The 288,358-nt window shown below is 43.2% G+C and overlaps 2 protein-coding genes across 2 annotated transcripts; both read right to left on the reverse strand.

Moving 5' to 3' along the window:
• Window positions 1–4,685: 4,685 nt before the first annotated feature.
• On the reverse strand, window positions 4,686–147,979 carry SGCG (sarcoglycan gamma). The gene is made up of 8 exons (XM_075592249.1): window positions 147,822–147,979; window positions 85,637–85,834; window positions 72,813–72,914; window positions 63,938–64,025; window positions 47,224–47,343; window positions 23,302–23,374; window positions 6,422–6,545; window positions 4,686–5,163 (listed from the first exon to the last, which is right to left on the reverse strand). Exons 2-8 carry the CDS (start codon window positions 85,829–85,831, stop codon window positions 5,014–5,016), a joined length of 852 nt encoding a protein of 283 aa, XP_075448364.1. The 5' UTR covers window positions 85,832–85,834; window positions 147,822–147,979; the 3' UTR covers window positions 4,686–5,013.
• Window positions 37,364–40,602, reverse strand: LOC142490586 (uncharacterized). Its single transcript, XM_075593000.1, has 3 exons — window positions 40,326–40,602; window positions 38,853–38,930; window positions 37,364–38,487 (listed from the first exon to the last, which is right to left on the reverse strand). The coding sequence occupies exons 1-3, from the start codon at window positions 40,600–40,602 to the stop codon at window positions 37,364–37,366; spliced, it is 1,479 nt and encodes a 492-aa protein (XP_075449115.1).
• Window positions 147,980–288,358: the final 140,379 nt, after the last annotated feature.

Genomic DNA, 288,358 nt, shown 5'->3' on the forward strand with positions numbered 1-288,358 from the left:
TACCAGCACCATTTAGGATATATTGTCAGGAAGATAAGTGAGAGGCAGGGAGGCTGGACAGTAGAAGGTTACAATAGTCAAGATGGGAGAGAATGAGGGCATGTGTTAGAGTTTTAGCAGTAGAGTGACAGATTGGAAGGTGTATCTTGACAGTGTTACAAAGGAAACATCTTCAGATTTTAGCAACATTGTGCATGAGAGAAGAGTGTGAGGGAGGAGACAAGTGTAACTGACAACAGTAATGGAGTAGCAGGCAGTAGGGTCAGAATTTGATTACTTTTGGTGATGTGACATCACGTTAAAGGGAGAGAAGAATCTGCTACCTGATTGGATAGCTTCCCTTTCTTTAAGGTTACATCACATCACTCCAAAAAAAAGGGAAGCCATCACATGGTACATCTACCAATCGGAACAACTTCTCCTGGAGCTGTTAAAGAACAGAAAGAAGACAAGGATGAAGAGAAGAAAGAAGATCTACTCACTGGCGACACCTCTGCAAGCAACTGAAGATCGGGTTGTCTGTGCAAGTGTGCTATCGATTGGTAAGAAGCCATTTAAAAGTAATTTTGACATGTTATCGGAACTCTCTGGACAGCTACACATGCAAACTTGCTTGAAAGTGCTTTTAACTGTCGATAAGTCACATATTGAAGTTTACTGAATAGGCCCCTATACATCTTGCCATAGATCCACAAAAATGTACAGCAACCATCTGGACACCTGATTGTTTCAGGTATTAATTCCCTTACTTCCAATATGTCCAAATATGTGGACACTTTTTTTGCAAAATTGTCAAAAGGTTAAATCATACACACAAGACACCATACAAGTGTTAAATATTCTAGATAGTGTAGTATAGGAGGAGGGATATATTGTAGTGATGAGTGATGTCTCGTCCCTGTACATGTCATTGACCATCAACAAGGCTCTCAGGCAGTAGAATATTTCCTCAAAGATGTGGACTTTTGGAAGATGTTAAAGTTGATTTTCTTATAGAATGTACTGATGCAGCGGCCGTTATTCGAACACTTCACGCGTCATGTACATCGGAATCCCGATTTGAAACCGCGGGATGAATTCCAGCCTTCCCGCACTAAGATGCGAGCGCGGCGAGAGCAGAAAAACGAATTTTAGTGTTCTGGCTTTTAAAAACATGAAATTGACAGTAGCACAATAGCACAGTACTGTACACATTACAATTCATCCATTTTATTGCAAACGAAGAAACAGAATCCATGAAATTCAAACAAAACATCCGCGATAAGCGCGGGTGCCTGGGGCGATTGGCCGCGTTCATGCTGCATGTGGAACAGGAGAGAACTCAAAATCGGCGCCGTGATGTGTTCGAATAACGGCCGCTGCATCAGTATTCTGTGTCGGAGATGCAAATTTGCTTATTAATAATTATTAATAAGTTGCTTCCTTGAATGGTGACACATTTGCTAATCCACTAGGGGTATAGTAGAGTGTGTCCAATGCAGTATAAGTAAAGGCTCATACAGTACAAGACCAAAGTAGATTTGAAGCATTGTGGATCTTTATTTCTGTACTTCAAGCACAGAGATACAAGCAGGACGTACACTGCTGCATCTTCACTCCTTTACCAAGTCACTGACAAACATTACATTTTATACATTGTATACAGACTGACCACTGTATACAGATTAACCATTCCTCTTAATAAGTAACAAGACTAAACTTGACTTTCTAGTATTTTCTATTCTATACTGCTTTCCTTTATCAAGACTTTCATGTGTTAATATGTATTTTATTACATACAGTATATCTTTCCTTTCTATTGATCAACCAAGGCGTTCATGTGTTAACTTATGTTTATGGCACCCACCCTAATTGTCATCCCATTGTTTTAACATTACCAATCAGCTGAGGTGTCATGAGGAGAGAGGAGAGAGGAGAGAGGAGAGAGGAGAGAGGAGAGAGGAGAGAGGAGAGAGGAGAGAGGAGAGAGGAGAGAGGAGAGAGGAGAGAGGAGAGAGGAGAGAGGAGAGAGGAGAGAGGAGAGAGGAGAGAGGGAATTATCCTCTCTCTCTCTCTATGTATTACTTCCTGGTAATATAACAAAGAGTAAATGCTGCACACCACAATATGATAAAGAGTGATACAATTACCGGTACTCCCATCAATGTACAATCGGCTGCATCCAATCCACGGCATACAAAAAGGAATGAAGATGGGGTACACGGATTTCCAAAATATGAGGCTATACAATATTTTAGGGATAAAGATGGTATTTTGTCTCCCCTCCAAAAACAATTTTTATTAGATAGTATTAATTTTATATTAAAATATAATTATTTCACATTTGATTAATTATTTTATTTACAGATCTGTGGAACGGCCATGGGACCCAGGTTCGCCCCAAGTTACGCTAACCTTTATATGGGTTGTTGGGAGGACAATAATATCTGGTCCAACCCTGATAAATTGGAGAGAAATCTCTAGTATGGGAGTCATAAACAGGGGTGGAGGGGTCCAGGATAGAATGGGTGCACCTGAGTGCTGGATTATGATGTCCACCTACAGCTCCTGCCATGAACAGACGTCACCCCACAGCGTCTCATAGATACCTCAGTTTTGTCTCCCACAATCAGGCTTGGCGTATCGGCTTTTAGGAAAATCAGCCGGTTGAGACTGCTGGAAACACTGGACTTCCTTACACACCTCCGCACGTGAAGACGTTACCACTTCCCTACGCATCTCATCATGGCACGTGACTTCATCATCATCCCCATCACGATAGGTATCTGACTGGGTGTCTACACCACTTTTAGAAGTTGCAGAGTGCTCTAAAGGACTTGTTTGATCAGAACTTTATTAGTCTCTGAACCATCTTGTGGAACTCGTTGGACTTTATCTTTTTGGATTTTATGTGACACTTTATTCACTTTTATCTAATTTTATGGTTGTTTATTACTGTTTATTAGTTTAATTCCCTTATTTTGCATATTTTATTAATTCAGCAAAGTATACACTTGTTTATATATTTTAGGTATATATCACTATAGTAACTGCATATTTAGTCACATATTTTCTAATTATCTAGCGCTACTCTTTGTGTGAGAGTGAGAGGATTGAAACAAAAATTTTCAGTAAGGAGGTTGATCGCAACAATTATATCATGGCAGATAGCAATCACCATCCAAGGTGACTGTTAAATGTACCCTACAGGCATTTTTGTTGTATAAGGTGACACTGCTCCATGGATATCACGTTTGAGGAACAAGCGAGTTAGTCATTCAACTCTACTTCACTTTCTACTTCAACGTTGCTTTTTTCAGGCAGTCAGTTTCAGGTATCCCAGTTCAGAAGTCTCTCAAAGTAGCCGCTTTGTTTCTTCTTCAATAAATAAAAAAAAAATTATGTGACATCTATCTGTCCCACGGTGTACATGGAGAGAGGCACTCACTCAAAGAACAGGTGACACCAATCTTGCCCCCCCACTCCCTCCCCCCCGGGAAAAAAACAGCGGACACTTGCTGACTGTGGTCCTCCTTATAATACTATACCAGTCAGTACCATCAAAAATGGATCACTAAATAGCAATTAAATGCAAAGGAATTAAATCTTTATGAGAGGGAGTGGCTCAGTGAGTAAAGACACTGACTGGCACTGAGTTTGAAGCAGGGGAGCCTGGTTCAATTCCCAGTGTCCGCTCCTTGTGACTTTGGGCAAGTCACTTTATCTCCTTGTGCCTCAGGCACCAAAAACATAGATTGAAAGCTCCACGGGGCAGGGACCTCTGCCTGCAAAATGTCTCTGTAAAGCGCTGCGTACAATTAGCAGCGCTATACAAGAACATGCTATTATTATTATGACTGATCTTGTTTTTTTTTTAATGAATTGTTTCAATAAATTGATAGCTTTCAATATGCAAACGTTACACAATTTACTGTTTATATTAAATAATTAAAAAGTGTTTTCATAACTGAAGCGATAGATTAGAGACATTAAAAACTAGCTCTTTTATTGTAATTTCTCAGTCAAGCTCTCTGCCCCAGTGATGTTACCAACAGGAAACAAAGACCAGAAGCCACATAGAGAAAAATAAAGACAACGAACAAAAATATTACAAACCAGTTTTGGACTCGGATACGTTACTGTAAATACTCAAATGCTAATGACTATTAAAGAAAATTAAATTAATAGAAGATCTGTAAAAGACACTTCAATATTTTACTTGGCAATATGACATGGAGGCTTTTCACGTCATTTACCTCCTTCCTTTTGTATGATATCACTCTGTGAGAAACAGTGAAACTCATTTTAAGGAAAATCTGCGTATAAAAAGTAAATTAAGTTCAGTTTTTCTATTGCAAACTGGGACAGTCCTTTTCTTCTTCTTATGCATTACCACTACATTAATCCTGGGGTTGGTTTCTAAATCACTGGTCTTAACCAAAAACTGGGCTTCTTTTAAAAAAAAAAAAAAAAAAAAAAAAAAAAAACACACCACCAGTGCTGAATGATATGCTATTGCAGAAAAGGTTGCATAGTATATTGCTGGCACTGCGCAGTCAACTTTCATTTAAAAAAAAAAATATTTCAAACAGGTCATTGAGATCAAATTATTACAATATCATGTGATAAGCAGAAATGTACTTATATTAAAAGAAAAAGTAAATAGCATTACAATTACTCGGTCTAATAATAATGTAACAGTTCAGTGATGCAACAAAATACTTTAATATTTTTTAGTTTTATTACATGGCTGAATTCCAAAAGCGACAGTCTCAATACTTTACATTAGCCAAGACGGTCTAATTTATTTCCAGTTCTAATTAAGTTGTGCTATTTCACATTGGCTAAAAAATATTTGTATTTTTTTGCAAAGTCAATGATTCTTAATACAAATTTGTATCCCACACGTCGCCTTTTCAGCTGAAGTCCTTGAAGTGGTTCCAACAAATAGCAGAGTTAACATATCGTATACTGTAGTATCCAAGATAATCAGTGGCTTTGTGGGGTCCTTTATAGGCAGACATGGCTATATTCCTAGCAAGTGGATCCCAAACCGGCTACTGATCGGTAGAGTTTTCCATCTGGACCAACACAAATTTCAAAGAGCTCTTGAGAGCTGCCAGAACCACCATTTGATCCAAGGGGCAGTTTGGGCAAACGCACTGTTTCAGCATCCAAAACAATCTGTATTAGAAAAACAGAAATATTTTAAACTGTTAAATAATGCATAGACTTTCTACTAAACAAGAATGGAAGAAAAAAGGACTATAAAAAATAGGTGCAATGTCTAAACAATATAAAATATAATATGAGGTATGTAACAGGGGACTTATCCCTGTTCAGTAATGTGCCTTTAATCTAGTAGTGTGGGAGTTAACTGTTGGTAGTTAATTACTAAACACCACCTGCCTGATTAGATTGCTTACAAAAGCCTGCCTTTGAGACAGGAAGTGACTCTTTAGCTCTGACTGAGAGCTGACCTTTAGAGACACCACATGTCTTCAGCTCTGCCAGCCACATAGCAGAGCTGATTGCAAGACACCAAATAAGACTTCTAAACCTGGATGCTGATTTTCTGTGCACGCACGGGTGCGGTTGCAGGAGAGCAGAGAAGCTTACTCTACAGCTGATAAACAGATAAGACTTTCATTATTAAGAGACTGCTTATATCTGCTTATTTTCATGCTATATGTTTTGGGGCTGAGAGAAATGCTTGACTAGGGAGATGTGAATTAATTGCATAGTGTTTTCACTAGAAATACTCCCAAGTGAATGGAAGCTTTGTTCCCCCCCCCTTGTTTGGATGTTTTCCTGATAAAAAGGAAAAGGCACAATAAAGCATTATTATAATGTCACCTTTTAAAAGCCTCCTAATTGTGTACCTCTGTGAACGTTCCGTCTACAAAGCCCCAAAGAGATTACAGTTTATTGAATGTAAGGCTGCGTTTATAGTGGCGGTGATGCGTTGTTGCGGCAAAACAAATGTATTGCCGCCATCGCGTGTGCTTATAGTAAGCGCGATGCGACGGAGCGACGGGAGCGACGCTGGCGGCGTGTAGTTTTGAAGCTGGTCAAATTTGATTTTTCAGAGGTTGTCGCCACATGTGACAACCTCTGAACCAATCAAAGACCTGGTCGCCCGCAACGTCACCGGAAAACGAATTACAACTTTCGCTGGTGACGTCATCCGTCGCGTCGCCGTCGCGCGCACTATATGTACGGCCTACGATGTCTGCAGGCAACGGAAGGTGTCTTATGGAGTACCACAGCATAGTAATATGCCCTTTTATGGTCATTCATTTGAATGACCCCCAAGGTATTTTCTGGCACAGGAAAGTATCTTATTGAATAGCATCTCTTAGTAAATATGGTCCGCACAACATTGCCCTTGATACATTTTAGATATTAGCATACAAGGTAACATGTCATAAAGTACACTAACCGTTCCATCACTGCTGTGTAATTTGATATCCCTTTGTGAAAGAGCTTCAATTTTCCCTGCCTGAGCTTTTATGTGAACTCCTCTTGGTGCGTCCATGCTCAGAGAACGAGTAGGCGATTCCAATCTGAAAGAAAAAAAAGGCAAATAAGGAATATATAATATTCCAACACACACAAAATGTGCAAGAACTTTGTGGTGATAATGCATTGATTTGTTTAATACTTTAATAGGACATCTTAACGTGCTCTTCTGCAGCTTCACTGTCCTGTGGTTAGTTGTTATTATTATTATCATTGTTTCTTTGTAAAGCACCAACATATTCCACAGCGTTGTACAATGGGGTACAGAGATTTGGTAATTATACAAACAGCTACAGTTTGGTGTAGTGTAATTGCTTGCAGTTTCTTTGGAAACCTGCTTATAACACCATATAGGTTAATCACAGCAACTGGGATTGTAATCTAAGTGTAATCTAGTGCTTGCTGTGTCAATGCACTTGTGATGCTCTTTTGAGACAGTGCATATACTACAAATCCTATACTGTACTTATTTTTGAAAAGTAAAAAAATATCAATCCCTGTAACTGTTTTTTGAGCAATGAGTTTTAGGCTCTTCAAATCCTATCTATCTATCTATCTATCTATCTATCTATCTATCTATCTATCTATCTATCTATCTATCTATCTATCTATCTATCTATCTATCTATCTATCTATCTATCTATCTATCTATCCACACACATGTACACACATGTACACACACACACACACACTATATATATATATATATATATATATATATATATATATATATGCTTTTTTTCATGTGACCACGTGGTACATTTTATAGCATTATTGTGATAATGTCAAAAAAATAAGGTTGCATCCTTTATAAAGCAATTAGAATGTAATCATTATTATTTACAAAAATAATAACAGATAGATTTGAAACAATTTTGAAATGTGAATAAATGTGCATATCACTGTGCATGTCCAAGAATAACTCCCCCAACTTACCCCCCCGCCCCACCTTCCTCATTCCACGGTCCTATCCTCACATCAGAGTTCCCTCACGCACTGGTGATTTAGTTTTATTATTGTTTTTTTCCAATACATTTCATTTATTGTGAAAGACCACTGGAGTGCCACTTTATTCTATGTTGCATCTTGGATTGTCGGCGGCTTCTGTTGTTGCACTGAATCGCTTTTGCTGAGCTTACTGTATGTGGCAGTTACCTTTAGTACCATGAGTGCACCACCCTCTGGACTATTATATATATTTAATACATTATCTTCTTTGAACAACTTTTGGTATCTTGTGCTTTTTCATGACATTGTCCTATTTTTTTAATACAGTACAGTATATTAGAATTTTGGGGAAACTAAATCAGTCGCCCCCAAAAATGAGTGTATGTGTAGTACTCGGCATCATGAGGTAGGTTGAAAGGTGGCACAAATAAATTAAAACAAACAATTTGGGAGGAACACCCAAGGTTTCTTTTAACTTCAGTAGTGCAAGTCGGCAATGAAGCGGGTCTACTCATACCATCATAGTTATCTTTCTGATCATTCATATTACAATTATCATAATCACTTGAAATGATAATCTCATCCACGCTGGAACTGGAATCCTCCCGACTTTTTTTGTGCCACCTTCATGAATGAAGCTCTGGCTCATTTAATAAATATCAACTTCTCCACATTTTAGGGAAACAACCTCTTGCGAAATTCACTAACTAAGTTGTCAGCAGGGCGAACTATTTTTTCAGAGTAAACACTGGAAGGTAGACCGCTTAAATAGAACACAGCAACTCTAAAGAGAGGACTCCAGATAGTCCCCTTTTCAAACCAGTATGTATAGTATCATGTTATGGCTTTAAAATAGTATTTCAACATACTGCCAGCTGAATAGGACTCCAGCACTATCTTCTGCCATTTCCTCAAAGCCAGACCAGCTGTCGTCTAATCTCACAGTGCCACTACTTTTAAAATAGGGAGGTTGTTGGTTTAGCTAGTTACTGACTGGCACTAGAAGATGGAGTTGAAACAGCTGTACCTCTAGTAGTTAGAGAAGCAAAAGGGCTGGGTGGTACAGTATATCAACAAGTTTTGCATTTCATCAGACACTAGGCGGAGAAGACGTTCTTTATAGGTATTAATGTATGTGCTTTATGGGAGATTGTACAGCAGTTTGTTTTTAAATTCTTGCTCTAGTAATCAGATTTTAAAATGCATGTGACTATTGGGTCGTTATAATAGGCAGCAGGCATGTTTTTGGAAAGGCGGACTAATCTTAAATATCGATTCTACCGGAAACTCTCCTGCTTCTTTAGCTTTCTGTTCCAGTAGCTGGATGAAGGGTAGGACTTGGTTAAGGGTGGAATTTCAGCAACTCACTTTCCCTGCGGTTACTACAAAAGGTTGTAATAAATCACACATGGGCTGTGAGTTTTCACTGTGACGTGTGATAAAAGTAATTTCCCCTTTCCCTAAACCAGGGGTACGCAATCGTTTTCCCCTGCGCCTCCCTGCCAGCTCTCCATCCCTCGTCATGGCCCCCCTCCTTACCTTGGCTCCGATGTTCTGACATCAAGTTGCCACGGCAATGCCACGTCACGTGACCCTGCGGCGTTATTCGATGCCATGGAGATGCATCGCCAGAAGCCGTCTGAGCCAAGTTACAGAGGCCTTCGTCGCTCCCCAGGCATTTAATTTATGGCTGGGCAGTGGTCCATTGGATTACCACATTGGATTATTTCCTGGGGGTCATTGATCCTGAAGACCATGGAGGACCTCACCACAGATGGAGTAAGTGTAATGCATTCTGTTGTATATTGGTATGTTTAGTTTTCATGATGTTAAATATGTTTGGTTTAGTTTATATTTGTTCAAAGGCCTGCAGGCCTGTTAGCTTCAGCTATTTGGGCTATAAATCATTTCAATAGAGGGGAGGTTGTTAGGTGAGCTGGGTGGGGACAGTGGACATAGGTGACGGGTGTAGGTGACGGGGGTAGGTGCCATGGGGATGGTGGTTAGGCCTGACAGGGGATTGTAGATAAAAGGCTAGTCTTATCTTGCCTATGTGTATAGTGTGTATAATATTGATAGAAAAGATAGGCCTAATGTGAGCCTGGGGTAGGTGATACAAATCTGTGATATTTATTTTCAAGCAAAACCATATTAAATGTTTCATTAAAGTCTGCTTGTTTTAAAAACCTACCTGACCAAGGGGGATCTTATGAGCATATCCATGGTCGTCTGAGGCCCAGAAACAGCGAGACGACTACTGGGTGAACTGGTAGACGTAAAATGGCTGCGTGGTCATTGGGAGATGATATTGCTGAGTTGTATTAGTGACCACATAACAATGGTTGCAGTCCTGATGGCTATACAGTATTTGTAGTTTTTAATGTCAAAAAAAGGCATACAATTACTACAAATATCTTGGGAAACGGAGGTTCAGTGGATGTCCGTAGACCACGGTTCAGCCCCGGTTCATCTACGATAATTAAATAAAAAAAACTATTTGGGGGGAGACTGTTGCTATAAATGAAAAAAAGAGAACACCTAGGTGTGCTAAGGTGCGCTAAGTGTGAGCTGGGTTGTATAGGGTGTAAGTATGGTCCTAAAATAGGATGTTTGGTCACAGTGACTTAATCGTGTGTGCATAAAGTGTGTTAAAACAGATACACAATAAATGAAAAAAAAATGACAAATAAAAACCTTGAAATAAAAAACATGAAAACCACCGATGGATCTATACCCTAAATAATGTAGTGCAGCAGCATGCACGAAAGGATGGTATGGTCAAAGGAATGACTATACTTGGCCCATGCTGGCCTAAGGCTAAGGCCCCGCTGCCTCAGACCACGTGCCCGCACTGCAGACAGGCGGCGTGTGGAGAGGCACTTGACCGCTATATGCGGTCTGTAGGGAGCGGGAGCGGCGGCCGAGGGGGCGTGGTTTGAGCGGAGGGCTGCAGCGGGGGTCTCCCGGGCTGCAGGAGGGACCCCCCACATGCCCTCTGCTGCTCTCCGTGCTACTCCCCCCTCCACATGCCCTCTGCTGCTCCTGTCCGATACCACCCCCTCCCCTCCCCTCCAGCAGATGGCTGCAGTGGGGGTCGGTCTCCTGGGCTGCAGGAGGGAGCTGCTGCCGGCTGTATGCTGGAAGGTAAGCAGCTCCCCCCCCACAAATGCCCTCCTCTCCGAGCTGATCCCTCCGCCCGGTCCACACAGACAGACACATACACCCCCCCCCCTACCTTGTGGAGGAAGCTCTCTGACAGCTCCTGCTCCCGCCCCCGCTGCTGATAGGCTCATCAGCGCACCACCGCTCGGGATCGCAATTTTCTTGCATCCCATGGAGGCTGATGCGTCACAGCGCGTTGTGAGCCGTGCAGCGAGGGGGGACTGGGACCGGCTCGGAAGGATACCCCTGCTGGTGAGGAACGCGCACGCAGCCGTGCGCGCCGCTGGGCGCAGCGGGACCAAAGCCTAAGACACAGCCAGCACCCACAAGCTCCGTTTGTCACCGAGTGCCTGAAGGGAACCCCCAGTTCCGGGAGCAGAGACGTCGCTTCCGATCAGGACGCCGGAGGAGGACGCAGTGAGCAGTTACGGAGCGCAGGAACGACCCCTGTGGACGAACAGGGGCCGCCATATGCACCACGAAGCTCCCACTACCCTAAGGATACCAATGGGCTCCAGCAGCAGAGATGTCCCAGGCGCACAGAAGGTGAAGGAAGAACAGAGGCAGCAGCTCACTGGCATCAGTGTCAATAGGGGACTGTGGTCTCATGGTACTGGCAACCACACTTCAATCACAATACCTCTGTGAGTGATTTTATTATTACGTGTTATTAAACTTATACTTGGATTTTAATTTCCTATGTCTGCGCCTTAGATGTTTTTCTTTTGCTACTATAAATACCAGAATATCACATGGGCTTAATGATTTTATCTGAACATGTTTTCGTGATACTAGATAGTCTTCTCCCGCTCCCCCTCTGGACAACTCTTCATCTTAGGTTAATCAGTTTTCCTCCACCTGCCACTATCCTGTTACAAAGTTTTGGTGTATCTCTTTGGATACTGTTAGACTCCATTTTCTTCTACAGACTGGACTTCTGCATTAAAAGTCTTGTCCCTGGCTTAGTGGACAAGCTCTTAACCAAGGTCACAATGGAGAATTAAAATAAAACAGAAAATTGCTACTTTTGGTCATGCAATCCTTAAGAAACCATGTTATACTTTTGGGACATGAAGCCTACTGTACCTTTCATGTTTGTTATGTGTGACGATTTTCAAGCCAGAATTTTTTTTACCATTACTTTTGAGAGAAGTAACCTTAATATTATTATGCTGTTATTATGCTGCGTAAAGGTAAAAAGCACTTCTACTTCTTTTGCCTTTCCCCCCAAGTCATTTTTTAAGAGGATCCCTTTAGTATGCAACTATCCTTATTGGTAATACACTTATTTCCTTGTTTCATTTTGTCATTTTTTTAATTACCACTTTTCTTTCATAAATAATCTCTTATGAAATTAGGAGTTTGTACGTTACTAGATAAAGTGATATGATTGGAGGCATCGTGGCATCTGATTTACAGCCCCTTCTAGAACACTCAGAGTGTAATAAAGCTTTTAAACTGACATGTTAGCTGGCACATAAAAGTGTCAAACAAAATTAATTTGCAACGTAAAAGTTATAAAATGAGCCCAAAGGACGAAAAAATAGGATAAACCATGATCAAAACTGAAATATCCAATAAATATCCATTTAGCGTAGCTGAATTGCAAAGTGTAGAAGCTGGCGTGATTTCAGAGCAGTGCAAGAAGAGTTGAAAGCCAAATTATAATGAATATTAACAAAAATCTTTTTTTTTTTTTTTTTTAAGATCAAGGTCAGTTTTTTTTTGTGGAGAAACATTCACAGTTAAAAATATGAAACATAAAATAGACACACTGATGGATAAATAAAAAAAAATCTTTTTGGCTAAGCGTGCTGGTATCTGGTGCCTGATAAAAGATTTTGTGTTCTTGCAAATTTATGAAGAAATATGAATGATGGTGAAATCTTTGTGCTAATTCTTTTTTTTTTTTTTTTTTTTTAAACCTTTCAGTACCAAAACTGAGATTACAGACAAGAGCCAGACATTATTAAAATAAAACTTTCTCTTGCTATTTGACTGCCTGTATTGATAGAGAATGATAAGCAAAGCTATTTCAAAGCAAGGATCACACTGACCTCAGTTTTATGATATGCTGATTCTCAAGGTAATTAAAAAAGACAAAGGACCTACTGAAAGTAAATGAATTTGGCAGGTCACAGATGCTATCATATTACCCATTATTTTAAAATTACTTTAATTATCCTTTCATGTAACATAATCTGTCATACACTTTATGCTTTTTAGTGATACCTTGAGGAAAATGAGGACAGGGGTGTTTCCATATTATGAGCCATTGTTACAGATCACATAGCTCTGATATTGTCTTGACGGAATTTTGTCTGTACATTTATTGCATCGATGACCTTGATTTAGGAATTTTTCTCTAAAGGAAGCAGAGAATGTCACCAAGATATTTGTCAATAACAAGACAGTTTTAATTGAGTTTTCATTTAATCTTGTACCTGTCACATAATGTATAAGATAACAACATGTTTCCTACGTGTTGTGAATAGAGATGTGCAAAACGATTCAAAATGCAATTGCAATATTTTAACTGTGTTTAACCATTTTTTGCTTCCTTCGAAATGTTTTGTGAAGTTTAAAGGGCTAATAATGAAAAAAAAATATTCTTAGATTTTGGAATTTCACAAACTTTCAGCAAATTATCACCAGACACTTAGGGAGACATGGTGTATGGACACTATTTATATACTCTCTGTATTAAGCAAATCTAGCAATTTTAGAGAACATGGCAAATAATAAGCGACATTGCAATGAACATTGGTGAATCAAGTTGAACATTTCAGGACTTAAAAGTGCATATTTTGTCTGGTTCGTGACCTTGAGAGAGTGATATATAGAGTTGAAGTAGGTGTAAAACTGTACACACAACTCCTGTAAGCTCAAACCCAGACCCGCCTCGCCATACTGTATACAGTATATTTAAAGTTGCAGCAGAACAGCTAAGCCATTTACCTGACAAGCACAGGGAGGTTTGTTTCCCCCCCCACCCCCACCCTTCAAGAGCATTTCCCTCTTATCAGATATGGAGATGATGCTACTAGCAATAAGGGAAAGAGCAATGTAGGTAGGAAACATGGACTGGCTGAGAAAATGCATATATTCTGTTCCCTCCACTTCAGCAATGCCAGTAGCCGGGCAGTAGCTGGGAACCTTTGAACTAGTCAGAAGATCCACCGACATGCCAGGGCCGAAGCTGAAAGTCTGCGGAGGTGGGGAAAGAACTCAATTGACTGCCAGCAGGAGCAGTGAGCATAGGAGAGCTTGGGAAGGCTGGCAGCAATGGAATCAAGCGGGAATTTGGAAGGTAGGGCACTAAGTCAAGAGGAGGGAGAGCTCTCAGCATGGAGGAAGGCCATCCAAAGGAGAGTATGGAGGAAGTAGCAGCAGCATCTGGAAAAAGGTGAGCTGTGACAGAGCCAAGCCACCTTCAGGCTGGGAGACAGGAGCCATCAGGAGCTGCACATGCATATGTAGGCGAGTTATCAGTCTACCAACAGCAGGGATACAGTATTGTGTTCAATACGTTGTCACAGCTAGTAAAGCAACAGCAGCCCTCCCCCATCCTCCCATCCCCCCATCCCCCCATCCCCTACTACATCTCTAGGGTATGGGTACCACAAGAACAAGGTGAGTTGGGCAGTACTGGGACTGGTCGGCATTGCTCTGTCTTTTCTCTTCCTCCCTGTCTGTTTCAGAGGGTTGCTTTAATAATGCACTAGCATGCGAAGCTATACCATTAGGTCTGTATTTTTCACTGGCCGCAAAAGAAAAGATCTGGAGAAGCAATTACATAGACTTACATTATTACTGCCTCCAGCTCATAGAGATTTAGCAGTTCGGTGACACTCAGAAAGGGAATTTGCTGGATGTACAATGAATCCCAGTGTAAGTGGCAGAATGCATGCAAATTCAACCATGAATGATCATTATGTGGTGGCAACCACAGTGTCTTCTGTTGCTTACTGAGCAATGGGTGTACAGGGTCAAGGTTTCCTATCAGAGAATACATGGGTAAGGGTGATGACGCCAGGTAGACTAGAAGAGATGTTGCAATGGTTAGAGAATTATCCTGACTAACAGAAGGCGAGGTTAATTAGGAACGGATTTTCAGGGGGTTATAAATTCCATCAGTGAGGACACATAAATTAACATGGGTGCACAATTTAAAGTCTATAGATGAACATCCAAGTGTAGTACAACAGAAAAAATAAACTAAATAAAAGGTGTGTCTCCTTTGGCCCCCCCTCCCTTCCGTGCAATACTGAGTGATGGAACAGTAACTGTGGTTTAGGACATATACACATATTTTATTAAACAAGCAAATCACTGTAAGTGCCAAAGCTAATGCCAACCTGGAATGTTATATAATTGGTGGCTCATGGCCGGTCGTCAGTACCAGCCAGATGTCAATTGCAAGTTAACCTACACATTATATTGTGTCACTGTCTGGCATACTATGGAAGTTTGGGTGCTAGCTTGTTAGGGCCCTGTTGCAGGGTACATGCAACTACACACGCGGGTTTCTGGACAAGGCGTATTTATTTAGCCTTGACAAATATACAGCACACAAAACAAAAATAGCTTTCCGTCAGCAACAAAAGGAAAATGGCTTTTCTTCAGCAGGCAGACAAAAACAGTTTCTTTTTAGCAGACAGTGTATATGGCAGTTGCCCTTTTCTATGCAGGGGACAGACAGTTCACAATTCATCCACTTTTCTAATCAGACCTTATATCAGGAAACCCTTTAGCAATCTCCTTAGCAGCTTACTCCTCACTCCTCAACAGAGAGCCTCCTCTGTCTACAGCCTGGGTTTTAACACACCTTGATTAGGCAGCTGGGATCCAACTAATTGTCCTGAGGTTCCCAGATGAAGTTAACCTAGTCAGTGCTGCACTGCAGACTAGACATAGGTTTTCCAGGCATATAACTGGTGGCTTTTGTTTACCCTGTCACATTCCTCCCCTATTAGTGTGTGGCTGGGGCTATGCACGGCTGAAGCCCGACCATCCACCCCTTCTCTAGAAAAGAAGTCAGCATTTGCGTTCTCTTTTCCCGGCCTATGCTAAATCTCAAATGAGAAGGGTTGGAGGGCCATATACCACCTAATCAATCTAGCATTGGAATCCTTCATGCTATTTAACCACTTCAGTGGAGCATGATCCGTCACCAAAGTAAAATGGACTCCTGCCAGGTAATGCCTCAAAGCCTCGATTGCCCACTTTACTGCGAGGCACTCTTTCTCAATCACTGAGTAGTTTTTTTCCCTTGGGAACAATTTCCTACTCAGGAAAAGGATAGGATGTTCAACTCCCTCAAACTGTTGTGACAACACTGCCCCTAGCCCTATCTCTGATGCATCTGTTTGCACTATAAAAGGGCTGTTGAAGTCTGGGCTTCTAAGGATGGGACCCTCTGATAGACACCTTTTTATGTCCTCAAAGGCTCTCTGACAATCCCTTGACCACACCACTTGTGTAGGGGCACACTTTTTTGTGAGGGCCGTTAATGGGGCTGCCACTTCCGAATAGTTGGGGATGAACCACCGGTAGTACCCTGATAAACCCAGCAGAGAGCGTACCTGCGTTTTTGTTTGGGGGGTCGGAACTTCTTTCAGGGCAGCTACCTTGTCGGCTAGTGGCCTTACTTTTCCACCTCCCACTGCATACCCTAAGTATTTGGTTTCCGCTTTACCCAAGGCACATTTCTTAGGGTTGGCTGTGAGCCCTGCCTCTCTTAGAGATTTGAGGACCGCTTTCAGCCTATTTAGATGGGCCCACCAGTGTTTACTATAAATGACAATGTCATCTAGGTAGGCTGCGGCATAAGTCCTATGGGGCCTCAGTACCTTATCCATGAGTCTCTGAAATGTGGCTGGGGCTCCATGCAGTCCAAATGGCATTGTCACAAACTGGTATAAACCCATGGGAGTGGCAAAGGCTGTTTTGCATTTGGACTTTTCCTCTAAGGGTATTTGCCAGTATCCTTTTGTAAAGCCAACGTGGCTATATATTCCGTGTTACCAAGGGCGTCAATTAATTCGTCCACCCTTGGCATCAGATATGCATCAAACTTGGATACCGCATTGCCCTTTCGGAGGTCCACACAAAATCTTACATTCCCATCGGGTTTAGGGACCATAATTAGTGGACTACACCACTCACTGCATGATTCCTCAATCACTCCTAAGTGTAACATTTCTTGTACCTCCTTCTTTACCAGAGCCCTATGACTTTCAGGCAACCTATAAGGACGGGAACGTACTTTTACCCCAGGTGCTGTCTCGATTGCATGGGAAATTAAGTTAGTTTGTCCTGGTAAGTCAGAAAAAACATCCTGGAATTGAGTAATTATTGCTAACAAGTCCCGTTTTTGTTCAGAGGACAACTGTTTACCCATTGGGATTTTATCGTCACTCACGATGTTCTCCTGTGGAGGCTGAGGACCCAAGTCCATTTCCTCCTCCACCGGGTGGATGAATAGAGACTGCTGCATCTTCCAGGGTTTCAGCAAGTTCACATGGTAAATTTGTTTACCCTTCCTGGACCCTGGTTGAGCGATCTCGTAATCCACATCACCCGTACGGCGGAGTACTTTGAATGGGCCCTGCCATTTGGCCAGGAGTTTACTCTCGCAACTGGGTAACAATAACATCACCTGGTCTCCTGGGTGAAACACTCTCATGCGAGCATTCTGATTGTAATGTCTCTCCTGACTGTCTTGGGCTGATCTAAGATTCTCCCTGGCAAAATGGCCGACCACATCTAGGTGCTTCCTAAGGTCTAGTACATATTGCAGGGTATTCTTAGAAGGGGACTGTTCCTCCCAGGACTCCTTTAGGAGGTCTAGGATACCCCGGGGTTGGCGGCCATAGAGCAATTCAAATGGAGAGAATCCCGTGGAGGCCTGGGGAACTTCCCGCACTGCAAACAGCAGAAAAGGGAGAAGTTCATCCCAGGCTCTCTTCTCTGAATCTACAAATTTCCTCAGAATCCCTCTTAAAGTTCGGTTAAATCTTTCTACCAATCCGTCAGTCTGTGGATGGTAGACCGATGTCCGAACCGACTTGACCTCTAGTAACTTTAAGACATCCTGCATCAGTTTAGCCATGAAATTTGTACCTTGGTCTGTCAACATAACCTGGGGAAGTCCAACCCGTGAGAATTGTTCCAACAACTTGTTGGCTACTTGCTTCGCTGTTGCTGTTCTCAGGGGGAACGCCTCAGGATATCTTGTCGCATAATCAACAATTACAAGGATAAACCTGTGTCCTTTCGCAGAAGGTTCTAGAGGTCCTACCAAGTCTACCCCAATCCTCTCAAAGGGAACTGACACCAAGGGTAGAGGAACCAAAGGGGCTGGTTTTTGTCCTTTTGGACTAGTTAGCTGGCACTCCGGACATGCTGCACATAGCTTAGCAATATCACTATGCATCCCTGGCCAATAGAATCAGGTTGAAATACGGTCCAATGTTTTATCCCTGCCCAGGTGACCACTCCAAGGGACAGTATGGGCTAGAGTGAACACAGATTTAACAAACGCCTTGGGAACCAATATCTGTCTGGTGACCTCCCCTGTTTGTGTCTGCCTATTCACCCTATATAGAATATCCTTTGATAGCTCAAAATGGGGGAACACTATCACCCCCTGTGCATCTAAAATCTGTTCATCAATTTTTACCACCTTGTCATACTGTCTAGCAAGGACTGGGTCTTCCCTTTGCTTCTGGCGAAAGTCAGGGAGGTACAGTACAGGTCTGGTAAATCTCCAGGGCCCATATCCCCCTCCCTTTGGCCATCCCCAGCCATCACTTGTGACCTCTGACTACTAGAATGGTCACCTTGAGACCCAGATTTCTGCAACCAGTCCTGTTTGTCCAAGCGTCTTCGCTTCCGAGTCTTTTGAACCCGGTGTCTACTGGGAAAAAGGTCTGCCGAGAAGGGGAACAGTTTGCCAGGGTTCTCCTGAGCCCTAGATGGAGGCTCCTCATGAAAGACTGGGGCCATTAGGTCCGAAAAGAAAGGCCAGTCCCGACCGAGCACAACAGGGGCAGGGAGCCAAGGAGTGACTCCTACTTCGAGGTAAGCCTCCTGACCTTTTACCTGTAGCCGGATTTTGGCCATCGGATAGCGTTTTACATCGCCGTGTATACATTCTATGCTCCATGGGGAGTCAAAAGAACACATGTTGGGCAGTAACAGTTCCTGGAGGACCAGAGTTTTCCCAGAGCCCGAATCTACAAGGGCCTGGAAGGTTTTTCCCCCAATCAGGGCTGGAAGTAGCCAGGGCTTGTAATTTTCTCCAGTGAAGGCTGAGGCGACGGTCCTGCTGAATGAACACTCCATCAGTGGACAGTCCACATACCGGTGTCCTTGTTCTCCACAGTCAGAACATGGAGAGGGTTCCCTCGCAGGAGGGTGCTGTGGATAGCGCTCCGCTGGACCGGTTACTGAAGACCAGGCATCTGGTGGGTCCTGTGGGCGACGTCCTCGGAAGTTCCTCTCATTTTGCGATGAGCTGACATCCGGAAGGAGATGAGGGTCTCTGCGGGGACCAGCATTTGGACTCCGTCCTTGCTGGAACGACTGCTCCTTCCGTTGGACTTGGCGGTTCCGTGATGGGCCGTAGGTTCCCCATTGATCCGACCTCCCTCTTTGGGCGTCCGCAAGTGCCGGTGGAGTCGGGTACAGGACACTCGCCTGCTGCTCAGCCCCAAGAAGTTCTCCACGAGTCAGACCGCCAAAGCTAGGGTTTCAGCAGCGTGGCGTTTTACCCACGAGCGTGCGGATGGGGGTATTATTTGTAGAAATTGTTCCAAAACCACCTGCTCAAGAATTGCCTCCTTAGTGCACTCCTCGGGTTGTATCCAGCGTGTACTCAAGTCCAATAATCGCTGAGCGGGGACCCGGGGTCTCATCTTAGCGGTGTACTTCATGTTCCGAAACTGCTGCCGGTATGTCTCTGGGGTCAGACCTAAGCGATCCAGTATGGCGGCTTTTACTTGTCGGTAGTCCATTGCCTGATCTGTAGGGAGGCCCTGATATGAGGCCTGGGCTTCTCCTATGAGGAGCGGGGCCAAAGCAGTTGCCCAGCGATCTGCAGCCCAGCCCTGAGCTTTGGCGACTCTTTCAAATGTCAGTAAAAAAGGCTCTGGATCCTCGTTCGGAGCCATTTTCCTCAGGAGTATCGGGGGTCTGCTTGCCAGTTCTGCACTGGCAGACCCTTGTAATTGGGTCAGAAGCTTGGCAATCCGCTCATCCTGTGCTGCTTGTAGTCTTTCATCTCTCTCCGCTTGCAGCCGGCCTGCTCGTACAGAAAGTCTTTCAAAAGTTCTTCCATTCTTGTGTGTGTGTGTGTGGCCCTTTAACTGCAGGAGCCTTTTGAAAAAATCCTTCCCAATTCATGACACCATATGTTGCAGGGTACATGCAACTACACACGCGGGTTTCTGGACAAGGCTTATTTATTTAGCCTTGACAAATATACAGCACACAAAACAAAAATAGCTTTCCATCAGCAACAAAAGGAAAATGGCTTTTCTTCAGCAGACAGACAAAAACAGTTTCTTTTTAGCAGACAGTGTATATGGCAGTTGCCCTTTTCTATGCAGGGGACAGACAGTTCACAATTCATCCACTTTTCTAATCGGACCTTGTATCAGGAAACTCTTTAGCAATCTCCTTAGCAGCTTACTCCTCACTCCTCAACAGAGAGCCTCCTCTGTCTACAGCCTGGGTTTTAACACACCTTGATTAGGCAGCTGGGATCCAACTAATTGTCCTGAGGTTCCCAGCTGAAGTTAACCTAGTCAGTGCTGCACTGCAGACTAGACATAGGTTTTCCAGGCATATAACTGGTGGCTTTTGTTTACTAGATGATCGGTTCAAAACAAATGTTACTAATCTCATTCATATCTGACTGTTTTGATTTTGCAATGACAATGAAATAAAAGTTGTGGTTGAAAGCACAAGTCCCTGACAGCAGTGATAGTGGCAATTCAGTCCATGGCCAATTATGCAACCGCAAAGCTTACCTAAGTGTAGGTTACAAGAGTCACCCTGACAGCCTCTCTCACCAGTTGTGTTATTTACTTATTGTTACTGAATTGAATTTACTTCTTAATTATATACTGTTCAGAGTCAGTTACTCAATTCCACCCTGGATGTTATGTTGTGGAACTGCCTGGCATAGCACAGCAGTTTTGGTGCTAGCTGACCGCAGACACGCAGTGAGACTGACAGACTGTCAGGTTCTTCCTAACATCTTGGTCTGCAGTACCCATCACCTCCACCGGGAAAGCTACTGAAGCCTGTCCTTGTTGAGATCTCCCTCTGCGGTCCCTCTTGCTCTGTAATCTGATCCTCCCTGGCTGCCTTTGTAAGCTTCCTGTTCCTGCAGCCAAATGCCTGTTTATACTGGTCCCTGCTGTTGCTGTGCCCTGTTGCTGTGTCCTGTTCTTGCTCCAATGTCCTTTCCCTATGGCCCATTCCTGTCCCCGTGCCCCAGTCCTTTCCCTGTGTTCCTGTTCCTGCTTCCTCACTGCCAACCTCTGCCTGTGACCCGACAACGCCAATTTGCTGCAGCCCGTGACCCGACTATGCTACCTTGCAACGTTTTGTTCTCCTATTTCAGAGACTCAATCTTGTTTCTAACTTGTAAGATGCAGTTAGGTCCGGAAATAATTGGACACTGACACAGTTTTCATAATTTTGGCTCTGTACGCCACCACAATGGATTTGAAATGAAACAAACAAGATGAAATACTGTAGAAGTGCAAACTTTCAGCTTTAATTCAAGGGTTGAACAAAAATATCGTATGAAACGTTTAGGAATTGCAACCATTTTCATACACAGTCCCCTTATTTCCGGGGCTCAAATGTAATTGGACAAATTAACACAATCATAAATACAATTTTCATTTTTAATACCTTGTTGAGAATCTTTTGCAGGCAATGACTGCTTGAAGTCTGGAACGCATGGACATCACGAAACGCTGGGTTTCCTCCTTTGTGATGCTTTGCCAGCCTTTACTGAAGCTATCTTCAGTTGTTGTTTGTTTGTGGGTCTTTCTGCCTTAAGTTTAGTCTTCAGCAAGTGAAATGCACGCTCGATCGGGTTGAGATCAGGTGATTGACTCGGCCATTGCAGAATATTCCACTTCTTTGCCTTAAACTCTTGGGTTGCTTTGGCATTATGTTTTGGGTCATTGTCCATCTGTAAAATGAAGCGCCGTCCAATCAACTTCGCTGAATTTGGCTGAATCAAGTAGACAATATATCCCTATACACTTCAGAATTCATCCGGCTGCTTCTGTCACATCATCAATAAACACTACTGACCCAGTGCCATTGTAAGCTATGCATGCCCATGCCATAACACTTCCTCCACCGTGTTTTACAGATGATGGGGTATGCTTCGGATCATGAGCCGTTCCAAGCATTCTCCATACTTTTTTCTTCCCATCATTCTGGTACAGGTTGATTTTAGTTTCATCTGTCCAAAGAATGCTGTTCCAGAACTGGGCTGGCTTTTTTTTTAGTTATTGTTTGGCAAAGTCTAATCTGGCCTTTCTATTCTTGAGGCTTATGAATAGTTTGCACCTTGTGGTGAACCCTTTATATTTGTTCTCGTGAAGTTTTCACTTTATGGTAGACTTGGATAATGATATGCCTACCTCCTGGAGAGTGTTCTTCACTTGGCTGGATATTGTGAAGGGGTTTTTCTTTACCATGGAAAGGATCCTACGATCATCCACCACTGTTGTCTTCCGTGGACGTCCAGGCCTTTTTGTGTTGCAGAGCTCACCAGTGAGTTCTTTTTTTCTCTGAAAATGTACCAAACTGTTGATTTGGCAACTCCTAATGTTCCTGCTATCTCTCTGATGGATTTTCTTTTTTTTTTTGCAGCCTAAGGATGCCCTGTTTCCCTTGCATTGAGAGTTCCTTTGACCGCATGTTGTGGGTTCACAGCAACAGCTTCCAAATGCGAATGCCACACCTGGAATCAACTTCAGACATTTTACCTGCTTAATTGATGATGAAATAACGAAGGAATAGTCCACACCTGTCCATGAAACAGCTTTTGAGTCAATTGTCCAATTACTTTTGTTCCCTTGAAAAAGAGGGGGCTCCATATTAAAGAGATTTAATTCCTAAACCCTTCCTCCAATTTGGATGTGAATACCCTCAAATTAAAGCGGATAGACTGCACTTTAAGCCCATATTCATTATTTAACTGTAACTTGAATTTATTTTGGTACACAGCCGAAATAACCAAACTTGTATCAGTGTCCAATTATTTACGGACCTAACTGTAAGTCTACAGTATCTATCTATCTATCTATCTATCTATCTATCTATCTATCTATCTATCTATCTATCTATCTATCCACAGCTAAACCCTGCCTCCAACACAATGTTTATGCAAACTTGATATATTTATATTAGGAGTAAAGTAACTTGAAATATTTATATTAGGAGTAAAGTATCTTGATATATTTATATTAGGAGTAAAGTTTATATACGTGGGTAGGGTCAATCATGCATTACTGATATATATGTAGCATTGTATAGCTTACATATATCCTGTATAATGCTCTGAGGAAAAAGATGGACAATGATGAAGGAAAAAATACACAGCCTAAAGGATATTCTTATACAGTATGCAGGACTGAAGTCAATCAATACCTGAGTTGTTTAGAAGCATCAGCTCTGACAAGGGGTGTTTCCACAGAGTGTTCAAATATAGCACCTTCTGGTCCTGCAACAAAGAAGAATAGAACAATGTAATAAATAATTTAGAGCACTGTGCATAATTATGAGTCTCCAAGAGGAATAAAACACTGATTTGGAAAACAAGTACATGTCAAAATAACAAAGTTGTTTTTTGACCAGCTGTTAAATTGTGAATGAGGATTATATTGAGAGAAAGAGGATTATATTGAGAGTCCTTTAACAATTTGCTTTTAGAAAATGGTAATTTATTGCATTTTTATTGTATACTGCACACTAGTGCTTCATAGCCCGAATCAACAAATTCTCAGTAAGATAACATAAAAATATAAGTCCATATGTACTATATATATAACATACACATAGTGACTAGTCGCTCACCTAATAGTACCGTACCCATATGAGTGTCATTCTGCGTAGTTTGGGCATATAGGGTATTTATTCCCTTTATTTTCCCTGTCCAGTAGCCTATGGTTATTATATCATATCTACCTCATACCGTAGTGGACATTGGTTCCACACTTAAGCTAAGGCTAAATACATACCTGCTTACCTCCCGTTTCCACCGTCTCTCCCACCTGAGGATTTTTAATCCTAAGTGTATTTGTATATTAATGTTGGTTTGTCTAGTATAGTTTTAATAACATTTTGTTATTTTTGGTTTTAAATATTTTGCATTTGAGTCTGCTATTACGGGGTTTTGGACCCTTCCTTTGGTCCTATAATACTATACAATATCCATTCACCACAGTGTCTGACGTGGATACTGTAACTTTTGAGTGAAATATATAGGGCTTTTTGGTGACCCCTGCATAGCGCTTCACAGTAGTAATACATGTGGTAATCGAATAAATAACAGATAATATAAATAACAGATCATGGGAATAAGTGCTTTAGACATAAACATAATATATATATATATATATATATATATATATATATATATATATATTACAGTATTTTGAAAGGAACTTGGTTGTTTGCAGTCCAGGTGCTAAGTGAGTAGTAATAGTAACAAGTCTGTAACACAGACTTGCCCCTTGATGAAGAAATGTAATATTTAGCTGTCTAAGGGTAGCAGCACTAGTTACGAGTGAGGGGGAACTTACCCTGTATACTTATACTGTACTTATAATTACGAGAAGCAAAAAGATTCTGCTGGTTTTGTATTGCATAATAACTTAGACCAGTGTATCCCAAATGGGGTCCCGTGGAACCCTGGGGTTCCACGGAGCAGTACCAGGGGTTCCACCATGGCTCTCCTCCACCCCCTTTTCCCCCCACTCCCCCATAGCGGCTCTGGAGAGGGTGAGCAGCCACGAAGAGACAGACTGTTCCCTCCACTAAGGCTCGTGCGGGAAGCCCTGGCTCTGCACGCTGCTCGTTCGGGAAAGATGCCGCTGGCGCAGCTGCTGACCCGTGGCAAAAGCTGCCGGTGAAGAAAATGGAGAGCGAGGTGCATGAGAAGGGAACGCGAGGAGGGAGTGTGGGGAGGGTGGCGGTTACTGTACGCGCCGGAGCAGGAGAGCAGTGACAGGAGAGGAGGGCGCATGGGATATCTACTTATAAGGAAAGTGTATGGCAGTATAGAAAGGTGTGAGTGAGCAGGGGAGGTGTATAGGAATAAGTGAGGGAAAGTGTATGGGAGAGTATAGGAAGGAGTGAGGGGAAGTGTATGGGAGAGTATAGAAAGGAGTAGGGGGAAGTGTATGGGAGAGTATAGAAAGGAGTAGGGGGAAGTGTATAGGAGAGTATAGAAAGGAGTAGGGGGAAGTGTATAGGAAGGAGTGATGTGTGTGTGTGTATATGTGTATATATATAGTATATATATTATACATGTATGTATATATAAATGTGTGTGTGTTGTATAGTAAAGGAGTAACACATGTATTGTAGAGCAGCGTTTCCCAAATGGGATTCCGCGGAACCCTGAGGTCTTTTAAAAATGTATTGGGGCAGGGGGGGACTTTTAAAAAACCCTGGCGTTCCGTGAGGTAAAATTACGTGTTTTGCGAAAAAATAAAACATTTAAAGATTGCAGCCCCCAGGAGGGACGGAGACACCAACACCAGTGCGGGGTCCCTTCCCCCCTACACCATAATAATAAACAAAGAATCTGATGCTATAATTATCATATAAGTAAGAGTAAAACCGTATCATTTTTTCCCCCTGATGGGCATGTATACAGGGCGGCTGCATTTATTTATGGGACCTGAAAGAGGACAAAACGTGTAGTTGCCTTCCCCCTGGAAAAATGTAACTTTCAATTTAAAGATATTTGATCTTGAACCAAGAAATGTTTTCGCCTGCGGCGTATTTCTTTTTTTTTTTCATGTGCTACGCTAAAAATATTTAAGGGGTTCCATTTTGTTGTACAAAATAAAAAAGGGTTCCACGACTACATTTAATTGGGAAACACTGACTTAGACATTACTCGGTTATTACTTAAAAGAGCATAACATTTTTTTAAAAATCCCCCTAAGTGGGCAGCGGGGGGTCTCTGGAGTTGAACCACATTCATTTAAGCTCAGAGGGCTCTCTGCTTCCTGAGATACTTACGTCCGTAGGTGCTGCCGGTATCTTATGCACGTTTAAAGGTCCCGCATCACGTGAGCATATAGGAAGCCACGACACATAACGTTGCAGCTTCGTATTAGCCTGCGTCATGAGGGACCTTCAAGCAGCCCTTTTGTTTGCTCAGCTGTGGCTGCTACCGCAGCTGAAATGACCATGGTTCAGCTCCGGGGACCCCCTGCATCCCAACAAGTATGAAAAAGAACCCTAGACTCTGGGCACAAATGTACCTTTAAGAGAAGCAGTATGTTATTGTACGTTACATTATATTTGTCATATTTGTCATATTGGACAAGCAAAAGTACAAAAGTATCAGACAGAAAGCACAATTTGATGCAGGCACTATATTTGCAGTACCACCGGTTTCTCAATCCCACATTTTGTACTGTATATATTTAATTTAAAATACTTTGTACCCTGTTAAACATCCATTTAGAAAAAGCTGGTCAATACACATCTAAAATCTTATTTACCGATGTACATAGAGAATTAGTGAATGCACATTTAAAACCTCACTCTTCACTTGGTTACTATATCAATATCAAGAACTAGTAATTAATTCTGTACATTAAAAAAAAGTACTTTGCCATGTGTCCCATTAACTCCTTACAGTGGTGGCTATAATTATCTAAATAGAACTATTATAGGCAATATATTACAGTTATAGTAATACATTGAGTGCCATTTCTGATGTAGATTAGTAGGATGAAGAACCTTTAGTTACTAGTGGGGTTTGTGGATAGTAGCATAATACACAGAAGCGTAATACGACAATGCTATCAAATTAATAAATGGGTACCAACTAAAAACAATGGGGGTTATTTACTAAAGTCTCCCAGCAGCATAACCAGGCAAAGACTGTGCAAAATAATTGCACCAGATTGATGAAAGGAAATAAATCCCACTGCTTCCAATTGGATTACTTTACTTTTATGAATATCGCTCTGATTTTTGCCCTGCTTTTGAAGCTGGGAGACTTTTATAAATAGACCCCATTGTGACTAAACTCTCCAAATTGTGTGTTATTTATTGAAAAGGACAGTAACTATACAACATAAATACATTTGCTAAAAAATAAATGAATACTATACTATAAAACCAAGAGCTCTACATATGGTTTCATACCTCTTCCTTCTATACACATTTACTCATATCATTGAATAGAAATTCAGCAAAGTCATCGATTTTGGAAAGCAAATGCTAGGTTACATTGGGGTGCTGCTCATAGAGTGGTTAGTAAATGTATAAATCACATTTTCTTCATTTCTGATATTAATTCAATACTTACTATATTAAATTATTAATAATGATGTTGTTTAGATTTGTTTCCTTTACTCTGATTTAGAAAATAAAGCCCCTAACCCTTTTCTATCCTGGAGAAAATATCAATATTGAAGCATTACTGTACGTATAGTTTTTTCTGTATATTTATTTTTTGATACAGTATTTACATATTTATATTGCTGACAGTTTATTTTTCACCATAAATACACTCGCTAGTGTAGCGGTGTTTCCCCCACCCGGTGGGAGATTTGGCCATTACTACGTATGTGGTGCATGATACCTGTTGGTAACAGGAGGGCTGAGCTGTCCGCCTGTGGTAGTGGGGACACAGGATCAGGTTTCTGGGGTACATTACCCATGTTTTTCCTTAGCAGTGCAACACCTCCATCTCCTGTAGGCTACAGATGTATGGAGGTGATCTCCCACAGTAAAATTACTCCCTCTCCTCCCAGTAAGATCACACACCAGACAGGAGGTATATGCAAACAGGAATGGCTTTATTGGGTCAGCACTCACAGCACAGCAGTGATCTGCTCATTTACAGTTTCTCAGATCAGCTATCCAGCTGGATGATGGTCCCTGGACAAGCACTACAGGTGAGGGCTCCTGCAGCTGTCCTAGCTCTTCCCAACCCTTTTATCAGGAGCCAGGGTATAGGTGCACACTCACTCTCCCCCAAGGGGAAGAGGAACAGAGAAGCCCCCAATCTCAGGCTCTCTGTGTGTGACCTGCCTCTCTCAGTGGGGAGAGGAACACCCCTTAATTTGGGCGGCAAGTTCCTTAAGGACAGCCAGGGGGAGGGCACTAAGTCTGACCCCTGATAGGCCCAAGGACACCGCCTCCCACTGTCACTCAAAGACACTGCAAGGAGTGGGGAAAACCCATGATTTCTACTGGCATCCTGCTCTTACAAGGGCTTACTGCCAGGAGGGTAGACTGGTAGCCAGAATACCAGTCCTGGCTGCACAAGTATTGTAGATGTATTTTAGTTCAGGGAACATGTCTATTACGTATCTAATTATGATTTTTGGTAGTAAATAGTTGTAGCAGGACAACATATTTAATTTAATAAACATGGACGTTTTTCACAAATGTTGTACTGTAAACAAGGGGTTAATATCTCAGCAGTGTATTAAAATTGGAGAAAATGTGAAGCTAATGTTGAACAAAATCTACCGAATAGCAAAAGCCTAGTATATTGGTCGAGTAAATATAGATACTGTATATATGTAACAGGATATAACCTTTCTTTCCCCCTGTTAACTCTATTATGTAAGTCTTGTTAGCTACAGGCAGTAACAAGTTAAATCTATGGGCTCTTGACCCCCCCATATGCCCCTCTTGTGAGTGATGGAAGTAAGGTGTTGACTCATGGCCTGTGTAAGCCTATCAGGGATAGGTACAGTCCATGAGCCCACCCCTTCTTGAGTCTTCCAAGTGGGAGTAGCAAAGTTAGTCAGTCTGATTCCTGCTTCGGTGAAGAGAGGAAGATTGAGTCTCTCCCATGGCGGGATGAGCATGCTCACCCTCAGTCTTTGGACTGAGGGAACATCAGGCTCAGCCACCAAGGCCTGTAAGACCAGGGCCTTCACCATCTAGAGGTCTGGGATTTCCAATACTCTGCACCCCACCATAGGGAGAACTGCAGTGGATGCCTGCCATGTATGACAATAAAGATCCTTTTTCTACTATACACTGCTGTGTGAGTATCAGTCTTTGGGCAGGAGAGAGAAGAATGCAGTAGTGGGGGCTGATTTCTGGACACCTTGGGACCCACTACGGCTAGAGGCGCTGAACACCAGAGAAAGAACTACAGAACAAGAACCCTAACCTGTCCAAGTCTCTACTCTACCGCAGACAGCTCAGTATCTCCTGCTCCAAACAGGTAGTGCACCACACACATGTAGCATAGGCTGTGGAATAATATCAAAGCTTAACAAATATATACTGTATTATTTTGTGAAAATACTGCTTTGGCACAGATTTTTTCCATAAGGACATTTTCATTGTTTGTGTGGTGCTTTTGTATTCTTGCTTACTCAATAAAACCATGGCTTAAAACAAGCAATTGACAAAAAAAATGGTGATACAGTATGGCATTATCTCAGTTCTAAATGTAGAGTTTAAGGGCCTCATGCAGTAAGCGTTGATAAGGGAATTATCACCATTTTATAGCCAAAATTGGGTTTGAGATTCAGTAAGCGCCGATAAGTGCTTGATTTCGCCAGGTTTCGGAGCCGATTATTTTGTTATGGCCAGTCGCCTGCCGATAAGCCTGTTTTCGCCACTGATCGCCACTTTTTTAAATCGGCTGGATTCAACAAAAAAAATCAGCTTATCGGGGCTGATCGGCACTACGAAATTGAGATGTTATGGCCGATTTCTCCCGCCAACTAAAGTTGGCAGTTTGGACGGGAGAACGATCGCTAAGGCTGCCGGAACGGCACTTAGAAAAAAAAAATCTTCTGTACATCAATGGAGTCAATGGAGCGGGGACGTATAACAGTATAGTACTGTTTACGTTTCATTGCTCACAATACAAACGTCATTTGCATTACAGTGTGGAGGGCATTCCCTGCATTGTGTCACGGCTGACGTGTATTATTTGCATAACATTATACTTTTACATGTTTTCAGCATTTGCGGGTCACATTACTCATCATGTGATGATGTGCCAAGGGAAAATACTATACTCAACTCTTAAAGGAGAACCTCACATCATAGCACACATTTTACTGAATTGATCGACAATTGTTTACATGATGTTACACATGTCACACATGTCACACATACACCGTATATTCATGTTCCTTTACATTACACAATGCTTGTAATGTGTCACGCATCTTTAAACGTTCATGTACATCTAAATTCTCATGTTTACATCTACGTTTGGTCCTCCCTATTTTCATGACGTCACTTATTGGACGCGCAATCACATTGCATATTTACATTATAACCGTTGCATTACAAGCACTTCAACCTAACTTATACACACATGTACAGTAATTCATCATTGGGACACCTTGTAAACTCATTCTATAGCAACTATCCTCATTACATAAATGCATGCATATGCACACGACTATTCATTGTTGGCAACATGTCACAATAACATGGCTAATTACACATGTTACACAAAACTTTTCCCACATCAATCTCAGCCTTTTTGTCTCATTACATGACTGACTCTTGCGTTCACAAGTTTTACATGCATTGCACATGCAACTATTTATTTGCAAGCAATGTTTGTACAAAGCATCACGTCACATCATTGGCAAATATCATCATTCCCTGCAGAATACACACAACAACTGCACACAGCTTGCCACACAAGTACTTTATTATGTTAATGTAAAACCTTGCATTTTACTATGTCACCTGACATCATCACATACCTATTTAAAGGACGCCCATTACCTGCTCATTCACAGCTACTCATTTCAAAATGTTGAGATTGTTTAGGAGACGGAGGAACATTCTTTTCTATGACATGCTTGATGATGAAGACAATCATATAGGGCAAGGGAGGGACACACCGAGGGACAGTGACAGGGACAGTGACGCGGATACGACAGGGACAGGGAGAGGGACAGGCCGAGGGACAGGGAGAGGGACAGGAGATCAGAGGAGAAGACAGAGGAGACAAGTTGTGCCTCGTCCGCGTCTGTACAGGGAGAGAACCCTGTTAGATGGGATGAGTGAGGAGGAGATTGTAAGTCGCTATCGTTTGAGTTCAGCAGCAATCTTAGCTCTTTATCAGGAGATAAGGGGAGATTTAGATTTTTTCACAGCCAGAGGTCGTGCAGTCCCTGGGCTTGTTAAAATGCTGTGCTCATTACATTATCTTGCTTCCGCGTCATACCAGACAACTGTGGGCATAGTGGGCGGGGTCTCGCAATCTACATTCTCGCGGGCCTTGACCCAGTTTCTCTATGCACTCAATAGACGCGCTAGGAATTATATTCATTTTCCTACAGAGGCGACAGAGTGGCTGGAAGTCAGGACTGGCTTTTATAATATAGCAGGGATACCATGTGTGCTGGGTGCAATCGATTGCACACATGTTGCTTTGATTGCACCTAGTCAGAGTGAGCATGTGTACCGCAATCGGAAGCACTACCATTCACTCAATGTACAGGTGGTATGTGATGCGACGATGAGGATAATGCATGTGGTACCCAAATTCCCTGGTTCCAGTCACGATTCCTCTATCCTGAGGAACTCTTCAGTCTTCCATGCGTTCGAAGAGGGACATTTTGAACATGGTTGGCTGCTGGGTGAGTACACATTTACATGTTATAACACAAAACACATTTTTATTTAGGAATGTTGGCATTGTACAATTTGATCACTAATGTCAGCTTATGTGTGCTCCATTCATTATAGGTGACTCAGGATACGGAATTAGGCCGTGGCTCTTGACTCCGGTGCTAAACCCTCAAACTGAAGCAGAGGAGAGGTACAATGCAGCCCATATATCTACAAGATCTGTTATAGAGAGGACATTTGGCCTACTCAAGACCAGATTTAGGTGTCTGGACAGAACTGGTGGGGCTCTTCTATACAAGCCTCAAAAAGTCTCTGATATTATCCTTGCCTGTTGCATTTTGCACAATGTTGCACTGAGGCACAATGTACAAGCAGACCTAGCTGAGCCTTTGGTAGACGAGCATCCCACCCATGTAGCTGCTGAAAATGAACAAACAGCCAGTGGTGGCCAGACACGCCAGAATCTCATCAATTCATTTTTTTCTTGTAAGTAAAAACATATATGTTCCAAGTTCAACTTTTATACTTACATTATGTTATCTTAACAATAATGTTTTTTTATATAACCTTCTGTTAGGACACAGATGAATATGGGTTGCACACCTTTCTTTTCTCTGCTGTGTGCACAAAGGGATGTGGCACCGGTATGTTATTGTTGCACAGGTTATATAATCCCTCTTCAATTGTACTTTAGTTGTGTGTATGTGAATACAACTGGGGTAACAAAGCACTAATATTTTAGCATTGTGTTGTTCCTTATGCTAACACAATACACATATTATGCCCATACTCATTCATGCTTCTAGTATGCTTACATACAATGTTATTGGTGCAGTGTAACATGTACATCCATATGATGTGTACACCAGGCTCATTTACATTTTGAATGTCATTAAATATACATGGTGTTGCACATTTAACACCAAATACACACTTTGCTGTGTTGTTTACGGTACTGAAGATGGCATGTCAATGTTTGCAATTTATATATTGTTCCTTTGCATTATAGGTATATCTCCAGTATGACTGATCATGGTACTGTATGTATATTTGATGACATCTCTCATAAGATGTGCCTACCTCAATCTTCCTATAATTATTTGAAGTAAAAACACAACATATTGTTTTAAAGACAAATGTAACATACATGTACTTTCTGTATCATGTATATGCATTTAGCTACTCTTGAGCTTTCATGTGCATTGTATTAGAAAATGATTACTCACATTTTATCACATTTTATGTATGTTTCCTTATAAATTCCATTCATGTAATATAGAGCTGTTTGGAGAAAAGGGGATAACTGTACTTATTTGTTTACTTACGGGAGCTCATTCATCACGGATGAAATTGACTGATCATAACACTCCATGCATGAATGCCTGTAATCACAACAATGCGTACTACATCTTATATTTAGCAATGTAGGTGTTTTTTAATGCTAGGAATTAATAGTCAACATGAATTTAAATTTGTGACATGTGTATGTATAAGTCACACGTGTGTGGATGTGTCCTACATGTACCAAGTGTAAAACTGTGAACAGAAAACACTATTTTGTTGCAAATGTTAGTGTCATTTAGCATTTCTAATTTACCTATATGACAATGTTGGTAATATTTTTGCTATATAATTCACGTCACTTCATCATTATCATGCTGATAATTATCAAGTATTCTCACAATTGTAACGTCAATCACGTGCACATTAGCATAGACACACTTTTTAAGACAACTGTTTGTGTCTGAATCAATTTGTGTAGGATCCATGTATAACACCGACAAATGATAACACCAGCTTTATTATGGTAGCTTATATCATCATATTGACTATACGATGTATTTTTAGAAAGTTTAATAAACACAGTAAACTATAGTTAGTTAGGTTAATGAAATATACACAGAAACGTACTTCATTACATGATGTTGATGTCATATTCAGAACATCATGCATTGTAGGGGACCACAACATCTGGCCAATAACATTAATTGCTACAGTCCCAAACCATTTTATCAACATACCCATGTAACAAGAGATTTTTAACAATAAAGGGCTAGTTGGTTGTAAGTGTCCTTTACATTGGGAGAAGGAGTGGCTCAGTAAGTAAAGACACACACTGGCACTGAGAGTTTGAAGCAGGGGAGTCTGGTTCAATTCCCGGTGTCGGCTCCTTGTGATCTTGGCCAAATCACTTTATCTCCCTGTGCCTCAGGCGGCCAAAAATAAATTGTAAGTTCCACGGGCCAGGGACCTGAGCCTGAAAAATGTGTCTGTAAAGCGCTGTGTACAACTAGCAGCGCTATACATGAACATGCTCATATTATAATTATTATTATTATTCTTATTATTATTGTTACATAGTTTCGACAGTCATACGTTCCATTACACAATAGAATACACAAATGTGTTAGCAGAGTGGGAATGGTTGTTATATATAAAACACACCATGCCATAAAATGATAGTAGTCATTAAAGAACACTCAATAAAAATTCATGAGGCACTATTTTGCAACATCATTATGTTAATTAAGTGCTTATGCAATAAAGGCATAAGTGTATCACATTTTTAATTGTTTGTTAATAAGCGCTGCAAGCAATATAAAATTAGTTCCATATGTAGTATAGTAGTCGGTGGCTCCTCCTCACAATCATCTCATATAAAGGTAGACTCTTCTGAAATCATACATTGATCCGATTGTATCTTCCCCGACATCTCTGAAATACAGCAAACACATGATGGTCAAAGATGGCACCTTACTATATATGTATCCGTGACAACGCGTTACACAGCTCTATATGATTGTGTACATACACACGTCACTCACTTATATTTTAGAAGTACAAGTGTACATCAGTATGTAATGTTTCCTTAAATTTGTAGCAGGCATAACTATGTATATGATGTGAACGTTGCCTGTATACTGAAAAATGTGCGCGCACATCTTAGTGTGCGCACGCACTTCAGGCTTGGCTGCACTAACTGTTTGCGCATGCGCAAAACAAAGCGTACGTTGTGCGTTCAATACAGGTTGAAAATATGATTAAACATACAATCTTTATTTCAAATACAATGAATACGAAACTACATTCGTTCTAAACGAGTACATCTGTATTCTTTTTAAACAGACGTGTTTGGACAGAAAGGACGGCCGATAACACAAGCGCAAATGCAATACGTGTGACGTCATGTTAAACCAGCGTGAAACGCACGCTAACACTCCTCCCACTCAATTAACATTCGGCTAACGCCCAGTGTACGCCCCCACTGTATGACACACTGCAGTTACCGTTACTATAACAAAACATGACAGCCAATAGGCTTTGAGGCGCGCACGTCGCTTGGGGGCGGGACTTACATCCGTAATCCTTTTTAAGGACGCCTTGGGCCATGACAAGGGTCCCACGTCATACGTGGTGGACCCGCTTTTAAATGTTGTAGATGTAGCATGATAACAAAACAGGTATGTGTTAGAGTTATGGTAAAATTTTGCTAATATGTTTAAAGTGATAGGAAAGTACGTATATTTATTCCGTCAGCAATGTGTACTACTCTTTCAGGTTCTACTATATTGTATTCGGAAACAATTTGTTTGTGATCGCTACATGTTATGCAGTCTGCTATGTTACGCTGTATCCACGCATTGAAAGGGAAAATGGTGGTTAGACAAAAAAAAAAAATGTAAACGCAGAGTCAACGCATAACGATTGTTATATTTACCATTCTTCTAGAATTAACTCTTCGTCTGCCTGCAACTGGTCACTCCAGAAATGCAAGGCATTTTCATCCACGCTTGACCCAAACGCTGAATCCAGTATGAAACACATCTCCTCCATGAAGCGCTCATAGGAATCGCCACTGCTTTCTTCAAACAATTGGTCGGGAGGTATGTTCATTTCTTCGGGTACCCATTCCAATGCTTTTTCAGCTGAAAGGCTTGGTACAGAATCATAGTAGTTATGTTCTTGTACAATGTGGGTTTCAGGAATGGAGGGTGCAGATATTGCAGCAGCTATCGATTCACACGGAACAGTAGTAGCGGATCCATTGCTATTGGCATTAGGAATAAATATGCCTTTAACCACAATATATGTGCCTTCTTTCACGGTGAAATGTTTTTCTTTGGCAATCTTCCAGAAACCATAGTTGTGTTCTAGCTTATCCTGCACACGTTCAAAAAAGTCATTTGTTGATAAAGTGAATCTTATTGATGAATTAAAATTGCGCGCATGCCGACGGTTTTGGTAATAAGGATATTTTGCTCGAATCAAATCATAGATTTGGCGTGTGCTTGCTTGATATCCGCAACTTGATAAAATAGCTTCTGATATCATGTATTTATAACCTAAATTCGGATTCATAATTGTCACCAATTCATCAGCCATTGCAGAGTAGCACAAAAGATGTGTGCAGGTATCTGTTCTTTGCTCATCAAAATGAAACTGCTCAGTGGCTAACAAATTGCTGTGTTTCCTTTTCAAGGTCAACAAAAGTATAAACTGTAACTCCTTATTTCAAACGCCAATTGGATTTCTAGTTATAATTGCTTGAAGATTTGTGGTTTGTGATAGCCGCATGTGGGACAAACATGTATCCTTTTTTTATCTCCTTTTTGAAAAAATTACTACACTTTTCATTCAGTAACATTGAGTTTTCTTGCAAAATAACAAAGACCACTGTGTGAAAATAGTGCTTAGACAGCCATATCAGTAAATTCACACACCTGCAAAATGAAATGTTTTTTTCCCACATCCATTTCTGTGTGTATTTGAAAGTCTGTTTAAGTCCCTGTCTGCATGAGTTTAAATACGTGTGTATCTATATATATATATATATAAATATATCTATCTCATAAATATATATATATATATATAAAGTGTATATTGTACTATGTGTATGTGTATGTGTATGTGTATGTGTATATATATATAAAAAAATATTTTTTTTTTGTTTTTTATATATTATATATATATATATATATATATATATATATATATATATATATATATATATATATATATATATATATATATATATAAAAAAAAGTAATTTTTTTTTTTTTTTAAATATTGCTGGAGTACACACAACATATTGATGGCAGTAAGTAGGCCTTGTATGAAACCTATTTAAATGGTGATAAACATGAGTGAATTAAGTAATAAACATTTGTTTGCGCCCAATAATGTTAGAGGCTCACACTTAGTATACTTCTCAAACATTAGGCCTGTATTATTAAAATACTGTGTTTTCACAAGGAAGCATGAAGTGTATGTTTCTTGTAAATACATCTATACCAGTTTAGATAGCACTATATATACACACACACACACACACACACACACACACATACACACACACACAGTGTGTGTCTGTGTGTGTGTGTGTGTGTGCATATATCAATACATACTACATATATATTAGTATCAATTCAGAGATGTTCTTGAAACAAGAACACATAAATGATTAAAGGACAACATTACAATGGGCAGCAAAGGTAAGTAATATGTAACACAAAATCCTGCTGTACACGTACAAGAAAGATGTTTGCAGTTAAATAGGTGCTTTTATAATTGCATGAAAATAATATGCACATGCAATGATTACATCAATTAACACACCCAAATGCAATGTTTTGCTGCAAAGTCAATGGCAGCTTCTCTAAACTTAGCAACTGGCTCCTGGTGGACCATTACTGAACAGACGATTAAAACATAAATATTTAGAACACTATTCATTAATTAGGAGTGTTCACATTTCCAAAACTTCACGTGTACAAGAACATACTTGAAAGTTTGGAAACAACACAGTCTTCAGCATACATACAATAGTAATTAGATAATGTGAAGTCAACAAAACAAGGCCAAAGACATATTTTCTGAATTATAACATTTATTTTTTTTGTTCCTTTTGCGAGCGAGTAACAGGCCTGCTTGTTGTCTCTTGAATTTTCCTTTTTCTTTTGCCACCAACTTTAGGCACAGCAGAGCCACTTTGAGTGGCCTCTGGCACTTCACGGGCAGGGCTTGTGGGCAGTGACTCACCTACAGGGCTTTTGGGCAGTGACTGTTCACCTACGGGGCTTGTGGCCAGTGACTCACCTACAGGGCTTTTGGGCAGTGATTCACCTACAGGGCTTTTGGGCAGTGATTCACCTACAGGGCTTTTGGGCAGTGATTCACCTACAGGGCTTTTGGGCAGTGATTCACCTACAGGGCTTTTGGGCAGTGATTCACCTACAGGGCTTTTGGGCAGTGATTCACCTACAGGGCTTTTGGGCAGTGATTCACCTACAGGGCTTTTGGGTAGTGACTGTTCACGGACAGGGCTTGTGCCCACTGACACATGTGAGCTAGTTGGTAGACACTGCACAAGTGATGGTTGGTCTGTTTCATGTGTGTCTTTTGTTGTTTTTGACCAAAAACTGGTCAGTAGTAACTGCTTGTATTTTGTTTTTGTGGGCTCCTTTGTAGGTGTCAGCTGCTGATTTTGTACAGATGGCAGTGGTAGTATGTCGTCAGGAACCTGCACAGCAATCTCTGCTACTTGACCGGTAACATTTGGGCCTGGTGAATGAATATCAGATGAATGTGGTGAAAACTGACCTGCATGAACAGATCCTGGCTGGGAGGTGTTGAATTGTGGTACATTAGTCATTCTCCAGTAATTAGCTTGTGTTTGCTGAACAACTAATGCTTCGAATGAGGTGTTGATTTTTTGCAACTGTTTCGGCACTTCAATGAAGACTCTGTGGAGATGTGCCAATTGTGAAACTGTTTCTTCCTGCAGTGCAATCATCCTTTCCAGCACTGTCATGAAGTCAGAATGGCGACGATTTTCTGCTTCCACAATTTTTCCCTCAGAAGCTACAATTGCATCGTATGTCGTATTTGCTGGACGATTTGCCGGTAAAACAGTTTCAATTGGAACGTCTTCATGGTCACTTGCTTCTATTTGTGTGTGTATGGCGGTGGCGTCATCATCATCATCATCATCATAATCCTCTTCATCATGTTCTACAAATAAATGTACAAATTATTAAATGTCATGTTAATCTCTGCTGTGTTACTATGTAATTGTACTGTGTCATAAGTAACAACTAACATGTTTCCATACGTTTTATAACCTCACATTAAAAACTACCTTGACTTAAGAATAATGTTTGGACTCAGTATGAAATATGAGTGAATGAAAACTTGCTGTAAACTCAAAACTCCTACATGATAGTTAACATCACTAACACAATACAAGTTGCCTTACACTTCATTTTCACTGACACTAAGTAATCCTATTTAAAGAAGATGTGCAAAACAAATAACGAACATGACAACATAACATATAGAAGAGCACATATTATATGGCCACCAACTGATACACTCACCTTCTAGGTGTGTTGAGCTGGCTGACCCAGGTGAAGACACTTGTTCAGTCTCAGGTGACACATGTCCTTCAGGGGCAACTATATATAACAATAACATAAGTTTTACATTTACATGTGTAAATATTGAACAAACAGTTATTGTATGTTCTGTATTTATGAGTATCTAACAGCATCATTTCCTTAACCCAAAATGTGTGTGTGAAAGTGAACATAAATAGTTGTAATAACAATGAACATGCCTGTGTACTTAGAAGTTTTGAGTTCCCTAACATACAACATACTATGGTTCTGCAGTAATGCGTGAGGAAAAATACATTACATTTTTACATAAAAATCATATGTTGTGTAGTGATATCAGTATCATAATGTACATAACTATCATGAGATGACCATTCACAATGGTTATCATGAAGGTGGTCATATTGCAAAAAGTGTTGTTTTTGGTAGAGGATATGTGTGGTACATTAATATAAGATGTGGCACACATGAATGTGGCTGTGACTAAACAAGACAACACATGCAGTGTGTGATAATGTGTCGTTGATAGTAGTTCAACTATAGATATGAGTGAACTAATGTGTGACGTACGGTTTGATAAGTAATGAGTTGTTGGGGCATTTAGTAGCTAAAGTGAAGCTTTCAAATGAGTGTGATTAACTTCAGTTGTGCTAGTGAGGTTGTAAGAACGGTTGTCCCTTCCCCAAAAAGCCTAATCAGCCACACCTTTCAATTACTTGAAACAGGTGAAAATGGTGTGAACTAAGTTGCCCCTAAAATGAGGCTGTAATTAGTGTGTGTGCTGAACCCCACCCCCTCTGTTGAAGTGTATGCTGTGATGAGATATTAATTGCAGCTGCTTTAACACAATGGTAGATGAGCTAAATAGTCGTGTGCAGTTTTTAAGTTATGAAAACAATGACATAAAATATGATACGTGTGCCTCATTATGCTGTCTGTATATGACTTAAATCAAAAATGGACCTTTTCATTAACAACTATAGATGTGTTAGTGCAAGTGATGTTTGTAGGCCGTTGCATGCAATATATTTGATGCATGCTTAAAATAGGCAGTAATGTCATGTTTGTCGGAGTAAAATAAATAAAATACACAATAATATTCTACATATTTCTGTTCTGTACCTGTAGCTAGTAATAATTTCTCATTAACATGTGTTACACATGTGTACTACCCTGTTGTTCCCCATCTTCGCCCACCATCAATTGCTTCCACTGCAGCAATGCATTTTGGGAATTCACATGTAAATGAGCACGCAATGGCACGTGCTATATTAGTTACTGCTTTTAGTAGGACTACAACATATATGTCTATTTTGAGATATATATGTATACAGAATCAGACATATACATATATAGATGCAGGTATGCTTATATTGTGAAGACAGTATAAAAAGCAGTGTAACTATGCAAAATAACTGTAAGCAACGACACGCCTAGTACAGTAATATTTCTCACCTGGTGGAAATTGTGAGGGGTAAATTCCTATATCACGGTCACCAGGTAAGCCTTCCACGACGACGGGAAGTAATTTTGCCCGAAGCAGCTCCTCCAATGGACTTAATATGAGACGTTGTGGTGTGGGCCCACCTCCAGTGCCAGTAGCATGCACGCGTTGGTGTTGTATTTTCTTTTTCAATTTGGACCTAATATCATCAAATCTCTTATGACAATTCCGCTTGTCCCTCACATGATTCCCACACGCATTGACACCAATGACTATTGTGTCCCACATTTCTTTTCTGCTTGCTGAACTTGTCTGCCCTTGAAAAACATATAAAATATATGAGGTAAATGAATAATAATATAAGCACCAGTTTCCTACACTGCTAGCTGTTCCAAGAGATAGCAAACATGCTGTTTTATGTGTAATATGTGAAGCACATGAGCATTCACTACTAAACCTATACATGTAAGCAAGGTTGCATTCATATTGTATGCAGTTATGGCAAATTGACCGCCTGTGTTTAGTTGTCCTTGTAAGGCATGATAAAAAGCTGTGTTTCCAGACTAATTAACATAGAAAGATATTGTGAAGCCATATTTGCATATGAACAAAACTCAGATGACCTAGGATCACATGTATTTGAATAATAAATGTAAATGTACACTTACCTAGTAAATGTCCATATATACTGTCATAGTGCTCCAGAATGCCAGTGACAAGAGCTGTATTTTCCTGGTCATTGAAGCGAGGATTACGTGGCTTCTCCACACGTTTCTTCCGAGCAGGTTTAGGGTCAGAGCTTGGCTGGTGCTGACTGGACTCTCCTTCTTCCAATGGAAGAGCCTCCAAAAGCTGCCCACCAGCAAGCACGCCACCACCATCCACCCCATCAGCAACTGCGCCACCAGCAGCACTCCCAGCACCAGCACTCCCACTCCTAGCACCAGCACTCACACTCCTAGCACCAGCACTCCCAGCACCAGCACTCCCACTCCCAGCAACAGCACTCCCACTCCCAGCACCAGCACTCCCACTCCCAGCAACAGCACTCCCACTCCCAGCAACAGCACTCCCACTCCCAGCAACAGCACTCCCACTCCCAGCAACACCACTCGCAGCACCAGCACTCCCACTCCCTGCAACACCACTCTCACTCTCAGCAACATCACTCCCCTGAACAGTACGTTCACTCCGACGCGTACTCCCACGAGTAGCACTCCCACTCCCACCAGCATCACTCTTCCCACGCTTTGCGGGCATACTTGCAGCACTCACAAAAAACAGACAATAAATGTACAGCCAATCACACGAAACACTTCCACATATAAAACAAGACAAAGATGTAAACAAAACAACAATGGACAAAGCTCACCCAATACACAACAAGTCTCTCAGTCAATATGCAAATCTTCAAACAGCCAGCTCTGTGCGTCTCTCTCTCTCTCACTCCCAACAACACAGAGAATGAATAGCAGTACACGTTGCCTTTAAATATGGCGCGCAATCCAAAACATGCTTGTTTCGCCTGATTCAGCAAGATTTGTGATTGGGCAACCTATCAGCACCGCGCCACGCACGCCGATACACCTGTGTGTGATCGGCTAATCATCGTGAGAGTGGGCGGATTTGTTTTCGGGTTGATTTTGAATGTATTCGGCACTTACTGCATACGGAGAGGAAAAAACGCCAATAACATGACTAATCGGTAAGATTGCCGATTTCACATAATCGACGCTTACTGCATGAGGCCCTAAGAAAGAGTTACTCTGCATCCATAAATGCTTCACACACAGCTTTCTAATCAAACATCTATTGCCATAGTTTGTGTTCCTGTTATTTCTGCTGATTCTCTGAAAATACATAGAGAAGTCCTGATACAGGATTTTCTAAGGGCCTAGCTATATGTGACTTTCAAAGATGAAGCTTAACGTGTCCAAAACAGAACTCGGTTATTACTTAAAAGAGCATAACATTTTTTTTTAATCCCCCTTCCACTGCCACCCCTACACGCAAACTCTTCCTCAGTGTCAATAATACCACAATCTCATCAACACCCCAAGCCTGCTGTCTATGGGTCATCTTTTATTCTGATCTCTCTTGATTCCTCACATTCAAGCCCTCACTAAATCCCACTGTCTCCATTTCTGAAATATTGCTAGAATATGCCTTTTTCATTCTCATGATGCAACTAAAATCCTAATTCACTCATTTTGGCCCACCTTAACCACTGCAACTTCTCCTACTTGGCATTCCCCTTATCTGCCTATCCCACCTCCAATTGATTGAAAATGCTGCTGCTAGACTCATCTACCTCACTCCACTTATGCTGCTCCACTTTGCAAATCCCTACACTGGCTTCCCATATCCTCTAGAATCACATTTTTAACCCATCTCTGACTTACAAATCTATCTCAATGAAGCTGCCCCCACTTACATCTCATCCCACATGCCCAAATATATACCTAACCACCCCGTATGTTCTGCTTATGACATCCACCTTTCCTCATGCCTTATTACCTCCTCTGAATCCCGTGCTGCAGCCTCTCTCTGGATTTCCCTACCTTGCACCATCAGACTATTCCCCAGCATTCAGACATTTAAACACTGTCTGAAAACTCACCTTTTCAAGGAAACCGATCTAGCATACCCCTAACATCCACCACCCCACCCCCTCCAACCGTATTGGGACCTGTTGCATGGCTGGACCAAACTCCAAACGCTATCTAACACCCCCACCCTCAAACCTTAATGTGATCACCTGTGTGGCTGGACCATATTCCAACCTGAGGTGTACGCCATTCCACAAAGAGCAGCAACTTTACCCTGTGTTTCAACATTGCCCTTTATTCCCTGTAGATTGTAAACTCTCACGAGCAGGGCTCTCATTACCTTTTGTATCTGTGTGCATGTTTGTGCTTATTGTCTATATAACTCTGTTGATGTAATTTACAGCTCTCTGTACTCCCATTGTACCGCGCTGCAGAATATGTTAGCGCTTTAAAAATAAACGATAATACTAATAAGCTCATACAAGTGTGTCTTCAAAACACAAATAACTCAAGAACTCATGGTACTTATGTCTGAAGCACGTCTTCCCATTATATGTTATTTGCATTATTTCTTAGTTATATGATTTTCACGTGTATTACTGCTGTGAAGCTCTATGTACATTAATGGTGCTATATAAATAAAGATATACACACATACAGTACTTACAAACATCAAACCATTTGTCAAATGCGTGCAGCAGATATAAATTGGTCTGTTCATAGAACAGATGAATAATGCTATTACAGTTTTACAGACAATCTGTTTATCTGCCAACTTGGCATAGGAGTTGCTTGCCATGCAAAAAACATTGATCTGAACTCAAAGACCAATGATGTGTCAATAATCGATCACATGGTACAGGTGCACCGACGAGTATTCTAAAACTTGCCTTAAACTTTCCTTGGAAAATCAGGGGCGATCACCAACAAGATCCAGGTACATGCTGGGTACATGCTGCAACATTTCAGCGACATTTCTGCAGAGACTAATGGTCCATCGAATTAACACAGCAGGGGTCCTTGGCAGTCCCATTCAGTTTGAATGGGACTGCCATGGACCCCCGCTGTTAAACCGATGGGCCATTAGTCTGTCACTGAAATGTTGCAGCATGTACCCAGCATGTACCTGGGTCTTGTTGGTGATTTGTTTTAGAATACTCGTCGGCACTACGGTAGATGTTAAAATATGGAAGTCCATGAAAGAATTTATATCTTTGAAGCAGGCGAGTCTGGTTCAGATCCCAGTGCCGGCTCGTTGTGACCTCAGGTAAATCACTTTATCTCCCTGTGCCTCACGCACACTAAAATGATGTTGTACAAAACACTAAAAGGTGGGAACCCACACTCAAAAAGATCAAAATCCATATACGGTTAGGAAATAAGTAATTTACTAAACATCAAAACAATGACACAATGTGGAACATTTGTGACACCATAACAGGTACAGTAGTCAGAGCTGAGAGACAAAGTAGATATAAGGGGCATAATGATATGTGCAACAATTAGAAAATGATATGCAATACTTATTTCAGCTTAAAGTCTCTGCTTTGATGAACACTCCACAGAAGTGGAGAACAAACTGAAAAAAGAAAGAGCTAATGAAAAATGTGGGTAACACTGAGATAGGCAGGCAAAAGCAGAAAAAATTAAAACAAAAATGGGGGGGTGGGTTGTTTAAATGACAAAAACTAAAACAGGGAGAGGGAATTAAGGACAAAGGGGCTCCTACAAATACTACAATATGCAGTACCACTGAGGAAGCCACAGTGAAACACGTAGGGTGCTTACTGCAGACTTGATACTGAGGGCGTTCAATCGCGAGATAGATAAGCTACCACGTGATGCAGAAGTCCAGCGCACCAGACGCCTAAGAGAGGATGCTTACTGGGTGCCGCGGTGGTGAGGACACGTCTCGCCCAAAGACTAAGTCAGTTGTACACTAAATGCGCTTTTAATGCTGCTTAAATGTGAATGCAATGCGCCTATTTTTAACATTTTAGAATTTTTTATTAAAACTCTATCACGCTATGTTGGCTCTCCCTCTATCCCTTACATGTCCCTGATGCAGAGTTCGAAGGTCTTCAGGGACAACTTCATTAAGAAACAGAGGATCCTTTCTTGATAAGTATTTCCAATTACGTTACCAAGTTTGTTGTGTTGTTTGCAAACGTTTTGGTAGAAGACATTTTTCTTCATTAACAGTGTATTGGGTCTTTCCATTTGCGCTGAAGGTATTTTTTCTATGATCACTTTTAATTAGTAGGTCCTTGTATACTTGTGATTGACCAGTCATTTAAGAGGTTTCTTCCTCCAGGAGAGAGGAGTAGAGAACATTTAAAGGTCGTGTAGGACCTGCTAAAAAGGGTTTACCTTGACGTGGTTGCTGGCTTGTAATGCTTTGGCCAAAAGATTTAACCAAATTGCACATACTTATTACAAGAAAAAACAGATAGTATTTAGCTAAATAATTTGTTATATTGGCTGTAGCATTGGGGCTTTTTTGTCTTCTGTTGTATACATTCAGTCACTATCCCAGTAGCACTCCAATTGACACAAATATACTGTATATAGTGTATTGGGTTTGGGTTTTGAACTTGCTGGGACGGTGTATGTTTTGAAAACATAAATGGCAGTCATAACATTGTCCTCTAACCCTTCCGTTGATACAATCCACCAAAGCATCACTTTGAATATCTGTATCTACTGTATCATTCTAACTCAAGCAATACAACTGCAAATTGTATTGATGTATTGCTGCCATTCTAGGTATCTAACCTGACTTGCATGTTTGCAGGGCATACACATCCCCACTCCTAATAATAATAATTAAAAAAAATGAACAAATAATACAGAATAGAGTAGTGAGACACATATGAAAAGGAGGTAAGGGTTCAGCACAGCCTTATTAAACATAATAAATAACAATACATTTTTTAATCACAGTAACATTAAATACCATAAGGCTATTCACTCCTCAGCCCATGCTTATATCTCAGCCCTAATTGCTCGCTATATACCTGCCTGACTCTCGTGTTCTACTCAAAGATGCCTTCTATCTACTCATTTTGTATCTGAAGCCCTCTCCCGCCTATAACCTCTCTCATTTACTGTCCTACACTTCTGTAATGCGCTTCCCCTCAATGTACGACTTGCACAATTTCTCTCCACCTTTAACCTTGTCACCTTTAAGGCTGATCTTAAAACACATCTCTTTAATGAATCTCTGTTTTCCAATCCAATTTATGATATGTTTCCATGTCTGAAATGCGGTCATTGTAATTGTATAATGAAAGGACACACGGTCATACACTGGTAGAGTTTACACCATTGAACATCATATCATGTGATACGAGCTTTGTAATGTATTTATTGAAGTGCCGGTGTGAATTACTTTACATGGGAGAAAGAACACAACCATTCAAGTAAAGACTATACTACCATAAGTGTACCATCAAAAATGAGAAGGACAATTACTGCTGATAGGCATTTAATGAAGAAGAGTCAGCTTAGCCAATGTGGCAACATGTTTCCTTTGTGCCATATGGGTGGAATACCAAGGCCAAGCAATAGAATATTTTCATGTCACACAGTGTTTGCCCGAAAATTGCCCCACTTTTGCCTACATCCTACAATCCTACATTGTGTCCAGTATTTTTTTAGATGTTTGAGTCTACTGTACTTCATTTAACTAGCATTATATTTTAACAAGCTGCTATGTTGACTTACCTGCTCTTTCTGCTGTCAAATTAGCATGATTTGTGTGTGATTGTTTTTAACTACTACTTTTTGCTCACATAGGCCGAGATCTACGAAGCTCAGTTACATCACTAAGACTAGCGCGGTATCTTCAAAGGACAATAACATAAAATGAAGTCATGTTTTCCTTATTAAAAGAATAACGTTAAATATAATGGCCGTTGGTTATACTGACATGCAAATTAGGCATAGCACAACATTGCATATCCACAGTCTATTAATTAGGTCAAACATAAAATTTGTGTTGCTCACATCGAGACCCTGAAATAAATCCAGATCTAGTAGTAATAAATACATTATGGTGCTTATTCTAAGACTTTCAGAATTCAATTCATTTTTTTACATTTATTGACACAAGCAAAAACAAAATGGGGTCTGGGTGGGTGTAACACTACAGTTAGGCATGGCTTAATAAATATAGCATTAAAAAGCACGTTGAGTCTCTCTGGGAAAAAAAGTGCTATACTGTATACATAAAGTTATCATTAAAGTTATTATTAAATGCAAGCAGAGCAATATAGGAGGAACACAGTATAGTAAAAATACAGATATATGAATTATGTCCTTGGTTTTGTTTAACTCAAATAAATTGCCCAGTGCAAACCTGTGACTCTGAGCTTATCCGTTCCAACCAAGACTTCATTTTCATCAACAGAAAACAGCATCTTGCCATTTTTAGAGTTGATCTGAAAGTGCTGACCGTGAGTTTCTATCATTTTAGGACCTGAAAGAAAGAACAGAAGTATTTACATGAATATCACTTACTGTAGTATGATCTTATATGTTCTTAAATTTAAAATATTTCAAATACAGCACTATTTATTTACTGTCTCAAATATTTTATTTCCTGCTACTTTTTATCATTTGCAAGTTATTATACATTAGTGGCATTACCCTGTGTTTCAGAATTTTTTAGAAAGTGGAGTGTGGGAACTTTGATATTTCCGTTTTTTCTGAAAGCTTATATCTCATACTGGGTGCCAAGTTGATGATCAGTTCCACTTTTCTCTTTTCTACATTTATTAAAGTAAAGGAAAATTAAATGTAAAAGATCACTGCACCTACTGTGTTTGGTTAATACATATTTGTATAGCTTTGACACTTTCATTTTTCTAATTTAAAGCAGAGGCACTTCTACAGCACATATTAATTATTCAAAGATAGTATAAAAACATAGGGCCTTATTCAGAGAGTGTTGATAAAAAAAATCGCCAGGGAATTTAAAATGCCGTTTTTTGGGGTGTTGCTATCACGGTATTCAGAAAGCCTCAATTACCAGTGATAGCAAAATTCCCAAAACGGGCAAGTTGCTGCCAGTGAGAGCCTTGAGCCTCTGAAAAGGCCTAAACCGGCGATTCATTTCTGCTGCAGAGAGAGCTGCTCTGAGAGAGCTGCTCTGAGAGAGCTGCTCTGAGAGAGCTGCCTCTCACAGCGGAAATGTCGCCCAAAATGTATTTATTTAAATATACATTTCTTTAATAGTGTAGAGGTGCAGGGGGTCTCCGGAGCTGAACCACGTTGGTTTTATGTCCGGGGACCCCCTGCTTCCCGAGATACAGGCACCTTTATGGGGTGCCGGTATCTCCTATGCAAGGAAATGTCCCGGTCACGTGACGCGGGACTTTTCAATGCAGAGGGATACCGGCACCCCATAATGGGGCCTGTATCTCGGGAAGCAAGGGGTCCCCGGACATAAAACCAACGTGGTTCAGCTCCGGAGAACCCCTGCACATCTACACTATTAAAGAAATGTGTATTAATAAATATTGTAATAAACATTAATACACGCCTCCCCTCCGCCCAAACCCATACAGTACAGTAATGGTCAAAATAACTATTATCCAGATATGGATAATAGATTATTTGCCCATTGTTAATCACTGCATTAGCATACAAAAATAAAGTAAATAAATACAGTTATACTTACCACAACAGCAGGTCCCTCTGTCCTCAGTAGCAAGAAAGCATATATACATAATAAAGAGATGCTAATGGCCCCTAACCCCTTAATCACCTTAGCGGTTACTAACCGCTATAGTCATTAAGGGGTTAACCCACCCTGACCCGATACCAACCCGGGAGGCCTAAGCATCCACCCTGACTGACTATACCCACCCTATACCCATTGAGTAGTATAGTGTTACATCATACCCATATAATAATAATATGGGCATGATAAGCCTCTATAGTACTCAATGGGCACCCTAATGACAATAAATAAATACACAAGACACACAGTAATAAAACGTAACTAAACTCCAAAAAAACACACTTCACTAAATAAAAACAGTAGCCAGCTAATCCAATCAATAGAAGCAATTACAACATCAACAATGAATTAATTCAATCATTACCCAACCAAACCAATTAATTCCTAAACCAACTCAAAATGAATAATAGCACTAACCAATCCAAACAATGAATTACTCCAACATTAATGAATGTAACCATTAAAACTCAAAAAAATTAATTAAAACAATCTCTGAAGTAACCATAAAACATATTAGCTAACATAATATAACATTAAGTACAAACAAATACAAATCGCAAACCTTTTATTACATTAAGCATGAACAAGCAAACAATCACATCCACATAATAAACTGCAATGAAAAAAAGCAATACCAAGCGAGAAATGCCCCCCAAATATTGTCATAATGTATTAATCTGTACCCTAAAGAGGTACCGATTAATATATTATCAGTCAATGTGCCTCCCCCAAAAAAATCAAAAAACACATCTAAAGATTAAACCTGTAAAAAGAGACATTTACAAACATTGAATATCTTACTTACCATTAGAAGCGGTGGCCCTCCGACTCCCGGGGAAACAGGAAGCTCACGTACCTTGAAGGCCTCCAACAGCATCCGATGCCATCCGCCATGAAGATCAGGCTCAGGTACCCCAATCTTCTTTTTTCTTTCTTTAATCACCTTCTTCTATCTTCATCTGTAACCATTTCTTGTTCTTCTTTATCTTCTTTCTTCATCTGTCAATCCAAAATACCCCATGTTAAATCCCAGCCGATGCTGTCTCGTCGGGTTCTTGGGCTCAAATGAGGCGTCACGGCCTTAAATATGGCTTGTGACGTCACATTTACCCTCAAAATGGTTAACAGCCACCTGATTGGCTGTTAAAACCATGTTCCGACTTAATTTTTTTTTTTGCCATGATGTCACTTAAAGGGAATGATGCCTGCCAATCAGAATGGCTGTGCTTAATTTTCTTTTAACATGATGTCACTAAATCCAAGATGGCCGCTGTATCACAAGGTAGTTCAGCCAATCAGAGTGTGGAATTTGTTCCCACGATCTGATTGTCTGAAATACCAACTGATGCCGGCTTCGTGACGTCAATCTTAAAGGCAAATGAAGCACAGCTATTCTGATTGGCAGGCATCATTCCGTTTAAGTGACGTCACGGCAAAAAAAAATTTTTTAAGTCGGAACATGGTTTTAACAGCCAATCAGGTGGCTGTTAACCATTTTGAGGGTAAATGTGACGTCAGAAAAAGTGGGGGGTACAGTGACCTGTACTCCAACGGAAATTCACTTAAATGCACACTACCTATATTTAAAATTTAACCTTTAATATAAAGTCCTTTAAACATATATTACCAACAAAAAAATGTGACAACGTATAAAAATAAATTAAATAAGATAACTCGTGCAAACAGGCAGTCTCGTATGTTTAAATGCTCCAGTATATCATTAAAACTGGAGAGTAGGAGGCTGCTAGGGTGCACACAGCCGGAGTGAGCAACTAAGCCCACCACTTCACTGGTTAGCTAAATAGAGTAGTGTATATCGTAGTGGCTATTAGTATCGTTTGTTATCACTTAATATTGGCAGTATAACCTCCTAATCAGGTCTTTAACCACTCCAGGAAGCCTTGCCTCGCCACTACCCTAATTTTTATATATTGGCTAATCTAGTGAACGTCTGACAAGTACTGTATTAAAATAGCCCCATGAAGGGGGCTGACATCATCAACACGCGTCCAACGCGCGTTTCCCTCCTACTACGGAGCTTCCTCAGGGACAAAATTAATTTTGGGGCTATTTTAATACAGTACTTGTCAGCCGTTCACTAGATTAGCCAATATATAAAAATTAGGGTAGTGGCGAGGCAAGGCTTCCTGGAGTGGTTAAAGACCTGATTAGGAGGTTATACTGCCAATATTAAGTGATAACAAACGATACTAATAGCCACTACGATATACACTACTCTATTTAGCTAACCAGTGAAGTGGTGGGCTTAGTTGCTCACTCCGGCTGTTTGCACCCTAGCAGCCTCCTACTCTCCAGTTTTAACGATATACTGGAGCATTTAAACATATGAGACTGCCTGTTTGCATGAGTTATCTTATTTAATTTATTTTTAAACGTTGTCACATTTTTTTGTTGGTAATATATGTTTTAAGGACTTTATATTAAAGGTTAAATTTTAAATATAGGTAGTGTGCATTTAAGTGAATTTCCTTTGGAGTACAGATCTCTGTACCCCCCACTTTTTCTGATTCACTTCAGTTCATAGTTGCACCTACTCTTCATTATCAATTGAATTTATCACTATTATTACATATTCTACACAATTAGTATGGTTTAGTCGATCACTCCCTTATCCCTCCCCTTTTTGTTTAAATGTGACGTCACAAGCCATATTTAAGGCCGTGACGCCTCATTTGAGCCCAAGAAGCCGACGAGACAGCATCGGCTGGGATTTAACATGGGGTATTTTGGATTGACAGATGAAGAAAGAAGATAAAGAGGAACAAGAAATGGTTACAGATGAAGATAGAAGAAGGTGATTAAAGAAAGAAAAAAGAAGTTTGGGGTACCTGAGCCGGATCCTGATGGATGATGGCATCGGATGCTGTTGGAGGCCTTCAAGGTACGTGAGCTTCCTGTTACCCCGGGAGCCGGAGGGCCACCGCTTCTAATGGTAAGTAATATATTCAATGTTTGTAAATGTCTCTTTTTACAGGTTTAATCTTTGGATGTGTTTTTTGATTTTTTGGGGGAGGCACATTGACTGATAATATATTAATCGGTACCTCTTTAGGGTATAGATTAATACATTATTATGACAATATTTGGGGGGCATTTCTCGCTTGTTATTGCTTTTTTTCATTGCAATTTATTATGTGGATGTGATTGTTTGCTTGTTCATGCTTAATGTAATAAAAGGTTTGCGATTGGTGTTCGCTTGTACTTAATGTTATATTATGTTAGCTAATATGTTTTATGGTTACTTCAGAGATTGTTTTAATTAATTTTTTTGAGTTTTAATGGTTACATTCATTAATGTTGGAGTAATTCATTGTTTGGATCGGTTAGTGTTACTATTCATTTTGAGTTGGTTTAGGAATTAATTGGTTTTATTGGGTAATGGTTGAATTAATTCATTGTTGATGTTGTAATTGCTTCTATTGATTGGATTAGCTGGCTACTGTTTTTATTTAGTGAAGTGTGTTTTTTTGGAGTTTAGTTACGTTTTATTACTGTGTGTCTTGTGTATTAATTTATTGTCTTTAGGGTGCCCATTGAGTGCTATAGAGGCTATCATGCTCATATTATTATATGGGTATGATGTACCACTATACTACTCAATGGGTATAGGGTGGGTATAGTCAGTCAGGGGTGTGTGCTTAGGCCTCACGGATGAGTGAAGGCGGTATTAACCCTAAGGATGGGTGTTTAGACCTTGCAGGTGGGTAGCAGTTGGGTTAACCCCTTCATTACCTTAGCGGTATTAACCGCTAAGGTAATGAAGGGGTTAACTCCCCCCGCAACCCCCCGCAAGGCCTAAACAGCCACTAAGGGCCAAATTCCCTCTTCACCCACCCCCGCTAGCCACAATATTGTATTGTATTGTATGTTTCTTACAGTAAGCCTGGCACAGGTGTTTAACCCCTTCATTGCCTTAGCGGTTAGCCGCTAAGGTAATGAAGTTGCTGTACATGCATGTTTCCTGCCTCGGATGCATGCCGGGGGGGTCGGGAGCTGCTATTAATGGCTATCAGCTCCGGAGACCCCCGGCATCAATCCGAGGCAGGAAAGGGGCCTGATTTTTTCTAAGTCCCGACACATCACTCATCGCTCATCGAGGCCATCTCCCCACCAATCTCCAAAGATTTTGTGGTGAATTGGATTTGGGGAGAAGAACGCCTTTTAGGGCTGCGATAGGCTGCGACAGCCGACTTGCGGGTCTCTGAATCGCGCAAGTTTATCAACCCTCCGAAAATGGTCGATAAGCGGCTGATCGCTGCTCAGTTGGCGAATTTCGGATGGTGATAACATTTTGCGTCGATACAGGCCGTCATCGAGCACTTATCGAGGTTATCTGAATACGAGTACCCATTTTAGGCGATAAGTGCTCGATAAGGGCCTTCTGAATAAGGCTATAAAGAGTGTCTGGACACAAGCATAGAGGGATGAATATTTTTTTCTGCTAAATTATATGAGCATCTTAACTTCAAATAGATTGACAGATCTATAGACGATAGATAGATGGACATTAACATTTGTGGAGTTATCCTGTTGTTGCTCCCTCTTTTAAATCCTTGGAATACATTCCAAATGTAAGTTTTTTAATTTTTGTCTTAACAAAATGTGACAATGGCCACCCCTCTTTACACACGTGAAGCCAAAGTAATTTTTTTTATGACAATCTCGGATACTAATGGAAACAAAAACAAGAAATGACTCGGCAAATATGGAGATTTAGAAAGAAAAGTTGCTCACAACATATAATATGCAGATACAGACGAGACAACGAGTATTCTAAAGCTTGCCTTAAACTAGCCCGGTTACATGCTGGGTACATGCTGGGTGTAACCTGGCTAGTTTAAGGCAAGTTTAAGGCATTTCTGCATTGACTGATGACCCATCGGATTAACACAGCAGGGGTCCCTGGCAGTCCCATTCAGTTTAATCTTATGGGCCATTAGTCAATGCCTTAAATTTGCCTTAAACTAGACCCAGCATGTACCCAGCATATACCTGGGTCTTTTTGGCGATTGCCACTGGTTTGTGTTAGAATAACCGTCGGCACTACAGTACGTTGTTATTTCAGTTTATTTTTAGTTGATGTGCTGCTTTGTCAAGTAAAAATATAGCCTGGCATTTGCACAACAAGAACAAGAGCAGTTAAAGAACCAATCCTTGAGGGACCCCAAAAGGGGACAGGTGCCACCGGTAACACATGGGACCCCATAGCCACCTACAGGGTCCGGCCCTATAGTAACGAGGCAACCCATTGTAATGCGGTCCCACCGACCAGATAGGTCCCACAGGCAGTGCAGCAGCACCCCATGATCCATTGTGCCGAAGGCTACTGAGTGGTCCAACATGCAGAAATACAGTCCTTGTCCATGGTCATCAATAAGTCATCCACCACACAGACCAGGGCCGACTCAGTTCTATGACTGAATCTAAAGCAAGACTGTGTGGGAGGGAATCCGGCCCTTTCCAGAAAATCTTGCAGCTTGGTGAAAACTACCCTCTCCAACACGTTCCCTACCATGGGAAGGTAGGAGATTGGATGATGTGAAAACAGAAAAAATAAGTGCAATTCCATATACAGTAAAATGTGCAAATATTGTGCTGGAGATAATTAAGGACATTTGTCCCATAAACCATATAATATAACGGTGAATAGTGTTCATACACCTGGTGCTGCCAAATACCTGAAGTTTTCCAACTGCAATCAAACAAGATGCAACAAAATATCCTCCCATATATCTTTATATATCTAATTTTATAGGTACATATTATAAGTGCACTTATTTATATTTATATATTAAATTGACCGGCACCTATTTTCGTGTAAATCAATTTTGAATTGTTATTTCATTTATTAGGTAAATCTCAAACATGGTAAGCATTATTGAATGTTTGCTATATTTAATTGTTATTTGATCATCCTGTATTAGGCTATGAATCATTAACATTACAGAACTCCCCTTTTTTTTGAACATATAACCTTCTGTTTAGAACTGGATCATAAATTCCAGTAAAATAACCAGGAGGTTGAGTTTAATTTTAATCATATTGGATACTGACTGTCAAAGTAACATCATTTAAATTGGATGTCATTTGTAGATCCAAATACTTGTCTGTTTTTACATTTGATAATTAATCAATCACTTTCTTTTCTGCATTGTAGTTATCCACATCAAGGATCCATTCCCCTTCTTTTATTTTTTTATCTAATTAATGGGATTGGCAATAAAGTTTATTTGAGGATTGTATAGAGAGATATTTTATACCCAATGTATATAGGATTAGATGTTTATTGTACAAATCATTAATCAATATTGAGGATTTTTTTTATATAAAGTATGTTTTTCTTAAATATGTTTATTACTATAACAAGTTTGTACATGTGTAGCAGTATAATGTAGTGCCGAAGAGTATTCTAAAACAAATCTGGGGCAATCACCAACAAGACACAGTTACATGCTGGGTACATGCTGCAACATTTCAGTACAATTTCTGCAGGCAGACTAATGGCCCATCGGATTAACAGTGTTGGTCCCTGGCAGTCCCATTCAAACCGAATGAGACTGCCAGGGTCCCCTGCTGTGTTAATCCGATGGGTCATTAGTATCTGCAGAAATGTCACTGAAATGTTGCAGAATGTACCCAGCATGTACCTGGATCTTGTTGGTGATAGCCCCAGATTTTCCAAGGCAAGTTTAAGGCAAGTTTTAGAATACTCGTCGGCGCACCTGTACTATTACAGTGATCTTTGTTAGGGAATCACATGTTCTTAGGCACAGCTGTGTGCTGATGGGGTCTTTACTGTGATTAGAACAAGCTGTAGTAAGTTAGATTTGGCCGAGTAAAGGATATAAAGAGTATAGGACTGCGTAAGCCTAACTGAACCCCTGAGGAAGCAGAGTATTTCGGCGAAATGCATAGGGCTTTTGGTTCCTTGAGGCGACCGTACTCAAACTCCAACAGCTGATGTCATTCAGTGAACAGAATAAAGGTGCGCAACTACAATACTTTAAGTGACGTAATAAATGTGATATAAAATACAATAAATGGGTGACCTTAAATATAAATGGAAATGTAGGGAGCGTCTGCAGCTGTGACACCAGGGATGGCTCTGGTCCCCCCTATAAGCACACAGAAATACAAAAAACACAGCGCACAACGCTCATAGTGCATTAAATGATCATTTTAGTAACCAAGGTAAGAAGGTAAATAATGTGCGTAAAAACAGAAATAAACTGTGCGCTACTATCTATCTCCTTATAATTGAATACAGTGCAGTGACTAAACCATATATAAATAAAGTAAACCACAATACCACAGTGAATAAGTGATTAAATAATTAAATTATAACATAACCGTGTGGTTGATAAGGGCGTCTGCTGCTATAAACATTAGGGGTGGCTCAGCACCCCACACACTCTAAGAAATGGAAACAAAAAGAAAACAGCGCACAACGCCAAATAGTGAAGTAAGTAATAGAATGTATTACAATGTTAAAGGGGTAATAAATCTGCGTACATCAGATAGAAATAACATGTGCATTTAGTGCATAACACACTGGTTACCACTCTGTAGCTGTAAAACAGGACGGTCTGGCACTCAGCTGTTTCTGCAGGAGCCTCTATGATGGTTCTGGGGCATGGGATCCTTCATGCACTCCTCACACAGCAGGACGCTGCTCACAAGGGGATTCCTTTCAAGCAGCCTGGTAATACTGCAGATTCAGACACTTAGTGGGACCGCTCCTCAACCGGCGATATACTGCCTCCAGGGGAATTCCCCTACAGTCCCCCGTCTCTCCTGTGTAGATTTGCTGCTTTTCCCAGCTGCTATGATCTTAGGGCAGTCCAGAGCTGTTGGAATTGCTCTGCAAACACTTCCGCAGCTGCAGGGGCTTACACAGCGTGCCACGATGCCGCTCCGTCACGAGGTGTAGCGGAGTGACGTCACAGTTCTCGTGGCAATGGAGGAATCAATAGGGAGGAAGAAGGAGAGTCCCTTACAGTCTCTTACCGGCGCAGAAATCGCTCAGTTAGCACGGTGACAGCCAATATAAGCTGATAGTGATACAAATCCAAAGGATGAATATAGGCAAAATTATGGCATTAATACATCCAACATGTTTCGTAAATCTAACACCCTGAAGAAGTAGTTAGATCTACGAACATGTTGGATGTATTAATGCCATAATTTTGCCTATATTCATCCTTTGGATTTGTATCACTATCAGCTTATATTGGCTGCCACCGTGCTAACTGAGCGATTTCTGCGCCGGTAAGAGACTGTAAGGGACTCTCCTTCTTCCTCCCTATTGATTCCTCCATTGCCACGAGAACTGTGACGTCACTCCGCTACACCACGTGACGGAGTGGCATCGTGGCACGCTGTGTAAGCCCCTACAGCTGCGGAAGTGTTTGCAGAGCAATTCCAACAGCTCTGGACTGCCCTAAGATCATAGCAGCTGGGAAAAGCAGCAAATCTACACAGGAGAGACGGGGGACTGTAGGGGAATTCCCCTGGAGGCAGTATATCGCCGGTTGAGGAGCGGTCCCACTAAGTGTCTGAATCTGCAGTATTACCAGGCTGCTTGAAAGGAATCCCCTTGTGAGCAGCGTCCTGCTGTGTGAGGAGTGCATGAAGGATCCCATGCCCCAGAACCATCATAGAGGGTCCTGCAGAGACAGCTGAGTGCCAGACGTCCTGTTTTACAGCTACAGAGTGGTAACCAGTGTGTTATGCACTAAATGCACATGTTATTTCTATCTGATGTACGCAGATTTATTACCCCTTTAACATTGTAATACATTCTATTACTTACTTCACTATTTGGCATTGTGCGCTGTTTTCTTTTTGTTTCCATTTCTTAAAGTAATGTGCGTACATTTAAACAAAATTAAACAAGCATTTCAGGGTTATTGTTACCCAAACACCAACGGACGCTCGTGATGGTCTCGTGGCTCTCTCCTTCTCACTCCAAAAACAGCCTCGGTGTAGGGCCTGGATAATCTCCACTCCAGTCACTGATATGCCAGCCCCTTGCCTCAGGGTAGGTCTTCAGCAGTCTCACGTTTTTAGTAAACAGCAGTCCCGTTTATTGTGCGCAATGCCCGCTACTGCACAGGTCCAGCTGGCAATCGAGCAGCAGAGCGCACGCTGTTTGGCGTCCTGCTCAAACACTTCCTGGTCTGTGACGTCATGCAATCGCGAGAGTTCGCCGCGAGTCTGCAAATCACCGGACCGGTTCTCTGGGAGTGCTGTGTTGTAGGAGGCTCGCAAAGGTCTTACAGTTCTTTAATCCAACGCGTTTCGAGACCACACGGGTCTCTTCATCAGGGAATAGGTGTTTGGGTAACAATAACCCTGAAATGCTTGTTTAATTTTGTTTAAATGTACGCACATTACTTACCTTCTTACCTTGGTTACTAAAATTATCATTTAATGCACTATGAGCGTTGTGCGCTGTGTTTTTTGTATTTCTGTATTGATGTCATTCAGCCCTGAAATCTGGAGCGGAGCAGCGAATGGAGAGGCAGACTGGGAAGCCTTGTATGCGGCCGTGTACACGGATAACCAGAGCCATGAACAAGGGTTGAAGTGCACCTGAAGTCACTCACTGTTTTCAAACAGTGGGGAAAGTGTAAGGGTTCCCTTTCCCCTCTGTGTTGTTGTGGGTTGACCTGTAGTAAACTATATTATACTATCTATGTTTCTACATGTGTTTCCCTTGCATGAGGTTTACTACACAACAGACTATCTGATTGCATCTGTGACGATATGGAAGATTACACTGCTGAAGAGAAATAGTGATGTATCTGGTTTATAACGCCTTTCTCGTTATTTGTCACGATTTTCTTGTCACAAGTTATTATTCACATTAGTTGTCACCTAGCGTGCACCATTGATACTGATTTGTTGCATCAGGAGATTGGATGGTAGTTGGCAAGAACATCAATATCCAGACCCACATTCTTCTAGAGGGGATGGACTAGCATATTTTGCAAGGCCACCAGAACGTCCCCCACAGTAAGGGACCTATTGATGATCTCCACAAACCATGAAGCCATTGCATCTATGCTCTCTTTCCGGAGCCATGAGGAACAGGAATCCAAGTCACAAGTGGTCTAGTTCTCCCTATATGTTATTTGTAGGGAGGTTTGATGGGATATACAGTATATAGTGCTTGGGACTCTACTTAAAGAGTCTCTCTCTAGCCCTATCTCTCAAAATGAAGCTGATAAGCTATCAAAAGTCTGACATGCATATTAGGGCTAAATTATGTATATAATAATTTATATCACTAATTCTAGAAAACAACCCACATGAATAACAATGCCTGAATATATAAAGAAAATGTACATACTGATGCAGTACACATCACGGCGCCGATTTTGAGTTCTCTGCTGTTCCCCACGCAGCATGAACGCGGTCAATCGCCCCAGCCCCCTGCGCTTATCGCGGATGTTTTGTTTGAATTTCATGGATTCTGTTTCTTCGTTTGCAATAAAATGGATGAATTGTAATGTGTACAGTACTGTGCTACTGTGCTACTGTCAATTTCATGTTTTTAAAAGCCAGAACACTAAAATCCGTTTTTCTGCCCTCGCCGCGCTCGCATCTTAGTGCGGGGAGGCTGGAATTCATCCCGCGGTTTCAAATCGGGATTCCGATGTACATGACGCGTGAAGTGTTCGAATAACGGCCGCTGCATCAGTATATAAATCATCCTAATATGTGCTCTGTAAATTATTATACAAGATAAAAGATTACTCACTAATGACATGAAATTATGTTTCAAATATAGTTGCAAATTGAGATACATATATTGCCTTTCTCGTTAGTATGCATATAACAAATTTATGCTTAGAGCAAGCAAAGTACATTACTTGTGGGCTGCAGGATTTATAAATCAATGTTGATTATTATGCTGAATGGTTTTATATTTGATAATCTGATGCCTTGTTTATTGCGTTGCCTTTCTAAAGATAGACTTGGGAAAGGTTTGATTACCTCTGGTTGTTCCCTTTTGTGTGATGTCACTGTGTGTTTAGCAAGTCCTTCGAATCCCCCCGCCCCCTCCCTAGTTCCGCTTAACTGTATTGGCTCTCTGGCAAGGACAGGGTGGAATAAGGGTAAAGAAAACACTTGATTGACAAACACGTCCCCATTCAGAGACAGCTAAGAAATTCAACTGACTGACACCTTGAAAACCGAGGGATAAAACTGCAAAGGTTTAACATCACAACTGCAGAACAGCAATTTACTGTTAAAAACCATAACCATGTATCACAATGAACTGTTCTTTAATGTCTACCTAAAGTAAGGGTCAGCCAGTATTGGCAATAATCAGTGCTGGCTTGATGGCAGTGCCATCGGTGCCACTGCACCGAGCCCCGTGGTTACAGAGGTCCCGCACTCTTCCACACAACAAATAAACTGATTGCCGAGGGAGAGCGTATGGCCTCTGTAACTCTCGTACCTTCCCCTTTGCCATTTCTTCCTGCAGGGTCCCTCACAATGGCGCTGCAACGTTAAATGGCGTTGCATTGCCATGACAACAGGACGTCATATGATGTTGCTGACCATAGAGAAACACTGGGAAAGCAAGGTGGTTACGTGGTGATGCATTGCAGCCAGGAGTACAACGTCAGTTAGTGACATATGGACCGGGTAGAAGATACAGTAATAAACGCAAAGTGCCTGACATACATGTGATACCACAGGTCATAATGTGACAGCATACATCTGGGGCAGTGTAACACTGTGTCTTCCCTGTTTATGTAGTTATGCAGAAAAACCTGTGTGGAGAGCTTGTGCCCAGCACTGGGCAGGTTAATTCAGAGCAGTCTGTCCTAATTGACCTGCTCAGCTGGCTTGTTAGCTCCTTTAAAAAGCCTTCAGCAATCACTGCAGGAGAGCTCTCTAGTCCAGGCAGATGCCCTGGACGACTGAAGGGATCACATGGGAACTGAATCTCTGTGGACAGGAAGGAATTGAACCGTGGACCTATCAGGATAGAAACCCTGTACAAGGACTTGCAGAACCCTAACCCAGCAGAAGGTAACTGACCTCCACTATGTTGCCTAGCTTTGATGTTGGAAATGGGCCTAGCCTCCAACCCATAGATGGGATGTATGGGAAAGTATAGAGAGTGCTCCTAATAGAAGTTAGGCTGTTTGCTTTTGTTTTCCTTTTAACCCAGTTTTTTTCTGGTAATAATTTGTTTGGTTTGAAAATTGTGACGAATAAAAAGCCTATTATCTTTCTCTTAAAACGTCTCCTGGTCTGAAATCCTCTGCGCCCATCTCATACTGGCAGTGTGTACAATTATTCACAATATAAATCTAAAAGGAAGCACATGAACTGCTTTGAAACAACAGCTGATGAATTTCCCTCACCACAGACATGCACTTTCATTAAAATGTTCATTATGAGAATTTCACAACTGAAGGGCTTAATAACTTTTTAAATAGTTGAATAAAGTTTGTAATATATCTTTCCTAATCACCCCTATATTGAATCCCCGTTTTAATGAACCAGCTACACATTAATTAAGCCACAAAGATGACATTTGAAGCCGATAGATCTCAAACAGAAAAACATATTTGTTCCCTAACTAGAAATAAGAAGGAGCTATTTGGTAAAATAAATTCTTAATTATGCCCATTTGGGATCCATAAAGGAGCTAAACCTAATGAGATTATGATGTTCATCATTAAGTCAAGTTTGAGAACCTGGCTTAAGGTTTTTTCTTTAGAAAATACCCTCTATACTTTGCCATGCTTTCATGAACACTCTGGGGCCTATGCTAGTAGCCTTCATAAACCCCTTATCAAGGCTTTTTAGCTGTTATCGGCCAAAAATAGCTACAGCGATTCAGAAAGCCTCGATAAGTGGGCGGTGAAAGCATTAATCGTCATTTTTGGCTCTTATCCAAAACACATCGACAGGTAAGTCTCGATAAGCCCCTTGTCGGCAGGTTTTGAGATTCGTGCTATTCTAGTAGCCTCGATTAGGTTATTGAGGCTTATTGAAGCTCTAGAATGGCGAATTCCTCCCAAATTCCTCTCCCCAGAAAAAGTTGGCGTGAAGCTGCTGAAAAGGTGAAGAGAGAGGGACTTAGAAAAAAAAGGAATTTTTCCTGCATCGGATTGATGCCGGGGGTCTCCGGAGCTGATGCACATGAATACCAGCACTGGAGACACCCGGCATGAATCCAATGCAATAAAAATGCATTTACAGGCAGCTTCATTACCTTCGCAGCTAACCGCTAAGGCAATGAAGGGGTTAGCTACCGGTGCCAAGTTTATTGTGGGTAGCGGGGGTAGGTGAAGGTGGTATTTGACCTTTGGTGGGTGTTTAGACCTTGCGAGGGGGTTGTGGGTGGAGTTAACCCCTTCCTTACCTTGGTGGTTAAAACCGCAAAGGTAATGAAGGGGTTAACCCCTCCCGCTACCCACCCGGTAGGTATAAACATCCACCAAGGGCCAAATGCCAACTTCACCCATCCTCGCTACCCACAATTAACATTAAAATACACAACAACCTTACTACCCACCTTCTCTATCCCCAACAACCTCCCCTTCCCCCCAACACATATAGTAATGGGCAAAATTACTATTTTCCAGATATGGATAATAGCTAATTTGCCCATTCTTAATCAAACATTAGCCAGCATAAATAAAGTAAATACAACTTCTACTTACCCCTGCCATGATGAAGGGCGTCCTCATCACCGTACTCCAGTTCCATGTCCTCCATTGGCAGCAAGAGTACAAGAAAAAATACAATCTCTCCTTGCCAGTTTTGATCATTTAGCTAACGCAGGCAGAGTCTTTCAGAATACCGATATAATTACACTGACAAAACTTGCGGCATAACAGGCCCGGCGTAACAGGCCCAGCAACACGTTTTATGAAGGCTACTAGCATACATTAGGCCCCTCTTTCTTTTCCCATTGTGCCCTAATGAACTAACTGCTACTTAAAAAAACATGTTTGGTTAAACTAGAGTCCTATAGAACCAAATCTAATGATTGCTTCACAATAATAGCCAATACAGTGAGCTTTTTGCAAAATGATATGCATTTTAACCCTGATCCTCTTATTCAGTTTAAAATATCAATATATTTACATTTTACATCCTGTGCAATATTTAAAAATGCTCAATTCTGCGCAGCTGCAATGTTTATCAAATATATTACCAAATCATCTATGTAAGTTGAACCCAGTTTAAGCAGCATTATACGTAAAAACGTTTCTAGATGCCCATAGAGGTTTTATCACCGAATAAAATAACTTTCATTCTGTAATGAGAGAATACAGTGGTTTTTAATGTATGTTCCGTGGAACCCTACGGATCTGCCAGAGGTTAACAGAGGCTCCCTGAGAAAAACGTACTAATAGCTGATATTTTAATTTTCAAGATCCAAACAGCCTACTTTTTGGGCATAATGTTTATTATAATGCATACGTTAATACATTTCAAACTGTATCACTATAGATGACAAACAAAGTTTTAGCTTATGTATCTTATGTATCAGCACTTGCAGTATTATCTTTGTAAGACAAATCATTGGTAGCTATCATTTTACTTCAGTTACCAAAATGTAAAGAGCCAGGCGCTGCAAAGCCTTAGCAATACATATTTCCCCACATTTCTCAATGTATTTCTTTATGTACTAAAACTTTTATAAATATTTTTAAAATATCATTTTTTTATTTTTTATTATTATAATGGAAGACTTAACGGCTTCCAATAGTATTCGCTACAAGAGATGTGTAAAACTTTCTAATGAAGTCATGAACCATGGGAAACTAGCACTTGTTGAGTCAGTTTGCAAGCCATTCGCCAAGCATTACATCAATGTGCATTGTAATATGCTAATTGTTTTAAATAATTAAAAACAAAATCGATAGATTTGCTTAATGTTGGGATTATAATTAGGGCTCACTTACATACAGTACTAGATGAGGGTGAAAAAAGACATGTGTCCATCAAGTTCCACCTATGCTAAATTTAGACAATGACAATTTAGAAACACCATGTTTCTTTCACTGTCTAGCGATATTTAGCAGGAGGCTTACTAATTTGGCAACATTATTATCCTTAAGGTTTGGCAAAGCATTTTGAATTAGGGGAAAAAAGTAAAAAAATTTGCAAGTGCGTTTCATACCTCTGTTCATTATACAATTCAAAACACTCCACGCTCAATTTCATTGTTATTCTAAATTGGCTCAGTAAAAAAAAGCATCCCCCTTTATTCAGAAAACAAATATCCACAGTAACAATAAGCATTGAACAAGTTGTGACTTACCCACTGTTAATCTGCCAGTTATCTGTCCATCAGAGTTACGAGCATTTACAGTCACATTTTGTGAAGAATGCAAAAGAAGGGAATTGTCCTGTGTAAATCAAAATGGGAAATTATTATTTTGGAAAATTACAGTTTAACTCGAGAAAATTCGTTTCAAAGTGAAATAGTTGTATCTTGGGTAGGGCCGGTCGGGAGTTGGGCGGGCACTCTCAGAGGAGAGTGCGGGGCCTCTTGCCTTCTCTGGCATTTCATCGTGATCCTCATCATGGTGGCATGGCAACACGTCGCTGTATGATGTTGCAGCATCGTTTGATGCTGTGTTTTCATGGCGATGCGTTGTCACAAGCAGGAAATGGCGGAGATGAGGAGCAGGAGGAGAAGCTTACAGCTCCGGAGAGAAGGTAAGAGGTCCCTCGCTCTTCACCGGCAATCAGTTTAAATGTGGGGAAGAGCGTGGGGCCTCTGTAAGAGCAGTGCTCGGTGCAACTGCGCAGATGGCACTACCATCCAGCCGTCCCTGGTCTTGGGGTTCAATCAAGAAGGGAAATAAACAATTTTAAAGGAGGGCTTGTGTGTAACATGTTGGTTATTCATTTCTGAACTGCAGCAACGCTCTCATGATTTGGGATCACAGTATAAATATTTGACATGTCTAAGGTTGACAAATGTGTATCAGGTAGTACAGAAGGTGTATAACCACGTTCCGTTTTGATAAAAAATGAATTGGTGTCCTTGTGTATGTATGAATACCGTATGAATGCCTAAGATACAAAGTTTGGATAAAAAAAAGTACAAAAATTGTGAGCCCAGTTGTATATCGCCTGAAATGATGGTCCATCCCAGGTGGAAATTATGAATTTCTTGATATTGGGCAGTGTGCACAATTGGTTGTTTGCGGTGTGATTGCATAATGAACTCAAAGGTTTGTTCAATGATCCCCAAATTATTTGGAGCCATAGTGAAAAAATCATCCAATTCATATTTATAGCGGATAGTTGGATCATCGGATAAGGGGGAGCACTTTAGGTAACCAATCCGAGAGCGGCCTTAGTGTTTCTATACAGTAATCACTGTAAGGCCTCGTTCAGGGTGCTGGCTTCGGAGGGAGGGCGTGCTGCCGTGCGTGCTGCCGTGAGAAACAAAGTATTCAATTTGAATACTGGTTGTCAGGGTAGCAACCGCCCTGTCTCCGAGGCCAGGAGTTGAAGCTGACTACAGTTTCAATAAATGAAAAATTCGTTTTTTGGAGCTGTAGCAGCGTCACTGGGACCTAGGCAGCCAATGAAATCATTCTTCAGAATGATTTCATGACTGCAACCTCGATACTTACCCTGCTGTGTGTAACCCCGCCCCCTCCCCAACGCTGAAAAGTCTGCTGGGGAATAAACACAGATCGCCCAGCAAACTGCCGCACTGCCTCCCTCCCGCCCTCCCTCTGAGTCCTGCAGCTGGCACCCTGAACGAGGCCTAATTCTGTAGGACTGTAGCTCCTCCCTCGTCAGCAGGCCTGATAGTGGTATTGGTAGATAGTGTTTTTAAAGCAGCTCCTTCATTAGCAGTCAGGTTATTGTTTGCCTTACTTAAGTTGCTGATTTGAGAAAAGTCAGTGCGAGTTAATATTTCATCATCCTTTAATAGTGGGGTGAGTATTAATGGAGTCAAATGTGTTTTTCGCCCCAAAACGGTTTGTTAGGCCTCGAAAATGTACTATGCCGGAAATATTCTTTACGTTTCAAACTACATTGTATCTGATAAAGATCAAATTTCCGATCAAAATAGGAGGAGTTTGGTATTAAAGCATTGGGCTCCACAAATTAGGGCCCCTCTAATTGTGCCCCTTTAGTAACCGCAACCTACATTTATTTAATGCTAAAAGCCTAAGGCTTCTAAGGCAACGTTATCTTTATAGAAAGGTCTTACTAAACAAACCTATATTTGGAAACATTTTATTCCTCAGCATCTCCCCTTGTCTAGTATTACCATATATAATATTGCTACCGGGTGTCAGTTCTGTAGGATGGTAATAAGCAGTAACTTTATTCATAATAGTGGTAAGTAGATGCTGGCGTGTTACTGTATTACATACAGTATTTAATGTTAATTGTCAAAATAGACAATTAATAATACAGCAAACATTACTACGTGTGAACGAAAAAAATAAAATGTTCTAAACAAGATATTTATTACAATAGATTAAATGCCAAAGAGTAAAATAAGGAACATAAATCAGATTGGATTGACTTAAAGTGCTCTCTTAACACTGCAGGTCTTTAATACTGACATTTAATCTATTGGTAGAAATTACTGCTGAGATCTAGTATTCTCCAATTAGTGAAGATCAAACTTATCTAATGGGTACAGAAAATGTGCAAACTTTAAAAACTAGAATAATGGAACAAGTGAATAATTTATTTTGAAAGCAATTAATTTGTAATGTAAAATGCACTGTTTATACTAGATAGTTCATTTTATATTATACTTGTTCCATTAAAATGTCTCCTTGTTAGTAATAGCTATTTTTGTACCCTGTTAAAGCAGCAATACTACATTATCTTTTTTTTCATGTTCTTATTTTTTTTATGTACAGCATGTGACAATGTATAATTCTACATTCTTACCTAAACTGGCAATCATTTGGTGCTCCTGTTATAAATCTGTCAAACTCCCGATTGTGTGCCTAACAAAATGTCTGCCTTCACTTTGCGCTGCAGTCTGTGAAATGCTGCAATTAATATGTAACATTATATTAATAAGTGCAGCACATTATTGTTACAGCTTTTAGAGTAATAAGCAGTCTGCTGTTTGGAACACAGCAACAGATCTGTTTATGATACTTGGTTGCCAAAGGTCAGGGCTCAAAAAAGGTGTGTGCCAGAGCCTGATTCAAAAGAAGAAGTGGATATGACTTTCTAAATGGTTGCTACGGCAACAAAAGGATTATCAGAACATTAAAAAAAAAATGGCATTAGGAGTTAAAAATAAAAAAAGTACACAGTATTATCTAATAATTAGAGATGAGCACATTTTTTAGATCACTCTCAAAAAGGGCGATTTGCGTTTTGCAGATATTTTATTATTAACACTACACTCTGCGGATTCCGTAACCGTCAATGGATTTGTAGAATCCAAATTTTCCGAATTGTGTCCGTTTTTAATCTGGTTTAAGAATCAGCTAACTGATTTCTGAATCCGTAGATTGGATTCTACAAATCTGTCCACGGGTTGTATCCAACGGTGTCTTTTGATGAATCCCGCATGGATTAAAACCAAACACAGCCGTTTGACACCGCGAAACGGACGTTGATGGGAAAATGCGAGAAAATCCGGGGAGTGGATTTGTCCGGCTTCGCCCATCTCTACTGATAAGACAGAACTGATTAAAAAAAAAAAAACAGGATTTTTCACGTTTTCCTGCTATTGATGCTGTACTGTATTCAGAATAATACATTCATTTATAAATCTACCTGCAGCATAAATAAATACCTGTTAATTTACTGCTTTCTGCTCAACATATTGGTCTTTTAACGGGTTTTAAAATCATAGTTATGAAGCTATCTTCTTAGTAATAGGACATAGGAACACATGTTTATATGAAGGTCCTGATAGCACAGTCGAAACATACAATTTCAAAACAGAAGTTGTAGGTTCCATGCAGACTTTACTATTTGGGAGGAACAGTAGCAAAGTGGCTAAGGTGGTAGTCTTAGACTGCGCTTATAGTGCCCGCGACGGCGACGCGACATCGCTCAAACAAAACAATTGACACTGTCGCGAGTGCTTATAGTAAGCGCGACGGGCGTCGAGCGACCAAAAATTTGGAAGCCAGCTAAATTTGGTTTTTCAGAGACCCGTTGCCACATGTAACTGTCTCTGAACCAATCAATGAACCTCTCGCTAGCGACGTCGCTGAAAGTTAAATGATAACTTTTGCGGGTTGCGACGGGTGACGTCATCGGCCGCGTCACCCTCCCCAGCACTATAAGCGCAGCCTTCAGCTTTTGAGTTCACCTTCTGCTCTGCTCACTTATATGCCAGTGTTTATTTATAAAATATTTTACCAGGAAGTAATACATTGAGAGTTACCTCTCATTTTCAAGTATGTTCTGGGCACAGAGTAAGACAAATAATACATGGTTACAAATACAGTTACATAAATGAACAGGGTATACATTATGTACAAGACATTGCATGCACAGTTAAAGAAAATATATTATGGGCGTATGAAACAGTTACAGACCAGATTAAAATGTGAGCAGCCTTAGATTTGAAAGAACTTAAACTGGTGGTGGATGTGAGAGTGTCTGGTAGGTTGTTCCAGTTTTGGGATGCACGGTAAGAGGAGGAGGAACGGCCGGATTCTTTGTTGAGCCTTGGGACCATGAACAGTCTTTTGGAGTCTGATCTCAGGTGATAAGTGCTGCATGTGGTAGGGGTGAGGAGCTTGTTCAGATAGATGGGTAGCTGGCCCATAAAGAATTTAAAGGCAAGACAGGTAAGGTGAACTTTGCGTCTAGACTCTAGTGATGACCAATCTAGTTCTTTGAGCATTTCGCAGTGATGTGTGTTGTAGTTGCATTGGAGAACAAAACGACAAATTGAATTGTAGACGGTGTCAAGTTTGCTAAGGTGGGTTTGAGGTGCCGAGCCATATACTATGTCTCCATAATCAATAATTGGCATTAGCATCTGCTGTGCGATACGCCTTCTGACCAGTGTTAACAATTACTTTATTATACATAATACAAGCATAATACAAGAATACTTGGAATAAACATACGGAAACCTTCATTTCCCTAAAAAAGAAAAAATACCTGGTAAAAGTATTTATAGAATCAATGCTTTTGTAATAGACTTTTTTTTGAGGGGGGGGGGGTTACAAAGCTACACTATGGGATATAGGATCTTGATTGGCATTGACTGCCATTGACATGAATGGTAGTTAATGCTGATAGAGCTCAGATAGCCCTTGTTGGAGCTTAGTGAATCCCCCCTTACAGCATGTGTGTCAAATGCCTGTTATCTGACATTAAATTGTATGTTTCTATGTTTAATTTTTATTTTAGCCTTCTTTCAAGCTAAATGCCACACCTCCTTTTTACCAGTGATGTAAGAAAGATATTGAAATGGCAATGTGGTTTGTGAATACATATATATATATATATGTGGTTATATATTTCATACTGTACATCATTGATTTTCTGTTGGGCAAAGCGCTATTGTTGTGTACATTTCTATCTATTGAAATGGTAAGGCTATACTTTTACCAACCTCGATTTTAGTTGCCTTTAATGGAGATTAGAGATACATAATGTGAAACTACCAGTATGTAAAATGCAGTTGCAAAATGTTTAATGTTTTTTCCCCAATGTTTGGGGAAAATGTTTGCCTCTAGACATACAGCAGGGCCCCGCTTCTCGGCGCTTCGCTTCTCGGCGATCCGCTCATACGGCGGCACCGAGAAGGGGGCCGCCATCTTGATTTCTAACTCGCGCATGCGCAGAACGGGTGGGTGCGCCCAGCGCGCATGCGCAGACCGCAGGTTGCGCGCGTATACCATAGGTTGCACATGCGCAGAACGGCAAAAAATGCAGTTTGCGCATGCGCAGAAGTGAAAATCGCCGGATCTGCTTTCCGTTGATTTTCAGTATACGGCGGGCCTCTGGAACGGAACCCGCCGTATACCAGGGGTCCTGCTGTAACTCCTACTCACTCCGTGCTACGCTAGACATACCTCCCATCTGCTTCCTACTCCTCTGGACCTCCCTCTCACCATAGCTTCCACCCATCTCCCGCTTATCCTGGCATAACTTCAAACCATCTCCAACTAATCCAGACCTACCACCCATCCCCCACCCTCCAGAAATTCCTCCCACTTGTCCACCACTCCGCTAGACTTTCCTCTCACCCTTCCTTCACATCATCTATGGACATATTCTCCCATCCTTTGACAACCGTCCTACCTGTCTCTGCTACTCCAGTCCGCAAAGTGCCAAACATTCCAGGCATTACGGACTATTATAGGCTAAAACAGTAAAATTCAGGGCATTATTGAAATCCCTGCTCTCTGATTGGTTAACATTCTGGGCATTATCCAATCACTAATGGCCCGGAATGTTTGGCAGCTTGACAAGTTTTTCAGCCAATCAGCTTTCAGGTTTCATTCACAAAGAGTAAAATTTGCACTTAGACAGGGGAGGTGATTGGACAGAACACACCAGCAAGGCCCTGACTCCTCCCTCATCCTGTCTGCAGAGAGCTCAGTGCTGTGTGATAGTGATAAAAAGGCGCTAACTCTATTAGTGTTCACTTATATTATACAGTGAATAACATTGATATCAAATGATAAAAAACAGTGAAAACGTGATAAATAACGTGAAAAAATTTATTAAAACCCCCTGCTCAAACCCAGCTGGTAGGGACTGGTTCCACTAGTCCCACAATTCGTCGATATCCATTTGCAATCCAGGGGGAGCATGAAAGGGAAATAAAACAAAATACAATCTAAGTGCAGACAGTTTGATAACTTCTAGATTAGTTCAGTGGTTAATCTTGGCTCGTATGTGTGGCCTACTTACAAGATGTAAGTCAAAAATGAGCAGTGTGACACAGTGGTCTATGCAGGGAGGACTTCCAATCCAATGAATAATGGAGACTTCCACTCTCAGCCAAGCAGCGGTGCATATAGAAGAGAAAAGATATCCATAGTGCGGACCAATCATAAAAAACGTGACTTTATGGGGTTTTAAAAATGAACACTTACACGCATTATTTATATGTTTTTATTGTATCACAATACTGTGACTGAGGAGAGATTGCTGTTAGCTTCTGGCTCACCCACCACCTCCGGTTTCTGGACCCTGCGTGGGACGCCGCTGTATTGGACTTTCCACCTCCTGGGATCCCTCTGGGGTGTACTAGTCCCGTCAGATCTATTCCTCGTGTAGGATGCCGCTCTGTTCTTTGCCTGGAGATCCCTCTCGGGTGGGCTGTCCTGTCCCCTCCGGTTAGCTCCGATGCGTCAATGTAAGTGAAGTGACGCATCGGAGCTAACCGGAGGGGACAGGACAGCCCACCCGAGAGGGAGCTCCAGGCAAAGAACAGAGCGGCGTCCTACACGAGGAATAGATCTGACGGGACTAGTACACCCCAGAGGGATTCCAGGAGGTGGAAAGTCCAATACAGCGGCGTCCCACTCAGGGTCCAGGAACCGGAGGTGGTGGGTGAGCCAGAAGCTAACAGCAATCTCTCCTCGGTCACAGTATTGTGATACAATAAAAACATATAAATAATGCGTGTAAGTGTTCATTTTTAAAACCCAATAAAGTCACGTTTTTTATGATTGGTCTGCACTATGGATATCTTTTCTCTTCTATATGCACCGCTGCTTGGTTGAGAGTGGAAGTCTCCATTATTCATTGGATTGGAAGTCCTCCCTGCATAGACCACTGTGTCACACTGCTCATTTTTGACTTACATCTTGTAAGTAGGCCACACATACGAGCCAAGATTAACCACTGAACTAATCTAGAAGTTATCAAACTGTCTGCACTTAGATTGTATTTTGTTTTATTTCCCTTTCATGCTCCCCCTGGATTGCAAACGGATGCAGAGAGCTCAGCACAGGAGAGTGAGGGGAAAGGTTTGTGTGTCTGCTGAGTGTGTTTTGTGGGTGTAAAGGGGGTCAGCAGAGTGTTTTATTAGTGTGTGTGTCTTCTGTTGGTGTGTGTTTGTGGGTGTAGAGGGGGCAGTAGGGTCTTGTTGGTGTGTTTCTGCTGTGTGTGTTTTGTTGGTGTAGAGGGGGAGCTGCACTCTGTGTGTGTTTCCAGTGTGTGTTTTGTGATTGGAGGAGGGTGCAGTGTTTTGTTGGTGTGTGTCTGCAGTGTGTGGGTTTACAGGGTTCTGCAGTGGATGTAGAGGGGGCTGCTGGTGTGTGTTTTGTGGATTAGAGGTGGCAGAGCCTGTTTTGTTGATTTGTGTGTATCTCTGCAGTGTGTGTTTTGTAGGTGCAGAGGGGTGGCTGCAATGTGTGTTTTGTGGGTGGAGGAGGGGTGCAGAGTGTTTTGTGTGTGTGTGTGTGTGTGTGTGTGTGTCTGTGTCTGTGTCTGCTGTGTGTGGGTTTACATGGGGTTGCAGTGGGTGTAGAGGGGGGCTGCTGGTGTGTGTTATATGGATGTAGAGGGGGCAGCAGTCTATTTTGTTGGTGTGTGTGTCTGCAGTGTGTTTTGTGGGTGTAGAGGAGGTCTGCAGTGTGTTTTGTGTGTGTAGAGGAAGGGGGCTGCACAGTGTGTAGAGGGTACTGCAGAGTGTGTTTGTGTATATAGGGGGGGTTTCAGAGTGTATGTTTGTGTGTATAGAGGGGGGACTGCAGTGTGTATGTGTGTGTGTGTGTGTGTGTGTGTGTATAGAGGGGGCTGTGTATATGTACATATTTTTATTTTAATAAACTTGCAGTAAAAGCATAAGAATGTAGACATTCATGCTGATAAAAATCAATATGACTACAAAACTTTATATTTTTTATGAAAATTTAAAAAAAAATAAGTCTACATTTAGCTTATAATAGTAATAATCCCTGAAGAACAGGGCATTATTGGCCAGTAATGCCCTGTTCTTCGGGGATTATTACTTAATTAATGCCCACCATTTTGACCACAAATTTCAATTTTGCCAATAATGAAGAATATCCTCAGGCATAAACCAGCATAAAAGTGGATGCATCAACTAATGCAGTGTGCAGGCCTCTTAAGTTTATAAAAAATAAGTGATGGAGGTAGCGACTGAGAGGCATTGGTCATCGAAAAGTGAGGAAAATGAGGCAACAGAATATGACATGAGCGACAAATAAAGGATGATGTGTACTTAGTTGCATACATACCACTCTAGAGTGAATTTCTTTGGCATACAATGGATGAAGGAACTCAGACTCCCCCTCAAGACGAAGACCTTCACTTGTAACACGTAAGTGCCCCATTCCAGTCTGTGAAAAACAGAACCATAAATATTGATTGGCCAAGGCTATGTTGCTCATGTCCTGTGATCACCCTGGAAATTACAAAGCTGAAGAAAGAATGATGCTTTAAAGCAGATTTTTTGGAGCATATGAAACTGTTTAGACTGGCATATAATATTATATTATACAATTACAAGCATAAGAAAAAAAATATTCTTAATGCAGAAAACCCGAAGTTATAATTAGGGATTCCAGTTTTAATTTTTAATCAAATACCCGATTAAACACCACCGATCAACCATTATGTGTTTTCGGTTAAAACCGCTTAAGTCCGTAAAATTTAATTTTGCAGTCGATTATTTTTATTGGCGGAGAGTCCTTGCGTGATAATTTTCCAGCACCCTATAGAAATGATGCTGCACGGGAATGCCAGTGACAACGTGAGAGAAGAGAGAAGAGGGCAGCACCAGACAGCTAAAGTTGAGCCAACTACTGTTCCAGCCACACAAACATGTGAAAAACCCCAATGACGTGAGGCAGCATCACCAGATATTGTAACCTTTCGCATTTCCCCCTTCCACTCAATACACGCAGGCACTCCCCCTCCCTTCCACTAAAGATCCGAAGGTGCCCCGCTTAACAGACGGGCGCCCCCTTCACCCCACTAAGTACCAGCAGAATTTACACCTTCTTCTGCTCCACACCCTTCATTTTCTTCCTGCGAAGTACCCAGAGGCCCGAATCCTCCCCCCTCACTCAACACCCACAGGCACTAGATACAACAACACTGTACCGACCCTTCAGGTATTACAACAACACAGGCATTCTTGATAGAAATCTTACAATTTCAATTAAATAAATTAAACTTCAATGAGTAGAAAAAAAATCTTTATAAATCCTATTTTCTCAACAGGAAAATAGGGCTGTAAATCCTTGGCTATGCTGCCCTACAGTACATGCACAAGGCCGCAACATGAACCAAGAAAATGTGAGTAGGGTATGGAGAACTACCATCAATAAAAAAAAAATAGAGTAGATCAAGAGGCGACTCCAATAAAAAATAAATGTATTAAACCACATGGATAAAGAAAGAAAAAAATGCATCTACACGTTTCGCACAACTGTGCTCTATCAAGGTGTAGCAATTAAGAAAAAAACAGCACATGTGTACCCTCCATAGTGGTGACGTCAAGAGCCAGAGACCCACACACAGTCCGTCTGGTGGCGCTGCAAATGTCAACCCCCATTGGATTCAGTATCGTGAAAGTAAAAAATATCTAAAAATGTATAGAAAAACAAAACAAAATTCCTAATGTTACTAATGAAAATTAAAAAAATATGATTTTTTTTTTGTGTGTGTAAAACTGAAACTTTAATAAACAGCAAAGGATAAGAACAAGATGATGGGCTTCATCTTTCATGAGATCTTATTATCTATCATGTGTAAGATTTTTTAGTATCTGGTTGATATGTTTTGTATAGTTGCTTCAACAACTTTTCAGATTGATTGATCTGTAACTGCATTTTTCCTCATTATGATTCCAGACTGTGGATATACAATGTTATTAACTCAACTGTATTGTCTTGTTTTACATATTCATTATAACTCATTTCATTTTGTATATTAGGGGCGTGTCTTTTTCATATGCTCCTATTTATATTTCTCTAGTAATGGACTTTAAACACATATTTCTTTAGAGATGGTACTTTTACCATGTTTCTGTCTGTATAGGGAGAGAGGCTGCTTATGCTATCATTCACTGACATACTGTATATATTGGTTCTATCTTTGTAACCGTAACTTATTATCTTGATACACATTATGGTGGATTTGTAGATGTGTCAGTGAATTTGTACCCAGTTGGTTGTATCTATCTGTTTAACCATCCAGGGTCTTGTTTAGTATTAGTTAGGCTCGCAGAGGTTCTCTAATAATTCTTGCACATTATTGTCTTATTTATTATATTTGTTGTTTTTATCCTTTGCTGTTTATTGTATTTATGTGTCTGCTTTCTAGTTTTTTTTAACCTTAAGAGTTTTGTTTTTGTTTTTCAATAAAGTTTTATATTTTTTGCTTTGACGGTACTGGATCCAAAGGGGGTTGATGTTCGGTGCGCAGCGCGATCAGATGGGCTGTCTGTGGGTCACTGGCTCGTGACATCACCACTATGGAGGGTACATATGTTGCGATTTTTACATGTTACACTACTGATTTAATACATTTATTTTTTATTGGAGTCACCTCTTTATCTACTCTATTTTCGTCAATGACAGTGCTCCGCACCTTTCTCGAATTTTCTTAGAGTACTGCATCAGCGAACGTTGCACACCAAGGAACTCCCAAGTTGACCACAGGGGTGCATGACGGGAACCCCGAGCACCTTGTTTTCATGGATTTTTTCCTATTTTTAACTGTCCTGATCTTAAGATTTCTGTTTATATATTATGGAAGATGTTTATTACGCTGCTTAGGTTTGGTGGCCACATTGGCCCATGTAAGGCATTATTCCTCCTTTTAAAGCTTCTACATACTAACAGAAAAATATGATAAGGGAGTTTCAGATATTGTGTGGTTTACACATGTAGCCATGCTGTATAATGGTCTGCAGTTGTCTCCCCTGCTGGCAGTAAACCTGGTAAGTTACAGGGATGCCAGCAGTAATCATGGAGGTTTGCCCTCAAACCCTGGTGAGGTGCCCTATGTATGGCTGGGAGTGACTACATGCTCTGAGTCCACAGTTAGTGACATCAGAGATGTGCCTGTTTCCTGAGGTAAATAAGGCACAGCACTGCCCAAAGTTAGTGTGTTGGAGGGAGAGCGGTAGAGAGAGTTAAAGGAATGAGTCTGTGTTGAGACTTGGGAAATGAAGGGCCCACTAGTGCAGTAACTAGTGGCCCATTTCTACATCAAGCCTGACAAGGCCACACTGTGTCCAGGGACCTGGCACAGGGGTGATCTCCCTGCGGGGAGAGGGGATCCCACTCCATTGGGAGGGCGTACCTTTTCAAGGGACAGCACGGCGAGATGTGCGGCTGAGTAAACCGCTGCAAGGGGCAGTCTGTTCACATCATCATCAATAAAGATGCCCTATTCAAAGACAACCCCACTGTGTGAGTGTGAAGTTACTCTCCAGTGGAAGTCACCACCAAGAAGGAGTTCCTCATCAGACCCATCTCCCTGCGGACGCAGAGATCCTGATGAGGTGGAGGCGCTGCACGTGATATAGGTAGGACTAACACACACTACCTCAGCTGCTTGTCTGGATTGACAATCCCTGAGTACCATCATGCGAGAGACTCAGGAGTCCTGTTGCCGACACGTGCACCACCAGACACGACCATGTAATGGGGGCTGGATAGACCACAGGGGCCAATATGAGATTGGATGGGTCACACCAGAGGGAATACCCGTTACACACAGTTATTGTGAGTGACCAACTCTGAGCCCATACCAAGTCTGAGCACCAAACTCCACTGGAATGTATTTCACAACATGAATCAGTTTTGGAAAGGTACCTCAACCATTGTGCTGGCTTCCCTATTGTGTTTCCAGTCTTCCCAACAGAATTGAAAAGGAATGGCTGCAGGTTAGCCCACAGCTATGGCTGCATATTTATTGCCGCACATGATTCCTGTGGAGAAATGCCTCGGCGATATAAAAATGCGGATGGATATTCAAGGGAGAACGATGGTTTTACTGTGTGAAGAAGTGAATGGTAAAAGACATCTGATTTGCAAATGTTACAGAGCCACCATTCCTGTATTAAAAGGAAACAAACATTAGCAGGCTTAGTGAGCACGTGCCGTTCAATGTGCACAGCAAGCTGAAAGAGTCGATGCCCAAAACGGATACCGGGCCTTTACAAATGTACTTGCTTTAAACTGAAGCGTGAAGAGCGAGAAACATTGATGACAGGTTTTGAAGGATGAACATCTGTAATTACTATATTTTCAGCAGAGTAGGCGAGGTGGACTTTTTTTTAACATGTAAAGCATACTGTAATTATACATTGTCAGATGTGTGCAACAATTAAAAAGATTTAATTGCAATGTATTGAATTAGATAGTATTGTCTTTTGTCTTACCAACCATAATATACAGTATGTAAGGCTGTGTGTATGAACACCATGTTAAAGAGAGGACATTTCTAGAGAAGGATGATGTATTCTGAGTCGGCCGGCTATCGGGCTCAGAAGCACAAGGGATAATATACAGATGCAACCTTTCCTTATGGCCCAGAATCTGGAAATCCCTGGTTAATGTCAGGGATTATCCGCAGCACAGGCTGTAATGGCCCATCGGTTTATCACAGGGGCTGTCCCTGCATTTAAACGGGACTCGCGCTGTGTGAATCCTACTGGGCTTTACCCGTCTGTAAGAGACGTGCACAAAGAGTGAGACTGAATCAGTCACTCTCCCCTGCGCGCCTCTAACAGGCGATCGCTGGGCTTTTATGTTATTTTAATAATCCAGTATTGAAGCAGGAAGTCTCCGGAGTTGAACTGCATTAATTCTCATTTATCAAAAATGTTAAGGGCGTAATTAATGAACACTAACTCAAAACAAGTCACAGTATCAGTTTACTCATCACAGGTACAGAAGGTTGAAAGTGAATAAATTATGTATTTATAGCCCATGACATTGTTTTTTTTTTTTTTAGAAAGGATGCTTTTCATGTGCTGTCCATAGACAAAGCTGTAAACAGTGCATACCCCTTTCAAAATTGTTTTTTTTCCCTAGAAAGAATACCTCTTAACAGAGATATATAGATATAATCTGTTAATTATTTTTTTTAATTCCTCTGACGTTAAAGCTATATTATGCCTTTGATCGACTTGGTAGATCACTGCTGAACTTTTTTATTCTGTAATGCTCTGATTCAGCGCACTAGTACTGTAGTTCTTATTATGCATGTTATAAGCCGGCTCACTTTTGCAGCTGTGCTTTGATGTTTAACACTTACAGTATGCTTAGTCCTTTTAAGGCTACTTTTAATCTGTCATTTTTATAAAGGCTGCCTATTGATGTTATCCTTGTGCCTATCTATAATTTATTTACAATTAATTTAATTAATGTGGCAATGAAAGTCTGCCTACATTTACTAATAGCCCATATTCCCTTTTCCTGCCACAGATTAAAAACAATGAGCAGTGCTTCCGGTTTGCCCCTTAGGCCCCAGCTAGGCCCTGAGTCCCCACCAGGTTTTGGTTGCTGTAGGGAAGGCCCCCAGATAGGGACACTTCCCTTAGTGTTATACAATGATAGAGTGTCAGCATACCGGTGACAGGATGCAAAGCGGTGAGCTGCGGTCTGCAGTCTGGGACCAGACCACAGGCACCTAACCATAGACATTCAAAAGGGACATACTACAACGGGAGCTCCTTCAGAGGTGGACCGGACACATCAGGAGCAGCGGCTTCGTAGAGACTTCCGTCGTGGGATCAGACGGATCCTTTGTTTTTTCAGCAGAACCTGGGTACAGGAGTGCTCAGGGAGGTATCTGCAAGTGCACCAATGGCCACACACACAGTGGGTAGCGCTACTCCACACACTCTGTGTGGGCCTGGTCTGTGGACACTGGTTGGTTAAGTGCCCAGGCACCTCAGTACTTTGGGGGTTCCACCGAGTGGTATTATTGTGGGTTGGAAGTATATTATGGGGTGCACTATATATATATATATATATATATATATATATATATATATATATATATATATATATATATATATATATATATATATTATAGTCCACCTCGCCTACTCTGCTGAAAATATAGTAATTACAGATGTTCATCCTTCAAAACCTGTCATCAATGTTTCTCGCTCTTCATGCTTCAGTTTAAAGCAAGTACATTTGTAAAGGCCCGGTATCCGTTTTGGGCATCGACTCTTTCAGCTTGGTGTGCACATTGAACGGCACGTGCTCACTAAGCCTGCTAATGTTTGTTTCCTTTTAATACAGGAATGGTGGCTCTGTAACATTTGCAAATCAGATGTCTTTTACCATTCACTTCTTCACACAGTAAAACCATCGTTCTCCCTTGAATATCCATCCGCATTTATATATATATATATATATATATATTATTGTGTTGATGTTTTGTAAATACTATTGTTATATACTATTGTTATATACCCTGTGTGTTTTTACTGTGTGTATTGGGTTCCTGTGAAGGGTTATCCTGCTGTGCTAGGAGCCCTCCCAGGTAGAGGCGCTGTAAACCACGAGACGAGACAACCCCAGGCTCCCAGCAGCAGAGTCTAGGCCTCCTGTGAGCCATGCAGGTAATACTCAGCACACATAGTCCCTTAGTCACGGGGGAAGGGGGCTACATATAGTAGGAAGCTCATGTTAGTATAATAAAGATATCATTAGTATGCAGTCAATAATGTCACACCGTGGAGAATTTGTACAGATCCACAATAGAATTTGAAATACAGTATAAGACTGGCTAAATATGTCTGTACAAGTTATGTATAGTGGCTGGCACATATACATGAAGGAGAGTATCTCTGAGAAGAGTAGCACAGACAAAGGCAAATACAGAACACAGCAGGACTAAGCCACTAGAATAGTAGGAACAAGGCCGCTTACTGGGGGGGAGAGCTGGGACAAGGGTCCCGGGCCCAGTGGCTGCAGAGGACCAGCAGCCGGGCCCCAGCTCTCCACAGGTGCAGGCATCCCTCACTGACATTGTCCCATGCTGAGCCCCTCACGTTGGTGCATGCCAAAAGCAAGCTGGTCCCAGCTTCCGGTGCGCACCGGCAGAGAGAGAAGCCCAGTGTGCACCAATGCCAGAGGTTCAGTGTAGGACAGTATCAGTGAGGGAGGCCCAAAGCTGGGGAGAGCCGGGGCCCGGTGGCAACGAGAGGATCGGCATCTGGGTAAAGATGGGCCCAACTGCTTTATTGGCCGCAGGACTCCGGCTTTCCCTCACTGTCCCATGCTGGGCCTCTCTCTGTCATCGGCACATCCACCAGCATGAGGGAGAGAGGTCTGGTGCGGTACAGTGAGGGAGAGAGGCGTGAACAGTGGGGGACAGAGGGAAGCCCGGCAAGAGACAAGCAGCAGCTAGGGGAGAGATGGGGCAGCAGAGCCCTAAGAACATCCCCAAGGTAGGTAAGTCTGTATTTTGTATTTATTTGGGGGGGGGGGGTTGTTTAAATAAAAAAGGTATTTCGGGGATGGGGGTGTTTTTTTTTGTATGTATTTGGGGGGTGGGTTTTTTGTATGTATTTGGGGGGCCCTTTGTATGTATTTTGGGTGGGATATAATTTTGGTATATATTTGGGGGGTGGGTTGTATATATTTGGGGGGTGGGGGAATTTGTATGTTTTTGGGAGTTTTTTTTAAGGTATTTGGGGGGTAGGACATTTTTGGTATGTATTTTGTGTGGGGGGTGTTGTATTGTGGGGAAGGTTGTGTGGAATTGTGTGTATGTAGAGGGTATTGGATTGTGGGGTTTATTTGTGTGTGTGTGTTTGTGGGGGGACTGTGTGTGTGTGTATGTGTGGAGGGGGATTGTGTGGATGTGTGTGTGTGGGGGGTTATTGTATTGTGGGGGTGGGAAGTATGTGTGTGTGTGTGTGGCCAGAGGGGGAGGGTGGAATGAGTGTGATAAGGGAGGGATTGAGTAAGAGGGGGGTCATTGAGTGATAGTGGAGGGGGCAAAGTGAAAGGAAGAGTGAGAGAGGGGGGAAGAAAGACATGAGAGGGCGATGAACAGAGGGGATAAGAGCGAGGAGGTGTAAAATACGGCTGGGGGGTGGGGAAGGCAAGGATGCCGACACACTGGGGGGGAGGGGGCGGCTAATGGAAACTCTAGTCCTGGGCCTGTCGGCGACCCTGGATACCACAGCTTATAGCAGGCGTATATGTTATGCAGTTATTACTATAAAGAATCCGTATGATTTCACAAAGTTTTTCCCCACAATGAAACCTTAATCACTAGGGGATATGAACTTGTATACTATACAAACTAAAATATCTCAACCCAAAGCAAAGACACAGTGCCCATTCTGCAGGAATCACTATTCTTCGTATGTTACTGTAACTAGCCCGGTATATACAGTGCAACTAATTATTTCTGTATTGCATTTTAACAAGAATCAATTAGCCTTCTACTATACTTGTGCTAAATGTCAAATAGTTCAACGCTACCTGCACCTTTTGAAAGTGTTAATTAGACAGTTTTTACTGGTAGACTTAGAGTATTAGCCCATTACGTTAACTAGCAGAAATACATTTAATTTATCTACTGCAGTTAATTGCCTGCTTCTATCAGCAGTTCTAAGTCCTTTTATTTAGCAAATATCTCAACAAAGCAGTGCAACTGTGAATTACCCCACTAACACTGCTAGTGGAATATTTAGGGTGCATATTATCATCAAGATCAAACAGTTATGTAGCCCACTTGTAATAGATATAATATGTTCTATTGTTACACAAAAGCCACCATTTTCAAATAGGACACGTTTTAGTTTTTTTATTAAGAAATATTTTACAAACAGGGCAAAGAATGCAGTTGTTGACTCCCAACCTGTGGTACGAAACACCCCAATCTCCCCCCCCCCTAAAGGAGATTGTATTACTGTCTTTATAAGTAGTAATATACTTGTGGGTGTTCATCAGTTTACCGTGTTCTTCTCAGGGTGCAAACACAGAGGGGATGTTGAAGGTACTACCAATGGAACCTATTTGCACTCGCTTCGAACCAATCAAGGGCTGGAAAAATGTAATCCAAGGGTATGAGATCCCTATATATCCTCTCACTAATATTGCAGACTAAAATAATTTAATGAACATATACTGTATATATAATTGTACAAATACTATGTGAAAAATTAAAATAACAGGAGATATACAACAGCGGAAGTAACAATATCCTCACACAGTATTAACATATGCTGTGTGTGTGTCCTATCTGGAATATAGTGGGACATATATCCCTGTGTGACAATAAAGATTGTATGTGTTTGTACCTTTCCAGGGATGCTAGTAAGCAGGGATTGCTAGGGTATGAGTTTCAAGGGGGGGGGGGGGGTTGCGGAGAAAGTGTTGGCAGAATGTGTCTAGGTATTCGGGTTCCAGAGTTGCTGGATACCCCAAAAATGACGCACATACCCTATGGATTTATGAAGCAACCCTGGCTGCGTACGAACTTATAAAGCCAGGTCCACCAGAGGGTACTCATTCCCAGTGAGATTTAGCATATACTGTATTGCCAGTTTTGTATGGCTCAGATGTAATGCAGTTAGGTTTGGAAACAATATGTATCACTGCAGTTCTATTGGGGTTACTCAGTACACAGTCTAGTACAGTATGTAACCGGCCTATGATGGACAGCTGTTATATATGATATTGGAGTCGTATTTAATGCAGGTAAGTTTAAAATCAGCTGTGCATACAGTTTATCCCCTGTCTAATACAGCCTCATGCAAAACCAAAGGTGCGCACGGAGGTCCCCTATGCCTGTAGTTGCTGGCTGCTCAGAAAAAAAGAATAATGAGCGCGTACCACTGCTTGTAAGCTATGATAATAAATAATGTTTGAAATCCCGGATGGCTAAGCCTTAACGCTCAATACCACCTACTGTTTCTAACCTTACTGCAGACCCTGCCTACATCATATAGACGCGCCATTTAACTCCAGTAACATAGCTTTGTTAGGGGCAAATGGTGTGTGCACTGCTAAAGAAGCTTAAAAAGTGATGCGTTGCCAGGGTAAACAAACGATATCGGTAACTTTCTATAGAAACAAGGAAGGTGCCAGGCAGCTACTTTGTAATTGTCAAATACTGCACAGGAACTAAGTGGGCCATCTATAATATAAAACAAACTGATCAAAGAAATAGCATATACAAATTAAAACATAGAAGTAATTAATAACAAATATTTAAATACAATTTAAATAGAGAAAAAATATTTAATTAGGTCTCAACAGATATAACATTCGCAACCCTAGCTGGACGGGACATCAAGATAATTAAAAAATAGTAAATATGTTGGCACATTAAAGAAGCCCTAGTGAGCTCTTTCTTTGTATATACCCCCACTCACCTCACTTCTTAGATTTTCATTATAGTGAAATATGTTTTAGTTTTATAGATTGATAATAAATATTACGTTTTACTTAGTGCTGTGCATCTAAGTGAACTTATTTTTGAGCATGCCTCATTTATGCTCTTCATATTTTTTTCTGAATTTCACTTACTGTAGGTTCTCAGTGTGGCAACGACCCAAACTTCCGTTAGTTGAATTATCATGTAATGTCTATTACATGTTAGGACTGTAAGTTGATAAATTCCTTTATTTTTAATTTTTTTTTTTAATAATTCTTGATGGATAGAAACAAAAAGAAAATACATTTACACTACTGGCATTTTTTTTTAGGTCAACTGCAATAATTATTAAACCTTATATGGCAGGAGAAGTAAGGAAGTGTAGAAGATAATTTAACATCTGTAAATTGGTGATACAAGAAGTTCTGGTACTTTGTGATAGTGGAACAGAACAAAATACGTTTGATAACTGCTGCTTTGTAGCATTGTAATGTATACCGCTACCTACCTTTCTACTGAAGCTAGGATTTTATTAATGTGACAACGTTATTTGCCTCCTCATTGTGGAGGTCCAAATATTACGCCTTCATCATGAAATAGAAAATTAATAAAAAAGACACACCCAAGTAGAGAATCAAATGAAAGTAAATTGCATCGTGGTACATTAACATCCATAAAATCCACAATAATTAACATCAAGTTAAAAATGATTAATTACCTCATTACTTCACTTGAGCTTATTGCAATAGCTGAAGTAAAGATAATTAATACAGTGATTAATTGTGTAATCAGTGAATAGAAAAATAAAAAGATTAACAAAACAATGAAAAAAAAAAGAGCATGCAAATGTCAAATAAAAGATATTTCATTTTGGGGAGCAATTGAAACAGAAGTACATTAAGAACCAATAAGGATATTTTTGGGGGGGGATCACATAAAAAAGTAAATGAAAATTGTATCTACAATGTACTGTACAGTAAATGACTGTATGCCAATATGGCCAATTGTAAAGGCCAATGCACCTGTAAGGTTTATAGATATTTTTGTAATTTACAACTGTAGCCCTGCTTCCTATCGTTCGCAGGCCGCTACCCTGTGCTGTATCACCTGTAGGCTCGCAGGGCCTAAGTCTCTGCCACGGAGAGCCTGGGGTACTCACGCAATGCTTATAAGGGGTGCAGCGCCTCCACCTGCGACAGCTCCCGCCAAAGGGGGAGTGGATCTTCGCAGGACGTATACACGATAAATACCACCACACAGCCGGATACCTTAACCAAACGACTTTACTTGTATGCAATACCTTACACATATATATAGATATCAGCGGCCCTCCCTAGAGGAGACACTCTACTTTGCGTCACGGCGAACACCAACCCTCCTGGGTCCCTCCACCGAGTGATCCCACCCCGTGTCCAATCCCCTGGGATAAGTCCTCCCACCCTCAAGTGAGTCAGATAGATATGTATATGTGAGTGGGACTGCGCAGCCACTGTGTCCCGAGTGAATTGATGGTACCGTTGGTGCACTTGTAGAAATACCTGCCGGGTACTCCGGTACCCGGTACTGCTACAATCTTCACAAAGGCTCCGCTGGTTATAGAAGTCGTCCTTCCACCCCCATGACAATCCAGGGTGATCCCACCCAGACACGCGGCGGTGGCTAGCGGGGTCTGAGCCCAGACCTCCCACCAATGAGAACAGTCCTGCTATCGATCTGGTGACACTAACGGGAATCAGGAACCTCACTATGGCAATCCTTAGCTCCGCTTGTCTCTACTGGGACTCAGGGCCTGACTGGGCCTGGGGCAGGCGGCCTACACAGGGGCGGTTGGCCTCCCCTACTCCGAAGCTCCATCTCCTCTCCTCTCCAGACGGCTCTAAACCAACGTGAGCGCAACCCCCTCCTTTTCCTCTGCCAAGCTCCCAGCCCATTGGCTCAACTCGATCACGGGGTCTCCGCGGGGCTTCTGGGACCAGTGTTTCGCCGCCTCCCTCCAATTAGCACTCTCCTCCTTCGCGGGCTTTGGACACATTGTCTGCGCATGCGCAACCTCTGCCTAGGTTATATCTATACGTGTGCCAACCAGAACATGGCGTCTTGCATGACGCGGAGCCTCCGTATCGGAGTACTCTCTATGCAGCGCACCCTCCCCCAACAACAAGGGTGAGAAAGGGATCCCGGCTACACAACATTATTGACTTCTATACTGTACCAGCTGCTGACTACAAGCTATCTTTTTGCTGGGACTCTTTCAAATGTATTGAGAGAAAATATGTTATTTGGTACTGTATACTGACATGACACGATAAAAAATATATTCCAAGTAGATGATTAGGTACTAAGATGACTATTAGCACCATGCAGAAAGCATCAGCAATTTTCTCTTTAATCTATAATTGTAGTTTCATATACCCAACGTCAGTTTCTTAGTCAGAGAACTATTAGAGATCTGACCTAGTTCTCTTAACAAACAAAGTATGATGAGAACATACAGTATGGTGAACCTGAGGCAGATTCAACACGAAAACTGTCAGCCTTGATAATCTATGGACTTTTTTTTTTCTTTTTCAATATGTCACATTATCAAAGCACATACAAAACATTAGAACATGGTTTGACAACATATTTTAATTTATTACAGTAAAACTGTTGGTTTAAGGTGTAGAAGTAAAAAAAAAAGATTACTTACTGGTGAAAACCACATGACTTTAAGAATCCAAATTGTCAGAGCAAAGTTCACTACAAGGATGATAAGGAGAAGGAGAACAAATAGGTAGAGACAGCGTTTTCTCCAGCCATAAATTCCAATGTTGTAGACATACTGTTTCTCCGGCCTTTCTAGGCTTGTTCCTTGAGTTGTTGTTGTATATTGTTCCCGGACCATCTGCTATGAAAGACATAAAATGTACAGTATGTTAAACGTAATAATTTACAGTAAATTAAAAGTAACAAAGTTAACAATTACATAGTGTTTACCTGTGGAGACTAGCACACTGATTGAGATAATGGTGATTAGGTTTTTCTAACTGATCAAATGTTTAATTCCTATAGTGGACATGTGTAAGGTCCACTATGAGACTAGGGTTGCTAGGTTGCTTGTCCAAAAATACTGGACACAATGGTGAAAGGTGCGATGTGCGCGAGAATCGTTGGTGGGGAAGAATGTTATGTATAAATGACCTGACTGTTACGTCATTTTTTCTAAATTTCACTCCACGTATTTACCAATTTGCACCAATGTATATTCTATTTCGTAAAAAATCTGGGGAGGGGTCTTGGGAGGGAGCGCCCTTCCAAGGATATTTTAGGATATAGAATATGAAATAGTGCAAATTGGTGCATGCTTGGAGTGAAATTTAGAGCAAATGACGTAATGGTCATCATTTATAAATAACTGACCTGCAGTAATACTGTACATGGCGAGCAATACTAATCTTAATCCTTCTCCCACAAATTTCAAGATTGTTGCACCCCTCCTCATCCTCTCTCCCCTTATCCTCTCACCCTTCCACCCCCCTCATCCTCTTACCCCCTCCCCTCATCCTCTCTCATCCCGCCCCCCTCATCCTCTCACCCCCTCACCCCCTTCCTTCAACCTCTCATCCCCCTCCCTTCATCCTCTCATCCCCCTCCCTTCATCCTCTCATCCCCCCTTCCTTCATCTTCTCATCCCCCTCCCTTCATCCTCTCTCACATCCTCTCCCTTCATCCTCTCATCCCACTCCCTTCATCCTCCTCTCACCCCTCTCCCTTCATCCTCTCTCAATACCCCCATCCTCCCTTCATCCTCTCTCACCACCCCCTACCTTCATCGTTCCACCCCCTCCATTCACCCTCTCACCCCCTCCCTGTCATTATCACTCCTTCCCTTTATCCTGTCTCACCACCCCCGTTCCCTTCATCCTCTCTCAACCCCCCCTCCCTTCATCCTCTCTCAACCCCCCTCCGTCCTCTCTCAACCCCCCTTCCTTCATCCTCTCCCCCCCCTCCCTGTCATTTTCACCCCCACACGGCAGCCAGAGACAACACACACACAAAACAGTACAAGTACAAATACACACACACCAGGAAAAAACAGAACAAATACACACAGAACACAGTCTCATCTCTCTCTGCTCCATGCTTTTCCTCTGCTATTTGGCCCCACCCCCAGCTCCTGCCACCTCCATTCTGATTGGCTGCATTACATAGCAGCAGCCAATCAGGATGGAGGATTGTATGTTTGTGATGGTGCTCAAAACTTCTTGATAAAGTTCCTTTGAACGAAACGCGTTGAAGGTTTGCTGTTGTCCCACATGATGATTTGTTAATAAAGGACTTTTATTGCTAAGACCTGCTCCTCTCTACTGCTGTGCGCTGCACACCCTGGCTTTGGAATCAGGATGGAGGAAGCTGCCCAGCCCCCTAGCAGCAGCAGCCCTGCTCTATCCCTTCTCAGAGAAAATCCCACAATTGGTTACTAAATCCGGAGACATAATACCAGATACAGCAGAGACTGCGACTATTCTAACACAAACCAGTGGCAATCGCCAAAAAGACCCAGGTACATTCTGAATACATGCCTTAAACTAGCCCCAGCATTTCTGCATTGATTAATGGCCCATCAGATTAACAGCAGGGGTCCCTGGCAGTTCCATTCAGTTTGAATGGAACTGCCAGGGACCCCTGCTGTGTTAATCCCATGAGTCATTAGTCAATGCAGAAATGCCTTAAACTTGCCTTAAACTAGCCCAGCACATACCCAGAATGTAACAGGGCTAGTTTAAGGCAAGCTTTAGAATAGTCGTGGTCTAGTCTGTACATACATGCCCGTATTATCTCTTTGTAACCCCCTGCGTCTGCTATAAGTACAGGACATGGTGTCATGTAAAGGGGGGGTCGAAATATCCTGCAGCCTAGAACAAATGGAGAATTCGTCCCGCGGATGACAGAATATCAAGAGGGCCCAAGGCAGAAGTCGTGTACCCCAAAGTCTGTCTGGTGCTGACAGTGAGAAACCCTTAAACTATATCAGGGAAGCAGAGCCGGAAGCAATGAGTTATAATCCCTTGACCAGCCCTGAAGATGCCCTGCAAAATGCCAGGCATGATTGTGATCTGCTCTGTGAACAATTGAAGCTGGAGAGGGAAGATAACGCTGAGTTACCGAAGACTGTTCTCTCAATGTACTCTTAATCCGGGACCGAATTGGAGGATCTACGGACAGATCTAGATACTGCAAACGCTACAATTACTGCCATGGATGAAAAGTAGAGCCAATCTGATAGAATGATTGCTAATCTGAAACAGAAGTATGAGGAGTCACTGAAAGAGTAGTCTCTCTCAGCAAGAGGTTTCCAATTGCCATAGAGAGGTGGAAGTCTCTCAGAATGAGGTTCACACTATCCGCATAGAAATTAATGCCTCACACCAGGAGGTCAACAGTGTCCGGACTGAGGTGGACATATCTCAGAATGAGGTTCATACTCTCCGCATAGCACTGGATGCCTCACACCAAAAGACCAGCAGTTGCCGCACAAAACTGGAAGTCTCTAAAAAGGAACTTCAAAGTCTCGCTGAGGCGCTGGACATCTACTCTGTGCCCAGGACATACTTAAAAACGAGAGGTAACTCTCAATGTATTACTTCCTGGTAAAATATTTTATAAATAAAAATAAAATAAATCTCTCAAAAAGCTGTCTATATTCTTAGTATGGATCTTAAAGTCTCTCAGAAGGAGCTTCACACCCTCAACCTAGAGATTGAAGTCTCACGCCAGGAGACCGGGAGTCTCAACTCAGAAGTGCATAAATGGAAGGAGGACTAAAAGGAGGCCCTGAATATTACAGAGACTGTAAAAAGAGAAAATACAAGGCGGAAAGAAGAAAATTCTGATTTGACTGACCACGTCAATGAAAAGAATGAAAAGCTGCATGAGCTAGAAAAAATAAAGAAATGATTGGAAGTTAGAAGCAAATGTTCATAAGCGGCTTGAGAAAAATAAAGTAAATAAGGCACCTGGCCCCGATGGCATACATCCAAGTGTTCTCAAGGAGTTAAGCTCAGTAATAGCCAAACCATTATATTTAATATTCAAGGACTCCATTTCCACAGGCTCATTACCACAAGATTGGCGTAAAGCAGATGTGGTGCCTATATTTAAAAAGGAACCTAGATCACAACCAGGAATTACAGACCTGTAAGCCTGACTTAAAGCGTGGGGAAACTACTTGAAGGTTTAATACGGAATAGTATTCAGGAATACCTAATGGAAAACAAAATTATTAGTAATAGTCAGCATGGATTTATGAAGGATAGATAATGCCAAACTAACCTTATTTGTTTCTTTGAGGAGTTAAGTAGGAATTTAGGCAAGGGTAATGCAGTTTATGTGGTCTACTTAGATTTGCAAAGGCTTTTGATACAGTTTCACACAAAAGGTTGGTGTACAAAATAAAGCAAATTGGACTCAGTAATAATATATGCACCTGGATTGAAAACTGGTTAAAGGACAGACAACTGAGGGTTGTCATAAATGGAGCTTTTTCAGGTTGGGCTAAAGTCGGGAGTGGAGTACCCCAGGGATCGGTACTGGGACCCCTGCTTTTTAACTTGTTTATTAATGACCTTGAGTTTGGCATCGAGAGCAAAGTCTCCATCTTTGCTGATGATACTAAATTGTGTAAGGTAGTAGAATCAGAGCAGGATGTAATTTCTCTTCAGAAGGACTTGGAGAGACTGGAAACATGGGAAGGTAAATGGCAGATGAGGTTTAATACAGATAAATGTAAGGTTATGCATTTGGGATCCCTGCGCTTCACCCATAGGGATAGCAATCAATGGGGAATATATATATATATATGTATGGTGTAAATATCTATAAGAAAAAAGGAGACTTTTGGTATATATATATATATATTCCCCATTGATTGCTATCCCTATGGGAGAAGCGCAGGGATTCACTTTCTGTTTTGCACATTTGTATGGCCATTTCCTTCACTAGCTGCATGCTCTTTACATGGAGAAGCGCAGTGATTATATTTGTTTTACATTATTTGTTGGGCCGATTTTAATCCTTTGCAGCACGCTCCTAGAGGGCAACACTACTATGGTGTAATTGAATATATTTAGCCAATCACCTGCAACTGCTTATTGAGCAGTTTGTGGCAGGCCAGCCCCTCCTCTTCTAGGTATATAATCTCCTAGCAAGGTCCCCTTATTCCACTTCACTTACATGTGAGTATCTGTACTGGTATATACCAGTTTTTAATTGCACTAGGTTATACAAGCATATGCTTTGATATTTTAACCCCTTCTGGGCTTATTTCACATAACACTAGTATGCATTTAGCGTAGGGACCTGCTAAAGAGACTTACCTTGACGTGGTTAGCAGGCTTGGCATTATTTGATCAAAGGATGTATACCAAAAGTCTCCTTTTTTCTTATAGATATTTACACCATACATATATATATATATATATTCCCCATTGATTGCTATCCCTATGGGAGAAGCGCAGGGATTCACTTTCTGTTTTGCACATTTGTATGGCCATTTCCTTCACTAGCTGCATGCTCTTTACATGGAGAAGCGCAGTGATTATATTTGTTATGCATTTGGGATGCAAGAATAAAAAGGCGAATTACAAATTAAATGGGTATAAATTGGGGGAATCCTTGATTGGGAAGGATTTAGGAGTGCTTGTAGACAGCAGGCTTAACAATAGTGCCCAAAGTCATGATGCAGTAGCTGCAAAGGCAAACAAGATCTTATTGTGCATCAAACGGCAAATGGATGGAAGGGAAGTAAACATAATGATGCCCCTTTATAAAGCATTAGTAAGACCATACCTTGAATATGGAGTACAATTTTGGGCACCAATCCTAAGGAAAGACATTATGGAACTAGAGAGAGTGCAGAGAAGAGCCACCAAATTAATAAAGGGGATGGACAATCTAATTTATGAGGAGAGACTAGCTAAATTAGATTTATTTACATTAGAAAAGAGGCGTCTAAGAGGGGATATGATAACTATATACAAATATATTCGGGGACAATACAAGGAGCTTTCAAAAGAACTATTCATCCCAAGGGCAGTACAAAGGACTCGGGGGCATCCCTTAAGGTTAGAGGAAAGGAAATTTCACCAGCAACAAAGGAAAAGGTTCTTTACAGTAAGGGCAGTTAAAATGTGGAATTCATTACCCATGAAGACTATGATGGCAGATACAATAGATTTGTTCAAAAAAAGGTTGGACATCTTTTTAGATAGGAGAGGTATACAGGGATATACCAAATAAGAATACAAGGGAAGGATGTTGATCCAGGGATTAATCCGATTGCCAATTCTTGGAGTCAGGAAGGAATTTATTTTTCCCCTTATGAGATATCATTGGATGATATGACTCTGGGGTTTTTTGTTTGCCTTCCTCTGGATCAACAAGTAAGTATAGATATAGGATAAAGTATATGTTGTCTAAATTTAGCATAGGTTGAACTTGATGGACGTACGTCTTTTTTCAACCTCATCTACTATGGAACTATGGAACAGACGAATCTAACATGGATTAAACCCAACCTTTCTCATTTTATAGTTGCCATAAGCAAACATACTGTCAAAAAGTGGGATCACAGACCAATACCCTCTTCTATCTCCTGGAGGAGGGGCAGTGCGACAAAAGCAATCATCATTAGTTAAGGTTTGCCTTACCAAAAGCTTCCACCCACAAACTTTTTGTGAACATTTGAAAAATATCATAGTTTGAAATTAAATATTCATATATTTCTGATAAAGTCACCCTCTTATCTGTTCCAGCATTAATTGCAGAAAATATTAAAAATGCATAACTGAGGTCAGGTTTGGTATACATGTACGGAGTTGACATGGTGTCCATTCAACAATTGTGCATAGATAACAATGTAGAAAAAAGCCCACAGCATTGTGTTTTAGAGCTTTTTATTATGCAACGCCTAAATTTGATAACGTCTTCAGCTTCTTTATGGACCATGGTCGATTCACAATGGATAACTGTGGTAGACTTGGGTTTTAAGCACCTGCAAAATGACACAGTAGTACAGTACTATCCACTGGATAGTGCAAAGGGAATTCATTCATTTCTGCCATCTGGCGGATACACGAAGAACTGTACCCAAATAAATCAGAATCCAGGTAATTCAAAGAAATCAGCAACGGTTCACACAGGTGTGACTGGTGTGATTGACGGCATTCACGGAAGCTTTCACGGAAGACTAATGCGTGAATGCTGCGTGGAATACTGCAGAGTTCATGAAAACGGTTCCGTGAAATGTTCGAATAACGGCTGCTGCATCTGTATATAGAACAAATAACACCAAAAACTATGCAGAATTTCATATATAGTGGACACTGGTTGCCTTTCGGTTTATTAAGGGTATATTCTCCTAATTGGAGTGTAAGCTCTTGTACTAACCCATAAATTCACCTAGGAAGGCAGTGTCCACTGTATGCAATATATGACTATTATCCAACATTATGCCCTTTTGTACTTATTAGGGTTATACATAGAACATAAGATATTCTCCATATCTAAGCCTATAATTGATGCACAAACAAACATTTTGATTTGCGCTACAATATCATTTCGCACTTAGCTCTATCTGTACTATGTGAACCACATGTCAGTGTTTATATTTAAGATTGATACATAAACAAATTTAGAAAAAAACAAGCGATGGTGGAATACATATCCCATGTTACAGTATTGCATATATATTGGTTGATAACCTGGTTTTACAAATACAGTAGAGCTTCTCGGCGTCCCTTTTTTCGTCAATCCGCCAATACGGCGGTACAGAGAAGGGGATCGCTATGTCTGCTATGCGCAGAACGGGGAAGTCCGAGGTCGCGCATGTGCAGAACGGGGCCTGCTGAGGTTGCGCATGCACAGAACGGAGTTCATGCATGTGCAGAACGGAGTTCGCGCATGCGTAGATGGGGGGACTGCAGGACCGTAGAAGGGGGACTGCAGGATTTTTTCTTTGCAGCGTGGCCATAGAACGGAACCCGCCGCATGAACGGGCCCGTCTCTAAAAAAAAATTAGTAAAAAATGTACAAAAACTTGTCTGGTTATTGTATACATCAATGGATATTAATAATACAATTTCATATAGGATGAAATGAGTATAATGTCTAAAAGTAAAGCTGCAGTTGAAAAAAGGAAGAGGCAGAGGAAGAGATAGATGTTAATCAAAATATCACTGCAAAGGTCAGCAAAAGTGTCCGTTTCTCTTAAGAAAGCATTGAGATCAAATTCAATGTTGAGGCCCCTTGGCATTAGGATACGAAGTTCGGAAATCCAGAATGATTCTCTTCTTGCGAGAAGACTAACAGAGTTACCTCCTCGCCAATGGGGTATAGGGGCGTCAATAGCCTTACATATTAGACCTCTTGGATTTTGGCCATGGACTAGAAGAAATTGATTCAATATGCTATGAGTTACCAAACCCCCTTTTGATATTATATAGTGTTCATAGAGCCTTCATTTCAAGGATCTTGTGGTCATACCCACGTACTGCAGACCACAGTGACATTCTAAAAGATAAATTACAAATGTACTATTAACAACTAATATATGAAGAAATATATGTCCTAGATGTAATGTTTGATTTGAAATGAAGTGGTTTTAATACTATATCTACATGCTATACACCAAACACAATTGTGATATCCTACACTATTCTTGGTTTTACATCTAACTGTATAAATAAGTGGGCAACTGGGAGCCAGTCTGTTTCTGAGATTCGGGGCCTTAGTAAAAATAATTTTAAGATATTCTGGCAAAAAAATTCCCAACTCTTTATCTTTCTTTAGGATTGCCCAATGTTTACGGAATATTTTCCTTATCATTGGAGCCATTTGGTTGTATTGAGTTATGAAAGGCACCTCGTTCATTAAATTGTTAGCTTTATTTTTGTATTGAAGTAATTTATCTCTGTCCATTGATCTCATCTCAGAAATCGTATCTTCTAATTTGTTCGATGGATAGTTTCTTTTTTCAAATTTAGTTTTAAGCTCAGATGTCTGGATGTTAAATAGCTCATTTGTAGTGCTGTTGCATTTTAATCTAATGAACTGCCCTTTCAGGATATTACTAATCCAAAATGGATTGTGATGACTATCGGCCCTTAGATAATTATTAGCTTGAACGTCCTTAAAATAGGTCTTGGTTTGAATTTTATTGTACGAAATGAATATCGCTAAATCAAGAAATTCTATTAATTGGCTTGTAAGAGATGTGTGCAGAGGTATGCAATGGAGACCGTTAAGGTGAAATTAAAATAAGGCTTTATTGTCTGTCCTTTTAAACAATATAGCAAACAAAAAATATACATAAAACAATAAACACCTATCCCTGTGTAAGGGTGTAAGGGCTCTGCTCGTCCTCTAGATGGCCGCTGCCGTGAAGTATCAGGACTATCTCACTTCCTGGCAAACCTGCCTTTACTCGCCAACAGGAAGTGTCTTCAAGCATACTGAAGCAACCATCCTGCTTCCTGGCAATACTTGCCCTTCTTCTCCTGACAGGAAGCAAGCCTCACTCCAGCTCTCATTGCCAGCAGCTGCCGCTGGTCCTTAAATAGCAGTCAGTTGCTACATGCCCTGGACTGTGCAAAGTAGTACTCCTGTACTTCTCTCCTTCCATTAGTGAGGTATAGTATACTGTCGCAGGAACAGGTGCGCCAACAAGTATTCTAAAACTTGCCTTAAACTTGCCTAGGAAAATCTGGGGCTATCACCCAAAGATCCAGGTACGTCCTGGGTACATGCTGCAACCTTTCAGTGACATTTCTGCGGAGACTAATGGCCCATCGGATTAACACAGCAGGGGTCCCTGGCAGTCCCATTCAGTTTGAATGGGACTGCCAGGGACCCCCGCTGTTAAGCCGATGGGCCATTAGTCTGTCTGCAGAAATGTCACTGAAATGTTGCAGCATTTACCCAGCATGGAGCCAGCATGTACCTGGCTCTTGTTGGTGATTGCCCCAGATTTGTTTTAGAATACACGTCGGTACTACAGTAGTGTAGGATCTGCTGAAGAGGGTTTACCGTGACGTGGTAGCAGGCTTATAATACTTTGGCCAAAGCATTTAAGTAAAGAACCCTTACTTTGAATTTAGTGCTGATTTTATATTTTCGCTCACTGAGGACTCAGCAGTCTCTGCTGTTACTGGCACACTACCCTTAAGGAGGCTGTATGTCCTCCAGGGAATAACTACCTGTGCCACGGAGCTTGGCTCCGCCACCTGGTCACATCACGGCTGTCTTGTGCGCGGCACGCTCACGTGATGTCATGCACCGCTCCGTAGCTGCGCAGCAACTATCTCTTATCTCCTGCAACTTATCCTAGCCCTTGAAGAGGCCGCGCCTCTCTCGCGTGCAGCGCGCTCATGTGACTTCGTGCCCCGCTCTCCAGCTGCGCGGCAACTAATCTCTTCGCTTGTTTCCTGCAGCCTTTCCTGACCTCCGCTGATGCCGCGCCTCTGCTCCGCCTCCCTTACTACTGGTTCCTGTCCCTGATCTATAGCCTGTCCAGTCTATTCCACCTCAGTACCGGGGTCCTCCTTGTGCGTTACAAAGGGCTACCTTACTTCCCCAGTTCCTCTCTGCAAGGCTGGGGGGAAAAATCCCCTTACTCACTTATCACCCCAAAGTCTCAGTGGTATCATAACACAGATGGCCCTTCAGGTCAGACCGGGTAGGTGTCTGCTGCATGGTCCAGGCATAGAGGTCAGGTTCCCTTTTGTCGCTCAGGACACAGTCTTCCTTTTCCTTATGTCAGCTCCCTTGTGAGCTAAGGAATCTCCTTCCTGTTACTCAGACCAGGCTTTTTTTTAACAGTCCTAATCAGCACGGTGGAGTCTGGTTGATTGCCTGTGCAATTAACCAGTACACTGCTCGATTTAGAGGCAGTTTCTCTCTGACAGTGATAAGTCCCTGTTACATGGCTACTACTTTTACAAGTGAATTTCAGTTGTTATTATTGTCATTGAGATACAAAATAAAAAAATCCAATTCCTCTTCACTCACTTTTCAAATAAACAAATATCGTTAATGTAGCATCGCCAGATCACCAGGTTCACACCGAATGGGCAATTAGACCAGATGTAATTGTCTTCCCACATGCCCATAAATAAATTGGCATAGCACGGTGCGAACCTGGCCCCAAGCGGTGCCACAAACCTGTAAATAATACTGAATTAAAAAAATTGTGTGCAAGTATGAATTTGACGCTGTTGGTAAGAAAAGACATAAGTGATGATGACATTAAGGGATCTCGTTGAAGTATGTTGGAAATGGCTTCACAGCTTTGGTTGTGGTCAATGACCGTATATAAAAATGTAACATCCCCTGTAGCCGATATATAATGTGATTGCCATTCAATATCCTGTAGGGTCTGCAGTACGTGGGCAGTATCCCTAAGATAAGATAGTAATTGGGTAACATACTGTATGGTTGAAGATGATATATGAAGTGATAAAGATGTGATGTGAGTGACTGGATGTCCAAAATAATCGGGCACCCTGTGAGCTGGTTTAAGTTCTTATGGATTTTTGGAATTATATAAAATATTGGTATTCTAGGATGGGTATTATACAAAAATTCATTTTCCTGTTTGCTCAAAACATTATTACCAAGACCCTCATTGAGAAGACTCAATAGCTCTTCTTGATATTCTACCATAGGATTCCGGGGGAGGGGTTGATATGTGGACCTATCTTGTAGGATACGTAATGTAGTATTTTTTTGTCCATAATAACCACCCCCCCCCCCTTATATAAGAATGGACACACTGTTCTATAGCATCATCATACCCCTGACGAAGAGAGATTTACTCTCAAAACGTGTAGGGTTAATCCAACTATCTCTGCACAGCCCAAGTGTTTTCAGCATACTATAGCTGAGAGCCCGACAGTTTTCAGACGATCGAGGAATACCGGAACCAGCATCTCTCACATCTCGTGAGACTTGGGAGAGAGAGTGGGGACAGAAGTTCTATGTTGGGGACACAGATTGAGCACAGCTCACAATCGGAAGCACCTAACATTGACTGTTACCAGCTGGATTCAGCACGAATCGGGAGTGGTCTTGCCATAAACGAGAGGGGATACTCTCTAATAATATCCACCACAAGCTAATATCCTCTGTCTAGAAAGTAGGGCTTATACTCATTGGATCAGAGTATTGTTGGACATTTGTGTGGACATTGGTTCCATTTGTTTTATATATTTTTTAATAAATGTGCTTTTTATCTAGTTTCACCTACCTGTAATTTCTCTGAGGCTTCTACTTAGTACTGCATTTTTGTTTGAGTAATATAATACAGTATTATGCTGTGTGTCGTTTTTCTTTCATTACATGCACCTGATATCTTATCATATTGAACATCGTTGGAAACAACAAGGACATTTGTCTTTCTACAGATCATCAAATGGTTGTATACTTACCTTTTCTTGATTTTTATTGAAGATTTCTCTAATTCCATTCAGATTATAATACAAGGTGCCAAATTTATTGCCTTTTTTCCATATTATCTGTACCTGTCTTAGGTGGTCAGTGTTTTATAATTTGGCAGCCTCCCTTCACTTAAGTACCTGTGATTATTTAGGGGTTTTACCTATTAATTGGTTTAATTTACTATTATTGTTAGCGCTACATTATCTTTTTCTTCATTCTCAGAATGCTTCTGTGACAGGGTGAATGAACGTCACCAGCCATATACCTGGCAAACCTATGTTTATAAACGAACAGAGAACAGCGTCCTGGTAATACTGGACAGTGGTTTAACATACCCACGTGTTCAGACTGCTATACACAATTTAGTGGTTAAGTGCAGTTTATTCACTATTTTGATCCAGAACACCTCACCAAGTGTTCATACTTATAGGATCAGAGCGTTTAATCATCGTTTTATTAACCATTATTTTAAATTTGTTTATTAAAGTGTATGTTTTAACGTGTTCATCATATCATCCCTCAGGTGTTTAGAGTGCCCATACTAGGTTTCTGTTCTCTGTTCGTTTATGATTCATACCTACCTAGGGAGCACCTACACCTACCACCTATAGACAGCTGGGGGGGGGGTCCCCTACTTGTCTCCAAACCTATGTTTAGGCTTGCAGTGCAGCAGTGACGAGGCTAAGTTTCAGTTGAGAAGGGCTTCTTAATTAGTCTGACCCCAGCTGCATAATCAAGGTGTTTTAAAAACCCCAGGCTGTACACACATGCAAGTTAGCTGATCAGGAGACAGGACTGAAATACTGAAGATATTACTGCTATAAGGTCTGTTTTTCAAAGTACATGTGTGATGAACTGTCTGTGTCCTGCATGCTGAAGAGAAGCTGCCTTGTTTTCTAGGCTGAAGTGAAGCTATTTTGTATTTGTCTGCTGAAGAGAAGCTATTTTGTTTTTGTATGCTGAAGAGAAGCTATTTTGTTTTGTGTGCTGTATGTTTTTAAGGCTCAATAAAGAAGCCTTATCAAGAGAACCCACGTGTGTGGTTGCATGTACCCTGCAACATATGGTGTCAGAAGTGCCGGGATTTTGAGAGGCCCCTGCAGTTGAAAGGGCACACACACACACACACACACACACACAAATGAGAAAAATGGAAGAGTTTCTGTGCGAGCAGACTAGACAGCAGGGACTGTTAATGCAGGAGCAGACCAAACAGCAGGGACTGTTAATACAGGAGCAGGCCCAACTACTATTGCAGCAGCAAACCCAGCTCCTAACCCAGCAGCAGGCAGCACAGGATGATCGGATGGCCAAGCTGCTCACCCAATTCCAGGGGTCTGCCAGTCCAGAACTTACGAACAAACCCCAGGTCCTCCTGAGGAAAATAGCTCCGAACGAGGATCCAGAGGCTTTTCTACTGACATTTGAAAGGGTTGCCGAAGCTCAGGGCTGGGCTGCAGATCGCTGGGCAACTGCTTTGGCCCCGCTCCTCATAGGAGAAGCCCAGGCCTCATATCAGGGCCTCCCAGCAGATCGGGCAATGGACTACCAACAAGTAAAAGCCGCCATACTGGATCGCTTAGGTCTGACTCCAGAGACCTACCGGCAGCAGTTCTGGAACCTGAAGTACACCGCTAAGATGAGACCCCGGGTCCTCGCTCAGCGGTTATTGGACTTGTGTACTCACTGGATACAACCCGAGGAGTGCACTAAGGAGGCAATTCTTGAGCAAGTGGTTTTGGAACAATTCCTACAGATAATACCCCCTTCCGCACGCTCGTGGGTAAAATGCCATGCTGCTGAAACCCTAGCTTTGGCGGTCCAACTCGTTGAGAACTTCCTTGGGGCCGAGGATCAGGCGAGTGCCCTGGACCCGACGGATCCAACTTCACCAGCACTTGCAGAGACCTAAAGAGGGAGTTTGGAACAACGGGGAAACTACGGCCCCTCCATGCGCAACTGCCAAGTGCCACGAAAGGAGCAGTTCTTCCAACAAGGAAGAAGTCAAAATGCCGGGCACCGCCGAGACCCTCATCCCCTTCCTGATTTTTGCTTGTCGCCAAATGAGAGGAACTTCCGAGGACGTCGCCCACAGGACCCACCAGATGCCTGGTCTCCAGTATCCGGTCCAGCGGAGCGCTATCCACGGCCCCCTCCTGCGAGGGAACCCTCGCCCTGTTCCACCTGCGGAGGACAAGGCCACCGGCATGTTAACTGTCCACAGATTGATTGTTCCTTCAGCAGGACCGTTGCCTCGGCTTTCACTGGAGAAAATTACAAGCCCTGGCTACTTCCAGCCAGGTTGGGGGAAAAACCGTCCAGGCCCTTGTAGATTCGGGCTCTGGGAAAACTCTGGTCTTCCAGGAACTGTAACCGCCTAACGTGTGTTCTTTTGACTCTCCATAGAGTATAGAATGTATACACGGCGATGTAAAACGGTATCCGACGGCCAAAATCCGGCTACAGGTAAAAGGTCAGGAGGCCTACCTCGAAGTAGGAGTCGCTCCTTAGCTCCCTGCCCCATTGAGCTAGGCTCGGATTGGCCTTTCTTTTTGGACCTAATTGCTCCAGTCTCTCACAAGGAGCATTATTCTATGGCTCAGGAGAACCCTGGCAAACTGTTCCCCTTCTCGGCAGACCTTTTTCCCAGTAGACACCGGGTTCCAAAGACTCGGAAGCACAGACGCTCTGACAAACAGGACTGGTTGCAGAAATCTGGATCTCAAGGTGACCATTCTAGTAGCCAGTAGTCACAAGTGATGGCTGGGGATGGCCAGAGGGAGGGGGATATGGGCCCTGGAGATTTACCAGACCTATACCTCTCTGATTTTTGCCAGAGGCAAAGGGAAGGCCCAGTCCTTGCTAGACAGTATGATAAGGTGGTAAAAATTGATAAGCAAATATTGAATGCACATGGGGTGATAGTATTCCCCCATTTTGAATTATCAAATGATATCCTGTATAAGGTGAATAGGCAGATACAAACAGGGGAGGTCACCAGACAGATATTGGTTCCCAAGGCGTTTGTTAAATCTGTGTTCACTCTAGCCCATACTGTCCCTTGGGGTGGTCACCTTGGCAGGGATAAAACATTGGACCGTATTTCGTCCCAATTCTATTGGCCAGGGATGAATAGTGATATTGCTAAGTTATGTGCGGCATGTCTGGAGTGCAAGCTAACTAGTCCGAAGGGACAAAAACCAGCCCCTTTGGTTCCTCTACCCTTGGTGTCAGTTCCCTTTGAGAGGATTGGGGTAGACTTGGTAGGACCTCTAGAACCTTCTGCGAAAGGACACAGGTTTATTCTTGTAATAGTTGACTATGCAACAAGATATCCTGAGGCGTTCCCCCTGAGGACAGCAACGGCGAAGCAAGTAGCCATCAAGTTGTTGGAGCTGTTCTCACGGGTTGGACTTCCCCAGGTTTTGTTGACAGACCAAGGTACACATTTTATGGCTAAACTGATGCAGGATGTCTTAAAATTACTAGAGGTCAAGTCTGTTCGGACATCGGTCTACCATCCACAGACTGACGGATTGGTGGAAAGATTTAACTGAACTTGAAAAGGGACGCTGAGGAAATTTGTAGATTCAGAGAAGCAAGCCTGGGATGAACTTCTCTTTTCTGCTGTTTGCAGTGCGGGAAGTTCCCCAGGCCTCCACGGGATTTTCTCCATTTGAACTGCTGTATGGCCACCAACCCCGGGGTATCCTAGACCTCCTAATGGAGTCCTGGGAGGAACAGCGGTCCCTTTCTAAGAATACCCTGCAATATGTATTGGACCTTATGTGGTCGGGCTTTTTGCTAGGGAGAATCTTAGATCATCCCAGGACAGTCAGGAGAGACATTACAATCAAAATGCTCGTATGAGAGTGTTTCACCCAGGAGATCAGGTGATGTTGTTGTTAATTGTAGGGAGAAGCTCGTGGGGAGCGCAGATGTCACCATATGTGGGGAAAGAAATATATATAAGTGTAGTATGTTCTACAAATTCAACAATCAATTCAAAGAATCATGATTGGGAACTCACACTTTTCCAGTGAAAGATCAGCAGCGGATATAATAATGAAGACTCGGTCAGTGTGAAGTATCAGGAATCAGCAGCATAATCCCTCAATGTGAAAAGATAACACACTTAGTGCAACATTGCATGTTCCAGTAAAATATTTATCCAAGGCGATAAGTATTGCACTTACATAAGGCACTATCTGCATAGACACGTAACAATAATGATGCGCAGCTTGTACATGCCACCAGCCCTGCTCCCGAGGTTACGTCGCGTCACTTCCGGTCGGTCCGTCGCGTCACTTCCGGTTGCGATCGATCGCAAAGATGGAATCACCGGGTAGAGGGGGAGATGCTGAATACACTTCTCAGGCTGCTGCAGGTTCAACTCAACGCATTTCGCTGGCTTGGCAGCTTCGTCAGTTGTGAGAGCAAACTCCTAGCCAAATGGCAGGGCCCATTTGAAGTACTCCGCCGCATGGGTGATGTGGATTACGAGATCGCTCAACCAGGGTCCAGGAAGGGTAAAAAAATTTACCATGTGAACTTGCTGAAACCCTGGAAGACGCAGAGGTCTATATTCATCCACCCGGTGGAGGAGGAAACGGATTTGGGTCCTCAGCCCCCACGGGAGAACATCGTGGGTGACGATAAAATCCCAATGGATAGACAGTTGTCCTCTGAACAAAAAGGGGACTTGTTAGAAATAATTACACAGTTCCATGATGTTTTTTCTGATTTGCCAGGGCAAACTAATTTAATTTCACATGTGATCGAGACAGCACCTGGGGTAAAAGTATGTTCCCGTCCTTATAGGTTGCCTGAAAGTCGTAGGGCCCTGGTAGAGAAGGAGGTACAAGAAATGTTATACTTAGGAGTGATTGAGGAATCATGCAGTGAGTGGTGTAGTCCACTAGTTATGGTCCCTAAACCCGGTGGGAAGGTAAGATTGTGTGGACCTCCGAAAGGTCAATGCAGTATCCAAGTTTGACGCATATCCAATGCCAAGGGTGGACAAGTTAATTGACGCCCTTGGTAACGCGGAATATATATCCACGCTGGACTTAACAAAAGGATACTGGCAAATACCTTTAGAGGAAAAGTCCAAGTGCAAAACAGCCTTTGCCACTCCCATGGGTTTATACCAGTTTGTGACAATGCCATTTGGACTGCATGGAGCCCCAGACACATTTCAGAGACTCATGGATAAAGTGCTGAGACCCCATAGGGCTTATGCCTCAGCCTACCTAGATGACATTATCATTTATAGTAAACACTGGGGGGCCCATCTAAAAAGGCTGAAAGCGGTCCTCAAATCTCTAAGAGAAGCAGGACTCACAGCCAACCCTAAGAAATGTGCCTTAGGTAAGGCGGAAACCAAATACTTAGGGTATGCAGTGGGAGGTGGAAAAATAAGGCCACTAGCTGACAAGGTAGTTGCCCTGAAAGAAGTTCCGACCCCCCAAACAAAAACGCAGGTACGCTCTCTGCTGGGTTTAGCCGGGTACTATCGGCGGTTCATCCCCAACTACTCGGAAGTTGCAGCCCCATTAACGGACCTCACAAAAAAGTGTGCCCTTACACAAGTGGTATGGTCAAGGGAGTGTCAGAGTCCCTTTGAGGACATAAAAAGGAGTCTATCAGAGGGTCCCGTCCTTAGAAGCCCAGACTTCAACAGGCCTTTTGTAGTGCAAACCGATGCATCAGAGATAGGGCTAGGGGCAGTGTTGTCACAACAGTTTGAGGGAGTGGAACATCCGATCCTTTTCCTGAGTAGGAAATTGTTCCAGAGGGAAAAAACTACTCAGTGATTGAGAAGGAGTGCCTCGCAGTAAAGTGGGCAATCGAGGCTTTGAGGCATTACCTGGCAGGAGTCCATTTTACTCTGGTGACGGACCATGCTCCATTGAAGTGGTTAAATAGTATGAAGGACTCCAATGCTAGATTGACCAAGTGGTATATGGCCCTCCAACCCTTCTCATTTGAGATTCAGCACAGGCCTGGAAAAGAAATTCAAATGCTGACTTCTTTTCTAGAGAAGGGGTGGATGGTCGGGCTTCAGCCATTCGTGGCCCCAACCACACACTAACAGGGGAGGAATGTGACAGGGTGAATGAACGTCACCAGCCATATACCTGGCAAACCTATGTTTAGGCTTGCAGTGCAGCAGTGACGAGGTTAAGTTGAGAAGGGCTGCTTAATTAGTCTGACCCCAGCTGCATAATCAAGGTGTTTTAGATTACTGCTATAAGGTCTGTTTTTCAAAGTACATGTGTGATAAACTGTCTGTGTCCTGCATGCTGAAGAGAAGCTGCCTTGTTTTCTATGCTGAAGAGAAGCTATTTTGTTTTTGTCTGCTGAAGAGAAGCTATTTTGTTTTTGTATGCTGAAGAGAAGCTATTTTGTTTTGTGTGCTGTATGTTTTTAAGGCTCAATAAAGAAGCCTTATCAAGAGAACCCACGTGTGTGGTTGCATGTACCCTGCAACAGCTACCATAAAATAATAATAATAATAGCATGTTCTTGTATAGCGATGTTAGTTTTACGTAGCGCTTTACAGAGACATTTTGCAGGCACAGTCCCTGGCCCATGGAGATTACAATCTATTTTTTGGTGCCTGAGGCACAGGGAGATAATGTGACTTGCCCAAGATAACAAGGAGATGACACTGGGATTTGAACCAGGCTCCCCTGCTTCAAACTCTCAATGCCAGTCAGTGTCTTTACTCTCTGAGTCACTCCTTCTCCCTAAGAACATGGATTTTGTACTGTACACTATACTTTCCACTATACATAAAGAATATTATACAAATCATAGAAAGTGAAAATGTAATGTCTTTCAGATATCAAGGAGGAGACAGCTAGGCTGCTTATAAAATGCTTGTGTGCCTGTAACTACAGTACAAGTTAGTCAACAGACAGTTAGCCAGCTTTTTATTAATAGAAACACCAGCTGTTACAAAGCCTAAATGTGTAGAGAGGTTATCATGTCTGTGTACTTTCTTCCATCCCTCAAAAGCAAGATAATTTCTGTCGCAATAGGGAAATATATATATTTTTTAATTACCTACTTCACATTGCATTATGTTGCAGGTGTATTTAAAAGCAATAGAAATAAACAAGGAATATTACTAACAATGACATTCGACAAAACAAAATATATACAGTATCTGTTTAAAATCTGCATCATACAGTACAATGCACATCTATCTATATATATACACACACACACAGTGTGTGTGTGTGTATATATGTATGTATGTATGTGCATATGTAAGAAAGAAAGGATCATAAGCGCTCACTCTGATGTAGTCTAAATGATAGATCTAAAATAATCAATCTATTCCCAGTGTAAGATAAAGGACACACTGTGTGCTGTATGTGCAGACAAAAAGAAGTAAGATATTAAAGTGATTGAGAGGATGTTTTAAAATATAAATACATGGAAATTTATGAAATAAAATCATAAATGTTTTATCAAATAGTGACCAATGACACAAAAAATAAACCTTTGGAATATGTCGCAGGGGATGGGGGAAATGTCCAAATAAATGTCTATTCCCAAAGTCCTTGCAGATGGTGATAGAAATAACTTTAAATTGCCGTGACTTCTCCGCAGCCTCTCACAGAATGAACCACATCCACTGGAAGTCTAAGAGTAAAAGAGAAAGAGAGGTGCGTGCCACATAGCCTAATTCCTGTGACAATTTATTCAAATATGTGAAAAAGGAGGGGTCAAAAGCTGACAACTCCCCAAGTACCCTACTTACTGCACTCAGTGTATATCCACCTTATTGGTGCGGTGTACATACCCAAATACACAAATTGTAGGTGACCATATAGCATCAATCACGATTAGTAACTGCTCCCATCACTGTGAAAGGACAGATGCCGATACAATTTGTGTATTTGGGTATGTACACCGCACCAATAAGGTGGATATACACTGAGTGCAGTAAGTAGGGAACTTGGGGAGTTGTCAGCTTTTGACCCCTCCTTTTTCACATATTTGATATATGTTATTCCTACATGCACCAGTGTCAGGAATCGGCGTTCTCCTCGCTTCCCACACAAAGCACACCCTCTCCGCAAGGAGTCCCTGGACACACAAAATAATCCTGCCTTACCGGTCTCCACGGCTCCTCGCCCCTGCCGCCGTCGCGGGATCACTCCCCTCAGCGATTCCTCTGCTCAGCGCCGGGCACGCCCACGCCCTCCTACACGCACGCCAGCCCCAGACGTTATGTGCATGCATTCTCAGTTTACAGAGCACACGCCTAACAGAGCACTTTTAACCACTGCTTCTGCAGCGAGGCGTCGCCCCCAAGCATCACACAGTTCAAGGCAAATCAATGATTACACTCAGCTGGACTGTAACACGTCTCTCCTATCAGGGAGGACTCCTTGCAGTCCTCCAGGCCTGCCTCCTTTTCCCATTGGCCTGCCCAGCTTTATTATGCCTGTGCTTCCCATCACTCGTCGCTCGACATAGTTCTGTATGGAAGCATTTGACTATTCTCTCAGTGACTCCTCAGGTATTGACGCGGATTGGACGACTACCCCCTCTGGCTCTCGACTTTGGCTCTACTTGGACTTCGTGACTTCTGGCATCCCTGACCTTGGCAATGGCAATAACTACTCCTTCTCTACTACCGGTACCGGGAAGTATTGTCTTCACTACTATACCTGGCCAGGCAACAATAACACCACACTCCGGACATGCTCCCTTTGCTGCGGGTGCGTATATCCCTACGTCCCACCTCAGCACAGGGGACGGGTCTGGTCTGCGGGCAGCACCGGCATAACAACCAGCTTCGCACAATTTATTTGTACTGTAATTAAGGTGAGCAATTTTTCCACTTGATGTACTGACAATTTATTCACGAAGGTTGCAATCTTTAAAAAACACACTCACAAGTGTAGGGGAAAGACACCTCCTGTGGTGCTGAGGAATGGTTTTGATGTAGGTTGTAGACAAAAGTTCCTTTCTGGATAGATTCCCTCAAGAGAAAGAGAAAAAACAAACATACACACTGCAATAGTGCATTACCCAGAGACAACTAGGATGTATAAAGGGAGCAAAATTTAATACAAATAAAAATACACAATAAAATGCAATGAATAATACTAAAAATACAATGAATAACTCTAAAAAGAACTATCTGTGCCTTTGCATAGGAACCAGATGTCTTGAGACTTGCTCCGCTTTGGTGTAAAATTGGAATCCTACTCACCAAAAGTGACTAGGACATAAGCGTTATTGAATTGGTCTTGTCAACAGGTGAAACCGCTTTGCTGTAAGGTGAGATTGCGTCAGTCCACGGAAGAGGATCCCCTTCTTTGCTCGGGAGTCTGCTTGCTGCTATCTGCTTGCTGCTATCTGCTTGCTGCTTTTTCCCCGAGTTTGGCCGATCAACTCCTCCTGTGACGTCACCGCTTGTGCTCCACAGCTACGGTGTCCCTGTGATGCCAAAAGACCTCCTACGCGTTTCGAAACTCCAAATAGTGGGTTTGACGGCGGCCAATATAGTGAGCGCGAAGGGGCAGAGATGGCGCTCCGTAGTGCAGGGACTCCCCAAGGTCGTGCCGGCGCAGTTAAGCATAGCGACGGCCATTACAGCTTCGCACAGGCGCAGCAAAGATAGCGCACGTGGTCCCAATGCTAAAGAGGACCTGAGTGGACTATAATTCCCAGCAGCCTCTGGGGACTGCCCTTTCTCCCACATCACGTGCAGCCAGCCAGCAAATAGGGTTTGCAGCTTCTCCTGTGGGAGAAGTATACAATGTTGCAGAAACCACGCTAGTCAGTTGGAGCTGGGAGCAGGAAGGGGGAGGAAGTGTGTAAGGAGCAAGTGGCTCTTACACTAGGCCAGGTTACCCCCAGGCCCCAGGTAGGTCCCACTCCCCACTAGGTTAGTGGGTAAGTCATAGGGAAGGCCCCTTAGGTAAGGACCCTACCCTTAGGTGAGAGTAAGTCTAGTCTGTGACACAGCTGCAGTGCTGTGTGCTCTGTAGCGCAGCCACAGCTGCAGCCACAGCTGCAGCCACAGCAGTTAGTTTGACTGTCAGTGAGAGGCCCCTCATAGGAAGAAGGGGGGGCTGCATTCTAGGTTATTCAGTGTGTGTAATATCACCAGTGCCAGTTGCACGTGGTGAGCTGCCAGAGTCTGGGATCAGACAGGATCTACAGCAAGAGATCTTCTGTATGCAGGGGCAGATCTTCTGTATGCAGGGGTATGTAGAGGTATACCCCCAGGGCCCAGTTAGTCCCCTGAGACACTAGAGGAATACTGTATGTGATAGGGTCGGCCTTAAGACAGGGACTCCTTCACCATACTCAGAGAGAAAGAGGAATGCTGCAGGACAGTGCCTGAATGTCCATGCAGCCTGAGTGCAGAAAGAGTATCTGACTCCATAGCAGAGACTGTGGTAAAGGATCATTCCAGCTGGGGATCCCTCCCCTGTGAAGTCAGCGTGTGTATCCATTCCTGTAGAGAGCAGCTCGGTGTGGCATGGGATCACTGTGCGGTGTTTCTGAGTTCCAAGGATTTTCCTGATCAGGACTGATCAGTGAGGTAGTATATATTAAGTGCACCAATGGGCCCCAACACAGGGAAGCACTATCCCTCACACTCACACTCTCTTTATGGTTGTGGACACTCACATTATTATCAAAGGAACTGAGGGTGATGTGATGATGGACATGTGGGTGAGGGGATGGTATGCATTCAGGGTGATGCAATGTTATTCCTATGATGTATTGATGTTATGCAAAGAGAGTTTCACTGAAGTTATCGTTCATGCTCAGTAAATACTGTTTATTCACATTGTGTGTATTTACTGTATGGTTGTTCTGGTGAGGGCACACTCCCACCACGTTGGGATCCCTCATCAGTGGAGGCGCTGCACCGAGTGTAAGTATATACCCCAGGTTCCCCGTGGCGGAAGCTCAGCCCTCCTGGTTGCCAAACAGGTACAGCACCAAACTGATAAGTAGTCAGATACACCTACCCACCCCAAGCTCACTTAGGGTGGGGGAAAGAGGTCTACAGTAGTCATAAGAATAGTGTGTTCAGTGCTATATGTTACTTAAGTAATAATCCCCTCAGAACAGGGCATTACTGTCCAATAATGCCCTGGCTGGAAGAGTTGAAGGCTTGAGGCGAAGCTGAGGGACTTTATCCCAGCCAGGGCATTATTGGCCAGTAATGCCCTGTTCTGATGGGATTATTACTATTATAGGTGTAACATGTTATGTCCCATCTTACCTGTTTTTCCCCACATAGGATAACTACTACATAAGCCCTGATAAATTCCAGGCCGTAGTAGGTTAATCTATGGGCAGTAACCCCCCCTTTTCTTTCCTAGAAAAGGAAGGAAGGTGGTGTCTCATGGCCTGTGTACAGTACCTTGAAGGTGGGTACAGTCCATGAGCCCGCCCCTTCTAGATGCTTCTGGGGAGGATCTAAAGTTAGTCTTGAGCTAACCTCTGAAGAGAGAGGAAGCAGAGGTCTTGCTCTACCCTCCAGAGGTGAAAAAATTAGGTGAATGAGGTGAAAAAATGATGAAGTCTGGCTCTTCTCCATAAGGGGAGTAAGAGGGCTATGAGCCTTCCCCATCCTGGGACAAGCATGCCCTTTTAAGTCGGCTGGCTTAGACAATACCCAGAGATACCCAATACCCAAGAGATGGAACCTGCACCATCCAGAATGTCCTGCACTGTGGGAGATTAAGAGGAGAAGTGGAGAAAGAGAATGACAATAAAAGCTGCTTATTCACCAGACCTCTGCCTGGGTGTCGGTTACTGGGCAGGAGGATTAAAGGGTGCAGTGATGGGAGCTGACATCCAACAGCCTGGGATCCTGTCACAGCTGGAGGCGCTGTACACCGAAAAACAAACCACAAACATTGTCCTGAAACTTGTCCTATGCCCCTTACCACCGCGGCCACTCAGCCCTCCTGGAACCAGCAGGTATGCTAGCACCACCCAACGAGTAGTAGCCAGAGCAGTTTTCCCCAAAGGAGCTCTAGATGAGATAGGAGGCGGAGGGGTGGGGGGGGGGGGGGGGGGGGAGAACAAGGGTTACATAGGCTAAATGTAGGCTTATTTTTTATTATATTTTGACATTTTTCATAAAAAATAAAGACACTTTTATAGTCATATTGATTTTTATCAGCATAATTGTCTACATTCTTTCGCTTTTACTGCTAGTTTATCAAAGGAAATTGTATATACACACAGCCCCCTCTATACACACACAAATACACTCTGCAACCCCCCTCTATATACACAAACACACTCTGTAGTCCCCCCTACACACTCTGCAGCCCCCCATCCTCTACACCCAAAAAATACACTGCAGCCCTCCTCCACCCTCTACACTCACAAAACACACAAAACACACACAACACAGCACCACCAGCCCCCCTGTAAACCCACACACTGCAGACACACACACCAACAAAACACTTTGCAGCCCTCCTCCACCCACAAAACACACACTGAAGACACACACACTGCACCCCCCCTCTACACTCACAAAACACACACACACACACACACACACACACACACACACACACACACACACACACACACACACACACACACACACACACACACACACACACACACACACAAAGCAGACGCACACCAACAAAACAGATCCTGCTACCCCCTCTACACCCACAAAACACACACCAACAGAATACACACACCAATAAAACACTGCTGGCCTCCTTTACATCCACAAAAAAAAACACAACAGACAAACCTTTCTCTACAGTCTCCTGTGCAGAGCTCTCTGCAGGCAGGGTTGGGAGGAGTCAGTGCCTTGCTGGTGCCTCCTGTCCAATCATTTCCCCTTTCTGAGAGCTGATCTCACTCTTTGTGAATGAGAACTGAAAGCTGTTTGGCTAAAAAAAATCGCAGGGTGCCAAACATTCTGGGCCATTACTGATTGGATTATGCCCAGAATTTTAACCAATCAAACAGCAGGGATTTCAATAATGCTCAGAATTTAACAGCTTTAACCTATAATAGTAATTATAGTCTAAAGCTGTAAAATTCCGGGCATTATTGAAATCCCTGTTCTCTAATTGGTTACAATTCCGGGCATTATTCATTCAGTAATGCCCGGAATTTTTCCTTTGTCAGAACAGCTCTGAGACAGGGCAGGGGATTGATCAGGAGACAGCAGCCAGGCAGTGACTCCCCCCTCCCTCCGTGCACAGAGCTCCACGCCGTACACAGTAAGAGGAGGGAGAGAGTGTATTTGTAGCTGCAAAGTAAGTGTTTGTCTCTGCAGAGTTTGTTTGTAGCTGCAGTTTCTGTCTGTCAAGTGTGTGTTTGTGTCAGCAGCAGTGTTTGTGGGTGTAGCTGCAGAGTTTGTTTGTAGAGCTGCAGTGTGTGTGGTGCTGTTGTGTTGTATGTGTGTGTAGCAGCTGCAGCAGATTTTGGGTGTAGCTACAGAGTTTGTGTGGAGCTGTTGTGTGTGTGTGTGTGTGGAGCTGGTGTGTGTGTAGCTGTTTGTGTGTGTGTGTGTGGAGCCGTTGTGTGTGTGTGGGTGTGTGGAGCTGTTTTGTGCGTGTATGTGGAGCCTTTGTGTGTATGTGGAGCTGTTGTGTGTGTGTGTGTGTAGAGCTGCAGTGTGTGTGCGTGTGTGTAGAGCTGCAGTGTGTTTGTAGAGCTGTTTGTGTGTGTGTGCACAGAGGGGGTGGCAGTGTGTGGATATAGATAGCTGCAGTGTAAATGTATATAGAGGTGTTTTAAAGTATTTACCATTTTATTTTAATAAACAAATCTATATAACTTTTAATAAACAAATCTATATAACTATACATAAGTGTCTATTATTTATTAAAAAGACCTACATTTAGCCTATAATAGCAATAATCCCCGCAGAACAGGGCATTACTGGCCAATAATGCCCTTGCTGGGTTAAAGTCCCTCGGCTTCGCTTCAGGCTTTCAACTCTTCCAGCCAGGGCATTATTGGCCAGTAATGCCCTGTTCTTCTGGGATTATTACTTAAGTACAGTATGCCCTAATGCCACTCCCCATATACACACTATCCTTGTTTAGCATGCCGATGTACCTGTACAACAAGGTCCCAATGTTCAGTAGCTGAGATGACCCCAGGGTTACCGATGTCAACGGTTCCAGGACTGGAACCAATTTCTGCTCATCTGGCGGGTGAGTCTACTGCCCGGGGTTGTTGGGTGCGTCTCCTGTGGTGGTGCTGGAGCAGGCGTGCTTCGTGTCAATTACTGCCAGAGGGCCCGGAAACCCTGTTTTCCATGCTGCGGGGTGAGGCACTTCAGGCACAACTGCTAACTTCATGAGGGACTGGAGTGGAGGTGACACAGGAATCTGTGTGCAGCCAATACTGGTGCAGACCCTGTGCCTGCCCCTTCTGAGTTTCCGGAAGGAAGTGTCCAAATTGTAGCTTGAAGTTCAGCACCTTAGGTGTGAAACCTTCAGTTCGACATTCCCCTCCATGGGGGTTGGAAGTGCTACTCCAGTGCCTCCTGGAGCTGGGGAGGGAAGCAAAATCCGTGTAGAAGCACATGGCCTCAATTATTAACTGCTGGCCAAGAACCATCCAAAGGCCTGAAACCTTTCTCCACAAAAGTCAACGCTGTTATACCATCATGCACTGGCTGATATAATAAAGACCTAATTTATATACTTCTGGCTGAGTTGCGGTCTATTAGCCAGGGGTATTGGAGCAGTAAGAACTGTCATGGTAGGGACTGCCTGCAGCTTCGCTATAGCCTACTGTCTGGAGGCGCTGTACCACCCCGAAGAGAACGTAAGGATCACCGTAAGCCTGTTCTGGTCCCCACCCCATCGCGGACTCTCAGCTCTCCTGTACCCTCGCAGGTATGCACACACCAAGACATCAGTAGTAGAAACAACATGTTTCCAGAGATGGGGGGTGGGGGAGAAACAGGGCTACATATTTTAGGAAACCAATGATAATGATTATTTACACACGTATTAGCCTGCTTTTAATGTATAGACCACAGCAATGTCCAATGGTTATTTGACCTTGATAAAGTGCACAATTCTACTTTCTGAGCACACATGTATTTTTGGATCACCTGTCCTTTTTGTAGGTATCTAAAAATACCATGGAAACATATGTCATGCTTATTTTTTTAAATAATTCATTTTATATGAGTCTTCTTAATTAATTCATCATATATTCTAAAAAATAGGAATAATATCTTGATTTTATAGTATGCATGTTAAAATATTTACTCTATTTGCAGAATGAGCTGAAGTATTTACAGGCAGTCATGAAATCAATCATGCCCACATACTTTATAAAGAAATTAGAATATACTTTAAGTTATCAATATAAAACCAATGGGGTATAGAAGGAAATGATACATTTTATGTTCCAAGTTAATAAAATACTTAAATATTTTTTTTTTTTAACAGATTTGTTGAATAGATGATAAATCACCTATGAAACGCATAATTTAATTCGGTGTAATTTAAGTCCATGTGTATTCACCGAAAATACAAAAATGATACATTGCTAGAGAACGGTTCAATGTTTTTCATTAGAAGAAAAATACTTCAAGGTTGACATCAAATTTTAGAAAAGCCTGCAAATGCTGATCCATAGCCTTGAAAGACTTGTACTATTCAATATAACTATATTACAAATCATATCTGATTACTATTTTAGAAGCGCACAAGGTCATAACTGCATCTCCAAACGATCACTTTTTTATTTTATTTTTTATTTTATTTTTTCCTTTATTGGCATCTTGCAAAGTACATACATGTGGAAAATACAGATAACAATCACATCTTAGTAAATAATTATAGGTCGTAGGCACATGACAGTGATGTATTTTGAGACGCTCAATAAATCTATTTTTTTCTATTTTATTAGTAAAAAGATGGCGGACAACGTGGATCGGGTGGATAGTTGGGAACGACATGGGGATGAAGAGGGGAGGGGGAGGACGGGGGGAGAAGAGAGATGGAGCGGGGGCTGGAGTGGGTGAGACTCCCCAAACTATCACTTTTAAGATGAATTCATAATGTCACCATGGCATGTTTCTTTTAATAAATATATTTGTCAATTTATGTTACTACAAGTAGCAAGTAACAACGTTTTCTAGCAGTGCTCCACCATTCTTCTCTACTTGGATTGACCTTTACCGGAAGGAGGCATGCTGTATCTCTCCAGGACCTGATGATTCATGAGTTAACTGGTTGTTTTCAACATTATGCAGTTTATTTTGTTAGGCGATGTACCTGCTCATGCCTAGGGATTGAGGTGTTTTGTCCCATTAGTGGGTGTGGGGTGTGCTCTCTTCATTGAGTGCTCATTTCACACACTTACTGTGGGGCTTCTTCACCATTCAATTGATATCCCACACTATGGCTACATAGTGAGCATCCAAGCCTGTTTACTGCACATATATTCTTCTGAAGTTATACTCTCTCCTGGACTTTAATGTTATATTGCAAACATCATCCAGATATTAGAAGCACCTATCGGGGATTCATTTCCCAAATCTACTATTTATGTTACTACATATACATTAGTAATAGTCAGGTTTGCAGGTTTGAAATCTGAATGTTGGGAATTCTTGCGTTACTTTTGGTGTTGAATTCCACATAACCATTAAAAACTAAAACATAAAAAGAAGCGCATGGAGAGACACTATTAGTAAAAATGTCACGAGAAGCATCGAGTCAGCGTTCCGTGACGTATGACATATGATGCTTTGTCGACAGATACCTGAAGCCAACGTTCCCCTGCGAGGATGCCGCAACCAGCTTTTCAGCTGCTTGCGGTTCTCCCTGAGATTTACCAGATCTCTCTCTGAACTTTGTTTTTTTCCCTTCCCTCCCCCTGTGTGTGTGGGAATGCCCTTACCTTCGGCTGGAACTAAGGCTTAAGATTACACCAGAGCCCTGACAGGGTAGATCGGAACATTTTTATATATGTAAGGGTTGTGTTGTTTATTTTTTACATAAAGTAGTAATTATTTTTACTAATAGTGTCTCTCGGTGCGCTTCTTTTTATATTTTAGTGTTATTATTGGCCTCGCTGATCATGGGAGAAGTCCCAAGCTGCAGGAGTGACACTCATAAGGGACATTAGGATACTTGTTAGTCATCGTGCACCTACTATCGCCAGATTTCCCATAACCATGCCTTTACTACACACACACACACACACATAATCTTGCCCAGCAACTGTTGCAGAAGAAAAATAGCACACAGAAAAAAGTGTAGCAAATCGTTGGATAATTTTTCCCCATTGTCAAGAATGATGTCTCAATACACTTCCTTTTACTATTAACTTCCTGTAGGATTTTTCTTCTCCTTGACAAGAGAGGAGGGCTCACTAGACGTTACAAAACAAGTTTTCAATGTTTGCTGTATTTACACATTCTTCAGGTCTTTTTTTTCTAAAGTCTGATGTGTCCCTGTAACAGGGACATATTCCTGTTTAAATAAAGCAGCCGCATAGCTCTGGGAATCCAGCAGAGAGATAGTTAATTGCAGCCACTCAATTAACTAGTCTCCACCTGGACTAATGAGAGCTCTGTAAATATCTTCATGTGAGACACAGGAGAGAGATTCCTAGCTCACATTGGGGCTTACAGAAGGAGAGGAGAGAAGCCTGCACACAGACACTGTCTTGAGCACAAAGGCTGTACTGAGATCAAGACACCCAGAGACCTATATTTCCTGACACAGAGGACCCAGGAACCTGCCAAGTACTTACATGGAGGGCCACCTGCTTAAGATACTTCCTGAGACTTTGGGTGATAGGCTGGTAATGGGAATATCCCTCCAGTCCTGCAGGTAGGGTCTGGGGAAGGAAGTTAGCCCTTACATAGGGATAGGGGTTTGTTATTTTGTTGTTTTTGTATGCTTTGCCTGGATAAAGGAACAGACTCAATAAAGCCAAGATATAATTTCACCCAAATCGGTCTCCATTATATGTGCCTCTGAACACATCACTTACATATGGTGTCAGAAGTTGGGATGAGAGGTGGCCCTTGAATTTCAAAGTGCACTGGAGACTGCCTGATGTTTCAGAACCATACTATACCATACAACCTACCAAAGTAAAGAAGAAAAAGAAAAAGTCTTCAGAGACTCCTGTGAGAGCTACAAACTCTGCAAGCAAAGTCTACCCTCCTGTGGGACTACCAGCTGGGGTTCTAGCGAATACAGTGAAAACAGCTGCAATAGCACCTCCTGAGGTCAGGAAGAAAAATACACCTGATAGCCCCCAAATGGAGGACAAGATGTGGCGTTCCTGTAATGAACCCTACCCCACGCAAGAGTTGCCCTTCCAATCCTATGAGGATACGGATAAGGATGAAGATATCTCTTATGGGGAACCCGAACCGAGTCACACCCAAAGAATGGTGGAGGTGCCTAAACACAGTACGCACAGAACAAACAGGTCTCTATGACCTCAAATATTCCTGACAGCTAAAGCAACTGCAAGAAAAGCCTGGCGGATACAGTGAAGCTGCTGAAGTTTCAAAGAAAGACGGAGACCCCAGTATCCCTAATGGAACGGAGTCGTCCAAAACAAAAAGGTGGAAAAAGAAAAGCGGTGCTTCACTTACTGTGGAAGGAACAAACACATCCACAGATCTCACTGAGAAAAAAGGGGGGCGAGATGCCCTGTAGCCTAGAGAAAGTGGAGGATTCGCCATGCGGAGGACAGAATATCCAGAGGACCCAAGGCAGAAGTCGTGTAACCCAAAGAAGTGTCTGTCCAATGATAACAGTAAGGAACCCACAACCAACCATACCAGGGAGTGACGGTCCCTTGACCAGCCCTGAAGAGGCACTGCAAGCTGCCAGGCATAACTGTGATCTGCTCTGTGAAGAATTGAAAACGGAGAGTGAAAATAATGCTGAGCTACAGAAGACTGTGCTCGCAATTTACTCGTTGGACAAAACCGAATTGGAGAATCTGAGGACGGATCTAGATACTGTGAACACTACTATTACCGCCATGTTTGAAAAGCAGAGCAAGTCTGACCGAATGATTGCTAATCTGAAACAGAAGTATGAGGAGGCGCTGAAAAAGATTACAGTCTTTCAGCAAGAGGTTCACGATCGCCATAGAGAGTTGGAAGTCTCTCAGAATGAGGTTCATACTCTGCATAGAACTGATTGCCTCACACCAGGAGGTCAACAGTATTCGGACAGAGGTGGACATATCGCAGAATGAGGTTCATATTCTCTGCATAGAACTGGATGCCTCACAATTACATTATGGATGGGGGTCACTAGTACTCAAAGGGGAGATCAGGACAGGAATACCGAGTTACATGTACTGAGTGTGGGGAGTTAGTTCAGGTAAAAGCCGAATGCTCTAACTTGCATGAACCTATGGAATATGGGTTTGGTGCTGTTGATACAGACCTTTGTGGACTGGTATGTTTGATTAGTACATTTGGGAATAACCATGTTTTCCAAACTTTAGTTATGTTAAATGGGAAAACAACAGTGGCTCTTGTTGACTCAAAGTGACATTACATTGATCTCACAAAATCTGATTAAGCCACTTGTGGCAGGATAACCAGTGATCAGTGAGCAATAGACACAATTTGCAGCAAGAGTGTAATTCACTGCAGTTTATTTTATCCACAGACTTAAATAAATAACATTTTATGGGAACACTGTCCCTTTAAAGTAAACTAGCAAAATAAAAACCTACTCCACACAGGAGGCTACCTAAACAAAATAGCTTCCCTAACCCTCACTGGCCAGCTAAACCAGAATGTGTATACAAATTCCAGCATTTACCATGGTTCTCATTCTCAATTGGGAAGAGCTAGAAATACAGTATATTATCCAATAAGAACTTTCTCATTCAAATGCTCGTGAACACAATGATGCCTGTGAGGGCGTGGATGTAAACTTTGCTCAAACGAGATAAGGAAGGTGGGTGTAGAGATCAAAATGAAAAAATCCCAAACAGCTGAGAATAGGTGGTGCTCACTGGGGAAGGTGAATTGTATAATACTGGGCTAGAAAAGGATCCCCTTGTGCGGCACAAAGAACACCTAATTAAATTAAAAATCAATTTTATTATAATATATTAAAATAAAGATGTGAGGGATTAAAGACAAACCAAATAAAACAAACGAGTAAACACAAAATATAAAAATTCGGAGCATATTTGCAAGGGTAGTGAAGGAGCAAATAAACAGCACTAGGTTGAACTGCTAAATATACTGTAACTACTACCCACAAAAATGTTGTTGTGTTTAACTCCTAATGTCATTGATGGGATAATGATCCCTATATAATCGTGTATCAATGCAGTGGTGACAAAACTGTAATGGTAATAGACACACTCGTAATGTTATGGTGATCTTATAAAACTCATATAAATGCCACTGGATGATATAAACTCCTATAAATAAATGAGCTAATTACTGGGTAACATTCATATTGGGATTGTCAAGTCTTGAAACCCAGATGAGTGGGTGGGTATAGTAACCCCTCCACCACTGAGCTAAATATGTTAATTTGCTCAGTTGCGTTGCACTAGGAGATACACCTCCTACAAGTTTATATCAGAAGTGTTAAGTCCAGTGCTCAGCTCTGTGGCTGATTAGAAACATGAGTAACCATACTAAAACTTCTGCATTATATCTCTAAAGAAAATGGTGTAAAATAGGTGCTGAGTAAACCTCCTGTAGGTATTATTAAAACCTAAAGAACCCATGTAAGTGGGTGGGTATAGTAAGCCATTCAAATGCTCCCTGGAAAAGCAGGGCAACCTAAGTACAAATGAGAATAGTCAGACATGCTCACAACAAAAATCACAATCAGGTACAGTATAAATAATGTCACTACTACTGGAGATAGCATCCATAGAAGGTTATGGGGGCAGTATGAGTTGCAGCACGGCCCAAAACAATGGAAACTCTTTCATAAATTTGGCAAAAAATGCAGAAAAGTGAAGGTGCATTCAGTTGATCACAAACTGCCTCAGACATTTTGTATATAGTCACTGCAAACCAGTTGTATGATGTACATACATGATGTACTCATAGCCTGATGACTTTCAGCATAAAGAGAACTTTTGGATTGAAGCACATTTTTTTTGCTGAAACAGAAAGAGTGAGATTTGCAAAGTTTGCTAACATGCACAAAGTTCACATATCTCTACTCAGGACAATGAATAAATAAGAGAGGTGAAAGAACAGCAGAAAGGAAAATAAACATTATTTTGATAGAACAGCCAGCCATCTAGGAGCTTATTCCAGGAGATCAAGTTTGTCTGTGGAATCCCATTTCTAGTACTTGACGTCAGAGGGGTGCCATCATGAAACAAGTGCAGACAAGGACCTGCTGTATATACTCCACACAGACCTGCTGTATATACTCCACACAGACTCCTAAATCTGTCTCTACATCTCCCCTCCTAAAATCCCTCTCCTGGCTTCCAATCAAATTCCGCATCTCGCACTCAATTCTCCTCCTCACTTTTAAAGCTTTACACTCTTCTGCTCCTCCATACATCTCAGCCCTAATTTCTCGCTATGCACTATTCCGACTCTTGCGTTCTGCTCAACGATGTCTTCTTTCTACCCCCTTTGTATCTAAAGCCCTCCCCCGCCTTAAACCTTTCTTACTGACTGCCCCACACCTCTGGAATGCCCTTCCCCTCAATACCCGACTAGCACCCTCTCTATCCACCTTTAAGACCCACCTTAAGACACACTTGCTTAAAGAAGCATATGAATAGCACTGTGGATAATACTGGACACATGATACTGTACATAAAGCTTGCCCCCCTGCAGAAGCACTTACCAGAATTCCCTCTACTGCCTTTGTACATTCTCCCTACCTATCAATTACATTGTAAGCTCCTCGGAGCAGGTACTCCTCTTACTTAAAAGTAACATTATGTCTGAAGCACTTATTCCCATGACCTGTTATTTATATTATTTGTTATTTATATATATGATTACCATGTGTATTACTACTATGATGCCCTATATAAATAAAGACATGCATACATACCATGAGGACACCAGAGGGATAAATCAAAGGGTCCTAAAGGTAATACAGTACATGAAAGTCCAGACAACTGCCAGCCAACGCGGACGCTATAATACCTAAAGCTGTTTACGCTGTAAGGCCAACATTGAGAAGATGAGCGAGGGACATCAAAATGAAATAAGAAAACAGGCCTAATTGGAAATCTGCCAGTGTCCCTAGCAATGAGGCAAGGTGAGTTGTCAAGGGATGTAATCAGGAAGAAACTTTACTATGCAGACTGGCTGTTGCTTGTTATTAAAACGTTGTCTGTCTCTCATTCAAATGCTTTACTGTTTTATAAACCTACAAAGACCATTACACATAGGAGGACATTAATTTTAGTAGTATCTCCAGATACATATCTATATACAGCTCAACCCATTGTAGCGCGATCCGCTTATAACGCGGTTTGAGCATTGACCCCGAATTTAAAAAAAAAGTTTTTTTAAAAAGTTTTTTGCACACTGAACACTGCATACACTGCTGCACACACACCACACTGCATATACACTACAAGCACACACTGCACACACTCACAGCACACTGCACACACTCACAGCACACACAGCACCAGCACACAGCACACTGCACACACTCACAGGACACTACATACACTCACAGCACACTGCATACACACACAGCACACTGCATACACTCACAGCACACTACATACACTCACAGCACACTGCACACACTCACAGCACCAGCACACAGCACACTCTCACTGCACACACTCACAGCACCAGCACACAGCACACTCTCACTGCACACACTCACAGCACCAGCACACAACACACTCTCACAGCACACTGCACACAGCACACTCTCACAGCACACTGCATACACTCACAGCACACAGCACACTGCATACACTCACTGCATACACTCACAGCACACTGCATATACTCACTGCACACTGTATACACACACAGCACCAGCACACAGCACACTATCACAGCACACTGCATAAACTCACAGCACACACAGCACACTCTCACAGAACACTGCACACACTCACAGCACACTGCATATACTCACTGCACACTGCATACACTCACTGCACACTGCATACACTCACAGCACACTGCATACACTCACAGCACAGTGCATACACTCACAGCACACTGCATACACTCACTGCACACACAGCACACTCAGCACACTCACACTGCACACAATCACAGCACACTGCACACACTCACAGCACACACTCACAAAGTCAAATACACACACACACACACACACACACACACACACACACACACACACACACACACACACACACACACACACACACACACACACACACACACACACACAGACACACTGTCTCTTTAAGGGTGCTTGCTCTTAGAAGATGGAAGCAGAAGCAGGAAGCAGAGGCTGGTTGAAGAGCTGCCAGATAAGTGCTGTGTGCGGTTGCCGCTGCCCCACCGGGTCTGGGAACGCTGGGAGAGTTCTCAGATTTCCCCCTCCGGCAGACGCGGTAGCACTGATGCGGAGGCCATTTTTTTAAACATTTAAAATAAATAAATTGCGGCGGCCATTTTTTCCCCCGCGACCCTGTTAATAATGCGGTGGTCTCGGGTGGCCCCCGAGGACCGCGCTATAACGGAGTTAAGCTGTATATATATATACACACCACATTACCATCTTCGCGTCCGGTAAAGGAAGCCTGCACTCCATTCAGTATAAGCAAAAATCTGCATTAGGCATAGGTACAAAGTAAATAGGCCGCCCAATCCGACGTTCCAGAACCGAAACGTCGGATTGGGCAGCCCATTTACTTTGTACCTATGCCTAATACAGATTTTTGCTTATACTGAAGGGAGTGCAGTCTTCCTTTACCAGACGCGAGGATGGTAATGTTGTTTTCATGTTTATTATAGACTGGCACCTGCTGATATTTACTAGTACACTGAGTGCAAGCGGTGGATTTGTTTCTTTTATATATATATATATATATATATATATATATATATATATATCATAGAAAAAGAACAAAAAGCACTCCGTAATAATAGTCACTGGTGTGAGTGCAGATCCTATAATGAAGAATAAGCAATACAATACCGTTTGGAAACGAAATCAGCAGGCAACACTCCAGAATTGAACAAACAAGTGTATTGAAACAATAAACACAAAACCAACGTTTCGGTCTACGAATGGGATCTTTGTCAAGGTGGTGCTAGATTTCCCAGAGCAGGGTTGTTGCTAGGGGGCTTGGCAGCATCCTACATCCTGATTGACTGCTGCTGGGGGCCAATCAGAAGGGGGTGTCAGGAGCCTGGGGCCAAGGAGAGGAGGAAACAGTATGGAGCTGGTGTGTGTATCGAGCATGGTGCACCTTTCACCATTGTGTCCGGTATTTTTTGAGAAGTCACCTGGCAACCCTATTTATGTGTGTGGAGCCCAGTCCCATGGGACTATTGATTTCCTGGCCCTATAACATTGTAAGGCCCATTAAAAAGTGGGCAGTGTTAGCAGTAGACTATGCTGGGGCTGTTAAATTGTTCAGTGTGTATGTTCAATAAAGTTCAGGATTAGCCTGCTATTGTAAGTGGGTCTATGACAGTATGTAGGCGGCTTACTAGCCACTCCCCAGGGAAGGAGGGGGTTTCTCCTCTATAGAATAGAGTAAGGGTTAGTGAGTGTAGGAGTTCTGGGTTGTACTTCAGAGTGTACAGACACAGAAGAGAGCCTCTCCCCAGAGGGAGCAGGCTGAGGCCTTGCCCCATGAGGGGGTAAGGTATCTACATAGATGGATAATCAAGGCCTAAAGTTTGGATACTGCATTCAGGGACTGTGACCTGTGCATACCAACATGCATGTTCCAATAAACCCAGTTATACCCTATCTGGTGTTTTGATTGAATTGTTCCCTAGGAAGAAATGTCCCTGAGGTTCATCCTGGAAGCCTCAGAATCCTCTTGAACTGGAGACCCTGTCACTGAAAAACCCACCGTGAGCCTGTACTGATGTCCTCCCGACACCACAGTGGAGATATCCGACCTCCTGTTTAGCAGTCAGGTATACACCGGCATCACAGAATACACCAGTAGCGACGCTATCTTCCATAGGATGGGGAAAAAGGGGCTACATGTGTACAATAGAGCAACGTTTCAAAGCCCGATGAAGGGGCCAGTGGGCCTTGAAACATTGCTTTATTGTGCACTTTTGTGTGTCTGCTAAAATTTCCTTTCCCTGTGTGTGCTGATTTTCTATATTGTTGTTTTTTTTGACACATTAAAGAAGAAGCTTGGCGAGACAAAAAGCAAAACGTGCTGTAAGTCCTTCATTATTATTTGAGTGCTGATCCAGTTTGGATTATGCAAAGTATACTTAGATGAGTCACATGCCACACTTCCTAAAGGATTTCCATACGAACTATATTGAGTAATGCCCCCAATGACTGGAATGGTGTACTGGAGTCAGACCCAACAGGTCTAGACCACACAACCACTGCTTTTCTAGGCAGCAGCTCTATCAGTGTATGCTAAACCAGATAATGTCTGGCAGTGCACCACTGTAACAGTCTATTAGAATATCTACAAGGGATATCTATTTTATTTATTGTAACCCTGAAAGGACTTCAAGCACAAAGTAATATGTACTGAGGGATATGAGTTACCGAGGCCAGGTAAGATTAAATAAAACACTGGTTTTCTGGCACACAAGTAAAAAAGTGAAGCAAAGCAAATAAAGCAGATGCAGAGAGAATGTAACATAACAAAGAGACCTGGTTACTTGAGTTAGTATTTCTAATCGTATACTGTAAAGGATAAATACAGTGGGACATATTTACTCAACAGTTTTCTACATAAGGCACCTTTGGCGCTGGAATACATTACAGCCTATTCAATTAAATGGACTGTAAGGTGTCCCAGCACCAGAGGGTGGCTAATGACAGAAGACTGCTTATTAGATCTGGGTCTCTAGCCCAGAATAGGGTAACATGCTTTGTACAGGTATGAGCACTCAATGAGAAGTAGAGCTCAAAAGTACTGTATGCAGTGTGAGGATCAGACGCAGGCGCCGCCAACTGTCAAGCTCGAGTAGCCTGATTGGCTTCGGCCCGATTCCTGCATGCTGTGCAGCCCTGCACCTGATTGGCTTACCCAGCTCTTTAGGCTCAGCCCTTCAACCAGGAAGTTGGCTAAGCGTAAAACTTTGTGACGTGTGCTGGTCACAAGCACTACTGCTTCACCTTGCTTACCTTCGACTACCCAGCTCTCTCCAATCCTCGACCTCAGCTTACCAGGGATTACCCTGCTCTCTCCAATCATTAACCTCGACTTACCTTTGACTATCCTGTATTCTCCAATCCTTGACCTCGGCTTGCCTTTCACTATCCGGCATTCTCCAACCCTGACCCGGCTACCCCACGACTACGAGTCCTGCATCCGGACGAGGCATCAAGGCTACTGATCAGTGTTTAAATATCCCCACCTCGACCTCGGGGTTCTGTCCCATTTGTGATGAGCATCTTTTACAGACAGTAGTGCTAGCTAGTTCAACTCACACTGCTAAAGCTGCAGTCCTGAATAACAGTGGTTGTGTGGGTTCTAATCCTGTTTGGTCTGACTCTACTACTACATTCCAGTCACTTAGGCCGCGCGTATAGTGCCCGCGACGGGCAACGCGACGGGACGGGTGACGTCACCTGTCGCTGCTAGCAAAAGTTATATTTCGCTTTGCGGCGGCGCGGGCTTACTGGCATTTGATTGGTTCAGCCCATGAAAAATCAAATATTGCCAGTTTCCAAAATCCGCGACGCGACATTGCTCTTACTATAAGCGCACGTGGTGGCGGCGGCAATGATTTGTTTTTGGGCGACATCGCATCGCCATCGCCTGTCGCGGGCACTATACGCACGGCCTTAGGTTTGCAAACTCAATATTGTATTGTATGTCTTTATTTATATAGCGCCACAAATAATACAGTGCAGGGAATTATAATAATACAATAAGTGCAGCAGAATCAGAAAATAGGAAAGGAAATCCCTGCCCCAAAGAGCTTACAATCTAAGAGGTTTGATGGAGAATTTACAGAGACAGCAGGTGAGGGAATAAGTGCTGTAGATGGCAGTGCTTGGTCACAATGGGTGGTAGGAGTGACTGAGTGTGGGAGAATAGCCAAGAGTGCAGGCTATTAGGATGATTGATTTGTGGGGCAAGTTTTAAGGTTAGTAAGTATTAAAATGAGAGGGTTAACACACTTTACAGGGGAATAGATGACAGGGAGGCATGGGTGAAATCAGGTGTGGATGTCTGGCTTCAGGCTTAGGGGAGATCCCCAGCAGCAGAAAGGAGTAGATAGAGGGTGTGAATAGAGTATTTGTGTAGGTGATTTTTATTGAGGGGTAAAGAAGTTGTTGGGAAAGAGGTGTATAAATAATTGTGCAATGGGGAGTGGGGAAGTTGGAGAGAACAGGGACGTTCACAAAGTCCTTGACGGGACGAAACGCATCAAGAGTTCACTCTGTAGCAGATTTTTTTTGTATATGCACTAAATAAACCTTTTTATTTTCTTTGCGTGTGGGACTTCCACTTTTATACCCCAGCGGCAGCAGTGAACCGCCGTACAAACCCTATTTTTGCCTGACTCAATTTGGCTGGAGCACGCTGCATTTCCTTCCGGTTCAGAGGTTACCGACGTCATCATCTTCAATATCGACCAGAGACCCGGCGCGTCAAGACTGTGAGTGAAAACTTTCGAGTATCTCCCTCCGGGTATAGGAGGGCAGTGGCGGAGGGTAGCGGCATACTAGCTGGCTGTCCTCTCATAAGGGACGCGGCGGTATAGCTACTATATATTCCTCCTTACCACATTGCAGCTCCTACCCGTAGGTAGTCATGGGATACGGTAGAAGTGGGGTGTTATATTATATACTCATTTATCAGTGGTGAACCTGAACAGAAGGGTGTTTATATTTCTAAGCACAGTAACTTTCTCTGGACTATATATAGTATATGTATGTGCACAATTAGAAGCATCAGTTTTTCTTGGATATTTCTGGGATACCTGTCGTACGTTCACAAAGGAGTGAGGAAACGGTAAACAGAAAAAGCAGTACGGAGGGCATAGTGAGATGCAGGAGGAGAGACTTCCCAGGTACTGGGGATAGAAAGAGTACAAAGAAGCACAGCTTTTGGAAAGTTAATTCCTCACAGTTGCAAAGTTGTTGTTGTGCAGAGTCTAGATGTTCCTCAAATCTTCACCTCCAATTTCAAATACAAAATTAAATCTGCCAGACACTTTAGATGTGACACTTTAAGATGGGACTCACAGCCTGGATGGATGATCTTAAGTACTCCAAAACACAGCCACTTGACTAACAATTAAGGGAGTGGTTTGCCTAATCAACTCTTACAGATATACTGATTACATGTTACATTTTGTAGTAATTGATGCTAGAAATTCAGCTCAGAAACATACCAATGAATAAATATAGTTCATCCTTATAGGAAGTGTGGGATGGCACTCAATTAAATACATTAACATATCTCCAAGGGTACCTCAGGTGTGCTCCTATGTCAGCATACACATTTCTCCCTAATTTATTTGGAGGGATGTTTGCGGATAGAAAGAGGAGTAACAGCGAGAGGGGGAGAGATTGATATATATATATATAGATAGATATAGATATAGACATATACATACTTGGAGATATGACTAAAATGATTCTAGTCCTCCTCGAAATCAGCTAATCCGTGTTGGCTTTGGCAGAAAATTTACCCATCTCTACCCAGAACATCAAAATGTCATTGATTTGGCTTCTTTGATCTCTGGAAATATATCAGATAGTATCTGAACAGTGTATAGGTGTCATTTTTTTAAATTGTATTTCCATACAGTATGTTTATGATTTGTCACATGGTCTTTATTTTAATCTACTGTATGAATGCCTATGTTTGTGCTTCTAATGTAAAAAATGTTTTTATCATACTATTTATATGCTGATTTTTGATTTCCTGTATTGTCTCTTTCTTTCCTCCATTAAAGATGTATAAAGCGGTTCACATTTTAAATCTCTACTTTGCATGCAAGTACAGTATCAGTGAAGGGACAATAATACAGTAATTTTATAATAAACCCCTTCGTCGCTACATTGATCATGAAGGCAAATATATTGCAAGCCCTCATAATGGACATGGGGTTTTATTTTTGCTGACATGGAAGGCAAGCTTTTTAGATTAAAACTTTCTTATTCAGGTCAAGTACAGACAGACCAGTCAACAGTGATCTATGTTAGAATTCTATTAGTGTGAGAATAAAACCATTTCTATTGTATGAGCATTCATACTTTTGTAATTTTTTCTAAAAAGTACAATTCTGTATGCATAGTTCACACTACATAAAATAACATGTAACATACTGTACTGTTGAATACATTATTAACTTTGCTCCAAATGTGTTTGATTCCAACAGAATGAGTTAAAGTTGGTAATACAGTAGTTTGATTATAACTGTAATGAAGTAAATACACAACACATAGGGGGGCGGGGGAGATTAGAAAAGCTCTGATAATAGTTATCAGAGCTCGATAACCATTAACTGCCATGGATGTGAATAACAATTAAAGCAGATCAAGATACAATAACCGATATTGAAGCGTTGTGGACCTCCCATATAGTGTATCTAATATTATTATTTTTTCCAACAAATAAATGCAGGCCTGATGCAAAGTATGTGGTAAAACCGATATAAACGAGAGGCTCAAACGTTAGTATACTATTGGATTTGTTAGTCAATTATTTGCATTCATCGGAACACATGGGGACACTTGGCTATAACTCATTATGGGCCTCTTCAAATTTGTTTCAATATATCACTCACGATGATGTCTCCTGCCATCAAAACATTTTGCAATCATCTTTTTTGTCTCTCCATAGAGACCTTAAAATAGGACATTTGCGGGGGAGGTATATATATATATATATATATATATATATATATATATAGAGAGAGAGAGAGAGAGAGAGAGAGATAGACAGAAAGGGAGAAGGGGAGAGAGGGAGGAGGGCAGAGAAAGTCCTACAGTATTTAGTAGAATACAGTACCTATTCAATTATATACCTCCCAGAATACTAATCTATACAACAGGTGGGGAGACCTGTGAACCTAACTCAAATACCTGGGAAATATGATAATTTGAATTATTTTAGCAATACATTGAATATTCAAATAAGCCTATTTGCATATGTAAATTAGTTTAATTTCCAAGTATTTTGTGCTTACATGCAGGACTGTAGACTGATTTCCTGGGGCCCACGACTAGAGTTACGTCCGGGCCCCCACTCACCCCTGTTTGGCGGTATTGCGAGTCCCCCCTCATTTCACACCTCATAAGCCCCCTCTATTTCCTCCCCTCTTCCCATGTATTTCTCTGCCCTCCATCTCACTCCCTCACTCCCCCCTCCTGCCTCGCATGTATTTATTTTCCCTGTCGCACTCCTACTCCCTCTTTTCCTCACTCACTCACTCACTCACTCCCTCGCTCAACCCTGCTCACTCGCCCCACCTTTGTCAATTACCACACATTCACTCAATCCCCCCCACAAAATACATACCAAAAAAACCCACCTCCAAATACATAATAGACCCCCAACAACCCCCCAATACATATTATAAAGACTCCCACCCACTCCAATACATATTAAAGACTCCCACCCACCTCCCCAATACATATTAGAAAAGACCCCCACCTCTCCCAATAGATATTAAACAGATCCCCACTTTCCCCCAATACATAGGAAAAAGACCCCATTCCCAAATATATATTAAAAAGACCCTTCAGGCCGGTGCTGCAAGTTGGCTCCGACTTCTAGCCAGGCCTGGTTGCCAGGCCCTGGCCCTCCGTCAGCTGCAGGCCTCTTCCTCACTCTGTCCCATGAAGAGCTTCCAAAGTCAGCACGCAACGGAAGCTGGGACCCAGCTTACTTCTCAGGCACTGACGTCAAAGAGGCCTGTCGCACACCGCAAGCGTTGGAAGCTCAGCGTGGGACACAGAGTGAGGAAGAGGCCTGCCGCTGATGGAGAGCCAGGGCCCGCCAACGGGCCTGGCCAGAGGTCGGGCCAACTTGCAGCACCCGTCGCCAGACCCCCGCAGCCACTGGGGCCCGTGACACCTGTCCCGGCTATCCAACCCTGTCGGTGGCCCTGTTTACAAGTACCTCTTCACATGTTGTTTAGATCAATGCTTTGGGATCTACAGTGTATATAATTTAATAGGTATTCTACTAAAATAGGTGACTCACATTTTCAACAGTTTTCACAAATATCTTGTCTTGGCCCATATTTACTAAGCAATGCTATACCATATGTCTCTTCTATAAACGTGCTGCATATGTAGTATAAAAAATAAAGAACTTTGCGAATATGGCGTAAATTACCCCTTTTTGCATCTTTCAAACTTTAACAATGTAAAATAACATACAGGTATCGCCAAAAAAAGGTACATAGAGAGAAAGATACGTTTTTGAAAAAGTTTGATTGAACTGTAGTCGAAGTAAACTTTGGCAATTTTGCACATCTCTAGCTAGTTTTTTCATGTGTCTAATGTTTAAATAAATGTCAGTTTATATGAGTAGCAAAAGAAGTGCTGTATGTTAAAATATTCAGCTTAAAACCAATAACCTGGCACTTCAATAGAAATTTTGACAGCAAAAAAAACTGTGAGGCTTAAGAACAATGTAAAAAAATGGAAAGCTATTTGCAATTCATCAACAGCGTTAGCTTTTCTACTGACAACGCATCAGCACAGCTCATAAAGAAAAAAAAGGTTTAGGCTCCTGCGATAAACACAATTACTGGTCTTATGAAATATCGCTTAAATACTATATCCCCTCTGCTGTGACGGTGCATTAATACAAATCTCACACTGTTCCACTAACAGAGGGGGTGCAATTATATCTTTATCAGTATTTTCTCTTCTTGGTTTGAGTTTGATTATTTAATGCCTCAGAGAACATTTTTTCTAAATAAAATAGGCATACGAGTTGCATGCTACAGAAACTACCATGAATAATTGGTATTGCTTTTTATTACGATAAGCGTGAGCCTTAGGGTTGTTCCTATGCGAGGTAGCTGGTGTTAAATAAATCTACTGTTGTACTGTACACACAAAAGGGGATATGCTAGTAGTGGCAAATGTGTCCTTTTAAAACCGCACAGTTTGACATGGTCATAAGTCATGGATTAAAAGTAGTCAAAAATCAATTTTCTAGATTACAAATTGCTTCACTTAAACCGATTTTCTAAAAAGTGTTAAACCGCACGGTTTGAGGAGGAGGATAAGGACTATTTTGACTGGCTTTTGAACAACATTCTCATGTATATATAAATGAGAAAAAGAGCCAGGCAAACAAATATACACAAATTCCGGTAATCAGTGCACTGTAAATAAAAATAAAAAGTGCACTAAATAAAGTAGGCGAGTATAAAATAATCAAAAGTGAGGTATACCGAGCAGAGCAACCCATCTGATGCCCATTGGGACGCATTTTCTGGAACCATCCCAGGTAAATCGGCTTGGATGTACTCTGCCTGGATATGGGAGAGCCTAAAACATGACCACGATGTTCTTTGGGACCTTACCTTCCAAACACTGCTTCCTGGTCTTATATATGGCCAGCTTGGCCAATGCCAGGTGAAGGTTGGCAAGGAGGTCCCTAGGCTTATTGTCTTGGGAGACTAGGCGACCCAAAATATAAGGAGAAGGAGCGGCTCAGTGAGTAAAGACACTGACTGGCACTGAGCTTGAAGCAGGGGAACCTGGTTCAATTCCCAGTGTTGGCTCCTTGTGGCCTTGGGCAAGTCACTTTATCTCTCTGTGCCTCAGGCACCAAAAATATAGATTGTAATCTCCACGGGCAGGGACTGTGTCTGCAAATGTCTCTGTAAAGCGCTATGCAAAACTAGCAGCGCTATACAAGAACAAACAATTAATTATAAAGGTTGGGGGAAAAGTGCAGCCAGAACTGCAGGAGAAGACCTGTTAATGTGGATAAGAGGGGCTGCAGTCTGGCACAACCAAAATAAATATTGAATACACACTGTCCCTTGCCAAAAAATCAGCTCATGCTTCGTGCTCAGTGCACCATGAGGGACCCTCCAACTCAGATGGTGGGGTGTGGAACCAACTCTGAATAGAGGACTCGTACCCTCGTTTGCTGGTAGTACCTACCTTCAGATGGTATCGAGGTGGGTGACAAGGGATAAGTAGTTCTTTGGGACACTGTATGCACTGTATGCACTGTATGCACTGTATGCACTGTATGCACTGTATGCACTGTATGCACTGTATGCACTGTATGCACTGTATGCACTGTATGCACTGTATGCACTGTATGCACTGTATGCACTGTATGCACTGTATGCACTGTAGAGGATAGACCTATCCTCCAACTTGCTAAGGTTGGGGATGAGAGGATCCTGAAGGGGTTGCAGTGGTTTTGGTCCCAACGAAAGATCCAGAAAGCTGGGGGTGAAAGGTGCACATGGCTCTCTGATCTGCAACATCACCTCAATGCATGAGACAAGGGAAATTATGTCTTTAAACTCCTCTATCAGACAGCGAGGGAAAGTCCTGTCACTCATAGTTCAGGAGATCCCTGACTCTGGTCACTCGCACCAGGATTAATTGGTGGCGGATATAGGGCGACTCCAACATCCAAGGTGCCCACAGCCGGATTAAATAGCAGGGGTTTAGCAAGGAAATCACTCACCTTAGTAGGTCCTGGCCGGCAGCACCGAGAGGTCTCTAGCTCACCCCTTGGGCTTCATTATAAAGAGTTGCCGGTCATACTCAATATTGCGAAGCTGGGGGGAAAAGCTTGCAACTAGCTTGCACAACTTCAGATGCCAATCTGCAAATGGGTATCTTTGCAGGTATTGGATGAAGAAAGTGTGTATCTTTGAGCAGACACACACACAACTCCCTGTCTGCCCTCTCTCAGTGGGAGGTATGCAATACCTGCAGAGACCCAATGCTTATCCATCCAGAAAAAGTCCAGCAACACCCCTGGATCTCAGGGGTCAGACCCATGGCTATCGCCGGGGCCACAGCTGTGTGGCCACCAGCTGGTGGATCACCAAGGTCCTCCCTCTGAGGGAAAGCATTTGACAGATATGCCCATGATACTAGATGAGCAAGGACTCATTTCTCAAGCTCACTGAAGTTTTCTGGGGCCTGATTCTTCACAGCAGACAGGTAAGACTTCCAGATACTTGAACGTATCACACTACATAAGATATTATGAAGTGTGAGGGGCACAGAATCAACCTATAAGGGAGCAATATAAAGGCTGGAACCAGTTGTCCAGAGCTGAAGAGGTTGCTGTATAGACCTCTTGGCACTCTTGTGCCTGCTCCAGATCAACTAGGTTCTGGGTCACGAGGAGCACATCATCAGCATAGACTGACAGGACTACACGCATGTTAGGCCCGATGTGCCTCTTCCTCGGTAGACAGAGCAATGGATCGATGGCCAGTTCATACAGTTGCCAGGATAAGGGGTTTCCCTGTCGTACTCCCTGCTCAAACACCAAAGGTGCAGAGGCTTTCAGCATTTGGAGAGGGCCTGAAGATTGGCCACAGATTGTGACCCACCCTGTCAAATGCATTTTCCTGATCTAGGGACAGGAAGCGAGTGACAACCCTGTCCTCTGTGCATAGTGCTGCAGATCCCAGACCAGGAAGATATTGTCATGATTTGTCCGGTACGGGAATTTATAGGACTAGTTTGGGTGAACTACATCTGCCAGAACAGACTTGAGCCTCAGCGAAAGCACTTTGGGAACGATCTTATAGTCCGTGCTGAGCAACAGGACAGATCACCAGTTTGACATTTGGCAGAGAGCCACTTCTTTGGCAGCACAGACAGTACTGCCCACCAACATAAAAGGGGCATCTTACCAGTCTCGATGAACTCCATAGTAAGCCTCTCTAGCCCTGCACTTTTCCCGGTACATGAGAGAGGGCTGTAAAGATCTTAGCCAGAATCAACGGTAACGCAAGCTGCTTCTTTCCAGCATCATTGACTGTGGGAAGCCACTCCCATAAGACCCTGAATGCTTTTGACTAGATGGACTTCAGAGAGAAAAGGTCTACGTAGAGCTTCTGGGCTCTTTCATGGTTGCTCTCCGTCTTCTGCCAGTAAGCAGGTGACATACTTTCAGTTTCCCCTCTTTCTCTCCAGTGCAATCCATGACCCATCTCCCAAATGAACTGGACACGGGAACGCACATATGCCTTCCGAGCTTGGCAATCTTCCAAGTCAGGGAGAGTGCACTTCCTCTATACAAATGCACTCCTCAGGTATTGGTCCTGGGATTTCTCCCTGGATCAACATCCTAACCCCATTTATTTATTTGGTATATCCCTATATACTTTTTCATTTCTAAAAAGATGTCCAATCTTTTTTGAAGATATCTATTGTATCTGCTGAAAATTAACTTAATCCATGTGAGTGATTATACAGATTATTTGTTCCAATAATTATGGTGATACAGGCTTCTTGCAGTTCCGAATATAATTTATTCTTGAGACATTTTACAGAACCCAGTTTCAGCTAGTATGGGCAAGGACAGGTTATCAATGGAGATAGACTTGGGCTTATATATTTTCTTTTCTGTTCTGACACATCAACTAAGAAACTTGATTCATATAGTAATTCGTAGCTACTAAATTAACCTATGCATAGCTTGTTAGCGTGAAACAATAATAAAATGAAATAATCCTTGGAAAAGTCTGGGTACAAAGCCTATAAACAGTACTCTTATCTTGGCAAACTTCATCTTGTACCCAAAATGTACTGTATAAACAATTTACTTGTTAGTTTCCAACAAAACAATTATTTCTAACAGTATTACAAACTAACGATACAGATTAGAACATGGAGCAGCAAAATGATTACAAACAGACAACATGGATTCCGAATCACTTGAATTCCACCACAGTCTCCGTGGGTAATGAATTCCACATTTTAACTGCCCTTACTGTAATGAACACTTTTCATTATTCCTGGTGAAATCTCTTTTCGTCCAACCTTAAGAAATTCTCCATGTCATTTGTATTGCCCTTAGAATGAATAGTTATTTTTAAAACTCCTTATATTGACCCCGAATATATTTGTATATAGTTATTATATCTCATCTTAGATGCCTCTAAACAAATCTAATTTAGCTAACATCTCCTCATAAATCAGATTTTTTTCTTTGCGTTTATTCATTTGGTGGCTCTTCTCTGCACTTTTTCTAGTTTCATAATATTTTTTTGTATGGTGTGGTACCTAAAACTGTACTCCATATTCAATGTGTCGTCTTACAAATGCTTTCTAGAGGGTGATAATGATGTTTATTTTCATTACCCGTTTAATGCAAGATAAGATCTTATTTGGCTTTGCCGCTACTGCATGACATTGGGCACTATTGTTACATCTGCTGTCTATAAGTGTAAGGAATCCACACCTCAGTTTACTGCTTACCTTGCCTTGCAGACCTGTTCAGTCCTGGAACACTCCCCCTGGTATCTGCAGCAGCTGTGCAAGCTATGACTGCAGCCCCGGCCTCGGCTCAGTTATTAGACCAATGCTGTCACACACCCCTTCTGCTATTGGTTCACTGACCTTTAAATTACTGCATTCCCCGCAATGCTTTACTGCCGAGCATAATCCTTCTTGGATGTTACCTGTGTTTTGTCACAAGCCTCCTGGCTTGTTATCTCTCGTTACTTATCTCTGTTGTTATAGTTCGTTATACTCGTTCCAGTTACCTCCAGGCCTGCTGCTGCTGCTATGCTTAGGCCTGAGTTCCCGATTCTTGAAGGCCTGCTGTTCTTCTCTTCCTTCGCAGAGGCCTGCTTGTACTTTTGCGCTGAAGCACGGGGTTACCAGTGCTGCCTGGCGTGGTGCCCACTCCGGTCAGTCTTCCCTCTTCTAGACTGGTGCCATGGGCCGTGGACGCCACTAGCACAACCCCATTGCCGACCTGCAGCGATTGCGCTGAAGCAAAAGGACCAGCTTGATTTCCTGTTGCCGACTCCCTGCTTGGACTACGACTACCCGGATATCTCCTACGCCGACTCATCCAACGACTACGCTGTTCTCTCCACTCCTGAACCCGGCCTGTTTGACTATGAACTTCGCACTCCGGACCAGTCTGCGCAGTCTGAGGTTGGTGATTTCATAACTCAGCCTCAGCCACGTTCGGCCCCGTTTTTTTGCGAGCACAACCGTGACAATAAGCACTCCTAAATCCTTCTCCATGAAGGATTAACCTAATTTTACCACATTTCATTTGTAAGTCGTCTGTCTATTCTTGTTTCCCAAATGCATAACCTTACATTTATCAGTATTAAACCTCATCTGCCATGTACGTGACGAAGTTTCCAGTCTATCCAAGTCCTTCTGGAGAGAAATTACATCTTGCTCTGATTTTACTTCCTTACAAAATGTAGTGTCATCAGCAAAGATGGAGACGTTGCTCTTTATGCCAGCCTCAAGGTCATTACTAAATAAATTAAAAGGCAGGGGTCCCAGTACCGATCCTTGAGGTACTCCATTTACAACTTTAGCCCAACCTAAAAAGGTTCCAACTCTGTTGTCTATCCTTCAACCAGTTTTCAATCCAGGTGCAAACATTTTTTATCAAATCCAATTTCCTTTATTGTGTACATTTGTGGGCTACTATGTACTCCTTGCCTATAAATAAGGCTAATATACAAATTAATCAATAACACACAAAACTGTTTAAAACACCAGATAAAGATAGTTATTCTGGCCCGTTGTAGAGTCTGCAGCTCAAACCGAGGAGGATCATCCCTTGGTCCTCAAATGGCAATGGAGATGAAGAGATGTACAGCTCAAACCGGAGCTGGAGTGTGATCTTATACTGTATATAAGTTAATACTGTACTTACTTTGTTATTGTATTAAAGTTTCTATCTTTTAACTGCCTGCCTATATCATCCTTATTGGTATGGCGTGTGGGACATTGGGCGTCCCACAATATAGGCGTTAAGAAACTGCTCCACAGAGGACAGTGTAAAGAAACTGATTGTTGCGAAGGGGCTCACACATGGCCGTGTGAGTACAGTTATTTTACCTGATATTACATTCCCTGACCCTTTGATCGAGTGTATACTGTATCTCGACCACAGGGCCGTTATTCATTGTTTTTTTCTGCATATCCATTGTTGCATGAGATTTGATATTAGGAATATAAGCTCTAATACACCTTTCATATACTCCACATGTGCGATCACCATCTCTTCATCTACTATGTACTCACGAAAGTACGAAGAGCAACAATCAGTTGCAATTGTTAAGACCAGGCAGTCAAGTCTTAAAGGATCCTTGAGATCAAGTAATCAAAACAATTAATGAATTAAAATCAAATAATAGTTTTACACAAAATAATAATAAACAAACTTTTTTAAATAAGGTACAGTGCCACAGCTTTTTTTTTTTTAAAGCTACTATTGAAGTGTACAGTATTTGATGTGATGAGATTGGGTCCATCGTATATTTCCTTCATGTATTTTTAAGAGAAAAAAAAATAAAAACTGACCTTGTTTTGTCTTCCTATAAATGGGCTTACTGTGCACTTTGATATTACTTTATCACTATTACTTTCATGGTGTTTGTTTTTCAGTTCAACCCTAAAATTCTCATTATGGCATATTACAGTCATAGGTGTATATTATTGATTAGACTATTTCCTAAACGTTTTCATCAGTAGGAATCCCGTGTCTCCATGTTCGACTCCTCTTACTATCAGTAAGAGATGTGGTAGCAAGATATTAGCAGAGAACCCTGGTGGTGTAGCACTACGTAGGGGTGTGTGTCCCTTTGCATGTTACAACCCTGATCACAGCAATGAAACACCCTCGCCCTCACACCCTTGGAAAGCAGTGGCCACTTGCTCTCATAAGGGTTGCTTGGTTGAACTAAAATCCATGAAAAACTCTGACACGCTTATTTTAAAATTGCAAAATAAAAGATGTAAAAGGCAATATTAAGAATTCAAATTGAACCATTCAAGAAAATAGAGAGATTTGGCATGCACAAAATAAAATCAATATAGGAATTCAAAGTACAAACAGATGAAAAGGCTAAAATGTGCAGTAAGCACAACATTACAGTAATGCAGGTAATTAAAAAAAGCCATGTCAACAACATTGGAATTATTATATGAGTAAAGTGTAATAAGAATGGATGTACATAAGTATGATGTGGATATTTAAAAATATTATAATCCAAGAAAAAACAAAGAATGGATGATAAAGACTCAAATATAATATGAACAATCAAGCACAATTTAAAACCAGCAGAGGAATGTGTTCCATGTAAGAATATATCTCCCCCAGGTGGAGGTGACTTCTACAAACTAATATTAATAAAGATTCATACTGTAGCTTTTTTTCAGTTTCTACCCTTTATTAATTTTTAAACCCTTGCATTAAGGTAATCACTATTCCAGAATGATCATTGTAGGTTCTAGGATAGCCTACTATATTTGTAGGCTTGCCCTTCTATAGCATAGTGAATTTTCTTTCTTTTTTTTGTGGGAAAACAGTAGGTGAATTTTGAAATGCATTTCGCAATGGGAGACTGGAAGTGCCACAGCAATACACCGCAAAGGATTATTTAGAGATGTGCAAACTTTTTTGTCCTCACTATTAAACTTTGCCAAATTTGCTTTTTTTCTAATTCGCCCAAAATGTCACTTTTCATTTTTTTACTCTTCGATTTTTTTAAAAGAATTTACTGTACATCAAGCATAAATATTAGTCATTAGGTACTCTGCTAAATAGGTCTCCCCTATACAATATAGTGATAATATTTTATAAATGTGACATTTTATATTCTCTTGGATAAAAGCTTACAAATTGTAACAGTGTCTCATTGTATAGAGTCTATGTTGGTAAAATATATTAGTTCTTTTGTTTGAACCGGGCCCAAATTCCAGTGCCTGCCCCCCCCCCCCCCACAGCCACCAGGCCATTTGTCCCAGCTCTCCCCCCTGTCGGCAGCCCTGGGAGGAGATATGAATATCTGAAACCATATAACTGAAGATGTAAGAGCATTTAACTGGACTATGGTGAAAAAGACTCTTGAAGATAAAAAAAAAGCTTAAAGAAGACAAAAGCAGTCTTATGATTGGGAAGAAGCAATTTATTACATTCAAACAAAATGATGGATAAACAATAAAAGACCGCACTTATCATAAAGAAAGTTAAGGACTACTACATGAAATAACACAGGGCACTGTGACGATGGAGAGGATTTGGCCCGGGATTAAAGGGGTTACACCCCAATTGGCCACCCTCTAACCTCACCAGGCAGACAAGGGGTTAACTGGGCCGAGGCCCAGACGTGTGATTTAACCCTTGTCATAACCTGAAAATGTATATTCCCTGTTCCCCCATGTTTTATTGTTAATCAGTGTCTGCATCACACACACACTGGGATCCATCCGGGAGCACAAGGGTTAATAGTGGTATAGTGATTATAGCCCTTTGTGTAACTTTCCCGCCTTTTCAGGCACCATTTTGCAGGTTCCCATAGGCCGCCATTAGGGCTCAATGCATTTCAATAGAGAATTGTGCTGTTTTAGTCCTGTTTCCTGTAAAGACCAGCAGGTGGCGTCCGAGAGGGAGAGCGGCGGTTTCCCATTGAAAGTCAATGGGCCCATTGACTTCAATGGAGATTCCTCGAGGTAACTTTCGAAGAACAAGTTGGCAGCCATCCAGACCGCAAACCGCAAAGCGGATACAATGTCCTTTAAAAGAGCTAAAATCACTTGAGTCAAGTTCAACGTCAATTGGCGTGGGAATAAACAGATCTAGGGCACCTAGAAATAAAATTCTTTTTGCCCCTAGTTCCTAGGCTTCCCCCCACTCGACCACAACTGGGTCCCCGAATCCTGGACCCCCGATAAGGGTCAAACCAGATAGAGCGGGTCGCGCCATAGGCTTTGCCGGCGGCGGCAGAAACGGCTCAGAAAAATGACTAAGTGTGAAATGCTGAATTTTAGGAATCCATATCTCCTGTTCCGGAGGGACCAGAGGATCAAAGTTTGGGGTATCTGTAGTCACTGCTCCGGCATCACTGCAGAACCATCCTTGACCCTCTTGGACCAACCTGACGGAGTATGGACCCCCTTGAAAGTTCGGGACTTTTACCATTGATTCCAATGGGAGAAAAACCGCATGGTGAAAAAATGACTAAGTGTAAAAAATTTGAAATGTGTAAGTCCATATCTCCGGTTCTGGAATGCCCAGAGGGATGGGATTTGGGTGACATGTAGCCAAGGTTCCGGCTTTAATGCATGCCCATTTCCAGCCCCCTCAGACCAACCAGACGGAGTATGGACGAATGTAAAGATTTGTGGATTTTCTCATAGACTTCCCCATTGAAAGTCTATGGCAGGAAACCCCATTGACTACAACGGCGGAGTTGCTCCATTGAAACCCATGGCGGCGGAGCCCGTTGTTTTCAATGGGGATTTAGTGAAAAGCTGAGATTTCTTTTTAGCGGAGATTTTTGTATTAAAATGAAAAATTATTTAATGTGCATTAGTGTATCTCCGGTTCCGTAGGTCGTAGCAAGTCGCTTTTTAGACCATATGGTGTCCCAGTTCCGGCAATGAGAACTGGGAAGTTTTGGTTCTGCTTGACCCAACAGAACCGAATATTTTAATACGTTTATGTTTTATGTTTAATACTGTGTCCCAAGGTATGGACAAAGACCCAGAGGAAATTCCTTTGCATACCAGGATAGCAGATGGCCCTAGAGGCGACCCAATGTCTAGGACTTAAGTATTGTTCAAAGGGTTTTGTCACCCTCCCTGTTTATTTGAGGGCGGAGAAGGCTCAAACCAGAGCAGTTTTTAAGTGTTCCATTTAACACCTTCCAACAAAGGTTTTCCTGCCAGAAATCCAAATGGGTAGATGGGCTGGCATTCTATTTACATATGTGGGGCTACAGAAATGAGACCCCAGAGTTCGACTGCGCCTGTGTCAACTAGCAGGGGGGCATGTATCAAAATGTCTTCCCACGTTAGTGAGTAATTGCAAACCAATCACAGGTACTTAGTGTTAAGGATAGAGGGACAAAAGGTTTATAAACTGCTGTCCACCCTATATCCTTTGTCTTCATGTGTTCATTGTCTTCATGCCTGCATGTCATCAGGCCTGTTGTGCTATACCATCTTGATTGCTGAGAAGAAATGCCATGCAATGTCTTGGGCTGATTGCTGTATGAAACTGCCAGTCCAGATGGGACTGTTTTCATCATTTTCATCTTTTAAGTAAGTGTCTATATTTTGCTGTTATTTGTACATTTTTGTGTGTTCACCTTTATCAAGGAATAAATTATATTTTTTATCATATCTAAGTCTCGTCCCAGTTCAAACCCAGGTATATATATATTTATATATATTTTTGGTGTAAATAACACCCTGTCATAAGCTACCGTGACAGGCACAATCCAGCACAGGATGAGCCAGACGAAGCCACCAGTAATGTACTTGTAACAGTGTTTCCCCCACCCAGTGGGAGATTTGGCCATTACTAAGTATATGGTGCATGATACCTACTGGTAAAAGGAGGGCTGAGTCGTCTGCGGGGGTAGTGGGGACATAGGACTAGGTTTCTAAGGTTCATACCCTACATATTGTTTAGCAGTGCAGCGCCTCCATCTGCTGCAGGCTCCAGGAAACAGAAGGTGATTTCCCTCGGTAGAACGATTACCTCTCCCCCAGTAAGGGCACACATCAGGCAGGAGGTATATAACAACAGGAACGGTTTATTGTCCTCATTGTACAGCACAGTAACAAGGCAGAGTGCTGCCCGATGCAGTCTCTCAGCTACCACTGAAGGATGGTCCCTAGACCTTCACTACAGGCCAAGGGCACCCACAGCAGTCCCAACTCTTCCCTGCCCCTCTAGCAGAGGCAGAGGTATGGTACACACTCACTCAACGCCAGAGGGAAGAGGACCAGTGTAGGCGCAATAATCAGGCTCTTGGCTGTGTGACATGCCCTCTCAAGTGAGGCACTACTGAATTTTGGGTGGCACTGCCCTTAAGTACAGCTAGGAGGAGGACAACAGGTCTGTCTCATGATTGGTCATGCCCAGGCCGGATGTCACCGCCTCCCGCTGTCACTCAAGTGCAGCTCCTCGGAGGGGGAAAACCACATATCAACTACTGGTAACCTGATTGTACCAGGGCTTACTGCCGGTACAGGGCAGAATAGTAGCCATCAGGTGTCCTGGCTGCCTCCAGAAGAAGGCAACTTTAGCAGAACCGGAAGACACCAGTGAGGTTGTTGGACTCATGGGAAAGGTACTGTTCCCTCTGCTGGAAGGAGGGTATTTCCCTTTTATTGTGGGTAATCTGTCCCACTCCAAAAACCACAACATTCCTAAAAGTCTCCTATTCCTTTGTAAGCCTCTCCTCTGAACACCAGCATCTGTGTGATTCTACTAGATTTACCCAGTAATCTGTCCTTTAAACATGGCGGTAAACCCTGACTTCATGTACTGTAAGTTTTACATTAGGCCACATCCCTGCCACACAGCAACCTGATATAAATAATTCAACCTGTATTCCAAGTGCTAAAGACTGTCTTGAATGAAGCAGAAAGGAAATATTTATTCACAAAGGAAATGCAAAATAATATAGCTTTGTCCCTCGGAGGTTAAATACACTGGCGACACACTTTATTCGAGCTCGGCTAGTCCCACGAATTCGGGTATACCCGGGTGTATTGAGGTTTGTGACTGTTTTCTGCCCGAGTGCATTGAGGTATTTTCCAGGCAGGGATTGAAGCATTTTATTCCCGCTGGCTGCAATACTGCACAGTATATATATATATACTGCATTACAATTCATGAATTTATGCCATCTGGTAGACACGCGAAGCATTGCAGCCTATTAAATCCTAATCATTATCATTTAACAGATCAGCCGCCCGTCAGCCAGGCATGAACCCAAGCTGGGAAGGCAAACACAACGGGGCTTGTCAGAGGTGAGGAGCGGCGCATTCCAGGTATCTGCCAGGTACATACTGGGTATTTGCTCGAATAAAGTGTGTCGTGCAGTATAGGCCACACCTCCCTTCACAGAACTCAGTCACAGGCTACTTCAGTGCCAAACAAATGCTTCTAGTGGCAAGGCCCTTCGCGTCAGAACAGCGACAAAACCATTCCTGCAAAATAAGCAAGAGTAGCAGTACCATGGAAACAGTACTGTAGGTGCAGCCCTCTGATGCAATGTAAGGGGGTATCTGGCAGCAGGGCAGAGTAGTACTGGGCCAGTGCTATTTAATATCTGTATTAGTGACATTACAATTGGTCTGATGGGGGGAGTACAGTATGCCTTTTTGTAGATGACACAAAGATTTTCAACAATGTTGACACTACAAGGGGGGGGGGAGGAGGTGAACACATTGATTAATTTATGGTAATAATAGTTTGATAGATAAAATTGCACAATGTGACATGCCAAATCAACAAACCAGCATTTAGTTTAGATGTACTGTAAAATTAATTTAGTTTTAGGCACTCAAACACTTGAACAAAGAGAGAGAGACAAGGCATCTGTTGCACAGAAAAAAAACTTCAGTCATCAGTGTTCAGTAGTATGTGATTGCTTATCCTTGATTGCTACACTCTTTTGACCACCCACATTTTCTTATGTTAACACTGTAAGAGAGCCAAAAGCACCAACTGTCTAGAGACAGAATATTTTATACAAATATGTTAAGAATTAGAAGGTAAGGACCCATAACAAAAACAAATTAATTAAAGCAATGGGTAAAGACTTTGTGCTGCTGAAATCTATAACCTCCTAGCATAGGGTGTGTCACGGGAGACCAGTGCTTTAACACCAAAACAACCGGGATCACTAGCACCAGACAGGACAAAGTTGTAGAATAAAATGGGGTTTATTCTGGCATGCCAGCAGACAAACAAAGATGTACAAAACACAATACAATACCAACTGGGGGCCTGGGGAGTAGACTCTAGCCTCGCTAGGTGCAGGGGCCTGCTTCAAGAAGGCTTGTCCTGTCCGCTTCTCGTCCAGGATCTCAGAGTGCTGATCACACACAGCAGCCCCTCTGAGATATCTCTCCAGCTTGTTACTGTAAAGATGAAACTCCTTTACAGAATGTCTCTCAGTCTCTCTGTCTCTCAGATAGTCCTCTGAGGGTAGATCTCCACACTCCTTCCCAGAGTGCCTCTCAGTCCGTTAGCCTCTCTGCTCTCAGATGCTCTCTGAAGGCAGATCTCCACACTCTTTCCCAGAGTGTCTCTCTGAAAGTGGATCTCCACACTCCTTCCCAGAGTGTCTCTCTGGAAGAAGAACTCCGCACTCCTTCCCAGAGTAGAACTGCTTCTCTGATCAGCAGCACCCCTTTATATATCCCTCTGTGGCTATAATTTACATGGGAGGGGGCTGCTGGACATTGATTGAGTTTGGGCCACAACAGCCAGAGGGCATTCTAAAACCCTGTCCTTCCCCAGATGTTAATTACCTTTTGGCCAAAATAAGCCTTACAATGGTGGCCAAATTAGATAGATTTAGGGGTAGCTAGCTGGGCTTCATAACAGTTTTGTGATGCCAGCAACCCCTACCGTCACATCTCCCCCCTCAAGATGACGGCTCTGGGTAGTCACCCCTTCAGGTGGCTCCACAAGCTTGGAAGTCCTTGAGATGCATTGGTTGCTGGGTATGTCCAGCCGTGAAAGACCATCTGGGCTGCAGTTCCCGCTACCCTTAGCGAAGTCCAAGTCCTGAAGGACACGGCTCCAGGTTACCCAGGTCTCTGTCTCCCCGAGCATCCTCCGCAACCAATTTAGGGGGTCGTGCGTCATGAGCCCCGCATAGGGCTTCCCACGTACATAGGGCTGCCAGCACTCCTGAGCCCAAGCAGTAGCCAAGCACACTGGCAGAGCCTGTAACACTGCCCCGCACTCGGGGGACCAGGCTGCCAGCACCTTGAGCCGCCTCTTAGTCACCTCAGTCAGGAGTCTGTCTGGGACACTACCCTGGCTCCCCCTCTCCTACAGTAGCCCTGTGAGTCCTCTATCTCCTTCTCCATACTCTGTTCCTCCTCTGCCTAGACCTGGTACAAGATCCGGTGGAGGGGTCTATGATCCCTGGTGTTGACCGGGCGATCATGTGGATGAGTCCTGCCTGGCTTCTCAGGAACCAGGACCCGCTCTCTCTCCACTACCTCTCGCCTTTGCTCCCGATGGGCAGCTGTGATCTGGAGACAGGTCCCCCCGCTCCACTGAGCCTCCCTGCTTAGCCTCTCTTAGGACATCGGGGAGAGCCTGGCTCTCCAGACTTCCCAGCGTCGAGCTGCATACAGCTAACACCGCTGACCCACTCACAGCCTTGTGCTGTAAGGGCTTAAATAAACCTGGTGACAGTCTTCAGGGAGCCCTTGCACTGTCCCCCGGCCTGCCTAATTGCTGGCAGACATCCCAGGTGCGTCCGAATGCCGATACCTCCTGGGATGCCTCCAGCCCGCAGAATGTTTGCACAAGCCGGGTTCTGGTACGAGCGACCCCCTGATGCCCTGTCAGCAGGATCTCCTTAGTCACCTGTAAGCTCTGTTCCCCACCCAACCATGGACTCACAAACTGGCCTCTCTCTGTCCCCTGTCTGACCGGAGCAACCGGGGCTGGTTCCCAGTATATAAGCACAAAGGGTCCGGGGAACCGATCGGGCATGATCTTCGGGGCACACTCGGTCTCATGCCCTCCAGAGCAGCATCTGCCCACACCCACTCCCGGGACCACTCACTGAGCTCCGGTCGTTTTCCCTCAGTCAGTTTGTCAGGGGAATGGTCAGCAAGGATGTCAGGACAGAGGTTAGGCTGGGTCTGGCTTACCGGCCTGGTCTCCTCCATGACCCTGGAACATGATGGCTCCAAATGCAGGGGAGCGGTGATCATGGCTGTTAGCTCCAAAAGCTGGGGAGCATCAACCACTGTGATTGACGGTGACGCCAAAGGCACCACCGCAGGGGCAACTGCCCACTTTGGCTCCCTGTGACTGGGGTCACATGAGCATCCTCTCCTGATAGCTTCACCAGCATCCCCGTCCGTGGGAGCTGTTGCTCTGGGCAGACCATTTCAAGCTGCCCGAGAAGGTACTGTAGGGATGGTGTCCCCAGGCCGACTGCTTGCTCATTGCCTGGGAAACCTGTATGCAAAAATCTTCCATGGACCACTTGGTCCTCCAGCCTGATGACTGCACTCTGCTGTCCGTCAAGCTGCATTTCTGTGCTGCTAGTAGCTGCTGGAGGGACTGCTGGCTGGGTCCTCTTTTTCTCCGGCTGCACAGCTGCTGTCTGTTCCTTTGCTGGGGCTACCCTGTCGTAGGCTGTCGGCCGTGTAGCTGGGGACCGTTGCCCCGGGTTGGGGTTACTCGAGCAGGATACTTTGGGGCACTCCATCCGTGGATGGTATGTCCGGTCTCCCAGAGAGCACCCACCCTCTGGGGCATCCTTTGCCATCTTGGCGGCCACGAGGCAAGGCACCCGTGTGGTGCCATCCTCAGCCAGCACAGTCGCTCTCACAGAGGCAGGTTCGCCGGCAATGTCTCGGTCGACCTCAGACTTTCTGGCTCCTGGCTGACTCCACCATGGCTTGGTGGCTTGGGAACAGTCAGCTACTGGAAGTGCTTGGCTCACTGGCACTGTAGCGGGGTTAAGGACCCGCTTCTTGGGCTGCGCCAGTGGTAATTGAACAGCAGACCTCTCGCTAGGTGGGCAATGCACCAGAGAAAATCCTCGGTTATGTCTGGACCATACGCTGCAATGAAATCTGCAACAACCCTGTCCGTAGCAACATACTAAGCCAAGCCGGCCTCATACCCCTCAAGGTCCTCTACAAGGGCTGCCTTGGTGCGGCCGTCAGTTGGCAGACTGTACTGGTCGCATAGGGAAACCAGCGCGGCTCTGGTCCATTTCTGAAAATGCCTTTTTTCTCGAGACATTTTCCAACTTTAGCTGAACTAATATACAGGTGATTGCATAGTAAAATATCAGGTTTGTACAACGTTTGTCTGGAACAACTTGTCATGCGGTCTTGAAAATTCAAGACCGTCTTTGAGCTGTGATTTCCCGTCAGAAATCCCAACACAAAGCCTGGCGATCCCACCTCTATGCCACCAGAAAAAGCCTGTCACGGGAGACCAGTACTTTAACACCAAAACCACCAGGATCACTAGCACCAGACAGGACAAAGTTGTAGAATAAAATGGGGTTTATTCTGGCACGCCAGCAGACAAACAAAGATGTACAAAACACAATACAATACCAACTGGGGGCCTGGGGAGTAGACTCTAGCCTCGCTAGGTGCAGGGGCCTGCTTCAAGAAGGCTTGTCCTGTCCGCTTCTCGTCCAGGATCTCAGAGTGCTGATCACACACAGCAGCCCCTTTGAGATATCTCTCCAGCTTGTCACTGTAAAGATGAAACTCCTTTACAGAATGTCTCTCAGTCTCTCTGTCTCTCAGATAGTCCTCTGAGGGTAGATCTCCACACTCCTTCCCAGAGTGTCTCTCAGTCCGTTAGCCTCTCTGCTCTCAGATGCTCTTTGAAGGCAGATCTCCACACTCTTTCCCAGAGGGTTCTCTGATCAGCAGCACCCCTTTATATATCCCTCTGTGGCTATAATTTACATGGGAGGGGGCTGCTGGACATTGATTGCGTTTGGGCCACTACAGCAAGAGGGTATGCTAAAACCCATCCCTGATTAAATCAGTCTGTGCAATACAATGTGCTTACTCCCAGACCTGAATATCAGCCTTTCACCTCCCCCCAGGAGTACCGACACCTAGCTGTCCCTAATCCTATAAATTCTATAGAAATCTTCAACATAGACGTTATAGTAAGAATGGAATATCTCATTTGCCTTCTGGTAGAGCTGACACTCAAAGCACAGAAGAATAGTGATTCACTAAACTGTGGGATTGCATTTACAGGTAATAACAAATACAGACTTTGAAATACATTTACACATCCCTGTCCTTCCCCAGATGTTAAATACCTTTTGGCCAAAATAAGCCTTACAATGGTGGCCAAATTAGATAGAATTAGGGGTAGCTAGCTGGGCTTCATAACAGTTTTTTGATGCCAGCAACCCCTACCGTCACAGGGTGTTTTGTGGAGTGGAAAACAAATAGAGCTACTCAATATTGCTATACACAGCAGCACATTTTTATTTTACGATGGGAAAATAAATGTATAACATTGAATTACAAACACAGTAGTTCTGTAAAAAAAACATAGTCAAAGTAAAATGAGCTTTTCCACAAATTAAAGCCATAAAAATGCATAAATATGCACAAGAAGGTATACAATATAATCAGTTTAATATGTTTGCTACCAAAAGGCAAACATTTCATACAGTATATATATATATCCCGCAGCCCTAAACACCAACTAATGTTTGGATAAATGCTTTTATCAAAATGTACATATCCTATTCATATCGAATGTTAAAGCCGTTTGCTTAGTATGAGTAGGCAGATTGCAATCTGGATATCAGGTTTCCCAATGAAAACAATGCCCTCCGCGTCTGTATAAAATGTCTTTCTGGACAAAAGCTACCATTTAAAAAGATTACAAAAAACTATTTGAATACAATGTCTATTACGTGGACTTGTACTAAAGAAACACAACTACCCAAATCACAAGGAAAAAAACGTACACTAAGTGCCTGAGCAAGAAAAGGAAAATTATTGCGGAGTAGAGCTTACCCAGACTCGTTCAAATTAATGCACAGGTGCAGAAAAAAACTGTATTATATTTGAGTAAACTTTTAAGCTTGCAGAAAATATAAACACAAGAAACATATGAGGTTATTAAAATGCAATAGTGCCGGGCACCATCACACGGTAATCCCATTGACTCTAATAAGAGTTTACATGTGACAGTGCCCCGACCGGCACTACCACAGTCTCATTAATACCCTCCATAATCTTCATTTCTTTTCCCTAAATGCTGTTACACAAAAAGAAAAAAGTGGAGTCAAAATGGGAGTGGTATTATATTTACAGTGAAATGAAACAGCAATACACAACTTTACTTTAAAATGTTTTTTTTTTTAAAAGTGTACAAAAAATGGTCAGATTGAGAGATTACTCTTTACATTCTGTTCAAATTATATATATATATATATATATATATATATATATATATATATATATATATATATATATATATATATATATATATATATATATATATATATTTTACAGCAAAACGTACTGTAACTAATTTAAAATATATACAGTATAAGAGCTTACCTCTGATTTTTGACAGGTTTTCTGCTGAATAAATAATAAAAAGTCTGGAAAAGTTTTAAGCAGACAGAGAATGTGTTTTGAACGTCTCCAACGCCTGCAGATCTGGAGTGAAAGATATTTTAGGCCTGCCCAAATATCACTGGAAGAAAATGCATTCACATGTTTGGCTGTATCTCACATTCCAACCCACTGGAACCACATAGCCAGCTAAATTTACTCACTGATATTGTAGCTGGCTCCACAGTAAACCTACAATCCTCTTTGTCATAATGCTAAAAACTTTTTTGACAGCAAACATCAAGCCCACCGATGTAGTTTTTAGTTATTTATTTTTTCTCCATAAAAGGAGCTTGTGAAATATAACATCTGAAACCATTCTGACATACACCGCATTTGTAAGAAATAGCTTTTACAAATAGGATTCTGTATTATCATAAAAACCACAAGAGTTGGATAAGCGGTGCCCCTTTCCAACGCTCTCTGCTTATTTAAATAGTCAGCTGAATTACATCAACTTTCTACACAAAGGGAGTCATAGTGAAGAAAGATTGCAGGGCTGTCTCGACATTAAGCAGCTGTCAAAAGTTGTTTATACACCAATATGCATACTGTAGGTGAGTTTAAACCCTGGGGTATGGAAGGGCTTTGTTTACTGCATATGCAAACTTTTGTTTTATAGGGGTATAAAGAATATAGCCCTAGATGACCGTTTAATGCAAACATTTGTATATTTTGCCAAAACCAGTTTAGCCTTATTAAATATGGAGATTTTTCTGTTACAAAATGACAGGTACTGTAGGCGTTATAGCAGCCAACATTTTTTCAGAAGGTCTCTCCCAAGTGTTATTATTTATCTTCTGCCAGTGAGGGCAGTATGGCACAACCTCAAAGCAACTTGCTATTAAATAATGTGTAGCTGATTTAACCATATACCAGTAGCATTAGCGCCCACACCTCTGTGAACAGGAGGAATTGTTTTACAGCTGTAAACATTTCCAATCCATAAATATGCAGGTGGTTTGTGCTGCTAAAGTTAAGATCCTGTGAAGTTATTTATATGGGATCCTGCCATAGTTTTCATATATAGAGCTGGTTATCAGACTTTAGAGAGTTGAAAGGTATACCACTCTGGGGTAGTTGTATTAGGGTGAAGTTAAGTGATAAATTAAAGTACTATTGTGAAACCCTTTAAATGTAATGTGTTGTGCTTTAAAGTGTGAATGCACATTTATATTTATTTGGGACTAGTTGTGAAATGACTCAGGTTTTCCCAATTAGCAGGGACTCTAATATATTAGCAGTTCAAGTTTCATTTCTTATGGGAACTTGACCTGGATTCTCACTTCAGAGGCTAATTCTGGAAGTCCAACAGAGTGCATAATGAGTCACACATGTCCACTACACTATCATTGAGAGGACTCTTTGAATGTTAAAAAGCTGTTTCACATGTCTGTATATATCACGTTCTGTGCTATAGTATTCCCCTAGAAAAGTTTCAGATTAGTAACTTGTTGCACTCTACATAATATAGCAGTAACCAATCCAGGTGACACGGGTCACAATATTACTCCAGGCCCAGCTGTTTCACTAGTTGGACCACTTTGAAGGCATGTCTGTAGAGGTGTAATTGATGAATATCTCTCCAGCATGGGGCTAAACAAGAGGTTAGTGTCCAAAGTAAAGGAAATTGGACTCTGTAAAAATATTTGCAAAGTCTCCATCTTTGTTGATGGCACAAACTTGTGTAAGGTAGCAGAATCAGAACAGGACGCAATTTCTCTCCAGAAGGACTTGGATAGACTGGAAACTTGGGCAGGTAAATGGCAGATGAGGTTTAATACAGATAAATGTAAGGTTATGCATTTGGGAAACAAGAATAATCAGGCAATTTACAAATTAAAAGGGGGAAAATTAGGAGAATACGTAATGGTGAAGGATTTAGGAGTGCTTGTAGACAGCAGGCTTAGCAATAGTGCCCAATGTCATGCAGTTGCTGCAAAAGCAAACAAGATCTTATCTTACATTAAACGGGGAATGGATGGAAGGGAAGTAAGCATCATTATTTAACTGTGTAAAGTGTTAGTAAGACCACACCTTGAATATGGAGTACAGTTTTAGGCTCCACTTAATAAAAAATATATTATGGAACTAGAAAAAGTGCAGAGAAGAGCCACCAAATTAATAAAGGGCATGGAAAATCTGACTTATGAAGAAAGGCTAGCTAAATTTGATTATTTTACATTAGAAAGAGGGATTATGGTAATTATATACAAATATATTCGGGGGCAATACAAGGAGCTTTCAAAAGAACTATTCATCCCAAGGACAGAGCAAACGACACAGGGAAAGGGTTCTTTACAGTAAGAGCAGTTAAAATGTGGAATTCATTACCCATGGAGACTGTGATGGCAGAAACAATAGATATCTTCAAAAAAAGGTTGGACATCTTTTTAGAAAGGATATACCAGATAAGTAAACATGGGAAGGATGTTGATTCAGGGAGAAATCTGATTGCCATTATTTGGAGTCAGGAGGAATTTATTTTTCCCTTTTTTTAGATATCATTGGATGATATTTCACTGGGGTTTTTTGTTTGCATTCCTCCTGGATTGATATACTGTAGATTCAACTATAGGATAAAGTATCTGTCATCTAAATATAGCATAGGTTGAACTGATGGACATATGTCTGTTTTCAACCTCATCTAGTATGTAACTAAATAACTTGTTCCATTATCATGATACACAGTTACAAATTAAGTTGAATTACATCACCATGTCCTCTACCATTTACCATGTATGCATACCCCCTTGGGAAGTGTACAGTTAAGATACACACTGCCTCTTGACTGGCACTTCTCTGTCATGGCACACGCTGTGGCCCCCAGCCAATGACATCCAACTCGAGAGGAGTGACTAAAGAGTGGGAGTCTTTAACAGCTCCGAAAAGAGCATGAGGAACCAGAGCTGCCATGAACCAGAGGGACATCGGGCTGATCGGGAGTGACCTGAGAACTAAGCCATGAGCAGGACAGTTCAGCAGAGCTGGGTAACAAGGTCACGGACCGGTCCAGTAGTGGAGTCAAAGTGGAGCAGCAGCTTACCAGATGAGTGAAGGCATGAGTAATTATGGAGGGGAACCATAACATTGACAAAGGGTAAAAAAGTATTTTGCAAAGACACAGGCCTTCTACGGGTTACACAATGATATTAAGTGCTCCAACGATTGTGCCTGCATCCACATCTGGGACCTCATTAATCCGGGGTCCACTAAAAAATTGGGAGAGACACTAACGCACAAACGTGCAACGATTGATGTGATTCTATATTGGACTTACAGTAGGTGTGACTGGTTCCTCTGTTTCAGGAATCTGTGTATACACATTCTATCATTGTGTGAAAAGGGGCATATAAACTGTTTCCTATTATTCAGAACCCGGTGTTGTGTCCTGTTGTCAAATTTGAGGCCACGTGCTCAGTTAGTTTGATAGCACCAGTCCCACTGGGGAGGAGAACTTGGGCCCCCGCCTTAGCAGTACGAGATCAGTCTAAGGGGAAAGAAGAGGGGTTACATATGTGTTTAATTTGAAAATATAATACAATATTTAGAATAAGAAATCTAAATACCTGTCCATTCATTTGTGCCTTGCTCTCTGGAATCAATTTTACCCTCAATGCCCACACTTGCTAATGACAAAAAATATTCCTTTATCCGTTTCTCCCAAATACTGTAGTATAGTGGTTTACAGATGCTTGCTGATGTAGCCTAGTGCCCCTGACTATAGCCTTTCCACTGGCCTCAATACTATAAGTCCTGATAGGAACAGGCAGTGTTGGGGTTAAACTCCTGTGCAGGGCCTAGCCTGCAGTTGCAGCCTGGATGTGTACAATGTTGCCATATCCAAGGTCAGGCCTAACCGTCAGTTTGTAGTATCATACTTGGGGAGGGTACTGACTGGGTCAAATGCAGAGGGTGTGATGTCTGTCAGTACCTGGACCTGCCCTGTTATGGGGCAGGGTTACAAGCCCTTCCCCGGGGCATAAAAGCTGGCACTCCACCAAATGGTTTTTGTTGGTGTGTGCCCCTTCCCTCTCTCAGTTGAGTGGGAGTAATTCCCTTTGCCCCATCAGGGAGTTAAGGAGCTGAGTATGGACTCCTGGGGCCTCTAGCTCCTGAAGTGAAGAAGGAGAAGGAATAAAGACCAGTTATACCATCAAAAGTGTCAGAGTCTGTCTGTGACAGAGTATGTGCCTGTGAGGACACATCCTGCCTCCTGTAAGAATGCAGGTGAGCTAACAGCACCAGAGAACACCCATGCCACATCTCCCACAAGGTTGGAGGGGGGGGGGGGGGGTTTACAGGTGCTACACTATATTTTGCCAATTTTTTCAATTGTTTTAAATTGCTATACTTATATCATGCAAATCTTTCTATGAAGGTAGCAACATTCCACTGGCTCACACACCAGCTATTTAAACTGTCTAGAATCTGCCGCCCGATATGTGTCTTACAGTATATTCGGATGCTCTTTCAGACACCATGCCATATTTTTTCTCCTAATTCTACAACTTTGGTGACAAGGACATTGTGCTTTCAATGAAAATACATGAAGGTACCACTTGATAACATACCAGGGTGTAGCACACACTCTGGAGGCATGGTTGCTACCTTCTTCTACCTGCCATCTCCACCCTTGCCCAGCAGACTTCTCCTAATGTTTTGCAAACTCTTATCACTGCTAGTCTCTATATTTCTGACTGACGATGACCTCCTCTACTCAGCCCTGCTCTCACAATCTAACTTTCTGACATACCTGTATGCTGATAGTTAGTCAAAAGAAATACAGCTAAACCCCGTTATAACACGCCTCGCTATACCGCGATTCGGTTATAACGCGGTTTTCCCGCGGCTCCCGTTTTTAAAAAAAAAAAAAAAAAATTTTTTTTTTTTTTTTTTTAAATTTTTTTTTTTGCACACTGCACACACTCACTGCACACACACTGCTCATTGCTCACACTGCACACACACTGCACACTGCACACACAATGCACACTGCACACACACTGCTCATTGCACACACTGACACACTGCACACACACTGCACACACACTGCACACTGCACACACACTGCTCATTGCTCACACTGCACACACTGACACACTGCACACACACTGCACACTGCACACACACTGCTCATTGCTCACACTGCACACACACTGCTCACACTGACACACACTGCACACTGCACACACACTGCTCATTGCTCACACTGCACACACTGACACACTGCTCATTGCTCACACTGCACACACACTGCTCACACTGACACACACTGTACACTGCACACACACTGCTCATTGCTCACACTGCACACACTGACACACTGCTCATTGCTCACACTGCACACACACTGCTCACACTGACACACACTGCACACTGCACACACACTACTCATTGCTCACACTGCACACACTGACACACTGCTCATTGCTCACACTGCACACACACTGCTCACACTGACACACACTGCACACTGCACACACACTGCTCATTGCTCACACTGCACACACTGACACACTGCTCATTGCTCACACTGCACACACTGACACACTGCTCATTGCTCACACTGCACACACTGCACACTGCACAAACACTGCTCACACTGACACACACTACACACACACACACACACTACACATATACATAAATCAGCCTTACCTTGGGGATGATTGGTGAGGCATGTGGCTAAATTTTTTTTTTTGCACACTGCACACACTCACTGCACACACACTGCTCATTGCTCACACTGCACACACACTGCACACTGCACACACACTGCACACTGCACACACACTGCTCATTGCACACACTGACACACTGCACACACACTGCACACACACTGCACACTGCACACACACTGCTCATTGCTCACACTGCACACACTGACACACTGCACACACACTGCACACTGCACACACACTGCTCATTGCTCACACTGCACACACACTGCTCATTGCTCACACTGCACACACTGACACACTGCTCATTGCTCACACTGCACACACACTGCTCACACTGACACACACTGTACACTGCACACACACTGCTCATTGCTCACACTGCACACACTGACACACTGCTCATTGCTCACACTGCACACACACTGCTCACACTGACACACACTGCACACTGCACACACACTACTCATTGCTCACACTGCACACACTGACACACTGCTCATTGCTCACACTGCACACACACTGCTCACACTGACACACACTGCACACTGCACACACACTGCTCATTGCTCACACTGCACACACTGACACACTGCTCATTGCTCACACTGCACACACTGACACACTGCTCATTGCTCACACTGCACACACTGCACACTGCACACACACTGCTCACACTGACACACACTACACACACACACACACACTACACATATACATAAATCAGCCTTACCTTGGGGATGATTGGTGAGGCATGTGGCTGCAGGGGGGGGGGGGGGGCGTGCCGGTGGGGGTGGTGCTGCGGTGGAGGGGGATGATGGCTGCGGGGGCCCCCGATGCTGCGGGGGCTGGTGGGATGGCCCGGTGCAGCGCGGGGGGGCATGTGGGGGGGGGGGCAGGACGACCCTGCACTACGGCAGGGCCAGGGGGCCCTGTATTGCGGTGCGAGGGCCCTGTGCTGCGGCGGGGGGGACCCAGACCGGAGGGGAATCCCCCCTCCCATCTCCTGTCACGCGGTGACAGGGGAAGCGGAAGCCGGAGGGACATCCCCCCTCCCATCTCCTGTCCCGCGGTGACAGGGGAAGCTGAAGCCGGAGGGGAATCCCCCCACCCATCTCCTGTCACGCGGTGACAGGGGGAAGCCGGGACCGCGGGGTAAATATGCACTGATGCGGCGGCCATTTTTTTTTTTAAATTAGCGCGACCCCGTTAGTAACGCAGTGGTCTCGGGGTGGACCCCGAGGACCGCGTTATAACGGGGTTTAGCTGTACTAAGACATATCCTAAACAACTCACTAAACTAACACTATATAATAACACAATCAACCACATATAAGCACTTACATAGATCACTGTATTTGCTGACAAATTGGGACACAACCCAATCACAATAAAGCACAATCACACACAGCTCAACAATTACTCACAGATACGGTAAGCTGGACAATAACAAATACAAATGCACCAAGACCACAATGTAACACTCACCAAAAAAGTTCTTAGACACAAAATCCTTCAACTTCTCAGGCCTACTGACTGATTCTATAAAGTCAGACTATGAATGGGAATTTTCTTCCGATCTCTGGAAAAAACGCTGTGTTAGTTAACTTATACCTACCTAACTGTGACATTGCACCCATCCAATCTATTCCAGTTATGAGACATGAATTGCCAGTGTTACTTCTCACAATTTAAAACTGAAAGACTGAAATAACTATGGCAGGACTTGCCAATGTTTTCTAAAATGTAAATAAGTAAAACAAAAAGGCAGAAGGAGCCTTTTTTGACCACAGTAAAGGCCATCACCAAGTGCACTGCAAACTCCACATGGATTCTAACTTACAGTACATTATAAACAAAGCTACCCTAATTAGCCAATAACATGCCGAGTATTCAAGCAAATTCAGCCAGTTTGGAATCAACTAATAAAATAAAAAATCAAAGCAAAAAAAAAGCTGCTGAGGCAAAATTATACATACACTAGACTTGTAACATGGCCTCCCGGCAGTTACTTCTTGTTCTGGGCTTTTCCTGTCAGTCCTGTTAGAACAGGCAGTGGAAAGGTTAATTCCTTCAAAAGGTTTGTATGTGTATTCAGCCTTGAATGTGTAGCAATATTCAAGGACGGGCCTTCAAAATGAGGTTGTCAATCAAAGTGGTGGATATTGTTTGGAACGCCCCCTGCTGTGTGTGGGCCAATCTGTATCCGGCTTTGTCTTGTAATGATTCAAAGTTAGAGACACTCCCCTGAGATATTCAAATTGGGACATACCTCCAAAATTTAAGATTCAGTTAGTTAGTAAATCAGTTAGTGAGTTAGTGTTGATGAGGAGCTGAGAGAGGAGACAACAAAGAAGAAAGCTGTCTCTTACCTTTCCCCCATGCTGAGGGGAAGGGGGGGGGGGGGGGAGAAAAGAAGAACATGATGCTAGCCAGGGCTCTGAGCTAGAGAGACAGGAATGATGACATTACAGATTGTGATGCTGTGTTGCTGTGATGCTGTGATGCTGTGTTGATATGCTGCAATAAAACTCCAGAAAGACACTGCTGTGTGGAACTCTGTCTCTGGTATGTGAAGAGTGTCAGTGGTGGTCCATCCTCTGAAGACCCCAGAGGATCCCTACTGGCTGGAGGCACTGCACCACCCAGAGATGACCAGAACAAGGTAACCTGTCCCACCCTCTGTCCCTGTCCTGGCTCTTCCCACTCCACCGTGGAGCCTCAGCCCTCCTGTTACCAGCAGGTTGCAGCACCATTATACCTGAGTAACCAGTGAAGGAGAGTACTCCCCCCCATCTCACTTAGGGGGGGATTGGATAAAAGGGTTACAGACTAATACATAACTTACATGTTTGATGAGTTATCATTGAATTAATGATCTTCTTTGATTTGTAACTTACAGTATGGCACCTGGAAATTTACAAGAGCCTCCATTGGAAGCAAGCAGGGCCGTCGACAGGGAGGCCAAGTCGGGACAAGTGTCCCGGGCCTGGTGGCTGCAGGGGGCCCAGCTGCCGGGCCCATCCTCTAGTTGCCGCCGAGCCCCGGCTCTCCCCAGCTGCAGGCTTCCTTCACTGACTATCCCACGTCGAGCTTCTGACACCAGCACACTCGGTCTCTCTGACGTCGGCGCGCCGGAAGCAAGCTTGGCCCAGTTTCCGGTATGCAAGGGAGACCCGGCGCGTGCTGGTGTCAGGTGGAGAGAGCCGGGGCCTGCGGCAACTAGAGGACAGGCCCCATCCCCAAGGTAAATCAGTATTTCATATGTATTTGGGGGGTGGGTTTTTTTATATGTATTTGGGGGAGTTTTTTTATATGTATTGGGGGTTGGTTTGTTTTTTTGTGTATTTGGGGGGTGTTTTTTTAAATAATATATATTTGGGTGTGGGTTGTTTTTTATAATATGTATTTAAGGGTTGGTTTTTTATTATCATATGTATTTGGGGGCTGGGGATGGAGTTCGTATATATTTGGGGGGTAGTTTTTTTTTAAATGATGGATTTGGGGGGGTGAAGGAGTAGTATGTATTTAGTGGGTGGGAAGGTTTTTTGTATTTGGGGGGGTGGGGTTTCTTGTTATGTATTTTGTGGGGGGAAGGGAATAGTGCGTGTGGGGTTATTGGTGTAGAGGGGAGTGTGAACGGAGAGAGGGGGTGTAAGAGAGGGGGTGAGGGATTGAGTGAGAGTGAGGTAATTGATGGAGGGTGGTGAGTGAGGAAGAAAGGGAGACGGAGGGGAGAGAAATACATGTGAGGTAGGGGGGAGGGATTGAATGAGAGTTGGGTAATTGATGGATGGGGGAAAGTGAGAGGGGGTGAGTGAGGAAGAGGGCTTGAGACCCAGGGAAGAGAAATATATGGGAAAAGGGAAGAAATAGAGGGGGATTGCGAGGTGCAAAATGGGCGGGCTCACAACACCACCAACATGAGGGACGCCAGTACTGAGCTCCGAGAAATCTGTCTGCGGCCCAGGAGGCAAGCGACAAAATTTCAGGAGACTGATTCAAATAAATAATGTATTCAATAGCCACATATCATGTTTTATGAGTTCATTGTGGCCTTGGGTAAAATCACAAGCAGGGGAGCAAGACAAACGTGAAATAAGGAATAAATAAAACATTTACAGGCATACCCTAAGGACACTCACTTTAAGTACACTCGCGAGTAAGGATATATCGCCAAATAGGCAAACGGCAGCTCACGCATGCGCCTGTCAGTACGTCCTGAACATCAATACCGACTCCCTACCTGTACCGAAGCTGTGTGCAAGCGTGGAGACTATAGAGCCTGTTACAAATGCATTATTTACCTCAGTTGTGCACATATATGACGATTGCAGTACAGTACATGCACCGATAAGTGGAAAAATGGTAGTGCTTCACTTCAAGTACATTTTCGCTTTACATACATGCTCCGGTCCCATTGCGTACGTTAATGCGGGGCATGCCTGTAAAATGCAGTAGTTGCAGTCTTAGATAAGTGCAATATGTCATATACAGATGTAGCCCTGCTTCCTATCGCTAGCAAGCTGCTACTCTGTGCTGTATCACCTGTAGGCTCGCAGGGTCTGAGTCTCTGCCACGGAGAGCCTGGGGTATGCGCAACTAATATCACTGGTGCAGTGCCTCCACCTGCGACAGCTCCCACCAGCAGGGGAGTGGGTCTTCGCAGGACGTCTAAGCAATAATTACTGACACACAGCCAAGTACCGTAACTAACTTCCTTTACTCTTAGGCCAAGATCAGATATATGTACACACAATAGCATCCCCTGAATCCACCCAACATAACAAGCCACGGCGGGCTTAACACCAACTCGCGCCTCGGCGGACGCTACCACACTCATGCGCCACGGCGGACGCCACACTCCCTGAACCCGCCACCGGGTGATCCCACCCCGTGTCCAATTCCCGAAACAACACCGTCCCGTTACTCCACAGATAGTCTCTATGTGTGTGTATGGGTGACTGCGCAGCCACTGTGTCTTGGATTAGTGAATGGTACCGTTGGGGCCCTTGCTGCAATACCTGCCGAGCACTCCAGTACTCGGATCTGCACGATCTTCACAAAGGGTCTCCGCCAGTCAACGCCTTCCTCCCGCTCTCTCTCTCTCTCTCTCGGGTCCAGGGCGATCCCACCCGGACACTAGTAACACCACGCGGGATATGATCCCCGACTTCCCGCCAAATAGGATTGTCCAGATACAAGTACACAAGTGGTAGTGAACAGGAACCTATCTAGGGCGATCCCTGACTCCACTCGTCCCTACGGTGGCTCAGGGCTAAACTGGGCCTGGGGCACACGGCTTACGCCGAGGCGGCTTAACCTCCCCTACTCCAACACTCCGTCTCCTCTCCCACGCGCTCTAACTCACGTGTGCGCAAAACCTCCCTTTATCCCCTCCTATCCATGACGCTCCCCCCCGGGGCTGCTGGGTCAAGGATCTATTCTCTCTCCCGCCAACTGTGCTCCCCCTCCTTCGCGGGCTGTTGCAAAACCCTACATGTGCAATCTCCCGCTCTTTCGGGGCTGATCAGGGGTCATGGCTACATCCTCCCCCCTGTGGAATCCAACGACCCCGCTTGGACAACAATAACAATAACCATTTATACTGCTGCGGCCAAGTTTATTCGAGCATTTGCCCGTTCTTGGCCGCAGCAGTATCCTGGCGCGCGCCGGAGGGTGACGGGCGTGCGCCGAAGCAGCGGAAGAGCGCCCTCCGATCGGGGCACTCTCCCTACCGCTGCCGGGTCCGCCGGGTCCCCCGGAACCCCCTGCCGCCGTCCCGCGATCGCGGGACACCAGGGCTCCCTCGGGGAGCCCTTGACGCGCGTGCAGGGGGCGCAGGCTCCCGATGACGCGTGACCGCGCACGAGGGGCGGCCACTAGCAAGCCGGGAAATCTCCCGGCTTGCGGAACCGGCCACACTTTAATAAAGTGTGTCGGTAGTGTATAATGAAAAATGCTAATACATCGATCTCTACATTTTGCTGAACATGATGATAACAGATTGAACCCGGCTGCGAGCCCACTGCTGAGCCTCATAATGGGGTGCCCCAAACTGATCATAGGCCATCCTCATTGGAGGTTGTCCATTTCTCTGGCTCCTTCTTAATTCCGGTGCGGTCACTCCTAGTGGGGAGTGAGGTTCGTACTCAGCTGTGTTTGGTTCGGCCCTTGAGGGGCTAGTGTTCTCGAATCGGTCGGAACTGGGGATGAAGCACGGACTCTGAGGATCTAACATTGAGATTTCCGGCGCCACCGCCTGCGGTGATTGATTTCTGAGCTCTTTACCCGACGCTCCTTCGGGAGATGCTCCAGTTGGAAGATCCCTTTGAGAGGTCCCTTCTATACTTTCGCCGTCCTCTACGCCAACCTCTGAGGACACTTCTCCATCAAGCGGAGAGGCCGGCCACACTGATTCTCCCTCCTCTAGTTGCGGGATAGGCAGTAGATGATTACGATGCCACGTTTTTACCCTACCCTCGGAATCTTTGATACGGTAGACTGGAAGATCAGACACTTGGGAGATCACCTCGTACACTCCCTCCCTCCATCGGTCAGCCAACTTATGTTTACCCGGTACTCCCAGGTTGCGGGGCAGTACAGCATCACCAGGCTTAATATCTCTATGCTTTACTTTGTGATCGTATCGCCTTTTGTTTCCGGCGTTCAGTTTTTCTGCCGACTTCTCGGCCTGCCCATAGGCTTTCTGTAGATTCTCTTGCAATCTTTGTACATAGCGGAAATGGGTAGTATTGTGTACTCCATCGGTGGAGACTCTTAATTGTATGTCCACGTTTAATCGAGCTTCACGACCTTTTTATTAAGACATTAAGAAGTAGGGCGAGAACCCGGTAGATTCATGTCGGGTGCAATTGTAGGCGTGGACAAGAGTTTCCACATGACGACTCCACTTAGTCTTTTCCCCCCGGTTAGAGTGCCCAGCATGTCTAGAGTGCGATTGAAAGGTTCGGGTAATGCATCACCTTCAGGGTGGTAAGGGGTAGTACGGGACTTTTTGATGTGCAGGAGATTCAGCAATTCTTTTATCAGTTTACTTTCAAAATCCCGCCCTTGGTCAGAATGCAGGCGTCAGGGGAGGCCATAGTGCACAAAATACTTCTCCCATAGTACCTTAGCGACTGTAATGGCTTTTTGGTCTTTGGTTGGAAAGGCCTGGGTGTAGCGAGTGTAATGATCGGTGATGACCAGCACGTTCCCTATGCCATGGGTGTCGGGCTCGATACACAAGAAGTCATGCAGACTAAATCCATAGGTCCCATGCTTTTTAGGTGGCCCATGGGGGCAGCTCTAGTGGGTAGAGTCTTACGTTGGATGCACTGCCCACACCTTCGACAGTGATGCTCCACGGATTCTCTCATTCTTGGCCAAAAAAATCTATCCCTCACCAGTCCAAAAGTCTTGTCCACCCCCAGATGTCCGTGGTCATCATGTAGAGCTTTCAACGCTAAGTACTGCAGTCTTTTTGGTAACACCAGTTGGCGGCGTTCCGGGTGGTCATGATACTCCACCACGCGGTATAGTTTGTCAGCTTCCCTCATCAGTATGCCTCCGACATCCCCCGGAGCCGGAGCCTGGCGGAGCAGATCCCGTCGGTTTTGGCAAAGGGCTTTCCGAATAGTCCCTGCGACCGGGTCTTGTTCCTGGTACCGGACCATGTCTTCCCAGGCAATGATCTGGTCGTGGCCAACATGCATCCCCCTTGGGTCACGATAGGCTTCAGGTATAGCGGTAGAGTTGCACCCCAGTGAATCGGCCACTCGTAATTCTGAAAAGGCTACTTGGTCGTCTATAACAGCTGCGGTGCAACAGAGCGCTCGTATCCCGGTTCCCGGGATCTCTTCCCACTGCTCTCCGTCGGAAGTAGGGGCCAACCCCGGCCGCCGCGACAAGGCGTCCGCTCCAATGTTCAGAGGCCCCGGTTTGTATTTCAGCGTAAAGTTGTAATTGAAAAGTGCGGCTAACCAGCGATGACCGGCCGCATCCAGTTTGGCAGAGGTCATGATGTAGGTGAGGGGGTTATTATCAGTTCGTACTTCGAATGACACTCCATACAGATAATCTCGCAGTTTGTCCACAATGGCCCACTTCAGCGCCAAAAACTCGAGCTTGTGCACCGGATAATTCTGTTCACTAGCGGTGAGACTGCGGCTGATATACGCAACGGGTTGCAGACCCTCAGGATATTTCTGGTGCAACACTGCGCCTAGGCCACTCAGACTGGCGTCCACATGTAGAATGTAGGGCTGGTTGGGGTTAGCATAGGCCAGAACGGGGGCCGCGGTCAGGCTCTGTTTCAGGTCGTGGAATGCCTGTTCGCACTCTGGAGTCCATTTATCTCCGAACGGCAGTCGGGCAGGATTGGACCTCTGGTCCATCTCCACTGGGTAGATTCTGAGTAAGCTGTTGAGGGCTTTGGCCCTGCGAGAGTACCCCTCCACAAATCTGCGATAATAGCCACAAAATCCCAGGAACGAGCGCAACTCTCCCACATTCTCCGGGCGGGGCCAGTTAACGACAGCTTCTATCTTGGTGGGATCAGTGGCAATCCCCTCACCGGACACTATGTGTCCTACGTACGTCACGGAGGTTTGGCAGAACCAGCATTTGTCCAGAGAGAGTTTGAGACCTTCCTGCGACAATCTATCCAGACCTTCAGAAAACGACTCTCATGCTCTTCCAGGGTTTTCCCGAAGACTATGATATCATCTAGGTACACCAGGCATTCTCGGGAGTTGAGGTCCCCCAGCGTCTTCTCCATTAACCGTTGGAAGGTAGCGGGCGCTCCGCATATGCCTTGGGGCATACGGGTGAATTGATAAAACCCAAGGGGGCAGACGAAAGTGGTCTTCTCCTGATCCTCGGGGCTCATGGGGACCTGGTAATACCCAGACCGCAGGTCCAGTACGCTGAACCACTGGCTCCCATGTAGAGTGTCCAGAATCTCTTCTATACGGGGGAGATTCTACTGGTCCGGCACCGTCCGATTGTTCAGCGTCCGATAATCCACACATAGTCGCACTGTTCCATTTTTCTTTCTTACGACTACTATGGGCAAGGCATAGGGACTGCGGGACTCCTTGACAATCCCGGCGGCCTCCATTTCCTTTATAGCGGCCCTCACATCCTCCACATCTCGGGGAGCGAGTCGGCGGGAACGGTCCCGGAACGGCTTCTCATCTGTCATTCGAATAGTGTGTTGGGCATTGCGGCTACACCCCACATCCATCTCTCCCGTAAAGAACACGGATCGTCTCTGCTCTAGCTGCACCTGCAACTGTCTCTTCCAGGCATCTGGCAAGGCGGACGAGCCAAAGTCGAAGTTTAGAGCCGTACCTGTCCTCTCCACCCAGTTCGCATTCACTTGTACGGCTTCGTTCACCGTACTGACAGGATATATCCGCCCTATTCGCTGACCCACATCGATTGCCCGTGGGAAGGGTAACAGGTTCTGTACCATCACATCAATCCGATGGGGAATGGGACCCTGCCAATAGCGGAATTCGGGTATGAGCCGATACCCTAGACGTACATCCTCTTCGGGGGTAATTTCTAGCGAGAACTGTTCGTCTTCGCCGAGCCGCTCAGCATAGGCACAACATGCGGGAACGCTTTGCGTTTCTCTTGGGAATAAGCGGGTTAGCCCTCTCCTTCCACAGAATAGCAGTCCATAGTCTTCGGGAGACGAACGGGGCGGGGCTGGATCTGCTTGAACCAATTGCAACTGTAGACTGGACATGGGGAGCTCCTTAGTCTCCTGTAGGTAGGCCCAGATGACTGCTTGCACAATGTCAGCATTGGTGCCGAGTATGATGAGGTACCTGGGGGTATCCCGGGGTTCTGGACACACCAAGGCGTCCACCTTCATGGGGTGAGTTTTTCCCGTGTTGAGTTGCTGTATATCTAGATCCACAGTCACTAGGCCATCGATGGGGTAGTCGTCATTGCTTAACCCCCGCACTTTGATGTGTTCAGCCGGCCGCAGCGGCCGCTTTTGAAGATGCGGATCATAGAATCCCAGATAGATGATGGTGACCTGGGATCCGGTGTCTAGTAGCGCGGAGGAGTAGATCCCATCCACGAGCACCCAGATTAACGCTACCGGTCCTACCCGGTTATTGTCGCTACCCACTGCGTCTCCTTCCGCGGGCGTCACGGCCCGATCGCTATCTGCCGCATACACCCCGCACACCATAGCTTGAGGCGGGAACTTCTTGGGGGAAGGGCTTCGGCGTCGGGAATCGCCCAGGTGATAGTCATAGGATATATGCCCCCTTTTTCCACATTTGTTGCACGACATATCTCGATGGACCCCGCGTCGATCAAGTGGGGGTGATGACCGTCCAGCATAAGGGATCTTTCCGGGGCCCTGCTTGTCTGGAGGGTCTTCCTTCTTGTCCGCGGCCCCTTTGGGTATAGCACTGCTGTTGCTTTTCGGCTTTGGAGGGGAGTGCAACATTAAATGCTTCTCGTGCTCTTTCACCTGCTGCAGGAGTTGGATGAACGAAGGGGGAGGGACCCTGGTGAGGTGATCACGAATCATACTGGCTATTTTATTTATAAAATATTTTACCAGGAAGTAATACATTGAGAGTTACCTCTCGTTTTCAAGTATGTCCTGGGCACAGAGTAAAACAAATAATACATGGTTACAAGTACAGTTACATAAATGAACAAGGTATACATTATATACAGAGACATTGCGTGCACAGTTAAAGAATATATATATTATGAGCGTATGAAACAGTTACAGACCAGATTAAAATGTGAGCAGCCTTAGATTTGAAAGAACTTAAGCTGGTGGTGGATATGAGAGTCTCTGGTAGGTTGTTCCAGTTTTGGGGTGCACGGAAGGAGAAGGAGGAACGTCCGGATACTTTGTTGAGCCTTGGGACCATGAATAGTCTTTTGGAGTCTGATCTCAGGTGATAGGTGCTGTATTTGGTAGGGGTGAGGAGCTTGTTCAGGTAGCTGGGTAGCTTGCCCAGAAAGTATTTAAGGGTGAGACAGGAAAGGTGAACTTTGCACCTAGACTCTAGTGATGACCAATCTAGTTCTTTGAGCATTTCGCAGTGATGTGTGTTATAGTTGCATTGGAGAACAAAACGACAAATTGAATTGTAGAGGGTGTCAAGTTTGCTAAGGTGGATTTGAGGAGCCGAGCCATATACTATGTCTCCATAGTCAATAATTGGCATTAGCATCTGCTGTGCAATACGCTTTCTGACCAGGAGACTTAGGGAGGATTTGTTCCTGTAAAGTACCCCTAGTTTGGCATAGGTCTTGTTGTCAGGGTATCAATGTGCATCCCGAATGTTAAGTGGGAGTCAAACCATAAGCCCAGGTATTTAAAACTAGTGACAGGTGTTAGGGTGGTGTTAGCATTGGTTCTAATCAGGAGCTCAGTCACTGGAATCTTTACAAATTTAGTCTTGGTCCCAAATACCATTGTTACAGTCTTGTCAGTGTTTAAAAAACAGTTTGTTTTGGGAAATCCAGTTTTCGAGTCTCAAAAAGTCAGACTGAAGTATGTGTTGAAGGTCAGAGAGGCTATGACTGTGTGCACATAGGATTGTGTCATCTGCATACATGTGTATTGAGGCTTCCTTACAAGCTGTGGGAAGATCATTAATGAACACTGAGAAGAGTAGGGGCCCCAGAACAGAGCCTTGCGGGACACCACAGGTGATATCCAGGGGGTTGGAGTTAGAGCCTGAGATGGACACATGTTGGGATCTTCCTGATAGGTAGGACTGAAACCAGTTTAAAGCATGTTTCCCTATTCCAGAGCTCTGGAGTTTGTTAAGCAGGATAACATGATCAACTGTGTCAAAAGCCTTTGCAAAATCTAGGAAAACTGCACTAGTGAGTTGTCCCCGTTCCATTCCACACTGGATTTCATTGCAAACTTTTAGCAGGGTAGTTACGGTGGAGTGTTTGGGACGAAACCCAGACTGGAATTGGCTAGGGAAATTTGTCTTGGTGTAGAAATCGCTTAATTGGGAGTGGACACATTTTTCCATTACTTTGGATAGAATTGGGAGAAGTGAGATTGGCCTGTAGTTTGAGACAGTGTTTTTGTCCCCACTTTTGAAGATTGTGACAACTCTGGCAGTTTTCCAGGTCTTAGGGATATGGCCTGCAGACAGGATAGAGTTGACTATGGACGCAATTGGTTTGGCAATGGCTGGGACACCAAGTCGTAGGAACCTAGATTGTAGTAAGTCGGGTCCACATTGGCTGCTTAGTTTTAGTTTGAGGAGCACTTGTGTAATCTCCTCTTCAGATACTGGGCTAAATTGAAAATTGTGGGCAGTGTTGGGAGGGGGTGGGACTGTAGGGATACTCCCAGGATGAGATTCATGTTTGGGGTTTGTGCTGCGTTTCGCTAATAAGTTAGTGGCACACCCCACAAAGTAATCATTGAATGCATTTGCAATGTCAGTGGGGTTTGTCAGAGTAATATCCCCCTTAGTGATATTACTTGGTTGTTGATGGTTAGGAGGCTGGAATATATTGTTGATAACCTTCCAGAAGTTAGCTGGGTTTGATGTATTTTGGTGGAGATTGTCAGCGTAATATTGTGCTTTTGCATGCCTTGTTTGCCTTGTGCACATGTTCCGCATGCATCTGTAGGGATTGAGATCCTTGGTAGTGACAGTTACTTTGTAGCTTTTCCACAAGGCATCCCTGAACTGGTAGAGTGCTATAAGGTCAGGTGTAACTCATGGAAGGTGGGCCCCCCGTACCCTTATTTTGCGTAGTGGAACATGGGTATCGCAGAGTTTTAAGAACTCGGATTGGAAATAGTCGAGCGCAGAATCGGGGTCGGGAATTAAATCGATTCTGTGCCATGGGCAGTTGGTAAGGTCATCCAGAAACTGTTGTGGGTTAAAGTTTTTAAATGTTCTAGTGAGGAGAACTTTAGGGCTTGAATGGGGCGGTTTAATTTTCCTTACACAGTACACTATTGCATGGTCACTGAAAATATCAGGAAGGATGCCAGAGGATTGGATTCTGCTAGGGTTTGAGGAGAGAATCCAGTCTAGCAAGGAATGGTTATGCGATTTCAGGTTTATCCGTGTGGGTTGGGAAATGAGTTGCGATAGGTTAAGTGACTTGAGTTGTATCTGGATTTTGTGGTTTTTAGGGTCAAGCCAATTGAAGTTGAAATCCCCAAGAACTAGCAGCTAACTCTTCTCATTCAGAGAGGAAATGGAGCCAAGAAATTGGGTGATATCAGTCAAGGATTGTAGAGGGGCTTTAGGGGGGCGGTAGATGCCAGCAAGCAAGATGGGCTTAGAAAAGGGGAGGCAGATTTTGCCAACTAGAGTTTCAAAAGAGGGTGGACTTGGTGGGCAATTTAACAGTGTAAATTGTAAGGTGTCTGCAATATAAAATAACACCCCTCCTCCTCTCTTTGACCTATCTCTCATAAAAATGGAGTATCCCGGAATGGCGATATTTGCATCAGGGGTTTTAGGGGATAGCCATGTTTCTGTAAGAACGATGGCTTTGCGTTTATGCATAAGGCACCATGCCCTTAGTTCATCCAGTTTGGGCAGCAGGCTCCGGATGTTTATATGGGCGACAGATAGCCCTTTTTGGAATTTAAAGGTGGAATTTTCAGGGGCATGGGACAGAGCTGAAATGGGAGGACCTGGGTTAGTTTCAATATCACCTGCTAAAGAGAGTAATAGTATGAGTAGAAATTTGGGTAGTTGTTTGCAAGTTGTAGATTTGTGGTGTTTTCCATTAGAGTGAGCAGTGGTTGGAGTGCTGGTTTTTAGAGTTCTCCACCAACATTCAGTAGATAGTGCAAGGCTTTTGAGTAGTCCAGGGTGTATGGTGATGTTGGGTGTGGGCCAGGATGGAGGAGTTTGTAGTGGATAGAGGGAGTAACATCTCCATGAGACCAGGAGAAAGAAAAAAATTAAAATACATAGCAGGTTCATGATGGCAGAGGTAGGCAGTGCTGCAAGGAGCTGTTGTGAGCAGAGTGAGTGTGAGCAGACTAAACAGCATGTGTTTGCCTGTTCCTTGTCAAATGTTTAGCTGTATTGCAATGCTAGAGTCAGTTCAGGGTTTCAGTGTATTGTGCAGTCAGTTTTGGGAGAGACTGCAGTGAGTAAGTTGTAAAGGGGTGGGGGGTTAAAATAGGCAGGTTAGCGAGCATGGGATCATAGTGTGATCTGAATAGCTTACCGTTTGTTGTCTTGAGTAAAAGAGTTTGCAGTAGATCCAGTCCCCAGTCACCTCTAGTCAAACTGTAGTCTAACTGTATTTATCACTTAAAAAGCTCACTTTAAATGCCTCACTGTCTAATGCCTAATGCAGTTCCTGCAAAGATGCAGGAAAGGTGTTGGTATTATACAGATAAAAGCAGTCACATGACCCTCCCCCTCCCCAATCAATCAGCTTGTTCCATTTGGTCAATTAACAGCACAGAGATAAGAGGGAAAAAAAAAAAAAAACACTTTTTACATTCAAACATACTAACTTATATAAATTCTACAAGCCCATATTCAGTCTTTAACACAGGGTTTCAGCATCAGGAACATACTTATATCAATTATATCAATTCTACAAGCCCAGATTCAGTCTTTACACAGGGTTTCAGCATCAGGAACATACTTATATCAATTATATCAATTCTACAAGCCCAGATTCAGTCTTTTACACAGGGTTTCAGCATCAGGAACATATTTATATCAATTATATCAATTCTACAAGCCCAGATTCGGTCTTTTATTATAGGGTGGGCAGGGCAAGACCCACGGAGGTACTGCTTACGTAGATACTCATCTATCTGAGAGGGAAGCACATGTTTATGATGCAATAACGGCCCAAGAGAGATTTGCACGCGCTGGATATAGGCAGACAGTTCTTCCCCTTCTTTTTGATTTACGGCATAGTATTTAGCCCATAAAGCCCCATCATCTTCTTTCGCGCTATATGCTTCTACCAGGAACTCAATCATTAAGCGAGTGGTTAACTCAGGGTACTGTTCGCGGTGTATGCCGATCAGAGTGGCCGCCGGGGGCCACAGGCATTCCATAAGCCTCTGCCGTTTTACCACATCGGTGCACCACCATTCCTCCATTACGCCCCTTGTATGTTCCTTCCAGGTTTCTACCCAGTCTTTCCCGGTGGGTACGGGAAGGGTTCTCGAGAAGGCTTTTAGCTTCCGGTAGTTCTGGGCATGAGTGGCTATTGTAAGCGCTTCAACCAGCGGCGGTAGAATAGGGGGGGGGCAGATAACTGGTCTATTTTGTCCGTTAGTTTCCGCAGCATATTACTACGCGCTTCGGCCTCGGCAGAGGCGCTGGACCCTGGGTAACTGGAGGCGGATAGGCAACTACCGGCATCGCTCTCGGCATAACAAGCAAAAGGAAGAGTGGGGTCGTCTTCGTCTAGCGCACGTACGGGGGGTCCAGGAGAGGTTAGACAAAGAGACTACCGCCCGGCGGGGCGTCAGGCAGGGCCCGGCATTGGGGAACGGCTGGTTCGAGCGCTAACAGGTTGCGCCAACAGTCCACAAGTAAGGTATTCCAGTTCGCGTCGCGGTTTACAAGTACATCTACCAAGCGAGCTTTGGCAAAGCCGGGGAGTTGTCGTAAAGCCATCTGTAAAGTCTCTAAAGGCAAGGCCATGGGCACTCGGGCCAGCGCTACGGCACGACGGGTTGGTGTGCGGACTTGACGGGCCCAATCGCGTATCTCATTACGGGTAGGAAGGGCCATGGTAGCAACAATTTATCTTCGAGGGGCACCCCAGGTCTAAGCTCTCAGCAGCGCCTCCAAATGTAGCCCTGCTTCCTATCGCTAGCAAGCTGCTACTCTGTGCTGTATCACCTGTAGGCTCGCAGAGTCTGAGTCTCTGCCACGGAGAGCCTGGGGTATGCGCAACTAATATCACTGGTGCAGCGCCTCCACCTGCGACAGCTCCCGCTAGCAGGGGAGTGGGTCTTCGCAGGACGTCTAAGCAATAATTACTGACACACAGCCAAGTACCGTAACCAACTTCCTTTACTCTTAGGCCAAGATCAGATATATATACACACAATAGCATCCCCTGAATCCACCAAACATAACAAGCCACGGCGGGCTTAACACCGACTCGCTCCTCGGCGGACGCTACCACACTCATGCGCCACGGCGGACGCCACACTCCCTGAACCCGCCACCGGGTGATCCCACCCCGTGTCCAATTCCCCAAACAATACCGTCCCGTTACTCCACAGATAGTCTCTATGTGTGTTTATGGGTGACTGCGCAGCCACTGTGTCTTGGATTAGTGAATGGTACCGTTGGGGCCCTTGCTGCAATACCTGCCGAGCACTCCAGTACTCGGATCTGCACGATCTTCACAAAGGGTCTCCGCCAGTCGACGCCTTCCTCCCGCTCTCTCTCTCTCTCTCTCTCTCTCTCGGGTCCAGGGCGATCCCACCCGGACACTAGTAACACCACGCGGGATATGATCCCCGACTTCCCGCCAAATAGGATTGTCCAGATACAAGTACACAAGTGGTAGTGAACAGGAACCTATCTAGGGCGATCCCTGACTCCACTCGTCCCTACAGTGGCTCAGGGCTAAACTGGGCCTGGGGCACACGGCTTACGCCGGGGCGGCTTAACCTCCCCTACTCCAACACTCCGTCTCCTCTCCTCTCCCACGCGCTCTAACTCACGTGCGCGCAAAACCTCCCTTTATCCCCTCCTATCCATGACGCTCCCCCCCGGGGCTGCTGGGTCAAGGATCTCTCCCACCAACTGTGCTCCCCCTCCTTTGCGGGCTGTTGCAAAACCCTACACGTGCAATCTCCAGCTCTTTCGGGGCTGATCAGGGGTCACGGCTACACAGGTACAGTACTACATTTGCATTCCTTTATCTCTTGTTATCAGTTTGTGGCAGACTACTGTACTTGTATATAAAACCATAAATGCTGCCTTTTGTCAGTATTTTGCAAATGGTAAATTAACTCATTCATACCAAACAAGTCCAAACTTTGTCATGACTTTGCCCTAAAATACTTTGCCTCCAGTGAATTATTACTCTATTAATTTACATGAAAAGCGAACACAAGTTGCATTAATATTTGCTGTAAAGTATAATAATTACTTTTCTTCACAAAGGCAATGCAAATATAATTCATCAATGCAACATGCCAGCAATTATACATGCCATCGTTTGTCATGAACATTTTAATCAAGAGCTGTTCAGTGGTTTCATTTTTATTAGCAATGGAACAATGTCAGGAAAGGATGCACAATTGCCCTTATTCCGAATTGTATCCAGCTATCATATCGAGCCAGCCTGCCTTTCATGCACTCAAACCTGTAAACAGTGACCCCAATTTAAAAACTTTGCAGATCTCAAACATATTCAATGTATTGTATACACCTCTTCTAACAGTAAATACTTATTTGATTACTGTATATGTGATCTTTACCTTCTCCTTTTCTTATGACTTAATAAGAACATATATTCAATTGTTTTCTTATTGTACTTTAGTCATCTTTGATTGTCATAATGAAACCTACAGGGATAACCATATGATATCACGGAGCAACACCACACCTATCAAATAATGGTTGTTTATTCTACAGTGTGCCCATGTATATAATTTTCATTATCATTTCTTATCTCTTTCTCTCCTTCTACACCAATATGTTCTATCCATTGTGCTGTAGTCCTTCATGACTACTGTAATCATAGGATAATTATCCATCTAGAATTGTCAATGTTTAAACAAGCTGCTATTGCTTTAATCAATGGCAATGTACTATAAGCTTTTTAAATAATTGTTTTTGTCATATAAAATCAAAGGTAACATCTGTATAATTCAAGGTGTCCTTTTTATGTTGCAAAGAAAATTGGCGCACCGCCAGTTCCAACACCAATCTGTCTTACAGTTTCTCCCTCTTTTTAATTTTTTCTACTTTTTAGTACCTCTTCCTCATTGTCTTAACATTTATATCTATTGCTGCTTCAGATTAATTTTGGCAGGTTTTATTTCCACCTGTCAGTTAAAATGTAGAAAGTTGCCTTGTTTTACACTCAGCTCTGCTGTCATACATTATGCAAACATTTATTTAAAAAGAGGAGAAGTCAATGACAGATATCGCCGATTTGGGTGTGACTGTGCGGATCCCACTTTGATGACTCCCGGCCATTAAGTTCATGGTAGAAAATAAAAGCAACTACTGTATACTGAACTGATTGTTGAGCCAAACTGTTAAAGTTCTAAGGTGAATCTATGGGGAGAGTCTGTAATTCCAGATCAAAAGGGATGCTCATTGATAGCTAAAACTAGGAGTCTGGATCTGCGGTGTGATGTAGGCTGAGAGTTCAGGAAGGAGCAGGCAGATGGGGTAGTCAGACGATCCAAGGTCAAAGCAGGTGACAAACAAAAGAGTAGATGATCAAGCCAAAGGTCAGGGCAGGGAGCAAGCAGCAGAGTATTAGGACAAGTTGGAATAGATATCATGTTTTACAAGAGACAGCAGCATTAATGGGAGTTTCCAAGCAACAGAGAACCTGCCTCCAAGGTAGCAATTTTGTTGGGAAGCACCAGAGGACGAGACGTGCCTTTTTTAGGCTGTGGGAAGTCAGGTGGTGTAGTCAGTATAGCTGTCTACCAAGAGCTTGTATAGAATGATGCAGTCCCTGCATGCGGGTCCTTACACTAACATAAACTGCACTAATGATTTTAGTGATCGTTACCAGTTGACACAATTGCCATTGTTCTATTCACTAATCCATTTCTTGCTTAGTAATTGAGTGGGTATTTATTGCGCAATTGTCACTGTACATTTCTTTTTAGAATATGCATGTAAATAATCACAAAATTACCTGTTCCTGTAATATTCACTAAATTAAAAGAATGCTTGGCAATTATCACATTATCACCGGTATGAAAGTAATAGAAAACCTAGACTTAGAACTAACTTGTAGCATGTAATAAAAATAGAATTGCTTACATAATAATAAACCTTTGATCCTTAATAGCCAAAGATAATCAAAGCACTGCTTACCTTAATGGCACATGGATGGTTAGTTTGCTAGCTTTGCTAATATACCTAACATGGATCTATAGTAACGTAACAGTCTTTGTATGCCAAGGGGTTTCAAGACTATTCCTTACTATGTTTTTTTTTTTTGCAGCGGCTCTGAAGAAGATAAGTCTGGCTTCATCTGTATTCAAATACAAATAAAGATGCCAAAAGAAAACATACTGTACAATATATAGTTTGTATTAACTACAGTATTACCTGTAGTCCTACAAAATCTGGTATTATAAACTCTAGCTGCCATGGAGCACTACTGTATTTGTTGTCCTCCATTACTTGTGGGATTATTCAGTTGACCACAAATTAAAAAAAAACTAAAATCACGGGAAACCTAACTACCCCCATCACCCTTCCCTCCTTACCCCCAACAAGAGTCTCTCTCTCGCCTCCCCACCCCCCCACAGTAATGGGAAACTGTCCTATTGATTGATGTACCATGTGATCATTCATCAATTTTGGTTAAGAATTACCTCTCAACCAAACGTGATCTAATCACATGGTACATCGAGCAACCTGATTAGTTGATGTACCCTGTGATTCTTTCCATATGTGGGTACTGTGAGGTCACCTGAAAGGGAAGGAATCACATTGTACACATCAACTAATCATGTACCAGGTCAGAGTCGTCCTAGACATCCTGCTCCCAGCCAAAGTTCCCTTGTCTGTCCACCGGGTTTGCTGCTGTTTCTGTCTACTCTGGGGTTCCTCTGAATGTCTGTCTCCTCTTGTTGGTCCTGTCCTCTGTCCTTATAGTTTCCTGTTCCTCCCTTGCCTTTGTTTTGTGTCCTGACTCCTTATGCCCATGCTTCTGCTTCTGTTGCTTGCGGAGTCGTGATTAATATTAAAGGCCCTTGCTAGTGTTCTGGCTTGTCCCTGTTTTTGTTTCCTGCTTGTGAGTCCCTAGTCTCAGTTCCTGCTCCCCTGCCACCGACCCCAGCCTGGAGCCTGACGATCATTGCTTGCCACCTGCCACCGACCCCTGCCTGGACCCCGACGATCCTGCGTGCCACCTGCCACCGACCTCAGCCCGTGACCCCAAAAATCCTTGCCTCCCCTGCTGTTCTGGCCACTGAGGTCCTACCTGCTCCTTGAGTCCTCGTAACTTACCATTTCATTCCTTTTCTTTATGGTGACCTCACAGCACCCAACCCGATTAGATATTACAGAAACTTATTACAGAAATATTATCGCAATGTGGTATTAACATATTATTAACGGTCGTGTTACTTCCCACACCACGATTATGGCCCGAAAATCTCATCCGGTATCTTATTACCAAAATGTTTATGAATACCAACAAAATTCTGGTAATAATGCCTATAATTTTGTTTTTACCGGGTGCAATATCGACTCCACATTAATGGAATTTGATGGATCTGGCCCTTAGTTTCAATTAAAAAAACAAACAAAATAATCCCTCTAGGTTTATTAAAATCTCTGCCTTAAAGTGTCCACTTTTGTATGTTGAAACTCCAGATGTGAGTTGCCTTGAAATACAAGCCATTGTAAAAGAAGGCCTCAAAAATACTACAATTTTAGAAGACTTTTTATTTCTAAGTATTGTTGCTAAGCATTTTTCCAAAGAATGGTTTCCAGAGATCTTTACAGATTAGATTGTATTTGTAGATTTTGTATTTTCTTATTTACAGCTTGATTTGAGTTGCATACAGTAGATGTTTTTTGTTCTGTTTATAATGTGTATTGTAAGTCTCCAATGTCCAGGTAAGTAGGGATGGGGAAGTTGCAGTGGACACAATGTATCTGCCTCACCGTTGCCTTTCACATATTTTTTTTATTTGGATTATTTATATTTTTATTAGCTATATCACATTATAGCGTAGCATAATGTAGCTGCTTTTGTAATTTTTTTTTGCAAATTATTTAATACATTTTGTCTTTTGACATTTTGTTTGCAATGTATGTATTGTTTTGTGTCTAGTTAACTATTGAGAGGTTGAACGGTTGATCTATCTGATACACTAAGTATACATGGGAAGGATGTTGATCCAGGGATTAATCCGATTGCCAATTCTTGGAGTCAGGAAGGAATTCATTTTTCCCCTTAATGGGGTTTTTTGTTTGCCTTCCTCTGGATCAATAAGTAAGTATAGATATAGGATAAAGTATCTGTTGTCTAAATTTAGCATAGGTTGAACTTGATGGACCTACGTCTTTTTTCAACCTCATCTATGTAACTGTAACTATGTAACACTGGCACCTATTTCTTATATTTTTTGGTATAGTAGTTAATTTATTGTTTTTTATTTGATATGGTCTAATATGGAAGGCAGTTGGAGACATGGGGGGGAGAGAGTGGGAGAGAGCGGGAGGAAGTAGGAGATATAGTACAAGGGGTGGGAGAGTGGGAGATATAAGGGGGGGGGGAGAAAGAGGGTTGGCACTTCTCACTCGTTGTTTTCATTCTAACAATTTTTTTGTGTTTTGATCTGGATTTGCCAAAAAACACAAAAAGAACACTTGCCTAGACAAGTGAGAGAACCCCTTTTGAACAAGCACTCATACGGTGATAGGTACAGATAAATTAAAAGAATGAACCTTTATTAGTGTATATGGGTAAAGTAAGTGAAGTACATAAACACTCAACACAATTAAAAATGCATTAAACGAATTGCCCCTAGGTCTATTTATAAATTAATAGAGATAGTACTTGAAGGAGAATGGTTAGGAATGTCTGGTACCATATGAAAGAAAAAGTTACTAATAAAGTGCAAAACTAATATGGTGCCTCAGTGTGGTCTATCTATAATGTTTGAAAGAGTCTGGTGTGTGTCACTCGAGTGTAGTAACAGTCAAACTGCTTTCATGCCACATCTGAATAACCTGTGGTTCTGTGACTATATACAGAGTGATAACTGTATGTCGCTAAGGTATTGCGGGTCAAACCCACATAAAAAGGTTTCAGTCAGTGTGACCTAGCTGCGCTCTGCTGGTCACAGAAACCAACAGGGGGTTAATTTTGTATATCCTTCAAGGCCACCTTGAAAAAGCGTCAGCGTGACGCGAAACGTACGTCGGTGGGCGCTCCCCTGTGACGTCAGCACGCGTACTGGTGCGGCGACGTCTGTCAGACAACGCGGAAGATAGCCGCTGTCTGCACTCTGATTTCCACCCGGCATTTATATACTAGGCGGTGTTCATGAATACACCATGCCGGGTGGGGACTGAACAGATGCCGCCACTCAGGAGCGGGAATAAAAGCTCCGAAAGTGCAGCAACTCTGATACCCCTGTAACACTGGGGCGTATCACTGAGCGGCTGCAAGACACCACTGATATTACATTAAGCTGTCTATATCAAACAGACGGGGCTCACCTGCCCCAGAGACTTGGTGGATGTTGAAGGGCATAAATACTTGTAAAAATATACTCTGCCTACCCACAGTCACTACATCGACTGAACTAGCTGGGCAACTATTAAGCCCAAACAACAACCACATTCATATATCTAGATCTGCAGATATAGAGCAACTTTATTAAAGGCAGCTGTAGAACACTGAGTTAAACATTTTACTGGCAGAGATATATCAGCTAGCCTGTCTTCAAGAATACTTGCTACCTTCATAGGGGGCACGAGCATTAACTCACCTCACTATTTATCCGGTGGGCTAATTAAATTGTGCTCATTTGAGGCTATAAGAACCCAGAAATATACTACTAACAGTGGGATAGAAATAGTGCATATATTTGCGGCTCCCACTGATCAGCCTCTTCTCTTCCCCACAGCTACATAGTAGCCTCCCTTTTAGATATTTTACTACACCCTGTGTTGCCTTGAAGGATATACAAAATTAACCCCCTGTTGGTTTCTGTGACCAGCAGAGCGCAGCTAGGTCACACTGACTGAAACCTTTTTATGTGGGTTTGACCCGCAATACCTTAGCGACATACAGTTATCACTCTGTATATAGTCACAGAACCACAGGTTATTCAGATGTGGCATGAAAGCAGTTTGACTGTTACTACACTCGAGTGACACACACCAGACTCTTTCAAACATTATAGATAGACCACACTGAGGCACCATATTAGTTTTGCACTTTATTAGTAACTTTTTCTTTCATATGGTACAAGACATTCCTAACCATTCTCCTTCAAGTACTATCTCTATTAATTTATAAATAGACCTAGGGGCAATTCGTTTAATGCATTTTTAATTGTGTTGAGTGTTTATGTACTTCACTTACTTTACCCATATACACTAATAAAGGTTCATTCTTTTAATTTATCTGTACCTATCACCGTATGAGTGCTTGTTCAAAAGGGGTTCTCTCACTTGTCTAGGCAAGTGTTCTTTTTGTGTTCTATGACTCTCTCACCCCTGGCACCTAATCATCGACAGTAGCTAGAGCTCACAACCCTTCCCCCTCTCACTCCCTATTATTGGATTTGCCAAAAACATGATTTGTTTGATTTTCATTTGGATTTTTATAAAAAAATTTTTTTTAAAGAAACTCAAATTAGGCAGAAAAATACTAAATAGAATATCAAAACATAAAAAGGCTCAACATAAGTATGAAATAATTAAAAGAATATGGAAACCAAAATAATATTACTAGCTCACTTTGTTACAGTATTTTACTTTCTGTCTGCATCTGCTTTATTTGCTGTGCTTCACCTTGTGTGTTAGAAAACCTGTGTTTTATTTAATTTCACCTGGCCTCGGTAACTCACATCCCCCAGTACATATTACAGTCCTTTCAAGGTTACAATCAACAAAATAGTTTTGAGATATGCTAGTAGTAGACTGTGTTGCTCTGCTAGAAATCTGCTGGTTTAGCTCACACTGCTAGAACTGCTGCCTAAAAAAAGCAAAGGTTGTGGGTTCTAGTCTGCCTAGTCATTAGCATATCTCCAAGACAGGTACCTCAAGTGGGGCCCGTTTTCAGCACAGATATGCTTCCCTAATTTGTTAGAGGGTATATAAAATATATGTACACAACAGGAGACATTGCTAAATTGAATCTCTTGCTCTGTTCATTTTGGTGGGGGGACGGATTTGGTCCGAACAATCCGCGGCACTCAAAAAGAGATACACGGAGAGCTAAACTACTAATCTGCCTGAGGTACCAGTGGATGAACTGGGAACATCAAACCAGTCCACGCAGTGATCCAATATCCAAAAACTCCCCAGCACTCGCCGAAAGTATAAAAGGTATAAATTAAATACATTCAATACTATTTAAGAATAAAAACAAAAAGACAATGAGCCATGAACTGTAGGATCAAAATGTAGCTGTTTTATTCTTATCATATTTGATGCAATAAATGTTATCACTGGGAACTGGCAGTGGTACCAATGTGGCAACTCTAGTAATGGAATGGCAGTGGCTGCTTCAGTCAGTGGTCTGGGCTGCAAGTATTTGGGGGAGGTGGGGAGAGGAGTGGTATGTGTATTTAGGTGCTTGAGGGATTGTTAAGTGTATTTTGTGGGTATTACGTGTATTTTGGGGGTGGAGGGTGGTTAGTGTATTTAGGGGGATTGGTAAGTGTATTGGGGGGAGGTAAGTGTATTTGGATAGGTGGTAAGTGTGTGTGGCTGGGGGTGGTAAGTGCCTTTTGGGTGTGGGGGTGTGTTAAGTATATGTGGGGGTTGTGGGAGTGGTAAGTGTAATTGGGGAGTTGAGAGGTAGTAAGTGTATTTGGGGCTAGGTGTGATAAGTGTATTTGGGGGAGTGGTGGTAAGTGTATTTGTGGGTGGGTGGTAACTGTATTTGTGGGGGGTAGTGGTAAGTGTATTTGTGGGAGGGTGGTGGAAAGTGTATTTGTGTGCTGGGGGTGGTAGTACGTGTATTTTTGTGAGGGGTGGTGGTGAGTATATTTGTGGAGGGGGGATTGTATTTGGGGGTTGTGTAATTTTATTTATGGGGGTGGTGGTAATTGTATTTGGGAGATGGTAATTTTATTTGTATCTGGGGGGTGGTAGTGGTGTTTGTATCTGGTGGGGGGTGTTAACATCTGGGATGTATGTAGTGTGTCTGTATCTGAAGGGGTGTACTGGTGTCTGAATCTGGGGGGTAGTTCTGTATTGGGATGGGGTATTGTGTGTGTATTGGGTGGGGGGAGTTGTGTGGGCAGTGTGGGAGGGGGAATTGTATGGGCACTGTGGGAGAGGGAATTGTATGGGTATTGGGGGAAATTGTGTGTTTGGCCAGGAGAAGAGGGGAAAATTGAGTTATCCGCAGCTGTTATATTTGCTGCTACATACAGTAGGTGTCTCTCTTGGCAAATGTGATCTTCTGATTTCCTGTCTCCTGTTTTTGTTTGAACGCTAGTAGATAAGAAGGGAACACGTTGATACTGTATGCTTTCTCATATGGCTTGTTCTTAGGAGAGCAATTGTGTCTACCCCATTCCTAACCCAGTTGTGTGTAGGATTGAGAAAAAAGTGAGGAAACAGTGTTGGTTGCTAAAGTAGAAGCTGTGTTTGTGGGGATGATGTCCAGGTCCTAGGATCCCGCAGTTTATGTATATTTCTGTATATTTGTTTTGTTGAGACAGAGAGGCTTTAATAGCAGTGTGGTCAGACAACATATTTGTGCTGGAGATCAAGTCCAAGTAATTACCAGTTGAAAAGGTGAGATCTAATGTGTGACCATTCTTGTGGGTATTACAACAAACTAGTTGTCTACAGTATATCCAAGCAATATCATGGCATCCAAAAAGTTGTTGAGGTTGAAACCCCCTAAATAATAGGGTTTCTGTAGTTCATATTGAGTGTGGATGCTATTTGTTTTTGTGAAGCACTTAAAAGGTGCTTCAAACACCACCCCCCACCCCCCAACCCACCCCCACAATTCTATAACTCATAGAACTGCCTCATCTTTAATTGGTGATAGGCCATGATCACTGCAGCTGAGATGGTGGCTGGCATGATGGCCGAGAGCAGAGCCTGAACTCCGCATCAATTTGCATCCCTTAAATTGCACAAAACAGCCCTAGGGCAGTTTAGTAATCCCGGGTGAGTTGCGGCCTCGGAAGGTGGCAGAATCCAGAGCGAACACATGGTGTGGCCAACAGAGGATTGAGAGAGCCGAGAAAGCTGTGGCGGAAGTGTTCCTTTAAGGCAGGAGGAAGCTTGCAGGCCCAAGCTCAGAACGGCCCACACTAATTCCAAGTGGATAACTAAAGGAATCGCAAGCAGCCATTAGAGTTGAGAGAACAGGCAGCTCACCAGAATTCCATGGATATGTAGTGCAGTCCCACTAATGAAAAATTGTATAGATTTCAAGAAGTATATAAGAACCAAAGCTCTTAGTGAAACTTCTAGCAATATCCAAAGTTAAAGTTTAACTTTAAGTTCTGCAACATCAATCAGTGAAGATATTTTTTCTTTTAATACTTGCAGAGATTTTGAGGTCATGGCCTCTAATTGAAAGTTATAGGCACTGATGCAGCCAAACAAAAGCTTTAACATATTTTTTTTTTTAAAAAGGGGCTACAGCCGCTACACAATATTGTCCCAGGATTTTATTTCTGGCTATCTCATATAATAAAAATTATTTTAAACAACACCAAACTTCACTGATAGTTGGTCGCTAGTGGTTCGCCACAGGGTCCAGATACTTCAGAAAATGACTTGGAAGCTGACCTTCCGCATCTACAAAAAAAGGACATGGCTTAGTTTCTTAAAGAGATGTAACAAATGTTTCATAACGAATTGCACACAGCTCTCTGTGAGCTTAAAAAAGAACTTTCATCATTAACTGAGAGAATCATCTCAGCAGAAACCAAGATGGATGATGTAACTGAATTCCAAATAACCACTGAACCCGACTTGCTGAAACAGGAAATATCATTCCTTAAAGAAGTCCAAGAGGAGGCAGATAACCACTCGCAGAAAAATAACCTGCAATTTAGGAATATTCCTTAAAATGTAAGTCCCGACCAAATAAAAGAGGATACGGTATGAGCTAGACAAAGCACATTGCCTGGATACATCACGTTGTAGTAGCCAAAACATGTGGTATTATCACCCACAAAAGTGTTTTTTTTGTTGTAGTGGACTACATCAATGTTGCACCGCTACAAATAACACACGTTTTCGCCGTTCAGCGCATGCGCGACCTACGGTCTGCGCGTGCAAACTACGGTCTGCGCTTGCACTGAAGCTTGCACTGAATGTAGGCGCATGGCTTCCAGGGATAGAGGCAGCTGGGTTTCATGTTGAGCTTCACGTGGCCGCTCATGAGGAGAAAATTACTGGAAAGGTTGTGCACCAATTAAAGAATCAAAAAACGGGGACAAATACCATCGCTCCTAATATATGGGAAGATCCATTGCTTTATCCGTTTAGTAGATTTCAGAGAAATGGAAGAACTAAGGCACTTCAGTTTAAAAAAAGAGATTTATTGTAGCCAAAAGATAAACCGATGTTTCGGCTAGATATGGCCATATCTTTGATGAAGGCTGCACTGACATCGGAAACGTCGGTTTATCTTTTGTCTACAATAGATCTCTTTTTGAAAATACGAAGTGCTTCAGTTCTTCCTTTTCTTTGAAATGTTCATGAGGAGACACAAGTCTTGCTTCAACCCTCACCTAAGTTGGTACAAACTCTAAAACCAGAGTAAATTACTCTGCAGAAAGGTGTTCAGAGGAATTTATCATCTGAATTTTCTTCATCGTCTGAAGCTGTTACAGGATGTCCTATGGGGTGTGGTTCTTTATTATATGAAGGATCTGGAAAAGGTAAGTGATATGTGTAAAAACACCTTTAAACTAATGATAAAAAAGATCCTTTTGATTTGTTGCGAAGTCCTAAATGCAACATTATGTATTTACACTATATGCATGTTTGTTATTATTTTTTTTTATAAAAATGTATATGTAAATTTACGCCTATTACGTACAAATTGTAGTCAATGTTTTGAAAGTTCACATTGCATGAACTATTTTAGGCTGTAATGTTGTAAGCAAAAGAGTTTGTCAAATATTTCACACTATTCTGTCACATGGCTGTCAATGTTTTCTTATGTGCCATATACCTGTACATTACATTTTATTGCATTATTTTAAGTTTACAGGTAAGTTTGGCTTCTACTCTTACCTGCTTCCTCTTCTCAGGGTTTTTGTCTCCCAGTGTCTCGAACACTCTGGATTCCAAAGACAATGTCCCTAACCATCACAGTTTACAAATGCTCTTCATATGGAGTTTAAGTCGTAGGTTATCCTCCACCCATACCTTTTCTGTGTGCATCCTCGTGTCAATTTATCTTTATGCTTTATTTTAATATCCGAATACTTTTTTTTTGCAGTGTTGTATTGGTCTTGGGAACACATCAACACCGTTGACAGCGTATGCTATCCCTCTCCACAGATGTTTTTTTTTATCCAATCAATGTCTTCGAGGCCAATCTCCCAAGAATCTTACAGTAAACCAGAACAATTTTCTCAATGAATATCAGACTCTCATCATCCTCAAATTACATTGCTGCTGCCTCTCATCTGTGCCATGGTTGCTATGTGGAGGCTGTAATGCTGTCTCCACTGAGGCTTGTGGATCCCTGTCTGCCTGCATACATTTTTATTTTTAAGCTATAAGTATAATAGTATATCAGCAACACACTAAGCCACAGTTAAACCCTTCAACACGTGTAGCCGAGCCCCTTAACTCTGATGTGGGGAAGGGGGAGGCTACTGCCGGGCTGCCGAGGGACCTGGGCTCTGGTAGAGGCTGTGGGGCTATTTGGGAGAGCACTCCGGTGCTCTGGAGCTCCGCGGCACACCCGGCCAGGGGGGGGCACTATTTTGTATAGTCATGCATGCGCGAACGGAATCTTGCACATGAGCAGTAGTCAGGGTGATTTGGTAGCATGTTAGATGGCTCTGCAAGAACTGCAGAGGAATACAGGTCCCAGGGTACTTCAGGGTGGCCTGAACATGTGGACAGCTGTAGCCAATAAGGCTGCAAGAACCACAGGAGGCAAGAAGATAGTTTGGTGCGAAGCAGGACCACGCCAGTCGAGAGCAGAACACAGGGAAAGAGGTAGTGTCCCAGGTGCCAGTAGCCCTGGGACTAGGCCATATTTCCCCTGCAGGCCCCAGTTAATCCCTGACTCACAGTAGGCATCAGTACATGTGTAGGGAAGGCCCTTTCAGTCACCCCTTCTAGGTACTGTTAGAGCTGCATCATCAAAAAGGGACACCACGTGGTGTGCACGGCCTGCGGTCTGGGACCAGACCACAGGTACTTTACTTTACCAGAGACACTTTAAAGGGACTCACTCCTTGCGGAGGATTCCTCCAGTGGCGGATGAAAAGGATCCGCTAGACGCGGCGTGAGATCATTCTGCAGTCCGACGGATCAACATCTTCAGGTTGTCCTGGTCTGGACTGAGACCAGGAAAGGTACCACGTGCACCAATGGCCATACACACTGTGGGTAGCGCTAATCCACACACACTCTTTGGGTAGGCCTGGTCTGTGGACACTAGCGGGTTAAGTGCCCAGGCACTTCAGTACTTTGCGGGTTCCACCAGGGTTGTGTTACTGTGGGGGCAGTGTATTGTTTGCTCACTGTTATATTTTGTTGTGTGTTTTATGTCAGTAAATAGTGTTGTTATATACCCAGTGTGTGTATTTACTGTATGTATTGGGTTCCTGAGATGGGTAATCCTACTGTGTTAGGATCTCTCCCAGGTGGATGCGCTGTGTAACCATGTACACGATCACCCCTGGCTCCCAGCGGAGGATCAGGCCTCCTGTAAGCCACTCAGGTAATGCAACACAGGTAGTTTCCCTAGACACAGGGAAAAGGGGACTACTCATGACTTTGGCTTGAGGATGCAGCTCTATTTATACTTCTCCTCAACTCTTCCTCCTCATCCGGACAGACCCAAATCCGTTAAAAAAATGTGCCTGTCTCTACTTAAGATACATTGCATTGGGATGTCTTGAGACAGGAGAAGACTTGCATTCCCAGTTCAGATCCTGCTATCAACAATCACATACGAATTTATCAGATTACCCTCACCGTCTGGAAGGTATTCTACAAACAGTCTAGGATGCTTCGGCGTGGTATCGCACTGTAAGATTTAAACACAACACATGCAATTTTGAATGACTTGTGCAACATATGACATTCTAAATGCTACGATTGCTACAGTATATCGTCATTCTGCCACTGGTTTCTTTCACATTTCGTTATTTATGCGATTTTCCACAGTGTAATGAATCATTATAGCATTGCTTTTAACAATGTAAACAACATCAGTTTAACCTTCAGCATATTTTAAATTACATTTAATTACCAATAACACAATACATGAAACATCCAGCCAATTAATATAGTAATGCAAAGATCCCTAAATGTCAGTGCTCAAAAGATTACATTTGTAATATTTTTGTCTGGATTTTTCTCAACCTTTACTGTAACCTTTCCTTAACTATTAGACGAGTTGGCAATCGGAGCAACAAATGGTTGGACTAACATCCTCTTGCTATACATAGGAAATAAGATAGAAACAAAATACAATAACCTCCAGCTGAGTTAGGGAAAGGAAAACTGCTGGATATGTCAGATAGTACTTAACCAATAGGGAATAAGATGTGATGAAGCACAAAAGTGTCAAGCGGATCTTAGCCAAACCATATTTAACTAATCGGACATGAGAAGAGAAAAACAGTAAGAGAGGAAAAAAACATCCCCTATACATATTTTATTCAGATACTATCTATTTAACTCCGAAACCAAGAGTCTAATTATATGAAAATGAAGGGAGGAAAATAGGCCATGAAAATAGAGGGGACAAATTACAGTGACCTTTGAAGCTTGTTAGAAAGCAGCCATGAGAACACATTGTGTTGGATGTAAATAGAAAAGAAAATTGAACATAAAGATAGCAAGTCACTTGGCCATTGTAATTTTGATAAACTACAGGGAGCAACAAAGAAAAATGAATAAAGAGAAGAAAGATGTAGGTTAGGAGTAAAGGGGAAAGATACAGAATTAGATCTGACCTGAGACACTGTTTAAGATAACATTTCATATATCAAGTGAAAAATGTGCACACTCAACAACTTTCCTGTGCAACTGTCTGGGGGCATATTGTACAAAAAGTGTATGAAAAATATCCTTTTTTCACATGTTAGACTGCAGTCGCATGTAAGTGTACGCTAAGGAGAAAATAAGATAGGGGTCTCACAACTGTGTTATTGCTTCATATAATGGTATGCACATGTAGCCATAACTGGTTTGGCTACAAGACTGCCCTCCCTGGCAGGCCAGCCCTGCTAAGAGCAGGCAGTGCCAGTACCAATTATGGATTTTCCCCACACAGGCAGCTCCCTTGAGTGACATGGGAGGAGGTGGGACTAGGTCTGTGTTCTGCCCAATCCTGGGTTCAGACCTAGTACCTTCCTCCTACTGTACTTAGGGGAGTTGCCACCCCAAATTCATCAGTGTCTCTACCGTTGAGAGAGACACGGTATCACGCTGGGCTGCTGTGAACTGGCAGGTCCTGTTCTTCTTCCCTAAGGGGGATATTGAGTGATTACATTTTCCCTTGGTCCTGCTAGAGGGACAGGGAAGAGCAGGGACTGTTGCAGGGGCCCTTGACCCGTAGTGAAGGTCCAGGGACCATCCTAAGTTTGGTGACCAGGTCAGTGACTGTATTGGGCAGGGCTACCTTGCTACTGTGTTTGTAGAAGAATAAAACTGGTTTCAGTTACCTATACCTCCCACCTGGTGTGTAATCTTTCTGAGGGAGAGGAAACCATTTCTACTGTGGGAGATTGTCTCAATACATCTGGAGCCTACAGCAGATGGAGGCGCTGTGTACCATTGAGTAAATGTCGGGTATATACCCCAGAAGCCTGTCCTGCAGTCCCCACAACCATCGGAGAAAACTCAGCATTCTGTAAACCAACAGGTAGCATACACCATACACCTGGTAACAGGGGAATCTCCCATTGGGTGGGCGAAACACTGTTACATATCAAATCCTAGAGAGTGTACATTATTATTTTTTATTTTAAGCTGTAGCCAGAATTTCGTATCCTACTCCTCCAGCGTAAGGAGGAGACAGTGAAGGGGGCCTGCACTGACCACTCCTCCACATCTGACATGAGAAAGTACTGGAAAGTGCTAGACACTTGTTGTACTGCCTTTTTGATACTTTGAAGGACAATACTGGCATCTTGGCATCCGTGCCTTTTCAATCCTTGTCTACCCTACAGTTATTTACTGTATTTGATCTTTGCCCTCATCAGCACCAAAACACTGGCGTGAGAGAAACCCCAGTTATTTACCTGACCCTGTTGGTACTGCTTTTTGGATACTTTGAAGGACAATACTGACATAAAGGCATTGTTACCTTTACCAAACCTTTGCTAACCTGTAGTTATTTACGTTGCCCATTAGCACCAAACTGTGGAGGGTACACACAGCTGTAGTTTAATGCAAAGAAAGAAAGAGGGTGTTTGTGGATTAGGCAAGCAAGACCTGGGCTCTCTACATTATTGTTTGTTGAACACATTATGCTTCACACTGTAAGTAGCAGACATTTTGCATTGTGGAAAACTAGCTCTAAATACTGTGCGGTAACTGCATTTGCACAGAATACTGATCTCCATCGTTTCCAGCTCAATTACACTACTGACTACCATGCAGTTATTTACGTCATCTTTACCTGTTAGAAAAAAAAACCCAGCGGTTTGGGGACTAGGGAAGTACCCTCTTGTACCCTCTTATCCCCCTGGGACTGAGGGGAATGGGCCTGATGAAGGGTTAATCCCTGAAACGTTGCCCCCCTACACTCCCCCTTTAGACCCACTTTTTATGTTGTTTTGCCCCCCCTTCCTCCCCCCTTTTTTCTTCCACCTCACCTATTTTTTCCTTTATCCCATATTCCTCCCACACACCCCATATGTGATCCTACCTATGTGTTTACGGCTTCCTTAGTGTGGCAGTGTATGCTTTTTGATTCATTTGTGCACTGATTAAATTGTCTATTGGTTATATGCCAGTGATTCTGATTTCATTATATAGGGAGTGCTGGATTTTTCTAAGTACCCCAAGCAAGAAGTTTATATGTTGTTCCTGTGAATAGAAGTTAAAAGAAAAAAGTTCCTGGTGCCCTCCATCATTTCATCTAAATGCTTTTCATACCAGCCCTACACGACTACCAGCACCCTGAAAAACAAGGTAAATAAGAAACCATGAGCATCACCTGCACCTAAGAAACACCTGAATAGACATTGGATCACTTTGGAGTGGCCCTCTTCTGTTGGCCGGGGGGAAGAGGTGTCGATATTCACGAGGAGAGAGAAAAAATGTCACTAGTTTTATAATAGCTTAAGGATGGACAGAATTGAGTCTGCTTCATAACCAGTGTTTTCATCATTAAGCCACTCCTCAAATATAATACATTAAAAACATGCTCATCCTTAATCCTCATAAAGAGACATGGGCAAGCCTATGTTGCACTAAACAGAGGTAGAAGGCAATTCTGAAGGGTGTAAACCAGTCCTCTACTTGAAGCAAGTTATGATTATGACTGTAACTTTACTACTACTGTAATATAACCTACAGTAGTTTCTTTTCACATGTAACCCATGGACCCCGGGGCAATCACATATCGGCCCCCCTAAGCTGTACTGGGATCTGGCTACATGACTGTATGTGGTGCATACCTGTTGGCAACAGGAGGGCCCGAGTCTCCCACGATGGTATGAGGGATAACAGGAACAGGTTTCTGGGGTGGATGCCTTCGTTCTCATTCAGTGGTGCCGCGGTGAATGCGGGGTGGAATCCTTACCAGAGAGTTCCCACACAGGGATGAGAGATTCCAGTCTCACACAGGTGTGTCTTTCTTTAAAAGCAGCAGGTCTTTATTCACAGCAGATGCAGCAGCAGCAGACAGGAACAGGGGTATCCAATCCATTCTGACTGTTCTCCCTCAGGATGGTCTCTTCCCTGCCACCACTCTGGATCAAGGGCATCCAGAGTGGGGCTAACTTTTCCTCACCCCCTAAGCAGAGTGATAGGTACTGGTCCACCTCACTAACTACACTATGGTTGGATCATGAGCTGATCACTCCTCCAACTCTAACTGTGACATTCACTTGTCACTCTACCTTCACTCCTGTGCACTAAATAGGAAGTGACACTGCCTTATGTAATCTCCAGTAGGCACCGCCCCTGCATCTCTTGCTTAGACACAGGGTCACATGACCTACCTAAACTTACACAACACAGTGTCAGAAGCAGGGAAACCCCATATCAACTCCTGGTAATCTGCCCTTAGCAGAGTTTACACACAGGAGGAGGATAGAACTATAGCCCCATTTCTTACCAGGTCTACACACACATAAGGTCTAATTTTTTGAATGTGCTTAAACATTGTATTGCAGGAGTTCTGAATTCCTGTTATTTAGGTTAGGTTGTGTAGTCTTTTTGAGTCGTAGGCATTGTGGTGCTCAGACAAAGATATAGCTTTGTAAGGAACTTGTAGATAAATCCAATAAGTGTCCAGATATTGATATGGTGTTCACTTTAGATAATACGTGCTGATAGAAACTGAAAGGAATGTGTGCCTAGTGGTGTCCACTCGACAACCAAAAATAGTTACACATAAACATACACCCAATCATTAATCAATATATACAGCAATGTCCAGTAGAAACAGGAAAAATTACATGGCACTACAGTATGGCCCATTACTTCTTAGTTTCTAGAAACACCCACGGCATGCAATCTGTTGATAGTAAAGATGCAGAATTGTAGTATGTAGAACCGAGCACAGCCCAGCGACATTCAAACTTAAGAAAAAAGAGGAGAAAAATCCAAGGCAGACTCCAACTTTCGCTGATCAATTTATTGCAAGCTTCCAAAACATAAGGACTCCATGAATGCACCTACTCGTTTCATGCCGAAGTACTTTGTCAAGGTGTGCAAGATACTAAACTATTAGCATTTTTATACCTACCTCCCTGATTCACCACACCACCGAGGATGATGTCATCAGCATGCGACCACAAACGGAGTCGCACTGACGCGACGTACAACCTCATTGGTCCAGCGGATCAGGTGGCATGGTTCTTTCCTTAAAACAAACTTTATTCATAAAGACAAACAATAGTAACAGAGAATTAAAAATTAAAAAAACACACAATTAAAACTAAAATATAAACGCCCATATGCAAATATAAATCAATATATACTATGCAAAAACCCTTAAACCACTGATGTTAAAGATATATATATATATATATATATATATATATATATATATATATATATATATATACATGGCCAATCTTTGATAGTGATCATATAAATGCATGCTTATATATGCTATCATCATCAAAATGCATATACTTCAGTAAGATTAATCACGACAGGGTCAGGGAATAGTTAGAACCTTGTTGCTCATCGGGAAAATGAACCAGTGTACAAGAACACATCAAACAGAATGATATTATACAAGATATTTATATAACCAATAGTAGAAATATATACTGTACTGTATGTAAGATATCACAAACGACCGCTAGTCATTTATCATTTATCTTTCATGCACACTGGTTCATAATAAATAGAACAGTAAAAATTGAATTTAATGATGACCTCAGCAGGGCATAATACCATCATAACATATAATAGGACCATATTTTAGGAAAATATACGCTATAAGCATTCTCTAGGAATAACTCATTTAAACTATAATAATGTAACGCGTAGCTCACCACAAACGAAGCACGACCGCGGTGCTGAGGCAGGGAATTGAGATACGCTGACCCACAGCCACGAGGGCGCGCCTAGAGTGTACAGTAGTCGTTCAGGCCAGGTCAGGATTATAGATAGTAGAGTAGTTGAGGTACTTGCCAGGTTCAGGAGTGGAGAGTTGCGGATCGTCAGTGTGCGTAGCCAGGTTCAGGATTGGAAAGTATCGGATGGTCGGGGTATGTAGTCAGGTGCAGGATAGGAGATAGTCGGATCGTAGGAATACTTCAGCCAAGGACAGGACAGGAGCCAGGAGAAAGGTCAACAAGCCGGATCAGGAGTAGAGTGAGTCGGAGTCCAAGGTACAAGCAGGGTTCAGGCAACAAGAGGTTAACAGTAACAAGGTCAGGCAAGGCAAGGTTCAGGAACTAGAAGTGGCAAGGCACGGCGTCACAACGACTATATGGATAATTAGTGTACCAAAAGTACTAAAATCTACTAATAAAACATAAATTGTGAAATGCAATACAGTGAATGGTGGTAAATCATACAGTGGTGACAGCCTTTATTCTAACTCGACTAGCTAGATTATCCCGGTTATGTGCGGTTTTGTGCGGTTTTGTGTCGTTTTCGCCCGGAGTGTATTGCGTTATTTTCGCGCCCGTGATTTAAGCATTTTATTCTCGCTGTCTGCAATACTGCAATGCCGTGTAAAAACTCATGGGGGCGTTTGCGAGCTGTTGTCTTTGAAGTCTAATACCTTCGCGGTTCAACCTACGTCAGTACACAGTCTGTGTGTGCGCGCGCAGTAATAGTAAAATTGCATATTTAAAGTACATGCATTTGCGTGCTGTGCTGCTGTACGGTACTGTACTGTATGTCTCATTTGAAAATTGTAGAAATGCATAGGCGTGTACAGTACTGTAGCAGTGTAAAGGGAACCCTCGCTACTAACATTGTTTGAGTAGCCCTTTTGGCAATATTGTATCTCCTTTCACATGTCAGTGCTACACACTGTATCAAACATTTAGAAACATTTAGAAACCATACACTGTATCATTCCATATACTTACCTGCCCTGTTAGAGGGTATAGAGCTACAGTAGCCTAGAATTTATTTGGGATACATACTCCTTTTTGGTCTACCCTTCTACCCTTCCTCCACCTTATTTTTAATTCGCCGCTAACATAGGATTTGGGTTCCAGGTTTCTGCTCATTCTGACTTAGCCGCGCTGGTTTGAAACGGCTTTCTCCGCCATTATGGTCAATGATAGGACCTTCCTCGCCGGGGTGACCCTTTCTCGTCGCCATTACTGGTCGGACCCTGTTGGGGTCAAGTGAGAGGGTTCCTAACATCTAGGGGCAAAATGAATTTTATTTCTAGGTGCCCTAGAACAGAAGTTCCCACGCCAATTGGCCGTGAACTTGACTGAGGCCCTAGTTCCCACGCCAATTGCGTGATTACCCTGACTCCGTTCTGTTGCCACGAGAGGGTCGCTATTTGCCATGCAATCCTGCCTGAACTAGGACTACATGGTGACCAAATCTGAGCCCTCTAGGTTGAACAGAACCGGAGTTATGGGTTCCAGGTTTCTGCTCATTCTGACTTAGCCGTTTCAAAGCAGCGCGGCTTTCTCCGCCATTACGGTCAATGATAGGACCCTCCTCGCCGGCATGACCCTTTCTCGCCGCCATTACTGGTCGGACCCTGTTGGGGTCAAGTGAGGGGGTTCCTAACATCTATAGGCAAAATGAATTTTATTTCTAGGTGCCCTAGAACAGACGTTCCCACGCCAATTGCCCTAGTTCCCACGCCAATTGCGCGATCATTGCTCTTTTTTGACAATGTTGCCAATCTTGCGGCTTTGCGGTCTGGCAGTAAAAAAACAGTGCAGTAAGCCTCGACATTTGTTACACTGTCAAAGGAGCAAATGGAAACAATGTAAGACAAATCAACATGTTCTTTTATTGGTGGAGTCAGTACAAAAACATTTATTTACAAATACTGTACAATGTAGAAACATTTTAAGTGCACAGCAATTCAAAACATCAACAGGTGTATGGTTTACTTCTACTGTACATGTGTGAAAACATTTGTCAGTCAGTATGGTTTACAGTCACATGTTTTAAATACAATACAGTACATTCTTTAATATCTTTAAAATATAAATATATAAATATAATTTAAAATAATCCGTTCTGTGGGTCTGAGCGGGTTGAAATTGCACCAGTACAGTCCTAGAGGGCAGCAAACAGGGCAGGTTTTCAGGGCAACCTTGAAACCCGTGCCTGTTTGCGGCCCTCAGGGACTGGAGTCGTGCATGTCCTGTGTAAAAAAACACACAACAACGCTTTGCTCATTTTCTGCAGTTACTGTAGTCATTATGTTTTTAATCCGTCCCTAGCCAAGCGTCAATCGGCTGACTGCGCCTGCGTGTACTCTAATCCTTTTACAGATGGGAGCTTGTGTTCTTAATCCGTCCATAGCCGAGCTACAGTACAAAGCTGAAAAAGAGAAAAAGATCCTCCTTGAATGCACTCGGATTGGCCGGTGATTGATGATAATGAGAGTATTTAAAAACCTTTTCATCACAAGAGAAGGTTTAAAATAAGATTGTATAGAGGGGCATGGTATATATAATCCAAGGCCAGCCCCTAGTAGGCAAACCAGACAGAATCGCCCTCACTTGAGAGGAGATATAAGTATGACAACACCTTAATGTGGAACTGTGTCGCTCAGACAATCCCCATTACTATAATACCAGAATCGACGGCCCATAAGCCGTATGGAAATCCTTTTATCAATAATTCAATGAACCTAAAATGGTATAGGTCATTGAAGCTAAGTCTGGAAGGGTGATTGTCTTACACCGAATGGACAGATGGTATATATCTGGATGATGTCCCTAGTCCACTTAAGCGGTGTGTACAACAAATAAACAAAACATGGTGAAAACAATAACAACGCAACAAAGATGATCATCATAAAAACAGTACAAAGCCTCAGTGCACCTGCGTGTAATCACACCATCCCCCCCCAACCCTTAGAGGCTTTGTTTACGGTAACGCTTTGGAAAATCCCCTCTCGAATTTGAAATGTACTGTACTGTAAATCTGATGTGCACAGCACTGTGAGAATTGAGAGTAAAAAAAACCATTAACTGATTCATGTTGTTTTTTCATTCATTCTTACACTATACTGTCGGGGGGGGGGGGGTGTGGTTGTTGTCAATGATTATGATAACCAGGAATGTGAATAAATATTTATTATATTTCATCAGGGGAAAAAAAATACAAAGATAAAAATAATCATGAATAATACATACTGCAGCCTTTATTAAATTGTTCTGGCAGATTGAAATCGGAGAAACATTTACAAAACATTTGTAAAACATGGAGATACATGAAAAATGGACATTTATACTGTATGAATATTAATTAATAATATATATATAGAAAATCTACTATTTGTTTTTGGTGCCTGAGGCACAGGGAGTAAAGTGACTTGCTTTTTATGTACTGTATTTGGGGGTTGTATTTGGGGGTTTATTCCTCAAATTATTATGATGAACTGCCTTTTGAAATTACAGTACTGTTAACTATTTCAGCCACACACCTCCAGAGTCATTCATTTTCTGCAGTTACTTTAGTCATTGTGTTTTGAATCCGTCCCTAGCCAAGCGTCAATCGTCTGACTGTGCCTGCGTGTACTCTAATCCTTTTACAGATGGGAGCTTGCTGCTTATAGCGCATGAGTCACCCTACCCTACCAACCCCCTCTCTCCACAGAGTCGTTAATCTTGTGAATATTGCCATTGTGTTCTTAATCCGTCCATAGCCGAGCTACACAGCCTCAGTGCGCCTGCGTGTTATCACACCATCCCCCCCCCCAACCCTTAGAGGCTTTGTTTACGGTAAAGCTTTGGAAAATCCCTTCTCGATTTTGAAATGTAAATCTGATGTGCACAGCATTGTAAGAATTGAGAGTAAAAAAACCATTAACTGATTCATGTTGTTTTTTCATTCATTCTATTCATTGGTGCACTGTAGGGGTGGTTGTCAATGATTATGATTCGCAGGAAAGTGAATAAATATTTATTTTATTTTATCAGGAACCAAAAAATACAAATAAAAAATAATCATGAATAATACATAATGCAGTCTTTATTAAGTTCTTTTGGCAGCTTGAAATTGGATAACCATTTGGAAAACATTTGTAAAACATGGGGAAACATGAATAATGCACATTTATAAGAATATTATTTAATAATATATATTGTAATGTACTGTATAATATATATACTGTATACTGTATATATAGTAATATTATTTTTTCCGTATTTATCTTGTTCCTCGTTCTGTCACAGTACAGTAGTTCATTGAGAGAGGAGAGGTTTTGTGTACATCATTACTGCTGTTTAAATACTGTACATTTTACTGTACAAACAGATTAGACTGGACACAAAAACCCACCTCCCCCCAGGCCACCCTTTTTTCCTGAAACGACAAGAAAACAAAAAATTAGTGCAGTTACTGTACTGTACTGCTGCGACACACTTTATTCGAGCAAATACCCAGTATGTACCTGGCAGATACCTGGAATGCGCCGCTCCTCACCTCTGACAAGCCCCGTTGCGTTTGCCTTCCCAGCCATGGTTCATGCCTGGCTGACGGGCGGCTGATCTGTTAAATGATAATGATTAGGATTTAATAGGCTGCAATGCTTCGCGTGTCTACCAGATGGCATAAATTCATGAATTGTAATGCAGTATATATATATATATATATACTGTGCAGTATTGCAGCCAGCGGGAATAAAATGCTTCAATCCCTGCCTGGAAAATAACGCAATGCACGCGGGCAGAAAACAGTCACAAACCTCAATACACCCGAGTATACCCGAATTCGTGGGACTAGCCGAGCTCGAATAAAGTGTGTCGCCAGTGTATGTGCGTACTGTATTATGGCATTGTGTGATGTGTAGAACTACTGTAGATGGCTGGTGCTGCTTTCTCTGTAAAGATAAAAATTGAGCAGTTACAGTAGTACTGTCAAACTAGTCTACTGTATACTGGAACTACTGTATACTCTGACTACTGTTAAATTCTATGTACTGTAACCTGATGGCTGGTGCTGCTCTCTCTGTAAAGAAAAAACTAACTACTGTATACTCTTACTATCTGGAAAGAAAAAATCTGTGCCATACTTACTTGTATCATACTGTACTTACAATACTACAGCACAGTACTACTTTCCTGATGCTTGCCCATTACGTGCGATGACAATGGGCAACACAGTGGCAATATGGTCTATATATTTATTGCAGTGTTCCACAGTGAGTACATCGTTCCAAAAACTCATTATGCCTTTCAACAACTCGTCCTTTTTGGAGGGTTTCGCCACTTTCCGGATATGGTCCTTCAGCTGATGCCAGACCATTTCGATCAGATTGAAGTCTGGTGATCTGTCATTGGAAAAAAAGGACAATTGGTTTAAGAGCTAAAAACAGTGGGGAACGAAAATGGGACACGGTCTACTGCACTTACTCCGCTGGCGTCTTCACCCAGTTGATGCCGCGCTCAAGGATATGCGCCGTTGACGCGGTGTGCTTGGGATCGTTGTCCTGGTAGAAGCGGTGACCATTGGGGAACTTGCGTGTGATGTATTGCACTATCTCGGGCACAATGTTGTCTTGGAAGAAAGCTTTATTCATGATTCCTGTAGCAAGAAAAGAAAAGTGCTCAAAAAACTGCACAATAGTACAGTACAGTGCATACGGTAAGGCAACACTAGTCAAGTACAGTGCAATATATTTGATAAATTATACCTTCAAAGATGACAATGCATCCCGGTCCACGCCTAGAGATGGCACCCCACACATGCAGCTTCACAGGGTGTTTTGGCCGCGGCTTCAAAGATATGCGGCCTTTTTTGTGGAACGCAAATCTTGCAAATCTCTCCAGCGACACAGTAGACTCATCAGTGAAGATGCAATCCTGGAAAGTCTCCCCACTGTCGATCCATGCCTGGGCCTGGACCACTCTTTTGATTTTATTTGCAACTGTTGCCATCTTATTCTCTGTTGCATTAATCGCGGCCCATATCAAATACGCGTAACTTCTGTCGGGTTTTTGGAAAGCGGGTTGCACTTGAACACTCATGGCGGGCGGGTCTCTGGAGAATACTGTAACTGAAACTGGTCTTTGTCTTTCTTTAATATGAAAAGCCTAAATTGATACATTTTTGCAACCTCTTCCTTCAGTCTCAAGGCCAAGTTACAATGGCACACTGTGGTACAGTATCTTTTTTAAACGAAACACCTGCAAGCCGACACATTACTGAAGTGCATGCGCATTACAATTCATGAATATCTGCCATCTGGTGGACACGCGAAGCATTGCAGTCTATTAAATCCGAACCATTATCAATAAACGCATCAACCGCGTATCAGCCGGGCATGACCCGTGGCTGGGAACGCAAAATGAACGCAGCATGCGCCAGGTGAACAGCGTCGCATTCCAGGAACAAGCCAGGGAAAAAACGGTGATTTGTTAGAATAAAAGCTGCCGCAGCAGTAAATACATTAACACCAAATTAACTAATAAAACTTAACATCCCATGTGGTGATCCTGTGAAATTGTCAAAAAGCAGCCTAAAAAGTCTTCTGGGTGTCTAATGTCCAGTACATAAAAATCAAACAAAAACAGACCTCTCTGGAACTGAGGCTTGAAAAAAACGATGGATCTAGGATGGATTAAGTCTGGATCTTTGTAATGATGTGAACCTCGAGAAAAGGAGACAAGAAATACATACACACTACCATAGTGTATTACCCAGAGAAAAAGATTAATAAGCTAGGTATATCAGGCAAAAGATAACAATTTAATAAAAGTAAATGACTTATAAAATATACATGTATGCACACATTGCGTGCTCACAACATGACAATAAACGGGCGATGACCTTGGTCACTACCGTTATAAATTCCTCCGCCGTGGGTAAAAAATGGAAACCTACTCACAAAAAGTGGCTAGTTCTCAAGCCTTAATGTGGATAATATCACAAGCATTTGTATTTTCTCCCATCTGTGGGTAGTGTGGTACATATATTGTGATACTATCAGGTATCTCTAGGTGCTGGAACAGTGCAGTAAGTGTGCATTCCATCTCACACAGAGTTAATCCTCCCTGGAATGGCTGTTGCAGCTGCGGACTAATTAATTAGGATGGACTCCCTCAGTGAATAAGGAAGTGTTTAAGGCAAACAGAGTGATGCCATGTGTGAGAGAGATTGCTGCCAGAGAGACACAGACTGTGTGAGAGACTGTTTTCCCCGGAGAAGGTGGGGAGATAGAAATGCTCCCCAGCTGCGGAAGCTGGTATAGAGGACCTACAGGGGAGTTTCTCTGGGCTCAACGTGGGGCTGAGTTCCCCTAGAAAGAAAGAAGGAGAGACCATGCTGAAGCAGAGGCATCTGCTCCAAAAAGGACTAAGATAAGCAAAACCTTTATTATTGTATGCAGGGACTGTGTTACAAAATTTTGACGGGGATTCCAGGAAGACCTGAACAAAGCCCTGGAGGGCTTAAGAGTGGACATACATGGCCTCACGAAATGCACAAATGTTTAGGAGCGCAAAATAGCGGACGTGATAGGATCACAAAACTCAACAGAAGATGAGGTGGTCAGATTGGGCCAAGAGGTCAGCGAACTACGCGATGCCCTGGAGGACCAAGAAAATAGAGACAGAAGGCAAAACGTACGCATAAGGAATATCCCTGAAGGGGTTTCCTCTGACGTTCTTCAGACTTACCTCAGAAAACTTTTCCTGTCCCTGGCTCCTGAGTTGTCTGAACATGATCTCCAGATGGATAGAGCACACCGGGCACTGGGCCCCAGGTCCACTGGCCCAAACCGCCGTAGAGACGTGATGGTGAAACTCCACATGTACTCGGCCAAAGAAAAAATTATGGCCGCAAGAGCAATAATGCTTCATACAAAGCCGCGGTGTCATCCTCGCTGCAAGCCTCCCCAAGATGTTAACCAACACCCTGTCGGTATCTTACGAATCCTGACGGAAGATCTGTACAGCGTGGATCCTGTATCCTGCTTTCCTCCAACCACAGTGTCAACCTCCTCTGGACCCATGGAGCTGCTGGCTGTCATATTCTCTAGCCTGCTGTACCCATGCTTGGCCACCGGGACTGCTGCCACTCTCAATGTCTTGTTCTAGCCTGCAGTACCTATACTTGTCCACCGGGATTGCTGCTGTTAAACTAAGGAACATTCCAGACTCTGATACCTGACACCTCTGCACCTGTGCTCCCTCTCAGCCTGCATATATAAACCTCCCTTTCCTGTTCCTCCCTTGCCTCTGTTTCAAGTCAGACTCCTATGCACATGCCTCTGATCATGATCTGTTCCTGTACCTGTATTTGAGTCTGTTCGCAGTAAAGGCCCTTGCTGGTAATCTGGCTTGTCCCTGTTTGTTCCCGTTCTCAGTCCCTGCTCCCAGACCTGTCCCTGCTCCCCTGTCCTGTTCCAGTCTCCTCGTTGCCGACCTCTGCTTGTTGCCCGACTTCGCTATCTGCCGCCTGCCTCGGACCCCTGCTTGTTGCCCGACTTCGCTATCTGCCACCTGCCTCGGACCCCTGCTTGTTGCCCGACTTCGCTATCTGCCACCTGCCTCGGACCTCTGATTGTGACCCCTACTACGCTCGTGCTGTTCCGGCCACCGAGATCCTACCCGCCACAGGAGTCTCCTGTGACACTGGCTTCCTAACATCTTCCCTGAATCACTCACCTCTCTCTCTGGAGGACGTGGCTCCTGTTCGGCGCCCTTACCTTAGTCTTGTCCAGACGCTTACCGAGCCTCTTCCCCCCTGCAAACCCTGTTGCAGCCCAGCACTGGTCGCGGCAGCTCCCAGGACTGTTGCCTCGCAAGCTGCCCTCCACAGAAGCTCCCACGGTTGATGAGCTGATGAAGAGAACCCGCACCTAGATATTTCCCCCTGATCTGACCCCCCCCCTTTAACACGATGGACGAATCTCCTCACCTCCCCCTCACATGGACTTCCAAACGCCAGCTATGAACCTCTCTGTGGACCGGGAGAGTAAGTTTGTATACACTGGCGACACACTTTATTCGAGCTCGGCTAGTCCCACGAATTCGGGTATACCCGGGTGTATTGAGGTTTGTGACTGTTTTCTGCCCGAGTGCATTGAGGTATTTTCCAGGCAGGGATTGAAGCATTTTATTCCCGCTGGCTGCAATACTGCACAGTATATATATATATATATATATATATATATATACTGCATTACAATTCATGAATTTATGCCATCTGGTAGACACGCGAAGCATTGCAGCCTATTAAATCCTAATCATTATCATTTAACAGATCAGCCGCCCGTCAGCCAGGCATGAACCCAGGCTGGGAAGGCAAACGCAACGGGGCTTGTCAGAGGTGAGGAGCGGCGCATTCCAGGTATCTGCCAGGTACATACTGGGTATTTGCTCGAATAAAGTGTGTCGGTGCAGTATATCTCCATTACCACCCCCTTCCCCCTTAGTAATTATTATATGTGTCCCTGATAGCCCCCCGCAGTTTCCAGAGAACCAACGTGACATCGAAGTGCCCCCACTTGCTATTACTAACCCCCATCCCTCACACCCTCTCCTCCACTCCCCCCTCCCCCGCTCCCAGTGCCCCCCCCCCCCACGCTCCCAACATTCCCCCCCCCACACGCTCCCAACATTCCCCCCCGCACCTGAAACCCCTCCCCCTGCACCCAGATCCTGCCCCCCCACCTAGAACCCCTTAGACCCAACCCCCGAAACTAAGCAGGCTCCCCTAACGCTCTATATGTCCCAAAAACATTTCCCCAAGTCAGCCAAGGTCTATATACCCACCCCCATGGCCCAAAAGAACCCCCCATATGCTCCATCCCCAATTAATCATTTCAATCTCTCACCTCCATATCAAGCTCACGGTCCTCCCGAAAACTGCGCCCACACGACACCAAGGGAATTAATGGTTTCTGTCCAAACACCAGTGAAGGCACACCGCCCTATTCCCCCTAACTCCCCCTCCCTCCCTCCCCCCTCTGGTCCACTCCCCCCCCCACCCATCCCCCCTCCCTCCCTTCCCCTCTCCCCCTTCACCTCCCCCACTCCCCCCCCAAAACTAAACAAGGTGTCTTACACTCCAAAGGTTGAAATGTGCCCCTAACGCCATATAAGCAATGCCCTGCTCTATTCTCAACAGAAGGTCTAAATGTTTCCATCAGGTTTATGAACTAAGATAGCAATGTATTCAAGCGCTACATGGTTAAAAACTCCCAATCTCCCCTCCCCTCCTTTTCCCCCTCCTTCCTCCCCCCTCCTCTCTCCACTCCCCCCCCCCTCCCGACCCCATCCCCCCCTCCTCCTCACCCTCTCCCACCCCCTCCCTCCTCCACCCCTCTGCTCAGAGAATGCGGCAATAATCAAGACTCACAGTAATGGACTGGTCTCAACCATTGTACATAGAGGTTTCAAGTGTTTTCACCAAGAGTAAATGTAACTGCATTATGTAACCAATTGATGTCTTCCTCTAAAAATGTCTTCCTCTCACCCCACAGTCAGAATCTATACCTTCCCTCACCCCTCCCTACCGACCCCCCCTCTGTCCCCCTCACTCCACCTCCCCCACCCCACGCCTCCCTCCTCCCCCCTCCACCCCTCATCACCCACTTCCCCCTCTCCCTACCACCCCCCCCACGAAACCAAACAAGGTGCCACACACCCCAGCTGTTACTCTGAGCCCCAAACACTACATAAGTAACGACCGGTCTCATCTCAACAGCAGGCCTAAATGTTATCACTATTTTTGAACTGATGTACTATAGCCAAAAGAGAAACTATGTTCTACCACCAGACTCATATGACTGGACAAAACCAGTACTCAACAACGCATAGGAAAATATCCAACACCCCCCCCCCCCCCGCCCATCCCACCCTTCTCCCCTCCCCTGCGCCAGGTTTAGGCCCCACGGCCATATACAAAAAACAGTCTATCAAAAGGTTTATTATGAAAGGTTATAAGTTACACATGTTGAATTATATCCATAAGTGGTATCTGTTTTACTTTCTAGAGGGTGTTCAGCCCTCTTTCCTGTCCCAATCCATGTTCTGTGTCCCGGAAGGATCTCCAGGGGTGTTTAACCGCCCCACCTTTCTCATCCCAATGAGTAAGGTTTACCTTTTAGGGCTCGTTGAAGGCCCACTTGTCCCCACCTTTCCTAATGTGTTCCTCCCGCCCCCCTGCCCTCCCCCTGGGTCTCTGCCCCACCCTCATCCCCCTGTTCAGCGGGTCTCCGCCCTTTTCCCAGGGACAGGTGCCACGCCTGGCCCCCTCACCTCCTCCACAACCTCCAGTATCCAGGCCCTTGTCATGGGAAATACAAGGGCTTCAGTGCCCATGGCTCTGAAAACGACGAGCTGTATTAAATGTCAGCCATAAAGTTAAACACGCTCAACGTAAAAGGCCTCAACTCAGTAAAAAGGAGGAAACTAGCACTACAAGAACTTAAAAAATCAAAAGGAGACATAATATTTATTCAAGAAACCCACTTCAACTCCCCCACGACGCCAAATACATTCAAAAGTCTATTCCCCCAAGTATTTTATGCGTCTTCCCCAAGCAAGAAAAGAGGAATAGCTATCCTAATAAGGAATAATGTCCCTTTTGCCCTCACTAAATCATATTCTGACACACATGGGCGGTACTTGATACTCCAGGGAACCCTCTCGGGCACACTGATAACACTTATCAACATCTATGCCCCTAACGAAAACCAAATCTCGTTTCTTAAAAAGCTACTCGGCTCAGTAGAGCAAGAGGCCCTCTCCTCAATTATTGGAGGGGATTTCAACATGGCTGCCTCATATGCGCAAGATAAATCCGCAGCCCCAACAGGCCTTGTTCCTCCAACCCCGCTTACTGTAAGGAATCCGCTCCTGGGTTTTGCTGAAACCTTGTCCTTACAGAACCTTGTAGCTTCTTTTACAACGTTCCATTGTACCTGGAATCAGAATCACCTGCTTCTGCAATTGGACTGCAGCCTGCTTCATGCTGCCTCCTGTGTAGCTCTCTCTCATTTGCTGTCTGTTCTATTTAACTCCTGCCCTGCCCACCAGGAAGTTGCTGGTCATAGACCTTCTAGTAACTGTGTTTGCCACAGCCTGTGTTTGGCCTGCCTGGCCTCCTGGTCTTAGTTCTCTGTTACTGGCAGACGCCACCGCGTGGCCGCGGTAACACTGAAGCCTCAGTGTTTCTTGTCCTGTCTGCAGTACCTGTTCTCTGTTTTCCAGTCCTGCAGAGGCCTACATCGGTGCTTCCGGATACCTGCTGCATATTCTCCTTGTAGAGGCCTGCATCGTTGTTACCTGCTGCAATCTCCTGCTCCCGGTGGTCTCCACTACTCTCAGCTGTACCCGGCTAGGGGGTGCTGTTATGTGCTGACGCACTGGATCCCCTATTCTCTCCTGCAGAGGCCTACATCGGTGCTTCCGGATACCTGTTGCATATTCTCCTTGTAGAGGCCTGCATCGTTGTTACCTGCTGCAATCTCCTTCTCCCGGTGGTCTCCACTACTCACAGCTGTACCCGGCTAGGGGGTGCTGTTCTGTGCTGACGCACTGGATCCCCTATTCTCTCCTGCAGAGGCCTGCATCAGTGCTTCCGGATACCTGCTGCATATTCTCCTTGTAGAGGCCTGCATCGTTGTTACCTGCTGCAAATCTGCTCCCAAGCGTCCTGTTGCCAAACCCCAGCATGGATATTGTTTACCCAGCCTTCTCCTATCCTGACCCCGGCTTGTCCACGGATTATCCTGCCTTCTCCAGTCCCGACCCTGCTACGTACGACCACGGAATTCGCAACCCGGATCAGGCTTCGTGGTCTAAGGTCGGTGTATATCTATCCATACCTCAGCCCCGCGGTCCAGTCCAGGTTTGTAGTGAGCACGAACGTTACAGTATGACCAGCCGCACAAACTCGGACCCCGCTGAGGTGGGGTTAGGCCGGTTCCCCTCTGAGAACCTGGTCCTCTGTGAAAGCCGGTCCCAGTCTGAAAACCGGTCCCAGTCTGAAAAACTTCCCCTTTCTGAGAACTGGTCCCTGTCTAAAGATCAGTATATTTTTGAGAGACTACCTCTGTCTGAAAACCCGTCCCTGTCTGAAAACCCGTCCCTGTCTGAAAACCCGTTACTGTCTGAAAATCCGTCCCTGCCTGAAAACCCGTCCCTGCCTGAAAACCCGTCCCTGTCTGAAAACCCGTCCCTGTCTGAAAACCCGTCCCTGTCTGAAAGACTGCCCTTGCCTGGAAACCTGACCCTCTGGAATAAAACTACCCAGTCTGGAAGATGGTTCACACTCTCTCCCCAGAGCATGAGACAGAGGGATCGCCCTGAGGCCAGTCTCGCTGCTCTGTCGCAGTCCCTCTGCGCTGAGAAGCCTCCTACTAAACCTTTTTTTTCTTGGGAACCCCTAGCTTATGTTGCGTATCTGCAGCTTAAAGAAGAAATTTTCATGACCCCTGTCTCGGACCCAATTCCTTCTTTCCCTGACTCTCCTGCCATGTCTAAGTCTAGTACAAGTTTTCCTGATTTTTCTTCTGTGTTGGGGATTCCCAGTTCTAACCCTGAGACTTTTGTTCCTAAGCCAGGTGTATCACTCAATTTGCTAGGGACAATGGGCCTGGACATTAAGAAGAGAACTGTTTCAGTATCTTTTAGTGAAACCTCCCGCCCTCTACACTCGCTAACCAGTGACCGGATTACTTTTGGAGCAAAAGATTCTCACAATCCTCTATGTGCTTATTTCTGCAGTATCATTGCTTTTCCAGGATGTTCCTCTACCACATCCGACCAACTATCAGTCTGCCTTGTCTTGTTCTCGGGGGACCGGGCATCTGGCTTGTGCCCTTCTGACGTCCCTGTTCTGGACTCTCCTGTCTTTCCATTACTCTGGATTTCCAAATATTTTTGTGATTCTCTCTGCATGTCAAGAATTGCAGTACCACCGTACTCATGTGTAAAGGTGGCACTCGCCAATGAACTGTTGGATTATGGCCCTACTTCCCGCCTAAAACAGTTCAGGAACAATTCTAAGTCCCCCAAGTCTATTATGGATCGCCCGGAGTTCGATCCTGAAGAGGGGGGTACTGTAAGGAATCCGCTCCTGGGTTTTGCTGAAACCTTGTCCTTACAGAACCTTGCAGCTTCTAGGAAACGTTCCCTTGTACCTGGAATCAGAATCACCTGCTTCTGCAATTGGACTGCAGCCTGCTTCATGCTGCCTCCTGTGCAGCTCTCTCTCATTGGCTGTCTGTTCTATTTAACTCCTGCCCTGCCCACCAGGAAGTTGCTGGTCATAGACCTTCTAGTAACTGTGTTTGCCACAGCCTGTGTTTGGCCTGCCTGGCCTCCTGGTCTTAGTTCTCTGTTACTGGCAGACGCCACCGCGCGGCCGCGGTAACACTGAAGCCTCAGTGTTTCTTGTCCTGTCTGCAGTACCTGTTCTCTGTTTTCCAGTCCTGCAGAGGCCTACATCGGTGCTTCCGGATACCTGCTGCATATTCTCCTTGTAGAGGCCTGCACCGTTGTTACCTGCTGCAATCTCCTGCTCCCGGTGGTCTCCACTACTCTCAGCTGTACCCGGCTAGGGGTTGCTGTTATGTGCTGACGCACTGGATCCCCTATTCTCTCCTGCAGAGGCCTACATCGGTGCTTCCGGATACCTGCTGCATATTCTCCTTGTAGAGGCCTGCATCGTTGTTACCTGCTGCAATCTCCTGCTCCCGGTGGTCTCCACTACTCTCAGCTGTACCCGGCTAGGGGGTGCTGTTATGTGCTGACGCACTGGATCCCCTATTCTCTCCTGCAGAGGCCTACATCGGTGCTACCGGATACATGCTGCATATTCTCCTTGTAGAGGCCTGCATCGTTGTTACCTGCTGCAATCTCCTTCTCCCGGTGGTCTCCACTACTCACAGCTGTACCCGGCTAGGGGGTGCTGTTCTGTGCTGACGCACTGGATCCCCTATTCTCTCCTGCAGAGGCCTGCATCAGTGCTTCCGGATACCTGCTGCATATTCTCCTTGTAGAGGCCTGCATCGTTGTTACCTGCTGCAAATCTGCTCCCAAGCGTCCTGTTGCCAAACCCCAGCATGGATATTGTTTACCCAGCCTTCTCCTATCCTGACCCCGGCTTGTCCACGGATTATCCTGCCTTCTCCAGTCCCGACCCTGCTACGTACGACCACGGAATTCGCAACCCGGATCAGGCTTCGTGGTCTAAGGTCGGTGTATATCTATCCCCACCTCAGCCCCGCGGTCCGGTCCAGGTTTGTGGTGAGCACGTATGTTACACTTACTCCCCACTCTGTTCAATCCCAAAGAAAAGCCAAAAAATGTAGGGATATAATGGAAGAATTTTCCCTTGTAGATATATGGAGGGCTTATCACCAGGGTCAATGGGACTACACCTTTTTCTCTACCCCTCATCAGTCCTAATCGAGGATCGACTACTTTCTAGGCACCAAAAACATCTTCCAGGCTTCCTCCCACTCGAATATAAGCCCAATTACCTGGTCTGACCACGCTCCAGTCGAACTCACTCTCTCTCTACCCTTTGTTAAGAACAACCCATACAAATGGAAGCTGAATGACTCTCTGCTTAACTGCCCAGAAACAGAGATGTCAATCAATCAGAGAAAAACTCTCAACCTTTTTCCAAATCAATACAGGCTCCGTCTCAGCCCCAGCAATGCTGTGGGAGGCTCATAAGGCCTCGATTAGAGGCGGCCTAATTTCAATTGCCGCTTATAAGAAGAAACAGAAACTTAAGCTCCAAAAAGACCTCACAGACAAGATCACACAACTAGAACAGCAGCACAAGATCACGACATCCAAAAAAACACTTAAACAATTAAATCAAATTAGAATTGCCCTCAAACAAACACAGCTCGAAGAGGTGGAGAGAGCCCTGAGGTGGACCAGACAAAAGTTCTACCACAGGGGCAACAAGGCAGATAGACTCCTGGCTACAAAACTCAGAGGCACACAAGTCAAATCCCAAATCTCTAGAATTCGTTCCAAAACTGGGCAAGTCTCATATGTAGAGAAAGAGATAGCACAGGAATTTGCAGATTTTTATTCTGACCTCTACAACCTCCACCCCCCAGACCATGACCCGGTATCCCCCGAGATAATCTCAAGATACCTGGAACAATGTAATCTCCCTTCCCTCTCTAATGAGGAATTAGAAAACTTAAACAAGGAAATCTCCCAAGAAGAATTAGCGGGAGCCATTGGCTCCCTTAAATTAGCCAAAACACCTGGTCCTGATGGATTCTCCAACTCTTACTACAAAACATTTTTGCCGACTCTTTCCCTCTACCTGTTGGATATGTTTAACTCCTTCCTACAGGGATAACCGATCCCCTCTACTATTACTGCAGCAAATCTAGACATTATCCACAAGGAGGGCAGAGACCCCCTCGTCTGCGGGAATTATAGACCAATATCACTACTAAACACCGATCTCAAAATCTACAGCAAGATCTTGGCAAACAGGCTTAACCCAATTCTCCCCTGCCTCATCCATGCAGACCAAGAAGGCTTTGTGTCAGGCCTCTGACAACACCCGAAAAATTGTGGATATTATCGACCATGTGCACCTCACAGGAACCGAAGCAATGATTCTCAGCCTCGACGCAGAAAAAGCATTCGACAGAATCAAATGGTCCTTCCTAGATCAAACAATGCTGAAGATCGGTTTCAGCGGCCCGTTCCTGCAGGGGGTTAGAGCCCTCTACCAAAACCCTACAGCATATGTTAAGATTTCTGGTGGCTATTCGGACCCAATCACCATCAGAAACGGGACTAGACAGGCTTGCCCGCTCTCCCCACTGTTATTTACTCTAACCATAGGACCGCTTGCGGCCAAAATAAGAGAAGATAAAAGCTTTAAGGGGATTCGAATAGCCGAAAAAGAATACAAAATTTCCATTTGCCGACGATGTGATTCTGACCCTCGCTGACCCCCATACCTTCCTTCCCAATCTCCATAGATTATTAGACCAATTTGGCACAGTTTCTGACTACATAGTTAATATGGATAAGGCACAAGCCCTTAACATATCCCTTCCAGTCCCGACATGGACACTCCAACAATCTAATTATAAATATAACTGGAGTACCACTCACATCAAATACCTTGGAGTTAGAATCTCAAGCACCTACGGGTCCCTATACCAATACAACTACCCCCCCCTTGTTTGACCAAATAAAAAAAGACCTGGAATCATGGAAAAAGCTCCAAATTTCCTGGTTCGGAAGAATTGTTTCTATTAAAATGAATGTCCTCCCGAGACTACATTATTTTTTCCAAATCCTCCCGCAGTCGTCCCACTGGCAGCCCTAAAAAATATTCAGGCCCTAATGTTCCAATTTATCTGGAACGATAGGAGACCAAGGGTCCCAAGATCGGTGATGCTCTCCCCAAAAACGAACGGAGGTCTGGGGGTACCCGATGTGGTCAGATACTATCTTGCGGCCCAGTTGAAGCAGGCTGTAGTTTGGAATTACGACCCGGCCTCCACCTGCTAGCTAGCAATAGAATCACATTATGCAGCTCCCATTCCTCTCCAGGTCCAATTATGGTCCCCGGGGGAAGGGAAGGAGTACCACGGAGGTTTGATCTAGGGGCAATGAAATGCACAAGGGATGTCTGGCTTAAGAGCAAAGGGAAGTATGGCCTGTAGCTACCCCGTCTCAACTCACCCCAATTTTTGGAAACCCACGCTTCCCACCTGGGTGTTCTAAAAGGCAATTTGACCAATTCCAAGGTCTAGGCATAAGGCTGGTTGCCGATCTGCTGAAGAAAGAGGAGATTCTCTCCTTCCAGGAACTCAGAGACAAACACCAATCCCAAGATCTCCATTTGTTCTAGTGCCTGCAAATTGGGCACTTTCTACTATTACTCTCCCAAAATTCCAAATTCCCCCCACTAACCAGATTTTAATCCCTATGCATTAAAAGCACCTATCAGAGAGGCCTAATTTCGGAGATCTACAGGGGATGGAGTCGGCAACCGACCCCCCGACCCACCACTATAAGCAAAAATGGTCCGAAGACCTTAATATACCAATAGATAGGGACGAGTGGGAGGATATCTGGGAGTTGGCCGCAAAGACTTCAATCTGTTCACTGACAAAAGAGAATATTTACAAAATCTTATTCCAATGGTACCTGACCCTGGCTAGGCTGAGCCAGATCTTCCCCGGCACACCTGACCTGTGCTGGAGAGGATGTGGTCAAAAGGGCGACATGGCCCACATTTGGTGGTTGTGTCCAGCGATCCAGAGGTTCTGGACTAAGATCCAGACGCTTCTCCAAGAGACCACTGGGCTTCTTTTCCCCCTAGATCTTTGTGCTGAGCAAACCCATTGATGACCTTCCCCCCCCCCCCCCTTAGCAGACTGATCTCATCCATTCTGACCGCAGCTAGATGTTCGGTCACGGCGACCTGGAAGCAGACTAAGGCCCCCGCGAGCAGTACGGTAATCAGAAGAATAGATGACGTAATGACAATGGAAAAGCTCACAGCTATGCTCCACAAAAAAATGCCACAGTTCTGGAACACGGGATCCCTGGATCGGGCTGCAGGGCTTGGGCCTACACTAGATTTGGAGATACCAGACACAGGCGGAAGATGAGGTCGGAGACCCCTGATACCCCTCCTCCCCCCCCTCCATTTTTCTGCCCCTCCTCTCCCCCCATTCCCTTTCCCCCCCAACCACAATTTCCATTGGCCAACATACTGTTGAACCCAGTTAAGAAATGCTGTCATGTGCCTATGACACTTCTGTATCCATGTCTGTATTTGTTGCTTTCTCAGTGAAGACAAAGCAAAACAATGGAATCTAGAGCACTTCTTGGACAATTATTAATGCATATTAGAAGAATCTCACTTTAAGATAAAACTAAAATAGAAAATATGGAACAAGGTTAAGAACATGCTTTGAAATGCGTTTTCTGTTGACGCATAAAAACAAACAAATTAAGAATGCAACTTGGATCAAAGCCTTTTTTCCTCCACAGACCATGTTGTAAATTCAGTTGTATTAATTAAATTATTACTCAAGAAAACTCCCCATGGGCTACTTTAAGCCAGGGGAACATATTATGTTCAAATATTGAAGATGAACTACAAAATAACTAATTAAATTAAAAATCTGAACAGCCCACATACAGTCTATTAGACTATCAATTGTAATAAGAAAAATACATGCTAAAAAACAAGACATAAATGAATCTCTTATTCAAATTACAAAGTTCTCCAAAAGTCATGGAGCAAACAAGCCCAGACATGGTGTGATGGGGTGGCCTCGTAGGTAAGGTCAGAGAGGAGTTCATACACCAAGTTCTTGCAACGAAAGTCGTTTATTTTCCTCACATGGGAAATCAGGTTGCAAAACAATTTCAAATGACTAAAGAAAACAGTTAAAAAAAATAAACAGCAAAACTCTGCAACATAAGATGAAGGTCCTAAGATTCAGGCAACAGAGGGGAAGTTTGGTCTCTCTCACCTACAGTAGTGTGAAAAAGAAAGTACACCCTCTTTGAATTCTATGGTTTTACATATCAGGACATAATAACAATTATCTGTTCCTTAGCACAGTGGATCCCAAACTTTTTCGGTTCAAGGCTCCCTCAGGCGATCAGGATTTTTTCAAGGCTCCCCAAGGTGATCAGGATTTTTCCACGGTGCCCAAAGTGAAAACATAGTTGTATATACATACCTAACAGTTAGAGTGCGCAGTTGGTATGTCTCTCACACAGACTCTCTCTCTCACACACACACTGTCTCACACACACTCTCTCTCTCACACACACTCTCACACACACTCTCTCTCTCTCTCACACACTCTCTCACACACTCTCTCTCACACACTCTCTCTAACACACTCTCTCTCTCTCACACACTCTCTCTCTCACACACACACTCTCTCTCACACATACTCTCTCTCTCACACATATGCTCTCTCTCACACACTCTCTCTCTCACACACACTCTCTCTCTCACACACTCTCGCTCTCACACACTCTCTCTTTCACACACTCTCTCTCTCTCACACACTCTCTCTCACAGACTCTCTCTCTCTCACACACTCTCTCTCACACTCTCTCTCTCTCACACACTCTCTCTCACACTCTCTCTCTCACACTCTCTCTCTCACACTCTCTCTCACACACTCTCTCTCACACACTCTCTCTCACACTCTCTCTCTCTCACACTCTCTCTCTATCACACTCTCTCTCTCACTCTCTCTCTCTCTCACACTCTATGTCTCTCTCACACACACTCAGACACTCACATATACACAGGGGAAATCAGAATGGGGGGGGTGAATCTGAGCAGGGGGGCAAGGGGGAAGCAAGAAAGGCATGGAGCAGTACTCACCATGTGCTCCATGTAGGAAGAGGCGGGCTTTGCATCTTATCCCAGCCTCTGTTTAAAAGCTGTGTTAAAAACAGCATGCATTGGCTTGAGGATTTGCTTGTGTAATACGAGCTTGAGACAAAAGGTGGCACTGAGTGGTCATTTGCATGTCATTTCCCAGAATCCCTTGCTGCAGTGGAAGTGCTGTATGCTGGGCGATAATGGGGAAAGACAGGGTTGCAGACCTGTCTAAGACATGCAAATGAACATACAGTAATATTTACAGTTGCTTTATGCTTTACTGTGGAGGGTTTTTGTCACTTTTTTTACCCACCATAACCTTAATAAACGCACACACGCACACACGCACACACACACACATATACACACATATACACACATATACACACATATACACACATATATACACATATATATACGCACACACATATACATACAATCACACACACATATATACATATAAAAATCAGACCGTGGCTTGCGGGGGGGTGTGCCGGTGATGCGGGGGGGAGTGGCTGAACGGCCCGGTCCCTGCACGGGGGAGGTCAGTGCTGCCGGTGCCTGTGCCACGTGGGGGGGAGAGCTGGTGTGCTGCGGAGGGGGGAGGGCTGCAGTGCTGCTGGGAGAGACAGATGTCTCCGGTGCTGCTCCTCCATTGCGCGCCGGGCCTCCCTCTTGCTTACTTCCGGCACTGCCAGCACGGTGACGCTGCCAGCAGGGTGACCCGGCGCCGGGTTCAGAGGTTTTTTTTTTGTTTTTTTTTTAATTAGCAGCCCTTGTTTCCCGCTGCTGGCAGCCCTGATCACGGCGCCCCTCTAGCCAAGCCACGGCGCGGGCGCCGCGGCACACAGTTTGGGAACCATTGCCTTAGCAGGTCTAAAAATGAGGTAAATACAACCTCAGATGAACAACAACACATGACATATTACACTGTGTCATGATTTATTTAACAAAAATAAAGCCAAAATGGAGAAGCCATGTGTGAAAAACTAAGTATACCTTATGATTCAATAGCTTGTAGAACCAACTTTAGCAGCAATAACTTGAAGTAATCATTTTCTATATGACTTTATCACTCTCACATCGTTGTGGAGGAATTTTGGCCCACTCTTCTTTACAACGTTGCTTCAGTTCATTGAGGTTTGTGGGCATTTGTTTATGGACAGCTCTCTTAAGGTCCAGCCACAGCATTTCAGTCTGGTTGAGGTCCAGACTTTGACTGTCCAAAGGACATTGTTCCAGAAGTCTTGTGGTTTGTTCAGATGCAACTTTGCAAACCTAAGCCGTGCTGCAATGTTCTTTTTAGAGAGAAGGGGCTTTCTCCTGGCAACCCTTCCAAACAAACCATACTTGTTCAGTCTTTTTCTATTTGTACTGTCATGAACTTTAACATTTAACATGCTAACTGAGGCCTGTAGAGTCTGAGATGTAACGCTTGGTTTTTTTGGCAATTGTCTTGAATGTTTTCCACTTTTGAATAATCTTTCTCACTGTAGAATGATGGACTTGAAATTGTTTGGAAATGCCCTTATAACCCTTCCCAGATTGATGGGCAGCAACAATTGCTTCTCTAAGATCATGGCTGATATCTTTCCTCCTTGGCATTGTGTTAACACACACCTGAATGCTCCAGACCAGCAAACTGCTAAAACTTCGGCTTTTATAGAGGTGGTCACACTTGCTGATCAATTAATCAAGGGCATTTGATTAGCAGCACCTGTCTGCTACTTAGCATCTTAATTCCGATGGAAGCAGTAAGGGTGTACTTAGTTTTTCACATATAGCTTCTCAATTTTGGCTTTATTTTTGTTAAATAATTCATGACACTGACACATATGTCATGTGTTGTTGTTCATCTGAGGTTGTAATTACCTAATTTTAAGACCTGCTAAGGAACAGATGATTGTTATGTCCTGATATGTAAAACCATATAATTCAATGAGGGTGTACTTTCTTTTTCTCACAAATATATATATATATATATATATATAATATATATATATATATATATATAATAGTGTAATCTGTTTTAATGCTGCCACGCATCAGGAAGCATAAATTGCACTCACAGGTTTGCTGATAAAAACAAGCAGTGGGTGTGGTTTTATATGTGTAGACATTTGTATATATGGACATGTGTGACTCAAACATTAAGACCCCCTGGGGAAGCCGTCAAACGGACTTGTGTGATTCTGCTATCTGTGGTTAAGCCACTGTGACAAGTTCCGACGGACCTGCATCGATTGGAGATATGGGGGGACGCGGTACACAAGCGCCTCCCAGTCCAGCAGGTACTACCATCATACCTGAAACTAGCCGGCTGAAAAGAGGATCGTCTAACCGTATGCTGTGGGAAAAGCTGAGCCTTGGATTGAGCTATCAAGAGGCGCGGGTGTCCTGGTGAAAACAACACCCACTGCTTGTTTTTATCAGCCATGGGAGTGAAATTTATGCTTTCTGATGCATGGTAGCATTAAAACAGATTACACCATTTCCTTTCTTTTTGGCTTTTCTCACTAGGTAATCTGGTGTTTTTTTCTTGCACCTGGAGGGACTGTTGATGTTTTGGGAATGTGGAGGTTCACTTTTAGTACACATTTATCAGAGGATTTTTCCTGAGAGTGATTGTACCTCATTCCTTTTTTGCTATTTCATTTCTTTTTTTTGAGAGCTGCACCCCCTGCAGGGTTTAATATCACGTTTGTATTACTTGTATTATATTATGTGTATCTTTTGCGCTTTTTGTTTTATAAGTATAGCAGGCTTCCACCTGGCCCCCCTTATCACAGCAGGAGAACGGAGCCCCCCGTGGTATGTCAGGGAGCTGCGGGGGTGTTCGCGTCACCGGGGACTGCCGGCGACATCAGCTACAGGGCGCCGCCATCTTGTAGGAGCTTGCGGTTGTGCAGTGTAGTCGCGCACGCGCTGTACAGTGCCAGGAGTGCCGGCGGCAATTTTAAGGTTGGCGTGAGGTCGCAAATGCGTAGAACCACCGCGGTAGCCATTACAGTAAAGATAGTGCACGCGGTCCCAATGTTAAAGAGGTCCTGAGTGGACTACAATTCCCAGCAGCCTCTGGGGATTGCCCTTTCACCCACATCACGTGCAGCCAGCCAGCCAGCAAATAGGGTTTTGCAGCTTCTCCTGTGGAGGAAGGCTACAATGTTGCGGGGCCACGTTTGTCAGTTGGAGCTGGGAGCAGGAAGGGGGAGGAAGTGTGTAAGGAGCAAGGCTCTTACACTAGGCCAGGTTACCCCAAGGCCCCAGGTAGGTCCCACTCCCCACTAGGTTAGTGGGTAAGTTCTTGGGAAGGCCCCTTAGATAGGGACCCTGCCCTTAGGTGTGTGTAAATCTAGTCAGTGACACAGCTGCCGTGCTGTGTGCTCTGACTAGAAGATACAGTGTGGCTTTGAAGTGCAGCCACAGCAGTTATTTGGCTGTGTCAGTGAGAGGCCCCTCATAGGAAGAAGGGGGGTTGCTTTCTAGTTGTTAAGCGTGTGTTATATCACCAGTGCCAGTTGCACGTGATGAGCTGCCAGAGTCTGGATCAGACAGAAGCTACAGGGAGAGTTCTTCTGCGTGCAGGGACTAGGGTAGAGGTATACCCCAGGGCCCAGTTAGTCCCCTATGACACCAGAGGAAGCTATATGGTATAGGGTCGGCCTTAGGACAGGGACTCCTTCACCATATTTAGAGAGCAAGAGGATTTCTGTCTGACAGTACCTGGCTGTCAGTACAGCGTGTATCAGAGACTGTGTTAAAGGATCATTCCGGCCGGAGATTCTTTTCCCTGGGGAGTCAGAATGTGCATCCATTCCTGCAGAGAGCAGCGCAGCATGCCGTGGGATCACTGTGCGGTGTTGCTGAGTTCCAAGGATTTTCCTGACCAGGACTGGTCTGGGAGGTAGTATACATTAAGTGCACCACTGGGCCCCAACACAGGGAAGCGCTATCCCTCACACTCACACTTTCTTTATTGTTGTGGATACTCAAGAGACTGAGGGAATATGATGATGGACATGTGGGTGAGAGGATGGTATGCATTCAGAGTGATGCACTGTTGTTCATATATTGTTTGGATGTTATGCAAAGAGAGTGTTATTGAAGTTACAGTTCATGCTCAGTAAATACTGTTTATTCACACAGTGTGTATTTACTGTATGTGGGTTCTGGTGAGGGCACACTCCCACCCCGTTGGGATCCCTCATCAGTGGAGGCACTGCACCGAGTGTAAGTATATACCCCAGGTTCCCCGTGGCGGAAGCTCAGCTCTCCTGGTTGCCAAACAGGTACCGCACCACACTGAGAAGTAGTCAGATACACCTACCCACCCCAATCTCACTTAGGGGGGGGGGGGAGGGAAAGAGGGCTACATAAGATTTGTAACAGTGCAGGATGTTGATAAGGAACATTGGCAAGTTTAAACTACATTGCTTGCTGAAAATGTAATATTGCACATGCTAGTTTTATTTATTTTAGTCAATTTAAATGCTTTAGATACTGTACAGGTAGCTACTGACAGCCATTTGTAAGACTGTGAAGACACGTGGGTCCTTTGAACATAGGCTTTTATTCAGCCTCCAAACGTGGAACACAAAAGGCTTACATTCAGCATATCAGAATAAACATAAAATTACACCCTGTAGGGTAAGAAACGCTCAGTCCTTAATCCCATTAGGGCTGTGCCCTCCGTAGGGTGAGCAGTCTAGTATGTAAAAAGGGGTTAGAGTCCAGCAGTCTCAGAGAGAGTACATTCAAAGAGCAATATGAAAACAAACCTTCCAGCGTTTCCTCCTCCACTGCTTAGAGCTCAGGGAGTGTGCATTCTGCTCACACAGGAACACAGGCAGAGGCGAGTTCATTTTTCATACCCCCCTAATGAGCCAGTTGAGAACAGGCTACAGTAATTAACTCTGCCTAGTCTCATCCTGGGATTTTAACCCAGTCACTGCTGGTTTCCGTAGCTTAAACACAGGTTTTGTACCTACAGTGTACAGGGACCTCAACCTGTCACAAAGCCATTTTGGTTCACGTGACTCAAATGAAAATGTAGTCTTGCTAATTTAAGGTGCTCCAAACCTCTTGGAGCGGCAATTTCAAAATGGGAACATATGAGACGTCTTAGTCAGTTGCAGCCTTGTTTCCACTACCACCTTCGACTCCATTAGCATCAAATGTTGGACCTGCCCCCCCAAAAAGCAAGCCCAATGTCTGCATCCACCCGCGGGACCTGAGGCCTTTCCAGTTCCCCACACCCCCAAAAAGGTAAAGTGTGTGTGTTTTTATTTTCTTGGGAGGGGGAGATTTGTGTGTGTCTTGGAGTGGAGGACTGTGAGTATGTTTTTTTGGGGGGGGGAACTGTATGTGTTTTTGGGGGGGAACAGCTATGTGTCTTGGAAGGGGCAGCTGTGTGTGTGTGTCTTGGGGGGAGGCGTGTTTTTCTTGGGGGAGATGTGGGTGGCCTGGGGGGAGCTGTGTTTGTCTTGGGTGGGGAGCTGTTTGTGTTTGTCTTGGGGGGGCAGCTGTGTGTGTGTCTTGGGGGAAGTGTGTGTGTGAAGATGGGGAATTGAGTGAGTGAGCGAAAGAGGGGGTGTAAGAGAGGTGGAGAAGTGGACGGGAATGTGTGAGGGGGAAGAGTGAGGTAAGAGGGGGGGAATTGTTGGGGATAAGTGATAGAGAGGGGTGAATGAGATGAGGGTGAAGTGGGAGAGAGGTGGGTAGAGTGAGAGAAAGGGGTGTGAGAGAGAGAGAGAGGGGTGCGAGAGAAATGGTGCGTGAGAGAGAGAGAGAGAGAGGAGAGAGAGGAGAGAGAGGAGAGAGAGAGAGATGTGTGAGAGAGGGGTGTGTGAGAGAGAGGGGTGTGTGTGTGTGTGTGTGTGTGAGAGAGAGAGATATGATTAATAAATAATTTTGTATTTTGGCACAGTTTATCACTTTAAAAATATGGTCACCTCTTTAGCTTTTTGCCAGACGTGGGAATGAGTGGTGAAGACACTCTACTAGCCCAAAGTATGCACAACTCAGTAAAAGGTAATAACTAGAGATGGATGAATCATTCACTGACATTCTAATTCGCTGTGAATATGAAGTTTCTTTGCAGCCGCGGATATTTGTTGCTTGGGTCTAAAAAGTGACTGAAGTTTTGCCTACCTTAGTGTGTATGCAATACCACCGATCACCACTGCACATTCGAAGGCACATTTTATACTTTCGATTTGCCCAAAACCTGAAATATGGATTTTTGGGGAGAATGATGGACCTATTTTAGGTATAGTCCCAAGTGCTATATTTATATATGTCCATAAACCTCACTTCAAACAACACGTGGAGAGCCTCCTTCGCACAAAAGAACCACACATGGGGGATTTGCTAATAGGATATGTGAAGTATTTTGTAATGACTCCTATCAGCATATATCTCAGGTGCGCTCCTTTTTTGAGCACAGGTATCTCTCTCTGTGCCTGTCTCCATCTCTCTCCTCTCAAGCAAAACCCATATTTCAGGGTCTCGAATTTCTGGGCAAATCGAATGTACAAACATTCAAGACAGATGTTATAAAATTTTTGCAAAGAGAAAAGGATAGCGGCTTCAGAAGTATTCGCCTAAATGTTTCCAAACCACCTATGAATATCTGCCTCTGAATCTAATTTTGTTAACAAACCTGCAAAGAATTTGCAGATCTAATTTTTACTCATTCGCCCATCTCTAGTAAGAACCAGGTGTTGCCCAGATTTACATGTAGAATTGTGGTACTACAATTAGCTCAGATTGCCAATCATTGATCTAGAACACCTTCAAAAGTATGGTACTACATGTGGTCCTGTTAAACTTCACTCATTGTCAGGGATAGATCTACGGCAGTAGTGGATCCCAGTGGCAGGAACTGCAGGGAGCCGGCAAGGATTGTCAGGGTAACCGGAAGGGGTCACAGACAGAGGTCGGAGGCAGGTGGCCGTGTATCGTAATCGGGTCACAGGTAAAAGTCGGCTGCGAAGAGGCAGGAGCAGGACTGGACAAGGGAGCACGAACAAAGCAACAGCAAAATACAGGAACCAAGCAGGTGCTGGAGGAACCAGTATAAACAGGCAAATGGCTGCAGGAACAGGAAGTTTATAAAGTCAGCCAGAGAGGACAAGATTTCAGAGCAAGAGAAACCACAGAGGGGGATCCCACAAAAGACAGGATTCAGCAGCACTCCCGGTGGAGGTGCATGGGTACTGCAGACCAGAACGTCAAGAAGAACCCGACACTGATCTGCAAATGTAGCAGACGTTATTGCAGCAGTTATTGTGCAGTTTCGCATAACTGCAGTAACACGTTCTACCAGGTGATTTGCGTTATCGGCTGATTTGCAATACAACTGTCATCACGTGCTCACCACAATCAAGGCGGGACTGAGGTGGGAATGGATAGAAACGCCACCCACAGCCACGAGGGTACGTCTGGAGTGTAGGTTGGTCGAGGTAGCCGGGTCGGGGTTGGGGAGGTACGGATAGTCAATATACTTGCCAGGGTCTGGGTTGGAGAGGTATGGATTGTTGCAGGTACTACTAGCCGTGGACTGGGTTGGAGAGGTGAGAATGGTCATTGTCCAAGTGCCAAGGTCAAGATTGGAGATGTGCGGATTTTCTTAGATAGCCGGGGTCAGGAGTACGGAAGAGAGGAGTCCAAAAGCGAAGCCGGATCGGTACACAGAGCGAGGAACAGCAAGACAAGGCAAGAATGTGGAGCATAACTATGATTATGCTCAGCCAATGTGCCAGTGGCACAGCGGAGCATATATGAGGGAGTGGAACCAATGAGAGGAGAGGCAGAGCGGGGGCGCGTCCTCAGCGCAAGCGGAGATTGGGTAGTAGTGCAGGAGACAGTTGCTGTCTAAACTGTTGATGAGGTTAGTTGATGCGGAGCTTGTGTGCACTGTGCATGAGTACCGTGCGCGCTCCGACGCCATCTGTGCGCGAGCACAACCTGGAGGCGGGACTCCCCGCTTCCATCCTAGGCAGAAAGCCGGATGCGAGCAGCGCTGCTGAGGGCCAACACGGATCCAGATGACGTGCCGCAGGGAGTGGGAGCTCTGATAGTAGACGGAGGTAAGGCAGGAGTGCGCCGAGGGCGGCGTGACTCCCAGATCCTTAAAACAACTCAATGGAACCACGAGTTGCTAAATCATGTGATTTGCTAAGCGCAACACGCTAATTAGTGTCTTAACACATGGTAATGGTTGCAAGAAAGTCTGCTATGTGATGCCCACCCGAAGTTTATAACTATACATGCTAATTATATGTATATATACACACCACACTGTTCATTAACAGACTTTTCCTTGACAAAGAGTTATTTCAATTGCCTGAAACATTGGTGGTCTTACTCAAAGTGCCTGCTATTCTCGTACCAACCTTATTTTTTGCTTAACCTATTTTGATTTTAACTTGGGCGGATGATTATCACTAGCAACAAGTATGCTACACAATGTAGATTTATTCATACTACCTTCTGCACTGCCACAGAGTCCTACGGACAATCTGTGCTATTCTGAATTTTAACTGGGTATGTTACGTTATCTGGAGAAACAATAACGCCTGCTACATTTGTAGCTTCATTTTGACCAGTGAATTATATAAGTAATAGCGGAATTATATTATTGGAGCATATGCAATATAACCGCACAGGAACATAAATTAAAATAGAACTACACAAAGTATGTTAATTGCGCTTAGTCAAAAAATCCAATTTTCATTTAAGAATCAGTCGGGTGATTCCAAAACTCCATTTAGAGCCAATGTGCTTTGTCATATCATCACAAATAACTTTGCATAAATGAAGTGAATTGTCAATTACTCCACACAACTGCCTGATGAAAATAAATAAAACAAAAACGTGGAAAAGTAATTAAGTACTGTAACAAAGAAGAAGTGAGTCTCTGCCCCACATCTATTTTATCAAGTATTAAAAATGAGTGCTTTTGTAACCTATGACTGACATCATCACTTACATAAAGTCAAAGTAATTAATTTCCTTCCTCTTTTTTAATTGAGCTGTATCAACAATCTCACATTAGCTTGCTGTCCTCATTTAGCTGGGGGAGCACAAAATTGTTTGAAAAATTCCCATGGCATATAATCTACAGCAGGGGTGCACAAACTGGGGGACGCAGAATTTCTAGGGGGGCAAGGTGCTTGCAGAGGCCCCGCGCTCTTCCCTAAAGCATTTAAATTAAATTCCGGGGGAGACGTGAGACATTTGTAACTTCTGTTACATGCTCACACCCGACTCTTCAGCGACACGTTGCCATGACAACGCTGCATCAAATTACGCAGCGGGGTCAAATGGCAACACCTTGCCATGGCAATGCAATGTCACATGATGCCGCGAAACCCGAGAGCAGGTACACACCTGATCTACAATATACACTTGCACTACAGGTTTATACAGTATATACGAGGAGACCATATGACTTGTCTTTTCTCAATGCTTATTTTTGATAGTCACCAGTACCACCTATCCTATTATTATTTGTTGTAAAGCACCAACATATTGTATTCCGCATCACGGTACAATGGGTTTGCAGAGTTATGTATATCACATAAACAGAATTACATACCAAATAAGGATAAACAAATTCAAACAGATACAAAAGGTAATGCGCCCTGCTGATGAGAGTTTACAAACTAGAGGGAATAAGGGGTTAATGTGGAAACAAAAGGTAAAGTGGCTGCTTATTGTGGGACAGAGTATGCCTCACGTGTATGCCTGATGAAGTACGCTGTACGAAACATGTCATGGTCACGTGAGGCTGTCCTAGTGGGCTTGCCCATTGGTGGAGTTTACCTACCAGGAAGTGCCAGCGGTGATTCGTGCTGCCGAGGAGTAGCTGCAGTCCAGACTGATCACATCAGTAGCTCCCTCGGCGTCCCATCTGAGACTTCATGGTCAGTGTATTTTCTCCCCTTTTGTGGCCTTTTTAAGATCATCTTCATGTTTTTTTCACTCAAAATCATTGGCGTGTTTTTGCTTTTTGCTATTGTGTTAATTTGAAATAGTTCACACTACATGTACTGCATGTACTGCATATATTTATCATTGCACTGTTCATGCACTTTCACTGTGTATTGCTTTTGTAAGTGGTTTAATTATTTATTTCTGTGTGTTGTTCACAATTTACTCATATGAGTATCTTTCACTTTAGGTGCATTTGCATTATAATTATTGTATAATTGCATTATTTATGGTTTTACTATTTTTCATTTATTCACAGTATTTTCACTATATGTAATTTAAATTAGCTGTATTTATCATTCACTTGTTTCACATTGGGTGAATATATTTGTTGATTTATTGTTTCATATCAATTGTGATCTGATATTTTAGCTGGCATTTTAACCAGGACGATCCATTGAGATCTTATTAAATACTTGAATGATCTAATCCCTGCTGCGCTGTGTGCATTATTTTTGTTTGTTTGGAGATACAGTGGTGGCCGCCCTGAGTCTAAATCGACTAGATCCGTGGCTCTCTGATAATCTCGGTCAGATGCATTTTTTTTTTTGTTCCGGAGTGAATTGCGTTATTTTAGCGCTCGTGATATTAGCATTTTATTCTCACTGTCTGCAATACTGCAATGCTGTGTAAAAACTCAGGGGGGTGTTTGCGAGTTGTTGTCTTGGAAGTCTAATACCTTCGCGGTTCAACCTATGTCAGTACACAGTTTGTGTGTGCGCGCGCAGTAATTGTAAATTTGCATATTTAATCTATACATGCATTTGCAGTGCTGTACTGTACAGTATGTCTTATTTGAAAATTGTTGAAATGCATAGGCGTGTACAGTACTGTAACAGTGTCACGTATCGGCATATACAGCGCTCTCCCCTCGCTCAGGATAATTAACTGCACTGCAGGGTATTTCAACTTCTTATCTTCTCTACAATGCAGTACATCTCTCCCACACCATTAGTTTGAACGTGTGTCTGGTTTCAATCACATTCCTGCTTGACAGCAGGTGATTACTGCACATGCGCCTGTAACTTCGCCCACCACTGCTTGCTTGAGTGAGCGACCAAAAAAAAAAAAAAATTTTTTGTTTTAATCTAATTTTTTTATTTTCTCCATAAGCCTGCAAAAACCATCTTGATACTGTATTCCGATATTCAATCTGTGCTGTAGCTTTTGACTGCGACCCTGTGCATTTGACTGCACATGGTTGATTTGTGCGCTTTTTACGTACTGTATTTGGGAGTGTAGGGATCATATTATTATGATGAACTGCCTTTTGAAATTAAAGTATGTCATTATCTTTGAACTTCCTGCAGCTGTACCCTGTAGCCCCCTCCCCCACGTACACACACTAGGCTCGCTCAAGGATTTGAAACTCTTATCGACAGACACCTCCACAGAGTCATTAATTTTCTGAAGCTTGACATTGTGTTCTTAATCCGTCTTTAGCCGAGCATCACCTCAGTGTGCCTGAGTGTAATCCTCTTTGAGATGGGAACTAGCTGATTACTGCGCATTACTCACCCAACGCCCCCCCCTCCAACCCTTTGAGGCATTGTTTACGGTAACGCTTTGGAAAAATCCCTTCTCGAATTTGATATGTAAATCTGATTTGCACAGCATTGTGAGAATTGAGAGTTAATAAAACCATTAACTGATATATGTTGTTTTGTCATTCATTCTTTTTCTTTGGTGTACTGTGGGTGTGGGGTGGGATGTTGTCAATGATTATGATTCATACAGAACACCTACAAGCTCAAATTGAACCCCCAAAATACCCACAACATATATATAAGCATATAAGTTTCACAGAGGAGTGCTACTGAACATGGCAATATGTATTTAAAACCTGAGACATAACATAAAACACAGACAAAGCTCAGTGCACATCCAGAAAAACTTAAATACGGTACAGTGCCTAAATATACATGTATAAATAACTAATAAATAAAATGGTCTTTTAGTTTAACATTTTGGCCAAATTGTTGTAAGCCCTTGAGCCAAACTTCACGGCAGACCACGTTCAAGGGTCCCTACACTAATATAAATTCTTAATAACCTGTACATTGCCAGGAAGAATGATTTAAAATAAACTCCATGCTCACTCCATGGCATCTCCAACTATCAGGGACTTGCCTGCATGCAGTGTGATTGTGACAAATCTATTACAGAGTGCTTTTCCTGGTAATGTACAGGTTAATAAAAGCTTCAATCAGACTTAGAACTTTTGCAACTTATATTGACAGATTTATTTTAAATCATTCTTCCTGGCAATGTACAGGTTATTAAGAATTTATATTAGTGTAGGGACCCTTGAACGTGGTCTGCCGTGAAGTTTGGCTCAAGGGCTTACAACAATTTGGCCAAAATGTTAAACTAAAAGACCATTTTATTTATTAGTTATTTATACATGTATATTTAGGCACTGTACCGTATTTAAGTTTTTCTGGATGTGCACTGAGCTTTGTCTGTGTTTTATGTTATGTCTCTGGTTTTAAATACATATTGCCATGTTCAGTAGCACTCCTCTGTGAAACTTATATGCTTATATATATGTTGTGGGTATTTTGGGGGTTCAATTTGAGCTTGTAGGTGTTCTGTATGTTTTATAATTCTTGTGCAGCTAGTCTTGGCTGTTTTGGAGGGTGGCAACCTCCTATCCAATTGAAGCTCACTCCCTCCCACATTTAAATGGTTAAAAGCTCACTCCATGGCATCTCCAACTATCAGGGACTTGCCTGCATGCAGTGTGATTGTGACAAATCTATTACAGAGTGCTTTTCCTGGTAATGTACAGGTTAATAAAAGCTTCAATCAGACTTAGAACTTTTGCAACTTATATTGACAGATTTATTTTAAATCATTCTTCCTGGCAATGTACAGGTTATTAAGAATTTATATTAGTGTAGGGACCCTTGAACGTGGTCTGCCGTGAAGTTTGGCTCAAGGGCTTACAACAATTTGGCCAAAATGTTAAAATAAAAGACCATTTTATTTATTAGTTATTTATACATGTATATTTAGGCACTGTACCGTATATAAGTTTTTCTGGATGTGCACTGAGCTTTGTCTGTGTTTTATGTTATGTCTCTGGTTTTAAATGATTATGATTAGCAGGAATGTAAATAAATATTTATTTTACCAGGAACAAAAAAAATATATATAAAACGCTTGCCATTGTGTTTTTAATCAGTCCCTAGCAGAGCATCATGTCTGTATGCGCCTGTGTGTAATCCTCTTTGGGATGGGAACTAGTTGATTACTGCGCATGCTCCTGTAACTTCACCCACCACTGCTTGCTTGAGTGAGTGACCAAAAAAAAAAATGTATTCTAATTTTTTAATTGTTATTTTCTCCACAAGCCTGCAAAAACCATCTTGATATTACGATATTCAATCTGTGCTGTAGCTTTTGACTACGACCCTGTGCGTTTGACTGCACATGGTTGATTTGTGTGCTTTTTACGTACTGTATTTGGGGGTGCAGGGATCAAATTATTACTGTATGATGAACTGCCTTTTGAAATTATGTAATTTCTTTGAACTGCTGCACAGCTAATCATTCATGCAGCCCCCTCCCCCACGCACACACACACACGAGGCTCGCTCAAGGTTTTGAAACTCTTATCGACAGACACCTCCACAGAGTCATTAATTTTCTGAAGCTTGTCATTGTTTTTTTAATCCGTCCCTAGCCGAGCGTCAGTCACCTTACTGCGCCTGCGTGTAACCCTCTTTGAGATGTGAGCTAGCTGATTACTGCACATGACTCACCCAACCCCCCCCTCCATCGGCCATGGAAGGACAATCTGGTGGGGTACGCATTTGAGTGAGTGTTCAACTGTTGTAAATGTTTGGTAAATGTTTTGTTCCAGTCCCCGAGGGCCGCAGACAGGCCCGGTTTTCAAGGTTGAGGACTGTAGTGGTGCAGGCCTGACTGACTGTTCTGCACACCACCCCACTGTAAATGTTTTGACTTGCCGTTCTTTAATAAAAGGAGATGTTGCGTTTTGTATATTATATGACTAAAGAATTTTTTTTTAATCACAGGTAAGACCATACTGTTGTGCTGAACTGTACTGTACATGTTTTGACTTTCTGTACTTTAATAAAGGAGATGTTGTGTGTTTTAACTTGTATTAATAAATAAATGTTTGTATTTACTGTACACAAGACCTGCACAATTCCAGTCCCCGAGGGCCGCAAACAGGCCCGGTTTTCAAAGGTTACCCTGAAAACCGGGCCTGTTTGCTGCCCTCGAGGACTGTAGTGGTGCGGGCCTGACTGACTGTTCTGCACACCATCCCACTGTAAATGTTTTGACTTGGCGTTTTTTAATAAAGGAGATGTTACGTTTTGTATATTTTATGAATAAATATTTTTTTTTATAACATGTGACTGTAAACCATACTGACTGACTGTAAATGTTTTTACTTTCTGTACATAAATGTTTTCACTAGCAGTAAACCATACACCTGTTGATGTTTTGAATTGCTGTGCACTTAAAATGTTTTTACATTGTACAGTATTTGTAAATAAATGTTTTTGTACTTACTCCACCAATAAAAGAACATGTTGATTTGTTTTAAATTGTTCCATTGGCTCCTTTGATACTGTAACAAAATACAGTGTTTCTAGAATGTACACTACTGTCCAGGCACACTGTACTGTATACTGTAGGCATGCTCAGTACTGCACATCACAAGAATATTAAAAAAAATAGAAGACACATACTGTACTGTACAGTATGTACTGGTACTGTATAGAAGACACATACTGTATGTACTGTAATACATATAGAATAAATGCATACTTTTTATTTTTTCGGGTTTATTACACAGTATACTGTATATAAAAAAGTATTGTATACTGTACGGTCGGAAAACATCAGCATACTGTTTCAGGTACAGTATTCTATCCTAATCAATAACAACGGCCTCTAAACTGTAGACTCTGGTACGTGGGTTTTTAAATCCGATTCAGCAATGTGCAGGCATTGTTACACAAAACGATATTATCCATCGAAATCCCTGCATTAGCCGTTTTCTTTTCTGAGGAAAAACAAAAAGAAAAGTTTTACTGTAATGGTCAGCCCCCTAAAGAAGTTCCCAGCCAGTCCCACCAATAATTTTCCCGGGGGGCGTCTCCTGTTCACATGCGCATGTGCCTACCGTCGATGTGATGACACGCATATGCGTTTCAAGAAGGATCCAATGCGCATGCGCCTAGCGTTCTACCAATTGTTCAGTACTGTATCTGCAGTACTGTAGAAGCCGCTCAGCCAATGATATTGCTTACAGGAGAATAGCTTGACTTTTGAACCGCACCGATATTGATATTTTCAAAAAAAAATACAAAATACGGCAACATTACTCACCATAGAATTTTCCAATCAGCTGAAAAAGAAAATGTTGATTTGTTTTAAATTGTTCCATTGTCTCCTTTGATACTGTACAGTAACAAAATACAGTGTTTCTAGAATGTACACTACTGTCCAGGCATACTGTACTGTATACTGTAGGCATGCGCAGTACTGCACATCACAAGAGTTTTAAAAAAAATACAAGACACATACTTTACTGTACAGTATGTACTAGTATAGAAGACACATACTGTATGTACTGTAATACATGTAGAATAAATGCATACTTTTTATTTTTTGGGGTTTATTATACAGTATATATAAAAAAGTATTGTATACTGTACGGTCGGAAAACATCAGCATACTGTTTCAGGTATTCTATCCTAATCAATAACGGCCACTAAACTGTAGACTCCGGTACGTGGGTTTTTAAATCCGATTCAGCAATGTGCAGGCATTGTTACACAAAGCGATATTATCCATCGAAATCCCTCCATTTGCCGTTTTCTTTTCTGAGGAAAAACAAAAAGAAAAGTTTTACTGTAATGGTCAGCCCCCTAAAGAAGTTCCCAGCCAGTCCCACCAATAATTTTCTCGGGGGGCGTCTCCTGTTCCAATGCGCATGCGCCTAGCGTTCCACCAATTGTTCAGTATCTGCAGTACAGTAGAAGCCGCTCAACCAATGATATTGCTTAAAGGAGAATCGCTTGACTTTTGAATCGCACCGATATTGATATTTTCAAAATAAAAAAAAAACAGAAAAGAATATGGCAACATTACTCACCATAGAATTTACCATTCAGCTGGCGCCGGCGCCGGGCCACTGCCAGTCCAGTATTCTTGATCATACACGTTGACAGTTGGCAGTGGGACTACTACACCTGTAGTCAGCTGATGAGGCTGGAAATCGCTTAGGTACATGCAAGCTTGCTCGAAACTGCACGCAAAATCCGGCTCAGGCTGCAGGTATCCGTGCATGGACAGACAGCAAGGGTTATCACTGACGGTGGGACCGTTATTGGAAGCCGGTGCTGGTGCTGGTGCTGGTGCATTGCTTGCCAGCGACTGTCGTTTCTTAGTTGGTTTTAACACGACCTTTCGCCTTTCGCCGTATGCATGATCATAGATACAGGAAAAAGCCAGTGATACACATCAATACCCTCAAATAAATTCGGGATCAATACGATAAAAACATGGATCGCTACATAACCTTTTCCTTATTGCACGCTTCCACACATGAGGAGCTGGCGAAAATTTGTAAAAGTCATAGTTTTCGATAAAATACTGATAAATTTGAACAACTGTTGCCATCTTATCATCTGTTGCATTAATTGCGGCCCATATCAAAAACACATACGTTCTGTCGGGTTTTTGTAACACGGGCTGCACTTGAACACTCATGGCGGCGGGTCTCTGGAGAATAACAGAAACTGGTCTTTGTCTTTCTTTAATATGAAAAGCCTAAATTGATACATTATTGTAACCTCTTCCTTCAGTCCCAAGGCCAATTTACAATAGCACACTGTGGTATCTTTTTTAAACTAAACACCTGCAAGTCGACACATTACTGAAGCACATGCGCATTACAATTCATGAATGTCTGCCATCTGGCGGACACGCGAAGAATTGCAACCTATTAAATCCGAACCATTCTCAATAAACGCATGAACCGCGCATCAACCGCGCATGACCCGCGGCTGAGAACGCAACATGAATGCGGCATGCACCCGGTGAAGTGCGTCGCATTCGGAAAAAAATCCAGGAAAAATGCGGTGATGTTTTAGAATAAAATGGGCCGCCGCAGTATACAATTAGGGGTTCTCTCTTTTTCGGAGATTACGGGGAGTGACTCTTGTGCATCTAGCAGCAAAGGCATTGGCTTCAAGATTTGATTCAAGACAGCACGAGCGCGGATTCACGAATGGTGTTCAGCATAATCCCATTAAAGTTTGGGTGTGAGTATGTTAGGGCGTGTTAGAGTGGAGTTGGCCAGCTGCAAAGCAAATCCCAGTAGGTTTAGAAAGGGGTGGTGGATCTAAGGGGTTTGCCAGATAGGCAATTTTGAAAAGGTGTTTTAAGGGAGTTTTTAAATGTCTGAATGCTGAGGGAGAGTATGATGGTGCATGTTAGGAAATTCCAGAGAGCGTGTGCAACATGGGAAAAGTCTTGTGAGTGAGAGAAGGTAATAAGGCAGGAGGAAAGGCAAGTGTCATGGGCAGAACGTAGGGGGCATTTAGGAATATATTTGGGAGACACCGTGTCACCAAAGCTTTCCATAGCAACATTTGTAGAATAGATTAAAACGGAAATAGCCGTGTTAGTCCAGTTGCGATAGTGCAGAATAAATGACTTCTTCAGTATTAGGTGATAAATTATTAGTCCAAATAAAAAAGGTATGTCATAGGACAAGCTTTCGAGAGTTCTCTCTTCTCCTTAACGTCCTGAGGAAGAGAGGAGAACTCTCGAAAGCTTGTCCTATGACATAAATTGTTAGTCCAAATAAAAAAAGGTATCACCTAATACTGAAGAACTCATTTATTCTAGACTAGATTAAATAGGGAAGAAAAAGGAATCCAAATCAACACTCCAGAAGACCACAAGCAAAAAAATTGGAGAACTCACTGAAGCAAGTAAGAATGTGGGTCTCCATATGAATCTCAGCAAGACCAAAGTGATGTTCAACAAATGTGTAAAGTCTGCAAAGATATAAATAAATGGAATAGATCTAGATGTTGAAGACTATGGGACCTATGCTAGAAGCAATCATAATTTATTTTTTTTTTTTTTAAATCGCCATCAAATTTAAATCGCCATTTTTGACAGTGTTGCTATCACAGTATGCAGAAGCCGGGGACGAGAAGATCTGCCCTCTGAAAAGGGCTTACCCGGCAAGTTGATTCTGCTGCAGAGAGAGCTGCCTCTCCCTGCGCCAATTTAATCGTAAATGAAATGCTTTTAATTAAAATTGTATTACTAGTGTATTTGAGCAGGGGGTTTCCGGAGCAGAACAGCGCTGATTTCAGGTCCGAGAACCCCCTGCTTCCTGAGTTACAGGCCCCGTTATGGGGTGCAATATCTCCTATGCATTGAAATGTCCCGGTCACGTGACGCCGGACATTTACATGCCCATAGGAGATACCAGCACCCGATAATGGGGCCTGTATATCGGGAAGCAGGGGGTCTCCGGACCTCAAATCAACAAGGTTCTGCTCCAGAGACCCCCTGCTACAATACACTAGTAATAAAATGTAAATTAAAATATGTAAAAACCACCAACACACAACCCACCCCGTGTCCCCACATAAAACCAGAATGTATTTTTTTAGACATAGGATTAATACCACAGGCCGGTGGGGGTCCCCATGGGTGTCCACAGGCCCCGTATTACACCCCGAGGGGTTCCCATGGGTGTCTTGAGGCCCTCGGGTGGTCCCTGCTAGGCTCTGTTGGCCTCCAGGTGGTCCCTGCGGATGTCCGTGGGCCCCAACGGTGTCCGTGGGTGGTCCCCACGGGTGTCTGGGTGTCCCCGGGTCATCCCCATGGGTGTCTGTGGGCCCTTAGGTGGTTCCCACAGGTATCTGGGGGTCGTTTGGGTGTCCGGGGGCCCACCGGTGGTCCCTGCGGTTCCTCTGGTGGTCACCGCTGGCCTGCGGTACCATTCCTGTATTTAAAAAAACAAACACATGGCCTTTATTTCAATAAATACACCTCCCCCCCACCAAACACATACAGTACTGCAATGTGCAAAATAACTATTATCCAGATATGGATAATAGATTATTTGCCCATTATTAAACACAAAATTAGCCAGCTAGCATAATTAAAGTAAATAAAAACCATTCTACTCATCAGCATACTGCAGGACCATGGCCTTCGATGCCAGCAACAATACATAAAAAAACTTAAGAGATCTGTTTTGGCTGCATCCTCTAAAAACACATGGGGGGAAGTATTTTGATTGATGGTATGTAAACAAGATGGGATTCAGTACGATCTAAATAATCATTTGTAGACATTTTACTTTATGGTGGTGTATATAGAACTTTTAGCCACTGCTTCCCAGATATCCCCCCAAGCTTCCATGCCCCCCAGAGGCGCTTAAGGATGAAGGCACACTTATTCTCTGTATACTGTAAGATTAAGTAGTACATTATACAGTATAAAATATTAATTAATCCTTTACCTTTGTATCTACAGTTAGACTGCTTCAAAATAAATTGTAGTGGCGGGATCAGAGTTTGAACTGTATTTCATGACAGCGTTTTAGAAAAAAGAAAAAGAAAACAGCGCAAAAAAACCTCATAGTGTAGTATTAAAATATAATTTATAAAGTAAATGGGTGATTATTGCACGTACATCAATAAAAGCATAAATCAGCATGACATGTTTTGGACATGTTACCACTCTCGGGAAACAGCTATGTGCAGGCTGGTGTGTATCTGGATCGTCCTCTGGTCCTCGATATGCAGCTCAGCAAAGGGTTGCACGTCTATTTGGAGATCCTCCCCGTATGATGTTCACCAGTCTCCGGCAGGCCGCTTGGTGGGAAGTTTAAAACTCCTTTAGGGATCTCCCTGCAGCAGCCGTCAGCTCCGACACGGTGTTCTCACAGGCAGTTCCGGATTGTCCGCAGTAGCGTCTGACGTCATCAGACGGCGCCCGTCTGCACTCGCGTCTCTCCGCTCACAGTGTTCAATAGAGTGGAAGTCCCATAGACCGTATGCACGAAATATGCAGTGAAATAAAGCCGCAATGGGGTTCAGATAAGGAAGGTATTGGAACGGTATTGGAAGGAGAGGGCGCGTTCCAATACCTTCCTTATTAGCTGTAAATATTGAAATAGTTCTGATGAAGGCAGCCACTTGTTTTCCTGCAAGTCTGAATTATTTTTTTTACATGGTTGCCTAAAACCAGCCTCTTGGGCTCCACCCAATTCCTAAGAAGTAATTGCTAGGCTTGGAAGCATAGACATATAGAGAAATATTAGGTAGGACGAGGCCTTCCTGCTCAGTAGGCCTTAAAAGGATAGCTCTTTTCACCCGGGGTGGCTACTACCCCACACAAAACAAAAGATATGAGTCTGAAGCTCCTTAATACCATTACTTTGTATTGGAAAGGTTGTAGTGCAGAACACGTACTGTACATTATTCTGGTTAGAAGATTCATCGTTACCGAAACAATTTAGTCAATCCCGGTGATATTATATTTGCTCCAGGATCCATGGTCTTTCTTCCGAGCCGCTTACACCACAACTTGAAATAAATTATTTAGCATCTTTTACTACTGATATATTAGCATGCATGCTTCATTAGATCTTTGTGCTAGAATGTACATATCTAGCTTGTTCCAAAGGGGAAAAAACACAATTTGTTTATTTGCTAAACTTTGTTATGGACAAGCATAACATCAGATGCATTACTGCAAAAATTCCTCAAATTGCTATTTCGATAAACTTTTAAAAACCACACTTCAATCAATTCTAACAAAAAATTGTTCCCAAAATGTTTGTTAGTATTTTGAATAAAAGAATTGATAGCTATAGGATTGAAAAAAAGAGAAAAGCACAGGGACACGCAATAGTGTAAATATGTTTCCTTATAATAATAATAAAGAATAAAACAGTAATGCCCTTACAGTAGAACAATTATTTAATGCATATATCACCAGTTAGAGGCTCAGAGGGAAGATCAGGATACTCCACAGATCACTCAGGCACATGTCTGTTGGTGCTGCTGCTTAGAGTATTCAGAAATGTCTAAAGAAGAGGCCCCTCCTAGATGTTATCTGCCCCGGTATGCCTCCAACACAAGCAAGGGATCTGTGTGCCTCCCACACGGACAGGAATGTCCTGAAACAGCGGGAGGAGTGCAATGCTATCCCAGAGCTAGACCAAATTGTCTGGCGGGTCTGACTCTGTGCCCGCACTGCAGTCTTCTCGTCGCGACACTCACAAAGTAGAGACTGCTCAATCTCAATAAGCTGCACACCTTCAGGTGCAAGAGACCAGATGATACTGCACTACCTTCGTGGGGAAACTTCCCACAATGCCCAATGCGTTTCCTCATGATATTAACCATATAAGAGCCAGCGAGCCTAGGAATTTTATATCCTTTTGAACACTGAACTTTTTTTCCATTTGGGATTTGTTATATATTCATTTATACTTGGACATTTTTTTTATTTTTTTGTGTTACTTACAGTAAACACAGACTTTGCATATTGCAAAAAAGTGATTGGATTAATGATTGATATGTTTTATAAGCGTTTGCATTCTACGTAGTATTAACACAGTAGTTATTATAGATTATCACTCTTTGTACTGGTACGGTTATATTCAATTAGCGCACCTTGATATCCCTTCCATAGATATAGAATTGATGTTGACAATATTGTTTTTTCTGTGTTTTATCTCTTAATAGGAATTTATTTTAAATGTTTTACATGTGGGCATGGTTACAGAAAAAATATGTAATAAAAGAAATCTTCCGTACATAAAATAGTGATCAGACATGTACCAAACAGCAAGTACCTAGCAAGTTAGTCACACTTTTGTGATGTGTGAAAAAAATAAGAAAGGTACATTAAAGCTGAAGTTCATGCAATATCCTGCATGTGTGGTTTGTTTTAATAAATCAGTTCTGTAGTAAGAAAAAATACTTTTAGCATTTTCTGTTTTAAAAACAACAACTTTGAAAGACCAATTTTCTTGTATTCTATTTTAACAAGCATGCTTGTTCCTATAGCAACAATTTACATTCCCCATTTTTAAAGATGTTGCCAAACTTTGCCGATCAATAGACGGAGAACGAATTGACCGGCAGCTATGCAGTTTTTTAGGTAAGTAGAGATTGCCCACATTAATCTATTGAAGTTAAAAAAAAAACTAAAAAAAAAAAACTAAAAAAAAAAAACGGGAGCCTGAACTGCAGCTTTAAGCATATTATCCATATTATCCATATTATCCATTATCCATATTATCCATAGGAATTGCCTTAAGTTAAATTTTTTTAATTACAAGGAATGCTTTTACTTGGTGACTTATACATCAAAATCCATGTGCACTGAAATGTATTGAATGTTAGGTGCATTAACCAAATTAAGTAATAACCTTTACTATACAGGAGTATAGTTATTTATCCTCTGAGTTAAACATTTGAGGCTTGTCTTTTCCCTGCATTACTATAAATAATTTAAAATTATTCTTTTTTTTTATTGACATTGGTAACATCCTTAAAAAGCAATAAACCCTCTTTTACTGTCAGGGCAGATGATTAAAATGAAAAACAGTAAAGTCAAGGTAATGGGTGTTCCGAATGCACAATGCGGCAAGAATTCGACAAATGTAGTTAATATATTAAATGCACTCACAAATCGCTTCTTCAGACGTACCAGCTATTAACACAATCGTAATCAACGATAACCCGCCAAGCGAGGCGCGAAATGTGTACTTACCCTCCCTTGTATTTTGCTACGTGTATGTGCTAATAAATTCAGTTTTAAAGCTTCGGCTTGCTCTCCAACCCTGGAATTCTTTTGTGCTGGGCATTGCTATTCTCCTTTTCACTGTGTAGCCCTGGTAAGAAATGGGGCTATAGTTCTATCCTCCTCCTGGTATAATCCCTGCTCTTTACATGGAGAAGCGCAGTGATTATATTTGTTTTACATAATCCCTGCTAAGGGCAGGTTGCCAGGAGTTATCATGGGTTTCCCCCACTTCAAGCACTTGCCCTGAATGGTGGAGGTAGGTCACCTGACCTGTGTCCAATCAAGAGACACAGGGGTGGTGCCTGCTGAGATCATAAAGAGCAGTGCATTTCCTATTTAGTGAGAGAGTCTGACAGTCAGTCAGTGTGTGAGAGTTAGTGTTAGGGAGCAGAGGAGTGAGCAGCTTATGAGTAGAGCTGATAGAATATAGTCAGGTGGACCAAATACCTCTTAACCTGCTTAGGGGGTGAGGGAAGAGCTAGCCCCACTCTGGACGGCCCTGAGTCCAGAGTGGAGGCAGGGACCATCATTAAGGAGAACAGCTGGTGGCTTTGTAAATCAACTGCACCTGTCTGCTGCTGCGGGAGACTGAATAATAAAGGAGTCTGCTGTTTAAAGAGAACCTTGTGTGAGACTGGAATCTCTCATCCCTGGGAGGGGGATTTCTCTGGTAGGGATTCCACCCCGCATCCCTGGGGCTTACTACAGATGTAGGCGCTGCACCATTGAAGGAGAACGAAGGCATCCACCCCAGTAACCTGTCCTGTTGTCCCCCATGTCATCGCGCGAGACTCAGGCCCTCCTGTTGCCAGCAGGTATGCACCACACAGAGACATGTAGCCAAACCCCAGAACACCTTAGGGGGCCCGATCTGCGACCGGGTGGGGGTGCATGTGTTATAACTGCTTAAAACTATGTTAGCCCAATTAACTCTCTACATTATTTATTGTTTAGGGATATTGATTCAAGGTTCACCTTTTGTATATGAGTAACAAATTATGACAAAAACAGCAAACTGTACTGTACATTTTACATGAGCACTAGAGATGACCGAATTTTTGGGGTGGATTTGGATCCGCAGTGGATCGTCCGGTTCCTTTAGTCCATGGATTTCAGTAGATAAATCTCAAAAAGGGCGATTTGCGTTTTTGGGATTTTTTATTATTATTGCCAAAACACTCAGCAGATTCCACTATTCGTCACCAGATTTTTAAAAATCAGCCAAAGAGTTTTTGATCAGCGGTTTGGATTCTACAAATCAATCAACGGATTATTTTCAATGGTAGTTTTTGATGAATGCGGGCGGATTAAAACAGAACAAATCTATTTGTGGATTTAACACCATGAAACGGATTTTGTGGGGGAACATGCGAGAAAATCCGGTAGATGGATTTGGGCTAATTCGCCCCTCTCTTGCGAACACAACTTTACCAAAGGTTTTCATATAGACACATACTGTAGAGGTACCACTGTGCCCTGATTATTTAGCCAAAGGTTTTCCTCGATGCACTACACATACTGATTGGGCGGCCGTTATTCGAACACTTCACGCGGTAATTTTTGCGGGAAACCATGATCACAACGGGGACAAAATTCGCTGTGTTTAAAGAAATGACCGCGGCACATTAGATGCCCAAAGCAGGGATCCCTGCTGTGTGAATCATACCAGCGCCTTTGTGTAATAGACGCGCAGTAAGAGAGTCTGAATCAGTTACTCTAACTGCGCGCCTCTCACAGGCAATCGCGGGGGTTTTATTACAATTCTAAAATTACAGTTTTGTAGCAGGGGGTCTCCGGAGCTGAACCACATTGATTTCTGGTCCGGGGACCCCCTACTTCCCGAGTTACAGGCCCTGTTATGGGGTGCCGGTACACCCGCCATGTTAAAATCCTGTGGGATCGAATCTAAACAATGCAGAGGGATACCGGCACCCCATAACAGGGCCTGTATCTCGGGAAGTAGGGGGTCCCCAAGGCTGAAATCAACTTTGTTTAGCTCGGAAGACTCCCTGCTCCCCCACACTAGTATCAACCACTCCCCCCCACCTCCCTCCAAATAAAAAATCATTACCTTAGCGGGTAGCTGCTAAGGTAATGAAGCTTACATAGTTACATATAGTTACATAGTAGATGAGGTTGAAAAAAGACATAGGTCCATCAAGTTCAACCTATGCTAAATTTAGACAACAGATAATTTATCCTATATCTATACTTGCTTATTGATCCAGAGGAAGGCAAACAAAAAACCCCATTAAGGGGAAAAATTAATTCCTTCCTGATTCCAAGAATTGGCAATCGGATTAACCTTGGATCAACATCCTTCCCATATATACTTATTTGGTATATCCCTGTATACCTTTCTCATCTAAAAATATGTCCAACCTTTTTTTGAACAAATCTTTTGTATCTGCCATCACAGTCTCCATGGGTAATGAATTCCACATTTTAACTGCCCTTACTGTAAAGAACCCTTTCCTTTGTTGCTGGTGAAATTTCCTTTCCTCCAACCTTAAGGGATGGCCCGTGGGATGAATAGTTCTTTTGAAAGCTCCTTGTATTGTTCCCGAATATATTTGTATATAGTTATCATATCCCCTCTTGGACGCCTCTTTTCTAATGTAAATAAATCTAATTTAGCTAGTCTCTCCTCATAAATTAGATTGATTTATTAATTTGGTGGCTCTTCTCTGCACTCTCTCCAGTTCCATAATGTCTTTTCTTAGGATTGGTGCCCAAAATTGTAAAGGTGTGGTCTTACTAATGCTTTGTAAAGGGGCATAACTATGTTAACTTCCCTTCCATCCATTGCCCATTTGATGCAAGATAAGAACTTGTTTGCCTTTGCAGCTACTGCATGACATTGGGCACTATTGCTAAGCCTGCAGTCTACAAGCACTCCTAAATCCTTCTCCATAAAGGATTCCCCCAATATATCTCCATTTAATTTGTAAGTCGCCTTTTTATTCTTGCGTCCCAAATGCATAACCTTACATTTATCTGTAATAAACCTCATTTGCCATTTACCTGCCCACGTTTCCATTAGGTATTCCTGAATATTATCCCGTATTAAACCTTCAAGTAGTTTCCCTACTATTGAAGTCAGGCTTACAGGTCTGTAATTTCCCGGTTGTGATCTAGCTCCCTTTTTAAATATAGGCACCACATCTGCTTTACGCCAATCTTGTGGTACTGAGCCTGTGGAAATGGAGTCCTTGAATATTAAATATAATGGTTTTGCTATTACTAAGCTTAACTCCTTGAGAACTCTTGGATGTATGCCATCGGGGCCAGGTGCCTTATTAACTTTAATTTTTTCAAGTCGCTTATGAACTTCTTCCTCAGTTAACCAATTGTTCATTAATATGGAGGTTGTGGCTTCCTCCTGCGGCACTACTATTGAACTTGATTCTTCCCTGGTAAACACAGAGGCAAAGAATTTGTTTAATACCTCAGCTTTTTCCTTATCTCCAATAATCTGCCTACCCATCTCACACTGAAAGGGTCCTATATTTTCTTTTCTCATTTTTTTGTTATTAAGGTACTTAAAGAATTTTTTAGGGTTGACCTTACTTTCTATTGCAATCCTTTTTTCATTATCCATTTTTGCTAATTTGATTGCCCTCTTGCAATTTTTGCTACATTCCTTATAATTCTGATACGATGCCTCCGTCCCTCCTGACTTAAAGAATCTAAACGCCTTCCTCTTCTTGTCCATTTCCTCCCCTACCTGTTTATTTAGCCACATTGGTTTTGACTTATTTCTTTTATACTTATTACCCAAGGGTATACACTGATAAGTGTGCTTTTCTAACAATGTTTTAAAGACTGCCCATTTATCTTCTACATTTTTCTCTGCAAAAACATCATTCCATTGTATTACTACTAGATTAGACCTCAGTTTATTAAAATCTGCCTTTCTAAAGTTTAAGGTCTTTGTTGAACCCAAGAAATTTATTTTTTGATAATTTATTTCAAATGAGACCATGCTAGGATCACTGTTACCCAAATGTTCCAGGACTTGAATATTTGTTATTACTTCTACATTGTTTGATATGACCAAATCCAGTATTGCACCTCTCCTGGTTGGTTCCTCAATAATTTGGGTCATATAATTGTCTTTAAGCATCCCCAAAAACATGTTTCCTTTTGTTGTAACACTAATCTCATTGCCCCAGTCTATGTCTGGATAATTAAAATCCCCCATTATGCAAACATGACCCAGTTTTGATGCCTTTTCCATTTGCAAAAGTATTTTAGCTTCCTCAATCTCACAGATATTTGTTGGTTTATAGCATATTCCCACAAACATTTTCTTAATACTTTTACCTCCACTGCTAATTTCTATCCACAAAGTCTCTACATTTTCATCATTCCCTTCATAAACATCATCCCTTATAATAGGTTTTAGATCCGGTTTAACATACAGTATAAACATACTCCACCTCCCCTTCTATTTGTTCGATCCTTCCGAAAAAGATAATAACCCTCTAAATTAACTGTCCAGTCATGAGTTTCATCCCACCATGTTTCAGTAATGCCTATGATATCATGAAAACAACAAAAAAGGTAGCGCTAACCAAAAGGAATGACAATAATAACGTGATGTGTAGTACCCTATGTAGAGACAGTTAATCACACATAGGGGGCTGCCTAATGATACAAAAAACTGACCCCCTGGTCAGAGCTAGAGCATGGAAAAAGATATGTATCTGGAGGCGCCTAGATTGACAATCAATACAAAAAGGATATATGAAAACCAAGCCTGTTGGCAGATGGAACGTAGCTCCTCACGATGTGCTTAAAAAAAGGGAGAAAGCACAACATATAGCATAATACTGTTGGTGATAAGACAAACAACACTTAAGACAACATATATCAGCTGAGAATCAGTTGGGTGAAATTACACAATAAAAGCATTTAATAACAATTAATAATAATTCATGGTATACATGGACATATAATAATATGGATAAATTAAAATGAAAAATGATTTAAGCACTCCGCAGCACCGATGGTGATGGATGCAATGCCCACTCACCAGATTGAATAAGTAAGCAGGCAGTGGATAATTTTGGAAGTATCCCCTCTTGATTCAGTAAGCTGCTTCCTGCTGGCGGGCGTCTCCGTTGATGCGTGCACGTCGGTCTGCGTGCAGGATCTCCCGCGGCACAGTGGGAAGGACGCCCTGATGGTTTGGAACGGCAGAAGCTGATTCGGCTCTCCGTCAGAAACAGCAGGCTAGCTGATTGGCAGCAAACGCAGATTCGGCAAATGCGTGGAGGGAAATCACCAAAGGCTATGGTGCAGGAGTGCTAGAATCGCCACCCTAAATTAACTGTCCAGTCATGAGTTTCATCCCACCATGTTTCAGTAATGCCTATGATATCATGATATCATACTGCTCCCTTGCAGCTATTAATTCAAGCTCCCCCATTTTATCTGTCAGGCTTCTTGCATTAGCAAGCATGCATTTAAGTTTTTTTTCAGCCTGTACTATTATCTTATCTGCTCCTTCCTTTCTGCGCCCACTTGGTTTAGTCTTTAGAAGTTTTCTAGTATTATCTGTATTTACTATGGGTGTCTCACTGCTTGTCAAACTTGTACCCATTCTACCTCCATACCACCTTGTATCCTCCTTTATTCCATTTAGTTCATTATCTGTTTCATTCCCCTCTCCCCTCCATCCTATTGTAGCCAGGTCCCCAAAGAGTCCTCCCGGTGGCGTCAGGGGCACGGCACCGCCATCTTTGTTATATCCGCACAGGCACAGAGGCTCGCGCTTGCGCAGACGCGGTGGCCAATATAATGAGCGCGAAGGGGCAGACAGGGCGCTCCGTAGTGCAGGGACTTCCCAAGGTCGCGCAGGTGCAGTTAAGCATAGCGACGGCCATTACAGCTTTGCCCAGGCGCAGTAAAGATAGCGCACGCGGTCCCAATGCTAAAGAGGTCCTGAGTGGACTACAATTCCCAGCAGCCTCGTGGGACTGCCCTTTCACCCACATCACGTGCTGCCAGCCAGCAAATAGGGTTTGCAGCTTCTCCTGTTGGAGAAGGATACAATGTTGCAGAGACCACGCTAGTCAGTTGGAGCGGGGAGAAGGAAGGGGGTGGAAGTGTGTAAGGAGCAAGTGGCTTCTTACACTAGGCCAGGTTACCCCCAGGCCCCAGGTAGGCCCCACTCCCCACTAGGTTAGTGGGTAAGTTCATAGGGAAGGCCCCTTAGGTAGGGACCCTGCCCTTAGGTGAGTGTAAGTCTAGTCAGTGACACAGCTGCAGTGCTGTGTGCTCTGACAAGAAGAGACAGTGTTGTGTGTAGTGCAGCTAGAGGAGTTGCTTTGGCTGTGTCAGGGAAAGGCCCTCATAGGAAGAAGGGGGGTTGCTTTCTAGTTATACAGTGTGTGTAATATCACCAATGCCAGTTGCATGTGGTGAACTGCCAGAGTTTGGGATCAGACAGAATCTACAGCAAGAGATCTTCTGCATGCAGGGGCTAGGGTAGAGGTATACCCCAGGGCCCAGTTAGTTCCCTTAGACACTATAGGAATACTGTATGTGATAGGGACTGCCTTAAGACAGGGACTCCTTCACCATACTCAGAGAGGAAGAGACATGCTGCAGGACATTGCCTGGATGCCCGCGCAGCCTGAGTGCAGAAAGAGTATCTGACTCCATAGCAGAGACTGTGGTAAAGGATCATTCTGGCTGGGGATCCCTTCCCTGTGGAGTCAGCGTGTGTATCCATTCCTGCAGAGAGCAGCGCAGTGCGGCGTGGGATCACTGTGCGGTGTTGCTGAGTTCCAAGGATTATCCTGATCAGGAGCAGTGATCAGGGAGGTAGTATAATAAGTGCACCACCGGGCCCCAACACAGGGAAGCGCTATCCCTCGCACCTTGTGGGATATTCACCTTATTGTTGTGGACACTCAAGGGACATGTGGGTGAGGGGATGGTATGCATTCAGGGTGATGCAATGTTATTTCTATGATGTATTGATGTTATGCAAAGAGAGTGTCATTGAAGTTATCGTTCATGCTCAGTAAATACTGTTTATTCACATTGTGTGTATTTACTGTATGGTTGTTCTGATGAGGGCACACTCCCACCCCGTTGGGATCCCTCATCAGTGGAGGCGCTGCACCGAGTATAGGTATATACCCCAGGTTCCCCGTGGCGGAAGCTCAGCCCTCCTGGTTGCCAAACAGGTACAGCACCACACTGATAAGTAGTAAGATACACCTACCCACCTCAATCTCACTTAGGGTGGAGGAAAGAGGGCTACACTAGTTTAAAATCTCCTCCAACCTTTTTAGCATTCTCCCCCCTAGCACAGAAGATCCCTCTTCATTGAGGTGCAATCCGTCCCTAGAATATAGATGGCACCTCTCAGAAAAGGAGTCCCAGTGCTCTAAAAACCCAAACCCCTCCTTCCTGCACCACTTTCTTAGCCATGCATTAACCTCCCTGATCTCTAACTGTCTCCCTGCGGTAGCGCATGGCACTGGTAGTATTTCAGAAAATACTACCTTGGAGGTCCTTGCCTTAAGCTTTTGGCCTAGATTCCTGTAATCATTTTTTAGGACCCTCCATCTTTCTCTAAGCTGCTTACATTTTATTTTTATTCATAGTGTGCGTGAGCAGGGGGTCTCCTGAGCTGAACAAAGTTGATTTCAGATCTGGGAACCCCTTACTTCCCGAGTTACGGGGTGCTGGTATCCCCATGTTAAAATTGTGGGTCACGTGACCGCAGGACTAGAGGGATACGGGCACCCAATAATGGGGCCTGTATCTCAGGAAGTAGGGGGTCCCTGAGGCTGAAATAAACTTTGCTAATTTCAGGAGACCCCCTGCTCATGCACACAATAAATAAAAATTAAAAATGTAAGCAGCTTCATTACCTTAGCGGCCCTGCAATGCCCGCAAAGGGAATGAAGGGGTTAAGGCACAGGTGCTAACCCGGTGTGTAAAAAAACTAAAACATGGCTTACACAGTACAGTACATTTAAATAAATCCCCCCCCCCCGCACCACCAAACACATACATTACATTAATGGGCCAAATAACTATTATCCAGATATGGATAATAGATTATTTGACCCATTATTAAACACATTAACTACCATAGAATAATAAAATAAATACAATTCTACTTACCACTGCAATACAGTATGAATCCCCTTCACCAGCAAAGCCCATCTGTCCTCCGTTGCCAAAAATACATAGCAAATACATTCTGACACATACAGTAACATCTCCAAATAAAAACAGCACAATGCAAATAAAAATAAATCTCATCTCCCAAGAACATAGCACCTACAGTACAGTACAGTTGGTAAATCAATATCTAACAAATGGCTATCCAAAAATTTAATTTTACAATGTGTACAGTACATGATGCAAATACAGTACATCAGGGGTGAGCAAACTTTTTATGCCGAGCCCCCCTTTTCATCCATAAAATTTCTCGGGCCAACCCCTGCCTGATGTAATCAAAATCACATGAAAAAAAAAAAACCCTTTATTAAACGGTATACAATATAAATCCAAATATGTTTAAATACTTACATATTTCAACAGCTCGCGCTTGCAAAATTAGGCTGCGTCCACGCTGCCGCTGAGAGCGGTGACATCACCAACTCTCCAAGCATGAGCACAGGGTGTCCTGCATAATTTTGCAAGCGTGGATCGGGGCTATTTGTGTGTTTGTCTGTGTGTGTTTATTGACTGCTGCTGAGCACACATCAAAGTCAATTTTGTTTGTCTCCCCAAGCGCCAAGCTTGGGAGAGCGAATGTGCACAAAGGCAATCCTTTGGGGGGGGGCATTCATCCACCTCTTTGCTACCTCCCTTCCCTCTCCACCCCCCTTTTTTTTCTTTCTTCCCCTCCATGCTTTTTGTCTTGCTATCCCCATTGTCATCCAAACTCCTACCTACAGTATTATTTATTTTTTCCCGTTTTCAATGTTGTGTTTTCACAGTTTTTTTACATTATTTCTGTACATTCATAGTATGATTGATATAGTGGCAGCCTACCCTTTCACTTGCAGAGGATCGCAGCGAAGCAGGGTGCCAGCGGAGGAGAGCAGGAACACAGCGCTATTGAAGGGCAGACACCGCAAGGAGCGGCGTTTGACTTCACCGTGCTCGGGCGTGCTCCTCCCTGTACCTCCAAAGCCCCTGCGCGTGCGCTCACACACCATCACGTTGCCGCCACCTGCACTACCCTGTTCAGCCACCCGCACACATCTTCGGCTGCCCGCCCGTGCACATCTTCTTGGCTGCCCCTCGCGCACAGCGTCTGCCGGCCCGCGCACCCAGTTTTCGTCGCACACCGCCTGCGCCCCCCTAAATAATCTTGCGCCTCATTGCCCCCCCAGTTTGCGCACCACTGCATTACAACACACACTCTCTCAATCAATCAATCACCACATACACACACTCACCACATACACTCAATCAATCACCACACACACACTCAATCCCCCCCCCCCACACACACACTCAATCCCCCCACACACACACACACACACACACACACTCAATCCCCACTAACACACACAACCCCCCCACACACAACCCCCCCCACACAATCCCCCCCACACACACAAACTCAATCCCCACACACACACTCAATCCCCCCCCCCACACACACAATCCCCCCCCCACAAACACAATCCCCACCCCAATCAGGGCCGTGGGAACCATATGACGAAAATGTGACGTCATAGGCCTATAAAAGCCTATGTCGTCTCATTTTAGAGCCAGACGGCGTGGAGGGAGGACCTCCCCTCTAAGAAGAAGTCTGGGGCGTGGCTGCAGAAGACCCCAGAAGACCCGGAGAAGGCAAAGAAGCCCCAAGACTGACGCAATGGAGTACAAGTACTGTAGAAGAAAGAAGACAAAGACATGTTTTTTTATTTTATGGTTTTTTATTTTATGGGTTCCTGTTTCCGGTGCGTGGATTGGTTCGAGAGCATGCTGTTCCGAGTCGGTGAGTGGGTCATCTAATGGTAAATAAACAAGAGAAATGTATTTTATTTAGCTTGTACAGGTGTTCAATTTTTTTTTTAATGTGATTGATTTTTTTTTTTTTATGTCCATTTATTGCCCCTGTATTTATGTATGTCCTTATGGATATACATAATACAGAGCTAATAAAAGCTTGTATTGCTCATGATTGCTTGCTTTTTTTGATGCATTTTTCTGTATTTTGCAGCTTGGTGTGCAAATGTGTTTTCAGTAGTTTATTTCAGGGGGGGCTTGCTTTTTTATAGTTGCTTTTTGTTGGTTAGATTTTGTTGATTGGTGGTAATATATTTCTGTTTACTTGTTTTATTTCTAGGATTTGAATAGTTAATTGTGTAATTGATTTGGATTGTATTTTAATTGATTTGTGAATGGATTGATTGATGGTATTTTATTTTATTTTATTTAGAGCATTGCTTGGCATACTGTAGTGTACAGTAGATGATGCACAGATTATTTGCATCATGTACTGTACACATTGTAAAATTAAATTTTTGGATAGCCATTTGTTAGATATTGATTTGCCTACTGTACTGTAGGTGCTGTGTTCTTGGGAGATGAAATTTATTTTTATTTGCATTGTGCTGTTTTTATTTGGAGATGTTACTGTATGTGTCAGAATGTATTTGCTATGTATTTTTGGTAACGGAGGACAGATGGGCTTTGCTGGTGGAGGGGATTCATACTGTATTGCAGTGGTAAGTAGAACTGTATTTATTTTATTATGCTACAGTAGTTAATGTGTTTAATAATGGGTCAAATAATCTATTATCCATATCTGGATAATAGTTATTTGGCCCATTAATGTAATGTATATGTGTTTGGTGGTGCGGGGGGGGGGGGAGGGAATTTATTTAAATGTACTGTACTGTGTAGGCCATATTTTAGTTTTTTTACACACAGGGTTGGCACCTGTGCCTTAACCCCTTCATTGCCTTAGCGGGCATTGCATGGCCACTAAGGTAATGAAGCTGCTTACATTTTTAATTTTTATTTATTGTGTGCGTGAGCAGGGGGTCTCCTGAAATGAGCAAAGTTTATTTCAGCCTCAGGGACCCCCTACTTCCTGAGATACAGGCCCCGTTATGGGGTGCCCGTAGCCCTCAAGTCCCGTGACCCAAAATTTTAACATGGCGGGGATACCAGCACCCCATAACTGGGCCTGTAACTCTGGAAGTAGGGGGTCCCCGGACCTGAAATCAACTTTGTTCAGCTCAGGAGACCCCCTGCTCACGCAAACTATGAATAAAAATAAAATGTACTGTAAGCAGCTTCATTACCTTAGCAGCTGCCCGCTAAGGTAATGATTTTTTATTTGAAGGGGGGGGGGGTGTTTGATACAAGTGTGGGGGAGCAGGGGGTCTTCCGAGCTAAACAAAGTTGATTTCAGCCTTGGGGACCCCCACTTCCCGAGATATAGGCCCTGTTATGGGGTGCTGGTATCCCTCTGCATTGTTTAGATTCGATACCACAGGATTTTAACATGGCGGGTGTACCAGCACCCCGTAACGGGGCCTGTAACTCGGGAAATAGGGGGTCCCCAGACCTGAAATCAATGTGGTTCAACTCCGGAGACCCCCTGCTACAAAACTGTAATTTTAGAATTTTAATAAAACCCCCGAGATCGCCTGTGAGAGGCGCGCAGTTAGAGTGACTGATTCAGACTCTCTTACTGCGCGTCTATTACACAAAGGCAGACGCCGGTATGATTCACACAGCAGGGGTCCCTGCTTTGGGCATCTAATGCGTCGCGGTCATTTCAACAAAAATAACGCGCCAAAACCGGGGAGAATTAGGGGATTATATCGACTTCCAATTCGAGATTCGTTCGAATAACGGCCGCCCCATCAGTAGAGCTACAGATTTGTCCTGGGTTATTTTGTACTGCACATTGCTGCAGTTTTAGTACAGTATTTCATACACAAAACTGGTCCTTTTTTTAACTGCTCATGCATCTGTTACACAAAAAGGGTAATATGCCAAAACACAAAATATTTTTACCAGTTGTGCATTTATATGCCAGTGATGAAAGTTAAATGTGTTGCATCTGGGTGATCTACTGTGTGTTTCACATTAAAAAAAAAAAAATACGTATTTCAAAATAACTATTTGTCAGTCTGTAGACACTTTAATCTAAAAATTGAAAAGGTTATACTTCCTGTAGTGTCTCCTTTGTGGGATATTGCGGTGCATTCAGCAGGACCTGCGTTGTCTACCACATACTGTACAAAACGCCTTGACTCAGGTCATATGCCCGGCACAACGGCAAACGGATGACCGGGAAAAGTTTCACCGACAGGTATTCTACTTTTTTAGCGTCACTGAGCAAAACAAAAACTTGCCAGATACATAGTTATTAACTTTACAAAATGTTTTAGTGACCTAGATCATATTGCACCTTCCAAAAAAAGACTACACTTTATTTAGAGAAAAGTGAGATATATTGTCTCTAATATTATGGGCAACCCAGCCCATGTGCAATAACTCACAAGAAACACAAACTGACAGCATGTATCCTGTTGTACGCTTTCTATATTATAGTAAAACAGTGGTATCCATTTTAGGCAGTGGCTGTGTATTCATAACATCACTTATGAATACACGTAGGGAATTATGAATGATTATATTAAAAACACCATTTTTTCACCATGTGGTGTTATTTTACTTTTACAGTTTAACCTTTAGCTGCCTCTTACTACACTATAACATCAATTACAAATGTTAACTTTTTGCACAATATTCTCAGTATGTTGGTATTGAAGTTAGTTTGTTTTACAGTACCCCAAAAAATAGATTCAAAGTAGGTTGTGATACCTTTTAGTGGATTAAATGTCCTGCTCCACGCTTTAGAGCAGGTGCGAGCATAACCGCCTGACACCTCGTCCAGCGTCTGTTATACCCAGGACATACTTGAAAACGAGAGGTATCTCTCAATGTATTACTTCCTGGTAAAACATTGTATACATAAATTCATCAACTTATGCTGCAACAGTACACTTGAAGATAAACATGATGTTTGCAATCCCCGGTACACTATAATTTCATCTATGAAGAACTCTAATTTTGGTCTGCTGGAAGGTAACACAGCCTACATCGAAACTACTGTTCTCCACCAGGACCAATGTGACTACTAGATCTGGAAACTAGAGTACCCTGAAACAAATGAAACCGCACTAGCTCTGCAACATGCATTTCTAAAAAGAATTTAGAGCTCAATTCCCATTATGATACACCCTCATTCCTCAACCATAACATGATTTGTTTAAAGATTTCTAAATATGAAAGACATTACTGTTCTTTTTTGCAAGCATTATATGGTTTCTAATGAAAATTTTTGATGCCCATTTGAATCCATTCTCCATTGGAATCTGTTTCTCAGGACCAAGCATATTAGGAATGAAACATGGCACAGGGCTTGAGAGTTTGAAATAGTAGGGTTGAAGGTATACCACAGAATGAGATTACTGCTTGGGCTGTTGCTTTATTTAGTCACTGCTACTAAAAGTATACAGGATTAACCACTTCACAGCAGGATGAAAGGTGATATTGAGCTGCAACGGCCTGTAATGTATTGCTAAGAACCCTCCACATAATAGTTATCTCAGACAATATTTCTGGTGTTTTCAATACAAGTCATAAACCTTGATGATTATGCTTGCTTCTTATGCAGTTAGTTAATTACAGTTTTTCTCTGTCAACAATGTATTCCTACACTCTGATGACATTAAACTGGTTATCAATAGAAAAAAGTATTGAAAAGACCATGACCCAGATTTACTAAACGGAGCTATGTCAAAAGACACCTCCTGGCTAATTAACTTGAAATAAATAACTTGGAAAGCACAGGTATGGATTTAATTCCATCTCAAGTGTAGTGGAAATCTCCCTTGCAGACCCTACATTTGAGAAAGAGACTTTTTCACAGATACATATACATCAAGGAACTTTTAGTGTACATTGACAAGAGTGAGAGCCATTGTAGTTTGGCTTCAAGACTCAATGTACTGTATCAAGATTTGTTGATCCCCTACTGCATTAGCCTGCCTTTTGGGTAGATATCAATAGCAGTAATTATACATGACACACTTTATAATATCATAATCACATTTTGCATCATTCTAAAATTATTTTCCCTTTGTTACTAGCTGAGAAAAAAACCTTTAGGTCTGAGCTGGCAAAACCTCTATCACTAGCAATCTGCATCAAATATAAGAAACTTGATTGGCAAAATGTGCAACATTTGATGCAGCTGCACGCAGAAGATCACACAGGAAGTCAAACCCACTTTTACTTTGCTTGGACATACTGTATCTCTTGTTACAAACTCTCACTGTAACCTGTACCAGAAGAAGCCAAACCCCACATCAGTCAGAAGTAAAGATGGTCCCTTCAATGCGTCAGAGCTTGACAGAACCGTTTTCTGACTATCATAGATTATTAGATCAACATTAGCTTCATGAGGGTTGATCATGTTACAGACCATTGATACCATATCCACAAACCTTAAATGTATCAGAATTATAAAAAAAGAATGTAGCATACAATTTAACACCAAAAAGGTGATAACTCAAAAAAAAAAAAAGAAATCAGATCATTTAAAAACAAATGGGGATGGATTCATGCATTTTGTTTGGCTGCTCTGGTATGCAAAAAAATAGACATTTATATACAGTACTAGAAAGATATTGGTTTTTATACTCCCTCATGCAGATGTACTGTAGCAGATGTTGTTGCACCGTTAACATGCAATATTGCGTTACCGCTGCCTCAAAGTTTATCATTCGATCTACACTAAGTGACTATGGCAAATCTCTTGCATGGGAACGTGTGCATCAAGGCTGCCACGTCTGTAAGTACTTATTAAACTTACATAATTTACTGGCTCAGGCTTGATAGGAAAGTGAATTACTTGGCGTTTCTTTACCTGATTTGCATGAGAAATAAAGAGAACATTTCAACCATTTATCCAAAGAAATCCCACTTTTCTCTGAAAAAATAACATCATTTGTCTATACTAAATATTAAAATGCAATTAAAATACAATTGCGGGAGTTCTTTACACAAAACACTATGTAGAGAGTGTAAGCATTTTAGACCGGTCTTTAATGGGTCTATGCTAAACATCAAATGTTGAAACAATTCTATATTCAAAGAATCCACTCCTTAGTTCATTTAAACATCTCAGTGCTATAATGTACTACACATTTCCTTTAATTAACAAAACCAGACAACACATTACTTGAAGTGATAAAACAAGGTCCAAACTAATTCACACCTCCCAAAAGACAGCTAAAGATTACAATCCCAACCCAAAAACAGTCGAATGTTGGCTAAATGGTAAACAATGGAACAATGTTAGATTTGTTTGAGCTACTGTATTTTTGAATAACCCACCTGAGCTTGAAGTTAAAGGACAATTAAGGCTAGATATGGCATACATTGAGAGGAGGCAATTTTCCCTACTTCATATGCGTTGATGTACAGTATCTAATTATCACAATACTTGTTCTAGTCTCGGATGCCTTTGAATCACATACTGTATAGCCCCTCATGGTTATATGAAGTGAAGTTAGCCAGACTAAAGCGCCTTGTCAGGATCTATTACTGTGAGAGATGCTGCTAGATGCACTCACTACCCTTTTTGATATTAAATGTAATGATAGCCTATCAGACAAACACTAATACAATCTTAGAGCTGGGAAGCTAAATGGCAACTAAAGGGTAGTGACATAGTGAGGGGATTCGCATATCGGTTGCCCATGGCCCCTAAGGGTCCTAATTTTTACAATATATAAATATTTTGAAACTAAATATTACCAGTATAGTCCTAATTGTATACAATAGATAAATATTCTGAAACCAATTATTACCAGTTCCGAGCAAGATTGGCCTACAATGCATTGCACTGTTTGGCTGTGAATGGGTTAATAACAGATCTAAGAGGACAATGGATGTAAAGATAAAGAGACAGGATAGTTTACTGGACCGATCTGGAGGTCGGAGGCTACAGTACGTTTATATACCCTGTCCAACACACTTCATACTGTAGATCAGAATACCATTACAGGCACAGTAACCATGACATGAATGAACAGAAACCATCAGATCACTTCCCTGTGTTAAAGAACCTACTGTGTATACCCAAACTATTCTTACTTACTGAGAAGGCAAGCACGTGATAAATGAAGCAACGCTGCAGAAGACATCGGTTTGTGATAACAGAGAGATAACGGCAAAGGAAAAATGTATTAGGTTGATGTGAACTGGAGGGAGAGCTTGTGAGAGGGGAAATATTGAATTAAAAAAAAAGAAATCGTTTAAAAAATAAAATAAATAGCAGTATGAAATAAGAGAGATATAGCACACGGAGGAAGAGAGGGCAGAATGGACAAGAGAAGAATGGAGATATGGAGCAAGGAGAAGGAAAGAGTGAAGAATAAAAGAGAACGACTTCAGGAAAGATTAGAGAGGAAGGAAAGATGGGGAGAAGACACGAGAAAAAGAAGAGGGGAGAAATGTAAAAAAAATAATAATAGAGGAAATGTATGTGACAGAAGGACCACGAAAGAGAAGGGTTAATTAATATAATGACAGGGAGATTGAATGAGAGGGGGGAGGGGGGGGGGGGGAGTGTGTGCCGGACTTACCCGAGGTCCTGCTAAGGAAATAGTGCCGGGCTGTAAATTCATTCCCAGAGGAAAGCTGATCCCGGGACTGGCTGGGCTGCACCCAGGCAACTTTTCCAGCCTCTCAGGGTGTCATATTTCCATCACGACCCAGGATCGCCCAAGAAGCAGCAACCCGGGGCCATGCAAAGACACCCTCTGGCTGTAACCGTCTATGAAGCAGATGCCTACGGGGATATGAGGATCGGAAGGAGGCTATCACCCGGTGTGCAGAGGGTTCATTCCCAGGCAGCGCCCCCCTCTCACCTCCGGAGCCCTGTCCACGGGCAGCTTCACACAAGCACCTGTGTCCATCAAACACACACTCACCCCACGCTCAGCTCTCACATCATCACCTGCCAGGCAATTGGTGTGTCTTTGTGGTCACTGGTTGTACATGTGGTCTAGCAGCTCTGCTTTATTGCATTAGCATGTCTCAGTGCAGGGGCGTCCCATGATGTGGTTTATTCCAATGCATTACTATTTATTTCTATGCATGAACGAGCTTGTCCAGTTGCAGACGTGAGTTGAAAAGTACAGCAGGCAGTGCGCTTGCTGTAGTTGCCTTTTGAAGTGCATTGTAAAAGTAATAATGCCACCTATCACTTTACAACGTATGTATTTACCTGGCAGATGACATTATATTACTTACTCCCTCCCTTATTAACCTTCAATGAAAGTATTCATTGACCTAGCTAATTTGCATTTGTTACCCATTGCCTCTATGAGTAATTAGCACACTGTGCTATTATTTAAAACGTTTTTATTGTACTAATTTATCAAGTCTGGTCCAATTATTTTAATGCATAACAATAAATAGTGTTTTTAACTCTTTTTAATTATGCAATACATCCTGGACCACTACCACTGATTTCTTTGGCTTCCCCTACTTTTGTTTAGGTACTTTCCCTTATACAGATATTGAGTGCACGCTATAGGGACTTATCCAGTTGGTAGTGCCTATACTCCACCTGTGTTTTCTTTCTCTCTTGTAATCAATTGCCCAAGTGCACCTGTCTGTATATGTGACCTTGTTGGTTGAGCGGGTTCCCCTAATTCTCATGCGATTATTTGCTGGGGGATGTAGTGGTAACATTACCTCGCAACAGGGACAGTAAGTCTGGCTACATCTGTATCGGGTATGGCATGGGCCCTGCCATGCCATGCCAGGGTCCCTTATGACGTACCTGGCACTGTCACGAGACATACAAAATATATGTTAATAAAAATCAAAAGATAGAAAAAAGTAAATAACTCAGAAAAAGGAACCTCCCATAGAATTGTCTCGTCAAGGGCTGACATTTTACCAAGTATCTACTGTAACTATAATAACAATATGGTTCTTTTATATACCTGAGACCACAAAACATGAGGTGGGAGATTAATTAAATTTTGTGATCTGAAGTATTTAAGAGAACCATTTTGACACTTAAGTTAGATAAGGTCACACGTGTGCTCCTTGTTTCCCTGGTTATAAAATCTTGTCTGGCTGGGGATGCCAGAGGTGATGGTGGAGAAACATTGTTTTAATGTATGTAAATAGCATCAGCTATTTCAATGTCCTTGTGGCAACTGGAACTGTCCTCTCCAGAATACAACTACGCAACACATAATTTAAAGAGGATGGCACTGCTAAAGACAGCAGCAAACATGCTTCATAATGAGAAAAATATATTTTAAATGTTTATTTTTAATTGTGAGTAAAGTACAGTAGGCCGAGGTGATAAGGGGAGAAGGAAAGATGGGCTGGGGGGGGGGGAGGAGATGGAGGGGGGAGGGTGCAGATGGAGATATGAGCTTTGGGGGTTGCAGAAGGAAGTATGGGGCAGGGGGAAGAGGGGGATATGGTCTGGGTGAGGGGATATATGGGCCTGGATGAAGGAAAAAGTAGAGGTATGGGCCTGGGGGGAGGGGTAATTATGAGCCTAGGAGGGGAATTGTAATGGTTCTGTGGAGGGTAGTTATGGGCCTGGGGGAAAGGGGAGGAGAATGGGCTATGGGAATGGGGGTACAGGCAGGTGACAGGGGGGACAGATAAGGCCACAATAGAGGGGAAGCCGAGTGCACCTACCTGCCGCCTCGGAGACTGGAAGGGGCCTCCTAGACGCCGGTAAAGGAGCCTGTGGTGGGGCCTGCATAGGTGTCTGTCAGAGAGGACCTGCGGGAGGCTGGTGGAAGGGAGGCCCCTACAGGGCGGTGGATTGGGCACTACATGTTAGCATCGCCGGCAGGGGGGCAAAGGACTGCAAAACTGGCTGCTCGATTCGTGCCGGGTTTTGCTGCCAGATCGGATTTTCCTGGTTGCCTGCCCTTTCTGCTCAATCAGGGCATTTTAGTTACTGGTAGCATGCTATATAAAGCAGGATTCAGACAGGAACCGGAGCACAGCCTCACCAATGCAACGTGGGACACGAGAAATTCTTTCACAGATTTATAAAGTTAAAAGAACATACTGTAAGGACAAAATCCTGACAGGCACTCTGACATGTTTCACGCACAGGGCGCTTTATCAAAGAGTGATCTGTCAGAAAACACAATACCTAGTTATAAAGACAACTCCAAAGTTGTACCAGCTGTAACATACAATGAATTAGCTTTTCAGTGAATCACATAGGAGATGCACTTAGTAGCAAATGTGAATACAATTAAGGAGGTAAGGTGTTGATGAACAACATACAAAGCAAGACAACAGAATAAAAAAATGTTAAACTAATCTAATAGTGAACATTTAATTAAAAAATGTTTAATTGAATATAGACATAAATATGAGAAACCTTATATGACTAAACAAGTCACTACAAAACCTTAGTTCAAAACAAACTAAGTAAATCATGATCATGTAAAAACTGAATACCAAGATTTATGATATACAGTATATATCAATCATAATGGATATCCTACAAATATATTATCCCAGTAATAGGCTAACGTGAGGGAGATGAAGTATGTATATCTGAATGGCAGTTCACCTAAATATATAAAAAATGTTTGATCTCCCATTCAACATTTAACCCCTTGGGGTAAAGGGTGTCAACATTAAATACCCAATACATTTCCCTCTTAGTGAGAGCATTTAGTCTATCCCCCCCTCAATGCCAAAAAATTGAAAATTATTAATGCCTCCTTGATGGCATTCTGTAAAGTGCCTTGACACTGGATGTTCTAAATCCTGTTTTTTGATCAACCTAACATGTTCGGAAATTCTTTTCTTGAGGGGTCTGATGGTCCTCCCTATGTATTTCTTATTGCAACCACACAGGATCATGTAAACTACGAAACTTGTGTGGCAGTTGATGAAGTTAGAGATTTTGTGACTAGATTTAGGTTGTGTAGTCAAGAATTTCATTATAGGTTTGGCATATTGGCATAAACTACACCGGTCTCACCTGTGGAATCCTAAGTGTATACCACTGATGTGGTCAGAGGAGCCATAGAACTGAAAAGACTCGGGCATATAGAAGAGGCCAGTGTTGTGGCCTTTTTATATACAAATTTGGGACCCTAATTGAATGTTTAATGAGTATAATTAAAATAAACTTTTAATGATCATCAGTATAAAATAATGGGGTTAAAAAAGTCCAAGGATTGGACACACACATTAAATCCTATGTCGAGTACTTAAGGCACTATGGATTATATATGATAGGAACAATTGAGTGGGATTAAATCAATGGAGCTGGTATGCAGCTGACCCTAATATGGTGTATCTTGACACAGCAGGGATAGGGCAGAAGTGAGGGATAGGGCTATCTGTGTACTTAGGTAGTCACTAATGCATTAGACCACCTATGAGTACACTGTCCTATTGTGATGGTACGCTGGTAGAGTGACAATGTTGTCACATGCAGAGACTGCCACTGCAAGTAGGAGTTACATTAATACTGACGGCAGTCAGGTAGCAGTGGGTAAGTAGCATAAGGTACCTAGAGGGTGGTGTGGCTTTTGGGTATTCCTATGCCCATATTAATGAATGGGCTCAACCACCAGGTACTGTACTAGAGCTACTAAAAAGGGTCTCTAAAGGTGTGCAATACTATACTATATTGCACACCTTTAGAGACCCTTTTTAGTAGCTCTGGTACAATATCTGCAGAGTTGACGAAGCTTACGAGCGAAACGCGTTGTTCTGAGGAGGATTTTTGGACATCACAAGCCACCGTAGTCTTACCTGGATTGCCGTTCGCCGCCAGACTTTCCGGATTTGGAAGTCAGGGTATAACGCCGATCGTGCCATACAGGAGAGCTGCCGTGAGTTCTGGGACAGTTTCGAATCGGACTTATATACTTGTTTTTTCATTAAAGTTTTAGTTTTATACTTGGCTTACTTTACCTGTGATTTACCAAGGAGGATTGTGCTCTACATATGAGGCTTGGATTTTCTCTGAGTGTCTATACTCACATATGGCCATTTGAGTGGTTTTTATATATATTATATTTATCCCTCCACCACACTGTCACTTAATAGTGACATAGACCCATTGCTGTTCTCCCCTACATTTCTCCTGAGATCTCCTTCAGGACCAGTGATCCATGAAGCAAGCCTTAGGCTAAAGTCATCATCATTGTGATGTGTTTACACTCACACATGGCCGTGTGAGTGATTTTGTTATATTTCCATTCATCCTGCTACCCATCTCCACCTATTTAACCTACTGTATAGCAATCTAGGCTATTGTGTGGCTTATATTTTGCTGTTTTTGTTTTTTTCTGGTTTGCGCTTGCCCTATTGTGTCTTCCTACTCTTTATCTTCAGACACAAGTAAAGATCTTATTGGATTTATTTATTTATCTACTTCACAGCGTCTCTAGTGATACACCTTTTTTTGTTTTTTTTGGAGCACCGGACTGATGTGCTTATCTTAGTGCATAATTTTCTAAGTCTGCTATATAAGGCTACACTTCCTGGTGGGAGTCGCTGAGCAAGGTTCTAACATTTGCAGTTCCTGTTGTCTTCGCTGTCACGCTTTACCCTTTTGCCTGTTTGGATTTCCATGTTGCTGACCCTGGACCGTGACCCAGACCTCACTGCTTTCTGCCAGCCCTGACCCTTTGCCAGTTTACTGAACTTTGCACCACTGCTGCCATTTCTGACCTCTGCCTGTTCACTGGACTTTGCACCACTGACGCCAGCCCTGACTTGCCTGCTTACCGACTTCGGATACACCAACAGGAGTCTTTTCCTGGGCTCTTGTCAGTTATTCTGCATCCCTACCTCAGCCCTGTGGGTCCGCTTCCTGATTTGAGACGAGCACCGTCACATTTTGCTCGGCCTAACATGGACCCCGCTGAGGTAGCGCGAGCCGTATCTCTCCAAGAGGAACTCCTTGGAGATCAAGAGACACGCCTCACCCAGCAAAACCAACAGGTGGCACTCATTTCTAAGCGGCTTCAGGACATTTTCACCTGACTGGATACACTCCAGGTGGGTTCTGCCCCATGCACCACCATTGCTGGCAGAGTCTCCAGCGCCAGCTCTGTCATCCCCTATGCCCAGGGAACCACAGATCCTGATGCCTCTACATTATGGAGGGGATCCTATGACTTGTAGAGGATTTTTGAAGCAGTGTTCGATTCGGTTCAAACCAGCCCCCCATGTTCTGCACCCATCTATCCAGGGTAGCCTACGTAATTTCCCTACTGATAGACTTTGGCCTGCGCTTCCCCTCTCTGGGAAAAGGAATCCTCACTGGTTAACGATGCTGCTGCCTTTCTCCAAGCTTTCAAAAGAGTTTTTGGCACACCCAGTCGCGGGTCCTCTGTGTCTGCTTTGCGCCTTCGAATCCGGCAAGGAACTCGTACTGTGGGGCAGTATGCCATTGAATTAACAACCCTTGCTGCGGAGATGGGCTGAACAATGAAGCTCTGCTGGTAGCATTTTGGCAGGGGCTTTCTGAGTGTTAAAAGGATGAACTGACTTGATGGGACACCCCCAAGTATTTGGAGAAATTAATGGCTCTCTTTATCAGAATAGATCTCTAGATGCGAGAATGACAGATCGAGTGAGAAAGTCCTCAAAAACCCCAATAATTCGGCTTGCCCAAAATTGTCCTAAATCAGGAAAGCTCCAGTGCCCAGTGAAGATAGAGGAATATTCTCTGGGCATTCCTTCTCCATCTCAACCTTCTCCTGGGGACCAGCCTCCATCTTCACTCAGGCTTTTGTGGATTCAGGAGCCACAGGGAATTTCATTGACCACGAATTTGCGGAACTCCATTCCCTTCCTCTCCGTACAAGGGAGACTCCGTTAGTGGTAGTGGCCATTGATGGAAGACCTCTGTGTTACGCTCACGCTACCCACAAACAAGGCAAGGCCCTGGTACTGAGATGGTAAGGTACAAAGCCATGCTCCCACAGCAGCAGAAGCGTGCCTGGAAGGCGGATTGTCTAGCGTTGCCGGGTTTGTGTTGGAGAGAGAGGGTTAATCAGTATACTTGAGGGTCCTGGGATTGGAGAGAGTAGAATCGTAGAAGTCCGTTAGCCGTAGTCTGGGATTATAGATGGTAGGATAGTCCAGGTCCGTTAAGCCGTGATCAGGGGTTGGCGAAGTCGCCGTAGTCAAGGGTAAGCCGAGGTCAATATCCAGAGAGGTTCACTTATAAGCCGGGTTGGTACACGAGGTTAATTTGCAAGACAAGACTGGAACAAGGCAAGGCACTACTGTAGGAAGCAGCGAGGCAACCCCAAATTATGCTGAGCACTGACTGAGAGCAGGATCAGGGTATATGTAGGCGGACAGACAGGGGGTGGAGCGGGGGCACGGCCCCAGCGGAAGCTGGAATAGGCTGCAGGAGACGAGGCACAAATGATGCTTAACACACAGCTGGGGATCGTTGTACTTGCATGCGAGAGCAGTGCAACGCATTACGGGGGGTGGAGACACGCTCCGTGGCAGGGACTGAAGAGCTTCGGGTGTGCACGTGCTCTGTATTCAGAGCAGGGTTGCACGTTTGAGTGGAGAGTGGAGCAGTGGCAGCAGCACTAAGTAAGGAGGGAACATGTCGCAAAGGACGTGTTCCCCAATTTTTTTACACTCTGGTTCCTGGGACCATCACCCTCTAGACTAATCCTTTGCTGGTTACGGTTGGGGCACTTCACAAAGACACTGTCATTCTATGTAATTTGCTGACCCTCAACGCCAAAAAACAGGCAGAGGAGTTACCGCCACACCGACTTATCAAGTGCAATCGACCTGCTCCCAGGGGCCATCCCTCCTCGAAGCCACACTTACCCCCTTTTGGAACCAGAAACCAAGGCTATGGGGTAATACATTTCGGAGAACCTTCAACGTGGGTTTATTCGCAAATCTAGTTGCCCCACTGAAGCGGGTTTCTTCTTTGTTTAAAAAAAGACAGTTCTCACAGGACATGCATCGATTACAGAGACCTAAATTTAATCACCATAAAAAATCGGTATCCTCTATCCCTCATTCCTGAACAGTTCGACCGCTTACGCAAAGCTACGATCTTCACCAAACTGGATCTTCGAGGAGCTTTCAATTTAATTCGGATTAGAGAGAGTGATGATGGAAGACAGCCTTTAATGACGGCCACTACAAATATCTGGTCATGCCATTCGGGTTATGCAACGCACCGGCCGTAGTTCAAAATTTAATCAATGAGATTTTCAGGGATCTACTCTACCAATTTCTCGTGGTATATCTGGATGATATCCTTATTTATTCCAGTTCCTTGTCAGAACATTGGGCACAAGTTAGACTGGTCTTCCAAAGACTTCGGATCCACTCCCTCTTTGCCAAGCTTGAGAAATGTCAGTTCGAACTGTAGAAGATTTCCTTGCTTGGGTATTTCATCTCTTCCCTTGGGTTTGAGTTGGATCATGCGAAGGTATCATCAGTGCTGGATTGGCCTTTACCGATAGGCCTCAAACCAACTCAACAATTTCTTGGGTTTGCCAACTACTACCGACGATTTATCAGGAATTTCTCCAAGGTTGTTGCACCCATTACGGCTCTTTACTAAGAAAGGGGCGAACCCTAAGATTATTTTTTCTGAGGCTCTTGTGGCTTTTGAGAAGCTCAAGTCTGCCTTTTCGTCAGTGGTGGAGTTTGCACCACTGCCGCCAGCCCTGACCTCTGCCTGTTTACTGGACTTTGCACCACTGCCACCAGCCCTGACCTCCTGCCTGCTTACCGACTACAGATACTCTAACAGGACTCTGTCCCTTGGCTCTGGTCAGTTATTCTGCATCCCTACCTCAGCCCTGCAGGTCTGCTTCCTGATTGAAGATGAGCACCATCACAGGTAGTCAATAAGAAACTTGCGAAAGAAGTAGAGTTGGCGCATATGGCTGGTCCTTTTTCCATTCCTCCAATCCAGGGTCTGAGGGTTTCCCCTTTGGTGTTGCTGAAGAAGAAACCAGGCACATTTTGAATGATACACCATCTGTCCTATTCAGATGGTGAATCCGTACATACAGATATTGACCCTGAGTTTTGTAGGATTTCCTACACATCCTTTGAGGAGGCTATGGCAGTGGTGAGACAATTTAGGGTGGGGGCTATGTTGGCAAAAGCTGAAATTGAGGCATCCTTTTGGTTGTGAGACTGAGGAGGTCAGATTAAACAGATGTTTTGGGCTCAATTGGCAGTACGGGTAGAAGAGCCTTAGCAGTGGTTTATGTACCAGTGACTGCACCAAAGTAGGCATAGTACTGATTTAGGGTACTCTCAGTGGCATATGAAAAAAAGGAACAAAGCATATAATAGTGCAGAGGTACTAGAAGCAACGATCTCGACTAAATGCAACTTCCAAATGCCTACTCACATGGGGTAAGTCAAATCAAGCGTGTCTCAGATAAATCTGAAAAATGGGGGAAATCTGATAAAGGTAGATTTAGGCTGGACTTTCCATGGGTAGAAAAGAGAAATGTGCATGGTGCCGATCAATTTACTGTATATTAAAAAGACATAATCAGTGAATTACAGGCAACTCACATGCTCCCAGTAAGGTAAACACAGTTTGACCACTCTGGGTCCTGTAGTGGCAGCGCTCCATTCAGTCCCTCAGGCAGGAAGATGTTAACCGGCTTCTCTTCGTCTCTCTGGCTCCACTGCACTTCCAGATTGTACACACAGGCTACGTCCGACCGCAGGGGCACAGACAGGAGAGAGCTCAGCAGTTCAGCAGTAGCAGGAGACTTGCAATGAACAGTGTATATCCCACAGTGGGTACAGCTGTGAGCTTTCCAAAGGTGACTTGGAAACTCCCCCAGTGCAGTGTAATGGAGGGCAGACGGACAACACACAGAGAGCTTGAGCTGGGAACCTGGACCTGGAGATTGCTGCCTCAGTCCTCAATCTGGTTTCCAATTGACGTCATAGAGCAGAGCAAGGCTGAAGCAACTGTGTTTGTGCTGATTCCAGTGGGACTCAGGACAGGCAAAGGGAACTGCTGTGAATTCTGGCTTGAAGCCAGCAACTACTGCAGACTCTGACCAATGAAAATCTACATCTAAGAACCAGGAGAAATTAGAAACTATATCTCTCCTGGAGGCTACAAATCTCGAGTCTTATATTTTATCTCTGTTTATGAGTTGCCATTTTTCTTTCAATACATTGTTTATTTTTTATTATTTTTTATTACTTAAATTTTTATTGAGCATTTTCAAACATACAAAATAAGGTAAACACAGCATACTACACAAAAGAAAAGGGGGATACAGTAATACAAATAAACTGGCTGTGGAACAATAGAGAAGAGGGAGATCGGGGAGGGGGGGCATTGTTTATTTTTTGATGTTATCACACTATTGCTATTATTCTTTCCTTATTTCTATTAGTCCACCAGTTCTGGACCTAACAGGTTCATATATGATTTATTCCAGTGTCCAGCCACAAACTACTGTATAGTGTAAGCCACTGGTTGGTTCATAATTCCCACCCTCCTTGTCTCAGCTTCCCCGTCACACCCCCAGCCCTGATTGGCCAACGCAGGTGAGCCCTCGCACTGTGATTGGCTCAACACATAGCATCCATGCTGAGATTGGACCCTGTCCCAGTCTGCATATTTCTCTATGGAGAGAAGGAACCTAGAAAAGAAGAGGCCAATTTGAGTTCCGGAGATCTCTCCTGGGCTGGTGTGCATGCACACTAAGCTGTGGGCTCTGAGAACATGCCAGAGACACCTGAAGTCGAGGCTGCCTGCTTTGCCAAGTTGTAAATTCAATGTTGCTCCACCGCAACTTGCATCCAGTACCGTCTAGAGGTTCTGGACCCCTACTAAAGTCCAAGCTCCTCTGGGGAAATCATTTTGTGGTAGCTGCTTCTGCTGCTACAGCTTGGAAGCTTCACCAGGTGTGAATGTGGGGGTTCAGGAGGTAGAATAGCAGACAGGAGGAGTGGGTAGGATAGCAGGGAGCCCTTCTAGCAGTCTGGATGTTGCGACTGCTGTGGTCCAGTGATTGCCCCAGCGGAATTTGTAGAAACTGAGGGTTACATTAGTGATTTTGATGGTGACTCTTCTGATGATCTTAACGAGAAGTGTCCCAGAGAACATGAGGCAGAGGAATGTGGACAAAGGAGTTCCTTAGTAACTATACCTAAACTGCAGCATTTCCCTGCGAACAAGGAAAATTCTTTTGAACACACAAAGCTAAATAATTCAGTGAGCACGACTTTATCCCAGCACAGTACCATTAGATGTGGTTGCAAAATATCAACAAAAAAACACAATAGAAAGAAAAAATTGAATTATTAATTTGAGGATACATATTCTCACACCTGGTATCAAGTGGTTTATTGCATACAATTTTTATTACCAAAACAGTACTCTGCACTTGACTTGCAAAAGCGGGTCAATCCGCGAAACGCGTAGGGTGACCATACACCCTGCGTCCCGGCGCTTTCTGCACACACTCATCCACCCTCCACAATCGAGAGGCTTTGGAGCCAATCTGGCATTAGCCCCCTGTGACTGTGGTTTCCCGTGAGAGAGGGAGAGGCGGGACGGCGTGCTGTGAGTGGAGCCGAAGCGACGAGCAGGAGAGGCTCAGAGGCTTTCTTAACAACTCCCCAGCAGATGGAGGTCTTTCCTGACACCCAGCGGGTCTGGGTAGGAGAAGGAGGGAACATTCCAGCGGAGGAGAAGCCGTCCATACAATATTTTCGATGTGCATGACCTACTTGCGGTTTGTAAGCAGGATTCTTATAGTTGCCAGACGCAGGACAAGTGGCTGTCTAGTTTTAAAAAAAAAATTGTGCTTAGATTTTTGTCGTTTTAATAAATTGTTTTTGTCCATATTTTAGAGCTTGCTCCATCAACTTATTGTTTTTCTGTTTTTGTTTGTTTTTGTTTGTTTTTGTTGTTTTTCGTTTTAATTTTATTTTTCAATATAATATTAGTTTTAAGGTGCATTCCTTTCCTTAACAATATTACACTATGTTATTTAATTTATCTCATTCCATGTGCTGAACAATGGCTGATCCCAGTCATCTACATCCTTGGAACATTTTTTCTGGACTATTTCAGCATCCTGTCACTTTATCACGATTGTATTTGTGCACATATTATCACATGTAATCGTTTAATATCTATTGCAATTATTATTTATATATAGTTGCAAGGGCGCCCCCTGTCACCTGTTTTTTTTTGCTAAGTCCTACATCTACCACTGTAGACTTATCCAGTTAGCGCTTTTTATTCTTATTCCATTAGTCCTTGGTACATGCCTATACCGCCACGAGTACACTGGATTCTCTCCCTACTTCCTCATATTCGGGCAAGAAGCACGGCTGCCTGTAGACATACGTCTGAGGGTATCGACCAATGGGGTACCCAGCATTTCCGCTATGTACAACGGCTCCAAGAAAGCCTATCAGCTAGCAGAGAAGCCTTCCGCTCATGTGAATGCTAATAACAAATGGCGCTACGACCATAAGTTTCGCCATCAGGAAATGCATCCCGGAGACGCCGTTCTCTGTAACCTTGGAATCCCCGGAAAACACAAATTGGCTGACCTGTGGTGCGACGGCGTATTCGAGGTCGATTCGCCGATGCCGAGCCTCCTGGTTTACTGCATAAAAGACGCGGATGGCTACGTAAGTGTTTGGCACCGCAATCATCTCCTGCCTATTCCACAATTGGGGGATGACGAGCCAGAGATAGAGTCTACACCACTGGACGGTGAACAGGAAAGATATGAAGAAACAGTAAATGAAACAGTCGAGGATCCGATGGAAGGACCCTCTAGTAGGACAGACCAAAGTCAAGGGGCACCTGCCAAAGGAGCAATGGGTAATGGGCCCAGGCCATAGACACCTACTCCGGTGGCTCCAATGAGCCCTCCTCTGGAACACAGAAGTCCTTGCTTTATACCTCATAGAGACATTACAGAGACTGTAGTACCCCCAATGAGAGAGGCTGAGCCCCAAGAGTATGGACACTACTCCCCAGAGGGAGTTGAAAAGGGTTTGTGTTAGGTACCCTCCCAACCGGGTAACCTATGATTCATTTGGGGCAACCCACTATGAGGCTCAGCAGTGGTCTCGCAGTAAAATCAAGTCTGTCATAGTTCTGTTCACGGAAATGTATAACTTGATGTAGAGTTATGACATGTGGTAAGTTGTGCCTAGGACTGCATTTTTATTATATAACTGTTGTGGTTGTGTTTTACCATGTTCCCAAGCGGGGACATTGGTTTGTTCCACAGGGCGAGAGTATAGTTAATATACTGTATATCCCAGGTCCCCCTTTGGCTCCATTGCCCCCCCCCCCTTACCTCCGTGGTGCGGACAGAAGCCCGGTATGTGTAACACCTGTATGCCCACAGACCTGGCCAGTCCCCAGTACTGAGGTGGGTAAGGATATAACACGCACCCACAGCAGTGAGGGCGTGCCCAGTAAGTTGCGTTGCCGGGCCTGGTGAGTAAGGGTTAACGTTATACTTGCTGAATCCGGGGTGCCAGAGGTCGGATGGTAACGTCCAAGAGCCAGAGTTCAGGGGTTGGAGAGAGCAGCGTAGTCAAGTCTAAAGCAGAGTTCAAGTTCAAACCCAAGGAATCCAAATGGGCAGGGACAGGAAGCAGAGCTGAAACAGACAAGGGAGATAGGCATAGACACTGCACACACAGGAGCTACAGGAAAGCTATGCAGAGCAATGACTGAGAGGACAGAGTGGGGTATATAGGAAGAAGGGCCAATAGGGGTGAGGGGTGGAGCAGATGTTTGAGTGGGTAATTGCAGGGATAGGTGAGTGTGAGCAGGGGCGGAGACAGGGAGGTAATCCAGGGTAATAGCCTGCAACTGATGGGGGGCGGAGCCAGTGCCTGGGGACAGCTGTTAACTAGAGCGGGTGCCCACGCCTTCTGTAAGGATGTTATGCGCGTGCACCGCGCGTGTACCTGGGCGTGGAGGGTGTATCGCGGAGGAGGGGCTCGGCATGAGAGGCAGAAGGGAAGGGGGAGCGGAGGAGCCAGGTACGGTAAGGGCTGGGATGACGGAGGCACGCCAAGGGGCAGGTGTCACTCGATGAGTGTCAAGCGATCGGGAGCGGGCGCGCTCATTGCGGGAACCGCACGCGTGCCCTGAATGTGTGCCTGGGGGTGTGGACCGTACCGCGGAGGAACGGTTCAGAGAGGAGGAGGAGAGAGAGTGGGGACATAGGGAAGCGGGACAGCTAGCCGCTGTGGGACCTGGGGTGACGGGGACACGCTGGGAAGAGCGAGTCCCCCGATCCGTTACAGTATCCCCCCCTTGAGGATCGGACTCTGGATGATCCTCCCAAGGTCTATGAGGAAACTTCAGATGGAACTGTCTGAGGAGTGCTGGGGCATGAATGTGATGAGATGGTATCCAAGAGCGTTCCTCCAGGCCATATCCTTTCCAGTGCACGAGGAACTGAAGTCTGCCCCTGGACCAACGAGAATCGAATATGGACTGGACCTTGAATTTTTGTTGTCCTTGTATGACGACAGGATTAGGTCTCTGAGGACGGTCTGGAAAATGGGCATTTTAAATCAAGGGCTTAAGTAGAGATACATGGAATACAGAGGGTATCTTCATGGTAGGAGGAAGTGCAAGTCGGTACGCGACCGGGTTGATCCTTTCAAGGACCTTGAAAGGACCCAAGAATCTCGGGGCCAGTTTCTGGGAAGGAGTCTTGAGTTTATTATTCCTAGGGGATAGCCAAACTCTGTCTCCGGGTTTGAATTCTGGGCCCACTTGACGTCGCCGATCTGCTTGCGTCTTTTGTCTTTGAACGGAACCTTGCAAAGCTTTTAGGATCTTTTTCCAATAATTTTGAAGACTGAAAATGTGAGAATTTGCTGCGGGAACACCAGAGGGGAGGGAGGAGAGGGGAAGACTGCTGGGATGGAATCCATAGTTAATGAGAAAAGGCGACTCTTGCGTGGACTCGTTTTTTAATGAGTTAATAGCAAACTCAGCCCAGGGTAATAGATCCACTCAATTGTCTTGAGATTCAGACACGAAGCATCTGAGATACTGTTCCAGAGTCTGATTCATTCTCTCCGTCTGACCGTTGGTTTGTGGGTGATAACCCGAGGAAAATAGAAGGGAAATGTCAAGTCTCTGAGAAATCTCGCCAAAACTTAGAAATGAATTGAGTACCTCTGTCTGAAACAATCGAAATAGGTACACCGTGTAATCTGAAAATTTCCTTAGAAAAAACATCTGCCAAGGTAGCTGAATTGGGGAGACCCTTGAGGGGTATAAAGTGTGTGTGCTTGAAAAACCTGTCCACTACCACAAGTATCGTATTAATCCCTTAAGAATTGGGAAGTTCCACAATAAAGTCCATGGAGAAATGTTTCCAAGGTTGTTCCAGAATGGGAAGAGGCATGAGGAGACCAGAAGGTTTGTGTCGGGCGGATTTGCACTGGGCAAAGACTGGACAAGCTCTGGTGAAATCGAAAATGTCTTTGTTCATTTTAGGCCACCAAAAGGTCAGTTTGATAAGGTCTACTGTCCTCTTGAAGCCTGGATGACCCGCAGATCTAGAAGAATGTCCCCACAGAAGTATTTTATGGCGAAAATGCAGGGCAGCGTACAACCGTCCTTCTGGCACCTTAATTCTCCTAGGAATATGAGCCTGGGCTTTATTGATTTCATCCAAGACATCAAAGTTATTGGCGGAAATAATACACTTAGCGGGAAGAATCGTCTCCGAAGATTCGTTCTCCGTAGAGAACTGGCGAGAGAGAGTGTCGGCCTTGATATTCTTGGTGCCAGGAATATAAGAAACTGCGTAATTGAACCGAGAGAAGAACAAAGCCCAACGAGCTTGACGGATCCCAACCGACGAGCCCCCTCAATGTACAATAAGTTTTTGTGATCGGTGAGGATGGCTACTGGCTCTTTGGTACCCCCGAGGAGATGTCTCCATTCTTGGAGAGCCAATTTGATGGCCAGAAGCTCACGGTTCTCGACATCATAATTTCTCTCGGCCGAAGAGAACTTCCTGGAAAAGAATCCACAAGGATAAAGTTTTCCTGTGGAGAAGATCTCTGAGAAAGCACTGCGCCGGCTCTCACATCAGAGGCGTCTTTTTCTAAAGTGAAAGGGAGACGTATCTGGATGCCAAAGGATGGGGGCAGACATGAAGGCTTTTTTGAGGAACTCGAAGGTTTCGATGGCTTCAGGGGACCAGACAGTTGGATCAGCACCTTTCTTGGTCAGGGCAGTGATAGGTAGAGCAATAGTGGAGAAGTTACGGATGAATTTCCGATAGTAATTAGCAAAGCCAAGGAAGCGTTGCACGGCCTTGAGGGAATTCGGCAATGGCCAATCGAGTACAGACTTCAATTTCTCAGGGTCCATAGTGAAGCCTTTGTCAGAGATTATATAGCCTAAGAAGGCTGAGGAAGATTGGGGGAAAAGACATTTCTCCATTTTTGCGTAGAGGTGATTAGCACGAAGTCGGGAGAGAACCAACTTGGTATGGCGAATGTGCTCCTCCAAGCTTTTGGAGAAAATGAGGATGTCGTTCAAATATACGATGACAAACGTTCCCAAAATGTCCCGGAAGATATCGTTCATGAACTCTTGGAAAACAACAGGGGCATTGCTTAGGCCGAACGGCATCACTAAATATTCATAATGACCCGAACACGTGTTAAACGCGGTTTTCCATTTGTCCCCGTCTCTTATTCGAATAAGATTGTAGGCTCCTCTCAAATCGAGTTTGGAGAATATGGAGGCTCCTTGTAGACGGTCGAAGAGTTCTGAAATTAAAGGAAGGAGGTAATTTTGTTAAGCCCACGAAAGTCGATACAGGGTCTTAAAGAGCCATCCTTCTTTTTCACGAAGAAGAAGCCTGCCCCGGCGGGGGAGGTGGAATTCCGGATGAACCCCTTCTTAAGATTCTCCTGGATGTATGTCGTCATCGCTTCCGTCTCGGACATAGATAAGGGGTAAGACTTAGACTTGGGGAGTATGGTTCCAGGAATTAAATCAATGGGACAGTCATAAGAGCGATGAGGGGGTAACACCTCAGCCTGTGCTTTATTGAAGACATCTAGGTAATCATGGTATACTGTAACAGGGGATTTATCCCTGTTCAGGAAATGTGCATCTAATCCAGCAGTGTTGTGGTTAACTGCTGGTAGTCACTTAACCAACACCACCTGGCTGATTAGGTTTGTTAGAAAAGCCTGCCTTTGAGACAGGAAGGGAGATTTTTACTGAGTCTCACAAATTGTTGGACTGACCATAGGAACAGGTGTCTTGAGCTGCAGAGGGACTAGACTGTACACTGCCAGCAAGGCACAGGGGAAAGTACTTCTAAACCTGGATCCTGACATTGCCTTATCGCCCAAAGGTGTGGACACCAGAAGAAAAAAGAAGCCTTCCCCTACAAGAAACAGATAAGACTTTCCTTTCTAAGACTTTGTATATCTGCACATATCAAGATATATGTTAGGGGCTGGGAGACATGCTAATCTAAAGGGAGTTGTTGACTGCATAGGTTTAACTAGAAATACTCCCAAGTGGAACAGAAGCTTTGTTTGACCCCTTATTTGCATACGTTTGGATGTTTTCTTGTGTTAAAGAAACAGGCGCAATAAAAGCCGTATTTAATTTTACCTTTAAACAGACTCCATTGCATACCTCTGCACATATCCTCTTACATATGGTTGTCAGAAGTTGGGACTGAGGTGGCCCTTGAAGTTAAAAGGGGCCCCGGAGATTGCCTGTGAATTTTTTTTGGTGCTTTTTGCCTACAAACAGCCTGAGCAACATAAACAAAGAATCACATGCAGCAGAGACCAGAATTAAAGGGATACACATCCAGGCAGGAAATCTACACTGCACTGAAGAAAGCCACAAAACCACAGATGGACTCTTTTCCCCGATTCCAAGAGGAGAGAGAGAGAGAGACTGCTGAAGCAGGTAAACCTTACTTGCCTATCACAATAAAGTGTAATATGGTCATTGAAATAGGGGTTTTGCCTTCCAGCCATTGTCAGGGTTCAAGAAGTAAGTTAGCCCTTAAAAGGGATAGGCGTTTGTTGTTTTCAAATGTTTAGCTGAAGCAGTGAATACAGATGGTGACCCACGAGCGGTACTGATTCTGCAAGTAAAGGCTGCCACACCGCATAGGACTACCAGCTGTGAATGGAGTATATGCAGAAAAGTGTGAAAATTGATGCAAGACTGTGCTGAAGCAGGGGAATTTTCAGCAAACAAGTGCTGTGCGTAAAAAATTGCCCACCAGGTAAAAAGGGATTGCTGATCTGTGTAATGGGTAACCCAAAGCCAATTGCTGAGTGTTAAGTCGTCCTGCCCAGAGTGAAAGAAAGTGGGGAAAAAAATATCTTTTTTTTTTTTTCAAGTAAAGTCTGTATGTATCTTGGGAGTACAACATGCACCCAAAGTGTGAAGAGTGAATGCCATATTACCCAAAGATGAGACTGAAAATTACTGTACTCAAGCAGAAAACCAAATGCCTTTGCTGAAGCCAGAAAATGGGCAGCTAGCAAGCATTGTGTTTAAAGAAATAGAACCCTGGGAATTTAAAATGGCCACCCAGCTGAAGTCAAATACAGACTCTGCAAAAATAGGGAAGAAAATTTGTTCCTGGTGTAAAGAACCCCACCACATGGAGCAGTGTCCCTTCAGGCCTTATTCAGACGATGAGAGTGAATGCATGCACAGTGATGCTAATATTATAAAACTTACCCAAGGGAAGAAAAAGTCTACAGAGAGGCCTGTGAGAGCTATGACATCTACAAGCAAAATATGCCCACCTGTAGGACTACCACCATTTGGGGTTCTAGTAAATACAGTGGCAACAGCTGCAAAAGCGCCTCCTGAGGTCAGGAAGAAAAATACACCTGATAGCCCCAAAATGGAGGACAAGATGCAGCGTTCCTGTAATGAACCCTACCCCACGGAAGAGTGGCGCTTCCAGACCGATGAGGAGAAAGACATCTCTTACGGGGAACCCAAACCGAGCCACACCCCAAGAATGGTAGGGGTGCCGGAACTCGGTACGAACCGAAAGACCGCTCCCTATGATGACGGATATGATCGGCAGGAGAGAGCGGGAGCAGCTGATCACCAAATATTTCCGTCAGCTATTACAGTTGCAAGAAAAGCATGGTGAATCCAGTGACGCTGCCAAAATTTCAAATGAAGATGGAGACCCCAGTATCCCTGAGGGGACGGTGTCATCCAAAACAAAAAGGCGAAAAAAGAAAAGCGGTTCTTCACGTACCGTGGAAGGAACAAACACGTATGCAGAGCCCGTGGAGAAAAAGGGGGACCGAGACGCCCTGCAGCCTAGATAAAATGGAGGATTCGTCATGCGGATGACCGAATATCCTTAGGGCCCAAGGCAGAAGTTGGGTAACCCAAAGAAGTGTCTGTCCGGTGCCAACAATGAGGAACCCTCAATCAACCATCCCAGGGAAGCGGAGCCAGAACCAGTGAGTGACTATCCCTTGACCAGCCCTGAAGATGCCCTGAAAATTGCTAGGCGTGACTGGGATCTGCTCCGGGAACAATTGAAACTTGAGAGGGAAGATAATGCTGAGCTACAGAAGATGGTGCTCGCAATGTACTTTGAATCTGGAACAGAATTGGACGATCTCAAGTCCGAGCTAAATGCTGCAAACACTAATAATGCCACCATGGCGGAAAAACTTAGCCAATCTGATAAAATGATGGCTTTGCTGAAGCGGAAGTATGAGGAGGCACTGAAGGAGATTAGTCTTTCAGCAAGAGGTTCACTGTCTTCACCTAGAACTGAATGCCTCACAACAAGAGGTCAACAGTGTCCGGACAGAGGTGGACGTATCCCTGAAGGAGGTTCATACACTCCACGCAGCACTGGATGCCTCACAGCATGAGATCAACAGCGGCCACACAAAACTGGAAGTCTCCAGAAAGGAACTACACAGTCTCGCTGAGGAGCTGGACAATTCTAAAGAAACTATTGTCAATCTTAATACAGATCTCAAAGTCTCTCAGAAGGAGCTTCAGACCCTGAACCTAGAGAAGGAAATCTCACGCCAGGAGATTGTCATTCTCAAAGCAGATGTGCGTAAATGGAAGGAGGACTACAGAGACTGCAAAAAGAGAAAATTTAAGACTGAAAGAAGAGAATTCTCAGTTGACAGACCACGTCAATGGAAAGAATGAAAAGCTGCATAAGCTTGAAAAAATAAAGAAACTTTTGGAAGATGAGAAGTTTGAAGCAGAGCACCGACTGCAGAACCAACTGCAAGGTCTACGTACGCACCTCCAGAAGGCCGAGGAGAAGCAGCAAATTCTGCAGGAAGACAATCTGCAGGCTGTTAAAGAAGTGCAAGTGCTGCAGGAACGTCTGATTACTCAGTATGTCCCCGCAAAGCAGCATGAGAAACTGAAGACTACCGTGAGCATTACCAAAGCATTGCTAGAGGCCAAGCTTAGAGCCCAGGTGACTCGGCACAAGAGGGAGCACAAGAAGGTCCAGAAACTGAAACAAGTAACTGTGGCCCGAGCAAAGAAATTCACAGTGCTTCACAATACAGTGAAAATGTGGAAGCAAAGTGTGCAGATAAATTCCCTGAGAAGAGACTTGCAAGACGCACTCAAAAAACAGGGATCTCTCGCAGGTGAGATTACAGTTCTACAAGGACAAGTATTGACCCTGACCAAGCGTCAGTATCCCACAGCCACAAAAACCCATGAAGACAAGGGTACAGTGAGAGCTGGGAATACCGCTCGTCTGAAAAACAAGGTTGCAAAATTTGAACCACCTAAACAAGCACTAGCAAAACCTTCAGCCACCCAACAGGCAACAAAAGAAGGTACACGTGCTGAATCAAAACCAGAAGAATCCTTAGCTGATGAAGCTGAAAAGATGGGACATTCTCTGGAAGTGGATGTGGAATTGCAACTCAATCCCAAAGAATCTGAACTAGCAACTCCATTGAGTGGAAAAAGTGCAGAGAGACAGCTTCAAGAGCGGAAAACTCAAAGGGCTGTTTTTAAACGCTCTGCAACTGTTGCCATACAGTCTGCCTACAATAAGAGGAGCACCCGACGCAAGGGAAATCTCATGACCGCGCATGCAATAAAAAGACTATTCTTGGAAAAAGTCCTCGAGCGACTGAGGATTGCTGATCTCAAGCACCTTCGGGAGGAGACATGAATAAACTGGAGAAAGAGCTCCAATCCCAGCGGGACTGAGGTTCCCTTCCTCCATCCACTCTCATTCAAGTCACAGAGATATCTAGAATGAGAGTGGAAGGATGGGCTTTGGCCGTGGCAAGCCCGAGCTTCTCACAAACAGGGGAGGTATGTAACAGGGGATTTATCCCTGTTCAGGAAATGTGCCTCTAATCCAGCAGTGTGGGGGTTAACTGCTGATAGTCAATTAACCAACACCACCTGGCTGATTAGGTTTGTTAGAAAAGCCTGCCTTTGAGACAGGAAGTGAGATTTTTCCTGAGTCTCACAAATTGTGGGACTGACCATAGGAACAGGTGTCTTGAGCTGCAGAGGGACTAGACTGCACGCTGCCAGCAAGACACAGGGGAAAGTACTTCTAAACCTGGATCCTGACATTGCCTTATCGCCCAAAGGTGTGGACATCAGAAGAACAAAGAAGCCTTCCCCTACAAGAAACAGATAAGACTTTCCTTTCTAAGACTTTTTGTATATCTGCACATATCAAGATATATGTTTGGGGCTGGGAGACTAATCTAAAGGGAGTTGTGGACTGTATAGGTTTAACTAGAAATACTCCTAAGTGGAACAGAAGCTTTGTTTGACCCCTTATTTGCATACGTTTGGATGTTTTCTTGTGTTAAAGAAACAGGCGCAATAAAAGCTGTATTTAATTTCACCTTTAAACAGTCTCCATTGCATACCTCTGCACATATCCTCTTACATATACCTTCGGCAAAGCAGAGTGGGAAGATGAGGTGGTGTCGGCCAGCGAGCACAGCAAATGAAGGAGTAACCGTCTTCTCTGAGGTAGCAGCCCATTGGATCGGCAAAACATTGGTCCAATCAATACGCGGGTTGTGAAGCTGAAGCCACGGCAATCCCAGAATAACCTGGACAGTAGGGGAGTGGAAAATATCGAAGACCATTACCTCGGTATGACCATCCGCGGTGGTCCGGGTAAGTGGAATAGACTCCCAAATGATGAAGGCTGGTTGGAGCGGTCGACCGTCGATAGCCTCCAGGCCGATGGGCGACTTTTTCTTGTCTAACGGGATTTGGTTGTTGCAAGCGAAGGCGTGATCAAGAAAGTTACCACCAGACCCGGAGTCGATGAACGCTTCAACCTCTATTTGAAGATCAGGACCCACAAGAGTTATAGGGAGTAGTATCTTCTTCTGTAGTACGTTAGAGAGAGAGGGGCAAGGAGAAATAGTACCAAGTAGAAGCCCCTCTACCTTTACTGGCGTTCCCGTTTCCCGGTTTCAAGCGGCAGTGATGAAGTTGGTGTTCTGGGGAACCGCAATAATAGCAGAGACCCTCCTCACGGCGTCGTGCTTTCTCAGCGGCCCGAAGCTGTTGACTACCGATTTGCATCGGTTCAGGGGCGTCCAACGCAGGGAAGGCCAATGGAGGAGACCTAGGAGAAACAGGCAGAGACGAGAGAGAACGATAATGGTGGCGTCGTTCTTGAGTGCGCTGATCCATCTGGATACTGAGGGCAAAGAGTTCCTCAAGGGATGAAGGCCGAGCGTGAGCTGCTAGGTCATCCTTGAGAGATTCGGACAAACCGTGCCAGTATGCTGCAGTGAGAGTTTCATCGTTCCACTGGGTTTCTGCAGCGATGGTGCGGAACTCCACCGCGTATCTTGCAGCTGACCTACGAGCCTGAGAGAGATGAAACAAGGAAAAAGCGGCTGTTTCCCTACGTGCCAGTGTATCAAAAACTTGTTGGAACTCATGGCGGAATTTGAGATAATCTTGAGTTAGGTCTGATCTGTGTTCCCAGAGGGGGGAAGCCCAAGCGAGAGCATCACCAGTGAGTAGGGCATATATGTAGGCCACCTTGGAACGACCACTAGGGAAGTGGGATGGGGACATCTCGAACTGAACTTGTGTTTTATCCTTGAAAAAGAACGCTGCGACGTTCGAAATGCATTGGATGGGTCTTTTGCCACATTAAAGTGCCCTTTTAATCATTTTTTTGTCCTGGTTTCTTCCTGCTCCGTTTGTGCTGGTGCGCTTTTTGGTCTCCCTTTTCCCCGAACTGAACTTCACACTGATTAAAGAATCCTCGGCAAGCGAGGGGGTCCCCGTCATACCGGTTGGGCGGTGGAATACATGGCCCCGGATTGCTTATAGACACTAGGGCCGGGGGTGACGGTGCCACAGGGGATTCCCGGAGAGATAAATTAGAAAGTTGCTGTGTAACATTAGTAAGTTGATTGCTTAGGGATTGCCAATGTTCCATGGAGACACCTTGGCTCACCTCAGGGGGGTCTGCATTTGTTGGGCTCTGCATAATGTAACGCCTGTATGCCCCCGCTGACCTGGCCAGTCCCCAGTACTGAGGTGGGTAAGGATATAACACGCACCCACAGCAGTGAGGGCGTGCCCGGAGTGTGGTAAGTTGCGTTGCCGGGCCTGGTGAGTAAGGGTTAACGTTATACTTGCTGACTCCGGGGTGCCAGAGGTCAGAGGGTAACTTCCAAGAGCCAGAGTTCAGGGGATGGAGAGAGCAGCATAGTGATGTCCGAAGCCAGGGTTGAAGGGCAGGAGAAGGCAGCGTAGTCAAGTCCAAAGCAGAGTTCAAGTTCAAACCAAAGGAATCCAAACAGGGGCAAGGACAGGAAGCAGAGCTGAAACTGACAAGGGAGCTAGGCATAGACACTGCACACACAGGAGCTACAGGAAAGCTATGCAAAGCAATGACTGAGAGGACAGAGTGGGGTTATATAGGAAGAAGGGCCAATAGGCGTGAGGGGTGGAGCAGAGGTTTGAGTGTGTAATTGCAGGGATAGGTCCGTGTGAGCAGGGGAGGAGACGGAGGTAATCCAGGGTAATAGCCTGCAACCGATGGGTGGCGGAGCCAATGCCTGGGGACGGCTGATAACTAGAGCGGGTGCTCTGTAAGGATGTTATGCGCGCGCGCGCACTGGGTGTGGAGGGTGTATCACGGAGGAGGCGCTCTACATGAGAGGCAGAAGGGAAGGGGAGCGGAGGAGCCAGGTACGGTAAGGGCTGGGATGACGGAGGCACGCCGAGGGGCGCGTGTCACTCGAGTGACAAGCGATAGGGAGCGGGCGCCCTGAACGTGTGCCTGGGCGTGCGGACCGTACCGCGGAGGAACGGTTCAGAGAGGAGGAGGAGGAGAGAGAGTGGGGACGTAGGGAAGCGGGACAGCTAGCCGTCGTGGGACTTGGGGTGAGGTGGACACGCTGGGAAGAGCGAGTCCCCCGATCCGTTACAGTATGCCAGGAGTTGCAATGGGGGCTGGAGCGGCGATCCAGTCGCTGGTGCTCCTCAGTGCAGGTGGCGGACATCTTGTTTAAGCTGCGTATGGGCAATACGTCCCGCACATGTGCAATGGAATACAATAGCGCAGCTGCCATTAGACAGAGAGGCGCGCATGCGCAGTACTCTCCAGGAGCTGTAGCTATTACAGGGAAACTAAAAACCCCATAGTGCATAGGGGCTGTAAGCCACACGCGTGAACCAGCCAATCCCCTGCTCCCTGATATTGTTACTTTTTGTGCACTGAAGACCATGCCAGTCTGCAGAAGGAGAGAAGCTGAGAGGTTGTGTCCAGGGAGCTGTGCTTCCCTGGATTAGGCCTAGCTTATCCCCTTAGGCCCAATGTAGGCCCGGAGCCCCAATTACCCTGTGGCTGCTATAGGGACAGGCCCTTTAGACAGGGACAGTGCCCCACTTAGTAGCATTAGTGTCAGGGACAGAGCAGAACACCGCGCAGCATTTTTGGCCTGTGGTCTGGGACTGGACCACCACCACAAGACTAGAGACTCATCACGGTGTGACACTCTAGCCAGACACCACCCCACATGGAGGCAGACTCCTTCGCTGATGGTGACGGTGTGGGACAGACTGTTCTCTTCTGTCAGTGATACCAGGTGCTAGAGTACCTGGCAGGTATCCCTATCTACAAGTGCACCAACAGTAACAATTCTTGTGGGCAGCGCTGCCACACAGACATTGAATGGGTTGCCTCCTGTGGACACTGGGTGGTTAGGTGCCCGGGGCACCTCAGTACTTTGGGGTAAACCCCACTGGGGTGTGGACACTGTGATTGGGGGCACTGTGTGGGGGTATGGCCCTGTGAGGCCTGAGTGGTTCTGTTATTATTATTCTATGTGTTCAGTAAACTTGTTAAACCATACCTGTGTGTATTTCTTACATTGTGTCCTGTGACGGGGTTATCCCACACTGATAGGATCCCTCACAGGTGGAGGCGCTGTCACGATACAATCCAGGTACACCCTAGGATCCCAGCAGCGGATGTTCAGGCCTCCTGTGAGCCACAGGTAAAGCACCACACACACAGTAGCCGCCATATCTCCCATAGGGTGCGGGAAAGTGCGCTACAACTGTATACAACAAACAGAAACCTGTAACTTTGAGGGCTAGAGCACATTTATCTGAAATGCTAGTCAATCTCAGGTTATTATCAATGCCTAGTTGTTCATGATTCTGAAAAAGCTTTGAAATAAATAATGTATTCATTTTTAAACTATAATACTTCTACAGCAACAGTCTAACCTACCCACAGCTAAACCCTGAAACAAATGGTTTCAGCTTGAGGCTGCACCTCTATTCTTTGGTGCGAAATTTAACTTTTTGAGACTGATACCCAGAAATACTTTGACCAATTCGCGTTGGATCCAAAGCTGCAAAAAAAAAAAAAAAAATTGCCCACCTCTAATTAAAATGAACTGAAGTGTATTGGACTACATTACAGAATCAACACAAACAGAATCAAATGCAAGCTGATTTTGATGGTTATGGCTTCATTATCTTTAACTTGTTCAAAACAAATACATACAGTATACTGTTATCAGGAACACTGACCATCTACTGTATGTAATTGAGCAACCCAGTACCTAGGTATATATGATTACTCAGTTACCAATTTACATTAACTTCCACGTTACACTTGACACCTGCCTATTTATCAATTGCTGTAAATTCTGTTTGGGGCAAACAGCATACTAAATAAAAACCTAATCACAATGTTTAGCAGTCAGTATGTTCAATATGTTCCTGGGCCAGCCACGCATACTGTATATTGCATCCTGAAACAGAAGGATGGAAAAGGCAATGTTATTGTGAATATTATGTATTCTGTGTCTTGCTGACTGTCTGCATTTCTATGTTATCACTTAGAAATTGAACTGCCTTCCTTAACACACAAATATCTGTACTGCCTTCTTCAGTGCAGCTTTTACAGATGCATGATGGGACCCTGCACTTTTTAAAGGTCAGTCACTGAGTGATAATAGCTACAGTACTTATGTTTAGGGAATGAATGCCAAATGTGTATGTAACATAAGACCTTGCTACTGTATACTGGCTACTCCATGCACAGATTCCAACAGATTACACCATTTCAGAGAACTTCTCACTTCCTAATAACTGCATTTTTTTGTTTATCTCTCATCACTTGTTTTGCCTTTATTCCAGCTACATGTTAATAATGAAAGTGCATTGTATTATTTATTGAAGTCAGGGTTGGGTTCATTATGGTTTAGGAACTTCTAAATGTACATCTCTTGACAGCTGAAAAGATGCAATATGAAGAACCAAGACATTGTCTATGTGGACAGCTCTTTCTCCTAATCCATTTTTATTGTGAAAACACAGCACTTTGTTCTGCAATTTATAACTTTATATTGTCTGTTCCATAGTTTGGATCTCAGTTGTGCTCATACAGTATATACAGTAAAGTATTCCAAGATCTAATAATGATTTCTACCTTTGGCATTTGATGGCACGGGTTGACTCTTTTTCTCAGTTCATTTAAGCCCAATGGTAATACTATAACCTTGTTCATTTTATTTATTTATTTTTATTTATAAAATATTTTACCAGGAAGTAATACATTGAGAGTTACCTCTCGTTTTCAAGTATGTCCTGGGCACAGAGTAAAACAAATAATACATGGTTACAAGTACAGTTACATAAATGAACAAGGTATACATTATATACAAGACATTGCGTGCACAGTTAAAGAAAATATATATTATGAGCGTATGAAACAGTTACAGACCAGATTAAAGTGTGAGACAGCCTTAGATTTGAAAGAACTTAAGCTGGTAGTGGATATGAGAGTCTCTGGTAGGTTGTTCCAGTTTTGGGGTGCACGGAAGGAGAAGGAGGAACGTCCAGATACATTTAGATTGTTGTCCCATTACTTTCTATTAGATCAGTGATCAAAGTGGTAAATAACATATGGACCGACAGGATCGTTTCCCCATTGACTTCGATGGATATAGAATAAGCTCCATAGTGGTACTGAGCCTGAATTAAAACATTGTAAATGTAATTACCATTGGTGAAAATGTATTATAACCATAACCATATTTTAAACATTCATATTTATACCTATAAAGTAAAAAGATGTTGAGGCTTCATAAAAGAAACTATTTTTTCTTTCAACAGAAAATAGAAACATGAATCTGTGGAAAAAATAATAGTTGTGCTCTGGTGGTTGTAAATTAAAAAGTAGTGGTACTCTTTACCCCCAAATACAGTATCATGACTCTTCAACTAGTATTATAGATTTGTTCTGCAGCATTAAAGTAGCATTCCATTTTCAGCTCAAATTGGGTTGGAATCCCTTTTAAAAGCATTCCAACCTTTTTGCAAGAATAACTGGGACTTTGTAAAATATATCAATGCCTGTTATAGACTACTGTACATTTTGAGATTTACAGACACATCAGTCGTTTGTGATAGCGAACCACATCCCACTAGTGTATAATTCCAGGAATGCAACAAAAATTGTGAAGCTGTCAAGAATTGGCTTACTGTATCGCAGGCTCAGCACCTTTATAACCAACATTATCTAATAATTGGTTTTAGCCATGGGCTACAGGGCATCACATCATACATAAAAACAAGATAAGAGTTCTAGCAGCAATCATAATTCTCAACTAGAGAATGCCTATTGATAGATATCCATTTTTACAATAGATCCAGTTCAACTCTGGTTGCAATTGTATTCTTCTTGCATTCCTGCACACATTACAATTGTACTCATGTGTCAGTTTGATCTGTTTGCTTATAGCTGCTGCTTTATTTCCCCTAGAAAAAAAAATCAAGTTTGTGATCTAAGCCATTTCTTTGGGCGAATTGTTTAATCCTTGTTCACTTGGGTTGGTTTCCTGCCTGCTATTACCACAAAGGCACCATTCTCTATTTTACATCTTGCTACAGCAATATTTTAGCAATTGCAAGATATTGAACTGGGCTTTGAATGTGGCTTTGTAGCAACCAGTATTTGCAATGTTTTAGAGATTGGATTCTGTAAAAGTTACTTTTGTAAAATGTAGAGTAGCACATTGCATTATGTCTCTATCCTCTTGATTGTAAGCTCTCCGGAGCAGGGCTCTCATTACCTTTTGTATCTGTTTGTGCTTGTTTGGCCTTATTTGGTATGTTTTTCTGTTTGTCATTTACATCGCTCTATAACCCCACTGTACCATTCTGTGGAATATGTTGGCACTTTACAAATAACCAAAAGTAATAATTATGATTGCATTTTGGTACTTTATAAAAAAAAATTGCTTTATGGTAATTGTCTTCCCTGTTCTTTTGATAATGTGAATTTTCATCATATACGGTAATCTATATGTATCGCTGTTTCTCCCCCCTCCCCCCCCTCCCCTCTGGGAGATTTGGCCCTTGGTGTGGTGCATAGTACCTGTTGGTTCCAGGAGATGCTGAGCTTCCGCGATGTTGTGGGAAACAGGATAGGCTTTTGGTTGTCATCAGGCTGTGTTCTTCTTAGGTGCAAGCGCCTACATTCACAGCAGGCTTCAGCTTAGCTGTAGACAGTCCCCACTGTAAAACACATTGTGCATACCCCCACTCAATAGACTGTAAACTTAGGCAGGGGTATATAAAACAGGGTCTTCTTTATTCATGCACTGCAGATTATATTACAGCGATGCAGTCACTGGTGTCAGATCCCAAGTTTATGGATGTACCTGGGATCTCTATCATAATTGATGCCTCTTCATCCTGCGTGGTATATCTCTTCAGCCCCCTGAGGGGCTGAGGACCCATCTCAATCCCTTGAGGGAGAGACTAGAACTGATTTATAATTTGTCATGCTTCCTCCCTAGCACAGAGGGGGAGGGCACAAAGTCTGCACCCGGATTGGCTGCATACAGACCAAGTTCCACCTCCACCCCAGTCACTCAGTGAGGCTGCCTAAGGGTGGGGAAAACCCCGGATTATGTCTGACAGTGGTTTGGACTTACTAAGACTGACATGGCAGGCAGGGCAGACAAGTAGCCAGGCATGGCTACATATAGATGAAAGTTATTGAAGCAATTTTGGAGCAAAATAAGAGGATTTCATAGATGAAGTTACGTGGCGGGGTGTGGGGTCAATGGACATAAGAAATCTTGTTCAGCAGTATGAACCTTTAACATAGAACATTCAATGTTTGTGACTGGTTGTGGGATATTACATAGTTACATAGTTGGCATAGTTGACGAAGCAAGAATAAGACTTGTGAAATGCTTTGAGCAGAGAATCTAAGATGAACGCAGATATCCAGCTGCACACTGGCTCTGTGCTTACCACCCGGGATTCCAGAAGTGACGTCACCAGGACAACGGAATCCGTTGAAGCCGAAAAATTCTAGGAGACAGGCCGTGTGGTGTGGGATGCTACACAACACGGAGACCGATGCGCACTCTCATCCAGTTCAATAGAAAAAACAAACAAAAGAGGACACAGATAGTGTAATATTGTTATGAATAAGAAAATGTAGACAATATGATGATTTTACTCACATATTATGTGAGTAATACAGGCATTTCGTTTTTTTCAAAGTAACCAACTTGTAAGGTGTGATGCGTCATCACTAGAAGGGCAGGATACTCCTGGCATAGGAAAGGAGATGACACAGGGATAATGAAGAAAACTTTATGTAGAACAATAATAAAAAATAGCAAACACTAACAGGTAAGCAAGCTAACGTAGTCAGTCAGACGCTCATGTTCAGGTAGCGAGAGGTTCAGTCCTGGAGAAAACCCTTATTCTTGGTGAGCCTTCGTGGTGGCCATCCACATAAAGTCACTTTGTGTAAGGGTACAAATGTCTTGGGTGATCCTTCACACTTCCTCTTGTTCAGTAGGCAATGGTCAGTCTCTGTAGTGTGGCCCAACATGTTTCTTCAGGCGTGACTTCAAGGGGCATTCTGATAATATCTCTGCTGCCATCTCCCTTAAAAACACTTGAATTTGCACCTCTTTTTCCTTTTGTTACCTCATTGGCTCAGCGCATGGAGCGCTGCGTTCCAATGCTGAGTGCTTGCGTGTCACCAACGTGTGACATCATACGTCCTGCTCGGCGAGCGCTGCCTTCCACCACGGTGCACCTGCGTATCACTAACTGCTGTGGTAGCGCCCGCCCCCCGACATTGCATACAATGGCAGGGTGTCTTCTGCGCGATCTCAGGGCTCCGTGTAAGTAAACAAATGGAGCTATTACATCCTAAATACACAGAACTAAATTCTAAAAGGGCACACATATAAAAACAAAGGCTACCTAAACATCACAGACCTCCTGCGTATCACAGACGTCTGCTGTCGTAGCGCTCGCCCCCCGACACCACATCCAATGGCAGGGTGTCTCCTGCGCGAGCTCAGGGCTCCGTGTACAGATGCAGCCGCCGTTATTCGAACTCTTCACACGGTGTATACCTCGGAATACCCATGTCATTGCGTGTGATTTCTTCCAACTGCACCGCCTTAAGACGCGAGTGCAGGAGAGTGCAGAAAATGGCATTTTAGTGTTCTGGTTTTTAAATACCTGAAATTGACACATTAGCACAGTAGCACATTAATGTACACATTAAAAATAATTAATTTCATTGCATTTTATTGCCACAATCCATGAAATTCATACAAAGCAACCGCAATAAAAACGTGTGCCTGGGGCGATTTGGCCGCATTAATGCCGCGTGGAGTACAGCAGCGCTCATGTGATTTGTTCGAATAACGGCCACTGCATATGCAGGTAAACAAATAGGGCTGTTACACTGGCGACACACTTTATTCGAGCTCGGCTAGTCCCACGAATTCGGGTATACCCGGGTGTATTGAGGTTTGTGACTGTTTTCTGCCCGAGTGCATTGGGTTATTTTCCAAGCAGGGATTGAAGCATTTTATTCCCGCTGGCTGCAATACTGCACAGTATATATATATATATATACTGCATTACAATTCAGGAATTTATGCCATCTGGTAGACACGCGAAGCATTGCAGCCTATTAAATCCTAATCATTATCATTTAACAGATCAGCCGCCCGTCAGCCAGGCATGAACCCAGGCTGGGAAGGCAAACGCAACGGGGCTTGTCAGAGGTGAGGAGCGGCGCATTCCAGGTATCTGCCAGGTACATACTGGGTATTTGCTCGAATAAAGTGTGTCGGTGCAGTACATCCTGAATAGACAGAACTAAATTCTAAAAGGACACACATAAAAAACACAAGGACTACCTAAACATAAGAGCCCTAAGACAGTAAAGAGGCTGCAGGTAGACATAGATTATAATAACAAATAGCATAAAAAGTACTTTATGAAAAAACAATAAAGGCAATAAAAAGAGAGACCAATGAATAAGATAATAGATAAAAACAGAAGAAACAAAAGAGGATCATATATAAAAAGTTCAAAAAGTGTTATCGTACATTAAAAAAGCATTAAAATCGAAATCTATATTCAGTCCCTTGGGTTGCAATGTTTTTAGTTCAAATATCCAAAAGGATTCTCTCTGAGATAATTGTTGCACTCTATTCCGACCTCTCCAGTGTATTTTGACCTGTTCAATCCCTAAGTATATGAAACCCATAGCACCCGAGTTATGACATTTCTTAAAGTGCAGAGGAACACTATGATTTTCCATTCCTAAGGTGATGATTCTTAGGTGTTCCAGAATTCTAGTTCTGAGGGGCGAGTGGTCCTTCCTTGTAGCCCACAGGGACACATGAGCATATATACAACATGAGTACTCCTACAATTGATAAAGGAATTAATCTTGAAAGACTTTCCTGTTGTGTTTGAAGAAAATGTGTCAGTTTTTATATGACCATTTTTACATGCTTTGCATGTCGTGCATTTATAGAAGCCTTTTGGTGGAGCTGGTAGCCATGTCTCATTTTCATTATCTTGTTTTATTCCCTTTAGGGCGCTTGGAGCAAGAGCATCCATTAGATTTTTGGCTCGTGTAAACACCACCTGCGTTTGGTCAGCATACAGACACCACAGGTCCATCCCGTTGGGGTAACCCACAGATGACTCTTACAAGCTTTTTTAAAGATTACTTCTGGTAATTGCACATTTTGTTGCTATTATAATTGCCACCATCTACTATTAGGGCTCTCTGTGTGCTCTTCTATTCCCCTTCCCTATAGTTGGCATATATGTTTGCAAAAATAGGTAAAGTTTGCGTCGCACCACCAAAACAAAAACGAGGTAGAGAGGGTAACTCCAAAATTAGTTTATTTGACCATAAAAAAGGTCAACAACGGGCTAACATTTTTCTCCCTGCAAGCAATTGTCAAGGTCCCAGCTCAAAATATATTTACACTGTTCATTAACTCTAATTGAGCCCCAGAATCTATCTGGACATTCTTGCACATATGTTAGCAAAGTTTGCAGCGATTGCATGGTCTTGTGCCCTTCTCAGCATTCTTGAGTTCTTTACGAAGTTTTCTGTTGACTAACTTCTGTCGGTGGTTGCCGGAATAAAAGGATGGGAGGTTTGAGGAAGATTTCTTTTAATGTGTCATCCTCTGTCAGCATGGGCTGTGGATCTTTGATTATTTTTTCGCATTTCCTCTAGAGCAGGGTTGTATGTGGCCACTAGTGGTATATGTGTGTTTGTTTATTTCTTTTTGTATTATTGCAGGTGTTCTCGTGGGGCTTTTAGTGCAGATTGTTTTGAAAAATAGTCTTTGTCTTGTATCCCTTCTGTCTGAATGATTCAGTCAGGGTTTATTCCAGTACATTTTACAATACTGTACATTAACAAAATGATACAGTGCTTTAAAGCATACCTTTCTCTGTGCTGATACATAGATATTGTTATAGGGATTCTAAAATGTTCAGGGCTGTTCTTCAAATATACTGCGTGTGATAGTTGAAAGCTCTGTACATTATAATTTTAATTTATTAAGAACTCATGTTGGTCCATTAAAAGTAATCAGTCGACTGCAAATCAAATAACCATAAATGCTTGACTCTAATGCAGTCCTCAACATTGTTGTTACATTTTCGTGTTTTAACATGACTTATTGACTGCTGCTAACAAAGAGCAGTGCTAATTCATAATGAAATACAAGCAACACCACAGAAACAATAACAGACGACTTAGTAATTAGAGTTCTAACATATTAACATATACCCAAAACATATGCCGGAAAATACAATCCTGCTCATTTCACAGTTCCATCACTCAAGCAATGCAACGAGAAATGGCTCAAAGAGAAAGAATGCATTATTAATTCATATAAACTATTTAGGAAAAATGGAATGCTCACTTTAAGCAACAACTGTCAACACTTTGCATGTAATCACAAACAGTAAACATTGGTTCAATCAAGACCATAGTATCAACTTAGATGACACAGAAAGGATGTTTTAGTACAGATTAACTAAAACTCACTCCCATATTACAAACTGTGTATATTCACAAATAAAATGACCAACCACATACTTACAGTATGTATTTTATCCAATGTGGTAAATCCGGGAGTGAAAAAACTGGGGTATATTAAAGGGGTCAAAAACCCTCTCTGTAGTGGATGACGTCATTTACTACATACAAGGGAGAGATCCTCCGAACATATGGAAAAGAGAAACAAAAGAGAATATTGCATACAACCATTTCCTGGTAAAAATAAGTAAAAAACTCATACATTTCACTCACAAGTGTAGGCGAGTATAAAGATTTTAGAGAATATTAAGGTCACCCCAAGCTTTCCTTGGGTGCGGTTGAGGTATTGGCGTTCTCCCAGCGCTCCACTCCCACAGTCATCTGTGCCAGTTTGCCGATCGTCACATGCACAGTTATCCGCCGGCGTGGAAGGACTCCTCAGTGTTCCCCGATCGTCAAATGCACGGCCATCCGCTAGCGTAGAATGACTCCTCAGTGCTTGGAGAGCTGTATTTGGGAAACACTGAGGAGTGTTTGGATTTTCTCAGTCGTAGTTATTTATTTATAAAATATTTTACCAGGAAGCAATACATTGAGAGTTACCTCATTTTCAAGTATGTCCTGGCACAGAGTTATGATAACAATCTATGGTTACATTAAGTGAACAGAGCTTATACAGTCAATTCAAGACATTTCATGGAATGTTATAGATATGATTATTGGCGTATGTAACCTTTATACAGACAAGAGTAAAATTGTGTTAGAAGAGGTAGGATAAGCCTGCAATGTGTTAGAGGCACTGCCTCATGGAGCTTAAAATCTATAAGGCCAGGTAAATTGGAAAATTGAGTACAGGGGATAAAAGGGCTGGTGAGTTTCAGATTGAAAGCTAGCTTTAACATTACCAAACACCCGTGAATAGCAGCAAATGACTCACACCCTTTAGCTGCCGCCCAGCTGCGCCAAACGCTGTCCGCCTTTGGGGCAATGCAGATGTAGAATGAAGGGGTTCAGATTGAATGCAGCTGTGGTTTCAAAGTCCTTTGTCCTCCTGGATCATTAATATTACATAGTAGTAAGCAAAAGCACATGTTAACACTTCGCATGCTGGTTCTGTGCAGAGGAGAGCAGCTCTTTGAGAACCTTTTAGGCATTCTGCCTTTGGGGTGATGCAGATGGAGACTGAACGGGCTCAGATTCAATGCAGCTGTGCAGTCGTATTCAGTTTATTCATATCTTTATTATAACTTACTCAGTGTTCAAGATCAATTGACATTATCAAACAATGCAATTATGTATATTCACACTTTTTCACCCAATATGAGTTATCGCGCCATGATCCAGAGTAGCCATCAAGGCAGTGGCACTAAACACAGGATTGTGGTGCAATAATCCCTGTCAGTGATCAGTAAATCTTGGAGTCTGTGTAATTCTTATCGGCCATATGTAATTTTAGATGTGATAGGAGGTCTAGGCAAATACATTTTAATGCAGCGCTCCAATAACTATTTTTTGTTTTTTTATTTGACATGATCCAGACTTTCCTAGTTTTTCATCTGGAAGTACTGATAGTAACAATTACCAAATACTCAAAGTTCAAGATGCATACTTAGCAAAAAAAACCAACAACACTGTTTTTCTATAAATTGACAATATTTGGGGATATCAAAAATGAAAATACAGATATAAGGAATAGAACAATACTGTATGTCTACAGATCACGTATAAAATCAGGGTAAGTACATATGATAAATGTAACATTTTGGGGCAAATACTTGCTAGAATGGAACAACTGCCCTCAATCATGGTCAAATTATTGTCTTCTTTTGTATACCAGTTTATGCCAATTCAGTGAAAATATTCAATGTACAAAAATGCATCTAAACCCTTAGGTGCTGAGCACCATTTATTCAATATAACATTATTTTTTATTTGTGATAGTTTTGTTTGCTTCTGCAAAATGCATTGTTTTTGCTATTTGTTTCATATTAAGTGGTGAGATATTTGGGATTTCTACTATGGAAACCTCATAGTTATACAAATATTTTTCTGATCCAAAAAGACACAGGGGCTTATTCTTTTAGCTTCGATAAAATCGCTGATGTATCAAAGGTTTTGGAATGATCTCCCTCACGGTCTGTGTTATAACGGTATTCAGAAAGAGTTGTCGCAAGTCAGTGTAACGATGCTCGTCTCAAGCAGGAAACAGACTCACAGGGCTGAAGTAGGAAGATGAAAGAACCGACCTGAGCCGAGGGACAGAGTCCTGATAGAGTAGTGCATCGTAGGCCAAAGGTCAGGGCAGGCAGCAGAGTTGTGTAGTCGGTGTGGATGCAGAGGTCGAGGCAGAAAAGGATAGCCGGAAGTGAAGTCCCGTGGGGGAGAGGTGTAGGTGGTGCACAGCTCCGTGAAAAAAAGATAAGGCTGGATTGCTTTAGATCATTTAAAAGATGGTTTATTGGGCAATAGGCAGAGAAATAAAATTGAGGGATAACCCCACAAGTAAACTCTGACGTGTTTCACCCGTATTCGAGCTTTATCAAAGAGTATTGTTACTGTGTCTTAGAGAAACTATATAGAGGACTAAACTGGAAGTGACGTCAGTCCGGTGCTCAACCCTTGATATTCCCATGAACGGGAAAGCAACTGCTGCCAAGGGTAGAATGGAGTAGTGACACCTCTGGTTTGAAGTCCACATTTCAATGATCGAAACTAGATAATCGCACGCATTTAAAATAATTGTTGTATTGAGATACTTTGGGAGAATAAACACAAGAAAACATAATGATTAAACTATATCCAATGTGTAATCTCAACCAAATAAATCTTTAAGTTAAAAATGATCTTATGTGAACATAATTAAATTTAAAAACAAAGAACAAAAATTGTGTAGGTTAATCTATTAGTGCAAGACAATTTAAATTAAAAATGTGTAGATTTATTCTTATTACTAATATTTTATTTATTCTCTATGCCTCACTCCTGCACTCATATCAATAGGTGCACGATTGTTTTTAAGAACCATATGCATAAAGAAACAATGAAAAGATGGAAAAAAAGATAAAAAATAAATGAGAAAAAATAATAATACAAAATCCTTCTATTTTAACATTAGTTATTATTAATATAATTAATATATGTGCTTGAGCGATACAAGTAAAACAAAAGCAAAAATATTAAGAAAACCGAAACATATTGAACAAATTGAACATTGAATGTCAGTAGTTTGATGACCTATCTAACCAAGTATAATTAAATCAATGCAAATTAGATGGTAATACTTACAGTAGTAGTCTAGCATCAGGAAGCCTCGAACATTATCACAGTTTGAGAACATATATAGAAAAAGTATTTATCAAAAAAGCTATTTAAAGCTTTGCTACAAATTTTTTTTTATTTCACAGTCCACATTAATGCAATTAGGGACTAAAGTGTCTAAGGTAAAGATCCAGAACATCTCTTTTTGGTTGAGGATGTTCTGGCGATCCCCTCTTCTAGTGGAAAGAGGTAAATTCTCAATCCCAATAAATGTGAGTGAGCTAAATTGACCCTTTGGACAGTCCGCACCCTTTGGACAGTCTAGCGACTGGAAACCCCAGGTATTTCTTTTTAATAGATCTTATGTGCTCCACTATTCGTATTTTTAAACAACGAATAGTTCTACCTATGTAACTTTTTGCCGCACCCACAATTAAGAACATAGATGACAAAATTAGTATTACAGCAGAACCCCGTTATAGCACGTGCTTGGCGTCCAAAGAATATGATCGCGTTATATGTTGAACGCGTTTAAAAAAATATTTTTTGAGCATTACACCCCTCAGGGATTCCGTGGCTGCCGGAGAGGGAGAGCTGGGATAACTCTCTCAGCTGTCTGAGACCCGGCAATGCAGTGGCACCCCCACACAGGACTGTCCCGGCAGCAGCTGTCAGCTTGCTCCTCTCCCTGCTTCTGCCTTCAGCTTCCGGCTGACAGGGAGAGAGAGGAAAATCAGAGCCAGCTCCGTTAAAGAGACAGTGTGTGTCTGTGTGGGTGTCTGTGTGTGTGCGTGTCTGTGTGTGTGATCCTCCTGAACAGAGAGCATCAGAGTGATGCATTGCCATGGTAACCGGTGTCAAATGATGCCGTGGGGTCACGTGACGTCATTTGATGCAGGACCAGAGGAGGGGGGGGGGGGTGGAGCAGGCAGCCAGCTCCCTGCCACATGACAAGCCCTGGTCACCCCAGCAAGGCGCAGGAGAGGCTAGAAAACAGCATGGTAGGAAATCTGCCTCATGGTACTGAATATTATTGGGGGCCACGCTCATCGCGTTATAAGCGGATTCGCCTTGTAACGGATTGCGCTATAACAGGGTTGAGCTGTACATGTTATAAAGGTTTGAATTTTTAGTCTATCTCTATTTTTCTTTGATTTTACAATTTTTATAGTTTAGGCATAGGTACATACACTACAGTGACCACAATTAAAGAAACCTACTGGAGGTGAGAAGCCCCTTGTTGTTGGAGAGCATGTTTTATATAAGCTTTGTGACAAGTGTGTAGACAAACTTCTTAAATAAGTTGGCATATGATGGTGGAAAAGAAGTGCCCATTGTTGTATCACGTGTCTGTAAATAATCATGTACATCAAATAATAAAGAATTGTGAGTAAGTAAAAATAAAATTGATTCTGAGATGAAAGTGATTTGTGCAGGTGAAAGGTGAGATTTATTTAGAAAATATTGAACAGCTGCGATACCTTGTGTGTGCTCTATAATAGTGTATAAAGAGGTTACATCTAAAGTGACCCAAAGGTATTTAAAAGACCAAGTGAAATTAGACAGCGAGTTTAAATGGTTAGTGCAATCCCTGAGGTATGATGGGAGTTTGTGAACCAGTAGCTGTAAAAAAATATCAATATATATTGATGTATTGTATGTCTTTATTTATTTAGCGCCATAAATGTACATAGCGCTTCACAGTAGTAATACATATCATATAAATAACAAATAATATAAATAACAGGTAATGGGAATAAGTGCTTCAGACTTAAAAGTAACATTAAGGAAGAGGTGTCCCTGCTCCGAGGAGCTTACAATCTAATTGGTAGGTAGGGAGAACGTACAGAGACAGTAGGAGGGAATTCTAGTAAGTGCGTCTGCAGGGGCCCAAGCTTTATGTATCATGTGTCCAGGATTATCCAGTGCTATTCATATGCTTATTTAAGCAGATGTGTCTTAAGGTGGGTCTTAAAGATGGATAGCGAGGGTGCTAGTCGGGTATTGAGGGGAAGGGCATTCCAGAGGTGCAGGGCAGAAAGTGAGAAAGGTTTAAGGTAGGAGAGAGCTTTAGATACAAAGGGGGTAGAAAGAAGACATCCTTGAGAAGAACGCAAGAGTCGGGATGGTGCATAGCGAGAAATTAGAGCTGAGATGTAATGAGGGGCAGAAGAATGTAAAGCTTTACAAGTGAGGAGGAGAATTGAGTGTGAGATACGGGATTTGATCGGAAGCCAGGAGAGGGATTTCAGGAGGGGAGATGCGGAGACAGATTTAGGAAAGAGTAGAGTGATTCTGGCATCAGCATTTAGGATAGATTGTAGGGTAGACAGGTGAGAGGCAGGAAGGCCGGACAGCAGGAGGTTGCAGTAATCGAGACGTGAGAGAATGAGGGCCTGAGTCAGAGT

The sequence above is a fragment of the Ascaphus truei genome, chromosome 3 (genome assembly GCF_040206685.1).
Source record: "Ascaphus truei isolate aAscTru1 chromosome 3, aAscTru1.hap1, whole genome shotgun sequence".
Lineage (NCBI taxonomy): Eukaryota > Metazoa > Chordata > Amphibia > Anura > Ascaphidae > Ascaphus > Ascaphus truei.

Excerpts from the sequence above, each read along its gene's own strand:
- LOC142490586 (XM_075593000.1), bottom strand. The coding sequence starts at position 40,602 with ATGTGGGACACAATAGTCATTGGTGTCAATGCGTGTGGGAATCATGTG. Across the intron at positions 38,931-40,325 it reads CCCCTCACAATTTCCACCAG|TTGCCCCTGAAGGACATGTG; the intron begins GTGAGAAATATT and ends TGTTATATATAG. Across the intron at positions 38,488-38,852 it reads CAGCTCAACACACCTAGAAG|AACATGATGAAGAGGATTAT; the intron begins GTGAGTGTATCA and ends ATTTATTTGTAG.
- SGCG (XM_075592249.1), bottom strand. The coding sequence starts at position 85,831 with ATGGTCCGGGAACAATATACAACAACAACTCAAGGAACAAGCCTAGAA. Across the intron at positions 72,915-85,636 it reads AAGTCATGTGGTTTTCACCA|ACTGGAATGGGGCACTTACG; the intron begins GTAAGTAATCTT and ends TGTTTTTCACAG. Across the intron at positions 47,344-63,937 it reads AACTGGCAGATTAACAGTGG|GTCCTAAAATGATAGAAACT; the intron begins GTAAGTCACAAC and ends TCTTTCTTTCAG.